At 43.1% G+C, this 288,358-nt stretch overlaps 3 protein-coding genes and 1 pseudogene across 5 annotated transcripts in view; 3 read left to right on the forward strand and 1 right to left on the reverse strand.

The window, feature by feature from the left end:
• The window catches only part of LOC147637351 (peptidyl-prolyl cis-trans isomerase FKBP13, chloroplastic-like), a 16,209-nt gene extending 2,573 nt beyond the window's left edge, over window positions 1-13,636 (forward strand). The window contains exons 4-5 of the mRNA XM_086799137.1: window positions 12,940-13,008; window positions 13,297-13,636. Coding sequence (XP_086655263.1) covers window positions 12,940-13,008; window positions 13,297-13,364 — 137 coding nt within the window. The 3' untranslated portion in view covers window positions 13,365-13,636. The remainder of the gene's footprint in view (window positions 1-12,939; window positions 13,009-13,296) is intronic.
• Window positions 13,637-70,637: 57,001 nt separating this feature from the next.
• LOC147637352 (c-Myc-binding protein) lies at window positions 70,638-195,623 on the forward strand. 3 transcript variants are annotated; one of them, XR_015266028.1, is made up of 6 exons: window positions 71,174-71,239; window positions 125,341-125,413; window positions 158,763-158,811; window positions 194,056-194,179; window positions 194,278-194,423; window positions 194,697-195,623. XR_015266028.1 is itself a non-coding variant. In XM_086799139.1 (5 exons), exons 1-5 carry the CDS (start codon window positions 70,802-70,804, stop codon window positions 194,332-194,334), a joined length of 306 nt encoding a protein of 101 aa, XP_086655265.1. In that variant the 5' UTR covers window positions 70,638-70,801; the 3' UTR covers window positions 194,335-194,574. The 3 variants fall into 3 exon arrangements, 2 of the variants coding, with proteins under 2 accessions (XP_086655265.1, XP_086655264.1); XM_086799139.1 differs by lacking the exons at window positions 71,174-71,239; window positions 194,697-195,623 and adding an exon at window positions 70,638-70,804 and having other exon boundaries at window positions 194,278-194,574; XM_086799138.1 differs by lacking the exon at window positions 194,697-195,623 and having other exon boundaries at window positions 194,278-194,574.
• LOC147637353 (photosystem I reaction center subunit XI, chloroplastic-like) lies at window positions 81,722-112,613 on the reverse strand (annotated as a pseudogene).
• On the forward strand, window positions 179,848-182,549 carry LOC147637354 (uncharacterized). Its single transcript, XM_086798822.1, has 4 exons — window positions 179,848-181,052; window positions 181,159-181,314; window positions 181,445-181,760; window positions 181,868-182,549. Exons 1-4 carry the CDS (start codon window positions 179,848-179,850, stop codon window positions 182,057-182,059), a joined length of 1,869 nt encoding a protein of 622 aa, XP_086654948.1. The 3' UTR covers window positions 182,060-182,549.
• Window positions 195,624-288,358: the final 92,735 nt, after the last annotated feature.

Raw genomic sequence — 288,358 nt, forward strand, 5'->3', positions numbered from 1 at the left:
TGACAGTCTGAGGTACTAGCCAATCCAAAACCTTATGGATTTGCTCAACATCTATGCTCATCCCATTTCTAGAAATCCGATGGCCTAGGTATGTGATTTCTTTGCAAAAGAATTCACACTTAGAGATTTTTGCATACAATCGTTCACGCCTTAGAATCCCCAAGACGTGCGTGAGGTGCTCTACATGCTTCTCCAAAGGAGGACTATATCAAAATGTCATCTAAGAATACCACAACGAATTTCCTTTTACAATCCCCAAAGAGATCGTGAAAAGTAGCAAGAGATCGTTCATTATGTGCTGAAAAGTAGCAAGAGCATTCGTGAGCCCAAAAGGTAATACGAGAAACTCATAATGACCATATTTGGTTGCCTCAAATTAGATAATACAATCATCTTGTGATTGAGCAACAACAAGTTGAGTTGTCCTGTTGATCCATCAAGCAAGGAGCTGCGAGCATCCCTCCTGTGAACTGTGTTGCCCCTACCTGTGCCTCCCCTTCCTCTTCCGCACTGCCTTTGCCCCCCCCCCCCCCCCCCCCCCCCCGCTTTTTCCTCACTGCCCCAGCTCCTTCTGTGCACCCTCTCGCCCCCTCTGTCTGCTTGCGTCCCTCTCCCCCCCTCTTCGCGCCTGTGTCCCCTCTTTTCCGCCTGCGCGCCCTTAGTTCCCTCTTGCACTCTCACTGTCCGCCTTTGCCTTCGCCCCCCCCCCCCCCCCCCCCCGGCGCCCCGGATCTCCCTTCGGCTCTGACTCTTCGTCCCCTCCTTTTCCATCTGGCAGCTTCTCTAGTTCTTGGGCATTATAACATTCGGCAAGTCTCGGCTTCTTGTGGTCTTCACCCCTGAGGAGGACTCCATGGCAACTGCTTCGTCATCCCTGACTGAGGCTGCCGTCCCTTGCCTATCCTTCTCCGAAACTGAACTCGAGCTCCTCTCTTCGATAGTTGCATTCTTGGAGGCCTCCACTCTAGTGTGCAAGATTGTCGGTAGCCACCCGCCGCGTGGACAACTCAGAGATCTTTTACAAGCTAGCCTCCTTGAAGCGCCTGTAAAGATCACCAATATCCATCCTTTGGGGCGTGGCTACTATTAGAATTTGGTGCATCTCAGTGTATTTTGGGCAAAGCCTATTTATGGGCATTGGGCATTTATGTATTTTCTCCATGTTTAGTTGGTCGTGGAGTAGTCGGCCAGTTCTAGGGGTTGCCGACTAGTTCCCAGAGTCACTATATAAGGGCCTCCCATTATTCACTTTATCATCCAATCCCTTGCACAAGTTCTTCGAAAACTTGCTGGCTAATTGCCATTGTAAAGCCTATTGCTAATACAAAAGGTGATCTTGTCCACAAGCTCTCTCCACTCTCTCTCTTGTTCAATTTATGCTTTCGCCTGTGCACTCTCCAACTTGGTATCACTCCTTAGGTTCAGGTTACTCCACTATTCTGCAAATCTGCTCGTCGTTTTCAACATATATGCCTTGCGTTTTCTTCCATAGCTTCACCCGGCTGCTGATCAGTGATAACAGCTGCTGTGTTTTATCACTTTGCTGCGTTTTTTGATCTAGCCAGCCCTCTGTTTGCTGTCGGCCAGTCTTCTTGGCTGCGTTTTCTTCTACAGAGGCAAGCTATGAAGTTTCTTGGCTGCGTTTCTTCTTCTACAGAGGCAAGCGTTGGAGTTTTGGCTGCGTTTTCTGCTCCGGCATCAGTTGTGTTAGAATTTATGCATGTCAGTGTTTTGGGGATCTACCATTTATTTGGTATTTTACTGATTTTCTCCCATTTATTTTATCCAGAGTTCAGCACTTAGGTGTTGGCTATTGCCATTGTAAAGTTTTAATGCTGTTATAAAAGGTGATCTTGTCCAACTCTCTCTACTCTCTCTCTTGTCTTTTAATGCTTCCGCCTATGCATTCTCCATCAAGTTGTTGGTGAGTTCTCTTGCACATGGTGTTGCGAGACAAGTGGCACTATTTTTTCTTCTTCCTCCACGAGTCCTTGGATTGTTTTGCTGCTGTCCAGCCTCTGTCTCTCTCAGGTTTTAGAGGGGGCTGATTGGTTTTGGAGCCTCACTTCGTTGGTAAACACTTTAGAGGAGTCTTGGAGAGTTGAGATTTGTGTTCTTTGTTGCTGTGGATATGGCTCCCCCCTGTATGAACAAGGATGACAAGTTGAAAGGATCCAACTATGCCCATTGGAAGCTACTAATGCGGATCTGGTTCATCCACAAGGGTTTGTGGTATATTGTTCAGGGCACTGAGAACAAGCCCGAGCGTCCTCAGAACTCTAGGAGGTGGACTCAGGATCAAGAGGATGAATTCCTTGTGGAATTACAAGACTGGGAGGATTAGGATTCGAAGGCGCATTCAGTGCTTGTGCAGACCATCACAGAGGAGGTCTCACCGGCCATACAAACCCAACGGCTATAGGTGACTTTGGTTGATAACCATACATAAGCATGAATGGGCTATAACTAGTAGCCGCATGCTTACTGCTATTATAAGTAAACTCAATCTGTGGGAGGTACCTTTCCCACTCAGACTGTCTCTTGGAGACATACACCCTCAACATATCCTCCATAGTTTGGTTAGTCCTTTGTGTCTGATCATCTGACTCAGGATGATCGGAAGATGACATACTCAAGCGTGTTTCCAATACGGATTGCCAAAATTGTGCAGTGAATTTGGGATCCTTGTCACTGACAATCTCCTCAGGCAGTCCATAAAGCTTGTACAGCTGCTCCACAAAGAGCTGAGCCAACTTGTGACTCTTCACCGCGTCGACTTAGTAGGGATAAATCTTGCCATCTTCGTTAATCGGTCTACAACAACCTAGATTGAGTCATGGCCCCTATTAGTCCGAGGTAATCCAACTACAAAATCCATCGAGATACTTTGCCATTTGTTCTCAGGAATTTGCAAAGGATGTAACAATCCACCAGTCCTAAGTCTTTCAGCTTTGTTAAGCTGGCACTAGGAACACTTCCGCACATAATCCTCTTCATGCACGGCCAATAAAAACGCCGGCCAACCAAGGCTAAGGTTCTATGTATGCCCGGGTGCCCTGCACTAGGTGCATCATGGCACTCATGCAATATCAAAGTTTGGACGTCCAGATCACTAGAGGCACACAAACCTTGCCATCCTTAAACAGTAATCCACCTCTAATGTAATACTTTTCCAATATCTTTCTCTCAGCAGCACTCATCGGAGTGTCCGGAACACTCGGATCTCGCAGGCTGATTCTGGCCTGGACCAATTGCCAAATTCGACCAAAATGGGAATCTTGTTGGCAACGCCCTTTGAGAGATAGATAGAAGTCAGTCGTTATCTCAACAAAAGAGATAGCATTAGCCTCGGGAATCCTACTAAGGGCATCAGCAACCCGATTGGTTGTTCCCCTACGGTAACGGATCTCAAAGTCAAACTCCTGCATGAGGTCAACCCATCTGGCCTTCCGACCCCTCAGGTCAGGCTGATCACAAATATACTTCAATGAATGGCGATCTGTCCAGACTACAAATCGAGACCCATACAAATAGTGTCTCCAGATCTTCAACTCATGGACAACTGCCAGAAGCTCCTTTTCTTGGGTAGGGAACCTCATCTGTGCATCTGAAAGCTTTTTACTTTCAAATGCTATGGGCCTCCCATCCTGGAATAGGGTAGCACTTATTGCATAATCAATGGCATCCGTTTCAACCACAAAAGGTTTATTGGGATCCACAATCAACAACATAGGCGCCGAGGTAACAAGCTCCTTCAATTCTCTAAAACATTGGTCCAACTTGTCACTCCAAACCACCGGAGGACTTAACTTGCCTTTCTTGCTTCTCAACCCCTTTAAGAGTTCAGTCAAAGGGGCGGCAATCTTGGCATAAGCCTCGATGAACTTCCTGAAAAAGCCAGTGAATCCCAAAAAAGATTTCACTTGCCTAATTGTCCTTGGAATATGCCATTCAAGGACCTTTCGAACCTTTTCCGGATCAATCTTCACACACCATCAACAAAAATGACATGACCGAGATACAAGAGCTCATGCTTAAAGAAATCACATTTTGACTCCTTTGCATACAGCTTCTCTTGTCTGAGAATCTCTAAGACGACTTTGAGATGTTGTATGTGTTCTTCCAATGACCTACTATAAATCAATGTCATCCAGGAAGACAACAATACACTTCCCCAGATATGGACGAAATAAATCGTTCATTATCTGCTAGAAAGTAGCAGGAGCATTAGTCAACCCGAAAGGTAAGACTAAAAACTCATAGTGGCCATAGCGCGTCCGAAACGCAGTCTTAGGCACATCCTCAGGTTTAATCCTTATCTAATGATAGCGTGACCGTAGATCAATCTTGGTGAAATACTTAGCACCCTGAAGACGATCCACCAAGTCATCCATCCTCGATAAAGGATACTTATTCTTGACAGTGAGCTTGTTCAAGCCTTTGTAATCCACACAGAAGCGCATACTACCATCTTTCTTCCGTGATAGAAGAACGGGAGCGCCCATGGAGACTTACTAGATTGAACAAAACCTTTATTGAGATACTCTTGCAGTTGCCGAGCAATCTCGTCCTCTTCCCTCTGGCTAAACCGATAAGGTTGCCGAGAGACGGGATGGCTACCAGGTAACAGCTCAATATCATGGTCAACACCCCGCTCGGGTGGCGGACCATGTGGTAACTCGTTAGGAAATACATCGCTAAACTCTTTTAAAATATCATCTAAAATTTGTTGTTCTTTAGTACAACTATTGCTTGAGATAGAATTACATTCTAAAGTAGATGATCTTAACAAAATTTCAGAATTGAAAAGATCATAGAAACAACAAAAAGACACAGAATTTGGATCAAAAAGTGATTCATATATCTCCTCGGCCAAAGCTTGAGCTGAGTTTACATCAGAAAATCCACGGTGACATCACCCTGGATTACATAGAGTTCACCATCATAAACAAATGAGAGCTTATGAGTCCGATAATCCAACATTATCGTCTCACTCGTCAAAAAATCAGGACATTCCCAAAATCATATCCACCTTGTCAAGGTTCATGATATGGAAGTCCAAAGCCTCTCGGTATTCTTGAATCTGGACCTCCAGTCTAGGCACCGTTCGAGTAGGAGAAGGTTGTGTCGAAGGTAGAGGAGGTTGTACATAACCCGTATACTGAGAATACGGAGTAGCAAACTGTGAAAAAGCATGTAAAAATTTGGGATCCACACCTGTTTGTAAAGCGGGTATGGGTTGTCCCACATACTGAGGGAACACTTGTGGTATACTAGGTTGAACTGTATCACCACCCTGCATAGGAGCAATAGATACTGTAGTTACCCCAAGTTGAGTTGTTGCAGGAGAGGCTGACAAAGGTCCAGACACCTCCACAGATGAAACCAAGGTATCCATGTATTCAGCCATCCAGAAAGAGTACTTGTAAAGAGAGTAAAGGTTTGTAAACTTTTCTAAACAGGCGAGAGCAGAGGTGATTTACAAAAAAAGAGATCAAAAGCAAGCAGCTCAGGGTGTTCAAAGGCACAAATTCTGGTCGACTTCAGAATTTTGTGCACATAAGTGACCAAACACCCGAAAAAGCATACTTGATGCCAAAAAAAGAATCTCAAATATGTGCCCACCAAAAAAGCTCCAAATCGACCTGTTTTTTTTGGCAAAAAAGCACCACATGTGCTTTTTTACACACACCACGCACCTACCAGCCATACATAGAGTACTCGCCCCTTGCTGATATGCACCCATATTCTGGCCATCCAGCCCAGTTATGGGGCATCCCCCTTCACACCCAGGCATGCCCACTCATGGGTACCACTGCCAGACATGGGCAGTCACACAGGACAGCCTGAATCGGTGCTTTTCCCCTCTCTCTGTGCTCTGGGCAGTGCCTGTACAGCCTTCTCTACACGTCAAAACCTCCACGGATGATCATCTCTTCACACCTCTCTTTCCTCCTGTATCATGGCGACCAGCAGGGCTGTTCACAGCAGCTCTAGATCAACCTCAAATCTACGCATACCCCTTGCAGACAGGGTGACCAGTCCGCACATGACGCCTAGAGATGCAAAAGTGCGGGTACAGACAGAAGGTTTTAGGGCAAAGAATCCCCCCGCGTAAAACTCAAAAAAGCACCAAAAGCACGATGCTTTTCTCTCTGCTTTTTCACATGGATATGGAGTTCTTTGCAAAACTGCCACACATCCAACCACACCGATCTTCTCCCTTGAGCCCGGTTACTTTCCGCCTTCCGTCCAAGCGTCCCATACCACCCAGACCTTGGAAAGCGAAAAAGCAACTCAACGACTTAAGCTCCAGAAGATCCAGATTGTAACTTGGTTGAACACAATGCTAATCAATACACTTAAATACACTAAGATTTGATGGACACTTGCTTAAAATACAAGAAGTAAATTGCTGAATTGACAAGAGACACACAATGAGCCGGAACGGCTGACCCCTCCCTCAAATAAAGTATATTGATCTTGGGAGAATCAAGTACATAGTGTCATGGGCATTTCTGACCAGATTTTTTATACCAATGCATATGAATACAGTATTGCAAACAAGTGGTTGTCGATGTAGACTTGCAACCCACACTACCCTCTCAAGTGCCCATGTTCCCTACCATCTGCTCTCTATTGTTTCACGAACACATGGTAGCAAGAATCTGCAAGAGAGCACGTAGGACAAGAGAACACTACACAGGGTATGTGATCTTGTAATCCGGTTCCTCCCTCCTGCTACTTGCTCCCATATTTAAGCATAAAAGCTTACCAATAGCAAGTAGAGTCGATGACAACGGAAGTCTTCGCGATGGAAGTCCTTGGAGTGTTGAGATCTTTGATTTGTCGCCTTTCTTCGCGACAGAAGTCTTCAAGAGGATGAAGGGAACCTTGGGAAAGCTTTCCCTATGGTTCAACTTGAGAAAGGAAGGCTGAAATTAGCGTTTTCAGCAAAAAGACCAGAAATTACAGCAAAAATGAGAGCTGTTTTGCTGAATTTCAGTCATTGGGAGTGAGTAGGAGAGTGATTAGCACTTGGAAACACTCTTGCAAGCTTGGAAAACACCCTAGCAAGTTGGGTATGGCTATGGAGAGCTTGGAAATGGAGAGAAATGGTGGAAAAAGAGAGTTTTTAGCCTCCAAAAAACACGAATTTTCTCTTAATAAGTAAGTGAATTGGGGTCCAATCAGGTGAAGGGACATGAGTAAAAGGGGAGGATCAGGTCCTGGACATTGAGTCTTGTCCGCCTCCGGACTTCAGTGAGTGTGAACTTGGAAGCGGTCATAATTTATAAGTGACTTTTGGGCGCCCAAACTTTAATGAAGTGGAAACGCACTCACTTATAAATATTGGCTAAGTCCTAAGGGCTATTTGAGCCTAGATTGGGTAATACTTATCACCTGTTCACATGCCACACAACCATGTCAGCAGACAGTTTCACACGCACGGTTCACGGGCGGACGTCCCCTAGCCCGGAACTACACATAGGTCATGCAGGCATGAAAACAGCATGCAATTTCAATTGCAAGCAAGCACATAAAGATGCTATGCAATGTAGCATTGGTATGGACAATCCCCGTTCATGAGACTATACCAAAATAGACGTGCTCCAGGCAAGTACACAAGGTACCAGACCCAATAGAACAATCCACCAAGCATTTCTGGGCATGTACACGGAGGCACAAGTCCCAACAGAAAGCCAAGTCTACAGTATCACATGAGTGGCATCAGTCCCCAGCATAAACAACTACCATGGACACCAGTCCAATGTACATACATGATAAGAAAGCACGGGTGGACCAATTGGGTGGCCAAATGGTGACATCGTGATGGATTTTCTCGTCTCCTTTTGTCGGAGATTTCCATGCTTAATCCAAGTAGGTGTGGCTCTGACACCAATGTAAAGCCTCAACCTGATAAATCCTACGATTAAGCATAAACATGGAAACAAAAGGACATAGCATCAAGCTCACCGCCCAACCATAAGCCATTCAGGCTCACCCCCGAGCAAGGGGGACAGTAGCATCCGAGACATGGCTAGTCCCTGGCGTCCCATACCACACCATCACACACCCATCGGATGTAAGCATGGAGTAGTCTCAAGGCCTCGAGTCCAGGTCTGAGGAGCTCTCTCTCAAAACTGACCCATAAAGTGATTTATATAGGACTCCTATAAACCAGGAGCCAAATATAGCACATGTCTCATAAAAACTACTAATTCCCCCACTTAAGATGCCTAGCCTTGGGCTATGGTTAACCCAACCCGAGGGTCTTAACCCTAATTAGCCCTGGGACGTAACACAGATAGTGTACTTCTCTAGTATACATGCAGTTTCCCCCATGTGCTTCCAGCTAGAGGAGGATTGTGGGCAAGAGAAGGGGTTGATTACAGCTCCACTTACTGGTGCATGGGAACCTTGATTCGGAGTTCTGAGCATTAGACATCTGGCAAGACATGGTTATCTTTTGTATAGCAGAGATTATGAACTGGATCTGTTCTGAGTTCTGTCACGTGCATCCCGCACTTGGATGCCACGTAGACATATCTGTACAAAAGGTGCAGGACCTGGGGTGGAAATCTGACCCCATGTGAGCCCAGTTCGGGACAAGTTAGCCAGGGTGCCACTCCGGTCGTCCGAGGTCAGGTGTGCATTGTTATGCACATGAAACAGTGCCAGTCCACGCTGTGAGTCTCCATCTGGAATGATGTCAATGGTTCTGTGTATCTGGTATGATACTGGATGCTAGACCACTGTGTAGACAATTAGGGTTTGCATGTAGGAAAGGGGCAAGCCCATAGGGCTACCCAGGGGCAGATATATGGGCATGGAGGAGGTGTAGAACCACCCCCATAGGGGCCAGGAAGGCCTTGGCTGTGCCCACCAGCCATGGAAGGGTTGTAGGCCAACCCTAGGGCTCCTGGACAGGCAGCCAATAGGGTACACAGCCCCTAGAGGACTGTAGGGCCCCCTAGAGGACTGTAGTGTGCTGTTTTTCTGAGTATGGAAGTTACCGATCTCCCCTGAAGCTTCCGCATGTTTCAAGTTCATTGTTGGAGGCTTTTGGGATGTGATGTGTTTTCCGTCCACTGTTGGGAATTGTGGGCGCGGTGTGTCCAACAACTCATTATCTATTCTTGGAGTTCACTACACACTTGTGTGGGGATTCGAAGCAAAGTTCCTTGCTGTTCGTGGTGGCATTTTGTTTCGAGGAAGCAGGTTGGCGGGTGCTCTCTCCGAGGTGATTCCAGTATTTGTGGTGTTGGAGGGTCCATGGTTGCATCTTCATCAACTTATCTTCTTCAGACTCTTGCACACACTGAGCTGCAGAGGGGGTGTTAGAATTTGGTGCATCTCAGTGTATTTTGGGCAAAGCCTATTTGTGGGCATTTATGTATTTTCTCCATGTTTAGTTGGTCGTGGAGTAGTTGGCCAATTCTAGGGACTGCCGACTAGTTCCCAGAGTCACTATATAAGGGCCTTCCCATTATTCACTTTATCATCCAATCCCTTGCACAAGTTCTCCACAATCGGGATAGTGGGCGCAGTGTGTCCAGCAGCTCATCATTTTATTCTTGGAGTTCTCTGTACACTTGTGTGGGAATTTGGAGCCAAGCAAAGTTCCTTAGTGTTCATGGTGGCATTTTGTTTCGAGGAGTTAAGTGCTCTTTCCGAGAGTTCCCCAAGCTCTGTGCAGAAGAAGAGAGGTGCGAAGTTTGCTCCTCGCTGTTTTGTTCCACGCTGAACGTAGGAAAACCTCAAGGTGAGATGATTACAGGACTATGTACACTTTTAAATAGGTGGCAACCCAAGAAAAAAATAAATAAAAATACTTATAATGCTTCTTCTCTTTAAAAATATGGGCACCCCTTTGTAGAATTCCCTAAAAATGGCCTCTTACCCTTTTTTAGAAGGTTGCTTTTTAAAAAAAAAAACAGCATGCTTTTTGTTTATAGATACTGTACTAGCGGCCTACTACTAGCGTCCAGAATCTTCTGGCGCCCTAGGTCTCTGTCAGCGCACAGTAGTACTACACTTTCCCCGATGTCTGTGTGTGTGTGTGTTTAGCCACCAATCAAATATGCTGCGTCAACAACAGATGCACCCGTGCGCCAGAGGCTACTGCCATACTAGGTGGGTGGATGACTTCTACAACTCTGTCTTGCAGATTGTCTATTAGGTCTATTGCCTCGTGGCACTTCTACATCCCTGTCTTGCAGATTGTCTACTAGCTCTATTGCCTCATGGCAACACTCATCAAAGATAGTGTAGACCTGTAGAGATGGTCATGAAGCCTCTTACTCTTGATCGATCGTAAATTGATTGACGACGAGCGATAAATCATCCAGCCTTTCTTGGAGGTTGCATCTCAAATGGAGTTGCTTGGTTCTAGGTATGTAATCCCGCATTCTCTCCCCTTCCTCTTGGGGGTTGCAGGCACAAACGCTGCAAAGCGTTGCACAACAGGTAGTGCTTGCTTACATGGCAGGTGGTGCTGTTTTTGGCATTGCAAAGGCGGTGAAGCAAGCACATCAGGCAACAATCGGCGATAGCAGGCGGCATTGCATGGGCGGCTGGTGGTGGAACTTGGCTGTGCACAGGCTGAGCTGAGCGGTGCAGTGGTGGCACAGGGTGGTGCATAAACGAACTGAAAACTGCGCATGTGGCTCATGGAGAGTAATCTTCAGCGACATTTCATCTGCATCAACACAAATCCTTGCAAGGCATCATGTATTCTTGATACAATGCATTTGAGCTATCTTGGTGCTACAGGTTATTTCGCTTGCAGGTACACAGTTCAGTGTTGGGTCCTTGCTCTAGCATTTGAGTTTGCAGTATTGATACTCCCTCTTTGTAGGCAGCTGAATTGTGGCATGCACGTTTTGGCCCTTGGGCATGTAAACTTTAGGAGTTTGATGCTTCTACAAAAGCATACATGGTAGAATGCATGCCTCATGTTGAGATACCAACAGATTATGTAAGGGCTGCATTCTGGGCAAATACTTCTAGGCAATGGTTGAGAATGTTGCGGGTTTAGAATTCACACTCTTTGTACAGATAAAGGAGGCGAATACATGTCAAATGCTTTCAAGGCATATTTGTAAGCAAAGGAATTAATCATCAATGCACAGTGCCATATACACCACAACAAAATGGTGTACTAGAAAGAAAGAATAGATCTTTGCTGGAAATGGCAAGATGCATGATAAAGGGTAAAGAGGTGCCACACAAGTTTTGGCTTGAAGCCATTCTATGCGCAACTCATGGAATTAACAGATGCCTCTCTAAGGCCTTGAAGACCATCACACCATTCCAGGCTTGGCATGAGCGCAAGCCCAAAGTTGACTACTTTCGTGTGTTTTGTAGCTTGGCATATGCTCATGTACCCCAGGAGAAAAGAACCAAGCTGGATGATAAAGCTGTGAAATGTATTTTTGTGGGTTATAGTCATGAGACTAAAGGTTATAGACTTTATGTGAAGCTGAGTATAGAGCAGTCTTCACAGCCACAGTTGAGTGCATATGGTTGAGGAGGTTACTTGATGACCTGCATGCATGCCATCAGCAAGGTGCTACTCTCCTTCTTGCAGATAGTCAAAGTGCGATGGCTGTTGTTTTCACGCATGGACCATGCACACAGAGGTGCATTATCACTGTGTGGGAGGGGCTTCATGTAGGTGACTTTAGCTAGATTGTCCATCATAGGACAACATGACAGATATCTTCACCATGGTGCTTCCTTGAGAGAAGCTCGAAGCTTTCCGAAAAGCTTTGGGCTTGATTCCATTTGGGGAATTGATCTACTTCGTACACGTACATTTCCACCAAGGGGGGGGGGGGGGGGGGATTTTGTAGGAGATATACACATTTTGTAATGGACATGCATGTACGAGTTAGGAGTTTATTAGTGCTAGGCACTAGGCACTTAGTTTGGGATTTTTTATACCTTATTGTCACATGTATACTTATGGTGACACATGGCACTTTTTACTTGTACCACATTGGTCCTTAGATGTAGTGGGGCACCTTTTTCTTTTGATGTTATGAGATTCTCACACGCTATTACGTGTGAGTTTCCACTGCCATCTTCTCTCTCGTGTTGCTGTATGATTGTGTATGTGATAGTTGCTGCAGACGGTGAAGGTTTCCATTGCTCTTTCTTTCAACATAGCATATGGGAACTTTGATGTGTGCCAAGTGGGGGTGGGTGTGGGGCATAGGTGCAAAAAAACACGTTTTTTTGTAAAAACAAAAAACGTGTACGTTTCAAAACGTCCTTGTTTTTGGAACGCGTTTTTTAAGGCAGTTCTTTAATTTAAAATTTTTTTTCAAAAAAAAAATACATTTTTTGGCACGTGTTTTTTTTTTTTGGTACATGAATGGTTAATGTTGAATGGTCATTGGTAAATCAATATTAAAGCTAATATTGAATGGCATTGCCGCTACAAGACCCTGGGAACTTTTTGCCATGTGACTGTATTATCATTATGATATAATGAATTATGATAGCCATAGGCTTCAAATTGTTCACTCTTGAGTTTTTATGCACAAGTTTAACTTTTATACACGAATTATGTGGTTCCTAGGCTTAAAAACCATATATACAGGCCATAATTATAGCTAAAAAAATTTTTAATGAATAAAAAACTTATTTTAAAAACTTCCCCAAAAAGTAGGTAAAACTGGTATAATACTTCCCGTTTTAAAAACGTCTAGCAACTATGGTGTGGGAGTGTGTAAGGGGATAGTAGGTAAAATGTTTCGTTGTTTGGATGCGCTCCTGTGCAGACTTTGTCACCTTTTCACACTTGGCTGCCTTCTCACCTTTCCTTGTTTCCTGAGTCTCAGTTCAGAAAAGTGCATGGCTTGTAAGTTGTATCTTTAAAAGAGGACCTGTGTATCTGAAATGTTGATGTGAAGTTTGTGATTTTAACAGGAGGGAAGCGCAGACTCAGGATTCCACCTCAGTTAGGGTATGGTGAGAGAGGAGCAGGTTGCCGGGGGGGTATGTTTTGGATTCCCAGCTTCTTTAGAATCTGAGCATGATAACTGTTTCCAAGATGAACATTGAAGCACCTAATGTTCTTGAAAATGTCGTTTGAAGCTCTCTACAGACAACATTTGCTGTCCTATTATGTTGACATACATACATACACATCTATGTATCAAGTATGTGTATGCATGCATGTGCGCGTGTATGTATGCTTATGCATGTACGTAGTGTGTGTGTATGTAGAGAGAGAGAGAGAGAGAGAGAGAGAGGTCTGATTTGGATGACATTGTGTTTCTACAGGTTCTTGTGTCATACCCCCAAACTCCGTGCTGCTATTTGATGTGGAATTTGTAGGGAAAGCTTATTGAGGTGTAATTTTATTTTGGGGAAAGCTCAAGTTGATATGTCCCTTTTCTAGAGAATTCCTAATGAAAATTCATGCACTGAAGTCAATGTCACCGTTTCCGTGCTCATTTGAGGGCTACTTGCTTCAAATGCTGGTTATAATCCAGCTGTAATAATTGCTAAGTATAATGTGCAAAAGCCTAAGTCAAAGGGTTGCAAGTTAAAGCAACTGGGATTGAGGCCATATGATGGTAGTCATTTGCTGCACTTAAATATGCACATCAATCTTTGCTTATTTGTTTTGGAGCCTGGAATTTGAGAAAAGCGGGGTTATACAATCACAATGTGTTGAAAAATGGATTAAACGAGAAAACAAATGCGAGTCTGTCCTTGGCCCAGGATACATGAGAGGTTTTGATTTTGGTCTTAACTTTAGAACAAGATCTTGATGTGGAATTGTAAGATCCCTACTCATAGGCGCGCTTTGTAACCTCTTATGCGAGCCTCTCTCCTCCATGTGGATGTGAATAGCATGCTTTTCATATGCCTAATATTTACTAGTTTTTATCTTCTTGGTTGTAATTTACATCATCATCATTGGCTTGGGCTAAATGTTCAACAATTTTACCCATCATCAGTGGCTTGCAAAGATTTCTGACTGATGGCCACTTAAGTATAGGACACTTTTGAGCTCCTTTACCTTAATTGCGCTCCTTTGCCTTCATATCTAGTGAGATTGTTGGCAAGGTAGGACATATACAATGTATGGTACAAGGCCTAAATGCACAAGGTCATGACACAGGAAATGTGACATCAACAAAGTCAGTAATATGGAAGGGGCCTTGCCTTCCCACCAATTATCACAACATCAAGATAAGGAAAAGGGCAACGATTGTGATTAAATTGTTGTTTTTTTGAAGGTACAATCAATATGGCGATGCTCCTCTGTTTGACGAGGGTGTGTTTCATCTCTATTGCTTCTTCTTTGTCTTCTTCCCTAGTCGTGTTGCCGTGGTTCTTTTCATGAATGTGCGCCAATAACCAAGCACAAGCGTGTGTGATGGTGTTTGTCGTCTCTATTTTTTGTGGGTGGTCTTCTGTGTGCCAGCCGCCAAGTGCATGCTACTGTGGTGAGCGCGAGACGCAAAGCACACGCGTGCGTGCCCTAGGCTAAAAAACGAACACAAAACCGAAGTAAGCCAAGGATGAGAGAATAGTTGAAGGCAGCACTCGGAACTAGAGGAGAGACTTGGAGCAATCAACAATGATCAAACACTTAGCAAAAATGATGAATGAATTAAATGGCAAAAGCCTATTCTTATATATAGATCATGAAAGGGTCGGTCGGCCAGCTTAGATATCGAGGACTACTAAGGTTAAAGTGAAAATGAACCTCAATGTGCTTGGACTTTCCATGAAAAGATGAAGTATGTGCCAATGCTAAGGTACTCTGGTTGTCTATAAGAATGCTAATGGGAGAGTCCAAAAGAATATCAAGATTACTTAGCACGTGTATCAACCATAATAGCTTGCATAGTATCCAAATAAGCATAGTATTCAACCATAGTGGAAGAAAGAGAAACCATAGTTTGCTTCTTGGATCTCCAAAGAAATGAGCTCGGAACCTAAAGTGAAGCACTAACTATAAGTGGAGCGCTTGGTATCTTGATCAATTGCCCAATCAACATTAGAGTATGCAACAAGATCAATGCCTCCTTCGAAACAAAGACCATAGTCCAAGGTAATAGATAAGTATCGAAGAATCCGGAGAGTAGCCTGGCAATGAGAATGTGGAGGAGTGGAAGAGAACTGATTGAGAATACTACCCACCACACGCCTTTGGTACTACGTACTATCCTCAAAGATGGGAGTAGAATCTTCTCGGGAAAGCTTGGAGTGAGGACACATCAAACAGGAAAGAGGACATCTCTTTGCAAAAGTTTCCTCATAGTCAATACCCTCAATTTGAGAATACCCCTTTGCAACCAAATTTGGCTTTGTGTTTGTCCAAAGAACCACCAACATGAAACTTGGTTTTAAAGACCTACTTGACCCCAATGACCTGCCTATGCAAAGGCCGGTCCACAATCTTTCATGTACCATTCCTTTCAATGGAATCAATCTTGGTCTCCATGGCTGCCCACCACTCAAGAAGAGCAAGAGCCTATTTAGCCATAGTAGGCTTATATGACTGCACCACTTTACTCATCGAGATGGGGTTATAGGAATGACGAAGCTTCTACAATCGCTGTGCCTGTGTCAAAGATGTTGAGGAGTCAACAAGTTGATGAAGATCAACATCTAAGAGACGAGAGTCACCAACAACTGCTTCATTGGGAATCCTCCATCGCACAAACATAGGAGTAGGAGAAGTTGAGGGTGGAGAAACTTGGGATGGAGAAGTTGAGGGGGGTGGGGGTGTCGAGGAAGAAAACGAGGAAACAAGAGGATGAGGAACCTCTATGGTAAGCTCAGGGGGGTGAGACCGAGAATCATTGGACAAGGGTTCACAACAAAGTGAACATCGCGGGAAATCACTAGGGACTACCAAACCAATCCCAAAGTTCCTCACTTGGCACTCCAAAGTAGAATGGTGTGGTTGAATGCAAAAACAAGAGTGTTCAAGAGATAGACCACACCATGCTTTCTTCTTTCGATCTTCCTCCCTCTTTCTAGGGAGAAGTTGTGACCACTGCTATCTACATCAACAACCATTCTGCCACAAAGGCAGTTGCTAATATGACGTCGATAGAAACCTTCAGTTTCATATCTTAGGGTTTTCAGGTGTGATCCCTATGCTCATATTCCTAATTCTACCAAGTGCAAATTTGATCCCAAATCCAAGAAGTGCAATTCCTTGGTTATAGCTCTCAATCCAAACCTTAGAGATTATGGGATCCAAAGTCGAGATATTTGACTAGCGGGCTTCATTGTCAAACCACCTTCTCTCTTCTTCTTACAACGAAAGTCAAGCTGAATGTGACCTTTGTGACCACAATAATGGCAAATAAGATCCTTATGAGCATGATTGTTATAATTATAAAATTTTGGTTTTAATTCTAAAGAATTGGTAATGTTAAATAACCATAGTGGTTAGCATGTCCCCCTTCCTATTTTAGGTTCCATCCTTGGAGTCGATTAGTAGCTAGAGTTCTTGTGGTTGAGGAACAGAGTTCTTAAGATCAAAATGTTATGTCTTCCACTTGAAGGAATGGATTGGTGCCCAAAAATAAGTCTCAAATATGTCTTCAAATGTTATGAGATGATGTCTAAATAGAAACCTCAGTTTATAGTAGTATAAGAGCACTTTTACCACAAATCTGGTCCTTGAAAACCATGTAGTTTCATGCCAGCTTCCATGCTAAGGTATCTGGAACTGTTTAAACTAGGATGCAAGTTAACTTGAAAGTACTGGATTAGTGCCCAAAAACGATTCTTGAATACGTCTTCAAATGTTATGAGACAGTGTCCAGATATGAGCCTCAATTTATAGTCATATGAGAGCAATTAACGATAGATCTGGTCCTTTGTAAGGTTGAAGACTATGTAGTTTGATGCTAGCTTCCATGCTAAGGTATCTAGAAAACGATGCAAGTTAACATGAAGAACTTGATTGTTGCTTATTCTGTTGGATTTGCTTAAAGTTATTGATAAAGCTCAACATCCTCTTGACCATCTTGCATCTTGTGCTTTTCCATTTCTCGTAAGTTCAAAAAGTAAGGAAAGTTAAACACCACACTAGGTTCTTTTTCTATGATCTCTTCAAACTCTTTCTAACCCCATCTTGGAATGGGCATGCCCATCATGGAAAAGACATGCATATTGGATTGATGGCATGTAGCATGGAGTATTATAATATGTGAACTCGCTAGAGTTCTCTAAGTGCATCAATTGGACAATTCGATGTGATATGTCCAATCTTGTTACACCTGAAACACTTCTTTGAATCATCTTTATTAGCTTGTTGAGACTTATTAACCTTGGTATCAATACATGTGCTATTGCCATTGAGGGGTTTATCAATTGATTTTTGACGTATCATTGCTTCCTTTGGAATGCCATTTTTGTTTTCACAATTCAAGGCTAAAGAAATAGTCGAGCTAAGAGAGTGCGGTTGAAACATGTTCACCTCTGATCGAACTATGGGTTTCAAACCTACTATAAATTTCCTTCTTTGATGCTTGGTGCGAACTTTCTCAATTACCTATATTTATAACAAAGCATTCCAAAATCTATCCACATAAGCGGATATATTTTCTTTCTCAAGTTGTCTAAAGAAGGACCATTGTTGTCTAGCCCTAGCTTTATACTGTGAGGGTAAGAAATCTTTCTTGATGAGCTTCTGAAATCTCTTCCAAGATTTAGGTCTGTGCTTGTTGGTTCTAGTCACGTTCCACATTGTCCACCAAATGATTGGTAGCACACTTGATTTTATCCTTTTTATAGAATTTCTCCCTTGAAAAGTAATCATCAAGTTGACTAAGCCAAGCAAGGAGTTCCTCCAAGAACAACTACTTTGATGTAAAAAACCCTCCTTGAAATTTACAAAAAACTCTTAAATAAAATTTATTGTAAAAATCATCAAATGAAATGTATATGTTATCTTAGGAATTTGAATATTCATAGTAAGAGTATTCATCTTCGTCTCATCATCGATCATATTTATCCCAAGTGAAATATTCTTTGACTTCCGTCTGCCTTGGCTAAAGTCCATAGTCTTGTATTGCTGGTAACTTCACTCTTTCATTTTGGCCAATGGTATTCTCCCCTTGTCTCCTTCGAGTGTTAATGATGGTACCAATGTGCGAAAATCTCCCCTAATACTTTAGATCCTATGTTTTTCTCTATCACTTTCATTTTAGCCAATGGTATCCTACCCTTGTCTCCTTTGAGTGTCAATGGCATCAATAATGTGAGAAGAATCTATCAATTACCTTACATGTGCACCCCTAGCACTTTAGGTCTTATGTTTTTTCTCTATCTTGACTCTATCTTTGAATGTCTACGGTGCTCCCTTGTTTAGTGGATCATACCACTCCAATTTTTACATTCTTTCGAGGGTTGATCTCCTCATTGCCATCATCATCATTGGGAGATGTATTTTCATCTAGCATGTCAAAGTGTTCTTACACATGGGGATGTACCCTTCCTTCTTCCTAAAATTTGTTTACAAGAGTGGGGATGCTGGTGAGGAGTTGCAAGAATTGATCCATTCTATGACATTGTAGTCATGTTGCATGTTGTCAATGAGAACCTTTGCCTCCATCTTGGTTGTTAGTAAATTTGCAAATCACCTCAGCCAACACGACGAAGTCTTCATGGGCATTGTGCCTTTCCACATAGGGGGATTTTTTATGGTGAGCTATTTCTAGCGAGCGCTTTTTTATGGCGACCTATTTCTAGTGAGCGATTTTTTGTAGCGAGTTATTTCTAGTAGCGAGCCCTTTTTTTGAATTAGGTGTACAAATTCCAAAAAGATTCCCTCCCTCCAGCTCTCTCTCTCTCTCTCTCTCTCTCTCTCTCTCTCTCTCTCTCTCTCTCTCTCTCTCTCTCTCTCTCACACACACACACACACACACACACACACACTTTCTCAATTGCCTACCACAATGATAGCACAAAACAAGATATTACACAGTCAAACCCTCTACAATGAGGTTACTTCCAAAATACTATAGGACATGAAATGAGAAATATTTGGCATGTGAAATTCCATGCATTCAATGAGGTTACAGAAGACCCAAAATACTATAGGACATGAAATGAGAAATATTTGGCATGTGAAATTCCATGCATTCAATGATCTAAATTAGGGTAGCTTCTCCTACGAGACAAATATTACACAGTCAAACCCTCTACAATGAGGTTGCTTCCAATGAGGTTATAGAAGTCCCAAAATACTATAGGACATGAAATGAGAAAATTTGGCATGTTAAATTCCATGCATTCAATGGTCTAAAATAGGGTAGCTTCTCCTACAAGACAAGGCTTTATATAGAGCTCCAAGTCCAAAAGGATAGGTTGGTGGATGAACATATTCTTGTTCTGGCTCAAGCTAAGAACATGCTAATATATGAAGTACAAGTGCTTGCATACAAGATAAGGCTTCTTGATGGATTTTGTATCTGTAAAATCTGGACACGCACAACACGGTTCATCTTTCACATGCACATCCTATTTTCCAACGTGTGTATCATCCCTGTGTAATTTGATCTAGAAAACTTCATGCTTGTGCTCCATCCTCTACAATTCTTCTACCACCCTAGCTTTCATTTTCAAAGTTTCCTTTATTTTTTTGCCGCTTCCTTTGATATCGACATGCGGTACCTAACTCTTTTGCTGTTTTGCATGCGTGAGCCACCTACCTCTATGCCTGTGGTGGACCCATATGGTGGTTCTTTATTGCTTGCTATTGCAAATGACCTTACAGTCTCACTGCTAGTAGGAAGGGTGGGCATAACACCTTCTGCATTCTTACTCAAGGTTTCGAACCCACACTCTTCAGGTCATGAGCCTGACGAGTTGGTCAAAAGAAAAGGAGAAGGAAAAGATACTGCATCTAAAAGAAAAATCAAAGGAAGAAGCTAAGACAATCATGGAATTCACTAGAAATAAGATCGAGAGGTTTTCTTTCGAGAAGAAGATTGGAAATAAGAAGACTTGAATACTAAAGTACAATAGTATATATAGATAAGTAGATTATGGGGTAATTAGTATATATATACTAAATTAGTAAAATCATTGCTAAGCTCTTAGCACTAAATTAGACTAGATAATCTCAATTTGATTTTTGAAACCTCTTTCCCTTTCCATTGCTAAGCTCTTAGCACTAAAATCATAAAATTAGTTTACGGTTAGGAAATAATTAAGGGATTTTTAGCCCATTTAAGGGTTTTCTTAACTTGATCTGAAGGCATAAGGGGAGATTATGTATTTTTTTAAGGCTCTCTTACTCATTGGCTCTTAATTACGAGTTAAAGGTTTGCTAATCCTATTTTGAAGGGTGATTAGTGAGATAGTTAAGGGGTTGAGGGGAGTTAATAAAGATAAGGGTTAAATTGGATTGTTGTTTTGAGATTAAGGAATAGTTTAACAAAGAATGAGGGTTTAAGTACCTTAGGGAAATATAAGCATGATTAAATATTAATAATCACTCATAAAAAGCTTGATTACATGGTTGCTTAATCATTAGGGTGTAGATCATTAGGAAGGTTATCTCATGTCTAGATTCCCAATTGTCTTCATTATGAGTTGTTAAATATTCATCAAGTGTTAGGGATTAAGGATAGTCTTTTAAAAGAAGAAAATGCTTAGATCTTATGTGCATGATTTTTATTACCATTAAAGTATAATCTTTATAACCTTATATTGATAATCATAAGGTTAAACCTCATGAAATCCCTCTTAGAAATGGATTAAGGGAATTTCAAATGAGGGTTCAAGAAAAAGTGTGAAAGCTAAGTAAGGTTTAAGGCATGGTTAAGATCCTTAAGATACATGGAAATTATGGATTAATAATAAATATCATTAGTTATGCATTAAGATTAGGATTATAGTGTTACAAATTCTTATCTAGGTTTTCCTAAATATTAACTATCTACTCTAAACCCCTAGGGTTTATTGATTAAATTTAGGAGTGGTAATTTAACTTTTAAATAATCATAAATTACCCTTGATTACTAGTTAATCAAGATTGAGTTAATCATTTATTAGCTTTAATCATCCTTAATTATTAGTTATTTTAAGACCCATAGGGAATGAAGATTAACTTCATGGATAGCCTAAATTATCTTGATTATTTATCATTAAGGCTAATGAGGAGATTGAAGCATTGGTTAAACATATGAAAGGTTATGGATTGAAATGGTCTTTCCAAGTATATGATGATATACCTAAAGTCTTTCAAAAGGGTTGAATATCATAAGATCTCTAAATACTAATGAAGGGAGGAAGAAGGACCCTTGGCTTAACTAAGAATACTTAATTATGGGAAAATATCCTTATCCTCTCAAGGAGAGTTAGAGAAGGGATATTTCCTATAGCTTAAAGTTGACTTTATATTCTTTAAGATCCTTGGTAAGGAAAGGGAAGGATTCCTATACTTCCAAGGATCTAACCATGTGAAGGGATAAAGGATCAAGGTTTAGTGTTAGAGACCATAAGACCCTAACCTCATCAAATAAAACATAATGGAAGAAAATAGATTTTCCTTTATCTCTCTTGTTATACATGTTTTCTTGAGAAAATTTAAAGCTTAAGTATGTCAATAATGGGATAATGTGAGAAAGTTAAGTTGGTTGCAAGCCAACTTAAATGGCATAGAACTAGGCTCTTTTCCATGACCAAGAGGCGATAGATGTGGTTTTCATGCATTTGTCCAAGGATAGCGACGTAGCAGCTCTCTAAGAGACAATATTTGGAGTACAAGGAGAACTACTTTGGTCAACCATACATGTGTCTCTTTATGTCGCATTGCCAATGGATTAAGAACAAAGAAAGTTTATCATGGACATAGATCTAGTTTTTTGCCTTGTTATACTTCCAATCTATGTTTCCAGTATTTGCTTGACAATGATCATGGAGAAATTAGGGCTAGTAGAAGACTATAGGATTTGTGGGGCTGAGCTTATTTACCCTTAGACAAATATATGGTTAGATCCACCACCTTTCATTTTATCTCCCCTGAAGAGAAGTTTGTAATTCAAGGATACTATCATTGTTTCCACGTGTTTAGATTCCATAGGAGAATTACCTACTAAAGCAACAAAATCATGAAAGTTAATAAAGGCACTTCTTTTTCTTTATTGCGTTGTACTGCAGAATTTAAGTTTTGAAGTAATAAAAACATGATGGTATTATGTGTTCAAAAGCTTGTGACGACATCAAAGAAGTGCTCCACAAAGCCTAACCTAGACCTTTAAAATTCAAAGGAAAGAATTTGGGAGAGATAGTGGAGACATAAGTACTTGGACGAGTATTTCAATGTGGCCAGATGTGGCCAGATACACTGAGAGGAGAAAAATGACCCTCGATCAAACAGGGGATGAATAAATTATTATGAATTCAATAATTTGAATTTGAACTAGCTGGGATGGAATGTTATGAAGCAGTACCTCCCAATGATTTTTCCCTCTAGGATTTCAAGAGGAGGACTAAATGAATGAGTTTTGAAATTGGCAAAGGGAGATAAACCATAGAAGAGTACCACCAACATTTTTCTAGCATTCTTTACTTTGCCTCAAACATGGATGAAGTTACTCTCCTTCATCTGGTTGGTCTATAAGCTCAATTCCCCGCTTGCCATATTAGTCAAAAATGACCTCATCATCAATATTCGAAAGCGTGAAAATGGCTGAGTATTTTGCCAAAACCTTTCCATATGAAACCTCTCAAACCCCCTCCTGATTCTTCCAAGAGAATCTTAGCCCCAAGGAATGCATCTAACTCCCCACTCCTAAGCAAAGCTTGAAAAAAAGAGGAAGAACTTTTGAAGGATTATCCCCAAATTGTGAGATGAGGATATCTCAGTTATTCAAGTGGGGGAGTATGTAAGATCCCTCTCTAATCTTAGCTTTTTCTCCCAGACGTTTGAGTACTTGAATTCTAGAGAGAGAAAATAAGTATAGAGAGAGAAATTTTGGTTTTACAAAAATATTTATTTGGAAAATTTCTATAAGTCTAACAAAGGGTCTTGTACCTTTTGATATCTTTTACCCATTTATCATTTGGACCTTGGGTCCCTTGGGCGGCATATATAAGTGACCGTGGCCTAGGCTATTATACCTTTTGATACCTTTTACCCATTTATCATTTGGTCTAGGCTCTTGTACCTTTTGATACCTTTTACCCATTTATCATTTGGGCCTGGGCACATGAACCTTGGGTCCTTTGGGCATAGATTTGATTATGGACATATTATGAGCTAGTGTGTGGGCGTAGATTTGGGCATGGGCATATTATGAGCTAGTGTGAAATGACAAGGCATGACCTTGATCTAGGCTATTGTACCCTTTTGATACCTTTTGACCTTTTACCGGTTGATAATTTGATCGTATTACACATCTACCTTGGAGCTTTCAAGCTTCCATGAAGACCTTCTCCCATGTCTTAGACTCCATGTAAATGATGTTTACATCTCTAGACTCCATATAAACGAGTCTCCTCTCCCTCCCTTCCTATCATTGGCCTACTCCATGCTTTGACTAGTCCCCTTTCTTTCATTGGTATCATAGCTTTGGTTTGATTTTGGTAGTTTGGTTTTGATTTTGGTGGTGATTAAGAAAATCATTTTTGGATTCTGATTTATATAGATTTTTAAGATTACTATTATCTTGATTTGTGTGGTGTTAATATTTTTTAATATATACTAATCAACATTTTTAGAGATCTTATTCTCTGAGTTTAGTGCATAGTTTTCTTGATTAGTGACTTTTATGATCAAATATATTCATAAACCAAAGTTTTCTTCCACATTTGCCTAGTTTCTAGAGAATCTTAGTAGTTTGGAGGGAACTATTGATTAATTACAAATCTTGGTGAGGATTTTATCAAGAAAGTGTTCTATGTGAAGATTACAAGTTTGTTGAATATTTTATATAGATTTACATGTAATTTACAGTTTTGTTGTAGATTTAGACAAAGTTTACTATACAGGGTAAAGTTTATAAGAATCTTGATACAAAATTGTAAAGTTTGCAAAGAGAATAGTGCAAAAAAAATCTTGGTTTAAAACTATAACAATGAGTGATTCTTGATCAAATCTTTCATATCTTGATCATACTTTGTAAGAATTGTGTTTTCTTAAGAGAAATTGTAAAAACTTCAAGAAAATCATGAAAGATTACAAAATTTGATGCAAGAGAAGCACAAGATTGCTTAATTTGATGCAAGAAAGCAAGATTATTGAATATTGGTAGAAGTAGTGCAAGGTTATTGCAACAATTTGATGCATACTGGGATTACAAGCTACAAACAGAGAATTCATTTTAGATCTCCTAACAACAACATTTGCATCTATCGACCCTATTGGCAGTCAAACCCAACCCCTCTTGTGCAAGCATGAGTGCGCAATCTGGTGCTTAGGGTTCCTAACCTGCACACAAGTGTCATTATCAATCTAAAGAAGAAAAGTACATCAAGTCTTGATCATAAAGAAATCTCATTGTACAAGGAGACAAAGAAAGGTTGATAAAAAAGTAAAGAAGTGGTTAATAAGTCTATTTGGTGTGATTGTGCAAGGTTAAGATGTTATTTAGCTTAATCATAGTGATAAACAAGGTGATTAAGGATTGAATCTTACAGTAATTTGATACTTAAGAGTAGTTTGGATAGTTTCTTGGCCAAGAATCGAGCAAACAATAAAGGATAACTGCTAATCTTATGATTAGTAATAACTAATCTTACTGAATGTTGGCAAATCAAGCAATTTATAATACTCTATAACTGTTTGTTGTAACAAAGAGATGGCATCACTACTACACAATGCTTATGTTTGGACGGCGAGTTCTGACGTTTCTTTCGGTGTCAAAAATAATGTTTATATCATTGTGGGTAATAGCGTCAAAAAGAGTGTTGGAATAAACGTCCGAACGTTTGTCGATATAAAAGTGCCAAAATTCACACACACGTAGATCATGGTCCTCGCACACCCCTTTCCACATAAACACATACATTACCATCAAATCATAGCATGTGAGAATATTTGCATGTTTACAAAATCATAGTTGATCATTATCAACTCTCTTATCTTCAAAAAGATTATTGGCCTTGAAAAGATCTATTTCAAGGAAAATCCCTCCATCTTCGAATCGTGTAGGAATAGAAGATGCATCTACGTCAACCTCTTAATCTTCTAGCTCTGGCTTTTGTTGCTCATTTGTTGTTGGCTCTTTGTTAATATCACCGTCTACTGTGTTTGAGACATCTCCTTTGTCTAATTGTTTGATCTCTATACCTTCGTCTAGCCCTTGCTCTTGGTATACTTCGACATGTAGTGGAACTTGATCTTGTTGGCCCCCCACACCAATCTCTGCTTCATCTTCTACTATTTCCATGTCTTCATATATTTGTTTACTATGTAGTGCCACTTGGATTACAAACCACCATCTTAGATCTCTTTGGTCCTCCTTAAAGATTATTTGCCCATAATATTTTGGTAGTACAAATGTGTCTTTTTGGTCTGTCCATATCTTTGTGGAGTCCACTTGAACTAATCCGGATTTGCCTCTTCGTACGGTTGCATGTGCTCTTGTTATGACTACCTTGAGCCACTTAACATCAAAGATAAACATATGAAACTTTCTAAAGCCAACCTTGAAGATATCTTGGATGGTTCCAAAGTAATCAAGCATGTTCACATCCATATTTAGATCACTTGCATTAGTCCTGCTTGACCACATTGCTTCAAATTTTTGGTACTAAAAGAAAATAACACATCATTAGTTTATGGAAAAGTTGTAAACAATATTTGGAGTACATGTGAACATATCGAGACTTAGAATGAATGAAAATACCTACACATTAGTCACAACCATATGCAAGCTCCTCTTCCTCATCCGTAATAACTTTGCCATGAAGTTTTGCTTCTTGTAAGGTTTGTTGGAGCCATCTACTTGATGAAAAGTCTAGAATTATAGCAAGCGATGAAGGGTATGGTTGGCGAGCCGACTCCTTCAAAAAGCTTGATGAGCTCGATTCCTTTTGTTCTTGGCCTCTCCCATCCTTGAGTTTAAGATGCAAAATTTATTGATCTTGCCTCATAAGGCCACATCCATCCTTCTATCAATCCCTTGTCCTTGTGGCTCTTCTCCAACTACCTTATCATCCTCTTCCATTGACCACAATTTAGGCATTTCAGGGTTTACGGTACTAAGAGACTCTGTGATGTACACCATGGATTGTTACACAATCCATCCCATTGCCATAATTCCCTTTGGGTGAGCTCTTTGACAAACAAACCCTTTTAGCATCTTCATGAACCTCTCCAAAAAGAACATCTAACGTGAATAAACGACCCCTGCCCCAATAGCTACCTCATCCACAACATGAACTAGGAGATGCATCTGTATGATTAATATGTTGGTTGGGAGAAACTTCTCCACCAATGTAATTGCTTCTATGGCATTTAAGTGGGATACTTCCAAAGTGTCTTATCTCCTTCAATGAAATCCAATGGACCACGGTGCCAATCTTGTATATTGTATCCCTTATGTCATCGGTGAGGCAACCATTTATGGCCACCACAAGCAAGATGAATTACAAGAACTTGTGCCAATCATGTGATTTTAAGCCGGAGATCTCGTTATCCTTTGTAAAGGCCCCCTTTAGGCAGTGTATACATCTAATTAAAGTACAAAATTCTGAAATGCACTTCTTAACTTGAGCTTTCTCTTCTTTCGTCAATACCCAAGGAGCTTTAAGTAGTAGTAACTTACCATTAGCTTTGGTTCGTGGGCCATAAGTGTTGAATATGATCACTTATTTATAAATCCTCCCTTTGGCCCTTTCTCTCTATGACCCCATTAATAGTCTTCCAAAGCACTACGGCTATATTTTTAAAAATATGCATAGGGTCAAGCAAATGGTTAATTAGAAGACCTTCCCAATATGGTAGTTAGTAGAATATGGACAACCGCTTCATTTTGGGGGGGTGGAGACCCTTTGTTGTCCTCTCGTATGCTTTTCCAATTGCTTTCCTTTAGGGTAAGAGGAGGCATATCCCTCACGTAGCTCATGGTCCTCTAGTAGATACTTCTTGTGACCCTCATTCACCATCTTTCTCAAGCCTCTTGAGAATGACGAGCCTCTAGCCTAGGTCCACACAAAGGGCATGCATTGTATCTAGAGATTGATAGTCCTCTATTAACATAAATAATATTATACAACCATCCACATATATATCAATAGTTAAATAATAACAAAATAGTTTATCATTGCATTCTTTGTAGCCTGTCCAATCATGCATAGTCCACATTTGTATTCCTTGTAATGAGAACTCCCTTTGTCCAAACTTCTTTGACATGCGATGATTTGGTACTTGCACCAATTGCAAGGGCACAAGCATTTCTCCTCTATGTTCGGGTGTTCCGACGTGTCTAGTGTTCACACCATCCATGATCGTAAATTTATGTTTTTTGGGAGGGGGAATGGCCCTTTATATAGTAGGGCATAGTCTAGTCGGCCAAAGATTAAATTCTAATGGGAAAGGTGTAAGGGTGGGAAATTTAAAAGGTTGCATATATTTTTTGTATATAACATTTCCCGTCGTCAAAATCATCATTAAAAAAAACATCCAAATAGTCATCGAAAAGAGTGTCGGAGAAAACGTCAAAAAGAGCATCGTAAAAAGGTTTTTTTGACATTGTTTGCTATGGCTCACCCTAACCCTCCTTGAAACACATCCAAAAAGTGATCACCTTGTGAACCGCAACTATCGTAAGGATCTTTCCAATGGCCAAGCTTGTAACCCTTAAGGCCTCCAAGCCCTACAATTCCTTGAGAAGCAATCCCACCGCACCTCCCAGGAGCGTTGTCACACCACCACGTTGCACTGCAGGCCCTCGTCCCCCCTCTCACCTCACTTCACTCACACACACTCACTAGTATGCATTAGGGAGAGAGATTAGCAAGAGGATTAGCTAGAGCAAGACTCAATTGCACAATGGGAGAGTATATCGTATTATGAGAGAAATTCACTTATATACATGGCCCTAAGTGTTCACACTCACTTAAACTGTAGCCGACCGGGCACTTTAGGCTCATAAGAGGCTTAATACTATTACAATGACTACTCTCATAATATATCCATGAAGTACATCACTTAGGACTTCATCCTATCTTGCTGCCACATGCTCTTGAAGCAGGAATCGCCCCATAAATACTCCGCCTCACTATTACAGGCGCCCGTCCAAGTTATAGCTTTGGACACTATTGCTTTATATCTTGAATGTATGACCCTTTGGTGTATCTACCGTGACTCCTTGATGTAAGATAATGGCGGTAGCTCTTGTTAATCCTAGAATTGGATTAACATCCCCCCTTCCTAATGGCAATCGCGTCCGCATGATCACGTTGAAGACCTTTGTGTGGGGAGAATGAACAAGCTTTGGCAATGGCTTTGATGTTGAGTGACGTTCAATGGTCTTTATTCCTCTGGAAGAAATAAGAAAAGCTAGTTAATGAATGAATAGGTTAGTGGTGTATTCGGAATTCCTACCGGGGTGGGGGGTGGGTTTTTTTGTTGCGGATGATTGCATTTTTATATTTGTGTGAGCATGTTTTTTTTTGGGATGTTTGCTCACTTTGTTACATTTGATTTGTGTTAGTGGGATGTGTTGGAATTAGGGTTGCAGGAATGCACACACAACTTCAAGAAGATGAGGAAACTTGAGCACAACACAGTAGTGTATTATGAGTGCCAAAAATGAAAAGATTACAAGCCCTAGAAGATAATGGGCGTATATACAATGCACGGGGGAAAAAACCTCCTAGTGAGGGAAAAAGTGCCCCGGCGGTCCTAAGTGTGTTCACACACATCACTACTATAATATGGTAACAAATCCCCCCTGGAGTGATGCGGTGAACAAGAGCTAGCACTCATGTATAGGGAAGTGTCTAGCTATGTGGACGAATCCACAAAAGGGAGTAAGCCCAAAGCTTTGCGAAAAGCTTCGAACTTCTCACGAGGCAGAGCCTTTGTGAAAAGGTCTGCAAGGTTATCCTGTGTTGGCACATAAGCCAAACTGATCTCTCCTGCAGAGAGTCTCTCCCTGACATAATGGTAGTGCACCTCAATGTGCTTCGTACGAGCATGGAACACTGGGTTCCGCGCAACTGCCAATGCGCTCTGACTGTCAGTGAAGATGGTGGTGGCAGATGGCTGCCCAACACCCAAATCAGCCATAAGGCGTCTGAGCCACACACACTCAACCGTAGCTGTGAAAGCTGCCCTGTACTCAGCTTCACAACTAGAAGTGGCCACAGTAGGCTGCTTCTTGCTCAACCATGATATGCATGAGCTTCCAAGCATGAAGCAAAAACCACTCGTGGACACGCGTGTGTCATAACAACCAGCCCAGTCAGAATCTGAAAAAGCATGTAAATCTGGCGGCAATGATCCCCCCTTGGGATAAAACAACCCAAGATGCCGAGTACCACTCAAATAGCGAAAGATACGCTTCACTGCCTGCCAATGCTTAATGCCTGGGCTATGCATAAATCTGCTCACCTGTGAGACTGCAAACTGAATGTCTGGCCTCGTAATGCATACATAAATGAGGCAACCAACAGCTGTCTGATAGAGTGTGACATCAAAGTGATCTCCAGCATCATGAAGACTCAACTTCAAACCTGTCTCCATTGGAGTAGCAATAGGCTTGCAGTCTTCAAGGCCAAATCTCCGCAACAATGTTTCAATATACTTTGTCTGACACAAAGCAATACCTCCATCACACTGCTTAAATTGTATCCCCAAATAATGATGCAAATGCCCCAAATCTGACATCTCAAAAGAGGCATTCAAATCAGCCTTAAAATCAGCAATATGACTCTCATTTGGTCCTGTGAGCAGCATGTCATCGACATAGAGAGCAATGATTAGATGTACACCATCCACACGTTTAGCATACAAAGTGCTTTCTGTTGGACTATTCTGAAACCCATGTGCAGTCAAATATGCATGTATTTTTTCATACCAAGCTCGTGGAGCTTGCTTTAAACCATATAAAGCCTTTTTTAACCTGCACACTTTGTTTTCCTGCCCTCTTTGAACAAAACCACGAGGCTGCGATACATACACCTCCTCATGCAAATCTCCATTTAAGAACGCAGTCTTTATGTCCAGCTGATGTACATTCCAACCATTATGAGCTGCTAATGCACAGATGCTACGAACAGTGGTCATACGACATGTGGGAGCAAAAGTCTCATCAAAATCAATGCCCTTCTCTTGAGCATAACCTTTTGCAACAAGCCTAGCCTTATGGCGATCCACTGTGCCATCAGGCTTACGCTTCAATTTGTATACCCACTTAGTGCCAATGGCCTTCTTGCCAGGGGGCAAGTCACATAAAGACCATGTACCATTCTTCATAATAGCATCGTATTCTGCTTGCATAGCAGCCATCCAATTTTCTGAACTTTGTGCCTCATCAAATGAAACAGGCTCACTTTCATCGCACATACTAGAAACAGCCAATGCATAACAATCTGACGCATAAGAGGCACCATGAGAGCCAGAACGAGTGCGACTAGACAAAGGGGCATCCAACTTGCTGTCACGCAAAGTCTGCACCAGCCATCTAGGCATATTCCTAGAGCCCTCAATCTCTTGTCTCTCATCCTCAAGTGCATCATGCACATCTGCATCAGATATAGGCTGATCTGTGCCATCATTTAAAACCTGCATAGGCTGAAAAACTGCCTCATGAGGTATTGCACTTGACTGTGCACCACTGAAAAGAGGCAACAATGTATCATAGACATCACGTGAGCTGATATCTGTCTCCTTAGTACATGAAACCAAGGGCTGAACTGCATCTTCCACAAATACAACATCACGGCTAACCAAAATGCGCTTTGTCTGTGGATGATACAAACGATAGCCTTTGCTCTCAGCACTATATCCAACAAAAATACATTTGACAGCTTTGTCATCCAATTTTCTGCGATGTTGCACAGGCACTAATGCATATGCCAGGCAACCAAAAACACGTAAATGGCCAACAGATGGCTTGCGGCCATGCCAAGCCTCATATGGAGTGACAACCTGTAATGCTTTGGTGGGACACCTGTTTAGTACATAAGTGGCACACATGACAGCCTCAAGCCAAAAACCATGTGGTAGACTTTGACTCTTAACCATACATCTTGCCATTTCCATGAGAGACCTGTTTTTTCTCTCAGCCACACCATTTTGCTGTGGTGTATACGGCACTGTACATTGGTGTTTTATCCCACGCTCAGCCAGAAATGCATTAAATTCTGAAGACATATACTCCCCCCCTCGATCTGAACGGAGGGTGCCCATCTTACTTTCTGACACATTTTCAGCCATAACCAAAAACTGTTTGAAGCACAAAAACACTTCGGACTTTGCCTTCAAAGGATATACCCATGCATGCCTGGTAAAATCATCAATGAAAGTCACGAAGTAAAGGTAGTTTCCAAATGATGGAGTTTGCATGGGACCACAAACATCACTGTGAACAAGCTGCAATCTGCGTTCAGCTCTCACTGATCCATCTTTGGGAAAGGAAGCACGCTGCATTTTACCCAATATGCAGCCCTCACAAACATGCTTGACAGGTGCCTCAAGCTTAGGCAAAGAAGACACCATTTCAGATTTCTGCAGGCGCAGCAAACTTGCAAAATTCAGATGACCAAAACGTGCATGCCACAGTTTTGCATTTGAAATAGCCTGCGTATCCATAATAGCACATGCTGAATCCTCTACACATTTGCCATCCATATTGAGCTTATACAGCCCTCGACATAGTGAACCAGATGCTACAATGATGTCACCACAAGAGAGATCATGAACAGTACATCTGTCATCCACAAATTTTACAACCAAACCTGTTTTGGCAAATGCGGAGACTGACAGCAGATTCTTTTTGATCCCTGGCACATACAATGCATCAAAAAGTGTAAAGGTGTTGCCATTTGCAACATTCAGCACAATCTGTCCAACTCCTTTAACGGGATAAGAGGAGTTATTGGCACAAGTGACAGTATTCCCTGTGGGAGCAGACTCAAGGAAAGTGAATAAACTGCGCTGCGAGGTGATATGCTTAGTGGCACCACTGTCAAAGTACCATACATCTGAATCTACTGCAGACATACATGTGTCATGCAAAGATGGGTCATAACTGCACTGCGCATTGAATGCCCATTCTGTATCTAGCACAACATTAGCAGATTCATTGTTAGAAGGAGAGGCATCTGCAACAGCCATACCAGCCTCTTTCTTCTTAGCCTCTTTCGCAGCCAGCTTAGGACACGCTTTGATAACATGATCATTTCCCTTACAGTACTTGCAAAATGTCTTCTGTTTGTCACCCTTCTTCTCATCTTTGTCTTCCTTCTTTGGTTGCGCAGCATTTGCAGATTTCTGCTTACTAGAAGAAAAGCCAGCTTTACCTTTCCCGCTTCTCTGACTAGCACCGAAAGCTTGATCTGCGACACGCATACTATTCCTGTTTTGCCTTGACTGGTCTTCTTGCAGCAAAACAGAAACTAACTCCTCAAATGATAAGGCATTGGGATTGCCTTTCATCATCAAGCGAAGAGTGGAAGCAAAACCCTGATAAGAATCTGGTAGACCATTCAAAACAGTCTGCACAAGTGAACTGTCTGACAGGATTTCATCTGCAGAAATGAGCTGCTCTTTGAAATCCTTGATCTTTGTCAAAAAGCTATCCATAGAATCACCTTCGTTCATATGCTCATTCTCCAACTGTTTTCGGAGGTAAGCAACACGAGCCTCATTTCTTGCCTGATACAATGTGGCAAGTACATCCCAAGCATCCTTAGAAGTCCTGCAGGAGCGAATATGTGGGATAATGGTACGTTTGACAGACAGCGCAATCAAGGCATGAGCCTGCGCATCTCTACCATCCCAACGAATCTGCTCTGCTGAAAGTGGTGGTTCTCGAACAGCTGCTACAGCACTTGTGCCTGCACCATCATCAACAGTACCTGTTTCTGATGTGTTTGCAGCATTCCCAGCCACAATAGGACGTGCATCAATACCCTGCACAATGTTCCATAACCCCTTTGCTACCAATACATGTCGCATCATATATGCCCACAATGGATAGTTGGTGCCATCCAACTTATCCTCAGCAGCCAACATGCGGAATACATCATTGTTGTCAGCCATGGCCAATGACTGTACTACTAGATGTAAATGCTGTCTGTAAGAGGTAAACCTGTATAAAATCGACCTGTGCTATGTAGCACAGCCCAAAACAGACGAATGGGCACCTGTCCTGCAGATTTTAATCTTGACAGAAAATCTGCACAGTAGGACGATTTTGCCTGCGCAGTACTTGGAATGCAAAAACGGAGGGCGAAATGACTCCAGATCAAAATTCTGAAAAAACCGAGCCCTACGGGCTCGCCCACGGCATATACTAACCTGCAGACGCTCGTGAAACCTCGTTGCAATCGGAGGAGATGAAGCGGCAGGTGCCGGTGATGCTGCCCGGGAGGAGGAAGCCTGCTCTGATACCAATTGTTGGAATTAGGGTTGCAGGAATGCACACACAACTTCAAGAAGATGAGGAAACTTGAGCACAACACAGTAGTGTATTATGAGTGCCAAAAATGAAAAGATTACAAGCCCTAGAAGATAATGGGCGTATATACAATGCACGGGGGAAAAGGATGCTAAGAGATAATAATAATGGGAGAGAAGAGAGTCAAGGATCGGGAGTAACGTAATCAAAGCAAGATAGTGATTCTAAGTTCCTCATTTGATTCATTAAAGCGACTTTCATCATTTGAAGAAATTGGCCTTCGATGATGTCCCTCTTTATGTGGTAGGATTCTTGTCAAACGTTGTTGAGTATAGGACCTGTTCCTGGTTTCTTTTGCCCATGTGCTTTTTATTTTTTATTTATATTTAAGTGCTCTTATGAAGCAAATTTACATGAAATACAAGAATTGAGTCATATAGACTCTTATTGAATTGCTCTGTGTGTTAAAGTATCCACTTGTTGTTGGTGAGGATTGAAAGAATTACGTCGACTTGTGAGGCTAGTATAGATATCTTCACTAAGTATCAAAGTTTATTGATTTGTGAAGATGGTGGCGTCATTTGGAGAGGTTTATAGTTGATGCATCTAGATACTCTCAAAACACTCAAAAACACCAATTTCAACTACTCATATGATCAATTTAGACCCCAATTAACACATTTTCTAACTATTTGGCCTCTTGAACAAGATTAATCATCTTTAATGACAAAAACCAGTCCATTAAGAGAAATTAGTCAAATTCAAGGATTTTTTAATGGTTTTAAGAAATTTTTTGAAAGACTAAGCTACTCCTAATGCTTGCTAACACTCTAATCCAAACGATTTCAACAACACACATAATTAAACTAAAATTAATGATCTTAGTTCTATGTTTAACACTAAAGAGAGTTAACATTCACTAAAAATTGCATTCTATTGCATTGTTTGATGCAATGGATGCAAACTAAGCCTAATACAAACTATGTGCAAGCCCTAAGAACATGATAAACCACAAAAGTAACAACAAAAATAATAAATTAATATAAAAATTAAGAAAAAAATATTCTTTTCAAAAAAACAAAAAAGAGAGCTATTCTACACCAAATCTCACACAAATCACTATCAAATCCAAATCTTTTTCATAGGAAACCATTAATCAAATCCAAAAAAGAGAGCTATTCTACACCAAATCTCACACAAATCATTATCAAATCCAAATCTTTTTAATAGGAAACCATTAATCAAGATAATGGGCAATGGGTTATGTGTAGATTAGAGGCAAAATGATGGAAAAAGCCAAGGGATGGCTCCCTGACAGTGGCACCAAAAATGTTATGGCTCACCCTAACCCTTCTTGAAACACATCCAAAAAGAGATTACTTGGTGAACCGCAATTGTCGTGAGGATCTTTCCAATGGCCAAGCTCGTAACCCTTGAGGTCTCCAAGCCCTACAACTCCTTGAGAAGCAATTCCACCGCACCTCTCCTATGACTGTTCACACTGCCGCGTTGCACTATAGGTCGTCGTCCCCCCTCTCACCTCACTTCACTCACACACACTCACTAGCGTGCATTAGGGAGAGCGATTAGCAAGAGGATTAGCAAGACCAAGATTCAATTGCACAATGGGAGAGTATATCATATTATGAGAGAAATTCACTTATATACATGGCCATAAGTGTTCACACTCACTTAAACTATGGTCGACTGGGCACTTTAGGCTCATAAGAGGCCTAAAGTGTTCACACTCACTTAAACTATGGTCGACCGGGCACTTTAGGCTCATAAGAGGCCTAATGCTATTACAATGACTACTCTCATAATATATCTATGAAGTACATCACTTAGGACTTCATCCTATCTTGCTACCACACGCTCTTGAAGTGGGAATCACCATAAATACTCCGTCACACCATTACGGGCGCCCATCCAAGTTGTAGCTTTGGACACTATTGCTTTATATCTTGAATGTATGACCCTTTGGTGTATCTACCGTGACTCCTTGTTGTAAGATAATGGTGGTAGCTCTTGTAAATCCTAGAATTGGATTAACATTATTTCCAATGTTTTCTTTCGACGATGTTTCCGATGCTGGAAAAAATAGCGAACTCTATTTACACCATTTTCATTGTTTTTGTTTGTGGAGGAAGTAAGTTCATCTCCACCCCCCTCCCCCCACATGACCTATTGGTTTTCCTCTCTGTCTCTTTGTCTCCTACATCCCTACACTCTCCTACACCCCTGTACTTTCTTGCTTTCATGTTTTCTTACACCTGCATAGTGTTTTAATCTCTTTTTTTGGATTTTTTTTGCAGGTTGCATATCTCTACCATCTATCCCTAATCTCTTAGAGGTAAGCCCCTTTTTCCTCTCCCTAATCCCTCCATATCTATTTGATTTTATGCTATCAGAGGTAAGCCCTCTGATCTTATGCTTTTTTCAAAATATATTTGTCACATGTTTATATGCTCTTACATAACCTGCATATACACTTGCATAACCATATCCATGCACATATGCAGATGGAGGACAACATCTATAGCCCCCAACCAACTGTCCCACCTACTCCAGTTGTCCATGACCAGTTTTTTTCCTTTATTGCACAAGCCACCCTCGAGCAAGAAGCCTTGGCTAGAGCCTATTTTATCCAAGGTGAATCGGGTGCAGGCCCATTGGCAACCGCACCATGGTCACACCCACACCCATACAATCCCCTACTCAAACCCCCTCCCACCCTCAAGCCATTCCTCCAACCGCACTCATAATTTGTCATAAGGGTAGTGGTGGTGGTTGTGGCGGTAGTTCCACGGATGCATCTACCTCTCTACAAGAGCATCTATCTCTGTACAAGAGCATCCACCCATACATAGTGTGGTCGACACCCCCATCTCACTCATCACGTCAATCTAGTCGTATTTTGGTAGTAGCCCTCTTCCCAATACAGATCAGTATCTTTACACGGTGTGCGAGAAGGGAAGGTTATTCTTGATGATGTAGGTCACGAGATGCGGAGTTGTGTGAGGGAGCTATGTGGCATAGTGTTTGTTCATCACACTGACCAAAATCCTCAACCTCTCATCAAAGAAGAAAACAAGAATCTATAATCAAATCAAGAACAAGTTCAAGCCTGCCCCTAGGTAGCGCGGAAGTACCTAACAAGTGCATCTACGATCTCATGAGAGACTGTATGAAACACAAGAGGTCCGATGTCACCCAAGTGGTAAAAACGGGGGGAGAAAAGCCCTAGTTCTACGACCAAGAGAGATGGGATGAAGAGGCGAGGAAGCAGCAGGGGGGGAGAGGCGACTAGATAGTGCAAGGAGCTCACACCTCGGGAGCAATGGATGGGACTCATTTTATGGTAGTTTGTAAGTATCCATGCTTTTTGTAGCCTCTCATTTATATGTCAACTAGTGTATAGTTGTATGTTTTTACTTATGTTTTGTTTTCATGTATACAAGAGAGGATGGTTGGACGCCAGGCTCTGAGTTGGAGTGTTATGCATTCAAGTATGGCACTTACGCCTTGCTTGAGCATATTAAGCAAGACAACGAAAATGTAGAATGGGCAATTGTGGTTTTGCGATAAGTGCTTCGTACCATATGTGGTTTCGATAAGTGCTATAGAGTTAGAGGAGCATTATGCATTCAAGTATGGCACTTATGCCTTGCTTGAGCGCATTGAGCAAGATGGCCGAAATCTAGAATGGGCAGCTATGGTTTCGGTAAGTGCTTCGTACCATATGCCAATTTGAGGTTTTGGTAAGTTTGTATATGCTAATTTGTGGGTATTGCATTGTTTTTGCAGAGAGCAATACCTGAGCCTCCCCATTGAGGCTAGCTCGCAATTTGGAAACCACTTTAGCTTGCATGTTATGCACATTTTTGGAATTGTATAGATCTTTTTTGCACCCCTTTTGGACATGTATAGTTTGCTCGCATATGTGGCAACTTTTTTGTATAGGACATTATCGTATAAGGATTGATATCTAGCAATTTGTATTAATGTATCTTTGTAGTTTGATATCCAGTAATGAAACTTAATTTTGTATCAATGTATCTTTGTTTGCCTCAATTATTTAAGTTTGTGTAAAATTTCAGTTGAATACAAATGCAATTAAGTCTTTACATGTTTGGCATAATGGTGCATCAACTGTACCTAGATACACCATTATGCCCAAAAAAAAAAATTATACCTACATCGGTCGAAAAAAGAATCAGAATGGGAGTCAAAAATTGCATGTGTCTGTCGAAATTTGCATCAGAAATTGCCTGTGTTCATCGATATATAAGTCAGAATAAACGTCGAAAAATTACCTATGTCTGTCAAAATTTGCATCAGAAATTGCCTGTGTTCATCAATATATAAGTCGGAATAAACGTCGAAAACGGTGTCGAAAATATTTTATTTTTGACACATATTGTGACATCTTTTTCGACGATGTTTTCGGGATGGTTTCATAGCGACACTATTTCTAATGCACATATAGACAATCATAAATTTTATAAGCAATTCTTTTTCGTTGAAAAAAAACATCGGTATATGCTTGTCTTGTAGTAGTGCATATGAGTTTATGATTAGCACATGCATACTCAAGGGCTAAAATCCTTGGTCCTCTCGATGAGCTTGTGATGATCAAGGGACTTTCCAAGATTGTCAGCACCTTGGTGTTCATCATCTACTTTTGGCATCAAACCAAATGGCAAACCTCCCTTCTGAATGATAGTAGAAACGCCCTTCTGAATGATAGGGGAAACGCCCTTGGTTTCTAGGGGAAGCTTTGCAGTCTTCCTATCATCTGCTATCTTCTTGGTTTGTTCTGATGCTTATTGATCTTCCCAAGCTTATATGTTTTCTTGTTACATATCATCATTCATTTGTCGGCATTATATCAAATGGTAATCCTCTCCAGAATAGGAAAGACTAGCTCCCTCGATGGGGAAATCTCAAATGGTAATCCTCTCCAGAATAGGAAAGACTAGCTCCCTCGATGGGGAATCTCAATATCCTTTATTTTCATGATTGGACTTGTTACTTGCTTTTTGTCATCCGAAGGCACTAATATGTAAGGCACATCATTTTCTTTACTCCAAGTAGACCGGAGTAGTTAGAGTGGGTCTACATTAAAAACTGCCCCAACATCCATTGTTGCCAGCATGAAGAGAGAAGAAGCGAGCATTATTAAGCTCTTTTGCTTGAGATTTTAGCATCCATTGTCGTAGTGTAGAGTTTTTTTAAAAAGCTTCATCAGCTCAACTCTCAACAACGTAGGTTTTTTTTTAAGCTTCATTGAGCTCAGCTCCTAGGAGCGCAAGGAGATCACCAAGTTTTCATATCTCAGCAGTAGCACAAATAAACTAACTTCATCGAGTCTTTTGAACTCTTAGCCTCAACAACGTAAAGTTTTTTTTTTAAAGCTTCATCGAGCTCACCTCTTAATAGCACAAGGATCTCACCAAGTTTTCATATCTCAGCAATAGTGTGACTAAACTAACTTCATGGAGTCATTTGAACTCTTAGCCTTTGTTGAGCTATTAGGGGGCCCTGGCACATCACCAAGCAGTAGTGTGAGGAACAGATGGATATTTTTTTTTATGAACACTTCTACTCTTAGTTGGATAGAAACAACACCATTGAGCATTTGGAGAAGCTACCTCTCGTCTGAGAATGGAGATATTAATAGCACAAGGATCTTAATAGCTGCCTCTCCGACTGACAACTTAGCTCTTAATAGCACAAGGATCTCACCAAGTTTTCATATCTCATTAATAGTGTGACTAAACTAACTTCATCAAGTCATTTGAATTCTTAGCCTTTGTTGAGTTATTAGGGGGCCCTGGCACATCACTAAACGGTAGTGTGAGGAAGAGATGGAGAATTTTTTTTTATGAACACTTCTACTCGTAGTTGGATAGAAACACTTCTACTCTCAGTTGGATAGAAACAACACCATTGGGCATTTGGAGAAGCTGCCTCTCGACTGAGAATGGAGCTACATAGATTGGTCCATTATTGATTCTTCTATTATAGAATCTCTTAAGAGCAAGCTTTACAAAGTTGTGCAGTGGTGGTCACTGCTGCGAGGTAGTATACCAACATGGGTAGTGAAAATTGTCTTGTACATGCCAATAACTATTTTTGTGGAGCTATTCAAAGTCTATTAGGTGAAAATTACAAAAACAATGTTTGTTTATAGAAATTTAGAGCCTGGTTTCTTGGCTAGACTACTTGATGAGAGCTAGGACAGGAAAGTACATGTAGAAGTCCATTGTGAGATCACATTAGACACAGTAAATATTAAGAATATGATTGCAACACAGACATTCATCATGTCATTTTGGTATAAACAATCTCATTATATTAAAGAAGAACTAGTTCCAATGGATCAAGAAGTTGCAAGTTTGGAGCACAACAAGGTGATAGATATTGAAGCTGACGAGGCCTCAACTTTGCTGACAGTCATTTCACTACGGGAGCTATGAAATCTATTGCAACTAAGGAAGGATATTACAAATAAATGTATACATGAGCTCCCACCAGAATATATTTTCTTTCACAAGGGGGAAGAAAAGTGTTGCAGAGAAGAGAGAAGGCAATTTTGTGTAAAGATTTGCAGAACAAAGTGAACATCATTCCTCTCTAACTATAAAAACCTTTGTAATTTTAAGCACTAGACACTGACTGCCTTTTCAATAATGTCAAGGATGATCAATCTCTGAAATTGTGAAAACACTTCAACTAGCTTTACCAAAACTGGTACAGATCTTACCTATTTTAATAAGTGTACATACTAAAAGAATCTCACTTTCTCAGAAAGAGTACAAATATTTTCTATTGGCTTACTTTAATTTCTTTGTGTGAGGGTTGGTACTGTGTGAGGGGGGGCTCTTCCTGAGTGTCTTTGTGACCTGTAGGTACATATCTATCTAGTTCTCTTTGTGTGGATTAGTAGTCTCTACTTTGTTTATGTAAGGTTTGAACATCTCCCTAAGGCACATGTTGGTGGTGTTTAATTGTGTGTGGGTGGGTGTATGTAGGTTTCTCTCACACATATTGTGCATGTCTGTTTCACTCTAATATGCTCTCTTTCTCTCCAAATAAATGTTTTTTTGTGTTTTTTGTTTCAGCAAAACAACAACAATAAGGACTTCTAAAATCAAGAAGAAACCTTCCCCACGTAGTCTCAATGGTAGGCTAAAAGTAGCTATTCAAGCTTTACATTATACATGATAGTTGAGTGTATAGTAGAAAGGATTTCTCTAGATTTATTCCCTCAACTTGTAGATGTTTATTTTGTTTTTATGCCTAGAATATAATACTCTCTATTTTTATTATTGTATGTACATACTTACTTTGTCATGTTTGTTGGAATCTTGAGATTTTTATATTACATTATTAGTCAAGGATGGGTAGGTTCTTGAACGATTGACCGAGGTGCATGTTGGAGTGGATTTTCCACTGCAAGTTGCTACACATCATGGCGTTACATTGGCTTTAACACCCCCTAATGAAGACCAAATCGAAAGTCATGGGTGAGAATGAGAAGAAGCAAGCCTCCATAAAGAAGCAAAGTGCAGTGATCCAAAACCTGCTTCAATAGAACCCCCCAATAAGCACAAAAAATGTTTTCGACCTGTTCTAGTGTCCCCAGTCCAAAATGTCACAAGAAATTGTAGTGTTGTTACCATCTTACATTATATGTTTATAAATTTGAGACCAATTTCCATATTGATCAAATTCTAACTACTATTCAAATCATCGTTCTAACAAACATCATATTTATGAAGTTGAAAAATTATACAAAAACTCACTCGTTTGTATATGAAAACTCACTCGTCTGTATATGAAAACTCACTCGTCTGTATATGAAAACTAACTCATCTGTATATGAAAACTCACTTGTCTATATATTTGAAAAAATGATTTACAACAAAGTTACATTTCAATAATCTTAAGAGGCTGTGCAGGGCAGAGAGACTCGGAGGTGGGAGATCGAGTGAGATCTTCAGTAGGAGATTATCAGGAGGGCGCTTCAGATTGTTGTACTGGTGGTAGAATGGGAGGAATGGGAGGAATGGGAGGAATGGGAGCCAAGGGAACTCAGGAGGAATCGAAGTACATAAAACAAGGCAAACAATTTCCTTGTTGAAGGCAATCGATTGCCTCCGCCTGAAATTGCCTAACATCAAAACTTGTATAGGATCCCATCGATGGACTCTATAGGAAAAATATAAAGTCCGGTAAGCGTTTAATACAGAATATATATGAAAACAAATACTAATTTAATAGAACATACATCATCTTGTAGCTGAAAATTCCTTTGCAGGACCAATTTCACATTTAGACAGACCCTCCATCCACATGAGTGGGAGTCGGGATCCATGTCAGCAAAGGGAACCAATTCACGATATTCAAAAAAGTGACATTTCAATCATGTCGCCGTGTCGACAACAATGGGTCCATCAAAAGCACACGACTCTGCACTGGAAATGGCAAATTTCCTATAATCATTCTGGAAGAAAAGAAACATATCAATCCTACAGGATGAAAAGAAGTTAAGATTGTATAAATGTCTCTCTCTCTAACAAAAATAAGAAGGACTTATGAAAGAACAATAGGCAGCACTATCGAGTATGTAACCTTGTGTGTTAATAGGTTTACAAAACTATTACATCATGGGAAGAACTTCAAAACTAGGACTGAGAAATCGTTTGTGGCTCTTTGTTCTATTGTGCATCTAGGTCATCCACCAACTTTTATCTTTGAACCTGGCGGCATAATGCTTTGAGCTGTTCAGCTACTTGTTGTGCTTGTTGTTCAGTCAATTGTTCTCTCTATGCATGTCTACCCCTCACTTTTGAGCCAAAATGAGTGTCTCGCTCATGGGCCACTTCTTCTACTCTCGCTGAGGGGAGGGATCTCTAGGATATTCCTCATCTGTAAATCAAGAATAGTGAGAGGAGATAATAGATGGTTGTATCTGTAGTGCACTCGCCGAAGCGAGTGTATGTCTTTGTCCATAACAGTCACGCAATGTGCATGCACTGTCAGGATGTAGCTTTCTTGGAAAAACTCAATCACAAAATCCTCTGGCTACCTCTTGAAGGCAGGAGAGGGCTAAGGGCTGCCATCATGCCTGGTGTCCATAATGTTCGGAGATGCTATGAAAGAGTCTTTGGAAAGGTAGCTTGGCGATACATAACTCTATACATCTCATTGCCATGTCTAAGCTCTATCATCATGCTACGGTACTAGCCTTCTTCTTTTGGAGCTTTCTTGTAATTTAGAGGGCTTTGAGGTCAAAGCCATCTTCTTTGCTACACTGGTTTAATTGGTTACCCTCCTATCATTCTTTTTTATTTGGGCCATTTGAAACCACTACATAAAATGCAGATGAAATAAAATAAGGAAGGTCAGTAAAAGAGAAAATCTATTTAAATCACCGCACCTCGAATAGGTCGTTTCTCCCATGCCGAAGTAGCACTATCACGTTGTGATGATTTGTAAGAAAGCAATAGTATAAAAATGATGAAATAATAAAAATAAATATTTTGAATGAATTATTTTTGTGTATTAAAGATAGAATCACCACAATGCAAATAGGCCATTTCTATGTACACGGAGACATTCCTACCGCATTGTGGTTGCATTGGAAGTTTTAAAAAAAAAGGTTATTTTTGTGCATTGAAATAGATTCACCACAACACTAATAGGCCATTTCTACATACAAACAACCCTACCGCGTTGTGGTGATTTGTATAGTATAAACCTTATGAAATAACAAAAATAGATATTCTGAACAAATTATTTTTGTGTGTTAAGATATAATCACCGCAACGTGATAGTCTATTTCAACGTGCATGGAGACAGCCCTAATCGCATTGTGGTGATTTGAAAGATAATAAACGAATAAACATTATGGAATGAATAAAAAACATAACATTTTGAATACAATATAAGGGTTTAGGGTGCATGCCTTACCTTACCAAGAGATCGAGAGAAGGGGCAAAGCTTTGATAGCAAGAATCGTCATGATGAAGGAAAGGTGCAAATTGAGAGAAGGGATTGAAATGAGCGAGCGAAGAAAAAGTGTACGCATTGCCAAACATGGGGTATAAATAAACAAACCTACACAAAAATAGAGGTGTACGACTGAATGATAGATAGTAGTGTTGAGTCACATCAGCAAATTTGCACGTGAGAGAGGTAGTTGAATGATGACATGTGTATGACTACATGATAGATAGTAGTGTTGAGTCACATGATAGATAATAGTGTTGAGTCACATCGGTAATAAATTTGCACGTGAGAGAGGCGGCTGAATGATGGCATGTGCATATGTGACGGACACGCGACAGTGGTATCACAGTAGATATTTTGAATGAATTATTTTTGTGTACTAAGATAGAATCACCACAACGCGAATATTTTTGTGTACTAAGATAGAATTATTTTTGTGTACTAAGATAGAATCACCACAACGCGAATAGACAATTTCTACGTGCAGACAGGCCTATCGCGTTGTGGTGATTTCAGATAATTTTTTTCTGTGTACGGTTGTATGTAGAATAAGTTTCTACATGTGTGAAGGGACATGGTAGTGGTGCATTCATTAAGACATGTGCCACATTGATAATAAGTGTACACGTGTCATCACGTGTCGTGGGGTGGCTGAATGATGACACAGCGAATGATGATATGGATAAGTTTCTACACGTGTGGTGACAAACGTGGCAGTGGTGCATGCAATGCTCATGCATATAAAAATGATAAGTGATTTTGTTCTAAATTTTTCGCTAGGTTTCGAGATGTTTATTCTCTAAGTTTTTGGCTACATTCCGAGCGGTTTGTTCTTCGGTCGGTCGTTCAAGTTGTTTCCTACGTTCTTCCAAGCAACTCCAGCAATTTTCAAAGCTATCTGCACCCTTATAGGTATGTTGATGTCAATTTTCAAAGCTATCTGCACCCTTATAAGTATGTTGATGTCAATCCGTGCTGTTTTGATTTCTCATATTTTATTTCAGGCCATATCTTGAGTTATTTCTATGTATTAAGATAGAATCACCACAATGCAAATAGGCCATTTTTTCATGGACAAACACAGCCCTGTCACATTATAGTGATTTATACAATTTGCACCATTAAGACACTTATTTTAGGCCATTTCTTGAGTTATTTATCTGTATTAAGATAGAATCATCACAACGCAAACAAGCCATTTCTTCGTAGATGAACACTGCCCTGCCGTGTTGTGGTGATTTGTATGAACGTGTAAATGTTATTTTCACCATTAAGACACTTTGAACAAGCTATTATCAATTCTTGATACAAAGAAAACGCTTCTAGAGATGTCATTAATTTGATTTGACGTTATTTTATTTTGAACTTGTCAAATCACCACAATGTGAATAGAGTACCCAAATACGACCATCAAAACCTTATCGTGTTCTAGTGATTCTTGCATAAATAACCATCTTATATCACTACATATTAATTGTTTGCAGATGGATTCAAGCGCATCTCTGTCTCACAGACACCAGCAGCAATGATGCTATACGATTTTATGCACAAGCTCAAGCTACATGGTCGCTTCGAGGAAATATCAAAGATGTTTAATTGTGATTTTGCTCTAGGGGACTTCCTCAAGGTCGCCTGTATTGAGATTTCAGAGCATGAGGCAGAATTCTCATGATTAACATCTAGGGACAGAATTATTGTTGCAACTAACGAGCTCCTGCATGTTAATGACATAAAGTCTTCTGATAATAGTTTCAAGAAAAAGCTTAATATAATCCTTCAAGGGGTTCTAGACAACATGAAGAGGATTGAGGAGTGCCTTGTTCATAGCCACACATGCCACTTTGTGAGGTATGATCACAGTCTAATCTGTTATCTAAATATGATCCTTGATGATGATGACCACGAAGAGCAACAAGATGTCGAAGTGAATGCATCTGAAGTTGAGAAGGAGGAAGGAGACTTTCATCAAGGAGTAAAGGATTCTTGACTTTTTTGAGGAGAGGGATTTAGCTAAGTCTCTTGATGTTGAGGATCTTCGTGGGGAGACTTTGATTTGGCCTCAGGAGGACATAATAGTGCCCGAATATAATAATGGCATTCCTACATTTGCTTTGTTGATATCGGATCTACAAGCAATCTTTAACCTTAGGGAGGACTGCCTCACAATCATTACACAAAATCTTGAGGAGAATGATAATTTTGTAGACACGGAGGGGGTAGATAAGTACCTTCTTCTCGACTCCAATGTTAAGGATACATAACTCCTTACTATTGGGGAAGCCTTACAAATGATGTTTGGAGATGCTTCATTGTATAAACAGGCAAGGCTCCCATCTGAGAGGAGAAACTCGAGAATATTTAGAAGAAGCTCACCATTTCTAATATGGGAAAGAATGTTGATCTAAGGGAGTCCACAAGGGGACGGATGAATGTTGAGTGGGGGAGTCGTCCAACTGAAATTTGGATGGATAAATTACTTTTTTACGATGAAAATCTGAAGGTGTGTATGAATGAATGGATCATCCACACTTTTTGATAGCTGCTATATGTATGTGTTTTGTTTCCTTATTAAAATGAAATTGTTTCTTGTTTGCAGCTCATCGTTTATGAAGATGATTTCATTCGTCAAGGAAAAGGGTCACGCAGCATTTGAGGATTCGGAAAGGACTCGGCCCTTGGAGAATACATAAAATACTTCAAATTTCCACAATTTGTTATATATCACTAGAAGTTTTCAGACAATGCAAGTTTTCCATTGTTTGCAATCAAGACTTTGTCTAGATATCTTGGGGGATATCCTATCAAATGGAATAACGACAAGATAATGCTACTAGAGAAGCAAACGGCTTTGCTAGTCTTTGGTCAGGGGCCTGGCATTTATGCCTTCAAAGGACCTTACCACTTGACCTGCATAACATATGCACTATTATGTGGAATTAAGGATAGACGGTTGCTTCAAGATTTTGGAAAAATGGAGTAGTATAAAGAAGAATTACCTCTGCTCCAATTCAAGATCATGTAGACGATGAGGCAACTCCGAAAAGGAGAAGGGTTTATTGATTTTTCAGTATGATGATCATGATACTCATCAATATTGCATACAAAGATAACCAAAATTGAATTAATGTTGTTTTGTATCATTACATTCTATTAATCCAGTGGTGATTTACATACATCTTTTTTTCTCTCCACATGTTATGTGCTTCAATAGCTGTTGAATTTTTAAAGGCTTCAGCTCTTTTGTGTTTCCTCTCCTCTATTTCTTTAAGTGTTTGAGGACTTCAAGGTTTCTTTCTGATGAAGCTAGCATATTATTTTGTGGTAGAACCATTGGAATACTTCATGCATGGTGTTTTCTTTTCTTCTTCCTCCACCATGTTGTGTATGCTTGAAATATGCATTGCAAGCCATGTAATGTGATTTCTCTATTCCTTGAGTGTTCCATATACTTGGGTCCCCATATTTTTTAATAAAGAATGGCATATGATTGTGGATAATATGCTACAAGTCAACACATAAAATTAGGGTTATGCATTACACAAGCTACTTCTACTAAAAAAAGGCATGAAGCTTACCATGTTATGTTGGATTCAGTCTAAGCATCCTTCATGACTTGTTTAAATGTTTGCAGATTGTCTTGAAAGTTCTTTTTATCTTGCTTTGTCCAAGTAGATTTCTCAAACATCTTGAATAGAACGTCAATTGACGGTCAAAACCTCGGCTTTGGCATGTCTTGATTCACCCTCTTGGTCTTTCACAGCATTATGGAGCTTCTTCCATTGATTATACTTGATTTTGCTAATGTAGTTCGAGTTATATAGGTTTCTTGTCTTGGTATTTTTCTTTTTCCAGGATTGTAGAGGTTTTGAAAGAAATATTCTTGCTTTTACACCCCTAATGGATGGTTTCAATGGAACACCTTCTCATTTGTTGACCTCTTTGTGTCTTGCAAAATACAAATGTTTCCCCCATGTAGTCTAATGTCTGACAACACTTTCTCTAATGATGCAATAGCTTCCTGTCTCTTTTCCACCTCCTTAATCTTCTAAGCAAAGCCAATATACAGAAACACTAGTTTCTCTATGATACGACACAAGACATGTAGGGTACATATATGCACATTGACTAGAGGAATGGCAAATACAGGATGAAAGTTCTCATCAATCAAGTTTTGGTCTGGTGACCAATTACAATCTAGCTCTTTTAGAGGGCCCATGCAAAAGAGACATGACTTTGCATTAGCTCCCTTGCTACAATTAAATAAGCACTTGAGAGAGGTCACCTGCAAGATGCCACTCAACCTAGAAGTCTCCCTTATTGTCTACACTGAGTGTTCTTGTCCCATTCATTTGTTGGATGACCAACTCAAGAATTGATGTATGATGAAACACCTAAAACAATGGTTCATGGTCTTCTTTCTTGACCTGTACATATTTCAATAGATAATATTAGCAGGCTATGTAGAAAAAAAAATGTGAAGTTAATGTAATGTGATTTACCTCAAATGATCCAAGCCACCAAATATTTGCTTCAAACTACACACTAAAATATTGAGTTTATCATCCTTGATGCTTGTATTAAGTGCTCTATTCATCAGTGTTATTATCACTCTTTCCACCTTTTTTTTTATAATCTCACATTCATCAAGCTTGATGACAAATTTAAGCAGATCTCCTGTCTCCTTGAAAGTTATGTTATAGAAGTCCACCATTCTCTTTTACAAAAACTCCATAATGAGGAATATCTTATTGAATTCATTGTACTGAATGCTGCCACTTTCTTCATTGAACTGCTCTTCAATGTGGCAAGGTTTATTGATATATTGCAAGACCCTAGCATTGAGCTTGCTCTCTGGAAAGTCCAAACATCTGTAGGAGTTAGAAGTAGTCTCCCTTTAATCTTGGTAACCTTAAGAATTGCATTGTAACCTTTACGACTAACACCATTAAAATCCATAGTTTCTTGCATTTATGATGTGGAAACTACATTACTACTAACAAAATGTTCTATAATATCTCTTTTAACCAACTTGAACTTCTTTTCCTGCATCAATTCCTTTGCCATTCTTAAAGTAAGCAAAGGTTTTAATTGCTTTACTAGAAGGAGGTTGGGGTTGATATTCTCCTTATCAGGTTGCATTATAATCATGTAGTTACAAAAAGGATAAATTCTAATGTCTAGAAGACAATATTAACAAAGCAACTTCTTTAAATACATTTATTACCTAATTGCTTGAAAAGATTTTTTTCTTCACACCACCTAAGCCTGGCTTCAAGGTCTCAAAGTTTTAGAGCTTTCTCCTCCTCTGTCTTTCTCTAATGCTAGTGTCCTTTGCCTTATATCTTTTTACTTGTGTCCTTAATCTTGCAATTTCAAACTCATTTTCCTCCAAGGGCCTTGCAATTGAACAGAGGAGTTCAACTACTTGATGTTGTGAATAATGTCTTTCACCATCTACATACGTAACAATGGATTTGCAATATCCTAGCGATCCATTTGACTCCATCTCTTGTAAAAGTAATAGAGTAGTTGGGTTTGAGAAGGGAGGATGGGAAGTGGTCATAGGGTTGATAGGGTAAATTGATCCATCACACCAAAGATCTATGTGATGCAACCCTACCATTCTCATGTTTTCCTTAATGTTTGATGAGAGGATTGCATAGTTTTTTCTGCGCTTTTGAATGGGCTCATACTCACTATCAAGATCAATGTGCAGATGATACTTTTTCTTTTTATCTTCTTGATTAATCGGGTTAATTGAAGGGTTACTTACATTGTAATTCTCCATTGGTTACGTGTAAAGATGAAAGAGGGTGTATGGAAGCGGTTTATTATTTGAATTTCAATTATACCACCACAATGCTTCATTTAAGTGGAAAATCTTAGTGAAGAAGATTCGTAAATATGGTTGCAGCCTCATTAAATATCAAAATATAAGAATAAGCTCACAACCTTATTAAAAAATAAGGTTATGAACAAGTTTGCATTCTTTCTTAAATATCAGAATGGTAATTTGGAATTTTGATATTCGAACATTTTGGTAATTTTTAAGTTTTTTCTAGTGAGAGAAATTAGAAATTAGTGAATTTCTTATAAGGCCCTCCAAATGAACTCCAAAGTGTCATAATGATTGTTGAAGACTTGGAGCTCACATGGTGTGTAGGAGTATGAGACTATGCAGAGTGTGATAGCAACTCAAGTGAGTGTGTGTGAGAGTGAAAGTACAAGAATGATTCGCACAAGTACTTTGATTAATTTAAAAGGAAAGTACAAGGGACTTTTATAGGCTTGGTTGAGCCTTATCTTCGGCTAAATTAAAGGCCTAAATCACAAGAGAGAATATCTACCTAAATCACATGAGAGAATATCTACCTAAAAGGTGTCGACATCACTGCCTAGCTAAAGGCTTAAGCGGGCTATTTAGGAGGAACACATACACACACATAAAGGGTGGACACAAGGTGAACTACGCACACATAAGGGCAGACACAAGGCAAACTACAAAACCCAACAAACCCCCTTTGAAGTCAGTGAGGTGTTATGTGGCTAGCTTTTATATTAATGATGATTTGGGCTCACGATTGTACACGTGATACAAAAGATCACAGTGTACCAACACCGAAAACTCTCACGTCATATGAGCTTGACCACATATAAAATTCCTAAGCTCCCAAAACTAGCCCCCCCCCTCCCCTTATTATATATAGAGAGTAATAGTTTGACATCATAGTGGAAACACACATAGGCTAACAAAGAAATACACATTTTGGATGGACTACCTGGGCAGATCCTCATCATTGAGGTCAAGTCCTTTGATTTAAGTAAATAAAGCATTATGTGTTACGAATGTGGAAGCGTCTTGAACATCTTCAGATTCTTCATCTTCCTCTGTAACAAGGCTGGCATGGTCCTTTTCTTGTTGATGTGCTATCTTCTTAAAACATTTTTCCTCCATGTAACCAAGCTTTTTACAAAATGTGCATTTTATGGCCTTGCCTTTGCCCCTTCTCTTTGGAAAAGTGGTTTTAGGGAAGAAAGATTTCTCTAAATCAAGCACAACCACTTCTTCTTCTTCCTCAAGTCTCTTGTCTTCGTAGATGAGGATAGCTACCATACTTTTGTATGGCATTTCATGAGGCACTCGAAGTTAACATTTATACTTCTTGATTTCTTATAGGCTGGAGAACAGCAAAGTTTTTGTCCTCCTCGTCGAGATGTGCATTTAATGCACCAAGTTGTTACACGAGAGGTCCGATGTTACTAAGACGTTCTTGAAGAGTTTGATGCTCTTTCATTTTCAGATTGTAGTATTTTTACTTGAGAAAAACTTTAGACTTATATTAATTTTGTACTAATTAGATTCTCAAGCTTATCCCATGCCTCTTCTGTTGATTTGTCCAAATCAAGATGATGGATAAGATTATCTGCAAGATCAAGGCTAATATGAGCAAGTGCCTTGTCATTACTCTTGTTCTAGGACTTTATTGTAGGTGATGATGGTGTGCCTTTAGGTTCTTCTTCATTTCCTTTGACAATCCCCCAAACCCCATCTTGCATGAGAAGGTCTTATCTTTGTTTGTCGAGTAGGGAACTTTGTTCAAGAGAACTTTTGTAGAGAAAGAAGCTTTTCCAAAGCTTTGAAAGAATCCATGAGTGCATGATTCACCTACTACAAGCTGATTCTAACAGCAGCTGACTCCGTCAAGCTCGTTCTGATAGTTGATTCTGACAGCTGTTTAAAACAACTGATTCCGATAGTTGATTCTGACAGCTGTTTAAAACAACTGATTCCGATAGTTGATTAAGACAGCTGACTTTGGCAGAGCTGATTTCGATGACGATTTAGACAGTTGTCTCTCTGACAGCTAACTCTGGCTACTAATGTGGAATCAGCAAGTTGAAAGCGGACGTGGCATCAGCAAGTCAAATTCTAATGTGGCATCACTCAGCGAAAGCTAATTAAGACAAATGTCTCCAACAACTAACTCTAGCTGCACATGGAATCAGCAAGTCAGAAGCTGATGTGGTCAACAGGTCAGATTCTAACATGGCATCACTAGATCAAAATCAGACGTAGAATCTCCATATCAAAATTTACTGACATGGAATCCGATTAAGGCAGCTGATTCAGATAGTTGATTTTGTTAGGTGATTTAAAGCTGACTGAGGACAGCTGATTCCGTCAGTTGATTCAAAGACAGCTCATTCTGTCAGCTCACTCAAACAGCTCATTTATCGTTTGGATTCCATCAGTGCTAATTCCACATTTGGATTCTATGAAAGTAAACCTAGCCCAAACAATAAACTTGGCCAAGAAAGTAAACCCAGCCAAGAAAGTTGGCGAGCTTTGATGCACAACAAGTACATGTGAACTGGTCAGCAATGTGCACATAGTAATCACGCATCAATGATGAGACCAGTAGGTGTATACGTAGCTGACTATATATGCACACACACACACACACACACACACACACATAGAGTGGGGAGAGTATGCGCTAGAAGGAGGAGGAGAGGTTTGAGAGGGTGAGATCAAAGAGAGAGAGAGAGAGAGAGAGAGAGAGAGAGTGAGTGGGAGGGTATGCGCTAAAGGGGAGAGGAGAGTGTTTGAGAGGGTGAGAGCAAAGAGAGAGAGATAGTGGAAAGAGTATGCGCTAGAGGGGAGAGAGGAGTTTGAGAGGATGAGATCGAAGAGAGAGAGAGAGAGAGAGAGAGAGAGAGAGAGAGAGAGAGAGAGTGTTGTTGGAATTAGGGTTGCAGGAATGCACACACAACTTCAAGAAGATGAGGAAGCTTGAGCACAACACAGTAGTGTATTATGAGTGCCAAAAATGAAAGATTACAAGCCCTAGAAGATAATGGGCGTATATACAATGCACGGGGGAAAAAACCTCCTAGTGAGGGAAAAAGTGCCCCGGCGGTCCTAAGTGTGTTCACACACATCACTACTATAATATGGTAACAAATCCCCCCTGGAGTGATGCGGTGAACAAGAGCTAGCACTCATGTATAGGGAAGTGTCTAGCTATGTGGACGAATCCACAAAAGGGAGTAAGCCCAAAGCTTTGCGAAAAGCTTCGAACTTCTCACGAGGCAGAGCCTTTGTGAAAAGGTCTGCAAGGTTATCCTGTGTTGGCACATAAGCCAAACTGATCTCTCCTGCAGAGAGTCTCTCCCTGACATAATGGTAGTGCACCTCAATGTGCTTCGTACGAGCATGGAACACTGGGTTCCGCGCAACTGCCAATGCGCTCTGACTGTCAGTGAAGATGGTGGTGGCAGATGGCTGCCCAACACCCAAATCAGCCATAAGGCGTCTGAGCCACACACACTCAACCGTAGCTGTGAAAGCTGCCCTGTACTCAGCTTCACAACTAGAAGTGGCCACAGTAGGCTGCTTCTTGCTCAACCATGATATGCATGAGCTTCCAAGCATGAAGCAAAAACCACTCGTGGACACGCGTGTGTCATAACAACCAGCCCAGTCAGAATCTGAAAAAGCATGTAAATCTGGCGGCAATGATCCCCCCTTGGGATAAAACAAACCAAGATGCCGAGTACCACTCAAATAGCGAAAGATACGCTTCACTGCCTGCCAATGCTTAATGCCTGGGCTATGCATAAATCTGCTCACCTGTGAGACTGCAAACTGAATGTCTGGCCTCGTAATGCATACATAAATGAGGCAACCAACAGCTGTCTGATAGAGTGTGACATCAAAGTGATCTCCAGCATCATGAAGACTCAACTTCAAACCTGTCTCCATTGGAGTAGCAATAGGCTTGCAGTCTTCAAGGCCAAATCTCCGCAACAATGTTTCAATATACTTTGTCTGACACAAAGCAATACCTCCATCACACTGCTTAAATTGTATCCCCAAATAATGATGCAAATGCCCCAAATCTGACATCTCAAAAGAGGCATTCAAATCAGCCTTAAAATCAGCAATATGACTCTCATTTGGTCCTGTGAGCAGCATGTCATCGACATAGAGAGCAATGATTAGATGTACACCATCCACATGTTTAGCATACAAAGTGCTTTCTGTTGGACTATTCTGAAACCCATGTGCACTCAAATATGCATGTATTTTTTCATACCAAGCTCGTGGAGCTTGCTTTAAACCATATAAAGCCTTTTTTAACCTGCACACTTTGTTTTCCTGCCCTCTTTGAACAAATCCACGAGGCTGCGATACATACACCTCCTCATGCAAATCTCCATTTAAGAACGCAGTCTTTATGTCCAGCTGATGTACATTCCAACCATTATGAGCTGCTAATGCACAGATGCTACGAACAGTGGTCATACGACATGTGGGAGCAAAAGTCTCATCAAAATCAATGCCCTTCTCTTGAGCATAACCTTTTGCAACAAGCCTAGCCTTATGGCGATCCACTGTGCCATCAGGCTTACGCTTCAATTTGTATACCCACTTAGTGCCAATGGCCTTCTTGCCAGGGGGCAAGTCACATAAAGACCATGTACCATTCTTCATAATAGCATCGTATTCTGCTTGCATAGCAGCCATCCAATTTTCTGAACTTTGTGCCTCATCAAATGAAACAGGCTCACTTTCATCGCACATACTAGAAACAGCCAATGCATAACAATTTGACGCATAAGAGGCACCATGAGAGCCAGAACGAGTGCGACTAGACAAAGGGGCATCCAACTTGCTGTCACGCAAAGTCTGCACCAGCCATCTAGGCATGTTCCTAGAGCTTTCAATCTCTTGTCTCTCATCCTCAAGTGCATCATGCACATCTGCATCAGATATAGGCTGATCTGTGCCATCATTTAAAACCTGCATAGGCTGAAAAACTGCCTCATGAGGTATTGCACTTGACTGTGCACCACTGAAAAGAGGCAACAATGTATCATAGACATCACGTGAGCTGATATCTGTCTCCTTAGTACATGAAACCAAGGGCTGAACTGCATCTTCGACAAATACAACATCACGGCTAACCAAAATGCGCTTTGTCTGTGGATGATACAAACGATAGCCTTTGCTCTCAGCACTATATCCAACAAAAATACATTTGACAGCTTTGTCATCCAATTTTCTGCGATGTTGCACAGGCACTAATGCATATGCCAGGCAACCAAAAACACGTAAATGGCCAACAGATGGCTTGCGGTTATGCCAAGCCTCATATGGAGTGACAACCTGTAATGCTTTGGTGGGACACCTGTTTAGTACATAAGTGGCACACATGACAGCCTCAAGCCAAAAACCATGTGGTAGACTTTGACTCTTAACCATACATCTTGCCATTTCCATGAGAGACCTGTTTTTTCTCTCAGCCACACCATTTTGCTGTGGTGTATACGGCACTGTACATTGGTGTTTTATCCCACGCTCAGCCAGAAATGCATTAAATTCTGAAGACATATACTCCCCCCCTCGATCTGAACGGAGGGTGCCCATCTTACTTTCTGACACATTTTCAGCCATAACCAAAAACTGTTTGAAGCACAAAAACACTTCGGACTTTGCCTTCAAAGGATATACCCATGCATGCCTGGTAAGATCATCAATGAAAGTCACGAAGTAAAGGTAGTTTCCAAATGATGGAGTTTGCATGGGACCACAAACATCACTGTGAACAAGCTGCAATCTGCGTTCAGCTCTCACTGATCCATCTTTGGGAAAGGAAGCACGCTGCATTTTACCCAGTATGCAGCCCTCACAAACATGCTTGACAGGTGCCTCAAGCTTAGGCAAAGAAGACACCATTTCAGATTTCTGCAGGCGCAGCAAACTTGCAAAATTCAGATGACCAAAACGTGCATGCCACAGTTTTGCATCTGAAATAGCCTGCGTATCCATAATAGCACATGCTGAATCCTCTACACATTTGCCATCCATATTGAGCTTATACAGCCCTCGACATAGTGAACCAGATGCTACAATGATGTCACCACAAGAGAGATCATGAACAGTACATCTGTCATCCACAAATTTTACAACCAAACCTGTTTTGGCAAATGCGGAGACTGACAGCAGATTCTTTTTGATCCCTGGCACATACAATGCATCAAAAAGTGTAAAGGTGTTGCCATTTGCAACATTCAGCACAATCTTTCCAACTCCTTTAACGGGATAAGAGGAGTTATTGGCACAAGTGACAGTATTCCCTGTGGGAGCAGACTCAAGGAAAGTGAATAAACTGCGCTGCGAGGTGATATGCTTAGTGGCACCACTGTCAAAGTACCATACATCTGAATCTACTGCAGACATACATGTGTCATGCAAAGATGGGTCATAACTGCACTGCGCATTGAATGCCCATTCTGTATCTAGCACAACATTAGCAGATTCATTGTTAGAAGGAGAGGCATCTGCAACAGCCATACCAGCCTCTTTCTTCTTAGCCTCTTTCGCAGCCAGCTTAGGACACGCTTTGATGACATGATCATTTCCCTTACAGTACTTGCAAAATGTCTTCTGTTTGTCACCCTTCTTCTCATCTTTGTCTTCCTTCTTTGGTTGCGCAGCATTTGCAGATTTCTGCTTACTAGAAGAAAAGCCAGCTTTACCTTTCCCGCTTCTCTGACTAGCAACGAAAGCTTGATCTGCGACACGCATAATATTCCTGTTTTGCCTTGACTGGTCTTCTTGCAGCAAAACAGAAACTAACTCCTCAAATGATAAGGCATTGGGATTGCCTTTCATCATCAAGCGAAGAGTGGAAGCAAAACCCTGATAAGAATCTGGTAGACCATTCAAAACAGTCTGCACAAGTGAACTGTCTGACAGGATTTCATCTGCAGAAATGAGCTGCTCTTTGAAATCCTTGATCTTTGTCAAAAAGCTATCCATAGAATCACCTTCGTTCATATGCTCACTCTCCAACTGTTTTCGGAGGTAAGCAACACGAGCCTCATTTCTTGCCTGATACAATGTGGCAAGTACATCCCAAGCATCCTTAGAAGTCCTGCAGGAGCGAATATGTGGGATAATGGTACGTTTGACAGACAGCGCAATCAAGGCATGAGCCTGCGCATCTCTACCATCCCAACGAATCTGCTCTGCTGAAAGTGGTGGTTCTCGAACAGCTGCTACAGCACTTGTGCCTGCACCATCATCAACAGTACCTGTTTCTGATGTGTTTGCAGCATTCCCAGCCACAATAGGACGTGCATCAATACCCTGCACAATATTCCATAACCCCTTTGCTACCAATACATGTCGCATCATATATGCCCACAATGGATAGTTGGTGCCATCCAACTTATCCTCAGCAGCCAACATGCGGAATACATCATTGTTGTCAGCCATGGCCAATGACTGTACTACTAGACGTAAATGCTGTCTGTAAGAGGAAAACCTGTATAAAATCGACCTGTGCTATGTAGCACAGCCCAAAACAGACAAATGGGCACCTGTCCTGCAGATTTTAATCCTGACAGAAAATCTGCACAGTAGGACGATTTTGCCTGCGCAGTACTTGGAATGCAAAAACGGAGGGCGAAATGACCTCAGATCAAAATTCTGAAATGACCAAGCCCTACGGGCTTTCCCACGGCATATACTAACCTGCAGACGCTCGTGAAATCTCGTCGCAATCGGAGGAGATGAAGCGGCAGGTGCCGGTGATGCTGCCCGGGAGGAGGAAGCCTGCTCTGATACCAATTGTTGGAATTAGGGTTGCAGGAATGCACACACAACTTCAAGAAGATGAGGAAGCTTGAGCACAACACAGTAGTGTATTATGAGTGCCAAAAATGAAAGATTACAAGCCCTAGAAGATAATGGGCGTATATACAATGCACGGGGGAAAAAACCTCCTAGTGAGGGAAAAAGTGCCCCGGCGGTCCTAAGTGTGTTCACACACATCACTACTATAATATGGTAACAAGTGTGTGGGGCTAGGCGATTATGATGCTAGAGGGGTGCTAGGAAATTATGATCCTAGAGGGGTGCTAGGAAATTATGCGGGAGAGAGAGGGAGAGAGACCGATTATGATGCTAGAGGGGTGCTAGGAAATTATGATCCTAGAGGGGTGCTAAGAAATTATGATCCTAGAGGGGTGCTAGGAAATTATGCGGGAGAGAGAGGGAGAGAGAGCCATTTAATGGGCACCTGCTACGTTGGCAGGTGCCATGTGTAATACGTGGCATGCCACGTGTATTGCTCGAGCATGGGCAATACATGTGGCAATGCTACATGTATTGCCACATCGTGGCAAAACATATGGCATGCCATGTGTATTGCCCACATTTGAGCAATACATGTGGTATGCCATGTGTATTATGTGGCATTACACATGGCGCATGTCAAGTGGAGCCACGTGTAATATGTGTGTGTGTGTGTGTGTGTGTGTGTGTGTGTGTGTGTGTGTGTGTGTTATTAATATATTTATCTATCTATCTATCTATCTATCTATATATATATATATATATATATATATATATATATATATATATATATATATGATTTATATAAAAAAAGTAATATTTTGAGAAAAAAATAAATTATATTAAAATGGTAAATTAAAAAACGACCATATTATTTAAAGGTGTTAATCACCATTCATTTGTTGGTGTGCACTTTGTACTTGTTGTGACATGCTTTTTTTGTTATCGTGTACTTCTTTTTACTCTTGTTTACAATCTCCTTCCCATCTTCTAAGAAGAATATATGTTTCACCAATGGTCGAGTTCTCGTGAGTGCAAAGTTATTATAAGAACAAGTAGCCCCCCTGTCATTCTTTACATTGCAAGCAATAGTAAATATTAGGTCCCAAGAGTTGCTAGAGCCTACTGCTAATCACCATGGGGAGGAGATCTATATACTTGAAGACTCTCTTTCAAGCAATTACTCTACAATAGTTGATGCTTCATTAATCCCAAGCCCATAACCAATAGCCATCTTAGATAGCTTGCCTAGAGGACTTACAACTCAATCAAATGTGATAGAGTTATGCAGGCCCCTACAAGATAACAATAAGACTAGTGCATAAACCTCATCCACAATTACAAGAGGAGAGGGTAAGAGCATCTTGGAATACCTTTGGAGCATGAAAAAGGGAAACACATTAACAAAGATGTTCTTAAATGTCAAAGAGGTTATCAAGGTCATAGAGATTCCTAAGCAATATAATGGTGATATTGCATTTGAGTTCCCACCGACCATGGGATCACATGCAAGAATGGACTCCATGGAGCATATGTATGATCCCCCTGGTGGTCAAAGCTACAAACCTCCAACATTTCCTTCCCTAGAGTGTGTTGGTGGAGAAGACATTGCCTAGGTAGTTTGAAGTGTGTGAATGAGCTTTGCAGGTGAATAAAGAACCATATAGTCTAAAACACATCACATTTTAGTGGAAGCATACTAAAGCCACCGACTAGTGGAGAGGAGTGCAACAGTGCATCTAGAAATCTCCTTTGCCATTATTTCTTAATGCCTATAATGTGCATCACTTCATGCAATTGCTACATCTTAATTTGTGATGCCATCTGATAAGACAATGAGCCGATTAATGATACACATTGGTATCCATGAACATAATGTATGGGCAGGCACATCTAAGGGACTAACTGATAGGACAAAGCAAATGGTGTCCAGGGTGTTAGGAGTAGATCACAATGCTAAATCAAGAAAGGTACAAATGTATGTGGTAAAAGAAATCGTGGTGGCAATGCTACTGCAAGAAGGTGGTTCCTCACATTTCATTGGGGAACAAGAGGTTATTAACATTGCAAAGAAGATGGGACCGCTTGTGAAAGACAGCTGGTAAATTAATTTGGTTGGACAGTTATGTTTTTGTATAAATGAGTTTTAAATATCGAGATAAGTAAAGTGTGAAACATTAAAAAATATATATATATAATTAGGTCTCGAAGGTCAGTAATGCACCCCGACAAGAGCCTTCTAAGGAGAGCTTTGGGTTGGGTGCACTATTGAAGCTGAAACTCGAGGGATTCACAAGCCATATCTTATGGTATCATGTGAGTTTAAGGGAGGGGGGTTTTTGGAAGGGGGGGCTTAATCTTATAAGTTAGGGGGTGAGAGGGATTTCATTTCTTCTTGCAGTTTACAATATGTGATCTAGTGGTGTAGTTTGAAAACTTGATTAGTTTACTAATCTTTTAAGCTAACCACACAGACATGTAGGTCTTTGTGTTTCTAGCACTAACATCCATGCTACTTAATGGCTCCTACTAGTAAAGCTGCATCAATAGAGGCTCGATTAATACATCAAAGGTGGCGTAATGGTCATGTCATGGATAGGAATGTTTCAGCAATGGACTCTTGGTTGAGCTGGCGGGAGGTGTGTATAGCACATTGGGATAGTGTCATGACAATAGTAGAGAGAAATAATAATGGTCCAAACACCCCAAGAACAAACCTAGCAAAGAGAGCAAGCATGGGAAGGATGTAGACGCAATATTTCTCTTCATGATGCATGCACTCCAAATATGGCAAATGCAATTTTATAAAGCACTAAGGTCATCTCTTATTCTCAAGGCAAGCACATTGGGAGAGGACCAAGCTTGGAGAAACCAACAACACAGATGTCTGCAAGCCTAGCCCAAGTGGACCAAATAGTCAATCAGGCAATTGAAGGAACACCCATGTATAAGGCACCTACCCCCCTCACCAATGAAAGAAACTGCACATCACAAGAGACCAACCAATGTGGTCATTGATATTGATAATGAGGCAACACATCGTCCATGGTATAATGTGCATGTCAACGAAAGCCACCGAGTTTAGGTTGATTGAGCACAAGGTGCATGAAAAAATATGGGCAATCCAAAGGGCATGCATTGGTAGCAAGGTCACATGTAGCGGAACTCCTTGTGGTGGTAAGAGGTGTGGGCAACACATAGCTAGATCTGCAACAAAGGGTGTACCTGGACCATCATTCAAAGGGTATCACAAGCACCCTAATGGTCTCATCAGAGAGTGGATGTGGTTTTGCCGAGATCATGTCCTTCATTTCTATATTGTTGATGCCAACATAGACCTAGAGCCCAAGCTGCCACCCGAGATATAGCCAATTACTATGGGAACTAACCTCATAGATGAGGAGGTGTATTCATTATGGGAAAGTGGATAACATGTGGAGCCCCGCACTTAATGCTGTCAGTAGTAAAAAACAATAAGCATGCATACAAGCATATACACACATACACATGCAAGGGAAGGGTGCACATACACATAACGTATACACATACATATAAGTATCCATAAATACACATGTACATATGTATACACATACATATAAGTATCCATAAATACACATGTACATAACGTATACACATACATATAAGTATCCATAAATACACATGTATACACTTATACTATCATATACTAGCATACATGCATACACTTATACTGTTATATACTAGCACATAGGCATATTCACAATCACACATACATAGCATATATATATGCATACAAGCATATATTGACATACATATGCAAGGGAAGGAAACACATACACACACATATAAGTATTTATAAATACACATGCATACACTTATACTATCATACACTAACACATACACACACATATAAGTATTTATAAATACACATGCATACACTTATACTATCATACACTAACACACAGGCCTATACACAATCATTCACACACACACATCACATTTATAAGCATACAAGCATATATACACATACGCATGCAAGTGAAGGGTACACGTACACATGAAGCAGACACATACATATAAGTATCTTTAAAAACACATGCATACACTAATATTGTTGTATACTAACACATACATATACACAATCATAATCACACACACACATAGCATATATATAAGCATATAAGGGGGTCTATATATACACATGCAAGGGTAGGGTACGCATACACATAAATCATACACATCCATATAAGTGTCTATAAATACACATGCATACACTTATACTTTTAAATACTAACACACGTGCATATACACAAATACACACACACATATAGCACATCACATATATAAGCATACAAGCATATATACACACATGCATGCAAGGGAAGTGCACATACATATAAAGCATACATATAAAGCATACACATATATAAGAATGTAAGCATACACATACACATATATACACACATGCATGCAAGGGAAGTGCACATACATATAAAGCATACACATATATAAGAATGTAAGCATACACATACACATACACATACAACAAGAAAACCAATACATACTCTACATGTGCATATAAGGATCCCTAAATATAGGTTTATACATAGAAGCATACACATTTGTCCATAAAAGCATGCACACTCTAATAGGTATATGTTGACACATAAGTAGACACACACTAATAGGTATATGTTGACACATAAGTAGACACACACTAATATAGTTCAATATAAGTTTGGAATGCCTCTTTCAACTATGTGCACATTGGATGTGGGCCTAGGAGAGATCAGGAGTTTCTTGCAAGAGACAGCTCAGAGCCAATTGGAGGGCTTTTGAGAGAAGGAGAGGAGTCTAGCCTCTTTACAATGGCTTCAAAAGAGGTCCCCTGATAACCAGTGGATCAGGATTCTACTTGCTACCACCCTCATGGAGATTAGATCCATCGAGGAGAGGAGGGTTATTACAGGACCTTTTCTCCAAGTACAAGATTTCAACAAATTTTACAAATTACTTTCAAAAAGTTAACTATAAGTTAATACATCATTTATTAAGGTATGAAGTAATTTGATACAATCATACATCTTCTCATCAGAGGAGAAACGAGAAGATAGAAAGAAAAGAGAGCTTCATCCAAGGAACCTGCAATTCTTACAAACCATGTTTAATCTCTCTCTCACTCATGAAATAATTAAACCATATAAGGAAAACAATAAGAGAACTAATATTCCCTATAGACTTTTGCTTGTCTTAGCCTGTCCTAGCTCCCTAAATACAAGTACAGGCCTGCAACTTACAGCCACTGTATCTCTTTGGTTTTTCATCAGAATATAGTTGAGTTGGTACTTAAAATTATAAGACTAGGCCTGGTCTACAACTCATTGTGGGCCGTTTTGCTAAATTCAACCGTATGCAAAAACTGACCTACTTTTTCGAGATCTTTACCATAAATATGTTATTTTTATCATAAATTTTTTTTCTCGTATACTCTCATCTCTAACTATAATTTTTATTGAATAAATATAATTAAATTCTCAAGAAAATTCACTCACATAACAAGGGTGGAGTATAGGTATCATGCTAGGGCCTCAATCTGGACTTAGTCGGTGGACAGAGTCATATGGGACTTCTTTGAGATAGTTGGACCCACAGGAGGAGAGACGGCATTCGCAGCAAGTTGTGTGGATGGAGCTATTGTTTCAGATCCCCCCATGTGCAAGCCATCGCCAGTCTTTTTTCAATCTCTTCTTGTCATAGGTGCCCCATTATCTCCAAAGGTGGTGGACGTGCACGAGAGGGTCTAGTGGCACACAAGGGAGGTGGTTCCCCCTTCTCTTTGGTTATTCTTATTGACATCATTCACTATTGAGGAGTTGGTGGAAGCATTGACATCACTTTCCAAGGGCAAATTCTTGGGGGCGGATGGGCTTCCAATCTCTCTCTTTCTTTGTCATTGGGACCTCGTGGAAGGAGGCCTTCAATGAGATTATGATCACAGGGGCCATGCCAGAGAGGCTCTCAGAGGGCTTGATTCACTTGATTCCCAAGGAGGGTGGTGGTGATAGATTAGAGATCCGGTAGTGGGAGACTCGTCACTCTTCTAGGGACAACCTATAAGATCTTGGCCAAGGCCATCAACAAGAGATTTCAGCCTTTTCTCCCAGACTTGATCTAGGACACTCAGACTGGCTTTGTTCAGGATCGGAGCATTTTGGACAACATCTTTACCTTTTGGGAGGTGACGGCTTCGGCCATGATGTGGCAGCAGGACCTTATGTGCTACTCCTAGACTTTGAGAAAGCTTATGATAGGGTGAATTGGAGCTTTCTGGAGGGCACAATGAGCTAGATGCGATTCCCCCATGGAGTGGATTTCGTGGAGTCTTCAGACTTTACTCAGCGTTACACAGGCAGGTTCTCATTCAGGGAGCCCATGTGACAGATTCCCCCTTTCCCACTCGGTTAGGCAGGGTTGTCCTCTGGCACCGTACCTCTCCCTATTCATCACCGAGGCCATGAGTAGTTTTCTCTCCATTCAAGAGACCGGAATTCAGGGATTACGTCTTCCCCTCTGCACACGTAGGAGGAGGTGCTTGACTTAAAGTTTGCAAACGACACAACTACTTTCCTTGTAGGAGATGTGGGGAATCTCTAGAGATTCACAGAGGTGATCGAGATTTTTTGTCGTGCATCACGAGCGTAGATCAATTGGAACAAGTCATGTGGTTTTTGGGTAGGCTTAGCACCCGCCCCCCGACTTGGCAGCCAGTTGAGGCTTTCTACTGGATCCCGAGGGGCACTCCAATTTGTTATCTTAGTTACTAGGTTGGCATTGATATGTCTCCCAAGCAATAGCTTACTTCACTTCTTCTGAGTATTCGGAAGAAGCTTTTATATTGGAGTTTGGTGAGGCTCTCCCCAGCAGAGGCAGAGTGGTGGTGGTGGCGAACCAGGTACTTCTAGCCACCATGTGGTACATCACTTCATGCTGGGCCTTTTCTCGGGCATGTATTGGCCAAGTACAACGATTGATCCGGAACTTCTTATGGGTTGGCGATGATGGGAGTCTTTCACAGAGGGGGGCTAAGACTTATTGACCCTGCTATCCAAAGTCATGCCCTGCTGGGCAAGCTGATTGTTAGAGGACTCCTTGGTGGTGAGCCCTGGAAGGATTTCCTATTGGCCTGAATTTCAGCTCGCACTCTGAGTCTTGGGGGCCCTTGGCCGCAGAGTACTAGATGGATCTTCAAAGAGATGCGAGCCTATGGTTTTAGTGCAGCTTTTGAGGATAGATTTATAGCCAGTTTACTTCGTGCTTGGGATCATCTTAGGCCGGCCCTCAAACAGATAGATATAGTTGCCTCAAAGGAGCGGCTTTGGCAACCTTTAGTCTAGAACCCCCTGATCTGTTTACCTAGTGGCCACATGTTGGGGGCCTGACCACATGTATCTTTGGGAGCCTTGAGCATGGGACCAACCAAGTCTCTTGGAGATTGGATCTCACATAGGTAGTTACCCTCAAAGGTGTAGGAGAGAGGCCTGACAGGGATCTAGGGTAGAGATAGGCTCAACATCAACATTGACTCAGCTATCCCCAATGTGGTTAGGCGTGTTTACCAGACACGATATTCTCGTGGCGGTCCACGGAGCGGATGAGGATAGTGGTCTGCTCACTTTTTCTATTGGATCCCATGGTAGACTAGATAGATCTAAGCTTCCTTTGGAGGATTTCAGTGGGGCTTCACCTTACAGAGGGTGAGGGTGATTGGTTTTTGGGCACAGGAGTGGCACATAGACCTAACACTGGCCAAGGTGGCCAGGGAGAGATTTTGGCGGCTATGGATATGAGAGTTCCAACCTCTCATGCTCCTGCAGTGGGATCCGGGAGAGTGGACTTGGCATGATCCCATGGATTAGGAGGAGGCTCTTAATGCCCCCTTCTTTGCATATACAGCACAGCTAGGCCACAAGATCCAGATGCCAAAGATAGATGGCACACTGACAGGCGGCACATTGGTAGTCTCATAGGGCCTATCACAGTGCATCCTTTCAGATTTCTAGAAGAGGCTTTGGGATATATTTTGGCCTAGAAATATCATCCTCTATCTTTTGTTGATGGCACATAAGAGTTTGGCGTGGTCAGTACCTTGTTGGCTAGCAACTTGCCCACGGTGCGGCCACCCTTAGGAGTCTGAGAGACGTTATCTTTGGGATTGCTTGAAGGCTCAACAGATTTGGCAACGGATTCTTCGCATCTTCACTATGAACAGGGCATCGACCCGGATCATTACATGGGGAACTATTGCTTGGGCCACAAAGGCTAGAGTGGTCAGGGCTTATGAGGAGGATGGGGGAGGGCTAGCCAGGCTCATGCCAGAGATGGGAGATTTGTAGTAGCATAGCAGCTTGGCACATTTGGTGTGCTATCGAGGGTACCCACACTCCGCCGGGTTAAGTCCATCAGGAGCATATGGCTCGATATCATTCACACCCTCCATGTGGTTAGTGGGGGAAGCTACAGGAAGGTTCTGACCATATATGCAGAAGCGGCGGGAAGCTTTCTTGAGGCTTTGGGGGCCTGCCCATTTCTCACAGATAGTGGTGGTGACCCCACTTGGCATTATAGACCACCTGTGTGGTTGTTCCCCCTCCCTCCCGTTGTATGAGATAGCCTTCTCCTCATTCACAGAGTGGCCAGCCAAAGGAGAAGTGTCTCTTCCTTTTTTATTTGATTTTCGCCCTTAAAAGAGGCGAAATGGTTTTTTTAGCCCTTTGTGGTTGCATCTAGCCCTCTATGACTGTTTTTTCACTAACTAATAGAATGATCTTTTTCCCCCCCAAAAAAAATGAAGGGAAAATGATGCATCGAATGGAACAACCTTCCTAAGAGTGGTTAGAAGGTCTTCACACATGGGACATATAGTTTGTGCAAAAAATTTATGCCCATATTTCATTAGGACTAGAGAGAAAAATGAAAGTCAATAGGAAGGAAGGTCTGCAAAGTAGGAGTTTGCTTCAATGTCTTCATTATAAACTGAAGAGCAAATTGTTGCATGTATGCTTTGCTACTAATTACTATTGCATTTGAAAGATAAAGGGAAAATTCTACAGTCGGTTTCGTTTTATTCATGTGGGGAAGCATAATCATCCCTTGACCTCAACATAGTTAACATGCAAAGGAGATGGAAATGAAGGTTAAACAGAAAGTCCATGATGAAACCTCTTTGGGGGGACCAAGTCATGTGCAACAAAGGATAATAAAAGATTTTATCTTTGAAGATATGCTTACAAGGGATTCCTTGGATAGTAATTTCATGGATGATAACTACCTACAAATCATTTTTACAAAGATCCAACCATTGGTGGTGGACAAAAGAAAGTATGCATTTTGTTTGTAGAATAATGTTGATATTGTATACTATTTTCACAATTGGTGTGCGTATGCATGGTTGGACGATGGGTGGAAAAGAAGCGTGATCTGCGTAAGTTAGGACTAGACGACCAATTGGTAGAATAATGTTGATATTGTATACTATTTGCACAATTGGTGTGCATATGTATGGTTGGATGATGGGTGGAAAAGGAGCATGATCTATATAAGTTAGGACTAGACGATCAATTTAGTATTATGGAACTAAAAAGAAGGTGCTCATATGAGTACATCCACATCGTTGTTTTCGCTCGTATGTTAGAAGATGAAATCCAATAAGGTGCCATATTTTTAAGATGTCAACAAAGGGGGAGGGGTCGGGGGTGGACTTAGTCAATAGGATGTAACCATGAGGTTACTCGAAAATTTTTTAGGTTTTCTTTGATCATTGTCATAGAATCAGTGGTTGGGTAACAATGGGAGCACATGTATATGACCCATATATTCAAGAATTGCTAACCATAGTAGTATGTGACTTCAAGGTTGCTAATGCACAGATTATATTTTGGAAAATGTTGAACAATGTCATGGAAAAACATACATTTGGGAGACCAAAATTTAGAGGGTTCATGTCAGACGAGGCATCTTCGAATTGGACTGCAGTAAAGATTGGATACAACACAAGACCTGATCAGGAGAGATCATGTGAGTTCCATTGGGATCAAAGCATGCTCCAACACGCTCATGATCGTATTAAGCTGCCCTTTCAAGAGGAATACAAGAGGAAGTGTAGACTGTGAAAAAATGCACCCTCTAAAGAAACAATTGAAATACACTACAAAGTTCTTCAAAAATGGTGGGAGGGTGGGCATGCTTACAATGATGATATTGCAAAAATACAAACCTGGTTGAGATGGTTGCATGCACATATGTCTCAATGGGGGGAGTTTATGAGAATGGTATGTATGGAATTGTTGCACTTATGTGTGACTATAAAGGCAATAAAGTGGATTCTAATAAATTATTTCTTGTTTTGTTGGTTACGGAATGGATGATCAATATGCTATTACAACGACTGAGTCAATGCATGGGAGTTTGTTGGCAGCAGTAAGCTAGAAAAAGAAAATAGGATTGCATAAAGGAATAATAGATGTATTCTAGATACAAATTTCAAATGTAACAAACTTGTTGTAGCTATTCCCATTGCCAGAAATCTGGGGGTTCTAGCATTGTGTTTTACAGAAAGGCATAGTACTATGCAAGCTATGAAAGAACAACATTTTGGTTGTATGCAGATAATGTATGCCACACATGGTCCCCTATGCCGTATGTTATCGGTGCACCTAGAGTTGCATCGGGGGGACTGGAATGTTACACTAGGTATTGGTTTGACTATGGAGGAAGTCTTGTTTTTTAGCAAGAGTGGATTTCTTTTTAGGAAGGAAAATGCAAAACAAATGAAGAAAGAGGATCTAATGTTAAGGATCCAATTGAAGAGAAACCTCAAACCACTACTAACACTATATCAAGGGAACGAAGGTTGGGAATGACAAGGCCTCTAACATTGCAACCTGTAATAAAGCATGTGGAGGTTGGGGATAATGGAAAGAGCATTAGTTATAAGTTGCAAACAAAAGGATTGATAGAGAACAATAATACTTGTGTGATAAAGATTGCACGCTTCCCTAACTGCACTTATGATGATTTTGTTCTTCATTCATCCCGACGTGCCAAATCTATGCATTGTAAGCATATCTACTACATTTTCAGAGTGCTTTGTCAACTTGACCTAGGAGAACATGCCTTCATGCATGGCATGAACATACCTTTGCATTCCTAATCGCGAGAAGATGATGAATTAAATCAAGAGATGGTGCATCGTGCTCTTGTTTTTCGAAAGGAGATTGTAATGGTGCTTGATTTTAGATTTTGGTATGTTTAGCTAAACATGCTATTGATTTTGCAATGTTCTACAATGTAACTACTTTATGCATGGTGCATTTAGCAATGTATCTACTATTGTCCTCGGGATGTTCAGCAATGTAACTAATTTAGATGATGAGGCATATAACGATTGATATAATACTTTTAAGTATATATACTTATATGTCATCATATTGTCCACTTGTTATCTTTCATAAGTGGTGTGGTTAGGTAGTTTTATGGCAAAACCATATTGTCTTGTTGTCTTGTGCGATGTCGTTGTATGTTAAAATTTACACAAATTGTTGCTCGAAGCTTGAACCATTGATGACCCCAGTTATAGGCTATGGTTTGGCCACAAGAGAAGCACCTCCTAATAGGAACATAAGTGGATAGGCTCCGTTGTGATTACCACTCTAGCAGAAGGTGGCTACGAAGCGGACATGCTCCCAAATCCTATGATCCTAGATACGAACGATTACGAGGGAGATATTGAGTTTGATGATTTGGCCTAAAGTAATTGGCCTTGGATTTGGATTTATATTTGTATATATGGTTTTGTTGCGATGACTTGCATATATCTATCATGTGTGCATGCTCTTGCTTTCGTTGGGTAGGGTGCATGAGTGAAAGCATACGTGATAGATGGTTGCATACTTGACACGGGATCCGTAGCTTGAGTGGTCAGCAAGTTGGCTAGACCCATGGTGATTGGATAGGGCTAGCCTTGACCTAAGAATTTGGGCATGTGTGTGTGTGAATGAAAAGAAAAAGAGGAAAATGTCATATAAACTTTGCTTAAGAATCTAAATAGGAATACATAATCCAAAGACTATAGAAAATCAAACATTCAAGAAAAATAACAAAAAATAACAAAATAGGATTGAGAAGAGTTTGGGTTTCGAGACATTATGGGGGGATTGGATCTTGAGCAAATGGTCTTTCAATGAGATGAATAGTCTGGATTGCTTTTTAACATTATAGAGCTTGTGTCCTATGGGAAATATGCTCTAACAGGAATGCCATTGTGTTTATGAAGGTTATAAGCATTGGACCGCAAGAATCAGATTTGATGCATAAATGTGTGTGCTTGTGCTGGTCTGTTTGCAATGTGAATAAAATGAGGTGTACTGAGCTGGATGTGTTGTTACTAAAGTTGCAAAAGAACATCATTTGATCCCTATCCAAGGTTGGTGGAGCTTCAAACATACTAGGAGTAAGTGCCTATGCTGAATTGTATGATGCAGGTGAGGTGTTGGGATGGGAAGAGGAGACCACCTAAATTTGGACCAAAAACTCAAAGGTGGTACCGGACAACAAAGCAAGTTGATCACACTTTTGTTGCATTTGTAGAAAATCCAGTGGGAACCAGACCTACTGTCAAGATTTGGTCCAAGAGAGGGGGAATGCTGGAAAAATAGTCCCCTCGTGGTTGCACTACTGAAGCAATGATGTAGGCTTGTATCTTGCTGGGCTATCAGATTTCCTGAGAGCAGTCGTGTTTTTTGATGGAGGAGGAGAGATGGGATATTCTGTGTAAAATCCTAGGCTCTCTCATGTTATAAAGGGACACCTATGCTCGCTTGATGTGTTTGGTTGCTCGGGCTCTTGCCCCTTGAACACTCGAGTGACTCCTCCTCCTCGAGTGGTGGATCACCCGAGATAGGAGGATCCATACGAGACCCCTCCGCTGTTCCAGCACTCGACTCATCGCGGTGGTCATGGTGGGGGATGCCTAATTCGTGGCTCTTGCCCGATGGTACGTGGCCCTTGCCCGACCATGATAATTGGCTAATTGTTGGAAGGGGAAATCGGCTCCACCCACTTGAGTGGGTCTCGGGTGTGTACGAAAAAAAAAAGGAAAGATGGGATATTCTGTGTAAAATCCTAAATGAGGATAAAAATGATTTGTAAAGTTTAGTAGTTTATTGGTTAATTGGTTGTTCTCAAGTCTTTGTTTTTTTTGGACAGTTTCTGAGGTAATATATATAATAATTATTGACCCCCCCCAAAAAAAGCCTTAAGTCCTAGATAAGGGCTAAATTCATAGGGTTAGATGCGTTACATTAATTAGGCCTACATTTCGTAATTGTTCTCCAACTATGTTTATTTGCAAAGTGTCTCTGAGGCTTTTTAAAAAGCGTACGATGATCATGCTATATTTAATGAAAATTAAAATGAGGAAAATATAAAACGACCAGACTGATCTGCCGTTACAAAACCCACTCACGCGTTCTCGTCGCAGAGGTTGGCAATTCTTGTGCATCGCTCTGTTTTCTCCCTCATGGTACGTCTCCGTTTATCAAACTGTTTTCAATAATGTTGTTTAAAAAGGTGCAAATTACTCTCTAAAAATAAAAATCGTATAAATCGACGGATTAGCATCGTTGTTGTTTGTTCCCCTAAGAATTTGATTGCAGTTTCATCAGCATTTTTTGAGAAAATTTGTATTTCTCCCTTAAAAAAAGTAGAGGAGAAGCAAGGCGCTGACGGTAGATACAGTCTGGTATATTTATAGTTGGAACTTGTGGGTTATTTTTTGGCTATATTTTATATTTCTGTAAATCAACTGCTTCCATAAATTACCCAAACCTGTACCACTCTTCTTTTTAATGTGTTTGGAGTTGCCATTGTCAAATTCAAGATACTTTTGTTGCCCCAGCTAGTCACAATGGACACGGCCTTCCTCCCGGCAAGCAAGTTCACGGAAGATGATACTAAGGTGACTGCAGCTGGAACTCTCTCATAGAGGGTATTGATGCTTGGACTTAGTCATTAGCTAGGTTTCTAGAACTTTTTTCTATGTGGTCCCACATCAAGTAGCCCATGGTTAGAAGGTGAGGATGCCCATCCTCCCTCGTTAGTTTTGTAGCAGCTAGCTGCTTCTACTTATATAGGTGGCCAGAGCACAGCCACATCTGGCACTTGGGGATCTTCTGTCATTGAGGCATCCACACCCCCTATTGCAGATCAGTGACGGTGGGATGCTGGAGATGCACAAGCACATGCACTCATTGCCCTCTCGGTGAAGAGGAACATCATTCCTCATATCTGTTCTTGTGTCACGGCTAAGTTAGCGTTGGATGCCCTTGCAGCACTCTGGTAGGTGTGCAATGAAGCCATGTTGGCTACTTGAAAAAGCCGAGGGACTTGTTGCATCTGGATGAGGGTGACTCTATGGATGTATACCCGACGAAGTTGAAAGATCTTCATGAGCAACTTGCTAATATTGATGAGATCATACTGAACAACCACAACAATCCTCAATGCATTGCCGGACTCATATTAGGGCTTTGCTACCACTCTCAGGTTGCTCATGAAAGGCAATGCAAATGCCTTTTCTTTTGATGAGCTTGAGCAATCTAGGACAAATAGGTCTAGCATGAGGATTGGGGATCAGGCCTTTGTTGCCTAAGGCAAGGACAAAGGCAAAGTGGCCTTTGTTGCCTAAGGCAAGGGCAAAGGCAAAGTGTCTAGTGCCAGTGGCTATAAGCCAAAAGGTGGATTAATCTTTGCCTCTTCTGGCAAAGGCAAAGTGTCTAGTGCCAGTGGCTATAAGCCAAAAGGTGGATCAATCTTTGCCTCTTCTGGCAAAGATGCAGAAAAGAGTGACAACAAGAAGCCAAAGAAAAAGGGCGAATGCAACTACCGTTCACAAACCATGTCACTATATCAATGAATGCAAGAAGAGGCTTGCACCACTTGATGCACCTGTTGAGCATGTATGTGAGGGTTGCATATTGGGCAAAATGTATCGGACACCTTTCCCCAATGATGGTTCAATGAGGACTGCCCGAAAAATGCAGCTCATACATAGTGATGTATGTGTTCCAGTACGAACACCGCCTATTGGTCGTGGTTTACTAGAAGGGGACCCATAACGTTAGACCAACACGTCAAATATACTAGACAGAGCATTAAAACACAACGGAAGAACCATAAAACAATACAATAACACCGCATTGAGCTGGAACGACCAGCCCTTGTAGGAACTTCTTAATTCAGATAGAAGCTTTTATAGTAAACCAATGTGCGGGTGCATACAACACCGGATTTTCCAACAAAGCATCTGCAAATCTCTTGCCCAGATATCTATCCAATGCCAAGATAAAAACACAACACCAAAAGCCATCCAAAAACTGTCTCAAAAATAGTCCAATGAATTAGCTCATAAATAGTCCATAAAACAGCCTGATTTAGAGCCCAAAACAGCCCCAAACTCTGTGCCAAAACAGCCCCAAAACGGAGCTTCAAATCAGCCCCAATAGAGCTCTCAAAACTGTCCCAGATTCCTCCAAAAAAACAGCCCCAGAAGTGTGGCCAGAAGAGAGAGATCTGCTGCTGTACGGCCAGATCTATATGACCAACAAACAGTAGATGTATGGCTAATGCTGAGATAGAGATGCTGTACGGCCGGCGCTGAAAGAGAGGGAGAAGAGCTGCAGTCGGCTAGGAGATCCAAAAGAGAGAAAATGTTTTTTTTCCACTGCTGCCCGCCACCGCCTCCCCTCATGCACATCCTTCCTCTTGGTTATAAAGACGACCAAGCCATAATTAGCTGTGCTTTTCCCCTTTTTGCCAAAGGTGGCTGAACTTGCCCAAATATCAACTTTTGTGCTTTTCCTAGGCTTGTAGCCCAAGTTTGCACTAGGTGCCTCCTCTTGTCCACCTGTCCATGCCCAAAATAATAATATGTCCAGCCAGATTTTAATAATGTGTGAACACACTGACTTATAAACCTTACAAGTCACTTTGATGAATAAAATCCCATGCTGCTCATGTATTGTAGCCATCTTCTAGGCCAAACTTTGCCATTAAATGCTCTAGCTTTCTTCTGTGGAAATCCCGGTTCACACCTTGGTTCCTCTCGGTGTGTGAAACAGTGATCAAGACTGGTGAAGGGACCAAATGGTGACATGTCTTATAAAGCAGTTGTCCGCAACTGTATAAGCAAAATACCATTGAAACATTCTTCAAATAGAGCAGATGCACTGCCAATGTATAATATTTCATAATCCATGCGTTAAAGCCATAAATCTAGATCCACGATTTGAAGTCAAATACGGGCACAAGAGCCAACTGTATCCAGAAACAATCTTTATCCATATCTTGAGTCAACAACTCTGATAATAACGAGACACAGGCATAAGAGCCAACCGTGTCCCAAAATATTCATAAATCCATAAGCCGAGTCAACAACTCTGATATTAACCAGACACAAGCACAAGAGCCAACTTCGTCCCAAATATGCATGCCCAAGCCAAACATGCTTCACATGTCCATAAGGGTCACCAAGGCAACAACCCTTCCATGAAACCAAACATGCTCGCCAAGGTTTCCTCTTCCATGAGGCTTTGCTCACCAGGGTCAACAACCCTTCCATGAGTCTAGATATTAACTCACTAGAGTCACCAACTCTTGCATGAGTTCACAAGGTCACCAACCCGAAGTCACTCATTGGGGTCACCAACCCTTCTATGAGTTCATGAAATACTCACTGGACAGAGTCACCAACTCCTCTCATTAAACAGAGTCACCAACTCTTCTCACTGGACAGAGTCACCAACTCTTTCATGAGTTCATATTCTCACTCAACAGAGTCACCAACTCTTTCACGAGTGTAGAGAATCACTCACCAGAGTCACCAACTCTTCCATGAGTGTAGTTTGACATAAGATAAAAATAAATCACAGGCATAGAGATCCTCATTCTCCATAAACATGTTTGCAACAGATAGTTTTACAGGCATTTCGGCCGCCAAAAGGAAATCCATAGAAAAATCCTCGATCCATGAGATATCCCTAAATTCCAGAAATCCATTGCATCCCATAGAATAGGGAGCCAAAAACATACTCCATCCAAGCAAAAGGAGCCAAAGAGCTGTACATAAAGCCCAAGATTCACTGAGCCAATGATAACGATATCGATGCGTCAAACCATCATATATCATATATGTATAAATCCTTGAACAAAGATATGCCTGAAACTTTGTCCATAGTCCTTGGACATATCTGTGAGAAAAACTATATAAACCTGGCTTTTCAACCATAAATATTGTTTACCTAAAACAATTCAGGGCAAATAACACAAAATTCTCCTTGTACGGGCATACAAGGGTTAAGTGTCCAAAAATACTTGCAATAAACTGTGAAAAAGCATCAACTTTGCAAAAGTCAAAGTATACTTAGCTTTTTCTTTGCCAAGTTTGTCATGAAGCCAAAAGAAATTTCTCCTCAGCATACACATAAGATATCTAGAGAGAGAGAGTTGCATGTAGTTTGCTCAAAAACTTGATTTATAATCCATATGGAAAGAGTTGCTGAACATGGGCACATAAAGCCAACTCCATACCTAGAGGATAAAATCTGTGAATCCATAAATCCTTAGACCAAGTTGTCTACTGCTCCTGCTCATGATTGCTTCCATAGGCTCAATAGCAAAACTGTTGGTCAGTGTAGTCCCCACTTTTGATCTTTTCTCTTTCTCATTGTTGGAAGGAAGCCTCTGCTTTCGAGAAAGCCTAGGCTCTGATACCATATGAACTAGAAGGGGACCCGGAATGATAGACCAACACTTCAAATATACCGGACAGAGCATGAAAACATAGCGAAACAAGCATAAAACAATGTAATAACACTCCACTGAGCCTGAACGGCCGGGCCCTGTAGGAATTTCTTTATTTAGATAGAAGCTTTTACAATAAACCAACGTGCGAGTACCCACAACACCATATTTTCCAACAAAGCATCTGCAAATCTCTTGCCCATATATCTATCCAGTGCCAAGATAAAAACACAGCACCAAAAGCCATCCGAAAACCGTCTCAAAAACAGTCCCATGAATCATCTCATAAACAGTCCATAAAACAGCCCGGTACAGAGCCAAAAACAGCCCCAAACTCCGCGCCAAAACAGCCCCAAAACAGAGCTTCAAATCAGCCCGAATAGAGCTCTCAAAATTGTCCCAGATTCCTCTAAAAAAATAGCCCTAGAAGTTTAGCTAGAAGAGAGAGATCTGCTGTTGTACGACCAGATGAGAGAGAGAGAGAGATCTACTGCTGTACGGCCAGATCTGTACGACTAGCAAACAGTAGATGTACGGTGAGCGCTAAGATAGAGATGCTGTATGGCCAGTGCTGAAAGAGAGGAAGAAGAGCTACAGTTGGCTAGGAGTTGCAAAAGAGAGAGAACGTTTTTTTCCACTGCTGCCCGCCACCTCCTCCCCTCATGCGCATCCTTCCTCTTGCTTATAAAGGAGTCGACCAGGCCATAATTAGCTGTGCTTTTTCCCTTTTTGCCAAAAGTGGCTGAACTTGCCCAAAATATCAACTTTTGTGCTTTTCCCAGGCTTGTAGCCCAAGTTTGCTCTAGGCGCCTCCTTTTGTCCACTTGTCCATGCCTAAAATAATAATATGTCTAGCCAGATTTTAATAATTTATGAACACACTGACTTATAAACCTAATGAATAAAATCCCATGCTGCTCATGTACTGTAGCCGTCTTTTAGGCCAAACTTTGCCAGTAAAGGCTCCAGCTTTCTTCTGTGGAAAATCCCAGTTCACACCTTGGTTCCTCTCAGTGTGTGAAACACTGATCAAGACTTGTGAAGGGACCAAATGGTGATAGTGGTTACCTCTATTTTGTCACATTCATTGATGACCTTTCTAGATCTAGGTGGGTCTATGCTGAAGCAAAATCAGGGGTGTTTGTGTTTAGGCACTTTCATCATATGGATGAAAATGTGTCAGGATGCAAAGAGCAAACTTTACATTCAGATAGAAGGGGGGAGTACATGTCCAAAGAATTCAATACATACTTGTTTGAAAGGGGCACGCAGCACCAATGTACAAGCGATATACATCTCAACATAATGGTGTGTTGGAAAGAAAGAATAGATCATTCATGGAGATGGCATGATGTATGGTTAAAGGCCAAAGTTTGCCTCACAGGTTCTGAAGCTGGTATATGTGCAACGTATGTAACTTAACAAGTATCCAACAAAAGCCCTATAGATTATCACTCCTTATGAAGCATGGCATGAGAGAAAGCCATTAGTGGCTCCTATGTCTACCTTTGGTTGCTTGGCTTATGCTCTTGTGCTTGAGTGGTACCGTTCTAAGCTTAATGACAAGGCAATGAAGTGCATTTTTGTGGCTATTGTTCGGAGAGTAAAGGGTATCGTCTCTACCTCCCTTGTTTCTCTACTGACGATAAGCCAAATGCAAGACCTCTGAAGACCAAGTGTTGGGCTGAAGTGTGCACTGCTGTAGAAACACCAAAGATGTCCAATCTCGAGCCTATGCACTCTTCCCAATGGTATGAGGGAGGGATGCGAAGCTAGGGCTGAGAGAGGGGCTGTTTGGGACTGTTCTAGACTGTATATGAATGCTGTAAATGAATGAGAATACTGCATTTTACCTTCACCAAGTGGCTGGAGCAAAACGATGAATGAATGAATGCTGAAAACTGCATGGATGCAAAAAACGCAAGGTTTACTGATGGCTGAATGCTGAGGACTGATGCGTTTGCTGATGGAGGGTTGAATGCACAAGCATTGATGCTCCTCTTGCTGAAGGATGATACGCTTCTCCAAAACACATGGATTTGAGGTGGATGCAAGGCTGAATGGGATGCGCCTGAATGCTCCTTGGCTGAATTATGAGATGAATGAGAGAATGGGTCAAGCCCTCCTATTTATACTACTAATGTTGCTAGTTGGTTGGCACTAGATTCTGACCGACTGCTATATAAACATCAAATGCTGAAAATGATGGGAAAAATACCAAAAAAATCCTAGATAAATCTTGGGTGCTATCTGAGGTTCCTGCAATGGTTTAGATGCTATGCATGAATGCTGTGCAATATGCAGGATGCTTTCTGATTCCAACCCTAAGGTTTCTACTGACTGTATATGCATGAATGCGTCTCTTTAAGTGGGTTAAGGGACTTAGATTGATTGACTGACTGACTATGGCTGAGAATGACCTACGTAGCTCGTGCCCGATGAAGGGAGCTAAAGAAGCTCAGCTAAAACAGTTAGGGTTTCATGTGGGAGACACACACAGAGAAGAAGAGAGAGAGAGAGAGAGAGAGAGAGAGAGAGATGTGGGGATAAGTCAACTCACAAAAGTAGGAGTGTGTGACTCCCCTATCACGATTTTCCGGCAATCAACATATCATCAACATACAAGATGAGGATCAATAGACTGCTATCCAAAGCTTTCTTGGTGTATAAGCAGTGATCTATGTCACTCCTCCTGAAATCCTGGGATTTCATGAATGTATCAAATTTATGATACCATTCCCTTGGTGCCTGTTTGAGCCCATAAAGACTCTTTTTCAGCTTGCATACAAGCTTCTCCTTTCCATTCACTGCATAATCCTCTGGCTGTTGCATATATATCTCCTCATGGAGTTCACCGTGAAGAAAAGCAGTCTTCACATCCATCTGAATCAAATCCAGATCATCATGAGCAACCAAAGCTAATACAGCTCTAAGTGTGGTCATTTTGACCACTGGAGAGAAGATCTCATCAAAGTCCACACCATATTCCTGCTTGAAGCCCTTAGCCACTAACCTGGCTTTGTATCTTGGCTTTGCATCAGGTGCAACTTTGAGCCTGTAAACCCACTTGCATGGCAAAACCTTCTTGCCTGTAGGCAAATGCACCAACTTCCATGTTCGGCCATCATTTGCAGGTTGCTGTCTAGCCTGCATATCACCTATTGGTGGCTCTTGTTCCATGCCATAAGGTTGAAAGATCATGCCCGGTATCTCCTCTAACTGTGGGATATTTATAGGGATATTTTCTGCCATCTCTGGCTGTCCATTTGGACCATTTTCAGCACCATTTAAGGGCTGGTTTTGTTGCTGTAATGGCTGATTTACAGCCCTTGGTTGTTGTCCATGATGTCCATCATCATCAAAGATGACTCTGCCAGGCTCCTGTTGCCTTGCAGGCTCCTTATACATGCATGTTTCATCAAAAATGACATCATTGCTGCGTATAATCTTTCTATTCACTGGATCCCAAAGTCTATACCCATTTCACCTCTGTCACCATATCCTAGGAATATGCATTTGTGAGACTTAGGATGAAGTTTGGTACGTATTTCCCTGCGTATGTGCACGTACGCAACGCAACCAAACACTCTCAAGTGCTTGTAGGACGGAGGCTTCCCTGTCCATACTTCCTCTGGCACTTTCCCACCAAGCCTCGTGTTAGGTGACCTGTTTATAAGATGAACGCCGGCTGTCATAACAGCTTCAGCCCAAAAACCATGAGGTAACGCAGCATGTGACAACATAGAACGGACCACCTCCTGAATGGTCCTGTTCATCCTCTTTGTTGTCCCGTTTTGTGGAGGATCATAAGGAGCAGAGAGTTCCCTCTTGATGCCTTTAGCATTACAAAAGTCCTGAAACTGTTTGGACATATACTCTCCACCATTGTGGGAACGCAAAGCCTTCAGTGTTTTGCCAGTTTGATTCTCAACATGAGCAACAAACTTTTCAAACACTGAGAATGTATCACTCTTCAAACGAAGAGGATAAACCCACACCTTGCGTGTGGCATCATCAATAAAAGGCAGCCCCTCCCAAAGAAAGCTGAGGCATCTCACATACATCTGTATGCACAAGCTCTAACTGAGTATCTTTTTGTCCAAGAGCTTTCTTGTGGGGGCATTGGAGTTGCCTGCCATATATACAATGCTCACAAAACTGAAAACTTGAGAACTTTAGAGAAGGCAAGTAACCAAAACGAGACAATTGCTCCATTCCTTTGACACTCATGTGTCCCAACCGGCTATGCCACATAGAGATTTCCGGCAGCTCGGTTGCATTTACATTAGCATGGTGACAAACACCAGCATGCATGAAGTAAAGAGTGTCCACCTTAGAGTCTCTGGCAACAACCAGTGAGCCCTTACTAATCTTCCACTTTCCACTACTAAATGTGGTAACATAACCAACATCATCAAGCTGTTCAGTAAAAAACAGGTTCTTCTTGATCTCAGGCCAATGCTTGACATCATGGAGCATAAGCTGTGAGCCATCTGAAAACACAAGCCTCACATCACCTCTGCCAAGAATCTGGCATGCATGGTTGTCACCCAAATAAACTACTCCTTCATTGCCAGTAGTATACCTGACAAACAAGTCTCTGCAACCTGTGACATGAAAGGAGGCACCTGAATCGATGATCCACGAGTGCATACCATGACCATCTCCTGCATGGAGTGAATGGGCATCAAGTGAAGACATGAATAGGACTTCATCCTCACTGTCACCTGCATGTGACACATTGACTTCTTCAATCTTGACTCCACTTTTGCCCTTTGGCTTTGCATCTTTGGCTTCATCTTTGTCTTTGTCTTTGCCTTTGCCCTTTTCCTTTTGATCATTCTTCCATTTGTAGCATTGCTTTTTGAAATGTCCCTTCTTGCCACAATAATGGCATTCCAAGTCCTTTTTGGAGCGGGACTTGCTCCTTTCCCGTTCTTGGCTTTTACCCCTTTGCTGGGATCTCCCACGTGCATTCATTGCATTGGACTTTCCAACAGAGTTGTTCTTCCTGTTCATCTCCTCTTGAAGGAGAGCACCCTCCACATCTGCATATGACAGCATAGCATTTGAATTGCTAGTGGCTGTCTTGAATGTGTCCCAACTCTCTGGCAAAGTGCATAAGAGAAAGGTGGCTTTGAACTCATCGTCCATTGCCAACTTTTGATTGATGACCTGGGTGACAACACCATTAAACTCATTTAGATGGGCTGTCATAGACGCCCCTTCCTTCATTTGAAGACCTATGAGTTTCTTCAACCAATACACTTTGCTTGAGGCACTTTGCTGGGCATACAAGTCCTGCATCTTTGCCACATTCCCCAAGCTGTCTTCTCTTCATGTATGCTGAAAAGTAAAGAGTCTGACACAGACAACATGATGGTGGATCTTGCCAGCTCATCCATATCTTCCCATTCTTCAGCAGTAAGAGAAGCGGGCATTACACCCCTTTCTTTGATGGGCTTGTGCTGCTTCTTCTGGAGCAACACATTATAGCACTGGGTTTGCCAAATGTCATAATTATGTGAGCCTTCAAGCTTCTTGATGTGAAGCAATGAAGAGCTCTCACCTGTGGTTGCCATAGCAATATGCAACCTTTGACACAGTCAATGCCTGACTCCCTGCAAGATGTGCAAACACTGCACTAAAGCACACAGAGTGTTCACAGTTGTTCTCCCAAAGTTTATCTCCCACTGCGGAAGCACGAATGCAACTCTCCTCCCACTGAATGTGATAAAATCACCAAAATCTGGTTGCTGCAGATTTATGACAGCACCTTAGATGTGCTCTGTTCCCCTTCCGAAATACTGTACAACAGTACTAAGTGCTCACCAAATATGTACCAAATCTGTACCGGCAAGTACAACAGCTGTAAATGAGCCTTTTCCTCACTCAAATCAATGTACAGCCATGCCAAAACTTGTGCAAAGTTGTACCAAATCTGTACCAACAAGTACTGTAGCAATAAATGCTCTCTTGGCTGTCCAAATGAGTGAAAATCAGACCTTGACAGTCCTCACCACTGCATACAACAGTCCCGGACAGAAATTGGGCAAAAGCCCCTTGAGACTGCAAGTGGATTACTGAGGGTTCAAGGCATAAAAGTCTTCCCTGCTGCTTTGCCAAGCTCAACAAGCACAAAATCTTGAAAAGCCCTTTGATTCAAGATCAATTTCTGATCATGAATGGTACATTAATGCACATGAAGGCATCCAGAGTCTTCACAATGCTTCCCCCTGGCCACATATACATCCAATACATAAAAGCCCCTTGATTTAATGGCACATTGAGTGCTTGACAGGCATCAACACATTGCCCAAAGCATCAAATGCCAGTGCCTGCATGCAAATCAACCCAATTGGTACAAAAGCCCTTTGATTTGCACTCCAATTTCCTGCAATTTAGCCCCGAATGTGAGATTGCTCACATCATACAGCATGTATGAATGCCCAATGGCACAATTACATCAAAAGCCCCAAATGTTAACACCCAATTTCTTGCCAATTGACCCGGAATGTGACCAATGTCAACCAATGTTGCCAATTGTGCTCAAATCTGAGCCATTAGGACCTGTACCTGCCCAATTGATGATAATGGACATGCAAATCCCAAAATTGAAGCAAATACCTCTGAAATTTTTGATTTTTTGTTGCAGAAAAGGGTTTACTTCACGAAGTAGGGGAGGTCCAGGACGTAGAGGAGAAAATACGCCCATGCAACGCCTGAGAGGCCACCGAAGAAGAATCCTCCGGCGAAGCTCGCCCACCCTTCCGCAGTCTGCAGCTTGTCAGCCTCCTTCTTCCGCCCCGTCAGAGTAAGCAACGGCGCAATGGATGGCGCTCCCTCCTTAAACTGCGCCACACTGTAGATTGTCAAACACACGGACAAGATCACAAGGAACCGGCGACGCCTGCAACCTCCGTGTTGCGCTGAGGACCGGTCTTCACGAATGGGCCAACCAACAAAAAGCCGTGGGCAAGGCCAACCTCCATCCCTCTAAGGAGAGGGCTCACGGCGGTCCTGTATGCAGGCAAGTTGGACAAATACCACGCAATCAATGGGCTCGACGTGATTGGCATCTCTAGCCCACTGACGAAGGGGTCTCCATTTAGAGGCTCGATCACTTGGTACTTCTCCTGAGCGCGGATAGCAATTGGCCTGGCAGCGATCTTCTTGGGCAGAGCCGCTCCGAGACCTGTGCCAAAGAAAGCGCTGTTGAGGGGACGGCTAGCTCTAATACCTGTTGAAGGGAGCTAAAGAAGCTCAGCTGAAACAGTTAGGGTTTCATGTGGGAGACACACATAGAGAAGAAGGGAGAGAGAGAGAGAGAGAGAGAGAGAGAGAGAGATGTGGGGATAAGTCAACTCACAAAAGTATGAGTGTGTGACTCCCCTATCACACATGTATATTGGCTCTAGTACACATAGTGCACTTAGTACATTAAAAGTACTAAGTGTACTATGTACTATAAAACTTATGGGCTTGTACACACTATAAGGGTGGGCATAATGCCTTTACCTCAACACCTGACTTATCCTGGACTGAGGATATACAATGGGGTCATGGCGTACGACAAATATCATCCTACTGGGTTCTAATAATGTATAACTATTGCACTGCTGATAATGAGCTAGTTTGTCACCATGCACTACAATGCAGAGTGCATGTGACATTCCCTTCTGCGTAGCTTGGCGGCAGGTTCATGGCTTCCAAGTAGTCCGCCAACAACTGGGGGTACTCTTGAAAGAACTCCTCGTCTAGCCATACGGCTTCGTGGGTACCTCGATGTCGGAACTTCATATAGAACTGATGTATCTGTCGACCGGAACCATGCTTCCAACGATGAAGAAGGATCTGCCCGGGCTCGATGACTTCTGCTTTGTCTACCACGTCTGGTTGTTGTTCATCTGAAACATCAAACACTTCTGGACCAACATATGGTTTTAACCAAGAAACATGGAAAACATCATGCATTGTCCAACTGGTAGGCAACTTTAACTTCATGGAGACATCACTTAACTTCTTAACTATTGGAAAAGGGCTAAAACTACGGAATGAAAGCTTGGGACAACGTTTGCTCACTTGTTTCAATCTTTGTTTCATGATACGCAAATAGATCTCGTCTAGACTTATTCGCCTGTCTGCTATATGCTTCCTGTGCTTTGGTCAAACGGTCCTTGACTGACTCAATGATCTCGGAAAATGCTTCCGTGGTTTTATTAGCCTCTAAAGATAGAGACACCAATCTCGTCAAAAGAGAAGAGAAACAGCGACCAAAGGTTGCTTCATATGGAGTCCGTCCGACATTGGATGAATGAGTGTCGTTCAAGATAGCTTGGATCAATGGAAGATAATGTTCCCATTTGGAGTGCTGGTCATGACAGTATGACTCGAGAATATCATAGGCCAACTGGTTATAAATTTTTGTTTGGCCATCTGTCTGCGGATGGAATGTACTAGACAACTGCAACTTAGTTTCGAAGTTTTCAAATAATGCCCTCGAGAAATGGGAGGTAAACTTGGAATCTCTATCTGTTGTAATGGTGCTAGGCAAACCACAAATTGGGTACCAATGCTTGAGAAACAGACGGGCTACGTCCTCGGCTGTGGCCGTCTGCTTGCATGGGATGAGCATGCAGAATTTACTAAAGCGATCCACAATGGTGAAACACTGAGTGTTACAGGATCCGGTGGATGCTAGTAGAGGCCCTACAAAGTCCATAGATATGTCGATGAAAGGTCCGTCGGGGATAGGCAAAGGTTGAAGTAAACCAATCTTCTTTGTATGTGGAACCTTTACTTTTTGTCAAATCTTATAGGCTTGTACATGTGCATAGACATCACGCCTCATCTTTGGCCAATAAAAGGACCGTTCTAATTTTTCGAGGGTACTGTTGATACCCCTATGTCCTCCAACTAAGGAGTCATGGGTATCATGGAGAAGAGCGGAACGCTTTTCCTGAATGACACAGAGGCGGTTCTTGAAGAACAACCAACCGTTCTGGATGGAATAATGGCCTAGCTCAGATTGAGGGCCAAACTGTACTGAGTACCAAACTTAGGGGAGTCAACATATTGGTCTTTCATACTATCTAAGTCCTTCCTCGTGATTTCGAGAATGATAGATTCTTGGACTGCCTGGATGCTGGCCTCTTGACTAAGAGCATCTGCTCTACTGGGTTATGCTTACCAGGGATATATTCAATCATTCCTCAAAACTGTTTGAAGAGTTGACTCCACCTGGCGTGTCGATCACTCCACTGGGCACTTGGCATAGTTTGAAGCCACTTAAGTGCGTGGTGGTCTGTTTCACTGTGAAAACCTGTCCATAAAGAAAAGGCTTCCAATGTTTGAGCGTTGTGATCACACCCAAAAGCTCTTTGTCATATACCGAATAATTCTTTTCAGCGACATCCAACTTTCTACTGTAATATGCCACGGGTCTATTGTCTTGCTGGAGAACTGTACCTATGGCTACATTGCTTGCATCTGTAATGACCTCGAAAGATTCATCTCAAGATGCTAACTTTAATACAGGCGCTTCTGAGGCAGCTTTCTGGAGTGCACGAAATGCATCAAGTGCCTTGCCTGTAATTGACACTTTCTGCTTGCGAGTCTTCACCCCCTTGAGCAAGTCGGTAAGAGATGCTGCAAGGTTGGAAAACTGATGGACATGGGTACTATAGACCTGACAAAGACCTACAAATGAGCGGATTTCTTGGGCGGTCTTAGGAATGTCCCAATCTCAGATTTCTTGAACCTTTGCAATCTTGCTAAAGCTATACAAAACTAGATAGATGCTACGTATGAGTATTTTACATAGCAGGCTATAATGAGTGTAATAAGATGGCCTTAACACGTTTAAAGATTATCAAGACATAGTTGGAAGAATCTCTAATCCCATCGGAACCAATGATATAGCCCAAATATTGAACTTCCTTAACACCAAAGACAGACTTTTTGGCATTTATGTAGAGCTGATTATCTCGCAAAAGTTGCAAGACTTTCTCCACATCTCTCTCATGCTGCTCCGTAGTGGCTGAGAAGACTAGTATGTCATCAAGGAATATGAAAATTCCCAATGTGGACTGCGAAAATCCTAGACATCATCTTATTGAAGGTTGCGGGTGCATTTGTAAGCCCAAAAGGCATGACTACGAACTCATAATGACCACGCTCTGTCCAGAAAGCTATTTTTGGAATGTCAGCTTAAAAAATGCGGACATGATGGTAACCACTCTTGCGGTCGATCTTAGTGAAAAACTTAGCACCGTCTAAACGCTCCAAATTGTACTCCATCCTTGGTATTCTTGATGGTGAGTTTGTTTAATGCCCTGTAATCTACACAAAGGTGTGTAGACTTGTCTTTCTTTTGGACAAATAGGATAGGTGCAGCAAATGGTGAGGAAGAAGGCCGAATAAATCCGGCTCGGAGAAGCTCAGATAACTGCTTTTCTAACTCGCCCTCTAAAGTCTTGGAAAGACGATAGGGAAACCTACTAGGAGGATCCGATCCAGGGACCAAATCAATGTGATGGTCCTCCGAACGAGAGGGTGGGAGATCGTCCCTAAGCATAATGTCCTGATGTCTCGACAAGAGGTCTGCTAACTAAGGGGCTGAAGATGAAATGGATGCTACCAATGAGGTAGAGGCTGTTTGAGCACGAACATAAAGTAGTGCTCCTTTTGCTCCCTTGTGGATAGCTCGTCTGGCTTGGAGATGCAAATCAATGGGATGCCAAGAATGCTTCTATCCCCACGAATCATGATAGGCTCAGGAAAACCTTTACAGATAGTAAAAGTGTCCTGTCCCCAATCGGGAATAGGCTCATACTGACGAAACCACTGAATTCCTAAGATCATGTCAGACCCCAATAGAGGTGAGACGATGAAATCTCATTGAAATGAGGCCTTTTGAAATTCAAAGGCAAATTGCTGTGCCTTCTGGGAAATGTGGGTGCGAAGACTAGGTGTAAACCCGTCCACATCTAGATGATATGGGACTAATGTGCAATTCAATTTATTAGCCAACTGGGGAGAGATGGCGTCTTCAGAACTACCCATATCGAAAAGGACTACAAACTGTCAGCCCTTGGCAGAGCCATAAGCTCGGATGAGGCTCTTTTGTGCAGCATCGCTCTCACCCTCCTGCTTAGCATCGTCATCAAATACCATTCATGGCATAGGATGCATAGAAGGTAAAAGTTGAACCGCATTGGTGGTAGTAGGCAGGGCTGGAGGAGCTGGGGAGGCTGTGGCAACTGTGGCAAAAGGGGCTTTAGCGGCTTGTTCCGCTTGCCATTTGTGGCAATCCTTCTTATCATGCCCTATGATGTGACAGAAAAAACATCTATTTTCTGTCTGATACTGCTTTTGCTCCTCTAGAGGAAGATAACCTCCAGTAATGCCTGCTTTAGCCTTTTCATCGGGGGTTTTCTTGGGCTTGGATTCTTTATCTATCTTATCTCCTGAACTGGAGCTATTACTGCCGTCCTTCTTAGCATCTTTAGAAGATGCGTTACCTTTCCCTGGCTGTGCACTGGATTGCTGCTGCGGGGGTTTGGTACCGGACTGAGAGGACTGCTTGGGCTTGCCTTTGTTCATCTTCATTTCTTCATTCTAAGCGAGAGTCAAAGCCCGGTCATATGTACTGGGTTCAAAGTTACGAACTGTGAACCGAATGTTAGGATCCAATCCACGAATGAATTGCTCCATCTTGGCCTGCACAGATAACCCTAACTGCTGTGCTAAAGTAATAACCTTTGCGGAAAACTGAAGCATTGGGGATCCGTTCTGTCTGAGTCCATAGAACTCATGTGCCAGACCGGTCATGTACTGGGGCGGGAGGAATCTGGTCTTCAGGTCATGGATAAAGGTATCCCAGCTAAGAGCTGTGACACCTGTGGTCTGGTCTGTATAAAGATTAGACCAATGCTGCCACCAAGTGACTGCCTCACTAGTGAGATGGGGAGCTGCTACGTGGACTCTATCCTGAGGATCTGTGATCCTAGCTAATGGAAAATGAGCAGTAAATTGATGAATAAATTGATTTACTGCTAAATGATCACACTTACCATCATACTTATTGAAATTAGGTTGACTTCGAATGACGGTAGTTGATGTTGCGGACTAGTGGCTGGTGGCACTGGAGGCTGGGGATGCTAAAGAGAGGTGCTGGTATCTAAGATGGATGGCCTCCTTTTCCCTTTGGTGCTTGAGTAACATACGTTCTTGATCGAGCTCTCGTTGGTGCTCACGAGCGGCGAGTTCAGCTTGACGCCGGTCTTCGGCGATCCTGCGTTGGCCTTCCTCATAGTCCCATCTTTCTGCTTTTTCTTGTTGCTTTCGAGCTTCTGCTTCTGCTTTTCCTTCTCTCCTTCGGGCCTCATCCTCTCTCCTTTGTTGTTCCATCTAAAAGAAGAGGGAGATGTAGTTGGGTGCTGTTGGAGGTGGAGGAGGACGTGCTGCTGCTGCCTCCAAGAGTTGGAGACGCTCCATGAGTAGCTGGTTCTGAGCTCTAAGAAGAGCTATGGTGTCTGCGGTAGACGGAAGAGCAAGGTCTCCTTCGGGGGAGACGTCTTCCCGTTGATGAGTACTCTATGGCATCCAGTTCCACTTGCATGGCTTTCCTCCAAGTATCCTGTGCAAGGGCTTCCTTAACGGAAGTGGGCTCTTAGTCCCGCATGATACGAGACATCAAGGCATAGTTTACTTGTAAGAGTTCCGCTGAACAACTTTTGTCCCGAACTCTCTGCGATCTTCGAGGTCCGTCCTCTATGGTCCATTCGAAGGGAAGCTCTGTAACACCCGACTCCCGAAGGGTGTCTACCTGTAACTCGCGGCGGGTGCCCGGGGGACTAGGGCCTTTGACACACTTGTTGATACCATCAATGCATATTAAAACTTTAAAACATGGCCACAGCCTTAACACATATCCATCATCACTTTGCATAAAACATAAAGCTAGACAAAACATCCACAAATGCTGAAAATGGAGCTTGCACATGTGACACCACATAGAGGCCGGAATGGGCCGACGCCCCCCCTTTGGAGTATTTTATTACCCAAAGAGAATAATATCATGTACAAGCTTTGAAGGCCTTACTCTCCCCACGGGAGATGCTGGATTATCCATATACAAATGCCATAACACAGCCCAACACGAGGCAACCAAGCCGGAACATAGGCTGTAGCAATGTCGAGCCAATAATATAATCCATATACGTCCGTGTGGGTACTGATTCTTTCCCAAAAACCACGGGTCTTCATGCAATAGAGCTGGTACAGCAAGTACAACTCTCCATTCAGCCGGTATAGCAGGTACAATGGTTGGTACAGCTGGTACAGTGGCTGGTACAGCAGGTACAATGGTTGGTACAATCGGTACGGTGGTTGGTATAGCAAGTACAAATGCTGGTATAGCATGATAGCGATTGGTACAGCAGGTACATTGGCTGGTACAGCAAGTATAGAAGCTGGTACAGTCGGTACAATGGGTGGTACAGCAAGTACAACAAGTACAAGGATTGGTACAGCCAGTACAAATGGCTGGTACAGCAGGTACAACAAGTACAATGGCTAGAAATCATAATAAATGATTAAATACCCTTGCCTTCAGTATTTCTTCGTGATGGAAGCCTCCAAAACAGTCCCCAACAGCCGGTATTCTTCATGGGCAGCCTTCAAGAGAGAGAGAAAGAGAGTAGCCATCATTAGGGCAGCCTGTAACGGTGGTAGAGGCTAGTGTGACGCAAGAGAGCCTCTATTAATGAAGAGAGGGCTCCAATTTATAGATTTGGGCCTCCCATGAGCTAAAATGGCAAGAGAAGGCTACAATGACAAGTGAAGAGCCACACAATAGCTGAAGTGACAAGTGTGAGGCCACTTGTCTCACTTTGATCCACTTTCTAACAAGTGTCAGGCCACTTGTCTCACTTTGGTTCACTTTCTTGCCACATGTCCCAATCTAAGAGATGGGTCCTTCCATAAACTTTATCTCTAAAAATATCCCAACTAGTAGACATTTTGTCATAGGCACTTTGCCAACTCTTGGTATCTGCTCAATTTGTGATGTAATCAGGCGAACAGAATTTCCATCGGAGTTAGACCAAAAATAGCAACTCCTAAATTTTAGGAGTGTGGTCCTTTGTATTCTAGGATAATCCCCCATTCCCAAAGCTTGTACTTTCCAAATATTTAGACATCCTGGTGTCCACCAGACCCCTTTCATACTGGGAAATGTCTAGGCTGGTGACACTACCAACCCACCTGGGTACTCGAACAGAATGCGGAGCCTCCTGCTACTGTGGGGGCTCATCTCGAGCCGCGGGCTCAACCTCCTCAATTGACTTAGGTTGTCTAGCTGGAACAATCGAGTGGGAATCATCATCAGAATCATCTGGGTCTCCAAGAAGTGGCGGCTCATCAACAGTGGAAACTAGAACATGCTTATCAAAAACCACATCTCTGCTGACGACGACCTCGTTTCTCTCTGGATCATACAACCTGTATTCCTTGAAAAGAGAGTTATATCTCACAAAAACAAGCTTTTGGGACTTTGAGTCAAGCTTCCCCCTCTGCTTCTTTGGAATGTGAACATATGCATCACTCCCAAACACACGGAAATGGGAAACATCTGGTTTCTGCCAAAATACGCCTCAAAGGGAGTCGTGTTTGGTACTGAAGTCGTTGGAGAACGGTCGAGGATATGGACCGCCGTAGCCACAACCTCCCCCCAAAGTGGATGAGGAAGATCACGATGCTCTAACATCGTCCTCGCTATCTCCACCACAGTCTTGTTCTTTCGCTCAACTACTCCATTCTCTAAAGGCGAACCAATATTGGCCAGCTCCCACTTGATGCCATGTTCCGCACAAAACTGCATGAATGCATTGGAAGAAAACTCTCCTCCTCTTTCAGCCCTAAGCCTTTATCTGTAAGCCAGACTCTTTCTTCACTATCACATGCCACTACTTGAACCGAGCAAAAGCTTGGTTCTTCTGTGAAAGAAAATAAACCCAAGTGAATCTGCTACAATCATCAAGGAGCAGCATAAAATACAAAGAACCTCCCAAGGATGGCGTCTGCATGGGACCACACAAGTCAGTGTGTACCAACTCCAAAGGTTTGGAAGCTCGTGTGGAAGCCTACTTCGGAAAAGATTCCCTTTGTTGCTTACCATGAATGCAAGAACTACAACGTCCCTGCCTGCTGTCCACATCTGGCAAGCCAACCACCATCTGGTCCCGGAAAGCTCACCATAGCGCATCCACATTCAAGTGGCCAAACTGAAAGTGCCACAAGTCACCAATCTGAGAGCTTGTCAATGAGGAGAGTGCTGAGAGTTTGTATATACCATTCTCCACTCCGCCTTCCCAAACAACCTGGCCAGTCTCTCGATCCCATAGAGCAACAAAATGCTCCTCAAACTCCACCCGGAATCCAGTCTTGCAAACCTCATGCACTTACAACAGATGAAAACCAAGTGCGGGGACGTAAAGAACATGAGAGGAATGCTTCCCCCCTCTGCCATCGGGAATGATCTCCATCCGGCCCTCATTGTGAATTGGTATGAGGGAATTGTCGCCAATGAAAATGCGACCCGATTGTCGTTTAAGATCCTGAAAGAAGTCACGGGAAGGAGTCATGTGCATGGAAGCACCACTATCAAGAATCCACTCCCGAGTGTCTATGGCAGTGAAGCCAATTGCCTCCTCGCTTGAAGAAGATGAAGCATCGGTGTCCAACATCTCCAAGTGCACAAAGGCTGGAGTCTTTGCAGCTGAAGCTGAAGAATCAACATTCTTCCCAGTCTGCTTGGGACACTTCCTCCAATAGTGGCCTTTCTCGCCACAATCATTACAGGTCCTCTCGGCCTTCAGTTTCTCACGGTCTGAATCGGGCTTCTTCTTAGAAGACTTCTCCGATGAACTGCTTGGGACACTTCCTCCAATAGTGGCCTTTCTCACCACAATCATTACAGGTCCTCTCGGCCTTTAGTTTCTCACGGTCTGAATTGGGCTTTTTCTTAGAAGACTTCTTCGATGAAGACTTCCCTTTGCCCTTGTTGTTGTTGTTACGGCCTTTCGACCGTTGGCCAGTCAAGGCCTTAGAACCTCCGTCCTGTGGAGGGTTCGTAAATCGCTCTTCTTGGTCCAAGACCATTGGCACAAGCTCCTCCCATGTGATGGTGTTGAGCTTGCCACTGGTGATCATAGAGGAGTAAAATGCTGAGTACTAAGAGGGCAAATGGGGCAACAACGTGATGGACATATCCTCTGATGATATCTCTTTCTCCGCCTAGAGAACCTCCTGCTGAAGAGTCTGCAACTTGTTGATGTGCTCCCGCATCGTCGACGAATTTGCAGGATTCATCACCCGCATCTGAACTTCCAAGGAGATCCTCTTCATGGGTGATACCGTGTTGTACAAAGAAGCCAAATGCTACCAAATCCGTTTGGCTAGCGTCATATGCTTTATGTGATTGGTCATGTGTGGTGTGCAATTTAGGAAGATGAAAGAACGGATGTGGGCATTAACACGATCCCATAACTGTGCCTGTGCCTGTGCCTCCCGTTCCTTCCGTATAGAGGGTAACTCCCCATCTTCCAACTCCGGCCGTGGAACCCCAACAACAATGAAATCAGCCAAGTCATAAGACTCCAAAACAGACTCCATCATTACCTTCCATATGCCGTAGTTGTTCCCGTCCAACTGTTGGTCCACCGAGAACGTGAGGAGTTGTCACGTGCACACCCATCAGGTGTACAAGTGGCATGGCATCATCAAGCATTAATCAGGACATTTATACATTATTCAGGCATTTTCAGCATATGCAAACATATGTTTGGGCCTGTTTTCAGTACCACCATCAGTACATTAGCCATCTTCAGAACATAAAGGCATTTAGAGCATTTATGGCATGTAGTTGGGGCTGTTATGATCAGCCGACAGCACCTCTACAGCAGCCGACAGCATTTATGGCATTTATGGGCAGGTCGTGAGCATCTAGGAGCTGGCCAACAGCAGCAAGGCTGGCCGACCAGCAGCATCTCACCATATATATAGAAGCGCATTATTCTTCAGCAGTTAGGCACTTTTCCCTTCAGCATTTCCACCTTGGGAGCATAGGGAGTCTCCAGCATTAGCATATATTCAGCATTAAGGCAGTTTCCAGCACATCATCATCATCAAGCATCAGAATCAGTCCATCATCTCAGCTTCTCTTCAGTGTTTCCTTCCCAGGAGACTAGGGAAGTCAACGGGACAGCCCATGATCTCATCTCTCCTCAGCGTTTCTCATCCATGGAGCAAGGGAGAAGCAGATCAGCAGTTTAGCCAACATATTCAGCACATGCTTCATCATTCCTACCTCCTACATAGAGGGAAGCGGTGGACCTCAGCATTGGAGCAGGGATCAGTCCTCAGCATTGGAGCAGGGATCAGTCCTCAGCATCAGCATTCACCATATCCCTGTCATCCCGAGAAGGATCTTCATCTAGGACAGCATCATAGATCTATTTTTTTTTCCTAGAAAGGAGACTTCTATTAAGTATGAAAAAATTTTACAAAATGGAGATTTCACACCAAGAAGGTGGAGATCTCAACCAATCAGGAGCCCTGTGCTGCCAATAGGGTCCCCAATGAGAGGACGTGAAAAAGATACCAATGTCCCACTCTCATAAATTGGCCGCGCTTCCTCTCCGCAGCCCTCGAAGATCCGTGGATTCTGGCCCAGGTAGCCATGATGGTGTGAATAATATCACTCCAAGTCCTGCAAAGACACTGAGAAACAAGAACGGGAGTACCCTCAATAGCCTCGGTGCATCTAGCCTTCTAGATATTCTTGGCTGAAATGTTAGCAATAATCTCCCAAGAACTGTCTAACCTGTGTGCCGGAGGGACAAAGTGTGAAAGTGGCAAATCCTGAAGACAACACTGCCGAGCAACTCCTTGCCTAACCATAATGGCCAAGCTCGTGTCAGTCCCCTCGAATCTCAGCTGTGGCCCAGACTGTGTGGACCAAATAATAGAACCAAAAGAAATGATAGCATCCCTCTTAATCCTACCAACGAGGTGTGCAATTGCAGAGCCAAACCCTCTGTGCCCCATAAACAATGGTAAATTGACTCCGAAACTCCTGCACATCTAGGGCATGCTAGGCAAGCACCAGTAACTGACCTCCACTGATTGGTGGCCAGGCCACCATGAAGAGAAACCCAGATAAAGGAGGAAATCTGTGGCTTCCTATAAGAATGCAAAATCTCCGCCAAAAAACCCTCTGAATGTCAGTTGAAATGCCGTAAGATTCCCGATGGGGTCTAAGAGTAGGGACACTCTGAATGTGTCCCAAGATAAGATGTCTGGCATTCCGCACTGTATAACTGAAAAAAGGCATGCTTTTCAAGGTGTTACAAGCATCCTTCCACCCCCACTCACCGGGGTTCCAATGCAAATGTCTGATAGGGCAGCCACCATACAACCAAAGGCTAACACTCTCTGTGATCATCCTTGGGGGGGGGGGGTGGGTGTCAACAAAGACGTGCTTCCCTAACCTGCCAACAACTCTGACTGGAAGAATCTGGGGGCCCTCAATAAGGTCCTGCACGTCACATCTCTCCAACTGCCATCCATCCTGTACAGAAAAAAAGACCGGTACATCATCCTCCCTAGGCAAGGGGAGACCCATAACCTGAAGAGGAACACCTGTCCCAGAAAAAACCCCAAACCAAAAATGATGACGGTCTTCCAAGAAAGATCCAGTAATCCAGTGGTTGGGAATGGCCGCGTCAATCTGTGCAATCCTCCGACTAAAGCCTCTCAAATGCTGCGTGAGATCCAATCTCTGTACCTCGGTGAGGCTCTGAAGCCTCTTCCAAGTCAACACTGTGGGGCAAAGCGTCTCCCATCCAGCCCAAAGAATATGCATTGCTGCCCCAAGAGGCCTACCATGCACATCTAAGATCAAATCATTCCACTGAATGGGTTGCCGGTTAACTTCCTCCGCTGAACGCGGGGGGTGTGCACCAAAAAACTCCTCAGGCAGTCCCAAGCCCGTAGGAGGGACCTAACCAGGGGGGATGAAGGGGAGCGGTGAACTGCATCCGAGAAAATAAAGCGTGAGCCGAGAGTCTAGTCACCTCTGCGAACAGGGACACACTTCATGATCTGCTGCATGAGAAAGTCCTTCAAAGGCTCAGAGCCTGGAAGAAAGCCCCTAACAACCAGCTTACATAGCAAAGCCTTACATTGCACCTCAGGGTCAATGATATTCAATCCCCCTTCCTGCTTAGGCCTGATAATGGTTTCCCAAGCAACTCTAGCCCTGGTGTGTGCATTTCCATCAAGCCCTGACCAAAGAAAGTTTCGAATAAGGCGACGAAGCTGTCCAATGCAGCCCTTATGAAAAATCCAGCACGAAGCGATAAACCAAGTCGTGGCTAGCAAAACTTGGTTAACCACCAAAGCTCTAGAGGCCAAGTCGAGCTTCCTCCTACTCCAGTGATGAAGTTTGCTTTTAATGCTTAAGAGCACTGGAGCAAACTGTTGTGCAGGGGAGATGTCAACACCCACCTGACAACCACGGTATCTAGCAGAGCATCCTCTCTCAATCCAAGTAAAACCGACATCTGTACCCCAATCTGCAAGAGGAGAATCAACCCACAACACCAGGGGCAGCCCGAAGAAACCTGCTCATAGCCTGTAACTCGCGGCGCCGCCCGGGGGACTAGGGCCTTTGACACACTTGTTGATACCATCAATGCATATTAAAACATTTAAACATGGCCACAACCTTAACACATATCCATCATCACTTTGCATAAAACATAAAAGCTGGACAAAACATCCACAAATGCTGAAAATGGAGCTTGCACGTGTGACACCGCATAGAGGCCGGAATGGGCCGACCCCCCCCCCCCCCCCCCCCCTTGGAGTATTTTATTACCCAAGGAGAATAATATCATGTACAAGCTTTGAGGGCCTTACTCTCCCCATGGGAGATGCCGGATTATCCATATACAAATGCCATAACACAGCCCAACACAAGGCAACTCAGCCGGAATATAGAGTGTAGAAATGCCGAGCCAACAACATAATCCATATACCTCCGTGTGGGTACTGATTCTTCCCCAAAAACCACGGGTCTTCATGCATCAGAGCTGGTACAGCAAGTACAACTCTCCATTCAGCCGGTTTAGCTGGTACGGTGGTTGGTACAACAGGTACGGTGGTTGGTACAACAAGTACATCAAGTACAAATGTTGGTACAGCAAGTATAGTGTCTAGTACAGTAGGTACAGTGGTTGGTACAGCAAGTACAAAAGTTGGTACAGCCAGTACAATGGGTGGTACAACAAGTACAAGTACAAGGATTGGTACAGTCAGTACAATGGCTGGTACAATAGGTACAAAGGCTGGTACAAACAAGTACAATGGCTAGAAATAATAATAAATGATTAAATACCCTTGCCTTCAGTATTTCTTCGCGATGGAAGCCTCCAAAACAGTCCCCAACAGCTGGTATTCTTAATGGGCAGCCTTCAAGAGAGAGAGAAAAAGAGTAGCCATCATTAGGGTAGCCTGTAACAGTGGTAGAGGCTAGTGTGCAGCAAGAGAGCCTCCATTAATGAAGAGAGGGCTCCAATTTATAGATTTGGGCCTCCCATGAGCTAAAATGGCAAGAGAAGGCTACAATGACAAGTGGAGAGCCACAAAATAGCTGAAGTGACAAGTGTGAGGCCACTTGTCTCACTTTGATCCACTTTCTAACAAGTGTCAGGCCACTTGTCTCACTTTGGTCCACTTTCTTGCCACGTCCCAATCTAAGAGATGGGTCCTTCCATAAACTTTATCTCTAAAAATATCCCAACTGGTAGACATTCTATCATAGGCACTTTGCCAACTCTTGGTATCTGCTCAATTCCAGATGTAATGACGCGAACAGAATTTCCATTGGAGTCGGGCCAAAAATAGCAACTCTCCTAAATTTTAGGAGTGCGGTCCTTTGTATTCTAGGATAATCCCCCATTCCCAAAGCTTGTACTTTCCAAATATTTAGACATCCTGGAGTCCACCAGACTCCTTTCATACTGGGAAATGTCCAGGCTGGTGACATCCTCCCTAACTTCTTAAAAGTTGTCCGCAACTTTAAGCTTCAAGCCATATATTCAAGATATAATCATGTCCCATCAAGTGGGCAAGATGAGACAGTCTCAAAAATCCAATATAATGGAAGAATCCATGTCCCAAAGAAATGAGTGAGACTAAATAAGTCTCCATAATACCAATATCAAAATCATGTCCCAAAATAAATGGGCGAGAATTCGGTGGAAGATATGCTAGACACAGGCACAAGAGCCAATTGTGTCTCAATCACCAATATCAATGAGATAATCATATGCCAATGAAAATCACCAACTAGGTGCTAAGACACTTTAATAAGTGCCATGCACAAGAAACTAGTGCCTCGCACAGAAACATGTGCTATGCACACAAACTGGTGCCATTCAAGAGCACAAACCATGGTGACAGAGAAGTTCGTTCTCCATAGTTATGGCAATCCTTTCTCCCAATCCCAACAGTTTCCATGTTCTCCCATCATACAATCCCAACTCTGATCAACAAGCATGGTGTGGAAACAATGAAACACTCACTCCACAATCGCAATACGAATCCACGTGTATGGTGGAGTGTTCATTGAATTGCCCTCTCACAATCCCAACATGAATCCACATGCATGGTGAGATGAACAATGAACCTCTTGGCCTCTGTATGGTCTAATATGGCTTAAAAATAAATAAATCCATGTCCCAAATAAATGAGCGAGACAAAACAGTCCCATTAGTCCAGATATCATAATCATGTCCCAAGTAAATGGGCGAGACAAATCGGTCCCATAAGTCCAGATATCATAATCCATGTCTCAAGTAAATGGGCGAGACAAAATAAGTCTCTTGCCAACAAGGCATCGGTCCACATGACCCTTGGCATAGATATAAGCCCCGTGCAAACCAGGCGTCATGTCCACTTTACCACTTGCACTCCATGTTGGTACTCTGACCACACACCTTGGATGAGAGGTGGGCTCAAGTAACAAGATAAAATAATCACTCGTCGCAGGCATAGATAACATGGTGTTCCATAAGCTTTTCTGCTACACATAGTTTATAGGCATTTCGGCCACCAATAGTTTGTAGGCATTTCGGCCACCAACTCACACTACCCTCTCAAGTGCCCATGTTCCCTTCCATCTGCTCTCTATTGTTCCACTCAGATATGGTAGAAACAATCTTCAAGAGAGAACGTAGGACAAGAGAATACTACACACGGCATGTTGTGCTCAACACTACCCTCTGAAGTGCCCATGTTCCCTTCCATCTGCTCTCTATTGTTCCACCCACACATGGTAGAAACAATCTTCAAGAGAGCACGTAGGACAAGAGAACACTACACAGGGTATGTTGTGCTTGTCACTATCCTTTGAAGTGCCCATGTTCCCTTCCATTTGCTCTCTATTGTTCCACCCACACATGGTAGAAACAATCTTCAAGAGAGCACGTAAGACAAGAGAACACTACACAAGGTATGTGAACCATGAGTTCGATAAGTCCAATGCATCCCAAATAAAGGGAGCCATAAAGAATAATCCATCCCAGTAAAAGGGAGTCATAAACATAATCCATAAACCTGAGGATGGATCCAAATCCCTAGAAAAGAAGACCAGGAATCCATAGACTTGTATACCATAATCCTTGTATACCATAACTCTTACCACATACTCCGTGCAAACCACACACCTTGGAGTAGAGGTGGACTTTATCCATAAAAGCATCATATCCATGAGATATCCAAAGATTTCTTCTCTATAAACTCGGACAGATTCATCCATAGAAATTGCTTGTGAAGCCCAATATCTATATAAATCTCATCCAAGAAAGAAATCTCCATAGATATAATCCATCCCAATAAAGGGAGCCATAAACAATGTTTCCCTGAAACCATGTCAAGGCAAACAACACCACCTTTCTTCTTGCATGGCTATACAAGGGTTAGTGAACATCAAAAACACTTCATAGCAAAAGCATTAACTTTGCAAACTCAAAGTATACTTAGCGTTTCTTTGCCAGGTTGGTCATGAAGCCAAAAGAAATATCTCCTCACCATATCCTTAAGATATCCCGAGATATATCTCCATATAGCTTGCCTGTAAGCTTGATAATATAATCCACAATATCCATATGGAAAGAGTGCTAAACGTTTGCACATAAAGCCAACTCCACACTTCCAAGATAAAATTTTGTGAATTCATAAATCCTTAGATCAACAAGATGTCTACTGTTCATGCTCTTGCTTCATAAGCTATGAAGCGGCTGGCCATGCTTAACAGCAATGATGGTAAGTGTGGTCCCCACTTGAGATCTTTTCTCTTCCTTATTGATAGAAGGAAGCCTCCGCTTCCAAGAAAGCCTACGCTCTGATACCAATGTAACGCGCGGTGCCGCCCGGGGGACTAGGGCCTTTGACACACTTGTTGATACCATCAATGCATATTAAAACATTTAAAGATGGCCACAACCTTAACACATATCCATCATCACTTTGCATAAAACATAAAAGCTGGACAAAACATCCACAAATGCTGAAAATGGAGCTTGCACGTGTGACACCGCATAGAGGCCGGAATGGGCCGACCCCCCCCCTTGGAGTATTTTATTACCCAAGGAGAATAATATCATGTACAAGCTTTGAGGGCCTTACTCTCCCCACGGGAGATGCCGGATTATCCATATACAAATGCCATAACACAGCCCAACACAAGGCAACTGAGCTGGAACATAGGCTGTAGAAATGCCGAGCCAACAACATAATCCATATACCTCCGTGTGGGTACTTCCCCAAAAACCACGGGTCTTCATGCAATAAAGCTGGTACAGCAAGGACAACTCTCCATTCAGCCGGTACAGCTGGTACAGTGGGTGGTACAGCCGGTACAGTGGGTGGTACAGTAGGTACAGTGGCTGGTACAGCAAGTACAAGAAGTACAAACGCTAGTATAGTAAGTACAATGACTAGTACAGTAGGTACAATCGCTGGTATAGCAGGTACAGTGGTTGGTAAAGCAAGTTCAGAAGCTGGTACAGCTGGTACAGCAAGTACAACAAGTACAAGGATTGGTACAATCAGTACAATGGCTGGTACAGTAGGTACAAAGGCTGGTACAACAAGTACAATGGCTAGAAATCATAATAAATGATAAAATACCCTTGCCTTCAGTATTTCTTCACGATGGAAGCCTCCAAAACAGTCCCCAACAGCCGGTATTCTTCATGGGCAACCTTCAAGAGAGAGAGAAAGAGAGTAGCCATCATTAGGGTAGCTTGGGACGGTGGTAGAGGCTAGTGTGTAGCAAGAGAGCCTCTATTAATGAAGAGAGAGGGCTCCAATTTATAGATTTGGGCCTCCCATGAGCTAAAATGGCAAGAGAAGGCTACAATGACAAGTGGAGAGCCACACAATAGCTGAAGTGACAAGTGTGAGGTCACTTGTCTCGCTTTGATCCACTTTCTAACAAGTGTCAGGCCACTTGTCTTACTTTGGTCCCCTTTCTTGCCACATGTCCCAATCTAAGAGATGGGTCCTTCCATAAACTTTATCTCTAAAAATATCCCAACTGGTAGACATTCTGTCATAGGCACTTTGCCAACTCTTGGTATCTGCTCAATTCCAGATGTAATGACGTGAACAGAATTTCCATCGGAGTCGGGCCAAAAATAGCAACTCTCCTAAATTTTAGGAGTGCGGTCCTTTGTATTCTAGGATAATCCCCCATTCCCAAAGCTTGTAAAACCCCATGTGTGCCATAGTGCCCTCCAAAAAACCCCAATCCACTCTGTCATAAGCTTTTTCAAAATCAAGCAAAAGAATGCCAAGAGGCTGCTGACTAGCCTTTGCCCACTCGATGTTATCAAATATACTCCTTCCTTGGAGGAACCCATTCTGGGTTTCATGGATAGTCCTTTGGAGAATCGGCTGCAACCTGATACTCAAGGCTTTAGCTAAGATTTTATATGCAGAACCAAGGAGGGTGATGGGCCTCCATTGCTTGATGTCAATCTTGTCCCCACTCTTGGGGATAAGGTGAATCAGTCCCTCCGTGAGGTATGGAGGCATCATACCCGACACCCACATTTCCTGAAGGGCAACAGTGATAGCATCTCCAATATGATCCCAAAAAAGAATAAAGAAGTTGGGAGAAAGACCATCATCCCCGGGGCATGAACCACTGGAAAGAGCATGCAGAGCGTGAAGGAATTCATCCTTCGAGAAAGGGGCATCCAAGGAGGAACACATAGCATCTGTAATGAGCCTGGGCATGCACTCCCAAACTTTCTGCCGTGCCACATTTCTCTGAGGGGAGGGCACCTGTGCAGTCAACAAAGACCGATAAAATTTTGAAGCAATATCCCTCACCTTATCAGGCTCAATCTGAACCTCACCCCGTGAATCCTACAAGTACCTCACAGAGTCCCTGTTATGGGAAGGCCCGTGTGCTGAAAAAAACTCTTTGTTGCATCTGCCACCCATATGAGTCCAAAAGGCCTCGTTCAAATATAAGGCGAACTTAGCTCTCCTGTCCATGGCCAACTGCAGCTCTGCTGTAACTGTGGTCAAGAGATCTGTAATCCAAGTCACATGTGGATGCTTTTCATGTTCCCTCTGAAGAGCAGCAATCCTACGCCTAATATCTCTCTCCTTGTCCAGAGCCTCCTACTTCTTAGACAAGGCAATGCTATGATAATGATGGCTGGTTCTCTCAAGAGCTAGCGCAATATTATGACGAGGATCATGACCGTCACAAGATCTCCATCTCTCTCTGATCTCAAGGGAAATGTTAGCATCTATATAAAGAGAGTCAGGGACACGCATATGGGGAGAGGCCGAGCGAGCCCCAGGCTCCCTGAGACACAAAACGACGGGGCAATGATCGGATTTGGTGGTGCCAGGCATAATAGCAATGGTGCCTCCTCTGTCCAAGGACCAATCATCCACATAAAACCTGTCCAGACGTGCAAAGATGCTCTCATCCCCGCTCCTGTGGTTATGCCAAGAGAAAGATAAGGAATTTGGCCTTCTCTGGAAGTCATCCTCAGAGTCTAGCAATCCCTGCCAAAAAAGGAAAGCGTGAACCTCTCCCATGAGGCTCGCTCCAAAGGGTGTAAACCCCCTTCGCGTCCACCCTTCTTGTCAGAAGGTTGCTCAACCATATTAAAATCTCCTCCCACTATCCAATGATCAACTTGGGGAATGACATTTGTAATGGTGTCCCAAAAGGCCATCCTTTCACCTCTCATGTTAGGTGCATAGATATTCAAGATTCCCAATTTCTGACCCTCATGCATGATCAAGATCCACTGCGCTCTAGCAGGGATGATAACACCGTGCCCAATAACATGAGGTATAATAGATGCTGCCACTGAAATACAAACACCCCCTCTAGTCCCAACTGCCAAGGACTAGAAGGTGTGGCCATAAAGCATCTTACCAGTTTTGCCTGAGATCTATCCAGCAGGGTGAAGCTGGTCCTTCAGAAGGCGCTTCCTACCACGGGTGGGAAGCCCTCCAAGGCCCTAAACATTCCATGAGACAATTCTCATGGAAGAGAAGAGGGTTTGACCCCCGATCTAAGAAGACGATGGGCAGCCTGAGGACGCCTCTCATAATGCTGGAGGACGGGAAAATCCACAGGGCAAAGTCCATTGACATGCCCATGTCCGAGGCCCTGCACCGTGCCTGCATATGTACGAGAAACCTGTTCGCCCTGCGGGGCATCAAGGGCAATGGCATCATGCTGAAAATCCTGCAATACATGATCCCCACTGTGCTGAACATCCTGCATATCATCCCCTCCAAGTAGAGAGGACTCCACAAGATCATCCTGATCTGAAATATCATCTCTCTAAAAAGATGCATCAGCTGACACATTCCTCTGACCAGAAACATTATCTATCTGCACGTGATCTGAGAAAGCCTTCCCATCAATCGCACCAGGGGGGCGGGCGTGAGAGACAACACGCCACACCTGGCGGACTGAAGGACGGAAAGGAACCAAGGGAGGTGGCGCCTGAGAGGCACGCTTACGAGGCCTCCTGCGACCTCGAGCCCGAGGACAATCTCGAGCAAAGTGACCTTGTTGGTGACAAACCCGGCACTGATCGGGTTTACCTGCAATCTCCATACGTTGCTTCAAAGGGCCACAAGGGCTCGGAAGCAAAACATAGTCCTCAAAGAGCTCGGCAAGAACCATGACCCTGGGGACAGCACCGCCGAGGCAGTGACCACCTGGGCAGAAGATGTCGGCAAGGCGTGAAGGGGGGGCACTTGAAGAACAAGCCCAAAGGCAGACCTGATGGCCTATAACATAGGCCAATATGCGCGCGGAAGACCTGGAAATCTGAGAGTAATCGGGAAACGGTTCCGGTCTTCCTCAATAGGGTCAAAATAGCTTGAGTAGGGAAGAAAGAATATCTTCCTCGGGCCCAATGGCAAAGGGCTGCCCTTCAAAACCTTTGAGGCTGCGTCCTCAGAGTCAAAATCCACTTGGAAGAAACCTCTTCCAAGCAAGCTGACATCTCGAAAGTGTAGAGCGAGGTCGGAGGGCAGAGCCGCCAGGACCCAATCCCGAGCTTGGAGACGGGACGGGTGAGATCCAAAGATATTGGCAATGAGGGTCGTGTTGGAGTCTTTCTCTATTTCGGCGTAGAGGACCGCGAGCTCGGCTTCGGAGAGAACAATGGTTCACCCGGCCGAGGGAGAATGATTAGCCATGATGCTAATCGAAGAAAAAGGCCGACTTGAACCCGGATGATGAGCAATCCGAAACAAGGGGAAGAGGAAGGCGACGAGGCGGAGGAAAGGAAAGGAGGGAGGAAAAATGAACAGCAAAGAAGGGAAGAAAGGGGGAGAGGCTGGACACAAAGGCGAAGAGGGGCGGGGGAGGGGCAGCACAGCAGTGCTGTACTGAGGGAAGAGGCGGAGGAAGGAGGGGAGGCAATTAGAGGCGAAATGGGCGGGCAAAGGCAAGGAGGGGAGGCGGAGGAGGAAGGGGGGCGAAGCGGCAGGCAGCGATGGAGGAAGAGGGGTGCAGCGATGGAGGAGAGAGTGGCGCAACGATGGAAGAAGGAAGCGATAGGAAGGAAACGAGGAAGGAGGGGGCAGCGATGAGGGAAGGAAGCGACGGCAGAGAGGAAGGGAACGAGCGATAGGAAGGGAACGAGTCAGGCAGCGATGGAGGAAGGGGGGCGCAGCGAAGGAGGAATGAGGGGCACAGCGAAGGAGGAGGGAAGCGATTCAGGTTCGGGGAGCTCGCCGGCCGTGCGCAGTTCACTAAGGTCTCATCATAGATCTATTTAGATCTCATTGTAACCCATTCATCTAATATAGCTGCATTCCATTGCATTGACACTATTTGTCTATCTCTTAAGCATCATTAAGTGAAGTTTAGTTAGCCTAAGGTTGTGATTACTACGATCAACCCCTCACATGTCACAGGAGTGTTGGGATCTTCACGTGCTTCTCAGCCATCTCAAGCAAATCTGCCATCTCAAGGGTTCACAAGGTCTTGTGAAGGAGGGTGGGTGGGAAAAAAGAAGTAGAGGTTGCAAATAAAATGCAAGGTGGCTGTCCAACGGTGACGGCTGCCTTCTACCCGATCTCCAAGTCCCATACAGCCCAAATAGTCTTCAATCAGCACCTCAAATCAGCAAACCCTCGACGTCCCATTGTCTCCAAGCTTCAAGCCACACGGAGCTCTGATACCATGTCAGAATGCACAGTGGAAATGAAGACAACTACTGTAGAGAGCAAGACACAAATGAAAGAGAGAGAGAAGCTGTGTAACCCTGCTATATACACCAAATAAAATCCTGAAAATGTACAATATGGAGTGTGGGGGCAAGGGGCCATTTTATATGGCCCCAGGTTGCTGGCCGGCCAGCCCATAAACAGCCGACAGCAGCCTGACTGCTCACGACAGTTGGCGAGGATACATCCAGTTGGCTAGCACTGAGGGACAGGTCAGGCAGCACCAGAGTAGTCAGGCAGCACCTGAATGCAGCTGACAGCCCAAACACACCTCTAGAAAATAGGAAAAAATACACGGAGAGTGAGGAAAAATGGGAAGACACTAAAATGGGCGGGCACACCCACAACAGAGGCCCTGACATAGTGTACAGATAGGAGATGATTGCTAACAGGCATATGCGTGGGTGATACGGACACGTGTACGGAGCTGACGGAGCTGTACGGACATGCACAAACCCTAAAACTGCTCCAAAAATTGCTTTTTGGAGGTTTTTTATCGCTCGAAAACCATTCAAACAGGTTTTATATCAGTTTTCTTGCCAGAAAGAGCTTTTCCATGGTTTTCTTCATCGACAAGGTTGTAGGAGTTGTGGAGATTATTGATGGGAACTTGGACTACTTGAACTTGGATTTGAACTTGGATATGAACTTGGACATACAGCTTTGATATGGAACATAGAGCTTGGACATGGAGCATAGACATGAAGAACTTGGACATAGAGCTTGGGCATGGAACTTGGACATGAACATGGCACTTAGACATATAGCTTGGACATGGATCTGGACTTGGATTTGGACTTGGTTTTGGATTTGATCTGGACTTGGACTCGTTGGATTGCCTGGTGAGAGATACTTGTGGGTCATCCCTGTGGTGTGCTTGGCATCAGAGATCTTGTGCCTTGACATCGACATCGACTTGGATATCCTACATCAGCATATCTGTTTGTTTTGTATTCATTGATTGTATTGATCCTGGCCAGCGTGCCCGTGGATTGTTCCTGAATAAATTCCTGGAAGGGGGCGGGGCCCATTCCCCGCTCAATGTGGTGTACTGTGCAAGATCCCTATTCCCTTTTCTCTCTCCCCTCTCTCTCTATATCTTTATCTCTTGGACATGTGGTTGAATCTGTCACGGCACGCTTCGCTGGGCTTACAGCAAGAATATGATTTCATTTTGAAGAATGGCGCTTTGGATCTAGTTGACTTGTCTTTCGGCAAGAAAGCTATTGGTATGAAGTGGGTCTATAAGATTAAACCGAAGTCTGATGGTGGCATTGCGCTACAAAGCCAGACTTTTTATTGCTTTTTCAAATCATTATCCAATCCTCTCTTACCCTAAAATCTACCTGTCAGAAAATTAAGTTAGGAGATTATGATGAGACCTTTACTCCCACTCCTTGTATGACCACCTTCATGTGTATCATAGCACATCAAGGTCTTTGAAAGAAACAGTCATATAGTCCACACATCAAATAACTCTCGTCCTACTAGAGCTCCCAGGGACTCCCACTCCTTGTATGACCACCTTCATGTGTATCATAGCACATCAAGGTCTTTGAAAGAAACAATCAGATAATCCACACATCAAAACGGACGTTGTAGTCCCTTGATTTGTAGTGCTTGAAAACCCCCGGATACATGAGGAATTAGAATGGGGTGCTATGAAACGGCCACCATTGTGTTTTTTACCAAAAACGCAAGCTCTCTTAAATCGGTTGCTGCTGGTAATCATGCACGCATATCCCTTCAATTGGAGATGCTCGGGGCTGCATCTAGGAGTTGTGTAGAGGGCTCAAGTATTGGCTTGCTCAATGGTTGAGTGTGGGGAGAGAAATCAAACCTCCACTGTTGATGGGTAGAGAAGAAGCAAAGGCAAAAACCCTAAATCATAATGAAAAGCACTAATCACAAATTAATCTCTAGTTGTGATTGGTGTAGATGATGAGCAGAGATTAAGTAAGCATAGACACTAAGAATCTTGGCTTTGATACCATGTTGGCTTTCATGGTGGATCAAACATGACGATGAAGCTTATGATGAAGGCAACATTAAGCTAAGCAAAATAAGATTAACATAATCACATAAGATAAGAGTAATGATCAGCATAATGATAGCAAGATGATGAGAAAGTGAGAGTGTTATACTCTTCCATTAGATGTGGGCCTCTTATATAGGTTGGAACACAAGTGATTAGGGCATGGTTAACCCTTAGGTAAAATCCTAATAAACTCTTGAAGTGAGCACCCATTGCTTAGTTTTGAGGGAAAGTAAGATCCTCCTCCACTTGTAGTAGGTGCCTGATTTAGATCCTCCTTTGACCATAGTCTACCATATGTATGATGGCTATAAGACCTTTAAACCATATGCCCATATCCCCAATTTCAATACACTTGATCAAAAGATGTGTCCATAGGCTGGGTTGCCCATACTTGGTTCTCTTGGGCCCGGGGCACTGGCCAGTGTCCCGCTTAAATGAATGCGAATAGTAAAGGTTATAAAACCTTTACACTAAAGAACATATATATCAATGATAGCCACTATTTTTCCCACACTCAGAATTTCGATTGTGTATGCCCCTAATTTTAGAGGGGAGAGGATATCTTTTTGGAATGCCATCATGGACTCTCTCCCTCAGGTAGATCATTGGATTGTTGGAGGGGACTTCATAATGGTTGAGCAACCTGTTGATAAAACAGGGGGGCTGATGGGAGAAACAGAAATTAGGGTTAGGTCATGTGGGAGACATACACAGAGAAGCACAAGGGAGAGAGAGAGAGAGAGTTGTGGGGATAAGTCAACTCATGAGGCATGAGTGTGTGACTCCCCTATCACACATGTATATTGCACTAGTACACATAGTGCACTTAGTACATTAAAAGTACTAAGTGTACTATGTACTATAACTTATGGGCTTGTACACACTATAAGGGTGGGCATAACGCCTTTACCCCAACAACCTCCCACTTAAAAGGCAAAGTGCCCTTAAGTAAAGAAAAAGAAAAATCAGCATGTACATGATAATATACAAGGCCATATCAAGGCTGAAACTGGCCTCATCCAATGCCCATCAAGTGTCTGCAATGAGCAAACCGCTCCGGAGGCAAACTCTTCGTCAACAGATCAGCCGGGTTGTCATCCGTATGAATCTTAACAAGCTGAATTTGCTTGTTCTCTATCACCTCTCTGATGAAGTGATACTTCACATCCACATGCTTCGTCTTTGCATGAAAAACAGGGTTCTTTGCCAATTGAATGGCACTCTGACTGTCACAATGCAACAATGGAATATCCCCTGTATAGCCCAAATCAACCACTAACCGAGATAGCCATAATGCCTCCTTGCAAGCCTCTGTGGCTGCAATATACTCGGCCTCTGTAGTAGATAAGGCAGTGCACTTCTGCATCCTGGATATCCATGACACAGCACCTCCTGTGAATGTAAATACATAACCGGTAGTAGACTTCCGGTTATCTGGATCACCGGCATAATCCGAATCCGTATAACCATGCACTAATGCATCCTGTTTGCCAAAACAAATGCACATATCCTGTGTGCCCTTCAGGTATCTCATGACACCTTTCACTGCTTCCCAATGCTTCTTGCCAGGGTTGGCCATGTATCTAGAAACCACTCCCACTGCAAATGCAATGTCCGGCCTAGTAGCAACCATGGCATACATGAGACTGCCACAAGCTGAAGCATACGGAATCTTGGCCATATCAGCCCTGTCTCTATCTGACTGTGGGCTGTCCATAGCACTGAGATTCACATATGGAGGCAAAGGAGTACTAGCTTTCTTCCCCCCGTCCATATTGAACCTCTGCAAGACTTTGCCAATGTATTCCTTCTGAGACAAATACAACACATGCTGATTTCTGTCCCGAAGTATCCGCATACCCAAGATGTGATTTGCATCACCCAAATCCTTCATATCAAAGGTTTGATGCAGCCTCTGCTTCAAGGCATCCATCTCTTTACGAGATTTCCCGGCAATCAACATATCATCAACATACAAGATGAGGATCAATAGACTGCCATCCAAAGCTTTTTTGGTGTACAAGCAGTGATCTATGTCACTTCTCCTGAATTTTTGAGATTTCATGAATGTATCAAATTTATGATACCATTCCCTTGGTGCCTGTTTGAGCCCATAAAGACTCTTTTTCAGCTTGCATACAAGCTTCTCCTTTCCACTCACTGCATAACCCTCTGGCTGCTGCATATATATCTCCTCATGGAGATCACCGTGAAGAAAAGCAGTCTTCACATCCATCTGAATCAAGTCCAGATCATCATGCGCAACCAAAGCCAACACAGCTCTAAGTGTGGTCATTTTGACCACTGGAGAGAAGATCTCATCAAAGTCCACACCATATTCCTGCTTGAAGCCCTTAGCCACTAACCTGGCTTTGTATCTTGGCTTAGCATCTGATGCAACTTTGAGCCTGTATACCCACTTGCATGGCAAAACCTTCTTGCCTGCAGGTAAATGCACCAACTTCCATGTTCCATTTTTATGCAGAGAATCCATCTCTGACTTCATGGCACGCTCCCAAAGAGCTTTGTCTGCCCTCTGTAAAGCCTCTTTATAACATGAGGGCTCCCCACAGTCAGTGAGCATCAAGTAGTCAACCCCTGGAACAAACCTGTCAGGGGCTCTGGAGGGTCTAGTGGACCTCCGTACCCAATGACCATCATTTGCAGGTTGCTGTCCAGCCTGCATATCACCCATTGGTGGCTCCTGTTCCATGCCATAAGGCTGAAATATAATGCCCGGTATCTCCTCTAACTGTGGTATATCCATAGGGATATCTTCTGCCATCTCTGGCTGTCCATTTGGACCATTTTCAGCACCATTTAAGGGCTGGTTTTCCTGCTGTAATGGTTGATTTACAGCCCTTTGTTGTTGTCCACGATGTCCATCATCATCAAAGATGACTCTGCCAGGCTCCTGTTGCCTTGCAGGCTCCTTATACATGCATGTTTCATCAAAAATGACATCATTGCTGCGTATGATCTTTCTATTCATGGGATCCCAAAGTCTATACCCCATTTCACCTCTGTCACCATATCCTAGGAATATGCATTTGTGAGACTTAGGATCAAGTTTGGTGCGCATTTCCCTGCGTATGTGCACGTACGCAACGCAACCAAACACTCTCAAGTGCTTGTATGACGGAGGCTTCCCTGTCCATACTTCTTCTGGCACTTTCCCACCAAGCCTCGTGTTAGGTGACCTGTTTATAAGGTGAACGGCTGTCATAACAGCTTCAGCCCAAAAACCATGAGGTAATGCAGCATGTGACAACATAGAACGGACCTTCTCCTATATGGTCCTGTTCATCGTCTCTGCTGTCCCGTTTTGTGGAGGATCATAAGGAGTAGAGAGCTCCCTCTTGATGCCTTTAGCATCACAAAAGTCCTGAAACTGTTTGGACATATACTCTCCCCCATTGTCGGAACGCAAAGCCTTCAGTGTTTTGCCAGTTTGATTCTCAACAAGAGCAACAAACTTCTCAAACACTGAGAATGTATCACTCTTCAAACGAAGAGGATAGACCCACACCTTGCGTGTGGCATCATCAATAAAAGACACAAAATATTTTGCCCCTCCCAAAGAAAGCTGAGGCATCTCACATACATCTGTATGCACAAGCTCTAACTGAGCATCTTTCTGTCCAAGAGCTTTCTTGTGGGGGCACTGTAGTTGCCTACCATATATACAATGCTCACAAAACTGAAAACTTGAAAACTTTAGAGAAGGCAAGTAACCCAAACGAGACAATTGCTCCATTCCCTTGACACTCATGTGTCCCAACCGGCTATGCCACATAGAGATTTCCGGCAGCTCGGTTGCATTTACATTAGCATGGTGACAAACACCTGCATGCATGAAATAAAGAGTGTCCACCTTAGAGCCTCTGGCAACAACCAGTGAGCCCTTACTAATCTTCCACTTTCCACTACCAAATGTGGTAACATAATCAGCATCATCAAGCTGTCCAGTAGAAAGCAGATTCTTCTTGATCTCAGGCACATGCCTGACATCATGGAGCATAAGCTGTGAGCCATCTGAAAACACAAGCCTCACATCACCTCTGCCAAGTATCTTGCATGCATGGTTATCACCCAAATAAACCACTCCTTCATTGCCAGCAGTATACCTGACAAACAAGTCTCTGCAACCTGTGACATGAAAGGAGGCACCTGAATCAATGATCCATGAGTGCATACCATGACCACCTGTAAGAAGTGAATGGGCATCAAGTGAAGAAGTAAATAGGACCTCATCCTCACTGCCACCTGCATGTGACACATTGATTTCTTCAATCTTGACTCCACTTTTGCCCTTTGGCTTTACATCTTTGGCTTCATCCTTCTCTTTGTCTTTGCCTTTTCCCTTTTCTTTTTGATCATTTTTCCATTTGTAGCATTGCTTTTTAATGTGTCCCTTTTTGCCACAATAATGGCATTCCAAATCCTTTTTGGAGCGAGACTTGCTCCTTCCCCGTTCTTGGCTTTTTCCCCTTTGTTGGGATCTCCCACGTGCATTCATTGCATTGGACTTTCCAACAGAGTTGTTTTTCCTGTTCATCTCTTCTTGAAGAAGAGCACCCTCAACATCTGCATATGACAGCATAGCATGCGAATTGCTAGTGGTTGTCCTGAATGTATCCCAACTCTCTGGCAAAGTGCATAACAGAAAAGTGGCTTTGAACTCATCGTCCATTGCCAACTTTTGATTGATGACCTGGCTGACAATACCATTAAACTCATTTAGATGGGCTGTCATAGAAGCCCCTTCCTTCATCTGAAGACCTATGAGTTTCTTCAACCAATACACTTTGCTTGAGGCACTTTGTTGGGCATACAAGTCCTGCAATCTCTGCCACATTCCCCAAGCTGTCTTCTCTTCACGAATGCTGAAAAGTAATGAGTCTGACACAGACAACATGATAGTAGATCTTGCCAGCTCATCCATATCTTCCCACTCTTCAGCAGTAAGAGAAGCGGGCATTACACCCCTTTCTTTGATAGGCTTGTGCTGCTTTTTCTGGAGCAACACATTGTAGCACTGGGTTTGCCAAATATCATAATTATGCGAGCCTTCAAGCTTCTTGATGTGAAGCAATGAAGAGCTCTCACCTGTGGTTGCCATAGCAAAATGCAACCTGTCAATGCCTGACTCCCTGCAAAATGTGCAAACACTGCACCAAAAGCACACAAAGTGCTCACAGTTTTTCTCCCAAGCTTTATCTCCCACTGCGGAAGCACAAATGCAACTTTTCTCCCACTTTATGTGATGAAAACACCAAAATCTGGTTGCTGCAGATTTTGGACAGCACCTCAAATGTGCTCTTTTGCCCTTCCAAAGTACTGTACAGCAGTACCAAGTGCTCACCTGTGATGTACCAAACCTGTACCGGCAAGTACAGCAGCTGAAATTGAACCTTTTGGTCACTCAAAACAGTGTACAGCCATGCCAAAACTTGCACAAAGCTGTGCCAAATCTGTACCAGCAGGTACAATAGCAATAAATGCTCTCCTGGCTGTCCAAATGAGTGAAAATCAGACTTTTACAGTCCTGTACACTGCATACAACAGTTCCGAACAGAAATTGGGCAAAAGCCCCTTGACTGCAAGCTGATTTTTGAGGATTCAAGGCATAAATGTCTTGCCTGCTGCTTTGCCAAGCTCAACAAGCATACAAACTTGAAAAGCCCCTTGATTTAAGATCAATTGCTGATCATACATGGTACATTGACGCACATGAAGGCATCCAGAGTGTTCACGATGCTTCCCCCTGGCCACATATACATCAAATACATGAAAGCCCCTTGATTTACAGGCACATTGAGTGCTTGTAAGGCATCAACACATTATCCACAGCATCAAATGCGATTGCCTGCATGCAAATCAACTCAATCGGCACAAAAGCCCCTTGATTTGCACTGCAATTTGCTGCAATTTTGCCCAAATGTGCGATTTCTCACATCATACAGCATGTATGAGTGCTTAATTGCACAATTACATCAAAAGCCCCAAATTTCGACATCTAATTTCCTACAAATTGATCCTGATTGTGACCAATTTCCTGCAAATTGATCCTGATTGTGACCAATGTCACCCAATTTTGCCAATTTTGCTAAAAAATTGAGCAATTCGACACCTGTATCTGCTCAATTGTTGGTTGTACCTGCTCAATTGCAAGTCCCAAAAAAAATTTGAGGAAAATACCTTGTAATTTTTGATTTTTTGTTTTTGTTGCAGGAAAAAGGGGGGTTTGCTGATGCTGCTGCAGAATTAGTGCAGATGAAGGACTCCTGTGTGCTGCAGAAACGCAGGGAAGACGAGGATCGATCTTCTTGAAGCTCTCCAAACAAAAAAAAAATTCTTCCTTCTCTGCGGAGAGTGGCTTCTGCGCCAAGGAGTGGCTTCTGCGCCTGAAATGGCTGGACAGCACACGTCTCCACCTTGCCTACCTTCCACTCGTTATGCCCCGCTCTCCTTACTTCCACTTGTTAGCAACGATGTCTGCAAGATCGACAACGCGCTGGGAGTATTCCCATTCATTGTCGTACCAGGCGACGACCTTCACTATATCGTCGCCCATGACCATGGTGAGGGAAGAGTCGATGGTCGACGACACATCTGAGCAGCGGAAATCCATTGACACCAGGGGTTCGTCGCATACGGCCAGGAAGTCGTTCAAGTCCTTGCTTGCAGCCTTGTAGCGCTACACGATTAGCGCCTTCACGATTACACGCCTGCGCAACCTTCGCTTCACGCCAGCTGCCTAGTATTCGATGGACGCCCGCCTGCTTGTTGACGTATTCGCCTAGCGCCAGCATTCGCTCACTCTTCGCCTGGCTGCTGTGCGCTTCGCTTGCCTAGCGCTTGCGTATCTTACTCGCTCAAGCTGTCTTGCGTTCGCTTCTGGCCTCTTCACCGAGTAGCAGCGCTACATACGACCAGTTGAAGGCGAGCAGCCCCCACAATACGACCAGAAAAAAAAAACGACCACAGGGCTGATTACGACCAGCAGACAGGGTTAATTACGACCAGAACAGAAGGACAGAAATCAGCAGGAGCCATCAAGGAGAAGAGGGAGGATGGGAGAAACAGAAATTAGGGTTAGGTCATGTGGGAGACATACACAGAGAAGCACAAGGGAGAGAGAGAGAGAGAGAGTTGTGGGGATAAGTCAACTCATGAGGCATGAGTGTGTGACTCCCCTATCACACATGTATATTGCACTAGTACACATAGTGCACTTAGTACATTAAAAGTACTAAGTGTACTATGTACTATAACTTATGGGCTTGTACACACTATAAGGGTGGGCATAACGCCTTTACCCCAACAGGGGCTTATGTTAAATATCGGGGTGCTTGCATACGTAGCACCCCGCGGGCCCGGTCACCCGGTCAATGGCCGGTGACGGGCCCATTTGTAGACATATGTCCATAACATGTTATGGACATGTGTGTATATCACGAGTGTGCGTGCGGCGTAGTGGATAGGAGCTTCGCCTCCCTTGGTAGGGACCTGGGTTCGAATCCCAGCAAATGCATGGACATACGGATGTGTGTCCATAACTCTTTTGCACCATTGTCTAGACCAAGGTGCTAGGTGACCGCTCATGCTGGGGCCTGCGGGGTGCCACGTATGCAGGCACCCCGAAATTTAACATAAACCAAACAGGGGGGGCATGTGGGCATTGTTAACCCCTTGAGAGGGCATCTTGGGAGAGATTTATTCTTTCTATACATGGCAGCCAGATTTGTTGAGATCTCCCTATATTCTGGGATTAGGATTTTCCATTCCATTTTCAGTCATACTTTAATAGAAATGTAAAAAAGAGTTAACGATCCTTTGTAGCTCTCCTCATGGTGAACCATGAACTAGAAAAAAGATCTCCCACATAAGTGTACGTTAACCACTTCCTCAGGCTCCCCTTTGTAAGTGACCTTATGTCTATGCAAGTCACTCAATGGATGTTAAGGAAATCATGGCCTTGGTTTTACCAAGGCTGACCCTCAGCTCTTTGAGTCAAAGAAGGTCTCAATGATTTTTAAATGCATTTGCAGCCCTTCAGTTGAAGATGAAATCAATACAATATCATCTACAAAAGGAAGGATTGCAACAATGGCATGCACTAAGGGGGATCCAGATCCACGGTCTACCAGATTGCTCTAAAAACTCAGCCACCTATCAACGTACAGCCCGAAGAGGGTTGGAGAAAGAGGATTGAGCACTTGTGTTTTGATCATGCACCTATGGTAATCCATGCAGCTGTGATAGAGATTACAAGGGGGTGATGAAATGAAAAAAAAAAAACAACATGCTTTGTCCTTTAGGTTGATGCGAATAATGTTGGTTCATACTCTGTCGGGGCCTTGTTGATGAATTGACTGAGCTGCTCTAACGCTGTTCCAGTGAAAATACTGCCAAAAAAAACCGCGACTACCATAAAAATGAAGTACTTTCCTGCTGATCTCCTTTCCAATGACGATAAGGATGTGTAACCCTCAATTTTGGACATAAACATCAGAAGCATTGGAAGCAATAGAAGAAATATCTTTAATGCCAATCTAGGAAGAAAACCTTGAAGGAAAGAACTGACAACCCGCCTGAAACAAAAGGACTAGATTAATACTTACCACTTGTTCACATGCCACAAACCATGTCAGAATACAGGGCATTCACACAATTCACGGGTGGACGTCCCCTGCCCCTGAATTGGACGCGTTATAATAGGCAGTCACACGAAAACAATTTAAAGCAGGTAGAGATGCGTGCATATGCATTACGCAATGGATACATCTCCCGTTCATGGAACCTGTAAATAGTAGGTCTTTCTGAATACGGAGCTGGCTTAGTGGGAAGCCTAAAATAAGATCCCTGACAGTGGGTTCCATGTCCTGGCCATGCTACGGGTGACACGGGGCCTGGCCTCCCCTAGGTGACTTGAGTTGTAACGCAGGGACGCATGAAAGTGACAAAATTGATGAACTACTTGTAAAAACCCACTTAATCAAGAATCACAAATAATGAAAGAAAGTAGGATTCAGAGAAAAGAGAAACGAGACCTCAGTGAGAGGGAAATAGGCCCCTCCCCCTTTGCAGGAATTCATTGCAATAAACCACGGGCACAAAGAACCTGAACCTTTACAATAGATAAGAAGTGCCTTACAAATGAAGAGGGAATGCTCCAATTTATAGGTTTGAATGGAAAGAGTAAGCTCCAAATGACAGGTGGCTACTTTAATTGACAAGTGTCTCATTCTAGATGCCACACGTCTTGATTCCTCCATAACCTTCTATGCTAAAAAATATCCCAACTCGTATAGAATTTGACAAAGGTTCTTTAGTAAGTTTTGATGCTTGCAAAAATCCGGAGGTTTTGATGTCAACGGAATTCCCATCAGAGTCTGCAAAAAATAGCAACTCTCCTAGGTTCTAGGAGTTGCCCAAGAAGGCTTCGTCTATAAAGATTCACCTGTTCATGGTTTGTTCAAATGATTTGAGCATCTGGTTTCACCTTCGAAACCACTCACACTCATCTGGGCATTCTAGTCAATTTGACCACCCGAGTGCTGATTCGAGTCATTTGGGCATTTGTTCTATGACCACCCGATTGAAAAATTTGGGTGTTCTGGTGAATGGCCATCTGTAAATAGAAATGAGCATTCTAGCTTAATTATCTAACCAAAAGATATACAAATTACAATTCATGCTTCATGAGCTATCTGATAATTACCAACTCACATATGAAATAGTTTTGAGCAAGACAATGATCAATTTGAAGCATAAAGTAGGAGGCGGATTTCATCCCTCCTCCGTAGAATCTATCTTGGCCTCAACACAATGAATGAAGTGCTTCTGGCCCGATAGCCTCTTCAAAAGCATTGAGTATTTCGGGATAATTCTTGAAATACTCCTCTGGCATCCATTTAGCATCCATGTGAGAATAGTTTTGGAACTTCAAGATGAATTTTCTTGTGATGTTCCTTCCTTTCTTCCTAACCATGTGGAAGATAATCTGTTCTGTTTGTAATATCTCTTCCTGTTTATCCACTTCTAGTGGTTCGTCCATAACAGGCTCCTCTGGAGGTGGTCCTACATAGGGTTTTAAAAGGTTAACATGGAAGGCTATAACTTGGTTGAACACAATGCTAATCAATACACTTAAATACACTAAGATTTGATGGACACTTGCTCAAAATACAAGAAGTAAATTGCTGAATTGACAAGAGACACACAATGAGCCGGAATGGCCGACCCCTCCCTCAAATAAAGTATATTGATCTTGGGAAAATCAAGTACATAGTGTCATGGGCATTTCTGACGAGATTTCCATACCAATGCATATGAATACAGTATTGTAAACAAGTGGTTGTCGATGTAGACTTGCAACCTGTCACAAACCCCTATATTCTATATTCTAGGGACATGCGGATGCGTGTCAGGCCTAGAAGCATGTGGATGCATGTATGTATTATACCTGGGCATGTGTATGGATCATATGAGTGGATGCATATCAGTCCAAGGACATGGCAGGACATTTATGGACTTTCGGGCGGTGCCCGTGTGGATTCCGGCCATGCACACATGGTGTGTTATGATGGCAGGCGGAATATTTTTCAAGTACAAGAATGATGATAGGTGGTTCTCCAAGTTTACATGTGCACAATGCATAAATGATGCATGCCATAACTTTATTTTACTTTGTGTGACATTGTCTTGCTGCCTGGACAATGCTTGTTATTTTGGCTTGTGAAGTTCGAGGAACCGGGGACGCCCGGGCACCTTGTGGACACGTGTGTGCACTCCTGTTTGGGCCTAAAACTGTGGGCTTATGGGTTTTGTAGGTGGTAAGTGCGTCCACACTCAATTTACAGCTTATTTCATTTACTACTAAAGTTTATTGCTTTGCAGGTCCACACTCATTAATAAGTGGCTGGACAACTTATAATGCGTTCGCATTTGGTTGGACCAAAATTAATGAAGTCCGGACAGCTTATGGCCATTTCTCATTTGGTTGGACCTAAACTTATACAAACAGGACAAATGGAGCACTATGGGCTGGACACCTACTTGGACACCTTATGGGGACACATGTCAGCCTGTATGTGTACCCACCAAGCCCCTTAGGTGGCACTGGAAAAAGGCGCCTCCCTCAAGAGGCCTTTTGGGCTGTTCTATTCATCATTCAACACATTGGAGAGCTGGTTGGAGCTTTGGGAGTTGCTACAGGGCTGGTTGCTTGCTTCCCGGACTCACACAAGCTTGGACAACGATCCCCACACTCTTCTAAAGGGCTGGTTGGTAAATTTCAGACCTGCAATTTCTGGTTATTGCGAGTTTTGGGCTGGTTACAGGTGTCCAAAGTCAACTTGGACAGTACAGGACAGCTCTAGGGACCTCCACAGGGCTGTAGGACCCTTTACAGGTGGAATTCTCGCGATAGAAAGTTGCTGTTTTGGATTGGTTATTGCACAAAACAGGCCGGACAGCAATGGAATATGTGAGCATGGATGTGTCTCAAGGATTCCTGGTATAATAGGTGTTTAGGGCAAGCATTGGGGACACTTGCTCGCGGAGAACACAGGTTTCTGGATGAATTTCTCGCGTGGAAACAAGGCCTAAAGATCCATTTACATCTTGTGCAGGGCGGAGTACCTGTGAGGATTGTGATACTCTTGTGCAGGGCGGATGTACCTGTGAAGAGGCTTGTGCAGGGCGGATGTACCTGTGTGTAGGGCGGATGTACCTACAAATTCTCTTGTTTGAAATGTATTCATTCATGATGTATTTGGAAGAATCAGGTGCAGGCTGGTGGTGAATCCCCAAGCACCCGTAAACTTGTACTTGCAGACTCTTTTGGTAATATAACCTAAAGGGGGGGGGGGGGGGGGGGGTCAGCCTATCATCGGCCCCTTTATGTGGTGTACTGTCATTTTCAGCTTTGTGGTTGTAATGCTCAAGTGTTAAGTGCTCAGAATCTTGTTCACATTTATACGATTCCAATACACGCGTCCGCCTCCCGTTACATTGGTAGCAGAGCTCAGTTTTTCCCCTCATTGGAAAACGGTCTGAGGCTTGGAATCATAAGTGGTGACCTGATTTTTGAGTGTCATGGACAGCCACATTTCTGACAGTGTGGAGAACACACAGGACCGTGAATTTCATGGTACAAAGGATGCAAGAGATGCTGCAGGCAATGATGTCTATGGAGATGCAGGTACTCATGACACTATGCATTCTGATTTGGAATCTTTGAGGCGTCAAGTGCGACGCTATAGGGCTGAAACCGAAGAGCTTAGGTCATTGAAAAATGACCCGGATGTACAAAAGGTGTTGGCTGCGAAGGCAAAGGCTTCGGTCCATGAAGTCACTTTTGAAGCAATTGCAAAGGAAATGGATGTTGAGAAACCCCGAGAGCTTGCACTTGCATACCTAATGGTCAAGGGTGATGTATACACTGAAGCAGATGGTAGTTTGGCTTTCAAGAAGCCACCCCTCATGGCTGCCCGTGGTGATGCACATGATGCACAACAAGCAGAAAGAGCACAGCAAGTGCCAAATGCTGAAAGGACAACAGTCCCTGGTGCTAGGCTTGATGCACATATCCTTGAGATGCATTCCCACCTGCCTGAGCATAGACTTTTCCGAAAAGTCTTCATTGCAAAAAGCTATCTCAAACTGTCTAATGAAAGCAAGTGCTTTGGTAGAGTCCATCCGTCCCTGAAAGTTTTCAAACTTTAAATCCTTGTCACCGGACTTGAACTCTCGAGGCTTCTTCCTTCTATATGCATCCCTATGTACATCCTGTTCATCTGCATGATGATGATGCTGTGACGAAGATTCACGATCCCTCTTCGTTCTCTCTTGAGCCACACTCTCCAAATGAGTGGAAAGCTCAACACGAGAACGGATATGTTTTCTTGGAGCAAAGCGGGAATGAGTAGAGGATCCCTCATCCTTACTCTTCTCTTGACCGCAAGTGATTGGTGGCTTGCAAAAATACTTGATGGAAGTGCTGCCCCAACTTGGTCTTCTTTCAAAATTCAGTTTTATGATCAATTCTTACCACCAAACTTTGCAAAGGATGTACGCAAGGAGTGGGATTGGCTGTCCCAAGATGAGGGAGAGTCCGTTGCTTCATACATAGCAAAGTTTTGGAAAGTCCTTCTCAAGGTTACTCCCTTCATGAAGATTGGAGAGGATGAGAAGAAGAGAAAGTTTGAATCGGGGCTCCATCACATTATCCAACAAAGCTTGGGAGTGTACCCAAATAAGACCATTGAAGAGCTTATACACTCAGCCATGATTGCGGAGAACTTGCACATAAAAGCACCCTCAACAAGAGCAAATTTAGGGCTGGTTATGACCAGAAAAAGGGTGGACAGCGACCTAAGAATGCTCCCAAAGATGGCCGAGATGCAAAGGATGACTCCGAAAAGAAGCCGGGGGGTAAACGCCACAATTTTGGACTGTCAAAACAGCAATTGGAAGAGTACAGGAAGGCTGGAAAATGCTTTAAGTGTGGCAGTAAAGATCATATATATCCTAAATGCCCACAGAATCCTAAGAATGCTGAGCCTAATGTGGAAAAGCCTCTTGTGAATGTTGTACCCGATGTGCAGGGTAATACAGGGCATGAGCCCAAGAGTAGAGTCATATGCAAGGCTTGGGGCAAATTGAAGGATCAGCCCGCTTTGTTTCTTTTTGATGATGCTTCCACAGATAACTTTATATCCGTACAGATGACTGCCGCCATAGGTCTCAATGTGGAAGACATGGGAATGCAAATGAATGCAGATGCCGCCTTGGAGGGCAAACAGGTTGATGTAACTCCGGTCATTGGTAAGCTCCGTGTACATATACAGGACTACCTCGACCATGAGAGCTTTTTAGTGGCTCCTCTTACAGGTTGTGATGTTTTGTTGGGGATGCCCTGGCATCACCGTTTAGAGCCTATTAAGGCTTACAAAGAGAAGAAAATCAGCTTTGTACATAGAGGTCGTGAGCACTCTATAGATGCTGGTACTACTGGAAGTACCATACCTCTTGTAAGCCATGTACAAATTAATAAGGCAATAAAGAAATCAGCTTGTTCTTACTTGGTTTTTGTACGTGATACCATTGAACATTCTAGTGTTGATGTTAGTGCATTAGATCAAGATAAGCTTAACTTTTTGAATGAGTTCAAAGATTGTTTTGCAAATGCTTTGCCAGCAAGGTTGCCACCAGAGAGGCCGGAAGATCATTGCATAGATCTAATTCCCGGTAGCTCTCCACCTAATAGGCCACCATATAGGGTGAGTGCTAGTCAACAAGAAGAGATTATGGCACAGGTGAATGAACTTTTGGAAAAGGGTTTGATTCGACCTAGTTCCTCGCCATATTGCTCGCCGGTACTTCTTGTTCAAAAGAAGGATGGTACTTACAGGATGTGTGTTGATTACCGTGCCCTCAATAAGATAACCATCAAGAATCGGTTTCCGATTTCGCGCATTGATGACATCTTGGACAAGCTTGAAGGTTTGGCATGTTTCAGCTGAATAGACCTCAAGAGTGGGTATCATCAAGTGAGAGTGGCACCTCAAGATGTACACAAGACTGCATTTAGGACAGCCTTTGGTCTTTATGAGTTTTTGGTGGTGCCTTTTGGCCTTACAAATGCACCCGCTACCTTCAACAGGATGATGGACAGGGTGTTCAGAAAGCATAGAAAGTTCACAGGTATATTCTTTGATGACATTATTGTATTCTCAAAGAATGAAGCCTAACATCGTGAGCACCTGGCTATTGTGTTTAAAGAGCTTAAAGAAAATCAGCTCTACATAAATGCAAAAAAGAGTGAATTCTTCCTCCCAGAGATTCACTATCTTGGTCACATTGTATCAAAGGATGGTGTGCGCATGGATCCCGCAAAGATACAAGCCATGCAAGAATGGCCAGAGCTGAAATCAGTCCATGAAGTGAGGAGCTTCCTTGGTTTATGTGCTTACTACAGGAGGTTCGTCAAGCATTTTGCTTTCATTGCCGCTCCGTTACATGACTTAACGAAGAAGAAAGCAATCTTTAAATGGACACAAGAAGAGAGAGATGCCTTTCAAAAGTTGAAGAGTGCAATCATCTCGGGACCGGTACTCATTATTCCGGATTTGCACAAACCTTTTGTGGTGGAATGTGATGCATGTGGGGACTGCATAGGGGCTGTTTTGAACCAAGAAGGACATGCCATTGCCTATGAGAGCAGACGCTTGCAACATGCAGAGCTTCACTTACAGGTTTATGAGAAGGAGTTGTTGGCTGTAATTCATGCCCTTACTATTTGGAAACACTATCTTTTAGGGGCTGATTTTATGGTCAAAACTGATCATCAAAGTTTGAGATACTTTTTGACTCAAAGTAAGCTCTCAGAGAAGCATATGAGATGGGCAAATTTCCTCTCAATGTTTCATTTTCAGATTTTACACACTCCAGGGAAAAAGAATGTGGCGGCAGATGCCTTATCTAGACGACCACAGGTTCATGCTATTACAGTTGCATACCATGAGGACTTATCGGATATGCGAATCAATACACTTAAATACACTAAGATTTGACGGACACTTGCTCAAAATACAAGAAGTAAATTGCTGAATTGACAAGAGACACACAATGAGCCGGAACGGCTGACCCCTTCCTTAAATAAAGTATATTGATCTTGGGAGAATCAAGTACATAGTGTCATGGGCATTTCTGACCAGATTTCCATACCAATGCATATGAATACAGTATTGCAAACAAGTGGTTGTCGATGTAGACTTGCAACCCACACTACTCTCTCAAGTGCCCATGTTCCCTACCATCTGCTCTCTATTGTTCCACCAACACATGATAGGAACAATCTGCAAGAGAGCACGTAGGACAAGAGAACACTACACAGGGTATGTGATCTTGTAATCCGGTTCCTCCCTCCTGCTACTTGCTCCCATATTTAAGCATAAAATCTTACCAATAGCAAGTAGAGTCGATGACAGCGGAAGTCTTCGCGATGGAAGTCCTTGGAGTGTTGAGATCTTTGATTTGTCGCCTTTGAACTTTCTTCGCGACAAAAGTCTTCAAGAAGATGAAGGGAACCTTGGGAAAGCTTCCCCTATGGTTCAACTTGAGAAAGGAAGGCTGAAATTAGGGTTTTCAGCAAAAAGACCAGAAATTACAGCAAAAATGAGAGTTGTTTTGCTGAATTTCAGTCATTGGGAGTGAGTAGAAGAGTGATTAGTCCACGAGCACAGTTGTTTGAAAATATAGAAAACATTAAGCCATTTGTTCGTACAATCCCAGTGACTTGAGGACCACCTGTTGTTATCACGAAATCAACCATGAGGGTGATAACACCACCCTCTCAAACAAATCTACGGCCTTAAAACCTACATGCAATGGAAGGAACCGCCTTTCAATTTGATATAGAAGTAGGACCATCCGAACCCCAGAGAGACTATCAACAATACCAACAGGCACAAGAACTTGCGGGATTTGCTTCAAGGTTCCCACCACCACCAATTAGACCAAGACCATCAATCCATGGTAGACCTCAAACTCCAAGACCCCCAACAACAACAATGGCATATCAAGGGCCATCGCCAAGGTTCAATTCAGTAACATTGAATCCTAGATTTGCTCCAGCACCTCCAATGGTGAAGGTACCACAATCTCTGAAGATATCGGTTAACGCGAGATGTGCGATCGGCCAGATCTGCACCTCGTCCCACCAGGAGAGTGGAGACTACCAGATATGGGCCTAGGGGAGCCGCACCAGAGGACAGGATATGCCAGCTTTGTCACACAGAGCCCGAGACAGAGGATCATTACATATGCCGATGCCCTGTATACTTTGAGATTCGGGGGAGGTTCCACTGCCTTCCAAGCTGGGTTCGGACCACTTTCCAGGATCATGGACTTTCCGGATCAGAGATGCTTGGGACTTTTTCTTCTAGAGCTCCGTAGACACAGGGAGTCCTTAGTGAGATCCAGATCAGCCGTACTTGCTTGAGGACCAGCACAGAGAGCTCTCATCGACTTCTTCTGTACCAGCACTCCGAGGGCCGATCCACCCATCATACCCGGACCATAGGCTAGTGTAGGAGCTCGGCTGAGAGAGGTGACACTCGACAGAGCCATTGAGTTATGCAGAGCTCGATACCCCATGCCCCTTGCCCACGGCCACGCCACCACAGGAGGATCCGGGCCATCATCTCCCATCATCACCGACCTTCTCGCGCTAGCTTAGTTTTACCACCTTGAGCACCATGTCACAGCGGCCCATGAGGGGTGTATTAGGGTGATATGAGAGCTCTCTGCTCATGTACCTAGATCAGATTTTAAAGTTCTAGATTTTTGTTATCTTTCTTTATTACTATTTTGTACCCAGGATGATGTACCTCATGGATATGATGTAACCTTTTGGTCTCATAGGTCATTTTGGCCTTGTGAAGACGTTAATACAACTTTCTTTCTTTCTTTCTTTCAGGCCCCGTCATTTGCTCTAAGCCGCACAGAGTGGAAGAGGGTTATCAGGAAGGACATTGTCAGACTGGATACTCAGAGGACATGGAGTTTACCTAGTCGTCCACTAGGGACGAGGATGGCCTTCTACAGAGATCACCTCCTATGCCTGACAGAGGATGGGTTCATCATCTGTCCACGCTACATGGACATACACGTATCCTCTGGGGTGAGATGCGTGATCGGCCAGATCCGCACCTCGTCCCACCAGCTGAGAGTGGCGACTGCCAGATAAGGGCCTAGGGCGCCTGCACCAGAGGACATGATATGCTAGCTCTCTCACACAGAGCCCGAGAGACAGAGGACCATTACATATGCCGATGCCCTGTATACTATGAGATTCGGAGGAGGTTCCACTGCCTCTTCTGAACTGGGTTCGGACCACTTTCCAGGATCATGGGCTTCCCGGATCAGAGATGCCTGGGAATTTTTCTTCTAGAGCTCCGTAGACACAGGGAGTCCTTAGTGAGATTCAGATCAGTTGTATTTGCTCGAGGACCAGCACAGAGAGCTCTCATCGACTTGTTCCATACCAGCACTCCGAGGGCCGATCCACCCATCATACCCAGACCACAGGCTAGTGTAGGAGCTCGGCCGAGAGGTGTGACACCACTCGACAGAGCCATTGAGTTATGCAGAGCTCGACGCCCCAGACCCCATGGCCCTCGCCCACGACCACGCCAGCACAGGAAGATCTGGGCCATCATTTCCTATCATCGCAGGACCTTCTCGCACGAGCTCAGTTTTACCACCTTGAGCACCATGTCACAGCGGCCCATGAGGGATGTATTAGGGTGATATTGATATGAGAGCTCTCTGCTCATGTACCTAGATCAGATTTTAAAGTTCTAGATTTTTGTTATCTTTCTTTATTACTATTTTGTACCCGGGATGATGCACCTCATGGATATGATGTAACCTTTTGGTCTCATAGGTCATTTTGGCCTTTTGAAGACGTTAATACAACTTTCCTTTCCCTTCCTTCCTTTCTCTCTCCCCCCCCCCCCCCCCCCCCCCCACTCTCTCTCTCTCGCACTTTTACTTCCGCTACATTGTGCAGTTGGCTCTCAGGAGCAATTCTTTTATGGTGGTAGTTGGACAACTATGCAAGATGGGGATCGATCAGGTTCTTCGCGGGTGTGTGCAGGAGCATGAGCAACAAGCCATATTGGAGGAAGCCCACCAATGAATTAGTGGAGGCCATTTCTTTGGGAATGTCATAGGTCAAGACTCAAAAGATATTTTAAGCAAGATTATGGTGGCCTACAATGTTAAAAGATGCATGCAAGTTTGCAAACTATGTGATGTTTGCTAAAGGTTGGGCACGACGGACAGAATGCCTCATAATACAGTTTGCCCGTTAAACTATTCAAAAAATGGGGTTTGGATTTTGTTGGGTCTTTACCAGCCTCTTGCTCACAAGTCTAGTATAAATATATTTTTAAGGTCTTTTAAGCCTCCTACTCACAGGGGCTTCCGTATGTGTGGTGTCAAAATGTGCATCTTTCATTTTCAGTTTTGTGCACTTAAATGGTCATGGCTATGCTTAATGTTATTATGCATTGATGATACGAAAAGTGTGTTTAAGGTCCTAATCCCTTAGGTAAGCCCCGTGCTTCGAGTTACACCTTGCCTCCACTTGAGTATCTTTACAAGCTTTGAAGCATTCACAGACGATTTGCTTAAAGTCTTTATTTTTATTTCAATCTTGTTCATAGTTAGGATGAGACCACTTAGGTTTCATGCTTTGTACATGCGGCATTGGTTATCTTTGGTTTCCGTGGATGGTGCAGAGGACCTGATTGTGACGACTTAATGTTGGTTGATTGTTGTAGGCAAGTGAATCAAAGAAAGAAGCATTTAGGAAGTACTTGGAATCAAGTGGAGTGCTTGATGCCCTCACAAAAGGTTTTACCAACCGAATCTTCTACTCCATACTTCCATAGTATGTTGAAATAATTTTACAACTAAAACAATGTGCTATCTTATGAACATGGATAATATTTGTGGTACAACTTTTTTCAGTGCATAATTTGATATGACGTTTTTGATGACATGTTTTGGCCATCTTCTAATGTCATTCACTCCAACAAGTAATGAAAATAATCCCCGATAGTTGAATGTTGGCATGTGGATTGTACCTTGTAATACTCGACTAGTATTTTGTTTGTCACAAGTCCCAATTTGCCTTTTTAGGAAGACATGTAAGTTAGAATAGCACTCACAAAAGCATAATTCTTTAAACTACTTTGAAGCACAAAACTGAAAATATAGAGAGAATAGGAAGAAAGTGTTATGCCCACATATTTGGAAACCCTATCAAGAGTAGAAAAGCTCGCATCCGATCCGATGTTGATGATTGACAGCAATAGAATTTGGCTAGCGAGTCTCCTCCTAGCCATAGGTCCTGTTTCAGAACCACCTCCGAGCTTGAGGTCCATATTGCCATGAGTTAGCCAGGCCCCCATAACAGGTCTTGGTCTCCCATACTACCAGACTGCCTTCCGCATACAACTACCCTTAGCTTTGAGGTCTCTCGCCTTGATAGATGTCTCCATGGCGAGGATTCCTCATAATAATCATAAGTGAGCACAAGGCACTTTTATAGAGTATTAACTAGGCTATTGTTGGCCAATTGCGTTTATTTATTAGCCTCTAGTTCGTTGTTGATTACCCAAGGCCTATCCAAACCTCATCCTTGCTATCCCTTAGCCTCCTTGGGCGAGTCCCTATGCTCAGCTAAGCCCTAATCCTAACTGTGGGGTAGCACATCTCCTAAACCTTGGTTATCCTAACCCCTAATTAACACTGGTCCTAAGCCCAATTAGGGATGTGGCATTATTTCCGCCTTCTATTAGATTCACGTCCTTGTTAATCCAAGTAGGAGACGATCAATGTAGCTTTTGGAGGGCTAGGGGTTTCACAAAACACTTGACCATTAATGCAATTATTAAACACTTAAATTGGTCACAGCCTTAAACATATGCCACTTAATCCACAAAACTGTAAAAGAGAGATGTGCATAGAGGCCAGAATGGGCCGAATCCCCCCCCCCCCCCCCCCCCCCCCCCTCCCCTCTGGGAGTTTTTTAGTACCCAAGGAGAAAATATCATGTACAAGCTTTGAGGGCCTTACTCTCCCTACGGGAGATGCTGGATTATCCATATACAAATGCCATAACACAGTCCTACATGAGGCAACCGTAAAATTCAGCCAGTACATAGGCAGCAGAAATGCCAAGCCAACAATATAATCCATATACCTCCATGTGGGTACTGATTCTTCTCCCAAAAACCTCGGGTCTTCATGCATAGAGTTGGTAAAGCAGGTATAGCTATAACATGGGCTTGTACAACAAGTACAAAATTTGAAATAGCAGGTACAAGCCCTCCATTCAGCCAGTATAGCAGATACAACTCTCCATTCAGCCGGTACAACTCTCCATTCAGCCTTACAGCAAGTACATGGGTTGGTATAGCAGATACATCCCTTATATCAGCCGGTACAGCCCTCTATTCAGCTGATACAAGTACATGGGCAGGTACAGCAAATACAACCCTCAAATCAATTGGTACATCAAATAATGCAACGGGTATAGTACATAAATCAGCTGGTACAGCTCGGTACAGCCATCAAGTGGCTATAGAAATAGAGAAGCCTTTTGTTGAGGGTAGTGAAGGAGTGTAGGAGCTCTCCATATGAGACTGTCTCGTCTCACCCACTTGATGGGACACGATTATATCTTGGAAGCTTAAAGTTGCGGACAACTTTTAAGAAGCTAGGGAGGATGTCACCAACCTCGACATTTCCCAGTATGAAAGGGGTCTATTGGACTCCAGTACGTCAAAATATTTGGAAAGTACAAGCTTTGGGAATGGAGGATTATCTTGGAATACAAAGAATCACACTACTAAAATTTAGGCGAGTTGCTATTTTTGGCCTGACTTCAATGGAAATTCTCTTTGCATCACTACATCTAGAATTGAGCAAATACCAAGAGCTGCCAAAGTACCTATGACAAATGCGCTACCAGTTGGGATATTTTTAAAGGTAAAGATTATGGGAGGACCCATCTCTTAGATTGAGACATGTGGCAAGAAAGTGGATCAAAGTGAGACAAGTGGCCTCACACTTGTCACTTCAGCTATTGTGTGGCTCTCCACTTGTCATTATAGCCTTCTCTTGCCATTTTAGCTCATGGGAGGCCCAAATCTATAAATTGGAGACCTCTCTCTTCATTTGGAGGAGAATCTCTTGCAGACTAGCTTCTACTATAAATGTCCCAAATAAATGCGCGAGACTAAAAAAGTCTCTATAATACCAATATTAAAATCATATCCCAAATAAATGGGCGATAAAACAGTCCCATAAGTCAAGATATTATAATCTTGTCACAAAATAAATGGGCGAGACAAAACAATCCCATAAGTCTAAATTTCATAACTAGGTCCCAGATAAATGGACGAGACAAAACAGTCCCATAAGTCTAGATATCATAATCACGTCTCAAAATAAATGGGCAAGACAAAAACAGTCCCATAAGTCCAGATATCGTAATCATGTCCCAAAATAAATAGGTGAGACAAAACAGTCCCATAAGTCCAGATTTCATAACCATGTCCCAAATAAATGGGCGAGACAGAACAGTCCCATAAGTCCGCATATCATAATCATGTCCCAAAATAAATGGGTGAAACGAAAACAATCCCATAAGTCCAAATATCATTGTCATGTCCCAAAATAAATGGGTGAGACAAAACAGGCCCATAAGTCGAGATATCATAATCATGTCTGAAACTAAATGGGTGAGACAAAATAAATCTCCATAATACCAAATTCTAGTCTATTGACCCTTGGCATAGACATAAGTCTCGTGCCAGCAAGGCGTCGATTCACATGACCCTTGTCGTAGACGCTTGCCAACTAGGCGTCATGTTCACTCTACCACTTGCACTTTGTGTTCGTACTTTGACCACACACCTTGGAGCAAAGGCAGGCTCAAGTTCACTCTACCGCTTACACTTTGTGCTTGTACTCTGACCACAGACCTTGGAGGAAAGGTGGGCTCAAGTTCACTCTACCACTTACACCCCATGTTGGTACTTCAATGACACACCTTGAAGCAAAGGTGGGCTTAAGTGTGTAACATAAGATAAGAATCACTCATAGGCATGGATAGCTTGGTTCTTCATAAACATTTAAGCTACACATAGTTTATAGGCATTTTGGCCAGCAATAGTTTTACAAGCATTTTGACCATCCTCGATCTATGAGATAACCATGGGTTTCATAATTCCAATGCATCCCAAATAAAGGGAGCCAAAAACATAATCCATCCCAATGAAGGGAGCCATAAATAATGTTTCCCTGAAACCATCCAAGGCAAACAACAACACACTATTCGTGTAACATGCGGAAGCTTCGGGGGAGATCGGTAACTTCAATGCTCAGAAAAACAGCACACTTGTCGCGACGATATTAACGTACAGAATTGAATGTAAATGTGTAGAAAAATAGAGAGAGAGAGAGAGAGAGAGAGAGAGAGAGAGAGAGAGAGAGAGAGAAAGAAAGAAAGAAAGTTATATTAACATCCACGGGAGGCCGAATCCGACCTATGGGACAGATCAGGTACATCCATTTACATTCCACTCTGGGTATCGATGCCAAAGAGGCATAAAACTGAAAAAAAATAACTCAAAATGAACTCTTAAGACTCTTAAGAGTTTAAATTACAATGGGTTCTATTGCATCTAGTTCGAAATTGAGGTTCAAAATAAAAATAGCTATATTTCATCCATGGATGGATTTGCTCTTGAGGAGGGTGGGGTACGGAATTCTTTAATGATTGCTTGTCCTCCTTTGTATATTGCCCATTTGCCATTCTTTCTTGCTTCTTTAACTTTATTTAGCTCTGCTGCCGATCTGTTCTTGAGTTGTAGCGGGGTGAGTTCATCAGCTATCCATACCTTTGTCCCTTGGAGAGACCTTGTTTGCTTCATCACTTCTATTTTCTCATTGTTGTCCATATAGGAGACTTTTGCCTGTGTACCCTTTACTATAATAGAGATAGGGTCTCCTAAGTCCACGAAGGGGACTACTTTGCTCAGTTGTGCTGTAAGTACATCTGTATCTAATATGTAGTCTTCTCGAAGCTCTTGAGCTATGTCTGCCCTATCCCAGCCTTGAGGAAGACCACTGACTCTGATTACCTTTTTGTTACTTTCCATTCGTTCCTTTTCTTTGACTGTTGATATGACTTCTTTAACAAAATCTTGTGAGTTAACTGAATTTACCTTTGAAACATGGTTTGTCGTTTCTGTTTGTAGTGTTGTAGGTATGGGTCCTTCTCGTGCTTCCTCTTGCTTCGTCTTCATGGCTTGCACTTGCACTTTCAGTTCGTTGATTTGTTCATCTTTCTTGATAGTCTCGTGTTTCTGTGCTGCTAATTCTCCCTGGAGTTTCTTCAGTTCTTGCATGAGGTAGGCTTCCCATGGTGTCGGCTTGCTCACGGGTGGAGGAATGGGCGGTAATCGTGAAGCGGTGACTGAGGCAAAAGACTTCTTACTTTCCATGTGTTGCTGCTGATAAAGGAGAGGGCTGTTGGTGGAACGAGTCTCCCCTCAAGGGTACCCTCTCCCTTTTGGGGGAGACTCAGAAAATGCGACCTACAAGATGCTCAGCTACCGGTGCAGCCTGCAGGGGAGAGTTATGTTGCTGCCTTGGGGGCCTGAGCAAGGGTGGGGAGACTGACGAGGAGCGAAATGCGAAATGGGCAGAGACTGAAGCGGGGGGGGGGGGGGGGGGGGGGGGGGGCGAAGGGCGAACAGAGACGGACGAGGAGCGAAATGCGAAATGGGCAGAGACTGAAGTGGGGGGGGGGTGCGACGGGCGAAGGGGGCGAACAGAGACGGACGAGGATTGAAATGCGAAATGGGCAGAGACTGAAGTGGGGGGGGGCGAAGTGCGAAGGAGAGAGAGAGAGGGAGAAGAGGACACAACACTAGGTCCCGAATATCCTCTGTAGGGCCCCCACCACGAATGGTGTATTTGCTTTTATTAGAATGATGCAAAACTGAAAATAAAAGACTGAACGTGAACCTTCTTGGTTGAGATAGATCTTTGCCCTTGACCTTCAATCCTTCACCCCTTCTGCGTTAGCTTGTCCTTGGCTGTCCTGGCCCTTTGATCAACTTCAACACTTGGTGAATTATGAGATGAATGGACTGAAATATGCAATGGGTATTTATACCCCTCTAGGATGCTAGTCGGCCCGGAATAAAACTAGTCGGCTGACTGAAAAATACCCACCGACCTGTAAATTAGCATTAGATGCTAGAACTGCTTGCGCATCGCACCAATAGGCTGCTGGCCATCAGGCGCATCTGTTTCTGGCTGCTGGGCAGCCTGTGGGGGCTGCCCCACACCTGGCCTATAGTCCTCTAGGGCTGTGTACCCTGTCGGCTGCCTGTCCAGGAGCCCTAGGGCTATCCTACAGCCCTTCCATGGCCATCCCATGGCTGGTGGACACAACCAAGTCCTTCGTGGCCCCTATGGGGGTGGTTCTACACCTCCCCCATGCCCATATTTGTCCTTGGGGTAGCCCTATGAGCTGGCCACTTTCCTATATGCAAACCCTAACTGTCTACATAGTGGTCTGGCATCCAGTATCCTACCAGGTACATATAACCACTGACATCATTCCAAAGGGAGACTCACAGCACGGACTAGCACTGTTTCATATGCAGGACAATGCACACCTGACCTTGGACGACTGGAATGGAACCCTGGCTGACTCGTCCCGGACTGGGCTCACATGGGACCAGTTTTCCATCCCAGGTCCTGCACCTTCTGAACAGATATGTCTACGTGGCATCTAAGTGCGGGATGCACGTGACATCCCCTTCTACGTAACTTGATGGAAGCTGCATAGCCTCCAAATAATCCGTCAATAACGTCGGATATTCGTAGAAAAACTCTTTGTCAAGCCATACCGCTTTGTGGGTCCCTCGGTCCTGAAACTTCGTGAGGAACTGTCTTTGCCGTTGGCCTGAGCCATGCTTGAAATGGTGCAAAAGGATGTGTTCTGGAACCATAACTTCAGCTTCATCAATGATATCTGGTTCCGCCTTGTCTTTAACTTGTGAAGAGAACGGACCTGCATATGGTTTTAACCAACTGAAGTGAAACACATCGTGCATAGTCCAACTTGGAGGTAGCTTCAACTTCATTGAAACCTCGTTAATCTTTCTTTGGATGGGAAAAGGTCCGAAGCTCTTGAAAGACAACTTTGGGCATCGGTTCCCCACCTGCTTCAATCTTTGCTTCATAATCCGAAGATAAATCCAATTCCCTTCCGGAAACTTCATATCCCTTCGGTCTTTATTGGCCTGTCGAGCGTAGGCCTCTTGCGCTTTAGCCAACCTGTCCTTTACTGACTCCAAAATCTCCTGGTAAGACTCTGTTAATCTGTTCGCTTCAGGTAATGAAGACAAAGTCCTGGTCAATAGCGACTGGAATGGTCTTCCAAATGCTGCCTCTTATGGAGTCCTGCCAATGGCTGAAGAAAAAGAATCATTCAAAACAGCTTGAACTAAAGGCAAATATGATTCCCACTTACCTTGTTGATCATGGACATAACACTTCAGCACATCAAATACAACTGGTTGTAGATCTCTGTCTGGCCGTCCGTTTGTGAGTGAAATGCATTGGAAAAATTCAATTTAGTACCAAAGTTATCAAACAATGCCCTCCAAAAATGAATGGTAAACTTGGCATCTTAGTCTGACACTATGGTCCTAGGAATCCTGCCAATCGGGTACCAATGCCAAATGAACAGTTGTGCAACATCCTCGGTGGTCACATTGGCCCTGCATGGAATAAGCATAACAAATTTGCTAAATCTATCAACTATAGTTAAGCACTGGGTATTACGCTTACCCGGACTGGGAGGCAGATTCGTGACAAAGTCCATCGAAACATCTTGGAAAGGTCCCTCAGGAATTAGCAAGGGCTGTAACAACCCTTTCTTCTTTCCACGAGGAGCTTTCACCTTTTGACAAATATCACAGTGTTGTACATATGAAAACACATCGCATCTCATCTTTGGTCAATAATATTGCCGTTCCAATTTCTCCAAAGTCGAATTCATGGCCCTATGACCACCAGTAATGGCGTCATGGGCGTCAAGAGAAGAGCTGCCTTGAACGACTTCATGACACATAGTCGGCCTTTGTAGAAAAGCCAACCATTGTGTATCAAAAAGTGGCATGGTCTTGTGGCATCCAATGCCTGTTCCTACTGTGTATCGATTACTTGGAATCTGCATACGTGTGCTTCATGTCGTCTAGTCCCGTACCAACAAGGTCGAGTCTAGTGGTCTGAATCAAAGTCACTTGTCCTTTCCTGCTCAAAGCATCAGCCCCCACTGGATTGGCCTTTCCTGGAAGGTACTCAATCATACCACCAAATTGTTGGAATATCTGGCTTCAGCGGTGTTGTTGGTCACTCCACTGTGCACTTGGCATTGTCTGAATCCAGCGTAATGCCTGATGGTCAGTGGCCCTGGAAGGTACTCAATCGTACCACCAAATTGCTGGAATATCTGGCTTCAGTGGTGTTGTCGGTCACTCCACTGTGCACTTGGCATTGTCTGAATCCAGCGTAATGCCTGATGGTCAGCGCGAACCTCAAAGTCACGGCCATAAAGAAAATGTTTCCAATGTTTCAAGGCATGCATAACTGCAAGGAGTTTACGATCGTAGATTGAGTAATTCTTCTTTGCAGGCAGTAACTTACGAGACATGTAAGCTACTGGATGACCATTCTGTTGTAATACACCGCCAATTGGGATGTTACTCGCATTGATGATCACCTGAAATGGCTCGTCCCACGAGGCAAGTGCTAAACAAGACGCTTCTGATAAAGCCACCTTGAGGTTCTTGAATGCCTCCAATGCTCGTGGAGTCATTCGAATCCATTGCCTTCTTGTCTTGACACCCTTAAGCAGATCGGTGAGATTTGCCGAGAGTTCAGAAAACTTGTTTATGTGGGTGGAGTTTGCCTGGCATATACCCACAAAGGATCTGATGTCATAAGCTGTCTGAGGTACTTCCCAATTGACAATCTCGGCCACCTTAGCCGGATCAAGTCGAATGCCTTCTGCACTTATTATATATCCAAGGTAATGAACCTCCAACAAATAAAATTCCGACTTCTTCTCATTGACGTAGAGCTCGTTGCTTTCTAGCAACTTCAGGACTTTCTCCACATCAATGTTATGCTGCTCAACCGTAGCTGACATTACCAGTATGTCGTCCAGAAATATGAACACACTTTTTCCAATTAATTTCCGAAATACACGCATCATCATGCGGTTGAATGTAGCTTGGGCGTTCGTCAAGCCAAAAGGTATGACCACAAATTCATAGTGGACCCGTTCCGTACAGAAGGTTGTCTTGGGGATGTATCCCACAATCCTCACCTGGTGGTACCCACTCTTCAAATCGAGTTTTAAGAATACCTTAGCCCCATTCAACCTCTCGAGAATATAATCTATTTGAGGCATCGGGAGTCTACGCTTGATAGTTAGCTTATTGAGTGCACGATAATCGACACACAAACGAGAAGGCCCATCTTTCTTCTTGACAAATAGGATCGGTGCTGCAAATGGTGACATGCTGGGGGGATGAAGCCAGATTGCAACAATTCTTGGAGTTGGCGGTCCAATTCCGATTCCATTGCCTTGGAAAGGCGATATGGAAACTTGCTCGGGGGTTCCGAGCCTGGGAGGAGATCGATATTGTGGTCCTCCGGTTTGGACAGGGGGAGCTGGGGACTGCGCATGGCTGATGGGCAGCCAATATGCCCTGGCCGCCTACAGCCTTGGTTGCTCGGTGGGCTAGCTGACTGGCTGCCCCGTCCTATGGGTGGCCGACTGGATGGCCAATCCCACATTGGCTGGCTGACAGGCTGCCCACCAGCCCCAAGGTTTGGCCACCAAGGGCCTAGACTTTCATGTGCTGGAGGGAAATGGCCATGGGCCTCCTTGGCCCCTATGGGTGGCCTAAGGCCTACCCTGTGGCTACTCAAGGGATATCCCTTCTTGGGGTAGCCCAAAGGGCTGGCTCCTTCTACATGCATCTACATGCTTCTACACAGATGCCTGGCATCTGGTTGTGAACCAAACACACAAAACACCTGACATCATTCCAGAGGGAGACTCACAATACGGACTGGAACTGCTTCATGTGTAGGACAATGCACACTTGACCAAAACCATGTACGAGACTTGTACACCTGACCTTGGACACTTAGAGTGGAACCCTAGTTGACTCGTCCCGGACTAGGGCTCACATGGGACCAGTTTCCACTCTAGGTCCTCCAGCTACCGTTTAGATATGTCCACGTGGCATCCAAGTGTGGGATGCACATGACATCCCCTTCTTCTTAACTTGACGGAAGCTGCATAGCCTCTAGATAGTCTATCAATAAAGCCGGATAGTCTTTGAAGAATTCTTTGTCAAGCCAAACCGCTTCACGAGTCCCTCGGTCTTGAAACTTCATGAGGAACTGCCTTGTCTTCGGCTGGAGCTATGCTTGAAGCAATGCAAAAGGATCTGCTTGGAAACCATCACTTCAGCTTCATCAACTATGCCTGGTTTCGCTTCATCAACTATCTCTAAAGGGATTGGACTTGCATATAGTTTTAGCCAAGTGACATGGAACACATGTGCATAGTCTAGCTGGGAGGTAACTTCAACTTCGTTGACATCTCATTGATCTTTCTTTGGATAGGAAAAGATCCGAATCTTCTGAACGATAACTTTGGTCATCGCTTGCCCACCTGTTTTTGCTGTTGCATCAGAACCCGAAGATAAACCCAACCTTCTTTTGAGAACTTCAAATCCTTTGGTCTTTCTTGGCCCGGCGAGTGTAGGTCTCCTGCGCTTTAACCAACTTGTCTTTGATTGATTCCAAAATTTGTTGGTAAGACTCCGTCGATTTGTTCGCTTTGGGTACTGAAGACAAGGTTTTGGTCAATAGTTACTGGAATGGTCTTCCAAACTCTGCTTCATAAGGTGTCTTGCCAATAGCTGAAGAAAATGAATCATTTGAAATTGCTTGAACTAAAGGCGAATATGGTTCCCACTTACCTTGCGCTGATCGTGGACATAACACTTTATCACATCGAAGGCCAACTGGTTATAGATTTCTGTCTGGCCATGTGTTTGTGGGTAAAATGCATTGGAAAAGTTTAGTTTAGTACCAAAATTGTCAAACAATGCCCTCCAGAAATGACTGCCAATTGGTAAACTTGACATCTGGGTTTGACACTATGGTCCTAGGAATCCCACCAATCGGATATCAATGCCGAATGAACAAGTGGGCAACATCTTCGGTGGTCACATTGGCCCTGCATGGAATAAGCATAACAATTTTGCTAAATCTATCCACAATAGTTAAGCACTGAGCATTACGCTTACCTGGATTGGGAGGCAGATTTGTGACAAAATCCATCGATATATCCTGGAAAGGTCCTTTGGGAATGGATAAAGGTTGTAACAACCCTATCTTCTTTCCACGAGGGGCTTTTATTTTCTGACAAACGTCATAGCGTTGCACATGAGTAAACACATCTCGTCTCATTCTTAGCCAATAATAGCCATTCTAGCTTCTCTAAAGTCGAATTCATGCCCCTGTGACCACCAATGATGGTGTCATGGGTGTCATGGAGAAGAGTTGCCTTCAACGACTTCATGACACAAAGGCGACCTTTGTAGAAAAGCCATCCATATTATTAAAAAGTGGCATGGTCCAGTGGCATCCAATGCCTGTTCCCAATGTGTACGGAATTCCTCGGAATCCGCGTACGTATGCTTCATGTCATCTAGTCCCGTACCAACAAGGTCGAGTCTAGTGTTCTGTATCAAAGTCGTTGTTCCCTTACTGTTCAAAGCTTTGGCCATTGGGTTGGTCTTTCCTGGAAGGTACTCGATCATGCCACCGAATTGCTGGAAAATTTGGCTCTAGTGGTGTTCACGGTCATTCCATTGTGCACTTGGCATTGTCTGAATCTAGGGCAATGCCTGATGGCTAGTGCAAACCTCAAATTCTCGCCCATAAAGAAAATTCTTCCAATGTTTAAGGGCCTGAATTAGTGCTAGGAGTTCCCGATCATAGACTGGAAAGTAACTTACGGGATATGTAAGCTACTGGATGGCCATTCTGTTGTATAACTGCGCTAATCGTAATGTTACTCGCATCGGTGATTACTTGGAACAGCTCGTCCCACGAGGCAAGCACTAGACAAGGAGCTTCTGACAAAGCCACCTTGAGATTCTTGAATGCCTCCAACACTCTTGGAGTCATTTGGATCCACTACCTTTTGGTCTTGACACCCTTAAGCAGTTCTGTAAGATTTGCCGAGAGGTCAGAGAATCTAGCCATGTGGGTGGAATATGCTTGGCATATGCCCACAAAGGATCGGATATTGTAAGCTGTGTGTGGCATCTTCCAATTGACTATCTTGGCCACCTTGGCCAGATCAAGTCGGTGTCTTTCGCACTGATTATGTATCCAAGGTAGTGAACCTCAAATAGATAAAAATCCAACTTCTTCTCATTGACATAGAGCTCGTTGCTTTCCGGCAACTTCAAAGCATTCTCCACATCAATGTCATGGTGCTCAACTGTAGCTGAAAATACTTGTTGTCCAAAAATATGAACACAAACTTTTTAGTCAAGTCCCTAAATATCCGCATCATCATGCGGTTGAATGTGGCTGGGGTGTTTGTTAAGCCAAAAGGCATGACCACAAATTCATAGTGAGCCCGTTCTGTATGGAAGGATGTCCCCCTCAACAATCCTTACTTGGTGGTACCCACTCTTCAAATCCAATTTTGAGAACACCTTGGCCCCATTCAACCTCTCGAGAATGCAATCTATTTGAGGCATCGTGAACTTGCTCTTAATAGTCAGCAGCAAAATAAGCTTCAAATTGATGCAACCAAGAATAAAGGATCGTGGGGTCGATTTTACCATTATACTTCCTGAAGTTCATCCTCTCGGGAGGATGACTCGAGGCAGAAGCTAGTGTTGCTCGTGTCTAATGTCACAAGAAATCTTTCGTGCTCCTCGCGTCATTTGGCGTCTTCTTGTGAAGTAGCACGAGATGTTGCCGCACGGTCTTCCATCAATTGATTCTCCAATGATCTCATCTGCAACTTGAGTGTTGAACTCGGCTGCAGTGGCAACCCTTTCGAAGGTTGTCAGGAAGAGGATTTGCTATTGGGATTTGGAAAAGAGACGGAGAAAAAGGGGCTGGAATGTGGGTTCTTTCTTCCAATGCCAAGATCTCTGCCTTCTGCTCTTTTGCTCTGGTTTGTGATTGCTCACATCATCATCTGGAACATGTCGTGCACACTCATGTTTGCGGCCCTCGAAGGACTACCTAGTGCTCCTTGTTCCGAAATTCTTTGTTCTCTCTTTGTCGAAGCTTGCCATAGTGGGAATATGCGCTTCCTTTTCTAGAGCGCAATAAAACCATCCACTTTGCATGTGGGAGACTTTCAGGAGGCTAAAAACCAACTATCCTTCTAGGGATAGGAGGCACACCGAAAGGGGTGGTCCTCCGGAGTCTAGAAACTAACCACATAAGCGAAAAACTCTCTCTTTTTTTTGGGTTTTTTGGCTGAATCTTCACACTTGAAGAAGGCTCTAATACCAATGTAACATGCGGAAGCTTGGTGGATATAATCGGTAACTCCAATGTTCAGAATTCAGCAATTTGTCGCGATGAAGATAACGCACAAGATAGATAGGCAAGTGTAGAGAGAGAGAGAGAGAGAGAGAGAGAGAGTTGTATTAACGTCTTCAAAAGGCCAAAATGACCTATGAGACCAAAAGGTTACATCATATCCATGAGGTACATAATCCTGGGTACAAAATAGTAATAAAGAAAGATAACAAAAATCTAGAACTTTAAAATCTGATCTAGGTACATGAGCAAAGAGCTCTCATATCACGCTAATACATCCCTCATGGGCCGTTGTGACATGGTGCTCAAGGTGGTAAAACTGAGCTGGCGCGAGAAGGTCCTGCGATGATGGGAGATGATGGCCCGGATCTTCCTGTGGTGGCGTGGCCGTGGGCGAGGGCCATGGGGTTTGGGGTATCGAGCTCTGCATAACTGAGTGGCTCTGTTGAGTGTCACACCTCTCGGCCGAGCTCCTACACTAGCATGTGGTCTAGGTATGATGGGTGGATCGTCGGCCCTCGGAGTGCTGGTATGGAAGAAGTCAGTGAGAGCTCTCTGTGCTGGTCCTTGAGCAAGTACAGCTGATCTGGAGTTCACTAAGGACTCCCTGTGTCTATGGAGCTCTAGAAGAAAAAGTCACAAGCATCTCTGATCCGGAAAGTCCATGATCCTGGAAAGTGGTCCGAAGCCAGGTCGGAAGAGGCAGTGGAACCTCCCCCGAATCTCATAGTACACGGGGCATCGACATATGTAATGGTCCTCTGTCTCGGGCTCTGTGTGACAGAGCTGGCATATCTTATCCTCTGGTGCAGCCGCCCTAGGTCCATATATGGCAGTCTCCACTCTCAGCTGGTGGGACGAGGTGCAGATTTGGCCGATCACACATCTCACCCCAAAGGATAGGTGTATGTCCATGTAGCGTGGACGGATGATGAACCCATCCTCTGTCAGGCATAGGAGGTGATCTCTGTAGAAGACCATCTTTGTCCCCTATGGACGACTAGGTGAACTCCATGTCCTCTGAATATCCAGTCTGACAATGTCCTTCCTGATAACCTTGTTCCGCTCTGTGCGGCTGAGAGCAAATGACGGGGCCTCTATGCTGTACTGGAAGGGGGGGAGTGCCTCCATCTGCATACCGTGCATTCCAAACCAAGTGCCTACTTGTGCATACCAGCACTCTGTATCTCCCTCAAGTATCAACTGTCTCGAGAACTCCAGGGCTAGCCAGGGGTATCTATCAAGTGGAAGCTCCCATAGCCTATGCCAGTATGTCACTGTCTGGAATAGAGCCTCTGTCACTATGGGTGCAGCCCCCATCTCTGCCCGCACAATCTCATGTGGCACTGATGGTTTACTCCTAATCATGTGTGAGATCATCGCCACTAGGGGCCTCTCCATCGGCTTCCACCCATCATATACCTCCTTTGTATCTGTCTCGGCCGGCTCTCTCCTCTGTCTCCTCCTATGGTATAAGCTAGGACCCCAGATGGGGGCACCATACAGTAGTGCAGGTGTAACTAGAGTATCAAATAGCCAAAGCTTCGTCCTCGGCTCCTGAAACTGTATCTGTGAGCATTGCCTCTCTAGCGAGCCAAGGGCTGCATATCCCCTCATCAATCTAGCGTCAGCCGCCTTCCCCATCGAGAACTGAGGTCCAGCAAAAGTGATCCCAAGGTATGCATACGAGGTAACATACTCCATAGGCTCTCCATTGTATGTAAACTGTACTGCAGATCTACTTATCCACTGTGAGGAGGTGTTAAAGATCATGACCTTGGTTTTTCCAAGGTGCCTGTAATGCCTCTGCAGCCCCTCTGGTGAATCAGAAATAAGAACAATATCATCTGCATACAAGAGGATCGGTATCAGGACTCCTGCCAAATGTGCTCCTCGTCCTCCCTGTCTGTCTATGTAATCCGAGATCTCATCAATGTATAGACCAAATAGAGTAGGAGACAAGGGGCAGCCCTGCTTCACCCCGATAGTGCTGTGTATGATCTCTGAGTCACCTTCTGGAGCTCGTACTCTGCCTATGATTGACTCATAGAGTGTAATGATCCCCCACAGCATCTTTGCTGGCACTCCCATATCCTGCAGTCTCCTCATCAGTCTGGCCTGTGGGACAGTATCAAAAGCTTTGTGGAAATCCACAAAGCAGCAATATATCCATTGCCCGTGAGCTCTCCCCTCCTCAATGATCCCCCGTAGTGTAAAGATATGATCTAGTGTGGAGTGCCCTCTCCTAAAGCCTGCTTGCCCCAGTGCTCCGAGTCTCTACTCCTTGGACCATCTACTAAGCTCACGCTCCAAAATCGAACCATAAATCTTGGCCAAGGTGTGACCAATCATGATAGTTCTATAGTTGTTGGGGTCCATGGGGTCACCTGTTTTCAAGATAGGTACAATAGTATTCGATGACCAGCTGACAGGGAAGCCTTCACATAAAGCCTTGTTAAACATGTGAACCGGTAAAGGGGCTAGCGTGTCTCTAGCATGGGAGAAATGCTCGGTGAGGAGTCCATCATGATCCTGTGCTTTTCCAGTCTGCATCACGTCAATAGCATCTCTCACCATGTTGAGGTAAAAGAAGGAAGAGTGTGGGGGACGAGGTTCGGGTGGATGGGGGAGAGGTGGCTGCTCGGGGACATGGTAGAGAGAGGTGGCATAGGTGTGCCAGGTGCTGGGTGAAGTAATTGGAGTTGGAAGGCGATGATCTTGGAAGATCCTCCAGGCCTCCTTACAGTCCCTTCCAAGAAATAGCTGTATAGCTCTTGCTCAAGCCTTGCTAGGTAGGCTCTCTTCTTTCTGTGTGTGAGATGTCGAAAGATCACTCGCGCCTGCTGGTGAGTGGTGGATCCTAGTGCCATCTCCCGATGTAGACGGGCTCGGGTATCACGACATTCCTCGTCGTAACAGCTATTCTGTGGGACAGTCCCTCGTGGTGATGTAGGGGTGGCTCTGGAGTGTGGGAAGGCGGCTGCAATGGACGTTTGGAGGGTGGCTGAGAGGTGTGTAGTAAGCTCATCAAGTGGGATGTGGGGGTCGAGGTCGGAGAGGATGCGGTAGACGTGATCAGAATAGATGGAAGAGGTCTCTCTGGTGAAGTGGTATCTCGGACGGTGCTGGGGCAAAGCAAGTGGTTGCATGGTCTATCGGCATGTGAGTGAGAAGGCCAGGTATGCATGGTCGGCTGCAACACTGATGGGGCGAGGAGAGACGGTAAACTCCGAAATGAGCGGGATCAAAGAGAGGGATCCCATTAGGTAGTCCACTGTACTAGCTCCATGTCCGAAGGGGTAGGAGGTGAAGGAGTTGGATCTAGGCCATCTAGCCAGGCCATTATAAATGGCTAGCCTATGAGCCCCGCCGAGGGCTAATAGATACTCTCCATAGTCTGTGCGGGCTGCTGTATCCTGTGATGTCCGCTCCAGATCTGTACCCATCGTGTCAATCTCTTGGTACATGGGATCATCTATCTCAAAGAAGGGTACATGTGCACTTGTGGTGCGGGCATTGAAGTCTCCAGCCAGGAGGATGTCCCCTAGACTGGAAAACTTCATAATGTCACTTTAAAGGGGCAAGTACGGGGACTCTCCATGGGTGGCATATTTAGAATTGGAGGGTGCAAAGTAACACACTGCAAGGTAGATGTCTCGGGCCCTCTGTCTGGATCCTCACCCACAAAAACTGTGCGGCCTCATCCCGTCCGACCACCTGTATCACATGTTGAAGCTCCTCCCTGTATAATTAAGCCACGCCTCTTGACCCCCGGGTACCCCCTACTGTGCGTGGGTGCGCCAGACTCCCATCTGTATCCTCTCACCTTTGGAAGCCGACTCCCCTGGCACGCACTGATGAGTCTCTGTGTATAAGACCAAGTCTCTCCCTCTAAATGTCTCCTCGAACAGACTTGCATCTGTCCTCAAGGCGCCATTGCAGTTCTAAACCGCAATCTCTAGCTTGGTCTCATAGGTCTTGCACCGTCATTGGGCACGTCGCTCGGTGATGATCACCCTTCCATCTCTGTACACTGCCCATTTCCTTGCCTTCCGTGCATCCAAGATGTGTGGCATGCATTCCCTCTTGTGTGCCACTTGTGCTAGTGTGAGATTGTCTTCGAGGTAAGTCTTTTCTCCTTTTAGTGCCCGCCTTTTGGTAAGGAATGCTTGCCTCGCCTCCAACCCCGCAAACTTGAGGATGAGTGCGCGTTCCTTGGTGGTGTCTTTGCCCACCCTCCATGCCTTGACGAAGGGGGTATCAGCGATTTCCAGCTTTCTGCATAGTGCTATGCCATCCTCTTTCGGCGAGGCTCCTTGCTTCCATCCCACCACTCTCACATTTAATGCCCTAATCTTCCTTCTTTTCTCCTCTTCAAGTGTGTCATTGATGATGTTTGGGGATGATGGTGGGTTTTGTTGCTCTTGGCAACCTCAATCCAGCTGCCTACTTGCACTTGTTTCTATGTCTTCTTAATCACCTGGGCCCATGTGGTTGCCTCATTTGCCTTCTTCTCCTCTTGTTCCTGGAGTTGTTCCTGGAGGGTCTTCAATTGCACTCTAAGTGTATTCAGCTCATCATTGAGGGATAGGTGAATCTCTCCTTCTTTGAATTGAGTACGTGCCCTCAAGGTCACATTTTCCACTCTTAAGGGTGGCGACTTGGGCCTCCAGCTCCGTGATTAGTGAGGTGTGGTGGCTGGTTTTTGCGTCCAACATTTGGACCATTTCCTCCTGCATCTTGCTTAGCGGAGTTGCCATGTATGCTTGCATGTCTGCCTTCCACCTATCCATCTCCTCTTGCATGGAGGCACGCAACTCATGCCCAAGGTCATCACTATCCTTGTTCTCCCCGAGCTTCTTTTGTAGGTGCTCAATGTCAGTATCTTGCATTTTACATACTTCTCTCATGGTGGTCAGGCATGTTTTGATATGGGGGTCGCCGATCTTCTGTGAACTCGCCCAAATCAAGCTGTATTTCCTCTCCTTCTCACCTCTAGTCCTTGTTGCCGGCGAGCTGTCCATGTTGGACTGAAGGGGTCCCCCTTCTAGTACTGAATTTGCTCCTCAGCTGGTGCCCCCCATAGATGGCCAGTTGCAAGTGGGGAGGCAAGTAGCAGCAGGTAGGTATGTTGCTGCCTTGGGGGCCTGAGCAAGGGAGGGCAGGTGGGGAACGAAAACGAAGCAAAGAGATAGAAGGGGGGTGGGAAGAGAGAGAAGGCGCAGAGAGAGAGAGAGAGAGAGAGAGAGAGAGAGAGAGAGAGAGAGAGAGAGAGAGAGAGAGAGAGAAGCGAAGCGAACAGTAGAGAAGCGAAGAGAAAGGGGGGCGAAGAGAGAGAAGGCGGGTGGGAAGAGAGAGAGAAGGCGCAGAGAGAGAGAGAGAGAAGTGAAGCGAACAGCAGAGAAGCGAAGAGAAAGGGGGCGAAGAGAGAGAGGGCGGGTGGGAAGAGAGAGAAGCGAAGAGAGAGAAGGTGGGTGGGAAGAGAGAGAAACAAAAAGAGAGCGAGCGAACAACAGAGAAGCGAAGAGAGAGAAGGCGGGTGGGAAGAGAGAGAAGGCGCAGAGAGAGAGAGAGAGAGAGAGAGAGAGAGAGAGAGAGAGAGAGAGAGAAGCGAACAGTAGAGAAGCGAAGAGAGAGGGGGCGGGTGGGAAGAGAGAGAAGCGAAGAGAAAGGGGGTGAAGAGGTAGAAGGTGGGTGGGAAGAGAGAGAAGCGAAAAGAGAGAAGGCGCAGAGAGAGAGAGGGCGGGTGGGGAAAGGGGGTGCAGAGAGAGAAGCGAAGTGAATAGCAGAGAGAGAGAGAGAGAGAGAGAGAGAGAGAGAGAGAGAGAGAGAGAGAGAGAGAGAGAGAGAGTGTCTACTAAAGACCCAATGGGCCTATGAGACCAAAGTGATACAATGATGTCCATGGCACATCTCATCATGGAATGGAAAATAAAACAGAAAGAAAATATAAATATAGCTATCTGACTGGGGTGATACAAAATTGTCCATGGAAACTCGTCATGGAATACTAAGAACATAAAAACATGGGAGCAACATCAGCTCCGAGTAGATGGTATACCACTCTCCAAAATGTCAGACGAGTATGGAGAGAGAGAGAGAGAGAGAGAGAGAGAGAGAGAGAAGAAAGAAAGTTATATTAATGTCCACACGGGAGGCCGAATCCGACCTATGGGACAGATCAGGTACATCCATTTACATTCCACTCTGGGTATCGATGCCAAAGAGGCATAAAACTGAAAAAAAATAACTCAAAATGAACTCTTAAGACTCTTAAGAGTTTAAATTACAATGGGTTCTATTGCATCTAGTTCGAAATTGAGGTTCAAAATAAAAATAGCTATATTTCATCCATGGATGGATTTGCTCTTGAGGGGGGTGGGGTACGGAATTCTTTAATGATTGCTTGTCCTGCTCTGTATATTGCCCATTTGCCATTCTTTCTTGCTTCTTTAACTTTATTCAACTCTGTCGATTTGTTCTTGAGTTGTAGCGGGGTGAGTTCATCAGCTATCCATACGTTTGTCCCTTGGAGAGACCTTGTTTGCTTCATCACTGCTATTTTCTCATTGTTGTCCATATAGGAGACTTTTGCCTGTGTACCCTTTACTATAATAGAGATAGGGTCTCCTAAGTCCACGAAGGGGACTACTTTGCTCAGTTGTGCTGTAAGTACATCTGTATCTAATATGTAGTCTTCTCGAAGCTCTTGAGCTATGTCTGCCCTATCCCAGCCTTGAGGAAGACCACCGACTCTGATTACCTTTTTGTTACTTTCCATTCGTTCCTTTTCTTTGACTGTTGATATGACTTCTTTAACAAAATCTTGTGAGTTAACTTAATTTACCTTTGAAACATGGTTTGTCGTTTCTGTTTGTAGTGTTGTAGGTATGGGTCCTTCTCGTGCTTCCTCTTGCTTCGTCTTCATGGCTTGCACTTGCACTTTCAGTTCGTTGATTTGTTCATCTTTCTTGATAGTCTCGTGTTTCTGTGCTGCTAATTCTCCCTGGAGTTTTCTTCAGTTCTTGCATGAGGTAGGCTTCCCATGGTGTCGGCTTGCTCACGGGTGGAGGAATGGGCGGTAATCGTGAAACGGTGACTGAGGCAAAAGACTTCTTACTTCCCATGTGTTGCTGCTGATAAAGGAGAGGGCTGTTGGTGGAACGAGTCTCCCCTCAAGGGTACCCTCTCCCCTTTGGGGGAGACTCAGAAAATGCGACCTACAAGATGCTCAACTACAAATGCAGGCGAGAGTTATGTTGCTGCCTTGGGGGCCTGAGCAAGGCTGGGTGGGAAAAGGGCAGCGACCAGAAATGGACGAGAGAGAGGCGTGACGGGGAGAGAGATGCGAAGGCGACCACAGACGGACGAGAGGGAGGTGAACGGCGAGCAAAGGGCAGCGACGAGAAACGGACGAGAGAGAGGCGACGGGGAGAGAAATGCGAAGGCGACCACAGACGGACGAGAGGGAGGTGAACGGCGAGCAGAGGGCATCGACCAGAAGCGGACGAGAGAGAGACGGGCTACACAAGCAATGGAGAGAGAGAGAGAGAGAGAGAGAGAGAGAGAGAGAGAGAGAGAGAGGGAGGGAGGGAGGGAGGGAGGGAGGGAGGGAGAGATGAAATGAAATGATATATTAACGTCTTCAAAAGGCCAAAATGACCGATGAGACCAAAAAGGTTACAACAATTGGTGGATCTGATACAATGTCTGTGTAAGGAAAGCTAAAAACAATTAAACAACTAACTGAAACTGAAACAACTATGAGGAAAAGTACGGTACCAGGAGCTCCTAATGGATAACATGTGGGAGGAAAACTCCAGCAACAAAGGTAAGCATCATACATATCACTATCCAAAGATGTCTCTCATCGGTCGATGGCGGATATCCTCAATATCCTCAATGGAGAGAGAGAGAGAGAAAAAGAAGGCGCAAGCAGGCAGCGGGAGGGGAGAGTGAAGAGCGAAGGGGTCAGCGGGAGGGGGGGGCGCAGCGGGAGGGGGGGGGGGGGGGCGCAGCGGGAGAGGAGAGTGAAGGGGGCAGCGGGAGGGGGGGCGCAGCGGGAGAGAGAGAGAGAGGGGGGGGCACAGGCAAGCAGCGAAGCGGGCAGCGGGAGGGGTGGGCGCAGGCAGGCAGCGGGAGAGGGAGGACTTTTAGTGAAAGTGAGAGAGAAATGAAATGATATATTAACGTCTTTAGAAGGCCAAAATGACCTATGAGACCAAAAAGGTTACAACAATTGGTGGATCTGGTACAATGTCTGTGTAAGAAAAGCTAAAAACAACTAAACAACTAACTAAAACTGAAACAACTATGAGGAAAAGTAAGGTACTAGGAGCTCCTAATGGATAACATCTGGGAGGAAAACTCCAGCAACAAAGGTAAGCATCATAGACATCACTATCCAAAGATGTCTCTCATCGGTCGAGGGGTGGCGGATATCCTGAATGTCCTCCATGGTGAGTACTCTGACTGGACGTCTCCCATGCCGTGCTGGTATGGTCCTGATCCTCTGTTGTAGTCTCCGCCGGTGTTGAGATGGGCCTCTCATCTTGGGGCGCCTGGACCGCCCCAGCTCTATAGCCCGATCGATCACTGTACCTCTGGTGCAGCTATACTCTGGGGCTAGCTGCAATGCCTGCTGGCCTGACTGCTCAATCTCTGGTCGAAAGAAGTCTGTTATCTGCCTCTGTAGGTGTCTCTCCCTCTCTGATCCCCTCCCTCTCAAGAGACCCTCTCTATGTCTACGCAGCTCCAGCAAGTATAATCCGAGGCATCTCTGATCGTGGTATCTCATGACTCTAGAAAGTGGTCTGAAACCCTCTCTGAACAGGCAGTGAAAACGGCCTCGTATCTCATAATATACTGGACAGTGACATATGTAATGTAACTCTATCTCTGGCTCCATCTGGCACAGCTGACAAATCTTGGCCTCAGCTGGTACTCCTCTGAATCTGCCAGTCTCAATCTCTAGCTGGTGTGAGGATGTGCGCATTTGACCAATAGCACACCGTACCCCATGAGAAAGATGAGTATCCATGTAGCTTGGTCTAATCACAAACCCATCCTCCGTGAGCTGGAGAAGATGATCTCTATAGAAAGCCATCTTCATACCAAGCTCGTGTGTTGGCTGTATCCATGTCCTCCTAGTGTCCAGCTGAGTCAAGTCCTGCCTGATAAGTCTGGTAATCTCTGCCCGTGTGAGAGAGAGGGAGGGTGCATCCACGGAGTACTGAAATGGAGGTAGCCTGTCCATACTAAAGCCATGCAGTTGGAACCAACCTGTCATCTGTGCATACCAACATGATCCGTCTCCCTGTGATGCCAACTGTCGTGAAGACTCCAGGGCTAAGCGAGCATATCTGTCTCTAGGGAGAGCCCAAGTGCTATGTATAAAGGAGATTGATCGAGTGAGTGCCTCTACTGCCAATGGGGGGGCAGCCATCTCTGCACGGATAATATCATGTGGTACGGAGGCCTTGGCCCTAATCATCCGGGAAATCATAGAAACCAAGGGCCTCTCCATACATCTCCATCCATCAGTGCTACCAGCTCGGCTGTGGTGATCCACTGAGGGTCCCCATATGAATAGAGAGAGAGGGAGTCGGACACAGTATTGGGTACCGAATACCCTCTGTAGGGCCCCCACCACGAATAGTATGTTTTATTAGAATGATGCAAATCTGCAAATAAAATTTGGTTCTTGACCTTTCATCTTCACCTTGGTTGAGAGCTCCCCTTGGCTGTCCTGGCCCTTGGAATTCAGCAACCCCTTGTGAATGATCAAATGAATGACTGATTTTCAGGCTTTGCTATTTATAATGCCCTAATGATGCTGGTCAGCTGGCTGAACTAGCAGTCGGCCTGCTTTTTATTCTCCACGACTTGGTCTTTATGCATTTAATGTATGCGCTTTCACACCATGCCCTCTTGGCCGCCTGCTGCTGGCTGTCCAGGCTGTGCATGGCTGCTGGGCAGGCAATATGCCCTGGCCACCTACAGCCCTGGCTGCCTCATGGGCTAGCCGACTGGCTGCCCAGTCCAATGGGCTGGCGGACTGGTTGGCCAAGCCTGCATGGGCTGGCCGACAGGCTGCCCAGCCCCAAGGGTTGGCCACCAAGGGCCTAGACCCTTTCATGGGATGGAGGGCAATGGCCATGGGCCTCCTTGGCCCCTATGGGTGGTCTAAGGCCTACCCTGTGCCTACTCAGCAGATACACATCCCTTCTTGGAGTAGCCCAAAGGTCTGCCCTCTTCTTCTACATGCATCTACATGCTTCTACACAGATGCATGGCATCTGGTTGCAAAACACCTAACATCATTCCAGAGGGAGACTCACAATACGGCTGGCACCGCTTCATGTTCAGGACAATGATCACCTGACCAAGACCATGTGCGAGACTTGTACACTTGACCTTGGATGCTTAGAGTGGAACGTTGGCTGGGACCAGTTTCCAATCCAGTTCCTATTGGCATATATGATATGAGTAGTGCCACATGTGAACATGGGCTAACGAAGGGCACTTTTCTCCCTTTGGGTTTTTCCCCTTGGATATTAGGTGTGAAAGGACACCACACTTACTATGTATTTTGATATTGTGGAGTCAACTCTCTTGCTCCACACATTGTATCCATCTTCTTTGAGCATCTATCACCATCTCTCTCTCTCTCTCTCTCTCTCTCTCTTGAGAGTGCTTGCTGTTGTGCATCTCTGTGTGCTTTGTTTTCTGTGCAACCCTAACCTAATAGGTCCTGCACTTGCTATTCAGATATGTCCATGCAGCATTCGAGTGCGGGATGCATGCGACACCCCAATGGGAATTCCATTCGTGTCATTACGTCCGTAAGCTAAGAAAATGGGAGACTTGCTGAAGCACCTTTGACAGAATGTCTACGAGTTCAGATATTTTAGAGATGCTTATGGGAGTGACCATTTCTTAAATTGGACACGTCGTAGGATTGTGGATCAAAGTGAGACAAGTGGCTTCATACTCGTCACCTCAGCTCTACACTTGTCATTACAGCTTTTACTTGCCATTCTAGCTCATGAGAACCCCAAATCTATAGATTGGAGCCCCCTTTCTTCATTTGAGCAGGCTTTATTGCTGCAAACTAGTCTCTACCATGTTGGCTACTCACATTCTTGTCTAAAATACTCTATGGAGAGTCTCTACACTACTTCACTTTCCTCTACAAAAGGATACTCTACCTCTCTAGCTTTTCTATGGCGGTATTCTTGCTATTTCAAGTGAACTTGCCACTATACTTGTTGCACCAACCATGTACTTGTTGTACCAGCCTTTGTATCTACTGTATCGGCCACTGTACTTGTGTCAGGCATTGTACTTGGTGTACTAGTTGTACCAGATGCCCTAAATGCTGTACCAATGTGATGAACCAGCTGTACTAGATACCCTAAGTGTTGTACCAACTTGTTATACATGTACCTATTGTACTAGATGTCGTAAGTGTTGTACCAGCTCTACCGGATATCCTAAGTGATCTACCGGTTGTACCGTCTTCTTTATGGCTGAGGTTATGTGGATTTTCTATCTTTGTTATTATTTGGCATTTCCACATATGATTATTGGCAAATGTTGGCTTGTGTGCATTGAGGGGAAGAATCACGACCCACACAGGATATTTGCTAGGTTTTATGAGACCAAGGATTCATTGTATATGATTATGATGATATGGTATTGTATGTGGATAATCCAGTTTTGTCCGAATTTGGGAAAATCCCCAAAGCTTGTACTTGGAATAAACCTTTTGAGGGGGACCCTAGTGTCGTGTCCATTGTGCAAGTTCTTTATGGATTCTGGTTAAGTGGTTGTGGCCATGTTTAATACGCATTGATGGTACAAGAAAATGTGTTAAAGGCCCTAGTCGCTCGGGCAGTTTGGTTTCATTTGTAGCATAGCACAGGCTTCATTTTCTTTCGTAAGGAAGAAAAAGAGCACAAGTGGGAACCACACTTGCCATCGATGCTATTAAGCATGGCCAGCTGATTCAAAGTCATGCGTCGAGAGCATAAGAGGAAGACAACTCAGTTATGGATTTATGGAAATGCCTTTTTGTGTCTGTGACCATCATTCTCTTTATGTTGGTATTGTGGATCATATTATCAAGCTCAAAGGCTACAACTATGGAGTTATATTTTTGATTGCGGAAGCATGGTGGGCCAATACCCCACAGGTCACAGGATCGAGCCGGGCAACGAAAAGCTAAGTATTTTCCGAAGTTGGTGCTTTTTGCAATTTATTGTAAGTGCTTATGAACACTTAACCCTTGTATGCGCGTACAAGGAGAATTGTGTGTTTATTGCCTTGAATTGTTTCAAGTAAACACTGCTAGTGGCTGAAAAACTTGGTTTATATGGTTTTCATATGGATTTGTCCAAGGACTATGGACTGTATTTATGGAGCATTCTTTGCTCGAGGATTTATACATATACGATGGTTTGGCGCATCTATATGGTTATCATTGCCCAAGTGATTCTTGGGCTTTATGCTTTTATGGTTTTGTATATATTTACAGTTTCATAGCTACCTTTGTGATGGATTTATGAAACATGATATTTTATGGATCAAGGATTTTCTCAGGAATTATCTTAGTGGCCAAATGCCTATCGGTGGGCTGAAATGCCTATGAACTGTGTGTAGCAGAAATGCTTATGGAGCACCGGGCTATCTGTGCCTGTGAGTGATTTTGACTTGAGCCCACGTCTCCTCCAAGGTGTGTGGTGAGAGTACCAACATGGAGTGCAAGTGTTAGAGTCTTGACTTGAGCCTTCGGCTCTTGATTGGCACCTGTTTGTGTGCCTTGAGCCTATTGGCTCTGGATCGGCACCTGTTTGTGTGACTTGAGCCTTTTGGCTTTGGATTGACACTTGTTTGTGTATTGGCACCTATTTGTGTGCCACTTGAGAGAACCAAGCGCTAGAACGGAAGTGCCAGTGTTGTGCGTGGTCCTGGAATGCCAGTGACGCATTCTCCCATCGAGAGGAAAATTTGGATATTTGTATTATGGGACTGTTTTGTTGCGCCCATTTGATTCGGGACATGATTATGATATCTGGATTTGTGGGACTCTTTTGTCTCGTCCATTTATTTGGACATGATTATGATATCTCGATTTATGGGACTAATTTGTCGTGCCCATTTATTTGGGCCACGGTTATGATATCTAGACTTATGGGACTGGCTTGTCTTGCCTGTTTATTTGGGCCATGATTTTTATATTGGTATTATGGAGATTTATTTAGTCACGCCCATTTATTTGAGACATGAATTCTTTTAGTTAACTTTGATTTATGAGACTGTCTTGCCTTGCCACTTGATGGGATAAGGTTCTATTTTGGATATATGACAAAGTCTAAGTCGCAGAGAGCTTTTAAGAAGCTAGGGGGTATGTCACCATCTTGGGCATTTCTAGTGTGAAAAGGGGTTTGGTGGATTCCAAGATGCTTAAAAATCAATTCATCTTGGATGGTGTAATGACCCGGTTCTAAATTTAGGGCCAAATTGTGTGGAGTCCTGAACATGCTATCCAAATGTTTTCCTTGAATCTGTGGCAGAGTTGACTCATGTAACATCTGAATGGTTGACTTACGACTAAGATTTGATTCGGGACATGATTATGATATCTGGATTTATGGGACTCTTTTGTCTCGTCCATTTATTTGGACATGATTATGATATCTCGATTTATGGGACTAATTTGTCGTGCCCATTTATTTGTGCCACGGTTATGATATCTAGATTTATGGGACTGACTTGTCTTGCCTGTTTATTTGGGCCATGATTTTTATATTGGTATTATGGAGACTTACTTAGTCACGCCCATTTATTTGAGACATGAATTCTTTTAGTTAACTTTGATTTATGAGACTGTGTCGCCTTGCCCACTTGATGGGATAAGGTTCTATTTTGGATATATGACAAAGTCTAAGTCGCAGACAGCTTTTAAGAAACTAGGGGGTATGTCACCATCTTGGGCATTTCTATTGTGAAAAGGGGTTTGGTGGATTCCAAGATGCTTAAAAATGAATTCATCTTGGATCGTGTAATGACCACCTTCTAAATTTAGGGCCAAACTGTGTGGAGTCCTGAACTCTATTGAATCCGCATATTGTGCTTTCATGCTATCCAAATGTTTTCCTTGAATCTCTAGCAAAGTTGACTCGTGTAACGTTTGAATGGTTGACTTACGACTAAGAGTGTCAGCAACAAGGCTATTCTTGCTAGGGACATATTCGATCAAACCTCTAAATTGTTGGAAGATTTGACTCCACCTAGCTTGCATGTCACTCCATTGGGCACTAGGTATGGTTTGCAACCATTTAAGTACGTGATGATCAATTTTTACAGTGAATTCCCTCCCGTAAAGGAAAGGTTTCCAATGCCTAAGAGTGGTGATCACCCCTAAAGGTCTTTGTCATAAACTGAATAATTCTTTTCGGTATCATTCAACTTGCTGGCTGTGGTAAGCCGTCTTGTTGTAAAACAGCGCTGATGGCCAGAAGCATCAATGATAACCTCAAATGGGTCATCCCATGATGCCAGCTTGAGGAGGGATGCTTCTGAGGCCACTTTACACACTTCCCAATTATCTCAATAAATACCTGAGACATCATTTTATTGAACATCGCTGGTGCATTGGTGAGGCCAAATGGCATTACCATGAACTCGTAATGGCCACGCTTGGTCCGAAAAGCCGTCTTTGGAATGTCAGCGGTAAAAATGCAGACTTGATGATAGCCACTCTTGAGGTCTTTTTTTGAAAAATATTTAGCACCATTAAGACGCTCCAAAATGTACTCTATTTTGGGCTTTGGGAACTCATTCTTGATTGTGAGCTTGTTGAGTGCCTAGTAATCCACACATAAACATGTAGTCTTATCTTTCTTTTGCATGAGTAAAATGGGTGCTGAGGATGATGGGTGGATGAATCCGGTCCGGAGTAATTTAGATAATCTTTGTTCCCGTTCACCCTCCAATGCATTAGAAAGACAAACTTATTTGGAGGCTCTGTCCCGAGAACCAACTCAATGCGATGATCCTCAAGATGAGAGGGTGGGAGTTGTGGTGGGAGATTGTCCCTCAACATGATGTCTTGGAACTTTGGAAGGAGACTTGCAACTGGGTTGCTGGTTGAACAACAGGTTGTTGGGCACGGACATTGTAGGTCAGGAGTCACCTTCTGGTCCCACTCTTTTGGCCCCTCTGGGACACAGGGTGGAGTGCGCATTTCCGTTAGTGAGGAGCTTTTGCCGGTAGTGGTCGACTCGGGCACCATTGTTATTGGACGAGCACAGTGGGTGTCCATTAGGATAGGAGAGGATAGTGTTGGCTATCTGAACTTCTACGCACTGTGGGCAAAGCCACCCTTTGGAGTACAATTCATCAGTCCTTGCTGCAGGCAGATTTTTGGTGTGTGGGTGGGGTCTTTAACATGCTAGAGTCGACTGATGACAGATTCGGAGGTGGCATGGCTACTATATTAGGTACAGTGTACTCGGCATGTAAGGAGTTGATTTTGGCTCTCAAGGGAGAGGACCCTTGGCATCTTCTAGAGTTTGGACGTAGTCTCGGGAGTATATGTTTCTCCAGATCTGACATGAGGAATACCAGCCCTAACCTATCCAGACTCCATCGATTTTATGTTGACGAGTGGGCTTGTGGGAATGGCAGCATGATTGATATTTTGGCTAGCACTACTTTTTCTGACCACGCACCGGTTATTCTCTCCTTGGATGACCCTTGAACCATGGAGATAGGACAGACAAGTAGGTAGCCGGATTCTAGATAGCCTCATTCAAGACCTAGAGATCTGTAGCAAGATAAAGGGAATTTGGGAGAGGCTTGATTTCCACTCTAGAGCAGCCGCAGGGGCCTGGGTGCAGACCTTGGCGAGATTAGCTTTACAAGAGGTAGCGCAGAGCAGATTGGTTTGCTTCTGAGAGTAGGAGAGGAGTATTCGTAGGGGTCTTGCCTCCCTACAACGGCTTCAAGAGAGTGCACTAGATAGCATGTGGATTGAGAGTCGATTGGCTACCACCCATACAGAGCTCAGATCCATAGAGGAGGGGCGGGTGGAGTACAGATACCATGCTATAGCCTCTTTTTGGATGCAGGCAGAAGATAGGGTCATTGGAGATTTCTTTGAGATTGGAGGCCCACATAGACAGAGAGAGGATATCCGCAGGTTGCATGGCCCGGATGGATCCATTGTTACAGACCCCCCTCATGTGAGAGCCATTGCCAAAGATTTCTTCAGCACTCTTCTCACCGATGCCCCTATTTCCTCACAGGTGTTGGACGCGTGTGAGCGGGTGTGGAGGCACACGAGAGAGGTGGTCTCTCACGCTCTCAGGACTTTCCTCTTGACCCCCTTCACATCTGAGGAGTTGGCATAGGCTATGACGGCATTACCTTGGGGAAAATGCCCGGGAGAGGACGGTCTTCCAGCCTCTTTATTTCTGCCTTAAACGAGATAATGGTTACAAGAGCCATGCTGGAGAGGTTGTCAGAGGGTTTGATCCGCTTGATTGCCAAGGAGGGTGGTGACATATTGGAGATCCGATAGTGGAGACCCATCACCCTCCTAGGGACTGCCTACAAAATTCTAGCCAAGGCCATCAGCGGGAGATTATAGCCCTTTCTTCCGGACTTGATTCATGGTACATAGACTGGTTTCATTCAGGATCAGAGTATTCTAGACAACATCTTCACCTTTTGGGAGGCGACTGCGTTGGCTAGGATGCGGCAACAAGATCTGATTGTGCTCCTCCTCGATTTTGAGAAAGCCTATGATAGAGTAGATTTGGGCTTTTTGGAGGGGACGATGTGCAGGATAGGTTTCTCGGAGGAGTGGATCCAAGGTGTATCGGGACTCTACTTGGCTTCTCATAGCGAGGTTCTTATTCAAGGTGCTAGAGGTGATAGATTTTCTTTTTTACGCTCAGTCCGGTAGGGGTGCCCTCTAGCACCTTATCTCTTCCTGTTCGTCATTGAGGCCATGAGCAATTTTCTCTCCATTAGGGAGATCGGACTCTAGGGACCGTCTCATCCCATCTGAGTACTAGAGGAGCTTCTTGATTTTGAGTTCGCTGAACGACACGGTAACATATTTGTTGGGGGCTGAGGGGAACCTCTAGAGATTCGGCGAGGCGATTGAGGTTATTTGTCCTGCATTCGGAGCACAGCTCGACTGGCACACGTCGTGTGGATGTTGGGTTGGCTCATCACTTTCCCCGACTTGGCGTCCAATTGAGGCTTTTCAGTGGGCCTTGAGGGGAATTGCACAGTTTGTTATCTTGGATGCTAGGTTGGCATTGACATCTCCCTTGAGTAGCAGCTCGCCCCCCTTCTTTTGAGCATTCGGAATAAGCTGTTGTACTGGAGTTCGGCCATGCTTTCCCTAGTAGCTGGCTAGGTGGTGGTGGCAAAGCAGGTTCTTCTTGCCACCATGTGGTACATTACCTCTCCTGCTGGTCTTTCTCCCGGGCATGCATTGGTCACATATAGTGTTTGATCCATAACCTTCTGTGGGCTGGCAGTGATGGGAGACCAACCAGGGCCAAGGTAGCCTGGAGAGATCAGTTAGCTGCGACGTAGAAGGGGGTCTGGGCATCATCAACCCCTCCATTCAAAGCCGTGCCCTGTTGGGCAAGTTGATCGTTCGAGGTCTTCTTCTGGGCGGTGAGCCTTGGAAGGACTTCCTCTTGGCTAGGATATCTGCCCGCACTCCGATCCTGGGGGGCGCCTTGGCGTGAGAGCACGAGATGGATCGTCACAAAGATGCGGGCACGTGGCTTTAGCCCAACATTTGAGGACAGATTTGAAACTAGTCTCTTCCGTGCTTGGGATCGTTTGAGGCCGGCCCTGCAGAGCAGTCAGCTCCAGGAGCCTCTGAGGAGCGGCGGCTCTAGTAGCTTTTTATTTGGAACCCTATGGCCCGTCTGCCTAGTGGTCACATGCTCAGGGCTTGCCCGCACGTATCATGGGGAGCCTTGAGTACGGCCCCTGCTAGGTCACTTGGAGATTGGCTTGCATTTAGACAGCTACCCCCATAGGCTCAAGAGAGAGGCCTTATTGGGATTAAGGAGAGAGACCAACTTAGCCTCGACATCGACTCTTCCATCCCTCTGGTGTGGCTGGCCCCGATACCGGATCCTTCTCCTCGGCAGTGGCTGGGAGTGTCACCAGGCACAGTATACTCCTGATAGTTCATTGCGTGGACGACTACTCCGCTCTATTCACCTTCTCTATTGGGCTTCATGGCAAATTGTAGAGATCAGAGACCCCCCTAGAGGACCTCAAGGGATGCACCTTGCAGAGGGTGAGGGTGATTGGTTTTCACGCACGAGTGGCATATCGACCCTCCACCGGCTAAGGTGGCCACAGAGAGACTATGGCGGCTATGGATGTGGGAGGGCTGGCCTATTATGAGTCTCCAGTGGGACCCGGGAGAGTGGACATGGCAGGATCAGAGGACAGAAAGGACTCGCCTGGTACCCCCTTCTTTGCCTACATTGTGCAGCTGGGCCGCAGGATTCAGATGTCAAAGGTGGAGAGCACTCCACCCATTGGCAGTCCCACTGCATCCCGCCGCATTTTCTCTCAGATTTCTGGAAGGGGTTGTGGGACAGCTTTCAGCCGCGGAAGGTGACTCTTTTTATGTCGCAGCTGACACACAGGAGTTTAGCAGTTGGCACTTGGTTGGCTATTGGGGGAAGACCAACATTATGTCAGAGATGTGGCCATCCCCAGGAGTCTCAGTGTCAATTGTCTTTGGGATTGCCCAAAGTTCCAGCAGATTTGGTAGAGGATCCTACGCATTTTCACTATGGATCGGGCTCCTGCCCGTATTGTTACGTGGGGCATTGTTGCTAGGGTCACTAGGCCACGATCATCATGCCGTACGAGGAGGAAGGTAGGGGACTAGCCCTTCAGGTCCCTCACCTTTGTATTACCATTATGTCAGTTCCAGCTCAGCCTGCTGGTCGTTGGACCCGAGGTTCTAGCAAGAGATGGGAGATTTGTAGTAGTATAGCCATGTGGTATATATGGAGAGCTCGATGTAGTGAAGCCATGAAAGGCTCCCTCACCCCACCCGTGGAGTCTATTTGGAGCATCTGGCTTGATATCATTCATACCCTCCGAGGTCAGTGTGGGCAACTTCAGGGCGGCTCAGACCGCATGAGGAAGCGTCGGGAGGCCTTCTTGAGGATCTGGCGGCATGGGCCCTTTCTTATAGATAGTGGTAGCGAGCCCACTTGGCATTACAGACCACCTGTGTGGTTTTCTCCCTCCCCCCATTGTATGAGAAGTGTATCCTCCCCTTTGTTCATCTTGTCTCACGTTTCCCCTTCGGAGACAGGTTTGTAATTAGCCATTTTGGCAGTTTTTTCTCGGTAATCAATAGAAGGATCTTTTTCCCAGAAAAAAAAAGCAAAACAAATGGACTGTTTGGACACCACAGGAAAAGGCCAACTAGGAGGGAAGGAGAAATTTAAAGATTCATTGTACATATTCCAATTTCCTAATACAAGCAAATACACCGAAAGATGGGGCCTTTTAGTGGGTTTTGGGACCCAATCTGGTGTCTCTATCTCTCTCCTCTTTCTTCTCTCAAATAAATGCGCAATAGTAATTGTACAATCAACTCAATAATCTAGGTACAAGGCTTTTGCATCTGATAATCAGGTTGCTGAAGAGGTCTTGAGGGGTGTGTTTTGTTTTATTTGGGGGTTGGAGTGGAAGATAATGAAAAATGGAGGGAATCGGGGGCCTAGTTGGGTTGTAGACTAGAAGATGGTGTTTTGAAATGGGGGACCCTCCCCCCTTTTCCACCCCCGTAAGGGTGTGTTCACATGCCTATGTCTTTGCTGGTTGTGGAAGCTTGGTCAAGGCTACTTTAGAGTGCTCCGAGGCTGCCCAAAACTTCTTCAAACCTGTCCCAACCTGCTTTATGCTAATTCTGCCCTCAACAAAAATGTCCAAAATTGTACAAAAATTGTCCAATAATTAGAGTATCTAACACCGGTCTTCAAAATTGTTCGATAATGATTGTATCTAACACTAGTCTTCCTTTGCTCTTTGGTTCTCATATGCCTTTTGCCTCTAGGCACTAATCATCCTTTCACATGTGTGCACATCTCAATAGGATCGGCTTAACTGCCGGTGTCTACAGTAGGTTCGAACTTGCCTCCTTATCCCTCAACCCTATACATGGTCATGACACAGAACTGATGCTTGATGCATGTGACAAATAAACAAGAACATGCCAATGATATCAAGATTGTGGATTTGGAACTATTGGAAGTAATTGCTGATAGATCAATTTGGCTTGCTTGCATTCATTGCTTTCTGTATTAAGAAGACAATCCAAACCTTGCCATGACTAGAAGGTTGACTTAAGCACCACAAACACAAAACACAAAATAAGTGTGCAGTAATTATAGTGGAAACTCATCTCCTGTTTGTATTTTGATGGCAGTGCTTGTGGGGCTCTATGAAGAGAATGAAAAACCCCCATCTGCTATAGAGTAAGTTGCTCTTTAAGCTACATCTTTTTTTGAGGATTTATATGTATAAGTTAAACATGAATACTGAAATAATATAGTGTTTGTACTGTATACACAAATCATGTCGTGCAGATGAACATGTAACTACATCTGACTCCATTACTCACATTAGAAACCATGTATATGAACCATCGAAACGTCCTGACACTCAGTCCAGTGCTCACAGGCATTGGCATGCGCTGGTGGTTACAAACCATCCACAAACGTTCTTACCCTTTGAATTGTGGTTCAGGTCTTGTGTAAAAGTTCAGGAAAATAAAAAAGATACACACACATAGGATAAGGGTTACAAATCTTTACCTCGATTACACGCTTTCCAATTTTAAGGCTTGATCTAAGTAAGCTTTGATCCAGGTCTTGATGCCTGGGGTTCATTCACCCTGGGAACCGATAGGTGTGTAGGTTGCCACCATCAAGCAAAGAAAAGGGATCATTAAAGTGGTATTAGAAAGAGGGCGTGGTGGATCTGAAAACACATTCGGCTATAGGTATGTGAGCATCCCCCCACCACCTCATCTGCAGGAGGAAAGACTGCCCCAATGAAGTGAGGTCTATGGAGGGTATTGCAATCACACAGTCCTGCTCTGATGGCTTGTGCTTGCAGGCTCGGCCGCTCAATCTTTGCCATCGCCATGGCCAACCTGCCCTTTCATTGATGTGGCACTGACTCTAAAGCCCCCCAGGCTAACAAGCATCTAGCTCACTGCCCAACCATAGAGCCATTTAGGCTCACCCCCGAGCATAGGGGAATATTAGCATACGAGAGACGGCTCCACGTGCAAAGTCCCTGGCGTCCCGTGCCACCAGTCCACACACCCAATTGGATGTAAGCACGGAGTAGTATCAAGATCTCAAGTCTAAGCTTTCCTTCAAACCGACTCATAAAGTCACTTATATAGGCCTTATATAAACCAAGAGCCAAATATAGCACCTCTCATAAAAGCTACTAACTCCTCCACTGAAGATGCCTAACCCCAAGCTATGGTTAACCCTACATTAAGGTCCTAACCTTGATGACCCTTTGGACGTCACAGACTCCCCCCCTTAAGAATCATTGATGTCGTCAGCAATGAACCTGGGGAAGCGACTCTTCAGACTACATACTGACTCCCATGTAGCCTTGACCTTAGACCGTCCCTTCCAACTGAGCAAGTAGTCATAATAGATGGTATGCCGATACCGTCTAGTACATTGATCCAAAACCAACTCGGGTTCCATAGAAATATACCTAGTCATGTCCTCGAGGTTGGGGATCTCCTCCACTAGCACAATCTCATCACTGTCAACGAGAGGTGCTTTCAAATGGCTGATGTGAAATACAAGGGGAAACTTGCTTCCAGTAGGTAGTGCTAACCATTAAGCCACATCACTAATCTTCTTTGTGATCTGGTAAGGACGACAACATCATGAAGATAACTTGTAATGCTTGCCACTCCTGATTGTCTTAGAGTCCTTTGGGACTATAAGATACACCCACATGCCCTCTCGTAAAACTCTTAGGGTTCGTCATTGGTTAGTGTAAAACTGAGTGCAATCTTGAGCATTCTTACGCTTTCCCTTGCTACTTTCAGCATATTCTACATATCTTACAAGGAATCTACTGTTGATTGCAACTTGACTCCCCGTAGTCCTACGACAATGGGTGAGTCCGGTTGATAACTGTACATAAGCGATAACCGTACATAAGCATAAATGGCTAAAACCAATAGCCGTATGCTTACTACTGTTATAAGCAAACTCAATGTGTGGAAGGTACCTTTTCCACTCAGATTGTCTTTTGGTGGCATACGTCCTCATTATATCCTCCATGGTTTGGTTTGTCTTCTCTGTATGACCATCCGACTAGGGATGATCCAAAGATGAATGCTCAAGCATGTTTCCAACCTAGAGAACATTGATTGCCAAAATTGTGTAGTGATTTTGGGACCCTGATCACTGACCAACTCCTGTGACAGTCCATAGAGCTTATACAAGTGCTCCACAAAGAGCTGAGCCAACTGGTGACTCTTTACCATCGACTTGGTAGGGATAAATCTAGCCATCTTCGTCAATTGGTCTCTCCTACTACCTAGATTGAGTCATGGCCCCTACTAGTTTGGGGTAATTCAACTACAAAATCCATCGAGACACTTTGCCATTTGTTTTTAGGAATTTGTAAAGGATGTAACAACCCTCTCGCATTAAGCCTTTCAGCTTTGTTGAGCTGGCAGAGGGTACACTTACGCACATAATCCCCAACAAAGGATTTCATGCGTGGTTAGTAAAAATGCCGGCCAACTAAGGCCGACGTTCTATGTATGCCTCGGTGTTCCGCACTAGGTGTACCATGGCACTCCTACAATATTAAAGCTTGGACATCGTGATCACTAAGCACACAAACCTTGCCATCTTTGAACAATAATTCCTCTTATTGAATACTTTCCCAATAGAGAGTGGCGCGATGATCTTCTCCTTTCCCTTGAGCACAGCCCCAGGGATAGGCAAGAGAGCTCTCGCACCATCTTTGTGATCTGCGCATCACTGGCGTACTCACCCATCTCTAGCCCGTGGCTCGGATGGAGCTAGGAGGCTCAGGCCTCAAAGACCAAGACGTGGAGGTGGTGTCCTCCAGCCTGGAGGTGCTACTTTTTGTGTTCCTTCATATATCAGTTGCAGTACCACTTCCCCCTTCCTACAAATATCTTCATTTTGATCGATGGAGTTTAGAGTATGCCTACCCTTGTGCTTGGATAGAGTGGAGGCACATGGAGGACAGAATCTACGCCCACTTGGCGTGCCTTCGCCCGAGGACCGACTGAGAATATTCCGTGTCGAAACCCACGTCCAAGACTCTTCAAGTGGAGAGCAGTTCCGATAGTTCCGCCTCCCACAGAGATTGATATGCGGATAGCGTCATGGAACATTCAGGGTTTGGGGAGCCTCAATGCTTTCAGAGGCTACAGTTGGGGGACCCATCGACATTCTCTTTCTACAGGAGCACCATCTTTCTGAGGGGCGTACCCGCCGTTGTGGGAAGATTTTACTTGGGAGGAGTCACAGTTTCTGGTCTCCCTCTTTTGGCCCCTCCGGGATGCAGGGGAAAGTTTGTATCTTTGTTAGTGAGGAGCTCTTGCCGGCAGTGGATGACTCGTCACTCAAGTGCCATAGTCAGTGGGTGTGCTCAGTGGGTTACCATTAGGATTGGAGAGGATTGTGTGGGCTTCCTCAATGTTTATGCCGTGAACGTCGTAGAAGCAGATAGAGCCACCTTCTGAAGCATGAGTGACGATCCGTTAGTCCCTTCCTCAAGCTGACCTTTGGTGTATGGGTGGAGACTTGAACATAATTGAGTCAGTAGAGGACAGACTCGGAGAAGGCATGACTATAGTCTCAAGTGCAGAGTACTTTGCTTGGGAGGAGTTGATCTTGGCACTTGGGGGTCACGACCCTTGGCACGTGCCAGAGTCTGGGCGTAGCCCTGGGAGCCTGTGCTTCTCGCATTTTGATAGGAGCAGCACCGGTCCCAACCTCTCTCGACTTGATAGATCCTATGTGGATGGGTGGGCTTGTGGTCGCGGAGGTATGGTTGGTATCTTGGCGGACACCGCCTTCTCTGATCATGCTCCGGTTATTCTTTCCTTGGAGGACCCTTGGAGGCAGGACAGGCATGCGAGCACTAGGATCCCGGACAGCCTCATTTAGGACCCAAAGATTTGCAGCAGGATAGAGCAGATATTGGAGGGACTGGATTTCATCTTAGGCTCAGCCGCGTGTACCTTGGATGCCGGCCTTGGGGAGATCAATAGTTTTTTGCAAGAGGCAGCATAGAGCAGATTGGCAAGATTTTGCGAGCAGGAGAGGAGCGTTCGGAGACCGCCTACAAGATTTTGGCCAAGGCCATCAGCTAGAGACTTCAGCCTTTCCTCCCCGACTTGATCCATGACACTCAGACAGGTTTTGTTTAGCATCAGAGCATTCTGGACAATATCTTCACTTTTTGGGAGGCAACAACTTCGGCCAAGATACGAGCAGGACCTTATTGTGCTACTGCTAGATTTTGAGAGAGTATATGATAGAGTTGACTCGAGCTTTCTGGAGGGCACGATGTGTTGGATGGGATTTCTTGCGGAGTGGATCCGCAGTGTTTCGGGCCTCTACTCAACCTCTCACAGTCAGATTCTCATTCACGGAGCCAAGGTGATAGATTTTCCCTTTCTCGCTCGGTTTGGCAGGGCTGTCCATTGGCATTTGTAGTCGAGGCCATGAGCAGTTTTCTCTCAGCTCAGGAAATGGGGCTCGAAGGATTGTGTCTCCCCATCTGTACTTAGGAGGAGCTGTTGGACTCTGAGTTTGCAGATGAGACGCAGCATACTTATTCGGAGATGTGGGGAATCTCCAGAGATTCGGGGAGGCGATTGAGATCTTTTGTCGCGCAGATCAACTGACATAAGTCGTGTGGTTTTTGGGTGGGCTCCTCACCCGCTCCGACTTGGCATCCAGTTGAGGCTTTTCAGTGGATCGCGAGGGACACTCCAATCCGCTATCTTGGATACTAGGTGGGCATCAATCTCTCCCTGGTGTAGCAGCTTACTCCTCTTCTTCTGAGCATCCGGAAGAAGCTTTTGTACTTGAGTTCTGTGAGGCTATCCCTTGCCAGCCGAGTGGTGGCGGCGAGCCAAGTCCTTCTTGCCACCATGTGGTACATTACTTCTTGGGCCTTCTCCCGAGCATGCATTGGTCAGGTACAACTGTTGATCCGGAACTTCTTGTGGGCCGGCAGTGATGGGAGGCTTGCTCGGGCCAAGGTGGCATGGAGAGTGATCATTCAGCTGCGACGCAGAGGGGGCCTAGGCATCATCGACCTCGCCATTCAGAGCCACACCTTGCCGGGTAAGTTGATTGTTAGAGAACTTCTTCCAGGTGATGAGCCTTGGAAGGACTTCCTCTTGGCCCGGATTTCAGCCTGTACTCCAAGCCGCAGATGGATTTTCATAGAGGTGCGGGCTCGCGGCTTTAGCCCAGCCTTTGAGGACAGATTTGCAGCCAGCCTACTTCGTGCCTGGGATCACCTCATGCCAGTCCCTTAGCAGTCATCGCCGGTAGCCTCGGGCGATTTCGAGCACTGCGGGTAAGTCATCGATTCTCTGCAGAACTCTGTTTTAAGAACTGCAGGAAGACAGATTGGTTGTGCAGACATTGTGTGTGCTGCAAGGAGGTCAACAGTTGCCATTGGGTGTATGTATGCACATTGAGGTCACTGGTTGTGACATTTGAGTGTAGTACAATACCGCTACAGAAAATACAACAGTTTGTGCAGGACAAACCAGAGTGTTGTTTCTGGTAAATTTGTGTGTCTGGCAAGATGTCAAATGATGGCATAAACCAGATTGTTACTGAGAAGCTTGATAAGAACACCTTTCATGCTTGGAGGTTCAGGTTGACAAATTTCCTGATGGGAAAGGGTTACTCGGACTACATACATAGAAGGTGAGCATGAAGAGGCACCGGAGATACCGGAGATCAATGCGATTGCTGCAGATGTGAAAGAGTTCAAGGATTGGAACCAAGGAGCCAGAAAAGTTATGTATTGGCTCTCTATCAGTATACAGGACACCATGATTGGGCACATACAGGATGCCAAGTCCCCCAAGGAGGCATGGGACACCTTGGTAAAACTCTATGAAACGAATACCAAGGCACGAAAGATACAGTTGAAGAATGAACTTCATACTGTGGAGAAAAAGAGTATGTCTATGAATGACTATGCATTGAAGATCAAGAATATTGTGGAATCCCTTGCATCTATTGGCGTTTCAGTAGATGATGACGATAAGGTGGAAGTCTGTCTACGTGGTCTCGGGCCACAATACAAGGCGTTCAAGACGTCTATTCAGACTCGGGAAAACATTCCCAATTTCACAGGTTTGGTGTCTATGTTGATTATAGAAGAGAAGAGCTTGGGTGAAGACTATTGTTCACAAAACAAAAACAGTTCAGAGCAACATGCCTTCTACACAAGTTCAGGAAGAGAACGAGGTAGAGGAGGCCGTGGACGCGGCCAAGGAGGTGGCCGAACAGGTAATTAGAATTATGGCCAGGAGCAGCAACAACAACAGTTCCAGAATTCACAACAACAACACGCTGGTGGAAGAGGCCAATTCAGAGGCAGGGGGAGTCAAAGAGGTCGTGGAAATTGGCAAAGGCAGTATAATGATACACGTGGATGCTTTTATTGTGATAAGCATGGACATGTGTAGGCAGATTGTTATAAGAAGCAGGCTGACATGCAAAATGGAAAATTATAGCAAAACAACCATGCATCCTCGAGCAGAAACAATGAGGATAATGAAAGGTTGTTTGTTATGCAGCATGTCGTTAATGCCATGTCTGAAAATGTTGAAGGAGCACATAAAGATGATGTATGGTACGTTGATTGAGGTGCTTCGAACCACATGACAAGTCATGGAGAGTGGTTCAAGGAGATGAAAAATCTTGAAAGACTAGGTTTTGTGGAAACAGGGGATGACACTGCTCATTCAATTGCCCATGTTGGAGATGTGCCATTGAGGATGGCAAAGTGAAGTACCTTGCAGATGTACTTCATGTTCCGAACATAACAAAGAATCTGGTTTCAGTTGGCTAGATGATTGAGCAGGGTTTGCAGGTTCGGTTTAACCCTAATGGTTGTTATGTTTGAAGACTTTAAAGACGTGTGCAGGTTGGTTGCAAAAGATATCAGAGTGGGCAGAATGTTTACATTGAATGTAAACATGCCTGAAGTGAGTGCTACGATGTTTGCAAATGATTCAGGAATTGTTGCAAACACAAACATTCGGCATAAAAGAATTGGACATGTGAATGTGCAGAGAATGAAGTCTATGCAGACTAAAGGAATTGTGACAGGGTTGCCAAAGTTTAAAGTTGAAAGTATGCAGAAAATATGTGAAGCATGCCAATTTGGAAAGCAAACAAAGCATGTATTTCCACGTGACAGAAATGTGAGCAAAAATGCACTAGATATTGTGCATTCCTCATCTGAAAGTCTTTGGATGCATTGCATATGTGCATGTGCCAGATGAGCTGAGAACTAAGCTGGATTCAAAAGCTGAAAAATGTATGTTTATTGGATACTCCCTTGAGCAAAAGGGATACAGGTGTTATAACCCTGCTACACGTGAGTTGAGGGTAAGCAGGGATGTTGTTTTTGATGAGATGAGCAGCTGGTATGCTGCTGAAAAAGAAGTTGTTGGGACTGATGTGAGTGGAAATGTGGTTGCACAGAATGCAAGTCAGTAATCACAATCTTAGACCAGGAGAGTCCTCATCTAGTGGTTAAGTTGATAGACCATGGAGTGGCAGGCTGCGTCATAATACCAGTCCTGCAAATGTGATTAGTACATCACATAAAGGCAAAGAGAAAGTGGTTGAGTCCCTTAGTATGCCTGACATTTCTGCAGGGCATTCTCATGTTGATGGAGAGTCTAGTGGCTCCGAGATGAGCCTTGATGAGGATCTTGGGATACCAACTATGAGAACACCTGGTGTAAAGAAGGCTATGGAAGCCATGAATGAAAAGCTGCGAAGATCTGGGAGAGTGAAGAATTCTGTGCAGAGGTTTACCTATGATGGTTATGTGGCACATCACTATGCATACATGGCAAATGTTGTGCAGGTTGTAGAGCCCACATGCATTGATAAGGCTGTTGGAAATGTGTGTTGGGAGAAAGCTATGGATGAGGAGATGGATGCACTATATGGAAATGAGACTTGGGATTTAGTGCAATTGCCTGAAGAAGGCAAGAAAGCCATTGGATGCAAGTGGGTGTATAAAGTAAAACATAACAGTGATGGAAGCATAAGTAGGTACAAGGCTAGATTGGTAGCCAAAGGATATGCGCAGACATATGGCATTGATTATGAGGAAACTTTCAGCCCAGTTGCCAAGATGGCAACAGTGAGAGTTGTGATAGCAGTGGCTGTGTCAAAGCAATGGTCTTTACATCAGATGGATGTAAAGAATGCATTCTTGCATGGGGATTTGCAGGAAGAGGTGTATATGTTGCAGCCACCTGGTTATGAGAGGATGTGAGTCACCCCGAGCATGTTTGTAGGTTAAAGAAAGCCTTGTATGGCTTAAAACAAGCACCAAGAGCATGGTCTGACAAGATTTCTGAATACCTTGTCACTATTGGCTTTCATATAGCCAATGCAGATTTCTCGCTGTATGTGAGACACAGTGATAGAGGGGTTGTGCTTGTTGTCATCTATGTAGATGACCTGATCATTACGGGGGACCATGATGCAGAGATCTTTGATGTAAAGATCTTGCTTAGACAGAAGTTTGAGATAAAGGATCTGGGGGAGCTCAGATATTTCTTGGGCATTGAGGTGATTAGGTCACCACATGGTATTGGATTACTGCAGAGCCAGTATGGCTTGGACATGTTGTCCAAGTATGGTATGACAGGCTGTAAGCCTATCTCAGTGCCATTGGATCAGAATGACAAGTTGAGTGTAGATTCAGGAGAGATTTTAGAGGATCCTACTATGTATAGGCGCATAGTAGGAAGCTTGATCTACATGACGATCACCAGGCCAGATTTGAGCTATGTTGTTGGGTTGGTGAGTCAGTTTATGCAGGTTCCTCAGAAGCCGCATTTGGATGCATTGAGACGCATACTGAGGTATGTGAGGTCTGCTTTGCATTGTGGACTATTTTATGAAACTGGGACAGAGATATGTGTACATGGGTACATAGATGCTGACTGGGCTAGTAGTATCTCAGATAGAAGATCTACTAGTGGCTTCATGTTTTCTTTGGGGAGTGCTGCTGTGACTTGAAGCAGCAAGAAGCAGCATACGGTTGCTCTATCCAGTACAGAGGTCGAGTACAGAGGTGCTGCTATGGCAGCATGTGAGGTAGCTTGGTTGAGAAAGCTACTTGCAGATTTGGGTCTATTAGTGGATAGACAAGTTGTCATTTTCTGTGACAACATTAGTGGTATACAGTTGGCCAGGAACCCAGTTTTTCATGCTCGCACGAAGCATATAGAGGTCCACTACCATTTTGTCAGAGAGAAGGTTTTGGCAAGAGAACATCTTCACCAAAGCATTGGGTACAGAGAAGCTCCGCAGATTCAGGGCTTCGCTTGATGTACATGAGATGGAGTTGAGCTCGAGGGGGAGTGTTGAGATATCGAGCTCATCTAGTGAGGCGGTGGATACTGATGACCCGCCTGGGGGATAGGCCCCACACTTACACCATTGGCATGGTTGGTGAGATCATGGGTGATATGCGGCCAGTGGGATGACAGGCTGTGTGACAGCCATTCTAGAGACTGGCATAGTTATAGCGCCAGCTCATTTCGTTGGGTTCACACTATATAGAACCCTAGTATGTATTTGGTTGAGTACCTTTTCATTGTGTGTACTCTTATCTTTGTATATGGTGTGTTGAGTGTTGTGTGAAGAAGAAGAAGATTTTCAGCCTCTCACCTTGTGTGTTCTCTTTTAGGGTTTTGTGAGTGTGTGTGTGCTTGCAAGAGCTCAAGCTCTCCTCTCTCCTGCATCTTTTCAGAGGAGTGGCTGACCCCTATACCAGACCTGACCCCCCGCAGTGGCTTGGCGTTTTTACCAGGTATGATATACTCTTGGCAGTTCATGGCGCGTATGAGAGTTGTGGTTTGCTCACCTTTTCGATTGGAACCCATGGCAGACTAGAGAGATCAGAGCCCCCTTTGGATGACTTCAGTGGCTGCACCTTACAGAGGGTGAGGGTGATTGGCTTTCAGGCACATGAGTGGTACATTGATCCCCTACCGACCAAGGTGGCTAGGGAGAGACTTTGGCGTCTATGGATTTGGGAGAGCCGGACCCTCACGGGTCTCTAGTGGGACTCAGGGGATTGGACTTGGTGTGATCCAGCTAATGGGGAGGAGACACAAGGAACCCCTTTCTTCGCATACACTCTGTAGCTAGGCCTCAGGATTCAGATGCCCGAGGTCGAGGGCACCCCGGTAGCAGTAGCACATTGGCAGTCACAGGGCCTCTCACAACGTTTCCTCTCAGATTTTTGGAAGAGGCTCTAGGAGAGTTTTGGGCCTCGAAAGATCATCTTTCTATGGCTGATGGCACACAAGAGCTTGACGATTGGCACGTGGTTGGCCATTGGTGGTCGACCAACAGCTTGTCCGAGGTGCAACCACCTTCAGGAGTCTCATTGACATTGTCTTTGGGATTGCCCGAAGGCTCAACGGGTTTGGCAGCAGATTCTCCGCATTTTCACGATGGACAGGACCTCGACCCGTATCATTTCATGGGGCACGGTTGCTTGGACCACATAGGCTAAGGTTGTCATGGCTTATGAGGAGGAAGGTGGGGGGCTAGCCCTTCAAGTCTCTCACCTTCGCATCTCGGCAATTCCAGTCCCAACCCCATCTACTGATCATTGGACTCCGGGCTCATGCCAGAGATAAGAGATTTGTAACAACAGTGCAGCCTAGCACATATGGAGAGCTCGATGTAGCGAAGCCATCGAGAGTACCCACTCTCTACTTGCGGAGTCCGTCAGGAGCATTTGGCTAGACATCATTCATACCCTCTGCAGACAGAGTGGGGGAAGTTGTAGGGTGGCTCTCACCGCATGTGAAAGCAGCGAGCATTTGGCTAGACATCATTCATACCCTCTGCAGACAGTGGGGGAAGTTGCAGGGTGGCTCTCACCGCTTTCTTGAGGCTTTGGCGACCTGGCCTTTTTCTCATAGCTAGAGGTGGTGATCCCACTTGGCATTACAGATCACCTGTGTGGTATTCCCCCCACCCGCCCCCTCCCTCTATGAGATAGCCTTCTCCTCATAGAGTGGCCAGCCGGAGGAGAAGTGCATCTTTCTCCACCTTTGATTCCTTTGATCACCGCTCCACACATGGAGGCAAGTTGGTATCTAACCCTTTGTGGTTGTATGTAGCCCTTCGTGGCTATTTTTCGTTAACTAATAGAAGGATCTTTTTCTAGCTTTACACTTGGCTTATGTGTAATGACTTTCTATATGGGCCCAAGGCCAAACTTATGTATGAAAGGGGCAATCCACTTTAATAAAAATATGCTTTCACAACTTCACGACTCCTGTGATTTTCTCCCTTAATTCCCTTCATGGGCTGGTTGTCATCTTCTCTCTCTCTGTACAAGACATGCACCAACTGTGGTATCAGACCTGAGGAGCTGCTGCCCGTCGCTCGCAGAGCCAAGTGCCACCGCTGCCACTGTCCCAAAGCCACAGCCGTGGCGGTTTAGAGCCTTTTGCTGCCACTTCAAAGCCGAGCGCCGCTGGCCTAGCCATCTGTTGCTTGCCGGTTCAGGTGGCACTAGTGGGCGAGGCTAGCTACATTGGGCAGCACCGCCCCTTTCCGCTGCCTCCACCAGCCAACCAGGGCAGTGCGAGTGCAAAGGGTCCGCCCATTTCAGCGGTGCTGCCCCAGTCCGCCCACCTCAGCCACCAACCACTGCCTGGCCGTTTCTGGAGGGTGAATCCGCCAATTGTTGCTGCAATCTGCTGGTCTGTTGGGACATCATCTATGTGCATAAGTTGCTGATGCACACATCCGGTCTGAAGTCTTGAAGGACCGATGTGTGTGTGTTTGCACCAGCCATCATTTGAAGACAAAGAGTGCTCAAAGATCTCTGACATCTCTCAAGCTTGTATAGGCAGAGGTGCTGAGATGCTGCTGTTGCTTGGAGGTCTTTTGCAGATAGGCACAGGTGCTGCTGTTGCCTAGAGGCCTGCACTCTTCTTTGGATTGTGGTGGTCTTCAGCTGCCTACGCGACCGCAAGGTGACCAAGGTGGTGAGTGCTTGTTATTCAAAGGCTTCAATATCTTTATGACTTTGGAGAGGATAAAGAAGAGAAAAGAGGAAGATCAGTACGACTTCTTGTTCACACAGAGATAGACTCAATTTCTATTTGCATGTATCAGCTTCTTGTGAAAATCAAAGGCATATCTTGTGTGAATTTTGGGGTTGCTTGTTTATAAGGGGAAATCAGTGAAGTGGGAGCATCCTAGACCCTCTTGTTTTAGTGCAATCTTGGTGCTGTATATAGAGAAGTTCCTAGTGCTAGTATAGCACACATTCTGGAGTAGCTAGGTGCTCATCTTTTGGAGGAGGGAAGCTCAGTTAAGTGCACATCTAGACCTTGGTGCATTTCAGTCGTGACATCTTAAATCCAGTATATTCTGGGTGCAATTGGCACATTCCTGGTGTACCTTACACATTTCCTGTGTTGTAAACACATTCCAGGTCTTGTGGCATCTACTCCCACTTTCTTCTTATCTGCATTAAGGGTGTCTTGAAGCTGTCATCAGAGGGGGGCTCTTCCTATACACACCAAGAAGTTGCAATAAGGAAATCCAGTATGCATGACAGTGTAGCATTCAGGGCATGTGGTGTCCATAAGAAGCAGTTTCCATCATCATACCATTGGCCACCTGCAAAGCATATCTGTCACAATCCGGAAACGTGTGCACAGAACATACATAACATCATAATCCATACATGACATCATGGCATAATACATAGGCATCTAGCAGTACATAAACATGCTTTGAAACCACTGAAACAATAATTTGAAAGCCTAGACAAGACACAACACTAGGGGCTGAAGTTGGGCCAGCCCCCCCTGAGGTATCTTTATTACCAACAGAGTGCTCCAATACAAGAGAACGGGTGCCAGAGAGTAAGCACTCTACAGGTTGGCACTAGATACATCCAGAATATGATGAAAACATGTAAAACAATTTGCTTGAGGCCTCGATCTGAGCCTTCCAAGAGTTCTTTGGGCACAACCATACTCTAGTACGTGATCACACCTCTAGCAGTAGTGCTGTCCTGAATAACCAACCATGAAAACCTTAGCTCTGGCCACCCGAAGGTTCCATCTTTAGAGCCATAGGCTTCACGTAGGTTTAGATACTGTTTGCCTTTGATTTTGTCGCAAAGAACCTTGTTGAATTGGACTGACCAGCACTGTTTTCAGCCCACAACCATGCTGGCCAGGTCACCCCAAGTGTAGAGAGCAGCTGTGGGAGCAAGCGATCAGCCTTTATGCTGTCCTGGAAGAAGTGGACCAGCCCTAGAGATGCTATCCAGCATTCAAAGTGACACCTGTCAAAACCTTAGAGTGTTCCACACACCAGAAACAACTGGAAGTAGGCGCCTAGCTGCTTTTTGGCTTCTCCCCTCCCAGATTAGCAACTCGTGGAGCTAATATTGCATGAAGAGCTGCCCACCCTTGAGCAATGGCCAAGTTTCATTAAAAACTAGTCCAACTGATGTGAACACTTTTTTTTTTTTTCCCCAGAAAAAAGATCCTTCTATTAGTTAATGAGAAAACGCCATAAGGCTACAAAGCTCACCTCGCAAGGAGGGATAAAAAAACACAGTGAACTCCTGAGCTCCACCCCCGTGGCTGGCCGCTCTCTGGGGGGGGCTACCTAGTAGTACATGTGGGAGGTGAGAAAAGCCAAACTGGAGGCCTGTAGTGCCAAGTGACATCCTCGCCCCTCGCGGTGAGGAAAGGGCCAGGCTGCCAAGTTCGCCGCCAATGCTCGGCCGCCGCCAGGGTGCTCGCTATCCTGTGTCTCTGAATCCTCCGCCCCAGCCTCGCTGTGTACTGAAAAAAGGGGATGCCTGGGCTGGTAGGGGCCAAGTAGGGATCTCGCCAAAACCACTCACGTGGATCCCACTGAAGGCGAATAAGAGGCCTGATGTCCCAAGCCCATAATCTCCAAGAACAGTCCTCCCCTATCGAGGCCGGTGAGGGGTCTACATGCCACTGTCTCTGATGAAAGCCGACCACCCGCACCCTCTGAAGAATACATCCCTGGAGCCCATCCAAATCTAGTCGTGTCCTCTGAAGCTGGCCACCCTCTCCCACCTCGAAAGTGAGTGGGGCGACTCTCTCCGCTGTGCTGCAGACCGCTAGAAGGATCTCATGCCGAGTGAAGACACCCATCCACTGTGGAGGTGGAGGGTCCTGTACTGGGGTCCGCCACTCCCGGGGGATGGCCGCCTCAATGTCCTGTCTCATCAACTCTCTGCCCCTCATCCCACTGAGTCTCCTCTCCTGAGCCTCTAGAGGCAGCTGCTGAAAACCTATCCAGTCGTCTAGGGACTGGGCTGGGCCAGAGCTCAGCGGGCCCCACGACACGTAAGACCGCGATCCAACCATATGGCCACTGGGGAGACGAATCAAGGGGTTCCAGATCAAAGGCTGCCTCAGGCGCTCCTCATCGGTGCCCGGGGGAGTCTGGAAGAGTGACGGCCTCAGATGCGCCCAGGCCCTCAGAAGGCTAGCTGCAAAACGCTCCTCGAAGCCAAGGCCCACTCCTCTGGATCGCTGCTCTGTAAAGATCCACCTGATGCTGGGGGTCCAGGGGCCGCTAAGAGAAGGGGTGCGGCTGAGCATCCTGGAAACAAGAAACTCCTTCCACGGCTCAGCGCCTGGCAGGAGGCCACGAACTACCAACTTGCCAAGCAATGCTCGGCTTTGGCAAATAGGATCAACAATGCCCAGGCCGCCTCTCTCCCTCGGCTGAGTGATCACCGCCCATGCCACCTTGGCCCTGGCGGGCCGCCCGTCGCCACCGGACCAAAGAAAGTTCCTGATGAGCCTTTGCACCTGGCCAATGCACGCCCGAGAGAAGGCCCAGCAAGAAGTGATGTACCACATAGTAGCAAGCAGAACCTGGTTGGCCACAACTACTCGGCCAGCAAGAGATAAACGAGCGGTACTCCAACACAGAAGCTTCTTCCGAATGCTCAGAAGAAGGGGGGCTATCTGCTGCTCCGGAGATATGTCAATGCCCACATAGCAACCCAAATATGTCAATGCCCACATAGCATCCCAAATAACGCACTGTAGTGCCGGGGGGCAGCCACTGAAAACCGTCAACTGGCCTCCAAGTCGGGGGGGGGCATAGAGCTGACCCACAACCCACACGACTTGTGCCAGTTGATCAAGGCGCCCGAAGCTTTGCAAAACCTGTCCATGGCTAAGGCGAAGCGGCGGAGGTTCTCCTCACCTCCCTGAAGATAGACAGCAGTGTCATCCGCAAACTCCGAGTCTAGGAGCTCCTCCGAGGTGCGGATGGGAAGCTGGAGGCCCCGCAAACCTGTATCCTGTGCCGTCAAAAAAGTGCTCATGGCCTCCGCCACAAAAAGAAAAAGAAAGGGCGCCAAGGGGCACCCCTGCCGCACCGAGCGCGAGAGCTGGAACACCTCTCCGCGCACGCCCTGTATCAGCACCTGGCTATGAGCCGATGTGTAGAGTGCAGAGACCCCACGGATCCACTGAGGGGGGAAGCCCATCCTCTCCATAGTGCCTTCCAAGAAGGCCCAGTCCACCCGATCATATGCCTTCTCGAAGTCGAGGAGGAGCACTGCCAGATCCTCCTGTCGAAGTCTAGCCAGAGCCGTAGCCTCCCAGAAAGAGAAAATGTTATCCAGAATGCTCCTATCCTGGATGAAGCCTGTCTGCGTGGAGTGGATGATGTCCGGAAGGTGAGGCTGAAGCCGCCTGCTGATCGCCTTAGCTAGGACGTTGTAGGCCGTGCCTAGCAAGGTGATCGGTCTCCATTGTCTAATCTCCAGTCTGTCTCCTCCCTCTTTGGGGATCAAGTGGATCAACCCCTCTGCCATGCTGTCCGGCATGACTCCTGACTCCATAATCTCCTGGAATGCCAATCTGAAGCCCCTATGTAAGAGGCCCCAGTACCTCTGGAAGAAAGCCACCGAAAGACCGTCCTCTCCTGGGCATTTGCCCCGAGGTAATGCCTGAAGAGCCTCCTCCAGTTCCGTATCCGAGAAGGGGGAGAGAAGGGAGTGCTGCAAATGGGCCGGCACAACCGGTCTCGTGAAGCTCCAGACTGCCTCCCGAGCCTCTCTCACCCTATCGTCTGCTGGCTCAGCAGAGAGAAGATCCCTGTAAAAATCTGTGGCTACAGCCCGAACCCTGGGGGGATCCACCACAACCTGGCCATCAGCCTGCCGAAGACACCTGAGACCCTCTCGTCTGAAGTGAGGCCCTATCGCCTCAAAGAAATCTCGAGTCACTCTGTCTCCAGCATGTGTCCAAAAAGAAGCCCGAGCATGGAATCGGAACTCCACCCTCCTCTCCTCGATGGATCTGATCTCAGTTCGAGCTGACTCCATCTGCTCTGAGATCCAAGGGCTCGTAGGATCCCTCTCCTGGAGTCTCTGGAGGGACGCTAGACTCCTCCGTAGGCTCCTCTCCTGCTCTCTGAAGGCCTCCAGCCGGTCCAAGGCAGCCTGTCTGAGCATCTGGCTGATCTCCTGCAAGCCATTGGCAAGATCGCTGGCTCCCAATCCTCTCCTGAACTGTAGCTCCTGCCAGACCTGCTCAACTCTGATCGCAATGTCGGGCTCCTCTATGAGACAATCTGGAATCCGGACGCTCTGGCCCTGCTCTCCTCTCGTGGGGTCCTCGATCTGGAGAAGCAGTGGAAAGTGGTCTCAAAACGAGGAGCCTGCAAGTATGCCCACTGTGCCACCTCTATCACAGGCCCACTCATCAATGTAAAACCTGTCAATGCGGGAAAGGTTAACTCCTATGGCCCGTCTATCCGAGCGCGAGAAAGAAAGACTCCCCTGCAACCTGCCAAACTCCGGGAGAGTCCACGGATCCTGGCCTCTCACCTGTAGCACTAGTTCCTCCCAGGCAGCGAGCTCCGGCCCATGAATGGTCTCCTGGCTGCCCCCCATCCTATCCTCTGCATCCTCCAGCATGTTGCAATCCCCTCCGAGGCACCAGTGGTCTGCCAAGGGGAGGGACTGCCTAATGGTGCTCCAGAACTCGGCTCTCCCGGTCGCCCCATTAGGGGCGTAGAAGTTGAGGAAGCCAATGCGGTCTTCCCCAACCCGAAGGATGATCCACTGCGCACGACCCTGGACCAGAATGCCAGAGTCCACAACCTCGGATAGAAGCTGCTCGCTGACTGAGATGCATACTCCACCCTGGTTCCCCTGGGAGCCATATGCCGGTGACCAAAAAGTGTGACTCCTGCCTGGCAAGATCTTCCCGCAGGTGCGGGTACGCCCGGCAGAAAGGTCGTGCTCCTGGATGAAAAGGATATCTATGGGTCCTCCAACGAGAGCCCTCTGGATCTCCTGGCGAAGTCTGCCCCGACCAATGTAGCAGCGATGTCCACCGAGACCCTGGATGTTCCATGAGAGGATCCTCATGGATGAGCTATGGCAAGTGAAGCAGCCTCCATTGGCTCACCCCTCTCAGCCGGCCCGGATGATCTGCCCTCCACTCTGTGAGTCTTGGGCGCCGGCTTGGAGGGAGAATAATCACTGTCTGTCCGAGTGCGGAGTCTCTCCAAAAAGAGGGTGACCTGTCTCTGTGTCCAGCCGCACTCCGCCTTCGCCCTGTCCAGGGCATAGGCGTGAGACCAATCCTCTGCATATATGTATCTAAAGGTAGGCTGCACCCTCGGGGCGGCATGGAGGAGAATCAGAAGCACCGCCTCAACTGAGGTGTGGACCGGATCCGCCCGCCAATCTCCTATACCAAACAAGCTCATGCGGGCTGAGTGTAATCGGGTCTGCAGTAGGTCCGTGAGCCCCAGGTCACTGAAGTGGTGAGAAAACTCCAGTATCTGATCACGCAAAACTTCCTCTACAGAGTTGCTATCCCATGCTGTGTCTGGGGCAACACTGAGAGGAAAGGAGAAAGCCACCATGCTGCTCACCACTGAGGGAGAACGAGAGGGAAGGCACACCACGCAAACTCGCAAGGGCGCAACCAGTGTCTCGAATGGGCCAGCGTCCAGCTGGAGGCACCTGAAAAAACCGTAATCCACTGGTAGCCCCATCACTCGCGGGGGCCCCCCAGGGGAGGCTGGAGAGAACTTTGAGGCGGGCGAAGCAAGGATCGCCATCTCCACCGGCCCGGTGTGGCGGTGGAACAGCCGCTGGACTGAGCTCTGACCTACCCAGCTGCGCTGCCCCAGGGCAGTGGGTGGTCTGGCGAAGTAACCTGGAGAGGCCGAGGGAGGGATGGGGGCTCGCGGCGAGGAGGGGGGAGAGCGAGGAGAGGATGGAGAGGCAGCTGCCAGAGGATAGGTGTCAGGGGGGGCCGCCGGGGGAGGCGGGAGGGGGGGGGGCTGGGGGGGGAGAGGGGAGGGTGGAAGGAGTGCTCTCCGGGTGAGGGGAAGGGGAGCCGGGGGTCGAAGAGTGCGGCCCAGGATCCTCAGGAATTTGCTCCAAGGAGGGGGCGGGGCCCCCCGCGGGGGGAGGCGGGAGCGGGGTCTCCACGTGGGAGGCTCCACCAGCGGCCTCAACGGGCACTGAGTCTGAATCCTCGTCCATCGGGGTGGGACCTGCTGGCCGCCTATCCCTGACAGGAGCATAAGTGCGGGTAGGTGCCTGTACGCCAACCGGAGTCGCCTGTCCGCCAGTCTGTGCTGCCTGCTGGCGTCTGCGACGGACCCTGCGGGCCGGGCGTTTCCGCCGGCGAACCTCCTGCCACTCGCCAGCCTCCTGGGACTGCGCGGCATCCTCCGCCGGGGCCTGCTCGTCAGATGATGGCGCCTGCTGTGGCGAGCCAGGGATGTCCGGTCTCTGAGGTGGATGGCCACCCCTCGGGTCTCTTGCAGGGGGTCCAGAGGCGGCATAGCGTGAAGGATGAGCCTCCTTGCGGGGACAGGCGCGTGCGAGATGGCCCATCTCCCGACATGCGTAGCACTGGCCGGGGAGGCCCGAATACTCCACGCGCTGTATCATATGTCCTCCAGAAAGACAAGGGAGAAGGATCGTCTTCGGGAGGGACTCCGGTGACGGAACCACAACCCGAATGGCCGGGAGTCCTGCTGCCCGAGCAATCACTGAAGCCGATGTCTGAGGCGTCTCCACCACCTGCCCGAACGCCTTGCCAATGGATGACAAGAGGGGCAAGTACTCCCTACGGAGTCCAGGAAAGCAGATAGTGACGGGGAAACCTGTCGCGCCTGCTAGCGGGTCAGAAGCGGGGTCGAAACCATGAGTCCATCGCGCCAGGAACGCCCGGGATGAGCGGAGGGCAGTGGGGCTCCGAGCCAGCACCATCTGAGCTGCCTGTGGGGACTCGAAATCCACTTGGTAGTAGCCACGTCCCAAAAAATCTACGCTGACGATCTTGGCGGGCACGCCAACAAGGCTGCCTTGCAGAAGGTCGCGAAGCTCTCTCCGCATCGGACAGCTACCCACTATCTTGCAGACCAAGGAGGAGGCCTCAAGAGCGGAAACTGTGGAAACAAACAACTGAAGATCTTCAGCTGTGAACTCCAGACGGAGACCGGAATCGGCAGGGTTAGTCGGAGCGGCTTCCATGGAGTCCTCCAGAGGGAAAAGGCCAGAAACCGGGGTCACCAACGGGAGGGACATAGCCCTGCGAGGAAAAAAGAGAGGCGGAGGGCTGTAGGATAGCGGGGGCGGGGGGGGGGGGGTGGGGGGGGAGCTGAGGCGGGGAGGAGTTAGCGGTGGGCGGAGGGGCGAGACGAAACGAAAGGGAGGAGAGAGAAGGCGGAGGGGGGAGAGAAGAGAGGCGGGGTAGAAGGAGGCGAAGGGGATAGAGAGGCGGAGGAAAAGATGACGGGAAGGAAGCAAGCGGCGGGGGGAATGGCGGGGAAAGCAGCGTGGAAGGTGGCGAGGGAAGAGAAGGCGGGGGAAAAGAAGGCGGAAACGAGGAGGGAGGCAGGGGAGCGAAGGCGGGAGAGGACGCTAGGCAGAAGGCGGGGGAGAGATGGCGAAGAGGGGCGCAATGAAGGAGGCGGGGGAGAGGATGGCGGCGCAATAAAGGAGGAGGGGGGCGCGATGGCGAGAAGCAGCGCGGGGGGGGGGGGGGGGGGGGGGGGGGGAACGGAGCTCGCAGGCGAGGTCAACGTCGTCGTTCGCTTCCTAGCGTTGTTTTTGACACTTGTTTTCTCATAACTGATGTGAACACTATATAAACTATCCGCCCAAACTTAAGTGTATGTGAACACTTTATAGTTTGTTCGCCCATATTTGAGTGTTTGTGAACACTTGCACTCATAAACCTTAGTATAATAAAAATATAAGCTATAAATTGAGTTTGGAGTCACTTACCACCTACAAAACACATAAAACCACCACTTTAGTCCCAAACAGGTGTGCGCACACGCGTCCATAGGGTTTCCAGGCGTCCTCGGAGCCCATGGATAGTCACATGCAAAAATAGCAGGCATTGTCCAGTAGCTAAGACAAGTCATTCATGCATGTCAAATCACACAAATGCTTTATGCACAATATTCTAGATTCCATCTCCCAACTTATTCATCTTGTACAAAACCTGTCTTGGGCACTGTCCATACAGGTACAAAGAATGCTCACCAGGGTATCCACCCTTCCATGAGACTTCATCACCATGCCAGGAACTCTCACCAGGGTATCTAGCCTTCCATGAAGCCCTTCCACATGTACTGAGCCATGCCAGGAACTCACACCGAGATATCAATCCTTCCATGGAGCCCTTCCACATGTAGCAAACCATGCCAGGAACTCACACTAGGATCTCAATCCTTCCATGGAGTCCTTCCACATGTACTAAACCATGCCTGGAACCATAGTTTCCAGAAACGCCGTTTCTGGCCCACCTTCCACGTTTCGGAAACGTTTCTGTTTCCAGAAACGGCGTTTCCAAGGCGTTATTTTTCCAGGGTTTAGAAACCCGCGTGCTGTTTTTTGCCGGCATTTTGCGCGCTTGTTTCCGCCGCCTGTTTGGAGTTGCTCTACCCATCTACCTTGCCCTCTACGCCTCTACCTCCACATCAGCCCTCTACCACGCCCTCTACCTCTACTTGGGGCCTCCACCTTTGCCATCTAAGCTCTACCAAGCAAGAAGGAGTCGCACCTTGCTCGCAGCCTGCAGGACTAGAAAAACAGCCTCCACTTCTCGAATCTGTCGGAGTCTCCGGACCTCGAACCGCACAAGTAAGTTAAGTAACATGGCTCGGACTCCGGATCCTTTTTGGGAGCATGTGGAGCAAGTGGGGGGTTATGCAGGATCTGGTGGCTCCAGGAAATGGAGATGTAGATATTGTGGGTTGGTCAAAACGGGGAGTGTCACCCGTGTGAAGGACCATCTTGCTCATGTTCCAAACAAAGATGTAGGGCCATGCCCCTCTGTTCCTCTAGATGTTCGGAAAAGCCTTGAAATGTGGAGGCGAAAGCGTTTGGCCATTCCCGAAGAGGAAGTATCTACAGCAATGGGTGGTCAAGAGCATGAAGCTGGTTCAAGTCAAGCAGCAGCAGCAAAGAGGGCCAGAGGCAGAGACACAGGATCAGATTTCTCCTCTACCTCAGTGTCGGGTGTGCATGCAAGGAGGACTCCTTTGCTAGGTGATGTATCACATTCACAAGGCACCCCTCCAATAAATACTGTACAAAGGGCTAGCATCCAAGCAGGATTTCAAAAGCAAGCAATTGCAGAGGCAACTAGGGAGCTCACCCGGATGTTCATACGGTGTGCCATTCCCTTTCATGTGGCCAAGACAAATCAATGGAGGAAGACCATGAGGGCCATCAGCTGCATTGGATGCGAGTGGGATGGCCCTACATCTGAGGCTCTGCGGACACGAGAGCTAAAGCGGGAAAAATCATGCATAGAAGTGCAGCTACAGCCCTTGAAGGAAACATGGAAAAAGTATGGCTGCACCGTATTGTGTGATGGGTGGTCAAATGTACGTAGGAGAAATGTATACAATGTTTTGGTGTCATGCTGCAAAGGCACTATGTTTTTGAAAGCCATTGATGCCTCCCTCCCAGGTCTCACAGTTACAGGTGCATTTATTTGGACACATATAAGGGAGGCTATAGTGCAAGTTGGGCCTGAGAATGTTGTGCAGGTGGTGACAGATAATGGAAGTAATTGTAAGTCTATGGGCTCTATGCTAGAGGATGAATTTCCAGCCATTGTGTGGACCCCTTGTGCATCACATAGCCTCGACTTATTGATTGAGGACATAGGTCAAATACAATGGGTTGAAGCCATCTTTCGCACCGGACGAAGCATGGTGAAGTTTGTGAAGAAGAGGCCAAAAGTCTTGAGCATGTATCGGGCCTACAGCACTCTTGAGCTATTGCAGCCTGCAGCCACCAGATTTGCATACATGTTCATTGTGCTTGAGAGACTCCTGCCAGTCCGCAAAGAGTTGGTACGCACTGTCTACTCAAATGAATGGCTAGAGTGGGATGAGAGAGAGAGCCCCAAGGCAAGAGTTTTTGTGCGTGATGTCATGAGAGAGGAGTGGTGCCAGGTGGGTAGAGGTTGAGGGGTTGATCAAAACTCTCAACCCCATCTACACAGTGTTACGCATTACAGACATGGAGGGCAGTACTCTAGACCTTTTATACGAGTACATGGACAAGATTGGGGAGGCTCTCAACAAGCAAGACTACTTGAGAGCAGAGCAGTAAGTCTCCTCAGTCATGGCTACCCTTGCTTTACTTCTTATCTTTATTTTACTCTTGAGTCTTTACATTGGTCTCGACTCTTGACTCTTGTTTTTTGTCCTTTTTTATCTTATGGTTTGATCTCTAAAGGGTTGATGAAATCAAGGCTGTGTGGAATCGGCGATGGGATTGGTTTCACAGGCCGATTCATGCAGTAGCACATGTATTGCATCCTTTGTGGCGAGATGAGGAGCAATACGAGAACAAGGAGCTAGAAGAAGGCTTCATGACATACATCAGGAACTTGACATCTGGTAATGTGCACATGCTGAAATGTATAGAGGATGATCTCTTGGCCTTTCGCAACCAGACAGGGAGCTTTGGTCGAGAGACTGCAAAGCTTCGAGAGACTCAGCTACAGCCTGTCTCATGGTGGGAGAAGTATGGAAATTGTGCTTCCACGTTGGTAATTCACTACCCTTAACTACAGTTTACATAGTACACTGTACAATGTGCATCTTTCTTGTTTCCACTTAGTTCTAATTTCTAATTGTATGTGCATTTCAATAACAGAAACGCATCGCCATTCGAGTGCTCTCACAGGATTGCAGTTCGGGTCCATGTGAGAGGAATTGGAGCACTTGGGCCCTCTTCCATACAAAGAAGAGGAATAGGCTGAGTACCGCTCAGCTAGAGCGGTTGGTGTTTTGTCATTGCAACCTCCAACTCCTTGAGAGGAATGCCCGACATCCGGAGCCTTCGTAGGTGAATGTGGATAAGATCGACATCAGGAGGGAGAGGTTCATCCCAGAGATCCCACGGAATGAGTGTGATATGTACACCTTGCTTTATGAGGAGCTGACAGTGCCGAGCCACAACACCCGCTGCACCACCCATTCTCAGAGGCAGAGGGGGGGATCCATCGCTTCCACTTCAGCAGAGGCAGATGACCACAATCCTACCATTTCTTCATCTGAGCCTGACTCTCATGAGTCGGAGGATGAATCCTGCATGGATGATCTTGATGAGTGATTTTTGGAGCACTTAGCTCTAGGATTTTGTCATGCCAACAGCTGCTGCCAGCCACATGGATATTTTTTGATCATGTTTTGTATTTACTATAGTCTATACATATGGATTATGGATGATGGATGATGGATGATGGATCTTGTTTTGTATTGACTCTTTTGAGGCTTGAGCCTTGAGCCTACAGTTGTCATTTCTGAATTTTGATCTATCATTTGAGTCTTTGACATTGAACTTGAGCAAAGATGTATTTTTCAAGCTTTTGTAATGTTTTTTATTAATTATATATGTATGTATTAAACCCTAAAACCGAAACTCCGTTTCCCCGTTTCTTCCCGAAGGCCGAAACTCCGAAACTCCGTTTCCCGCCGTGCTCCGCACCCCCGTTTCCGAAACTCGTGGAAACTATGCCTGGAACACACACCAGGGTCTATACCTACCCTTCCATGGTGTTTCTCCACATGTGTATAGTCTGGACTAAGACATTCTCCTCCGCTACTAATCTGTTGTCCACTACAGAAAAGCGGCCAAATAAACCTGTAGAAGATCTGGATAATCCTTGAAGTAGTCTTCATCTACCCAGTTCGCATCCAGAGCAGGGTAATTCTTAAACTTCACAAAAAACTTGCGGACAAGCGCTCTCCGTTCCTTATGAAACACAATCTGTTCTAGTTGAAGCACTTCAAGCTCATCAATTTCGGGTTGATCCATAATAACAGGCTCAAGTGGCTTAGTGTCACCAGCTTGGACATTTCCCAATATGAAAGGGGTCTGGTGGACTCTAGGATGTCTAAATATTTGGAAAGTACAAGCTTTGGGAATGGGGGATTATCCTAGAATACAAAGGACCACACTCCTAAAATTTAGGAGACTTGCTATTTTTGGTCCGACTCATATGGAAATTCTGTTCGCGTCGTTACATCTGGAATTGAGCAGAGACCAAGAGTTGGCAAAGTGCCTATGACAGAATGTCTACTAGTTGGGATATTTTTAGAGGTAAAGATTATGGAAGGACCCATCTCTTAGATTGGGACATGTGGCAAGAAAGTGAACCAAAGTGAGACAAGTGGCCCGACACTTGTTAGAAAGTGGATCAAAGTGAGACAAGTGGCCTCACATTTGTCACTTCAACTATTGTGTGGCTCTCCACTTGTCATTGTAGCCTTCTCTTGCCATTTTAGCTCATGGGAGGCCCAAATCTATAAATTGGAGCCCTCTCTTCATTAATAGAGACTCTCTTGGTGTACACTAGCCTCTACCACCGTTACAGGCTGCCCTAATGATGGCTGCTCTCTTTCTCTCTCTCTTGAAGGCTGCCCATGAAGAATACCGGCTGTTGGGGACTGTTTTGGAGGCTTCCATCGCGAAGAAATACTGAAGGCAAGGGTATTTAATCATTTATTATGATTTCTAGCCATTGTACTTATTGTACCAGCCTTTGTACATGCTGTACCAGCCATTGTATTGGCTGTACCAGTCCGTGTACTTGTTGTACCTGCTGTACCACCCATTGTACTAGCTGTACCAGCTTTTGTACTTGATGTACCAGCCACTATACCTACTGTACTAGTCACTGTACATGCTGTACCAGCATTTGTACTTGTTGTACCATTGTACTAGCCACCGTATTGACTGTATCAGCCACTGTACTGTTAAAAGTAGTACCTCATGTGGGAACGAGCCTTAACAAAGGAAATGAATTATTTATTTAACTTATCCTATATAGGTCGGCCATTTCCATCTTGAGGGTATAAATACCCTTGCCCACCTTTGTAATTCTCATCTATTCATTGCTAATATCAAGTTCAAGCGTTGTTCGCCAACCTCTCTCTCTCTCTCTCTGCGTCAACTTCTCTCTCTCTCTACGTGTATTCAAACTTCCGCATGCTCGATTCTGACATGGTATCAGAGCTGAGTGCTCGTTGATTCTTGGGCACACGGAGGAGTTGGAGAAGGTGGCTGCTGCAGCATTGTGGTGGCAAAGAGAGACAGAGGGCAGCTCGCGTGTCTATGCTACATGCTTCGAAGGTGACACAAGACCTCAAAGGGCGGCAGCGTTTCAGCGTTTTTTTTTTCAAGTGGCAGAGCACAATAGCGAAGGTGTTGGCGGCTGCAACAAGGCGGCTGGCTAAGGAAGTGAGCACCAGGCTGCGTTTCTGGGTGGCACAAGCTTGCACACCAAAAGCAGCACGCGTTTGTTGTTGTAGGTGGCAAAGCAGGGCAGCCAAGTATTGGCAGCTGCGTTTCCTTGCAGACAGAGCAAGCAGCAATGCGAGTGTCTTGGCGGCTGTAACAAGGCAGAAGTCAAGCACTACAGCAAGGTGCAGGCAGCGCAAGGTGTTGAAGGTGGCCACTACAAGGCGGCAGAGAGCGTGGAGGAGAAGGAGCGACACACGTGGCTTGGGCAGCGTTTCATAAAAACGCTACTGCTCTCTGTGCTTGGCAAACTTTGAAGCGGGCAGACCGGGTCGATTGAGAAGAGGTGGACGGAGTTTTCGAGATGGGACTCCCGTGTTCGAGCAAGGACGACAAACTGAATGGCGACAATTATGCGCATTGGAACTTGATCATGAGGCTATGGTTTAGCAGAAAAGGCTTATGGGACATTGTTGATGGCTCGGAGGAACGTCCCCGAAGGGATAGCAATCGGTTCACACGTCTTCAGGAGGAGGAGTTTCTCAAATCTCTTGTGGATTGGGATGCTCACAATGCGAAGGCGATGTCGGCGATTGCAGAATCTCTCACCAAGGAAATTTCCCCTGCCATTTAGACTTTAAAGACTGCCAAGGAAATGTGGTCAAAGCTTGCAGGAATGTTTGATCGAGACTCAACAATGCGAGCAGTAACCCTTCTCGGCCAGTTGTTTTCCATCAAGTTTGAAGCCGGGACCTCTATGCAGTCATTTCTAATGAAGGCAAAGGTTATCCATGATCAGTTATCGGCTATGAATAGTGCGTTAACTAGTACCCAGTTAGCTGCCTTGGTTCTTACGAAGTTGCCTGAGGAGTACGAGATGGTCTCGAGGGCATTACGCTTACAAGTCACGAAGGAAAAGCTGGAATTTGATGATCTTAGCTCTTTTCTCATTGAGGAGGAAGCAGTGCTCATTTCCCAAGACAAGATTCGAGTTCCGAAGGATGTAGAATCGGCACATACTGCATCGGAATCCAATAAGAAGTCTAGGAGCCGTTGTTATAAGTGCGGAAAGCGAGGGCATTTGGCTCGGGATTGCAAATCCAAAGCTAAAGCTCAAGGCTCGACAAATGACAAAGGCAAAGGCAAAGCTGACGAGGATGACAGTGACAGTGATTCTACTAGGGATGCTACGGCGTCTGCCGGTGTGGCGAGGACTACACTGGCACGTGCTCCAGCATTCTAGCTTGGTGGATGGATGCTACCACGTGCTTCAGCCAGAGAGAGGCATGTGAGTGGCAGAGAGGGGCAGTCTGTGCTCCCGTTTTGGTGATTTGGACCCGTGTGTCGGAGTTCAAGGCACATGTATCTGGCATGGAACAGCTTGACAAATCTATGGACGTGATGTGTTCGTAGTTCATTGGTAGCAGACTATGGATGGGATGAGTTCCTGGTTCATTGTGTAGCAAAATTTTGGGCGTCGTGTGTCGACAGTTCAAGGTTCAGAGGATTTTTTTTTTTTGAACATGATGTGTTCGCAGTTCAACGAATGGGGGATCATGGATGTGGAGTTGTTTGCAATTCATTATTCTATGTGGCAGCTGAAGCTCAAGATGGCATTCCTTGAGGAGACAGGTTGTTTGGTGCATTTTCCGAGGTGTACTTGGTATCCGGCCAGTACTGAGGTGTCCATGGTTGCATCTGCATCGACTTGGTTTCTTCATCTATGCCCACTATGAGCTACAGAGAGGGTGTTAAAAGTAGTATCTCATGTGGGAACGAGCCTTAACAAAGGGAATGAATTATTTATTTAACTTATCCTATATAGGTCGGCCATTTCCATCTTGAGGGTATAAATACCCATGCCCACCTTTGTAATTCTCATCTATTCATTGCTAATATCAAGTTCAAGCGTTGTTCGCCAACCTCTCTCTCTCTCTCTCTGCGTCAACTTCTCTCTCTCTCTACGTGTATTCAAACTTCCGCATGCTCGATTCTGACATGTACCTGCTGTACCACTGTACCTGTTGTACCGGCTGAATGGAGAGTTGTAGTTACTGTACCAGCTCTATTGCATGAAGACCCGTGGTTTTTGGGGAAGAATCAGTACCCACACGGAGGTATATGGATTATGTTGTTGGCTCGGCATTTCTACAGCCTATGTTCCGGCTTGGTAGCCTCGTGTTGGGCTGTGTTATGGCATTTGTATATGGATAATCCGGCATCTCCCGTGGGGAGAGTAAGGCCCTCAAAGCTTGTACATGATATTATTCTCCTTGGGTAATAAAATACTCCGGGGGGGGGGGGGGGGAAGTGGGGGGGTCGGCCCATTCCGGCCTCTATGTGGTTTCACATGTGCAAGCTCCATTTTCAGCATTTGTGGATGTTTTGTCCAGCTTTATGTTTTATGCAAAGTGATGATGGATATATGTTAAGGTTGTGGCCATGTTTAAATGTTTTAATATGCATTGATGGTATCAACAAGTGTGTCAAATGCCCTAGTCCCCCGGGCACCCGCCGCGAGTTTCACTTAGAACCCACCTATTTCTTGAGGAGGCTAACATGAAAAGCATTATGTATGCGCCAGTGTTCAGGAAAAGTAAGCCTAAAAGCCACCTCATTAATCTGTTCCAACACTTGGAATGGCTGATAGTACCTAGGAGACAACTTTGGGCACTTGTCTTGCCGGGTTGCTTTTGAAGGGGTGCCTTCTCAAACTTGAGAAGCACCCAATCGCCTTCTTTGAAATCTACAAAACAACAATGTTTATCTGCAGCTTTCTTATGTTTTTCTTGAGTTCTTTGTATGGCTGTCCGAACCTGTGAGAAAGCTGTATCCAAATCTCTAACACTCATTGATTTCATCCTTCGTGGGAAGGATAGGTGGAAGCACCACCCTACCATAAACAATCTCAAAAGGTGCTTTCCCAGTGCAGGTATGCACCATATTGTTATAAGCAAATTCCACAAGAGGCAAGTATTTCTCCCAATATGATTTCCGCTCAGCCACATAGCATTTGAGCAAATCAAGTACAACCGAATTTGCAATGTCACTCTGCCCATCCGTCTGAGGATGATAAGCTAGTGAAAATTCAGCTTTGTGCCCATATTATCAAATAAAGCCGCCAAAACAAACTTGTGGTTCTCGGATCCCGATCACCCGCAATAGTCTTGGGCATACCATGATGCTTGAAAATCTTGGCCAAGAATTTTCTCGCCATGTGCTCAAGCTTAATATTCTTTCACACATGAATGAAATGAGCATGCTTGCTAAACCTGACAATGATGGTCCATATGGCATCATTCCCCTGCTGCGTTTCAGGCAAATCCATGGCTGATTCGAAATAGGCAATGGTTGAAGCAAACCAGGTGCCTATGCTTGTCAAACTTCACTTTCTAGCAATCCATACATTCGTGCACATAAACATCTATGTCTTTGTGCATGTTTGGCCACAAAATGTACCTCTGCGTAGTGGCAAGAATTCCCCTATGTCCTGCATACGGCAGTGCATGGCATTCATCCATCACCATAACCTGTAAATACTTATGCACACACAAGTGATTTTGCATCATCAAATATCCATCCCGTATGCAATTGTTTGGGGCTGAAATGGCCTGCTGTAAATGACCCCATATAAGCTGAAAATCATCATCAGAATTATACGAATTCCGCATGTTGGAAAGATCCTGATGATAGGCAACAATGATAGTATGCACCTGTGGCCTTCTAGAAAGAGCATCTGCCACTACATTCTTCTTACCAGGTGTATGCAAAATCTGAAAATGAAACCTAGAGAGATTTGCCCATCTCATATGCTTCGTTGATAACTTAGTTTGCATCAAGAAGTATCGCAAACTCTAGTGATCCGCGTTGACAACAAATTCAGCCCTAATAAGATAATGCTTCCACACAGTAAGGGCATGCTCTGCGTGTTGAAGATGCCTGCTTTCAAAAGCTATGGCGTGCCCTTCCTAATTCAGAACAGCTCCAATGCTATCTCCACATGCATCACACTCAACCAAAAAGGGTTTATGTAAATCCGGAGTAATACAAGCTATCAGCTTATGGGAAGCTTCTTTTTCTTCATCATTCCACTTAAAGACAGCTTTCATCTTAGTGAGATCATGCAAAGGTGAGAGAATCTTTGAGAAGTGTTTGATAAACCTCCTGTAATATGTACATAACCCAAGAAAACTTCTGACTTGATGAACAGACTTCAACTCTGGCCAATCTTGGATAGCCTGTATTTTGCTTGGATCCATGCATACCCCATCCTTGGATACGATATGACTAAGATAATGAATCTCAAATAAGAAGAATTCACTCTTCTTACCATTTATGTAGAGATTATGCTGCCTAAGCTGTTCAAGAACTGTCGCCAAATATTCTCTATGCTCTTCCTCATTCTTTGAGAAGACAATGATGCCATCAAAGAACGTGCCAGTAAACTTCTGGTGTTTCGTGAATGTGCGGTCCATCATTCGATTAAAAGTGGCAAGAGCATTGGTAAGGCCAAAAGGCACTACCAAAAACTCATAAAGTCCAAAAGCGGTTCGAAAAGCCATCTTATGGACATCCTAGGGTGCCACTCTGATCTGATGATAGCCACTTTTAAGATCAATGCAGCTAAAACAAGCAGCTCCTCCCAATTAATCCAAAATATCATCTATGCGTATAATAGGAAACATATTCTTAATCGTGATCTTATTTAGGACACGATAATCCACATATGCTATACGAACCATCCTTCTTCTGTACCAATAAAACTGGCGAACAATACGGAGAAGAGCTAGGGTGTACTAGCCCTTTCTCAAGCAAGTCGTTAACTTGCGTCATAATTTCCTCTTGCTGGTTGGCACTTACCTGGTAAGGTGGCCTATTAGAAGGAGAACTACCCGGAATTAAATCAATGTGATGATCTTCGGGTCTCTCTGGTGGTAATTCACCAGCCAAAGCATCACGAAAACAATCGCTAAAACCATGTAAGAACTTTACCCTTTCTTGCGTCAAATGACCCACATTCACATTAGTTTGACCATGTTCAACTTCATCTTTGACAAAAACCAAATAAGAACAAGTAGACTTTTTCATTACTTTGCGAATTTGTACATGACTGACAATAGGTATGGTGCTTCTTGGAGCACCAGCATTTATGACCACTTCCCTACCTCTATGCAAAAAGGTAACTTTCTTGGACTTACAGTCTCACCTCCCCCCATCGGTGTTGCAGCGCCGACCATGCATACCTGGCCTTCTCCGTCACATGCTAATACACCAACCAACCACCTGCTTTGCCCCATCACCGTCCGAGATACCACTTCACCAGAGAGACCTCGTCCATCTATTCTGATCACGTCTACCGCATCCTCTCCGACCTCGACCCCCACATCCCACTTGATGAGCTTACCACACACCTCTCAGCCACCCTCCATACGTCTGCTGTGCAGCCGCCTTTCCACACTCCAAAGCCAGCCCTACATCACCAGGACGGATTGTCCCACAGAATAGTTGGTACGATGAGGAATGTCGTGATACTCAAGCCCATCTACATCAGGAGATGGTGCTAGGATCCACCACTCACGAGCAGGCTAGCCAGGCTTGAGTAGGAGCTATACCAGCTATTTTTTGAAAGGGACTGTAAGGAGGCCTGGAGGATCTTACAGGATCATCGCCTTCCGACTCCAATTACTTCACCCAGCACGTGGCACACCTATGCGACCTCTCCCTACCATGCCCTCGAGCAGCCCTCTCCCCCATCCACCCGAACCTCGTCCCCCACACTCTTCCTTCTTTCACCTCAGCATGGTGAGAGATGCTATTGACAGGATGCAGACTGGAAAAGCACAAGATCATGATGGACTCCTCACTGAGCGTTTCTCCAATGCTAAGGACACGCTAGCTCCTTTACTAGTTCACATGTTTAATAGGGCTTTATGTGAGGGCTTCCCCGTCAGCTGGTCATTGAATACTATTGTACGTATCTTGAAAGTAGGTGACCCCATGGACCCCAACAACTACAGGACTGGTCATTGAATACTATTGTATGTATCTTGAAAGTAGGTCCCCATGGACCCCAACAACTACAGGACTATCGTGATTGGTCACACCTTGGCCAAGATTTATGGTTTGATTTTGGAGCATGAGCTTAGTAGATGGTCCGAGGAGCAAAGACTCAGAGCACTGGGGGCAGGCAGGCTTCAGGAGAGGGCACTCCACACTAGATCATATCTTTACACTACGGGGGATCATTGAGGGGGGGAGAGCTCACGGGCATTGGATATACTGCTGCTTTGTGGATTTCCGCAAAGTGTTTGATACCGTCCCACGGACCATATTGATGAGTAGACTGCAGGATATGGGAGTGCTAGCAGAGATGCTTTGGGGGATCATTACACTCTATGAGTCAGTCATAGGCAGAGTACGGGCTCGAGGAGGTGACTCAGAGATCATACACAACACTATCGGGGTGAAGCAGGGCTGCCCCTTGTCTCCTACTCTGTTTGGTCTATGCATTGACAAGATCTTGGATTACATAGACAGACAGGGAGGACCAGGAGCACATTTGGCAGGAGTCCTGATACCAATCCTCTTGTATGCAAATGATATTGTTCTTATTTCTGATTCACCAGAGGGGCGCAGAGGCATTTGGATGCATTACGGGCCTTTTGCGAGGACCGGGACCTCACTGTGAACCTTGGAAAGACCAGGGTCATGATCTTTAACACCTCCTCACAGTGGATAAGTAGATCTGCAGTACAGTTTACATATAGTGGAGAGCCTGTGGAGTATGTTACCTCATATGTATACCTTAGGATCACTTTTGCTGGACCTCAGTTCTCGATGCGGAAGGCGGCCGAAGCTAGATTGATTAAGGGATATGCAGCCCTTGGCTCACTAGAGAGGCAATGCTTTGAGATACAGTTTCAAGAGCGGAGGATGAAGCTTTGGCTATTTGATACTCTAGCTACACCTTCACTATTGTATGGAGCCCCCATCTGGGGTCCTAGTTTATACCACAGGAGAAGACAGAGGAGAGAGCTGGCCGAGACAGATACAGAGGAGGTATATGATGGGTGGAAGCCGATGGAGAGGCCCCTAGTGGTGATGATCTCATGCATGATTAGGAGTAAGCCATCAGTGCCACATGAGATTGTGCGGGCAAAGATGGGGGGTGCACCGATAGTGACAGAGGTGCTATTCCAGACAGTAACATATTGGCACAGGCTATGGGAGCTTCCACTTGATAGATATCCCGGCTAGCCTTGGAGTCCTCGAGACAGTTGACACTTGAGGGAGATACAGAGTACTAGTATGCACAGGTAGGCTCTTGGTTTGGCATGCACGGTATGTAGATGGAGGCACTCCCCGCGTTCCAGTACAGCAAAGAGGCCCCATCATTTGCTCTCAACCGCATAGAGCGGAACAGGGTTATCAGGAAGGACATTGTCAGATTGGATACTCAGAGGACATGGAGTTCACCTAGTCGTCCGCTCTAGGGACAAAGATGGCCTTCTACAGAGATCACCTCCTATGCCTGAGAGAGGATGGGTTCATCATCCACCCACGCTACATGGACACTCACCTATCCTTTGGGGTGATGAGGACAGGATATGGCAACTCTGTCACACAGAGCCCGAGACAGGATCATTACATATGCTGATGCCCTGTATACTATGAGATTCGGGGGGAGGTTCCACTGCCTTTTCCGAGCTGGGTTTGGACCACTTTCTAGGATCATGGACTTCTCGGATCAAAGATGCCTGGAACTTTTTCTTCTAGAGCTCCGTAGACACAGGCAGTCCTTAGTGAGATCTAGATCAGCTATACTTGCTCGAGGACCAGCACAGAGAACTCTCACCGACATCTTCCATACCAGCATTCCGAGGGCCGATCTACCCATCATACCCAGACCACAGGCTAGTGCAGGAGCTCGGCCGAGAGGTGTGACACTCGAGAGAGCCACTGAGTTATGCAAAGCTCAACACCCCAGACCCCATGGCCCTCACCCACAGCCACGCCACCACAGGAGGACTCGGGCCATCATCGCAGGACCTTCTCACGCTAGCTCAGTTTTACCATCTTGAGCACCATGTCACAGGGGCCCATGAGGGATGTATTAGGGTGATAAGAGAACTATCTGCTCATGTATCTATATCAAATTTTATAGTTCTAGATTTTTGTTATGTTTCTTTATTACTATTTTGTACCCAGGATGATGTACCTCATGGATATGATGTAACCTTTTGGTCTCAGAGGTCATTTTGGCCTTTTGAAGATGTTAATACATCTTTCTTTCTTTCTCTCTCACTCTCTCTACGGGACTTGCACCAACATCACGCGTGTGCTAAGGTTTTAATCCCTTCCTACGTCACTTTCCGTGTCTAAGGTACTGCTATTTGCAGCCATATACACAAAATGCACGCTTTAGAATCCCAAAAAGAAAAAACTCCCATGCACTTCACAAGATCACTTAGGATTCAACCTCCTGCAGAATTCGACCAGCTCTCTATATAACAGAGCAAACAATCCAAAAACCTCATGTGTAGTGAAACGACCAAGGCCCAGGGTGTCACCTTCAAGCACATGCATTTTTTCCATATTTATGCTATGATTTTAAAAACCGTATGAGCATACCTATCCATAGCATCTTCTCCACTCACCTCTGACTTTGCTTTGTCTTCCGCCCTAAGTGTCCCATAACACTGGGCCTTGGAAGACAAAAAGCTGCCCACAGGTTAGAACCCAGAAGATTCACGTGATGGATTTTCTCCTTTCTTTTTGGAGTGTTCCCAGCTTAATTCCAACAGGTTTGGCTCTGATACCAATGTAAATCCCTCTAGGCTAACACACCCTGAGATTAAGCATAAACAAAAAGGAAACATGAATAGACACTAGCATTGATATGTACCTAGACACTAATCTACGGATTAGGGACCTAGTCGTGTGGGGTTAGGGGGGGCCAGGATTAGGGGTTAGCAAGGAGATACTGGGCTAGGGTTCTTGGATTGATAAAACAAGCTTAATGTCCGTTTATAGCAATTTAGCTATTTATGGCATAGTTATCACTATTTAAGTGAGATCTTGGCTTATTATGAGACATAGTTGTGCGGATGCACCATTGAAGGTCTGGCTTGGACCAAGAGAGTATACATGCTCATGCCACACACATGGTGAATACAAAGGTTGGCGTGTTGAAGGCTTTCGGGTAGCTATGCACGGGCATATGAGATTGTGCGAGAAGCCCAAGCGTTGGCTCAATGGAGATTGGTGGATGCCGGTGATTTGGTTTAGGACTAACCTTGTTTTCAGTTGTGGTTAGGGTAGATTTTGGGAAGGACCTCATAGGCATCTATCTCAACGCCCAATCATAGAGTTGTTCAGGTTCACCCCTGAGCATAGGGGGATAGTAGCATCCGCATGTGCAAAGTCCGAAGCTTTTAACCAAATGATTTTGGTGCGAGGGGCATATGCTGCTCCAATGTTTGGATCTTCCACCCACGTAACTCGAGTTTAGCTACGTTTACTTGAGCCACCTTTACATGATTTGTGTTGTCTTCTATAGCTCACTTCTCTCGAGTATCTCAAGTTAACTTGCATCTCAGGTTTATACAGCATAATTTGGGAGGCCCCACTACATCGGAGTTTGAGAGTCTAAAGACAGAGAAAGAGGATCTGGAGGTAAAATACAAAGAGCTTTTACTACAGCATGAACAGGCATGCAAGAAGGTATGTATGTTGTCAGCTGAGCATACTAGCCTGGGCTACTAAAAGAACAACGGTGTCCACATGATCATATTATCCACCCATTTATGATTGTTGTTTAGGTGGAAGAACTCAAAGCCCTTAACGTGCAGAAGGATACACCTTCAGAAGCCTCTTAAAGTATGAGCTTCAAAAGACGCCCATTTCTGGCCCCTTGCTGTACTTCAAGTTGTTGCTGAACATGGATTTTTTTTTTTAGTACAAAAAGTGAAGATGATGGAATTTGTGTGGGATGAGTACTCGTTATGGATGGGTGACCCAAACTGTTTGGGTGTTTGTTAAAGCTAGAAAACCAGAAAAAACATTAGTGCTTGCTGCATTCATAACTATAATGCTAATGTAGATAACCATTTCTCCAACTTTGGGTGTGATCTTACTGTTATGTTCCAAGTAACTTTACAGGGATTAAGAAAGCAAAGATACCTCCGATTGCTAGGGCTCAGAGCCCTTTGGCATATTAGCTCTGCCCGCAGGACATCAACTCTTATGGTTAAAGAGCAGGCTCAAAGTCGTGAGATAAAAAGACCAACTTTTACTTGTATTGTGCATCAAACCGAATGCATGCTTCTTGTTTAGAGTGCTGTTTGAGAGGTATTGGAAGATTGCAATACATGCGCAACTCTCCTTGCTTAGAGAGCTTCTTGAGAGGTATTCATGGCCTGCTTTTACGTTAAGGCTACCTACATTACATGTTCGTGGATACCATAACGCATTTTTAATTGAACGAGGGAGTAACTAACACCATGCACAACCAATTTACAATCACACAAGTATTTCTGTTTGCAAACAAATTAGGCTTATAATATATTTGTGAACAGGAAACTTCACGAGGTCAAACCTTGCACTCGTGCACTTCCACACAACCGTGACTGTCATTAGTGAAGAAGAGGGGAGGATGCATGCAATGGTTTGTAGAGTTAGAAGATGAAATGAGGAAAATTAGAAAGGGGTGGAGGCCCTTGTAAGGAGTTTGGGCATGCTGGCTATTGGTTAGCCCTAGGGCCTCTCTCCTTGAGGTTTTTCAAATGCCGTCAATTCTCAGGGGTTTTCACTGATTTGCTATATGTGGAGTGCGGGGGAGTGTTGATGCTCCCGTCGATGTCTACTGCAAATGGAACTCGCCTTTAAGGTCTGATTTCAGTTACCAATCTCATTCAGAGCCATAGTAAAGATGTACTCGGTTCATAAGTATGATGCTCTTGCACACGCAGCTTAGTATGGGTTCATAAGTATGATGCTCTTGCACATGCAGCTTAGTATGGGTGCTAGATGTTGGATTTTTATAGCAAGTGCAGGTGGCATAGTACCCCTTCATTTGTTAACTAATCAGGACTAGTTTGGTAACAAGATAAAATAGTGCCTCGAGACGCTTTTTTCTGCTGATAAGTGGCCATCTTTATTTACAAGTCATCTATGATGGTTTTTCATATGCTATCTTTCTATCCTGTGACCCAAACATTATCATTAAAAACCAATATGTTTAGATTTGGTTTGTAGGAGGAGAATTAATGAAAAACTCACCTACATTCATGGTAACGAAAATAAGACCCTAAATGGAGAAATGCGGAGTTTAGAGGGTTTACTTCACAAATTACTTGCATCAAAACCATTCTTACATGATCTAAGGGCTCTCTTTTGCCTTCAAATTTGGAGTCTTTAGTGATGTGATGAGTTTTCAAACCCTATTTTCCTAATACACTTCTGTTTGACTGTTATTTGGCAATAGAATAGGGACATGCATTTCCAAGACTTTTTTCTTATAATTGACCACCTCATTTTGAGTTCTAATTACATAATGTATGATATATGTTCACTTGTACACATTTATTGAATTTTCTTGAGAAGTCTATTTGAGCCTTTTTTATTTATGTATTTTTCCCATGTCTTTTATTCATCTCTATGTTATAGAACTTGAAGAAAATTTACATTGGGGAAAGGTTCAAACTTCAAAAATGCTTTTCATAACCGTTAAAAATAACACTTTAAAGTCTTGTTGGGTCCAAACTAGTGTTAAGCCACATTAATTGTGGAAATATAGGTTGGGAAGCATGCAATACACATCCATTATCTTAATTGACTTGCAAGGAAGGTAATCATCACCACGTGAAAATAATTGTCTATTTTGAAATTATAAGAGGTTCAAGATTTCATTAGTAGAGATGCATTCCATGGGTAGAAATCCTCATGATCTCCATAAGCCTTCAGATATAGCCTTTATTGCCGCTCTTACGTGTGTAGCCACCATTATATCTCCTTTGCTTTGGTAGGAATATTGAGAACTTGATGATGCATTTTTCTTCCCCTTGAGTAGATCCTTCTATAGTGGCATTCTGATACCTAGTCGGGGACTATTTAGTCTTCCAACTTTTGAAGGTGCTACAACTTGTGGTTGAAATACCACAAAGCTTGATGGTGATTTGAAGATGGGAAAATAGGCAAGCACATCAGCTTGACCAGTGACTTTTGATTTTGTGATAAATTGCCACCTCAACGTTGACAGACCTTGGGCAAGGAGATGTTAATTTACATACATTTCTACAACCCTAGCTTGAATAGACACAAGCAAATAAAAAAACTCAAGATAAAGCATGAACAAAAAACACAAGACAGTGCATTGCATGCAATCTCTCTCTCTCTCTCTCTCTCTCAACATGAGAGGCTTCCTCTTCTCATTGAAATCATATTCAAAAAATTATCATAGGGAGTAAATAATAGCTTTCCTTGTCAAAGTCAAGCTTCCCTTTTACATAAATAACCATATGTTCGTGCATATAAGGTTTTTGCATAAAATTAATGACTAAAGCATTTAAGCTTTTTGAATCAATGCCCCAACCATACAATAATATCAAATCCAGAAATATGGTACACAACAAAGATAATACTCTATACAACACCATAGTGGGTGTTCACATGTTATCTATAAACCCCATCATCAATGCAACACCTTAGTCGCCACCATTGCACTCCTGATCATCTATCTCACAAACATCAACCATGTCAATTAAAACAATTAGTTGGTATATCCACAGGATTGACATGACAACACAAAATAGGCACAAACATATACACCAATAATGCACTACCTCAGTAGTTAGTAGTTACATAAAGATCACCCGTAATACTAGTAACGCTAGCATGCCCCCAAATATATATACCAATAACATTGAGTCGTTTAGTATTAATAAGTGGTCTCACCCACGATACCAACCAATCAACATGGTAATGGTCACCCATGCATCCCTAAGTAACTCTAGAGGGATAGGATCTCCTGCTTCAGTTAACAATTGACCTTTGTTGCGTGTTTGATTATATAAGCGAATGAGGTCTAGACAAGAATGAAAAAACCACTTAGGCATCCATCAAGTATCATGATGGTTAGTCAAGAGATATTTCGTGTAAACATGACTTGTGCGTGTGGTGGTGTGTTGATGATCAATAACAATGTTAGGCTCAAGTAAATTTTCTTGATCAATAAAAAGTGGTGGTTCTTCATAGGCTGGATGTGTAGGAAGTGGTCCTAAAAAATGCTACAACTCTTCCAATGTGATGGAAGAAGAAAGGATGTTACTTTTTTGAATAATCTTTAATGGTCCATATGCCTTGGTGACAAGGATTCTTCTCTACACTCTTAAACCTCCTTTTCTCAATTTTCAAGAGATAATTCTTCTTTAAATTATATATCTTTTCTCTTCTTATTTTCATGTTCACTATACTGCTCTTAAGATTGGCATATAGCTTGTCGGTATATAGCATTAAAATCTCATAAACTGTTGGGATTCCATAAGGTATGTAGTTTGCATGATGAATAGGTGTACAACTTGTTGAGATTTCAATGTGTTTTTACAAGGAATGAATAAGGCTTGTTTATTACTAAAGTAGACCACTATTGTCCAAATCATATCATTATGACTTGCTATAGTAGGAAAGTCTATGATAAAGTCCATTGAAATGTGTTTCCCATGGTTTATTTTGTATATGCAATGGTATTAATAAACCTTATTGCTTACCTTTATAGCTCAGCTTATGCTGCTCACACACCCTAGCACATTTTATTTGCAATGGTAATAATAAACCTTATTGCTTACCTTTATAGCTCAGCTAATGCTCACACACCCTAGCACATTTTATTTGTATATGGATTATTTTTTATTTTTTTAACTCCCTTGGAATAACTCATTTATTTCTTTCATAAAATTTTCTAATATCATTTTTCCTCTTTCTAACTCTAATATGTGCAGGGGGGATGGACATGTGCACAAGGAAAGGCCCAAAATAAATTTGTGCGCATACCTAGCTTTGCCAGTTAACTTAAATTTCTATTTTTCTAATTTTGTTGTCTCAAAATCCTAAGTATCTCCCATTAAATGCATACCTAAAAAATCACATTCTTGCACTAGAAAGTGCACCTCACAAAATATCACCCAAGTTAAAATTAAGGCGTAGGAGGAGGGATCTTGCATTCTCTCCCACTTGAAGATCCAATATATCAACATCTCACAAATTGGGGATAGTCTTTCTTTAATACTTCCTCTTTTTCCTGAGTGACATCTTCAATTGAGAGAAAAAGCGGTTGCCTGGGGTTTGCTAGCAAGACTTGAGGCAGGGCTTTGGGCAGCTCTTTGTTGATAGCAATTTACAATTTCATAAATGCCCCATTTTTGGCAATATGTGTAATAGAGGGTGGGATGGGGTCTCAAATGTGGACACTTCGTGTATGGTTGGCTTAACAAATCGGGCAACACACTAGTTCCCTCTTGGGGTAGAGAAGATGGGATTGACCAACCTGATCCCGGCTTTGGTCGGTTCTCGAGTGTTGGGTCATTTGCTGCATTAATGTTGCAGCCAGCTGTTTGACTTGTTGTCCTGATGTGAACTCCTTGATTTTTCCATCAAGTCTTATGCTGGTTGTTTTAAAGGAAGCCTCGGATGTGTCCTCATGCAGTTCTCGAGAACACGTTCCCTTGACTCTTTAGGTCAGCCTACCAAGATCTCCTTCTTTATAGACTGCATTTGATAATCCATCTCATCTAGCATCTACTTAGCATTATGGAAAGTATGAACTCATTTTGGGACCCTGTAAGGAGTTTCATGCTCTTTCTCTCTCTAACAAATGGGGCCACGTGAAATTTGAGCACATCATTCCCAAAATTTTTGGAGTGGGTAAATTTAGAATGTACGCTTCAAGATCTTTCTAATAGTATATAACATGATGGGGTTCTAACATATGATAGTGAAGCTCCCCAAAAATTGGTTTCAAAAGTGATGATGTGGCCATGTAACATTACATTGTGTTTGTGGTGTATCTTGAGCATTACTACTTGCGAGAGATTGTATATTTCATCATAAGCTTCTCAATTATATGTCACATGGAGGGGTTCTGACATAAGATTGATAGGGCTCACCATGGCCCCATTTTTAAGAGAGATAAAGAGCATGAAACTCCTTAGAGAGCCCCAAAATGAGCTCATAATTTCCCTACTGACACTTCCACTGTGATCAGAGGATCAAACCTATTCAATGGTGTTACGCAATCTTGTCCATGATATAGTGCCTTAAATGGACTCATCCTGATGCTTCCATGATGAGAAGTATTATAAGCCAACTCTACTAGATGTAGATAGTTCATCCATCTCCTGGGTTCTTGTCCATAGAATGCTCGAAAGATATCCTCAATCACATGTTTACCTCTCTATTCATAGTGAGGCTTACCTCGAACAGTGGAGTGGTACATGGCGAGAAGGGTGAATGAATCCCGAGGTTCATGCCGCTCATGATAGCCCCACCCACATCAAGAAAGTAACCTTACTAGCCCTGGTGAAGAACCTTAGCCAATATATACTACCAAATACCTCACCTTGAGCAAGGAGAGTTGAAAGCCTTGCACCTTCATGGAGCTCATGTTTTAAAGATCCTAGAGATATTCATACATGAACTTTATGTGCACTCAGAGTGGAAGGAACATCTTGCTCATCTTTGACCTTTTTTTTGAGAGATATAGAGTCTAAAAAAACGTCTCATATTGAACCCACTAAAGTGCCAATTTTGGATGGGACGACAGTGAGCCATCCTTGGACACATTGTTTCCAAGAATGGCATCTATATAGAGGTGAGAATAAAATCTGGGTGACCTTGAAATATTAATTCCAGCTATCATCAATTCCAAGGGATGGAGAGATTCATGGGAGCATGTAGGGTATTATAGAAGATTTCTTGTCTTGTATGCCATATATGTCCAACCCTTGTACAAGTCGCTAATTGTCTTTGAATGGACAAACAAATGCCAATGAGCATACGAAAAGGGCTTACAAAAAACTTTTCATATGCTAATGGACATACGAAAAGCTAAAGAAGGTATTAGCAAGTGCACCCATCTTGAAGTCCCCCCAATTGGGATCTGATTTTTCATGTGCATATTGACACTTTCGTATTTGCTATATTGGATACGTGTTAGCATAGCCGAAGAAGGACATGTGGACTTCCGTGTGAATTTGCTAGCTCAATGATTCTTAACGTAAGTATACAGTCACAGAGAAGAGAGAGAGGGTTTAGCCATGGTGTATGCTGTAAAGAAGTACATACAATATCTCCTAGCTATGAGATTTGTTTTCTTTGCCCTTAAACAATTGTCGGTGAAACAAGCCTTGCACCATGGGAGTTGCTCATTCTTTTTAGAAGTCAACTTCACCATCATGAGAAAGGGATCATTACATGTTTATGTTGATTCATCGTTCCAAAATTTTGAATGGAGAACCACTCTAGGAGTGGAAGAGATCATCTTCCCACTGCTTCTTTATTTTGATTAGAGAAGTATCTCTGGGAGAGGAAGAGATGATCTTCTTGGTGCTCCTTTATTTTACATTGACTGTGACGTGCCAGAATGGAGTAAAGATATTGCCCACTTCTTTTCCAAAGGATTTTCAATAGATTGCCCCATCAAGAAGGATAGAGCTAGATGTCTCATCAAGCTATCCCTTATCAATTAATAGCAGGAATGCTTTACAAGAAGAGTCAAGATGGCATCATGAGGTGCATTTATGAAGATGACTTTATTTTCATCCTTGAGAAAGCATGCTTGAGCAAGCCCATTTTGGCATCATCGAAAGACACTTTGCCGGGGATATCATAGCCCCCCCACAAGGTTGTCTAAGCATGACTACACTCTTTGGAGAGGTAGCAAAGTTTGGCAAATACTGCAATGAATGCCAAAGGTTTACCATAGTCCACCAAGAGAAGGATTACATGTCACCAACCCCAATAATCTTAGAGAGGAATCATTCACCTTTCCTTAAGGATTGTTCTAGTGAAAATAAGGGGAGCTCATGGAATAGCCAAGCATCAGGATATTGTGATATGAGGCCCCAATGAGTCGCTCTATCTTGAGGGTGATTTTCGCTACAAGAATATTGTATAGATATACATAGCTACTATCAGAGTTGCGAGTCAAGTTTAGATGAAAGCATATGATGTTAGAATGTGTTTTTTGATAGTTAATGTGAAATCTAAAACTGAAACTTTACTGGGTTTCTCTTTCAACTAGAGCAGTAGGTCACAAGGTTGTACCAATCAGACATGCTTAGACTATCCACAAGGTGGCACCAAATCAGACATGCTTAGACTATCCACAAAGGATGATATAATAGCCTTCACCTTTAAGAATCTTATTTCCTTAGTTCATTGTGCAGAGTGAGCTGCCTTAGCAAGACACTTCAAGAACCTTCGTTTTTCAACCATTGTAGATCAAAGACATAGGTTGCACTTGCAGACAATGGATTGATGGCGCTCTATAGCTAGGATGAGAGGTTGTCAAATATCATTTCTCTCATGATGATACTCATTCAATTGGACATTGTGAGAGGGATAGTTCTTCATGGACCTCTATAGCGCGATCTTAGAGCCCATATTGTTTGATGTATAGAGCCCTTAGAAACTATATTCCCTGTCTTAAATTGTGATTGCTAGTCAAGCATCTGATCATGTTTATTATGGCATGTCTATCCGTATGTATCGCCACTCTATGAGAGTGAGACTTGATCATTGATGGCATGCTGGCCTATCTCATTTTAATTAAATAAACTATTGGAATAAAGAAATGTTGCCTTATCTTTTGTCAAAAATCTTTTTAATAATGATGTGTAAACTAAAAATATAATATAACTGAGAACTTGTCTTCTACCTTAGAATGACAAGCGGGTTTGCATTTGAGCATATGGCCAATGGACAAAAACTACTATCTCAATTGTAGAGAATATTACTTTGGTAATCTTATTAATCCCTATTCAGGATAAATATAAATTTACTGTGGTGATAGATATAGACTGTCTTCCGTATTACGCCTCAAACCTGAGCTTAGCAATGATTATGGAAAGTTTGAATTTTATAAAGGAGTATAGGATTCCTTGGTAGAAGCCTCTTTACCCTAAATGAATACTTAGCCAAGATTAACCATCATCTCATTATATATCTTCCTCGTAGAAAATTTATAATTATAGGCCAATATAGTTATTTCCAACTTTTTGGATCTCAGGATTGAGACTTCCCCCAAGTGATGTAATAAAATTTGAAGAAATAAAAGAAGTATTTTCTTGTCATAAAAAAATCTTGTTACTTGATCACTATAAAGATTTTGATACACAAAGAGTCTTTTCTTTTACAAGAAATCATGGGGCATGCATCTCAAGTACAGAATGTTGTACCTAAAGTAGATTGATGTCAAAGAAGCATTCTATAGATCACACCTAGGGCCATCCCCCGAAGAGAAGAAAGTAATATTGAAGAAGTGGTTTTGAATTGGATTGATTCCATGGATAAAAACTTTGACATTATAGGGTGCAATAACTGTAGGCAAGATGGCCCTTGCTCAGTTTAAGATAATTGATATTGCTTGAAATAGTTGGAGAAGATCAAGACAATTTCATAATGGTAGACATTACTAAGATCTAGGGAAGTACCCATAGCTTTGAAGAAAGTAGTCTAGAATTGGGATGTAAATTTAGCATCTTTATCTGATTATCCTTTTCAGCAACCCATGTAATCTGAATCTCTTCTTCAAAAAGACTTTAGCAAAGCCAAATGCAGTATAAGCCTTTTTCACTGGAGAAACCTTTGTTAGACTATCCGCCACTACTAGGATGGAGTCATATTCATTATTAATTGAAGGTGATCCGATGATGAAATCCATGCTTATGCATTCCCATTTCATACGCCCGATGTCTAAAGGATGCAATTTTCTTGGTATTTTTTATATTTTTTTGCTTTGATCTTTGGTAGACAACTATTATACATCCTTCTTAAGTTTGGGCCAAAAGAAATTGTGTCAGGATTTGTCGCTAATGCAACCAATTGGAGCTTTAACATGGGATTTGTCACTAATGCGACCTTTAACTTATCAAAGGCACTTTGGCACACATAGGAGACCATCTAAATGGAGTGTCCTTCTTAAGAGAAGCAATCTTGGCATATTAGGGGAGGAAGAAAATATCCTCTAACTACCTTGTTGAACCTAAATATCCTCTGACTTCCTTTTATTGTCTTTAGTTTTGGCCAATTAATAATAACTTAGACCTTTGGGCGATGAGTTGATATTCTATCCTTTGACACTATGAATCCTAGATATTCAATACGATCAGTGAAGAAGGTTCACTTACTCTTCTTAGCAAAAAGTTTGTGCTTTCTGAGGGTTCAAGATTTCATGCATATGCTTCTCATGATCGGTAGTAATTTTTTAGAGTAGACTAAAATGCCATCAAAGAAGGCGAAGACAAAATCATCTAGATGCCCTTTGAATATTCATTGACCAATGGATTCAGAAGGTAGCAAGGGTAGTTCCAAATGACATTACTATAAATTCATAATGTCCATGTTCAAGACAGTCTTAGGAATATCATGTATCAAAGTCAATCTCAAGAATATCAAGTATTAAAGAGAGTTTTAGGAATATCTTGCTCCTTAATCCTAATTTCATAGTACCCTGACTTCAAGCCAATTTTTTGTAAATATCTGAGCACCATGCAATAGATGTAAAATCTTATCTATCTTGGGAATATGATATATATTTGTGATGGTTAGTTTAGTCAATCCTCAATAACTCAATGCACACATTGAGGCACAACCTGAAAATCCCATCTTCTTTTGAAAAAGTATGCACACACCCCATGGGGATACATTGGGTTGAACAAAGCCTTGCTCCAAAAGTTACCTTAACTGTTTCTTCAGTTTGATAATTACTTTTGGAATAGCCTTGCAATTGGTTGAGCTCTAGGTATTAGATCTATCTCATGATCCACCTTGTGAGTTGGGGGAGTTTCAGTCAAGTCTGAATGAAATATATCAGCATACACACTTAACCATTCACGTTTCTTAGCATCTAATTTCTTGCCTACAAGATTTAGCTTAACAACATAAATTGCCAGCTTCTTTCTAAGTTCCTTCAGTAGTTTAGACTCCTTTACAAGTTGTAAGGTAGGAGCTCCAGTTACTCCAATTCCTTGCACCTTGTTTCTGTGAAGATCCATGAAAGAAATAGTCTCCTTTATACACATTTTCAATTAATTCGAATTGCACATTGGAAAGTTCTTTTTGAATTTCTATTTCAGGGGAATCCATCCCATCCTATCACTATATTTTCTCATGAGTTTTGTCTTCAACATTGCATCTAGGGGTATCTTGTCAAAGGCATGTGTATGGATTTTTATTGGTGGTGGGAACTATAGAGCCTCACATATTAATTCTTCTGTAATCAATACTTGCTCCGTGGTGCCATCTACTTTTGTCACTGTCCCCCTCTTGGTGGCTTTGTCGTATGTCTTTATATAATCTGCACATAATTATGTGTGTATGTTTTAGGAGAGAACCTATGCCATCCTCCTAAGGCCCACCTTCTCCATCGTCTTGAACTTATGTCTCTTCTAGATTCTAGAGGCACTCCAGGTTGTAGTACTGCAAAGCCACCTTTCCATGCACCATGTGGACTCTTTGCTGATGATGGCACCATGGAAAGCCTGGGCATATAGACCTAGGTAGTTCATCTTTGGGCCCCGTGCTGGTCTTTTCTTTTGGCATCGGGGATCCCATCGCACTGGCTTGTGTCATCACGGCGAGGGTCTCTGCGGCTTCTGGGTCGTCTGAGAGGTCGACATATGTACATTAAAAAAGATCAGTCCATAGACTGGTGGGGCATGTGCCACGCCTTGTTGTTGCCTTTTTTCTCCTTTTTCTTTTTCTTTTTTCCTTTTTTAAAAAATGGTAAGAAAGTTAATTGTGATGGGAAGTCTGTTAGTGGTGTGAGCGATTAACGGGGTATATTAGCTGTGATATGACAGGGTCCAATTAAGTACCATGAAAGTGCAGGTGTTAAAGCCGTGAAAGTGTAGGCCGTGAGGGGTACTCCTGTGAAATGTGGTAAACCCGTGAGGTGGAAATTCGTGAGTTAGATTTCCATGAATTGGAAATCCATGAGTTGGATTTCCGTAAGTTGGAAATCCGTGAAATGGGAATTTCATGAGTTTTAGTTATGTGAAATGGAATTCCATGAGTTTGCAAGTTTTTTGGTCGTAGCTGTGAGTTTGAAGGTTTTTGGCAATGAAGTTTTTAGGTTTAATTTTTTATAAATTAGATGAATGCATTATTTGACTAGACCGTAGAGCGGGGTTTTGTGCAAGGATGATCACGAGGTCAGTTAATGATTATGACAGTGTTTGGCAATCAAAGAAATTTGTTTCGAATGCAAAATATTGTTTGAAATGCAAATATAGTGTTCATCCAAGGCATTCAATGATTACAATCAATGATTTGAATACATGAAAGAAAAGAAAACACAAGGAAAGGCCCAAGCTCCCACCTCAACCCATATGTGTCGATTAAACTCGAAGGAGTGAGGAGGAAGGCGATGCAAGAAAGGCTCGACTGCTATGTTTGTGCACATGATGACCGGCGATTGCAAAATGACAAAAAAAGGAAAGAATTTCAAATTTATGGCATAGTCGTCGGACTGGGCGGCTGCCTTAATGAAGAATACCACGTTTCGTCCTATGATTGGTCCAGCAAAAGTAATCGTTTCACACCGTGAAGCACTTTGGACCAATTCATGGTGTGAAGCATTTTGTACCGGTTCACAGCATGAACTGTTTTGGATTAGTTCACAGCGTGAAGCATTTTGAATCAGTTCATGGCATGAATTGTCTTGGATCAGTTCACGGCGTGAACCTTTTGGACCATGTGTGTGCAAGATTGATACCCTATATTTCTCCTCATGTTTAGACATGCAACCACGCATGCAAAGAAGTGAATGATACCCAATTTTACCTTGTATTCATTTTGTAACTAATGGATACATTCATCTTTTTATTGCCATGGAAACGAAGGTGGTACTTTGGCACTTCTGGGTAGGTGTTGTTGCAGGCGTTTTAACTTCGTGTGAGAGTGCTTGATTCTTCCCTCCATGTAACTGAACAGTGTTTCTATTGAGTCCTATGGATTGGGGCTTATATCAGTGTCCGTTTGTTACACCTTCTTTTTCCTCCTTTTAATGTCCTTGTCTAGCTCCTTGATCGAGGTGGTTGCAAGTATTGGTTTGGTCATATTTAACCCATCTTGTTGGGTTGGCTTCTTCCTCTACACCACTATTTGTGCACTCTTAGCATTGGTTTCAGTTGTTGGGAGTTAGTTTTGAATGCCTTTACTACCCTTGGCTTTATATTTGGAGGTGTTGTAACAGTGGCCATTGTACTATTGTATTGCCTTGGTAGTAATAACCTTGTGCCATTAGCAAGTCCTTTCAAACCCATTGCCTACGAATGCTTTGTGGAGTGTTTTTTTACTTGGAGTACCGCCAACTTACTTTGTGAAAACCATTTCTGTCCCTTATCTCCATTTTGAACTCTTCTTGTTGATTCCTTATTGACACCCTTCTCATCCTTGTATTGCTGGTTTCCAAGTTGACCCTTAGGCACCCAATGCTATGTACCTTGTGACTTGGGCTACTTTTTGCGTAGAGATTACGGAATTGATGCCTTTTTTACTTCATGAGCTGATGTCACCATGCTTGGTGTTTCTATATCCTCAATCATGGCTTGCTTCCTTATGTTTATTGGGCTCCATAAGGGTACGAAAATAACATTGTTGCCCTCATTCAGCAGTGCTATCCTCTTTTCCCATTGGATATTACAATTTGCTGGCGCGAATCCAAGATCTTCCTAGGATCATTTCTTCCTCTATGGAACCTGTAGGCATGACAAACACCTTTCCAAAACCAAGGAATTATTTATGATGAGATGAAAACATTAACACTTAAAAATCCCTCAGCTTTCATAGTTGTCAAGTGCGCACTGCATACTTGTGCATTCGTGGTTTCAAGGTGAGGTTTATCTAAGGCTGCCCATGTCTCATATGAGATTAGGTTATGCTTTGATCCCGTATCTATCAAAGCAATGCTTGTTGCATGATATTTAGCCGTAGAGAGTCTCACCCTAAGTCATGTTGGCTCAATGTTTAGTTCCTCGACGTCTAGGAGAGTTAGTGAAGCCATGTTCATGTGCAACATTCTCTTCTGGGAGTATCTGTTTGGCATTGGTCTCCCTTGCCTTAGCCTCTTCTTGAGCTTGGTGGATTTTTTCTTTTATGAGCTCCTTCCATTGTTTTGAAAGATATTCTTGTAAGAGCATCTCTTGGGTCAGTGGTCCAAAATATTTTTTAAGTTTTCTCCCATTGATGTAACCCTGCATATGTATGCCCTAAATTTTCTCAATTCTAACCGACCCTTGAGGTGTGATCTCAGACACTTGGAAGGGTCCTAGGCCTCTGTACTTCAGTTTCTTTTTTCTGGTCCCCCGTTTCCAATTCTTTTTGTTTTAAGTTACTATCGAACCAATGTTTTCTTTGTAGTTTTTCGACCATAAGCCCATGCGATGTAATTAGTCTAGTCTCATCAAGCTTCTCTAAATTGATTAGCCTTTCAGCTAATGCATTTTCCGTCAGGCGTTCTTGCACTACAATTCTTAAGATTGAAACTAGGTATTCCATAGGCATTACTGCCTCAACACCATAAGCTAGACTGTAAGATTCCTCCCCAGCCTCTCAAGATGTCCAGTATCTTCCCTTGCAATCAAATCCCTCTTCAGATATATAGAAGATCTTATTTCTACCTATTTTAGCTTAGAGAGAGAAAATATTCTAGAGAGAGGTTATTCAAATTTTAAATATTTTTTTATGGAAAAATATCTCTTCTTATTAAAATAAATTTCCCCAAAACAAAAGTTCAAAAAGATTTTCAGAAGGTGCATTAGAAATCAATTATAATCTGTTCAAAAGGCCTTATCCTAGGGGTCCAGATTTTCTGAAAATTTTAAATTAAGGTTTTGAGGGGCCAATCAGATTCATCTAAATGTGTGGAGGAGATAAGTAGAAGAAATAAAGAAAATCCCCCCCAAAATGAGTAAATACTCACATAAGATGAAGAGTGGACTAAGGACCAAAGGAAATACTAAAAAAATGAATTTTTGACACCTCAGAGTGGAAATTCCCCCTCATGAAGGAGGCACCTATTTCACATGTGTGGTGGAGTTTTAAATTTCCAAAATTCGAGATATTTCATCTCTCCTCTCTTCTAATTCAAGTCTAGTTGCAAAAAGTAAGCTAAACTGACCAAAAAATGGTCAAAATTTGACCAAACTGATCTTTTGGAAAATTCTAGAATTAGTTTGCTTGGTTAGAAGCTAATAGAAGCCTCCCCCTTTGTTGAAGCTTAATAGTGTTTTATGCACTGTTACCCTACGCCTCCCTAGAGCCAAAACCTATGAATTTATTAATAATTCATTAGTTTTTGACCATTCCTTCTTCTAAAGAATTGGTGGCCACTCTTGTTGCAAACAAGAGTAGATCCCTCAAACCATCAAGCCAAAGGAAAGCTCCCAGAAATTCATGTAAGTTAGAAATCCTACTTTTTCTTTATTCTTTTAATGGTTTTCTAATTTTTGTTATCTTTAAAATGATAAATTGATGCTATGCCTTGTTGGAAAGGTTTTCCCCCTCTCTTCATTCTTAAATTCAGCCTTTCTTTATCCTAGTTAAGTAATCAAATTGTTAGAATTAAACTTTTCATATTGTTTCTCTTTTAAAAGTGAAATTTGATTAGTTTAGAATGCTTTAAACCATTTGGGGATAATTTTCAAGTAATTTAAGGTTAGAAAAAATTGAAAAATGGTCAGCCATACAAAGGAGGTTATGGCAAACTTTTCTTAAATTTTGTGAAATAAGTTTTATCTTTTATTATTCAAAAAGAGTAATCCCCATCGTTTGTGTATTCTAAAAGTGTTATTTTTATTCTAGGCATAGAAAAATGCACAGTAGAAATATTTTTATTATAAAAGTGTTATTTCCATTAGATTTAAATTCTATGCATAGAAAGATGCATATTGATTATTATTTTTTCTATAAAAGAGTGATTTTCATTAGATTTAAATTCTATGCATAGAAAGATGCATATTGATTATTTTTTAATTATAAAAGAGTGATTTTCATTAGATTTAAATTCTATGCATAGAAAGATGCATATTGATTATTTTTTATTATTATAAAAGAGTGATTTCCATTAGATTTAAATTCTGTGCATAAAAAGATGCATATTGATTATTTTTTATTATTATAAAAGAGTGATTTTCATTAGATTTAAATTCTATGCATAGAAAGATGCATATTGATTATTTTTTAATTATAAAAGAGTGATTTTCATTAGATTTAAATTCTATGCATAGAAAGATGCATATTGATTTTTTTTTAAATTTATAAAAGACTTATTTTCATTAGATTTAAATTTTATGCATAGAAAGATGCATATTGATTATTATTATTATTTATTATAAAAGAGCAATTTCCATTAGATTTAAATTCTATGCATAGAAAGATGCATATTGATTATTTTTTAATTATAAAAGTGTTACTTTCATCAATATTGATTTTTAGGCATAAATAGATGCATAAAAGATTTTTTTAAATTATAAAAGTGTTACCTTCATCAATATTGATTTTTATGCATAAATAGATGCATAAAAGAATTTTTTTAATTATAAAAGTGTTACTTTCACCAATATTGATTTTTATGCATAAAATGATGCGTAAAAGAATTTTTTTTATTATAAAAGTGTTACTTTCATCTATATTGATTTTTATGCATAAAATGATGCATGAAAGGATTTTTTTATTATAAAAGTGTTACTTTCATCAATATTGATTTTTATGCATAAAAGAATTTTTTTTATAAGTGTTACTTTCATCATCAAAATTGATTTTCTATGCATAAATAGATGCATAAAAGGATTTTCTTTTATATAAAAGTGTTATTTTTGTAGAAGTTGGATTTTATGCATAAATAGATGCATACAGAATTTTTATATCAAAATAAGAGTTCTTTTTAATCCTTGTTTAAATCCCATGAATATTGAAAAATGAATAAGTAAATACTTTGTGAAAGAAAATTCTACCATTTTATATTCTCTAGGATGGTAATGTGAAAATTCAGAAAAACTATTGAAGTCAAAATTTTAGATAAATGATTAATTTATTCCTCATAGGAATTCATGATTAATTATGAATTCAATTAAGCAAAATACTCAATGAATGAAATTCAGTAAAGTAGTAATTGAAATATTACCCTTCGATAAAGATAGTTCAGGGAGAACCTTTCTAGACTCGAACCCTGAATCAAACTATGACCAAGACTTAATCTCCTTCGTCAGTTTAGAAAAGGCGATGTGACCAGTTCAGAAAAATTCAATCAAATCATCCACCGAATCTGAAATCAAGTTAAGACTCTTTGATTTTGATCTAAGGAACAAGGTTACAGAATTTAAGGAATTCTGTTGGAATTTTAGACCTGCAATCTAGAAGTATTGGGTTACGGATTTAAGATATTCTCATTATATTCAAATGAAAATCAAAACTGAAAACTTGCATAGAAACCCTATTTTCTTAAAGGACTGTCTTACGCCAGAATGCTATAGAGGAGGGAGCATTTGGTATATGTGTTTTCTAAGGGAAGTTTGGTTGCAACAGCTGGCAGCGGGGAGTGTTCAAAGGACGACTCACGCGGGAAAAACCTGCCCAGGTCTTGACCAGCCTGGGTATGGTGTAAAATGGTGTGCTTCTTCCGCCGGTACGATGGGCGAGGGCCGACGAAGCCGTCCCTGAGTGAAGTGCCAGGACACCTAAGGAGGATCCTGGAGGGTTCTGACCAGGCAATGCACGGGCTCGCAGTGCTTAGGACACCCATGCGTATGTCGTGGAAGATATATATATGTATGATGATGAGAAAATTATTGTAATCTGTTACTGGATCTCGTTGCTGACCTACTGATCTCAACGGAGAGTCCAAAGTGATACTGTTTTGTGAGAAACAAGGATTGAATGGAAATTTTGAGTTATGACATTTGTAACCAAACCAATAATTGTTTGTCAATGGATTGTTTTATAAATTAAAGTTTAAAGAGGAGTGTGTGCGTATCTGTATTCTAAAGCAAAAGTTAAGAAAGGCATTCAATTATGGGTGGATGAGTACTTGTCTGGTTCTACCAATTCCAGTGGTTGGGCGGTGGCTAACCCATGGGCCGGATGATGGAATCAATAGAGTTTTAATAATAAAATTGATCAATAGGAATACACTTAGAACTCGAATAGTTAAATAATAACTTGAAGACTTCTCAAATGAATAGATCAACGGTTGTGCCTGATTCATTTAGGAAAAAAGCGTTGATTCCTTCAAGTTAAGTCTGTAATAGTTTCCCTTCTATCTGGTTTATTCAGATGAAGGTTAGTTCAAAATCTTGACCTCGTTAGAAAAATTCGTTAATAAATTCAAAATGGTGGAATCGTCCCCATTTTTCGGGCATGGAAAATTTTCCCAGTTTTGGTTTTCGGAATGACCACCAGCTTAGTCTTGTGCCCGGACATTCGAGGGTGAGGCTCCGAGTGGGAAACCCTGCTCCGCGCGCAAGAGGGATCTGCTTCCACTGTGCCAGCAAATCGGGAATCTGGTGTGCGGAGGGGGCAGTGGGATCTCACAATTGGTATCAAAGCGCTGTTGTAAATTTACGTAATAGCATCAGAAATTGCTTAAAATTTTAAAGTAAATTTGGGAAATAATGTTTTCTCTTGTTAAATTTATGTTGAATGAACTTCAAAAATTGAAAACTCATAAATTGAATTGGAAATTTATAGATGGATACCCTGAATCTATCTAGCATTCCTGAACTCTCCCAAGGTCAGGATATGATAGCCTTTGCATTCGAGCACCTCATCAACTGTGCTACGACCCAAGTAAGCAGAGTGAGACTCGCACGTCATTTTGAGAGTCTTTACTTTCCTACTCCTCTTGAGAGACGTCGGTATATGTGGTTCTCTAGAGAACGATGTATTAATGTCAGTACCAGTAGCATCAGAGGCTCAGGCAAAATATTTCCTTAGCCATGATTCTGATAAGGCTAGGGCTTGTACAACTCTTTGATCATTCACCCAGGAACATAATTTCATGCCGAGTTTTTAGGCTTCTTAGTCGCTTTATCTCCCTAGAAGTAGAATTACAGCACCTCTTTCTGTAATGAATCGTGTGTACCATGGCATGTATTCTTCGCAGTTTCGCTTCTTTATGAGTATACGATTGAGGCAGTGATTTTGGGAGCCGTGATGCTCTATGTATATATCAAAAATTTTTGATAATAAACGATGTTTTGTAAAAAAAATCCAAATTGTTTTCATGATTGTGAATATGATTAGTAAAATTATCAGAGTAAATCTTGTTTCATGATGTATGATGAAATAATTATTTGTTTAAAGAATAAATTACAAAAATTAAATAATCATGAATCTGTTGTCAAAGTTAAGTTGACGAAAATCTCGTTTTGTCAGAGTCATGAGGCACGCGGCCCATGCAAGGCAACCAAATCCTCTAACCGATGACGAAGAGTTAGATCTGGATGTTCGAAAAGCCCTGCACAAATCCCAACCTGGTCCCTTCAAGGGTGAAGGGGAGCACTTAGGTGAAGTAGTGGAAAAGTGGATTGAGGCAATGGAGGAATACTTTGATGTAACTGGCTACAATGAGAGAAGCAAGATGTCTCTCGCCAGGTTAAAGATTGTGGAAATGGCCAGGGTTGCTCGGAGGAATCACTGCGAGACCTAACCGTCTCGACCGAAATACCCAGACCTGGATCAATCTTAAAGCTTACCTCAGAAAGAGGTTTTGTCCTCCGGGCTTCCTTGAAACTAAAATGAATGAGTTCTTGGAACTAAAGTAGGATACAATTGAAGAGTAGCTTTTGCCCTTCTCCTCAAATATTCCCCGCAATTGGATGAAGAGCAACTGATGGTGGCCAGATTCATTCGAGGAATGAATAAGCCATTGGATACCTTAGTAAAAAATGCCAAACCTGTCTCAATCGGTCGAAGCAGTAAGAATGGCAAAAGACTTTGCCAAAGCCTTTGTTGTTAAGGTCCCACCAAAGCCTACACCCTCTAACTTTAAAAGATTCTAAACCTCGGGAAGTACTTCAAACTTTCCTTCCCCAAAGAGGCAACAAGGCCCAATTCAGAATCAGGATACTAGGAGATTCAGAAGTGAAGGAAGACCCTTCCCATAGAACACTTTCTCAGGAGCTCCACCTCTTTCAAGAATTCAGAGGGATGAGCTCAGAAGTGAGAACCGGTGTTTTGGATGCCAAGGCTTTGGTCACCAACAACTGAAAGACTGCCTGGCTCCTGCCATATCAAGGGGACAGGGAATTCAAGGATCGAGAGTGCAGAGACATAAAACCTACACTACAGTGGATGTGGCCAGAGTGTTCCTCAAAGAAATCTTTAGATTGCATGGCCTACCCAGAAGAATAGTAAGTGATCGAGATCCCAAATTCATGTCAAGATTCTGGACTGCATTTTTTGAAGCAGTAGGAACTTTCTTGGATCTCAACACAGCTTACCACCTCGAGACCAATGGTCAAACTGAAAGGGTGAACCAAGTAATTGAAGATATACTTCGGTCATGTTGTGGTGGCCAGGGAACCCAAGAAGTGGCTAATCTGCACCTAGTCGAGTTCGCCTACAATGCTTCTTATCATCACAGAAGTATTGGGATGAGCCCTTTCAAAGCTTTGTATGGACAAGATTGCTTAACTCCATTAACTTGGTCCGACCCATTGATTAGGATTGAGATATCTAGACAGATGCTTGATGACATGGAGCAGCAAATGCAGTCAATTTGCAAAGATATAAAAGCTGCCCAGGATAGATAGAAGCAGTATGCAGATAAGAAGAGGTCAGACAGAAAATTTAAAGCAGATATGGTCTTCATTCGAGTACGCCCCAAAAGAAGTTATCTATCTCTTGGGAAGTATAAGAAGTTATCCCCCAGATATTGTGGACCATATCTGATTACAAAGAAAGTAGGTGACTTAGCTTGCCTCCTCATCTCAAAGTACATAATGTATTTTATGTCAACCTTCTTAAAAAGTATATACCAAGCCCAAATCATGTGCTTGATGATGAAATCTTAACTTCTTTAACCCAAGGGAAAATGGAACTCCAACCTAAATAAATCCTTCATGTTCCTCATCAGGAACACAATTCTGAGAGAATTATTGGTCAAATGGAAGTTCTATCCTTTTGAAGATGCCACGTGGGAGAAAGAAGCCGAACTCTTATGAGATTATCCCCAGTTTGCGAGATGAGGACATCTCACGTTTTTCAAGTGGGAGAGAATGTAAGATTCCTCCCAGCCTCTCAAGATGTCCAGTATCTTCCCTTGTAATCAAATCCCTCTTCAGATATATAAAAGATCTTGTTTCTACCTTTTTTAGCTTAGAGAGAGAAAATATTCTAAAGAGAGGTTATTCAGATTTTAGATATTTTTGGATGGAAAAATATATCTTCTTATTAAAATAAATTCTCCCAAAACAAAAGCTCAAAAATATTTTCAGAAGGTGCATTAGAAATAAATTATAATCTGTTCAAAAGGCCTTATCCTAGGAGTCTAGATTTTCTAAAAATTTTAAATTAAGGTTTTGAGGGGCCAATCATATTCATCCAAATGTATGGAGGAGATAAATAGAAGAAATAAAGAAACCCCCCCCCCCCCCAAAAAATGAGCAAATACTCACATAAGATGACGAGTGGACTAAGGAAATACTAAAAAAAATAAAATTTTGACACCTCAAAGTGGGGATTCCCCCTCATGAAGGAGGCGCCTATTTCACATGTGTGGTGGAGTTTTAAATTCCCAAAAATTGAGATATTTCATCTCTCCTCTCTCCTAATTCAAGTCTAGTTCCAAAACGTAAGCTAAACTGACCTAAAAATGGTCAAAATTGACCAAACGGATCTGGAAAATTCTAGAATCAGTTTGCTTGGTTAGAAGCTCACTTTTTCCTATAAATAGAAGCCTCCTCCTTTATTGAAGCTTAATAGTGTTTTATGCATTGTTACTCTACTCCTCCCTAGAGCCAAAAACTATGAATTTATTAATAATTCATTAGTTTTTGACCATTCCCTCTTCTAAAGAATTGGTGACCACTCTTGTTGCAAACAAGAGTAGATCCCTCAATACATCAAGCCAAAGGAAAGCTCCCAAAAATTCATGTAAGTTAGAAATCCTACTTTTTCTTTATTCTTTTAATGGTTTTCTAATTTTTGTTATCTTTAAAATGATAAATTGATGCTATGCCTTGTTGGAAAGGCTTTCCCCCTCTCTTCATTCTTAAATTTAGCCTTTCTTTATCCTAGTTAAGTAATCAAATTGTTAGAATTAAACTTTTCATATTGTTTCTCTTTTAAAAGTGGAATTTGATTAGTTTAGAATGCTTTAAACCATTTGGTGATAATTTTTAAGTAATTTAAGGTGAGGAAAAATTGAAAAATAGTCAGCCATACAAAGGAGGTTATGGCAAAATTTTCTTAAATTTTGTGAAATAAGTTTTATCTTTTATTATTCAAAAAGAGTAATCCCCATCATTTGTGTATTCTAAAAGTGTTATTTTCATTCTAGGCATAGAAAAATGCATAGTAGAAATATTTTTATTATAAAAGTGTTATTTCCATTAGATTTAAATTCTATGCATAGAAAGATGCATATTGATTATTTTTTTATTATAAAAGAGTGATTTTCATTAGATTTAAATTTTGTGCATATAAAGATGCATATTGATTATTTTATTATTATTATAAAAGAGTGATTTTCATTAGATTTAAATTCTATGCATAGAAAGATGCGTATTGATTATTTTTTATTATTATAAAAGAGTGATTTCCATTAGATTTAAATTCTATGCATAGAAAGATGCATATTGATTATTTTTTATTATTATAAAAGAGTGATTTCCATTAGATTTAAATTCTATGCATAGAAAGATGCATATTGATTATTTCATTATTATTATAAAAGAGTGATTTTCATTAGATTTAAATTCTATGCATAGAAAGATGCATATTGATTATTTTTCTTATTATAAAAGAGTGATTTTCATTAGATTTAAATTCTATGCATAGAAAGATGCATATTGATTATTATTTTTATTTATTATAAAAGAGTGATTTTTATTAGATTTAAAGTCTATGCATAGAAAGATGAATATTGATTTTTTTTAAATTATAAAAGAGTGATTTTCATTAGATTTAAATTCTATACATAGAAAGATGTATATTGGATAATTTTTTTAATTATAAAAGTGTTACTTTCATTAATATTGATTTTTATGCATAAATAGATGCATAAAAGAAAAGTTTTAAATTATAAAAGTGTTACTTTCATCAATATTGATTTTTATGCATAAGTATATGCATAAAAGAATTTTTTTATTATAAAAGTGTTACTTTCACCAATATTGATTATAAAAGTGTTACTTTCACCAATATTGATTTTTATGCATAAAGTAATGCATAAAAGAATTTTTTTATTATAAAAGTGTTACTTTCACCAATATTGATTTTTATGCATAAAATAATGCATAAAAGAATTTTTTTATTATAAAAGTGTTACTTTCATCAATATTGATTTTTATGCATAAAAGAAATTTTTTTATTATAAAAGTGTTACTTTTAATATTAATTTTTATGCATAAAATGATGCATAAAGTTTTTTTTATATAAAAGTGTTACTTTCATCAAAATTGATTTTTTATGCATAAATAGATGCATAAAAGGATTGATTTTCTTTTATATAAAAGTGTTATTTCTGTAAAAGTTGGATTTTATGCATAAATAGATGCATACATAATTTTTATATCAAAATAAGAGTTCTTTTTAATCCTTGTTTAAATCCCATGAATATTGGTAAATGAATAAGTAAATACTCTGTGAAGGAAAATTCTACCGTTTTATATTCTCTAGGATGGTAATGTGAAAATTCAGAAAAACTATTGAAGTCAAAATTTTAGATAAATGATTAATTTATTCCTCATAGGAATTCGTGATTAGTTATGAATTTAATCAAGCAAAATACTCAATGAATTTATTCCTCATAGGAATTCGTGATTAGTTATGAATTCAATTAAGCAAAATACTCAATGAATGAAATTCAGTAAAGTAGTAATTAAAATATTACCCTTCGATAAAGATAGTTCAGGGAGAACCTTTCCAGACTCGAACCCTAAATCAGACTATGACCAAGACTTAATCTCCTTTGTCAGTTTCAAGAAAAGACGATGTAACCAGTTCAGGAAAATTCAATCAAATCACCCACCGAATCTGAAATCAAGTTAAGACCCTTTGATTTTGATCTGAGGAACAAGGTTACAGAATTTAAGGAATTTTTTTGGAATTTTAGACCTGCGATCTAGAAGTATTGGGTTACGGATTTAAGATATTGTCATTGTATTCAAATGAAAATCAAAACTGAAAACTTGCATAGAAACCCTATTTTCTTAAAGGACTGTCTTACGCCAGAATGCTATAGAGGAGGGAGCATTTGGTATATGTGTTTTCTAAGGGAAGTTCGGTTGCAACAGCTGGCGGTGGGGAGTGTTCAAAGGATGAATCACGCGGGAAAAACTTGCCCAGGTCTTGACCAGCCTGGGTATGGTGTAAAATGGTGTGCTTCTTCCGGTACGATGGGCGAGGGCCGACGAAGCGGTCCCTGAGTGAAGTGCCAGGACACCTAAGGAGGATCCTGGAGGGTTCTGACCAGGTGATGCACGGGCTCGCGGTGCTTAGGACACCCATGCGTATGTCGTGGAAGATATATATATATGTATGATGACGAGAAAATTATTGTAATCTGTTACTGGATCTCGTTGCTGACCTGCTGATCTCAACGGAGAGTCCAAAGTGATACTATTTTGTGAGAAACAAGGATTGAATGGAAATTTTGAGTTATGACATCTGTAACCAAACTAATAATTGTTTGTCAATGGATTGTTTTATAAATTAAAGTTTAAATAGGAGTGTGTGCGTATCTGTATTCTAAAGCAAAAGTTAAGAAAGGCATTCAATTATGGGTGGGTGAGTACTTGTCTGGTTCTACCAATTCCAGTGGTTGGGCAGTGGCTAACCCATGGGCCGGATGCTGGAATCAGTAGAGTTTTAATAATAAAATTTATCAATAGGAATACGCTTAGAACTAGAATAGTTAAATAATAACCTGAAGACTTCTCAAATGAATAGATCAATGGCTGTGCCTCATTCAATTAAATCTGTAATAGTTTCCCTTCTATTTGGTTTATTCAGATGAAGGTTAGTTCAGTATCTTGACCTCGTTAGAAAAATTCGTTAAGAAATTCAAAATGGTGGAATCATCCTCGTTTTTCGGGCATGGAAAATTTTCTCGGTTTTGGTTTTCGGAATGACCACCAGCTTAGTCTCGTGCCCAAACATTCGAGGGCGAGGCCCCGAGTGGGAAACCCTGCCCCGCGCAAGAGGGATCCTGCCCCAGCAATTGGGAATCCGGTGCGCGGAGGGGGCAGTGGGATCTCACAAGCTAGATGGAAGGGAGTGTATCCCATCGCTACCTTATATGATGTTTGGTATGCCCATAAGGCTACTGTTAGCTTATGCTCCTAGTCCATTCAACTTGCTTCCAATGTTTTTGACTTTCGGTGGACTACTAGGAATCTAGCAAGTAAGTGATCAATCGCCTCATTAATGAAATGTGAACTAGGATCATTGACTGACTCTAATGGGTAGCCGAATCTCGAGATAATTCACTCATATAAGAATTTGTTGTTGTTTGTGCATCAGCTCGCTTAGAAGCTCTGGCTTTTGCCCATTTTGTGAAATAGTCTGTGGTGGCCACGATTACATATCGGGCTTGTGATGGGTGCGCCAATGGACTAATAAGTCCAACAATATCAATCCCAGGATAGCAAATTGTTGACATTCCTCGCACCTTTTGACAAACTCTATGGCGTCCCCGAACAACATAGACCACCATAGTCCTGCTTGAAGCACCTTGCGAGCCGTAATCTCTCCAACAAAATGTCCTTTGGCTATCCATGAATGTGCTTTATCTAATATCGTGAGATGAACTCATCTTCTCTCACGCATCTTCTTAGGACATTGTCCTTGCCTAGCTTATATAGTTTTCTCGTAATTAATTGATAAACTGCAGCAAGCTTGATAAGCCACCACATTTTATCTTTGTTCAAGGGTGGTTCTTTTTTGCGAAAAACCATCGGATATTTCCTCGCTCCATTTGGGCACCATGTCCAATTTGAATAAACAAGCATTAGGGAGGCATCACATCAACACCAGTTTCTAGTTCCCCATTTGGAATTCTTGAGGTATGATCGGTCAACACATGATATGTCTCCTTTCTCACCATAACAATAAAGTCAAATTCCAATAGTAATAGCAACCAGTGTGTGATTCTTCCCATGGTGCAAGGCTTGTTCACCAAATACAATAGTCCACAAAGAACACGAATTTGTTGGCCAATAGGTAATGTCGATACTTCTTGACTACATAAACCATGGCCAACCCTTCTTGCTCTATGGTAGTGTAATTCATCTCTGCACGACTAGCTAAGTAGACTAGATAGTCCAATTTGAACTCACCAAGCTATGCCAATACGCATCCAATAGTGAAGTTCGATGCATCGATATGCATATGAAATATAAGATCCCAATTAGGTGGTCTTAAAATTGGCACGCTAGCCAATGCCTTGTTCAATCGATCATATGCTTCCTGGCATTCCTCAGTCCATTCAAAGACAATGAGTACCTTATATAATGACCTAGCGATTTCAGCATAGACGATTATGAAGTGGCGGTAATACCCAACATGGCCCATAAATCTTTGCACACCTTTGTAATTAGTGGGTGGTGGCAGTTCCAAGATGAACTTGACCTTACTGTTATCTATGGATATACCGTTCTTCAAGACAATATGTCCCAATATTACACCATGTTTGACCCAAAATTGGCACTTTAAAGGGTTTAAAGCCTGATGGTCTGTCCATCAAGAGTGTGCACACAGGTCATCAATGAATACCTCCAACCACTTCTGCAAGTAGTCTTTGAAGGCTGTGCACATTAATTGTTGGAAGGTTGCTTGGCCATTGGTGAGACCGAAAGGTATGACTTTGTAAGCAAACATCCCCCATATTGTATTGAAAGCTATCTTATGCTAGTTTTTTGGTGCTATAGACACGTGATTGTAACCTGAAAATCCGTCCAAGAAGCTATAAGCTTCTTCACCAGCTACTCACGCCAAAACATGTTCCATATAGGGCAATGGATAATGGCCTTTCCTAGTAGCTGCATTGACCCTTTTAAGATCGACACATACCCTAAGTTTTTCATTCTTTTTTGGCACTATTACGATTGGTGACAACCAATCTGTATGTTCTATCTCATAGATGAAATCCACAGAAAAATGAGTTTATCGATTTCATCCTTTACAATTGCCGCATATTTAGGATTCATCTGGTATGGTTTTTGCCTGGTTGGTCTTGATCCTTCCATGATTGGGATTGTATGTTGCACCACCTCAGGTGGTACACCGTTCATCTCCTTGTAGTTCCAGGAGCAACACTCCTTAAACTCCTTAAAGAGAGTAACAAGCTTATTTTCTTCCACCGAAGTCAAGTACTTAGCGATATAAAGAGGTTTGGCTTCCTCCCCTGGTCCCACAATATTAACTTCCTTAACTTCAGCTGGGCCATCGTATGATGTGGATAACACATCTTCATTAACTCTTTTTGCCATTAGTCGGACCACTTTCCATTCATCAACTATGTAGGTTTTGAAATGGTTTGGTTTTGAAAGAAAGTCTGGTTTATCCTCATTCTCACCTTTTGTTTTAGCCATAACTTTCCTTGCCTCTTGCTTAGCTTCTGCCAAAGCTTTGTTTCATTTTCGGTATCCAGCTTTCGTAAGCTTAGGCATTTCTGGTTCTTGAAGGATGACTTCCTCCTTATGTTTCCCTTCAAGTAATATCTTACTCAATTCCTCACCCCAATCCTTAGAAAACTCGCCATGTATCTTAGTGGCTTCGAGGTATCTCAGCCACTGGGCATCCTTGGTTTTCTTTGTAGTAGGGCATTTCATCAAGAAATATATCATTTCTGCTTTCGCCATCTTCTAAGGCGTTGGGTGCTGGTACGGCCTTGTGATCCAGTCCCTTCTATGCTAGAGACCTCCTCTTTTGATTCCTCATCAATGGTTTTCCAATTGACCATACAGATAGAGGTAGTGGGAATAGTTCCAGATTCCACATATTGGGTTCCTCGGGGTTACATAACATCTATGGTAGCTAGCACATGTATCCAGTTTTCACTAAAATCCGAAGGAGGAAGTGATGCATACATTTCTGTTTCCTCTTCCTCTTTGGAATTTTCCACTATGGGCTAGCATATTTGTACGGATGTGGTCCGCTGAGTTGTTGTGACTGAATCATTACCAAACAGTTGCCCTTCCATGGGGTGTGCTCTCCACGTTCTCAGATCCATCTTTAAAATTTATGAATCCCTATGCACATACACATGATCTAATGCCCAATTGTGCACCAATTTGGATTCCCTCATGAAAGTTCTTCCCAATATTATGTCATATTAGTCTAGTTGGCGTAGGAAGTCCATTACTACAAATGTATGATCGTAGTAGCAAAATGTAAAGAGTCTGAGTCTCACATTCTCTAAAATCCCAATGGGCCTTGAAGATGTTCCATCTACCATTTTAACGCGAATAAGATCTACTCTTTTTATATCAGGTTTTTCCAACACCATTTTGTGATGATGCTAACCCTCGCCCCACCATCTAGGATAGCCAGTGCCTCTGGTACCCGTTATGATGAATTGGGATTGTAGCATAAGTGTCATCACTTTCGTAATAATGCCCCAATTGATTAACCAATATCTTGATGACTCTGGTTGTTCCTTCCCTTGTGTGTTTTAAGGTTCTTTTTGCCAGAGGTGACAGAACATCCTCTGTAGTGTCGGTTGGCCTTAGTCCGCCTTCTACCCATTCCTTTATGTCTGCCCATAATGTTGGTGAACTGCATAGAAGTTGTCCCAATGGCATTTGCATAGAAGTGGACAGTATGGTCGTGAGGCTACCTATGTCTCTGGGTTCTCTGGCAATTGAGGGTTACTTCCATGTGTGTGTCTCGTACCCATTCCTAGGGATTGAATGGATGGAGTCATTCTGAGCATCTTCCTCAAACATTCTTGACATCGTGTTTCCTTGAGATCCCTCTTCCACGTCTTTTGGAATTAGAGTAGGTACGACCAATTCTCTTTCCCTCGTTGGTTCGTTTCTTGGATACATCGTATCCCTGACCCAATTAGCCCTTAACTTGGCTTCGTGAAATCGTTGACACTCTTCTACTAGGGCCTTGGCTTCTTCGAGCTTCCTTATCTCCTCTTCAGCATTTGGGTATTCACACCGACTCCTTTAGGGGTTGATGGTCTTTCCCCTTGCATCTCTAGGTCGGGCTCTTTTTGTTTGGCCGCTTGATCCCCTTCTTCTCTTGATTGGGTGGATCCGGTGTCGATTGTATCTTCTTCGGATCCATCTTGGATTGTGACCCTAGTGTCACCCTTACCCACTTTTTTCACTCTCCTTCTCCAGCCAGTTCTGGAAGTGGTTGCATCTACTGGGTTCTTCCCCTTGTCAACCAATTGGGCTTGGGCTTGTGCCAGGACATTGAGTGGCGTGATATTTCTAGGCTGCGCACTAATGGTCTAGATTGTGACCTGGTTAGAAGTGGAAGTCAAACCACTTACGCGGTATGGACAATCTTTGATCAAATGATCAATGCCACATTTAGTACAAGTATTGGCATGTCATTGGGTGGAGAAGTCGATTGTTGGAGTTGGTGCGTATGAACCACATTCTTGTTTTTGGACACTCAACGATTCGATGTGGTCCATCACAAAACCAAAACATTGTAGCAGTCATCTCCTCATGTTTAATTTTATGTCCTTACCCTTCCACTGTACCGTGGTTTGAAACACAGGTACTAGCATGTTATTCTATAGGACATAGAATTCTGGTGCAATCTCTGCAACTTTCTCATAGTACTCTCCACTAAGTTCTACTTCACGCACCACATCCATATCTTTGGATGGCTCTTCAATCAATACTTGGTTGACTTAAGCATGTGGTGGTTGTGGTGGTAGAACAAGTGGTGGCAGAGGTGAAGTGAGGTGGTTGTGGTGGTAGAACAGGTGGTGGCAGAGGTGAAGTGTCATGTACCCGAAACATCCCCCTAGGTAAATAGAAAGAGTTGGAATGTCCTGTAGCTACAATGATTTGCACAAGTGGTGCTGGTAAGGCCAATGGAGCTCTAGGTGCTAGAAGCTATGCAATTGTTTGGAACCTTAGATATCTGCACATTGTTTGGAACCTTAGATATCTGCACATGGAGGTGTCATGATTTTGTTAAATTTACAGTAATGTGATGAGCTATGGTGGATCAAATATAAGAATCAACATAATTATCAAGTAATTAGATGATGATTAAGATGAGATTAGTGCACAATTAACTAATAGCTTAATGTAGGCATGGATGCTCAAAAACCAGCAAATACTCATTAGGCCAATGCCTCAATTTATAGGGTATATCCACAAGATACCAGTAGATTCTTCTCACCTTTCCACAGGTTCTCTCACATTTACAGATTCTCTTTTACAGCCTCTTGCCAAGGGCTTGTTCCCGTACACACCCTCTTCACTTGTATATTTCAATACCTCTCCTCGAGTGAATAATCCTAGCACACCTGGACCCTATACCAAGTTTCCCTCTTACTTGATAGTCTGCGACCAATGTCTCAAGTCCCTAAACTCATAGTCCTTGACACTCTCTCTCTCTATGTGTCCAAGGCTACTATAAGTGCCCGTGACCTTGACTAAAGTGCTCACACATACATCTACCACATGGCCTACATCATCGGTGGCTCAGAGGTGGTTTTACTCTGTTGGGGCAGGTTACCTTCGGTTGTGGGGTTTCTCTCTCTCTCTCTCTCTCTCTCTCTCTCTCTCTCTCTCTCTCTCTCTCTCTCTCTCTCTCTCTCAGAAAAGATGATCCGACTCCACTATCTTAGGAGCCTCCATGAAGTTTGCCGATGTCGTTCCTTCTCCACTGGGTTTGCTGTAGTAGTCTTTTGCCATGTGTCCTGGCTTTCCACAGTTGTGGCAAAAGTGAAGGTACTTCCTCCTATACCTCTTCCTCGTCCTCATCCTCAAGAGAGAGAATCCTCCTCAGGTGAATAATGCTTTTTCTTCTGAGTGCAATAAGTCCCAATGCTTTTTCATTCCTGCTCTTCCACTCATTTTACCCTCTCACCTCTGGGCATTCATCTCTTCCCTCAACTACAGATTTTTCCTCATTGAGCAGATACATGGTTTTTGTCTGCCATGTGCAAAACTGCTCCCCATTAAATTTGGCTATTTCTTATGTTGTACTCATGATGATGTGAAGGGGGTCTTACCTCTTGATCCAATTTCAAGATTCAAGGTCAATGTCTACCCTTTTACAATTCAATCTGGTGTTTAAGAGATGATTACAACAGATTTATCAGCATAAAATCACCAGAAATTACATTAAATCAAGGGTAACCAATTTGTACGGAATAGTTGGAGTATCAACCCATCTCCGAATTGCAATATGAAGTTATAGGGATCTGTATCAGATACCTAATGGTTAATTTGAACCCTCAATTGTACCAAAATATAGTGATTAGCATTGATTATTCACTGATTATTCACTGATTAGCAAATTAATCCTCTATTTTGTGTGCAAAAAACAGAGTATGCGGGGAGCCCAGATCTAAGGCCTTAGAGTTCAAATGAGCTCAAATCCTTTCAAGGCCATCAATAGCAATTAGTCTAGTAGAGGATTAAGCTAAGAAACACAAGATTTGACCAAACATTGAATGCTTAATCTCTGTTTTACCAAAGTCACCTGCAGATTTGATGAAGAGCTTGGATCTTACTATAGACTTGATCAAATCAAATTCTGACTTCACCAACTTGTAGAGCATGCTTGAAAACCCCTAGGGCTAACAGGAATTAGACCCACTACAACTGGAGAAGACAAGATGTCAATTTTCCTCAGAAAAAACGGTGCCTGCAAATCTGTGAAAATCGAGAGCTGTAATCAGCGGTTTGCTGCATTGACTTGATGGGCTGGAGCACAACTGAGTTAGCTATGTTGGGCTAGAAGCATTTGAGCTAATGTTGAGCCTACAAGGAGAGTGAGCTCCTCCACTGGCTGGGGGTGCAGAGGTTAGTTGAAAAAGAGGTTAGTTGAAAAAGAGGGAGCTCCTCCACTGGCTGGGGGTGCAGAGGTTAGTTGAAAAAGAGATGAAATTTTTAATTTTCTACTAATCCTAATTAGCCAAGTGATTAGCAAGATAATGGGCTCACAAATTAATGGATTCTAGGCTAGGCTCTAATACTATGTTAAAATTATAGCAATGTGATGAGCTATGGTGGATCAAATGCTAGAATCAACATCATTAAAGAAGAGATTAGATGATAATTAACATGTGATTAGTGAGTAATTAACTGATAGCTTAATGTAGACATGGATAGTAAAAAACCAGCAAGTTCTCATTAGGCCAATGCCTCAATTTATAGAGTTTACATCCAAGCATCTAATCCCACTGATTTCTCCTTGATTCACTCCACCTCTTTTGCTTGATTCTCTCCACCTCTCCTAGAATATCTCCACACCTCCTAAATCTCCTCATGCTACCCTTTATTCTTTCCCAGTAGATTCTTCCCACCTTTTCATAGGTTCTCTCACATTTACAGATTCTCTTTTACAAGCTCTTGCCAAGGGCTTGTTCCCGCACACACCCTATTCACTTGTATATTTCAACATCCATGAAGTTTGCCGATGTCGATCCTTCTTCATTTGGTTTGCTCTAGCAGTCTCTAGCCATGTGTCATGGCTTCTCATAGTTGTGGAAAGTGAATGTCCTTCCTCCCCAGCCTCTTCCTTGTCCTCGTCCTCATGAGAATCCTCCTCGGGTGTAGAATGCTCTCTCCTCTCCAGTTGTAGGATCCAACCCTTTCGTCTCTTTGACCTTGGTCTCTTGCTCTAATAGAGCTCCTTCTATCTCATGTAGCTTCAATTCTGGTACATTCTTTAAGGTTGCCACATGTTGTCATATTCTCCTTTGTCCACACTCTTCAGAAGCACTGCTAGTGCCTCATCATCCTCTACCTTCTTACCAATGGTTGCCAGTTGTTGCTTAATGCTTTTGTATTTGTTCAAGTGTGTGGTTAGAGGTTCACTTTCCTTCATGTCAAGTTTATAGAATTGCATTAGCAGATTTATCTTTGAATTTTTTACTTGAGTGCCAAATAATTTATTAAGTTCATCCCATGCATCTTTAGCCCATTGTATCCCTGCAATATGGTGAATGATTTCATCATTTAAACTAAGTGCAATGAGTCATAATACTTTCTCATTCCTGTTCTTCCACTCATTCTCCCCATGCTCCTCTGGACATTCATCTCTTCCCTCAACTAGCCCCCATAAATTTTTCATAAGTAACATGGTCTTTGTTTGCCATGTATGAAACTGCTCCCCATTAAATTTAGCTATTTCTTGTGCCGTGCTCATGATGATGTGAAGCGGGTCTTACCTCTTGATCCAATTCAAGATTTAAGGGTGGTGTCTACCCTTTTACAACTCAAATATGGTGTTAAATAATGATTACAACAGCTTTATCAACATAAATTCACCAAAAATTACATAAAGCCAAGGGTAACTAATTTGTACTAAATGGTTGGAGTATCAAACCATCTCCAAATTGAAATATGAAGTGATAGGGATCTGTATTAGATACCCAATGGTAAATTTAAACCATCAATTGCACCCAAAAATAGTGATTAGTACGAATTAATCACTGATTAATAAAATACTCCCATGTTTTGTGTGCAGAAAATAGAGTGTGCAAGGAGGCCAGATCTAGTGCCTTAGAGTTCAAATGAGCTCAGATCCTTTTAAGGTCATCAATAGAAGTTAGTCTAGTAGAGGATCAAGCCAAGAAACAAAGGATTTGATCAGACATTGAATGCTTAATCTTAAGATTACCAAAACTGCTTTTTGTGATGAGTATAATAGAGTTGAAATCGGTTGTTGCAGGCAACTTTTTTGTGTGATTCTGACCACACAAGCATGTTCGCAGCATTAGCAAACCTCTTGGCTAGCTCCTTTTCTCCCAATTGCAAGGTATTGCGGCAAATTTGAAGTTTTCCTGCTGAGAAAAAACAGCACTGCATTTTCACAATTTTCTCCTGAATTCGGTGGTGGTTTGGCATTTTGAGATGGCTGGCTGAAGCGTGGAGAGCTCACCTAGCTATGGCTAAGAGCATTGGGCCTATATATTAAGGTTGGAGTGAGAGGGAGCTCCTCCACCAGCTGGGGGTACATAAACTAGTTGAAAATAGACTAAAAAAGTGATTATCTCCTAATTATGATTGATAGGGTGATTAGCAAGATAATTAGGCTCAAAAATTGGATGAATCCATGTTAAATTTGCAGCACTGTGATGAGCTATGGTGGATCAAATACAAGAATCAACATAATTAGTGCAAGATTCCTCCCCAGTCTCTCAAGATGTCAAGTATCTTCCCCTGTAATCAAATCCCTCTTCAGAAAAGAAAGATCTTGTTTCTACCTGTTTTGACTTAGAGAGAGTTCTAGAGAGAGGTTATTCAGATTTTGGATATTTTTGGATGGAAAAATATCTCTTCTTATTAAAATAAATTCTCCCAAAATAGAAGTTCAAAAAGATTTCCAAAAGGTGCATTAGAAATCAATTATAATCTGTTTAAAAGGCCTTATCCTGGGAGTCCAGATGTTTGGAAAATTTTAAATTAAGGTTCTGAGGGGCCAATCAGATTCATCCAAATGTATGGAGGAGATATATGAAGAAATAAATAAAATCCCCCTAAAAATGAGTAAATGCTCACATAAGATGAAGAGTTGACTAAGGACAAGGACTAAGGACAAGGATATTAGTGAAAAAAGAAGAGATATTTAGTGAAATGATGCATTTTTGAAGCCTCAGTGTTGTGGGGTAATTCCTCTCATGAAGGAGGCGCCTATTTCACATGTGTGGGTGAGTTTTAAACTCACAAATAATGAGATATTTTCATCTCTCCTCTCTCCTGCTTCAACTAGATCCAAAAAGTAAGTTAAACTGACCTGAAAATGGTCAAAAATTTACCAAATTGATTTGGAAAATTCTAGAATCAGTTTGCTTGGTTAGGGCTCACTTTTTCCTATAAACAGAAGCCTCCCCCTTTGTTAAAGCTTAATAGTGTTTTATGCACTGTTACTCTGCTCCTCCCTAGAGCCAAAAACTGTGAATTTGTTAATAATTCATTAGTTTTTTGACCATTCCCTCTTCTAGAATTGGTGGCCACTCTTGTTGCAAACAAGAGTAGATCCCTCAAACCATCAAGCCAAAGGAAAGCTCCCAGAAATTCATGTAAGTAAGAAATCTTAATTTTTCTTTATCTTTTTAATGGTTTTCTGATTTTTTGTTATCTTTAAAATGATAAACAGATGCTATGCCTTGTTGGAAAGGCTTTCCCCCTCTCTTCTTCTTAAATTCAGCCCTTCTTTATCCTAGTTAAATAATCTAATTGTTGGAATTAAACTTTTCATATTGTTTCTCTTTTAAAAGTAGAATTTGATTAGTTTGGAATGCTTTAGACCAATTGGGGATAATTTTTAAGTAATTTTAGAATAGAAAATTTGAAAAATGGTCAGCCATACAAAGGAGGTTATGGCAAATTTTTCTTAAATTTTATGAAATGATTTTTATCTTTTATTATTCAAAAAGAGTAATCCCCATCGTTTGTGTATTCTAAAAGTGTTATTTTCATTCTATGCATAGAAAAATGCATAGTAGAAATAATTTTATTATAAAAGAGTTATTTCTATTAAAATTAAATTCTATGCATAGAAAGATGCATTTTGGTTATTTTTTATTATAAAAGAGTGATTTTCATTAGATTTTGATTTTATGCATAAATAGATGCATAAAGAATTTATTTTTATTCCAAAAGAGTTATTCTCATCAATTTTGATTTTATGCATAAATAGATGCATAAAGAATTTATTTTTATTCCAAAAGAGTTATTCTCATCAATATTGATTTTATGCATAGAAAGATGCATAAAAGATTTATTTTTATTTCGAAAGTGTTATTCTCCTTAAAATTGAAATTATGCATAAATAGATGTGTAAAGAATCTTTATATCAGAAATAAGGATTCTCTTGCATTCTAAGAATAGATGTGATGAGATGTGATGCGAATCACATAGATGAGAATGAATGGATGGATAGATGTGATGAGAATGAGAGGTAAATAGATGTGATGAGATGGGATGCGAATCAGATAGATGAGAATGAATGGATGGATAGATGTGATGAGAATGAGAGGTAAATAGATGTGATGAGATGGGATGCGAATCAGATAGATGAGAATGAATGGATGGATGGATATGATGAGAATGAGAGGTAAATATATGTGATGAGATGGGATGCGAATTAGATAGATGAGAATGAATGGATAGATAGATGTGATGCGAATGAGAGGTAAATAGATGTGATGAGATGGGATGCGAATCAGATAGATGAGAATGAATGGATGGATAGATGTGATGAGAATGAGAGGTAAATAGATGTGATGAGATGGGATGCGAATCAAATGGATGGGAATGAATGGATGGATGGATGGATGAGAATAGGAGTGACGAGAATGTGAGGTGAATAGATGTGATGAGAAGTAATGTGAATCAGATAGATGGGAATGAATGGATGAATGGATGTGTATGTATGTGAAAAGAATGGATGTGGATGTATGTATGTGAAAGGATGGATATGGAAGTATGTGAAAGAATGGATGTCGATGTATGTGAAGAATGGAAGTGGATGTATGAGAAAGAATGGATGTGGATGTATGTATGTGAAAAGATGGATGTGGAAGTATGTGAAAGAATGGATGTGGATGTATGTGAAGGATGGAAGTGGATGTATGAGAAAGAATGGATGTGGATGTATGTATGTGAAAAGATGGATGTGGATGTATGTGATGATAAAGGATGTGAATGAATGATATGGGATGTGAATGAATGTGTTAGCATGTGAATCAAGATGTGAATGAATGTGTTAGCATGTGAATCAGGATGTGAATGAATGATAAGGGATGTGAATGAATGTGATAACCTATGAATCAAGATGTGAATGAATGATATAGGATGTGAATGAATGTGATATGATGTGAAATGGATGTGATAAGATGTGATGTAAACTGGATAGATGTTAATGTATGTGAAGTGATGAGATGTATGGGTAGATGCAAGTGGATGAGATGTGATGAGGATAATTGAGGAATTAAGTATTGAGGTAGAAAAGGACGATAAATGAGGAATTAAGTGTTGAGGATAAATGAGGAATTAAGTGTTGAGGTAGGAATTAAGTGTTAAGGAATTAAGTGTTGAGGTAGAAAAAGATGTGATTAGATGAGAATGGGAATACTTATGAAATTGTGTGCATAATGTGGATTGATGTGGATGGATGTATGAATGATGTGGGTTGATGTGGATGATGTAGATGGACGTATGGATGATGTGGATTGATGTGTGGATAATGTGGATTGATGTGAATGGATGTGTGGATAATGTGGATGATGTGGATTGATGTGAATGATGTGGATTGATGAGTGGATGATATAAATTGATGTGGATGCTGTGGATTAGTGTGTGTATGATGAGTGAATGATGTGGATTGATGTGGATGATGTGGATGGATGTATGGATGATGTGGATTGATGTGTGGATAATGTGGATTGATGTGAATGGATGTGTGGATAATGTGGATTGATGTGGATGGATGTATGGATGATGTGGATTGATGTATGGATGATGCGATTGGATGTGATTTGATGTGGGAATGATTGGATGTGATTTGATGTGGGAATGATGTGATGTGGGAATGATGTGATGTGATAGGAATCAATGAAGAAAATAAAATTGTGGTAAGATGAGAAAAGATGGGGACTAATGTGAAAGGATGCAGAGTAATGAGAAAAGATGGAAATATTGTTGGAGCTGTATTTATATGTGAAACCTATTTTTAAATGACTATTTTATGTCAAGAATCAATGAAGAAAATAAAATTGTGGTAAGATGAGAAAAGATGGGGACTAATGTGAAAGGATGCGGAGTAATGAGAAAAGATGGAAATATTGTTGGAACTGTATTTATATGTGAAACCTATTTTTAAATGACTGTTTTATGTCAAGAATCAATGAAGAAATTAAAATTGTGGTAAGATGAGAAAAGATGGGGACTAATGTGAAAGGATGCGGAGTAATGAGAAAACATGGAAATATTGTTGGAACTGTATTTATATGTGAAACCTATTTTTAATGACTGTTTTATGTCAAGAATGCTGGGGCAGCATTTTGACCGTCTTGTGAATGAGGTCGTGGAGACCTATCTATTAAAGTTGCAACCGCTGACGGAGAGTCAACGGAGTACGTTTCGCGTAGCAAGGTCGGCCGAGGTCTTGACCAGCCTCGGTTTGATTTAAATGGTAAACTTCTGGTACAGTGGATGAGGGACCAAGGAAGCGGCCTATGAGTGAAGCGCTAGGTGACCTGCGAAGGATCCTAGAGGGTGCTGACCATACGGTACTCGGGCTCTGGGTCGCTGAAGATACCCACAAATACGTTGGGGAAGATATTGGAACAAGGAGTAAGAGTTGTTTTCTGAATTTGGACATGGATCTGGTTGATTGACCTTGCTGGTCCTCAACGGATGAGTCCATGGCTCTTTTATATGGATCTGTTGGTTGATCTTGCTGATCTTCAACGGAGATTCCATCTGGATATTTTTATGTGATTATATTGCTGGGATACTATGAGCTAGGAACTATTGAAAAGGCCCCCAAGTAAACAGGTGGTGAGCGTTCTGGTTGCCAATGATACCATAGGTACACCGATGAAGGAAGGAATTGGAAATTAGGATTCAACTAGATAATTAGACGTCAGTAACACTATGGTTTCATTAAATGATTGTTTTAAAGATTGTTGAATCTGTGAAAAAGGCAAGTTTATATTGGGTGTGTAAGTGGTGTGACTAGTTTTATGTTTGCATGAATATCCGGCTAGGGGGCCTGGGAACTCTTTTCCCTGGTACCCGGGACAAAACCCAACCAAAATTCCTAATTAGATCCCATCACTACAGTGGTTAGGCGGTTGGCTAACCCATGGGACTGGATGGGGTTATGCTGGATTTATGGATCCCTAAATCGAGACTCAATTTTTGTATAGTACGATAGATGAAGTAAATCCCGGACAAAAATTGTTCTATGGAAAAGAATCAACGGCTGTGCCTCTCAATGAGGAAAAAAGCGTCGGTCTCTATGATCCAAGTACAATCTTTTCCCTGATCTGACTATGGGACTTACGAGTTCAGTTAGATCAGTTTGTTAGTTAAGGCTTTTGACTACGTTAGAGAAAAGTTATCGTGGAGGAATCGCCCGTGCTTTCCGGGCAAGGGAAGTTTTTCCGGGTTCGGTTTTGGAAGAATTGATGGATTAGTCTCTTGTCCAGATATCTGTGAGCGAGGCCCTGAGTGTGGGACCCTGTCTCGTGCAAAAAGTGCTACTTTCGCTGCTAGCACCCCTAAACTCGTTGCGCGTTGGGGTCAGGGATCTTACAATTAGCAAGTGATTAGATGATGATTATGATGAGATTAGTGTACAATTAACCAATAGCTTAATGTAGGCATGGATGCTCAAAAACTAACAAATACTCATTAGGCCAATGCCTCAATTTATAGGATTTACATCCACAAGATGCCAAGCATCTAATCCCATTGATTTCTCCTTGATTTGTGCCACCTCCCCTACATCTGGGGACACCTTTTCCTAGAATCTTTCCACACCCCTATATTCACTCATGCTACCCTTGATTCTCTCATCAGTAGATACCTCTCACCTTTTCACTGTTACCCACTCAATTTACAAACTCTCTTTTACAACCTCTTGCTAAGGGCTTGTGTTCCTGCACACACCCATTCACTTGCATATTTCAACAGATTCCCTAATTTTACATCATGTGCACAATAGAGTAGTGGCCTTGCTCTTAACTGTGGACATTCAGTGGTATTGTGATTAAATCTACACATAGAGCACCACACCAATTCTCTACAAGGGTGAAGATGGGTATGCCCATCCCGAGATGTTTCTCTTCCCTCCTTTACCTTCAATTTTTCCAGTATTGCATTACTGAGTTCGTCCACAGTCATGTTTCCGACTTGCTTGCTCTGAGTTCTAATCTCTTGGTGGTGACTCGAAACACGTGAAGTCGTTACTACTACCAAAGATATTCTGGCATCTTTCGGCTGTGGCAATTCCAGCATATTATCTTCATATTAAATTGCTAGTTTACAACATGCATCCAGAGTAGCCGGTCGGGCTAATACCAGATAATCATGCATCTTGTGGTCTCTAACTCCTCTCTGAAAGCAAGGCAATAATTGATCATCAGTTAACCTTTCCCGTAGTTTGCACCTTAAATTTAAGTGCTTTAGCCGAGACACATAGTCTCGCATATTGGCTCCATTTCCTTTTGTTTGATGTTTTGCAGCTGTGCCATAGGACTCCATCTGTTGCCACTTCTGGCAAAGCTGGGTACAGACACATTCTTGAGCCTTGTGAAGTTAACTTTATCCTCGGGTTTGAGGGTTTGAAACCATTGATGCGCTTTTCCTTCTAGGGTCAGTGAGAGAAAGGATAAATCATTGTTACATCATTGATGAGATGACTGGCCTACAGTTTTGCATGTGGACGCAAAGATCTCTACATGTTGAATAACATCCCCATCCCTATAGAATTTTTGAATGAGCTTTGAAATGATGTGTGGCTTCAACAAATCCATCCTTGTGGCCGCATTAAGATCTATGGTTGGATTCGCCCTTGGTATTTGAGGAACTGCTCCCCCTCCCCCCTACCTAGACCTCGTCCTCTTCCTATGTTGGCTCTTCGAGGCATTTCCAGTCTATGGGATGGTCCAGCCACTTTATTCTGAATGGCTCATCATTTAGCTGCTCTATACGCCTTTGCAAAATTAAGAGTTCCATGTCTTGTAGGAACGTGGGATGATTGATCATTTGCTCGATGTCCTTTTTGGTGTACACGCGGTCTTCTACTTCACCCACTTCTCTTGGTAGATTATCCTCTTCATCTAGGATTAAAAACCCTTCCTCCGCTCTGGGCTCTTCATTAATGGGTTCAAACTTTGGAATTTCTCCCTCACTTCTTCCCATGACTATTTTTGGCTCTTTACCCTGTGATTGAAGTAAGTTTATACTTCCTATCTCCTTTTGTTCGGCTTTATCCCTTCGAGTATGGAGCTCTTGTTTCCTTAAGCTCAATTTTGGTAGCTTCGGTTCTACCTCAATCCTTTTCAGATCTAATTCTACTTCCTTTGAGGTTGGAAAGAATACTTGACCAGTCCTGGTTGTGCTTTCCATGTCTCTTCTCATTCGAGGGGTGCCAGTGTTTGACAGCCTCGAGTTTGAAGTTTGGATAGGTACTTCTTGCTTTGGACCAAGTCCAGCACTGGTTGATGGACCCATGCCTATAGATTGCGCTTCTTCATCATTGCTGGTTTGGAGACCAAAAAATCCTCGGGCTGTATCAATGATACCACTGGATCTGGTCCTCTTTCCTAAACCCAGAGTATCGCAGCCCTTCTTCCATGGATTCTTTACTACTAGTTTCGACGGTGGTCAGATTCCTTAAGACACTCAACTAAGTGCTTACCGAGTGACCTAAACCCACACTCTTTTGATAGGAAGATCTTGGGTGATTTGATGCACTATTGTCAAGAGTGAGGTTGTCTTCGATGAGCTTTCCAGACCTTAAGTGCATGTGAATATGATTTGATAAGCGATTTTGCAGCCCCAATTAAATTTTGGTCAGATATTGTCGACTCGTTTCTGAGGCCGTGAGATTTCAGAGAACAGGTCATAGTGTGAAGTGTCAGAAAACAATTCACGTCGTGAACGATTTTTTGCACTTTCACGTGTTTAAAATTTTTGCTTTGGACTTAGAATTCCACGTGTTATGATTTTCAATGTTCTCAAGACGTCCTTAGCCTTAATCCGACAATACCAGGTTTGTGAGTTGGATTTGATTAAGGCGTGAAATTGCAGAAAAAGTTCACACTGTGAAGAGAAAAGGATTCACATCATGAAAAGCAATTGGTTCACATCGTGAACTAAAAATGGTTCATGCCATGAAGGGTTCTAAAATGGTTCACGTCATGAAATGAAAATGTTTCACGCCGTGAAGTGCTCTCAAAATAGTTCACGTCGTTGATCGTGAACGATTTTCTATACTTTCACGATTCTTAATTTTGTCGTCAGACCCCATGTGTTAGAGGTGTCGGGATAAGGCTACCTATTTTTGGCAAGGTAATCTCATGAATTGCAATGTTAATCGCAGCGTTGATGCTGGGAGCATTTCACGGCATGAAGTTACAGAAAACGGTTCACGTCGTGAACTATTTTCCTGCAGTTTCATGTGGGAACTTCCCGCATTGACTGAGGTGGTTTTGGGTGCAAAATCCTTATCCAACTTCTTCTAAAATGATTGTGCCACGCCTAAGGAATGTAATACAAGCTCAAAGCACAATCAATGGCTTCTTATTTTTACAATTTTTATAAATTTTTGAAAAGAAAGAAAAATAGAACACCACCCTGCTCGTTCACGACGTTGACGATTCTGGTGATGCAAACATCAAAATTAACTAGAAAAACAGTGGAGCTCCCTTCCAAGACCACTCCACCACACAAATAAACAACAAACACAACCGATTTCTCACGCTTTTTCACTTCCACTCAAATCTTATCCATTCATTTCTTACACAATGCACTACCAAAATGCAAAGGCAATGATGGATCTTATGTAATGGGAGCTGAAACTCAAATAGGATGAAAGAAACAAAGGTGTTTCCCCGACAGCGGTACCAAAATATTACGGGCTATCACACCTCCAAGAGAGAACTCAATGTATTCACCTAAGGGAAGAGCAATAGAACAAAACTATCGTAGGGCACTTACCAATGCTTCGAGCTTGTGTCCCTTGAGGTCTCAAAGCGTACTTGAGAAGCTCCAATCCTCCAAGCTCCACCTCCACGCTGTCACTGTAGAGTCGCTCTCACCCCATCACATAAGGCAATCACTCTCTCTCACTCTTCAACACAAGCATGCAACATACAAGTGTAGAAGAGGCACAAGTGCTAGAATGCTCTCTCTCAATGTCTTTCTCAAGACACAAACAAGAGCTCTCAATAGCACAAAGGGGGATTGTCTCCATTCATTATATGAGAAAATGCCTTATATACAATTGGCCCTTATTCACACTTGGGCATCCAAAACTTACTTAACTAAGGCCTTAGGTGACCAATATCTCATAATGTACAACTTTTATAGTGCCTTTGCATGACACTTATTAATGTCCTCAAATGGAGGAGCATATTTGTTAATCCAAAATGGGATAACATTCCTCTCTATCCAAAGTCCACATTGACACTATAAACACCTCCTTCTATGGAACATATCCCTCATGCCCAAAACATCATGGCCATGGCGATGACCTCCTTTGAGAGAAGCCTTCATTACCATAAGAACCATGGCCATGATGCACAAGCATGATGCATAATCAACATAAACACCCACGGCATTTCTCTGAGCATCATAATCAACATAATCATAATCATAATCTTTGTGCTCTTCCAATGGGCGCGGTGTACCATGGTACTACCACCCCCCACTATTTCTACGCGCTTTATATAAATGCTACCAAGATTTTATTGGGAGCCCAGTTAGGCTTGGGGTAAAATATAAATTTTCTTATTGGATTTTATACTAGTTTGGAATATCGCTCACTTTCGATCATATTAACTGTATCAAATCGAATGTCTTAGCATGGCCCCGGTGGATGACCATTGCCGCCAATCAGTGGCTACCCAAAAGAAGAAGGGGGGGGGGGGGGGGCGGGGGGGCGTCGACGCGCAGTAGTATTAGCCAACATTATTCTTTTTTCCCTCTTGGCGCGTGGACGATAGTACTTCTTTTTTCCTCCTTGGTGTTTGGTTGGTTGGGCCGCGAGCACTGCCAGCAAGGCTAACGGGCTGCTCTCTTGTAGAGATACCCTGCAGTTTTTAGGTAATTTGCAAGTATTAGCATTAAAACCTTCTGAAAATTAACAAATTGTTGAACCTTTAACCTTAAATGGCTGCCCTCTTGTAGAGATACTCTGCAGTTTTTGCAAGTACTAGCATTAAAACCTTCTAAAAATTAACAAATTGATGAACCTTTTACCTTAGACTTTGAAAGTTTTTTCCAAAAATTTAATGTCCAAATACACTATACCCGTGTTTAATTTTTCGGAACCTCTTGCAGAGATTCACCCCCGTGAGCTCTCTTGACTCAAAAGCAAGGCCCAGGTCTCTACATCAGGATAAAGTGTTCTTATTCCTTGTGTGCCATTTGGTCTTGAAATTTTGTGTGACCCATTGTCTCTTAAACAATGTTATTCAGTGGTTTCTACTTGTAGTAGTATATGATTGTCATGAAATTTTGTGTGACCCAAGCTATGGCTTGGCAAAGACCACTACTGTTGGGAAGCAGCCCGCGTCGAGGCGAGCTGCTTCTCAACAGTATAGGCCTTTGCCAAGCCATGTGTTGGCTAGTGAAATCGGAATTTCATAGATGTTGGCCAGTGAAATCCCGGTACTATATTATGTGTGAATTCCATGCATGATATCAAAAGTACCATCTATGGGGTCTTTGAATATATACCATCATGCATGATGGCAAAGCCTTTGCCAAGCCTTCGCTAGTAGTGCTGAGAAGCAGCTTGCGTCGACACGGTCTTCTTCCCAACAATATTGGCCATGGTGGGGCAAAGGCTTTGCCATCATGACCATGAATAATGGGTACAATATGTGTATTCCATGCATGATGGAATTAGCATAGTCTATGGGGTCTATATGTGATTAAAACATGCATGATGCCACAATCAAAATCAATGGTGTCTACATGCATGCATAATGATGCTTGATGTGAGCACGGATGTGAGGTTACGATGGCTTTCACTTTTTGAAGCAAACAAGAGTACAAAAGCTATGTTTGCTCTTCTCAAGGGTGACATACAACCTAGCCTCTCCACTTTGCAGCCCGCTTTGCATGGCTTTGTATATTGGTTTTGTTTTGGTCGAGTTTTGCAAGAAACCAGACTGTGTATTGTTTTTCAATACATATTTACTCTGTTTGAGAAAGAGCTAGCTTTTGGGTGGTTTCCCTATTTGGGCAAGGCAGTTGATATCTATGGCTAATGTGGAAACGACCATGTACCCCTAAAATTTCCATTCGCTCAACCATTGGGAGTTGGATAATTATCCATGGTGGTCACCTACATTGCTACAATCTAGAGTGCCCGCACATTGTGGCCGCTTTAGTTGTGAATGAGACTCACTAGACTGGGAGAGTGCGGAAGGTGCCTCAAATTGGGAGATTGGAACTCTTGTATGTAGTCATTGTAGACTTCCACCTGAGTGTGTGAAGTAGTGTCTTACTGCCATATATTATTTTGTTCCAAAAGATCATGAGAATTATACTAGATGTGCAATGCATTTGGGTTACCATGACCATCCATGTGCAGAGGGAATTAGTAGGGAGAAAAAGAGATAAAGTGTACTCACATGCAAAGGGGAGTCCACATGCAACACCTAAACAGGTTGAAGTGAGTGTGGCCCAAGAGCTAATCCTTGACATTTTGATTAAAGAACGTGAGGGGAAAGCATGAGCTTGGTAACAAGGAGCTAAATGACCTACTTAAGGTTGTCACTCCGCTGTCGGATCAGAAGAGAATTGAAAGATATATTCAAGAAGCTAAAGGGAGGAGTGTGTGTGTGGCCCAAAAGGACTGGAAACCATTCAGGATTTAAAAATCAAGATTGGTTATCCGTTTTTGCATAGCGTTCTTTTCCTAGGGCAGTTGGGTTCAAACATGCAACCACATGTTTTCAAAATGTCAACTCTTGGTCCTAGGAGTGGAATAGATTTGGTAAACAGAATGAGATAGGCTGGTAACTTGCAAGAGATGTGGGTGCATTTGATCACGTGCATTGTGTTCATAGTTGGTCTACAATGGGGATTTTGTGTACGATTATTTCCTCAAGCAATTTAAGGTTGAGGATAGATATGCTTAGAAAGAGTTTTGGAAAATGTTAAATGATGTTGTGCAAGAATGTGGTTATGGTAACTTGAGTTTAGGGGTTTTATGCGAGCTGATGAGGCTGGTGCAAATTGGATTGCAGTGCACTTTGTTTATTTTTGTGGGAAGCGTAACCCAAAAAAAGAATGATCACGTGTTTTTCATTGGGAATAGAGCATGGTGAGATAGAAGGGTCAGGCCTACCATAAATAGTTGCAAGCTCATGTAAACCTAAGTATCAGGCTGGTAAGTTTGTCCGTTGTTGCACAAGATAATTCCAAGAAAATGTACAGAAAAGTCATTTGATTTCAGCTTGCATTTTTTGGGAAGTATTGTCATTTCAGTAATGAATTGCACATGTTTTATGTGAGCACAGAGGGGTTACGTGCAGGCTGGAGTGAATTATGTGGTAAATGTGTCTGAGTACCCAAGCTTCTCTTGTCCGAATTTCCAAAAGAGAGAAGCAAAGCATGAGACGTACCTCCCTTGCAAACATATGATGTTTTTTGCAAGTGCTAAATCTTGATGTGGTTGTGCATGAGTTTATGCACCAACAGACGTTGACAAAAGTGGAGCTATTTCAAGCATTTTCTGATCGTCACTAACATGCAAATGTAGCAGAGCCATAAGGCATTGTTGGATGTTCAAATATGCATTGAAAATTTTTGGGATGCTATCTACAAACATGAGGCAAATGTTTTTGGTCACCCGTATTTTAGTCTTGAGAGGAGAATATGCGTAGCATTAATTGTTAGAGTTCTGTTTTTGGGTTTTTGGTCGGGGTTGCGCTTTTTGTATCTGCGCAAAATATGCTTATATTTGATCCCGTGTTGCTCAATACTATTTTTGGTAACCCAGTATGTTAAAAATTCATTATTGGAGATTTATTTAAGGTTTCTTGTTGTCGCCAGATTTTTTCTTCAATCGAAGTTAAGATTCACCATTTGAGGTTTCTTGTTCGGTCGAGCTTTTTAACCTATAAAATTTATGGTTGTGTTAGACGATCTAATGGTGTTATATTCATGAAAAAAATACTATAGGTGTCTTCATGTTCATTACAAATCATTTCCCCTCCACTCGGAACGCACTCTCGCTCGTGAAATGGTCATCCTTAGCTCGTGAAATGGTCATCCTTAGCTCTCACCTATAAACTGTCACCATGAAAGCTCCTTCACCTCCTGTAAAGACTCACTCTCCTCTCATTGTAAACTGTCACCCATGAAAGCTCCTTCACCTCCTATAAAGACTCACTCTCCTCTCATTGTATACTCTCACTCAAAGGAGAGTGAGTCTGTCACCATGAAAGACTCACTCTCCTCTCATTGTAAACTGTCACCATGAAAGCTCCTTCACCTCCTATAAAGACTCACTCTCCTCTCATTGTATACTCTCACTCAAAGGATAGATGGGAACATGTACTAACCTCTCTTTCTTTCTCTCTCTCTCTCTCTCTCTCTCTCTCTCTCTCTCACACACACACACACGCACACACACACACACGCATGCATGCACGTCCGCGTGCACACACACACACACATAAAAGCAAAGAGCAAGTAGAATAGTTAAAAGAACTTTATTAGTATTAAGATATAAGCCTTGGAGCCTTAGTGAACAAGGGTGTAGAAGGTGTATGGGTGTGAATGGTCCTAAGGGATCCACCTAACCCTAGGCCACTAGAAGCAAGTCTATTTAAAGGCACATGCCAAAGGCATTTGTATGGAGCAAGAAGCTTAGTTGTATTTCGAGCAACTTAATAAGCAAGATCTTTTCTCGTATTTTGTGAGTCTCTCTCCTCCACATATTTGATCTAGCATGAGTACCACGAAATTCTAACATGGTATCTAGAGCTTGGCAAGATTAGGTCATTTTTTGTGGTGTAGAATAGGTCAACTTTGAGCAACTTAATAAGCAAGATCTTTTCTTGTATTTTGTGAGTCTCTCTCCTCCACATATTTGATCTAGCATGAGCACCACGAAATTCTAACATGGTATCTAGAGCTTGGCAAGATTAGGTCATTTTTTGTGGTGTAGAATAGGTCAACTTTATTCTCTTTTTCTTTGTGGAGCTGAACCTCCTGCCAGTGGAGCAGCTCTAGCAGCTTGTGGAACTGAACCTCCTACCAGTGGAGCAACTCTAGCAGCTTGTGGATGCAAGAACTCGGCATGCTCTCAACTGGGAAAGTGTAGAAGAGGTCCGGGCGCTCAGGAACGTACAGCTAATTAGACAATTTCTCTTCTCCTGGCCACGACATTGCACCTGGTTCAAAGACGGTGCCCGTTTCTGCAGCGCAGTATTTTGTACATCCATATGCCGTGTGTAGGCAATTGTAGGCTAAGGGGGCTTAAGGCTTTTGAAGCCCATGGTCTCAAGAGTCTACAGTCAGGATCTCAGCCCTAATGGCTGCCTGACACGCACACTACAGCAAAAAAACCAAGCTGCCCCTGTGAGGAAGCCATGGAAGCTTGCATAAAAGCTTCACAATAATGTTTTCTTTCACTAATCTCCTCTTCTTAACTTCAAATCTCTTAAGTGCTTCTTGAAGTGTTTTGCTCCAGATTCTCTGATGTTGTGGGCATACACCATGGGGTATTCATAAGCCTCATTGCCATCAAGCTTCATCAACATCTTCAAGTGCACAAAGCTTCTCAAAGTGTGCTTATAAGCACTAATAGTGTTGATTAACACTAATAATAGTCATAACCATCAAAGGAGGAGGTCTTTAACACTAAGGAGGCTCTTCTTCATCAATATTGGAGGCCGAGCACACACCATAAGTGCCACATTATAAGTATTCATCATCAACCCGCTTCTATGCTTACCTTGGCAAGCTTCCAAGGAGAAATGGTGTTACCATAAACCATTGTCTTCATCCCATAAGCCAAAGAGGTTGAAGTTTTTTGGTCTCAAAAAACTCAATTCCTTGAGTGGTTTAAAGTTAGGCACATGTAAACTAAGTGCTCATCTTTAATGGTTTTGTGTATCACCCTTGAGGCTCTTGTTTGTAAGAGGCATAGGCATGTCATAAGCCATATGCTCTCATTTCCTAAGCCCAAGGCATGTTATTCCGCTGCATATTCAACATTTTCATCTTCTAAGATGAGTTTTAACGTTGAGCATAGCACCTGCTCTACCTTGTTGTTTGTCATGTTTTTAAGCATCTCTTGGCATTGTCTTTGTAAGAGGCATAGGCAACATTATGAGCCATGCCCTCACCTTCTTGAGCCAAGAATGATGTACCTTATTGGGTTGAGCATTTACCTCAACCACTTACTCACTTTCATTAAGCTTGTACCTTCAAACCCTAATGGGTATCATGTAACCAACATGCACAAAAGCTTTTGTTGTAATCAAGGAGTAGACACTACCCTTGACCAATCTATAAGGCAAGTGGTAAGACCCTCCCTTTTCCTTTCCCATATAAATCTACCTCATAACCATTACTCTAAAGAAGGCCCTAATTGCCCATGGAGGAGGTATGGTATGCAGAAAAGCATCAAGCATGTTGAAGGAACATCTATGTGCAAACCACTTGTCACGTAGGCTGTAACGCCTATGACCGATGGTAGACCGGATGGCCAGACGGGGCTTTAGCATCAACGCCTCGGCCGGAGCGCCGAGGACGTGGCCATCCAGGGTTCAGTGGGAGAGGACGCCCATGCGGAGTCATGGGCAACCAGGCTAGTGTGGATGACAGGCCACACACTATATAGCCTGGGGGATGAGGGAAAATCCTTATTCTTCCTCTGTGGGGGCTGGGTGGTGAGCCAGAGGCCGTCCCCTCCTGTGGTAGCGCCCGTAGTGGTGCTACGGTGATCTAACATTAGTATTAGAGCGTGTGCGTGACGACCGGGGACCGAAGCCCACTCAATGGTTTTCAACCATTCAATAAAAATCTTATCCTTATCTCTCTACAAGGTACAATTGACTGTGTGGAGGGAGGCGGCCATAGCTGAGCAGAGAAAATCATTTGCAAGCATAGCAAGTTTTTTCTCTTTTGCTCTTCCTTGTATATCTCTCAACAGTGTAGAGTAGGGAAGCCACTATCTTCATCCGCAGAGTAGTCTGTGTGTGGGTATGGAGAGAAGAAGATGAGAGCTGCCTCTTTCTTCTCTCTCTCTCTCTCTCTCTCTCTCTCTCTCTCTCTCTCTCTCTCTCTCTCTCTCTCTCTCTCTCTCTCTCTCTCTCTCTCTCTCTCTCTCTCTCTCTCTCTCGACGGTTGTAGACAGCGAACACCAACCAGCAGACGGGTGCACAGGTGAGGAGAGAAAACTAAGCACAGCTCTCTTGCATTGATAGTAGGAACACCATACTCTCGCTCGTATGCACAAAGTCTGGCGTTGATAGTAGCAACAGCATACTCTCGCTTCCCTTCCCAACAACTGCTATGTGTGTGGGAAGTTGCCATCTCCATCCGTCCCTTTCGCTCGTTGGCAGCCATGCACAGGCAACAAGCAAGGGAGGAGGGGCACCCGAGGAGGGGCACCCGTGGGGTGCGTGGACAGCAGCCTGCAAGCTCTGTTGTGGTGGAGCCTACAAGCATTATGTACGCATTTGCCTAGTGAAACTCAAATGTAGCACCATCTCAACGGTAGAGGCGAACGCAAGAGGCGACCCAAAATAGAGGCGATGGTGAGGAGGTAGAGGTGGAGGAGGCACAACAGGCCTGCTACCTTATCGCTTTACCCATCGGAGCAGACGTAGAAGGTAGAGGCGAGGAGGCAAAGGCGGAGGACACAACAGGCACCTTTCTCTCGGATCGGAGCATCCCAAAGTAGCGACGCTTGTAGAGGCTCGCAGCGCAACACAAATCGATAGTCGATGACAGTCGCGCAGGCGACTGTAAGGGGGTTGACTATTCTCTCTCCACTGCTCATTTTATTAGCGTTTTTTGTAATTTTCGAGTTCTCGCATTTTTATTTGTGCAAGAAATATGTCTGCTAGGCATAGTGTGTCCCCACCACCTTCTACTTCTCTAGGGTTTTCAGGTCTCTTGTCCTCGGTCGTGGGTTTGACCCCGACCGAATTGTCAGGCCGTATACGCTCGTTGTTCGGTCCGGAGTGCGCTCGTCGATCACGCGTGATCCGCCAGCGCCCTCCTGGTCTGTTGACCCCGCCTTAGGACCCAACGAGCTCACAGCGGTCGCAGTAGTAGCAGATGACCCCTTTCTGGCCGATGAGCCAAATGACATGAACACCGACGTCGCCGAGGGGACCGAGGAGGACCTCTTGGAATATGACAATGACGATTATGACCTATTGGACCCTGCCAACGTCCTGACAGAGATGGAGCTCTCTAGTAGACTTTTTAAATATCTTAATGCAAAACTGAACAGTATGGGTAAAGTCCAGGGGGCTGACTTAGTCACGATGCTACAGAGCATCTCCACACGGTTAGACGCATTGACAGCCGCCTCGGCTAGTACTCCGACTCCTCATGATAGACGAGCTCCTGCAGCACGGGTGAGCGTAGCCTCGCCAATGGTTGCAGGAGTACAAGCCAACGCACTTGCGGGGCCGTCCTCCGTAGAGACAGCTTTGTCGTTATTGAAAGACTTGAAGCCATCTAGTTTTGGTGGCGAGGAGAGGGAGAGAAACAAGGACTCGATCAACATGTTTCTAGAAAAGTGGTCAGACTTCCATGTGCTGCGACAGCAACCCATAGAAGCCAACGTAGCCGGGTGCAGCCCGTAAAGGCTAGCCTCTCATTAAATCAGCAAAGCGTACAAGTGGTGGATGAGTTTGACAACTCGTCTTGCCACTTGGACGGAGTTTGAAACGATGTTTCAAAAAGAGTTTTTGCCTGTTAATGAGGCGGAGAGAAGCTGGGAGTTATGGGACAAGTGCTCGATGGAGAACAAATCCCTGACTCAGTACATCTCAGACTATAGGGAGATAGTACTCAAGCTAAAGGGGATCGATGAATTCTAGACATTGCGAGGCTTTAAAAGAGGCCTCAAAGATGATTATCTTGAGTACGTAGAGCCCTTATAGCCTAAAGACTTAGCAGAGGTAATTACGTATGCACAGATATTCGATGACATCAAGCGTCGTAGTGCGCATGGTGGTTTGAGCACAGGGCCGAGGGTAGTGAGAAGAGGAGGTCAGGCCTTAAAAGAAAAGGGTTCCGCAATGATAATCAAGGGATATATTAAGAGACTAAGGTTATTTAGATATTCTTGTGTACAGTAAGACACAGAAAGAACACATAGAGCATTTGCATCTAGTGTTCGAGTTGTTGCGAGAGCACAAACTATTTGCAAAGAAGAGCAAATGTGAATTTTTTGAAACAAAAATTCACTACCTTGGCCATATTATATCTACGGATGGAGCCAGAAAAAGTAGAGGCTATTCTTAAATGGCCAGCGCCAAAGAATCTTGAGGAACTACAGATTTTTCTTGGTATGTCGGGGTTCTACCAACAGTATGTGAAGGACTACACGAAGATCGCAGTCTCGTTGTGCCTGACCAATTACGGCGGTCAAAAACTAAAAACATTAGTTGGGGGGAAGCCCCACATAAGAGCTTTGATAAGCTCAAGGTGACCGTAGCAGCTACACATGTTTCGACTATTGTCGATCCAAATGAGCCGTTTGTCTTGGAAACAGACGCTAGTAATGAGGCCATTGGGGCCGTACTTATGCAAAGGGGACACCCAATTGCATTTGAGAGTAAAAAGTTAAATCATGCATAGCGTAACTACTCGGCTTACAAGCGAGTTACTAGCGATAGTTCATGCACTGAAAAAGTGGAGACACTATTTATATGGTGCTTCTTTTGAGGTCCGAACGGACCATGAAAGTCTGAAATGGCTTTCAAGTCAAAGTGAACTGAAGGGTAGAAAAGCTCGGTGGACGGAGATTCTACAGGAGTTTGACCTTCAGATACGTTACTAGAAAGGTAAGTATAACATGGTGGCAGATGCACTTAGTCGCATGCCACAGATTAATGAACTTAGTTTCACAGTCTTCAAGAATGATTTCTTGGAGTCACTACGTGTTATTTTGATCATTGTGTGAGAATGGTCAAGGTGGAAAGCATGTAGAAGCAACGGCATGTATGTCCAAAGCATGTCAACTACAAGAGGTCAAGCAAGCACAAAGAGTGGGGTGCACCATCATTAAGGTGTACATCTTCATCGACGTCAAATAAAGACTTAGATGGCATCATTGTATTAGCCTCTAAGGCTCTAGAAAATAGTTGTAAGTCCTATATAACCACACCACCATGAACATCCTTGTAAGCCTAATGTTATAAAGGCACATTTTTTTTTCATATGTCCAATACCACCCATTCCAAGCTCATTTTTTCATGGCTGGTATTGAGGGGGGTATTAAGATATAGGCCTTGGAGCCTTAGTAAACAAGGGTGTAGAAGGTATGTGGTGTGAATGGTCCTAAGGGATCCACCTAACCCTAGGCCACTAGCAAGCCTATTTAAAGGCACATGCCAAAGGCATTTGTATGGAGCAAGAAGCTTAGTTGTATTTTGAGCAACTTAATAAGCAAGATCTTTTCTTGTATTTTGTGAGTCTCTCTCTTGGACCACATATTTGATCTAGCATGAGCACCACGAAATTCTAACAATTAGGACAAAGAGTATTGTGTCCATTCACATTATGAGAGAATGCCTTATATATAATTGGACCTTCTTCACACTTGGGTGCCCATAAAAGATAACTATTCACACGGGTGCCCATAATCTGTGACTATTTAAGCTTGAGAATGGCCAAAGCTCTCACAATGTTCCTTCAGTGAGTTGACCAGAACCATGATCAACTTTATGAATTTTCTTGTGGTGACTATAGCTAGATCAAATGGTTCTCCATGATCCAATACAAAGGAGCAATTGTTTCCTTTGTTCTTGGATGGTATTGAATGCAATTGACTGATAGTAAAAAAAAAATATAATAAAAATGAGTATCTTTTACCTTTTCCCCAACAAATCTTCTTATCATTGGCATGTATGTGGGATCCACTCGAAGAACTGAAATTTCCCACTTGTAGAACTTACCATACTCCTTAATGCGGAGGTAAGATTTCTACCATTCTGGTCAAAGGCTTCAACTGGAGGGTTGTTGACATCATCTAATTTAATATTTACATATGCTCCTCTTGTGTGTGCACTAGATGCATTCTTTTCTATCTCTTAATACTATACACAATAATATATATCACCAAGCAGATTTTTAACAAATCTAGCATATGCTTGGCACATTCTTCTAGAGAGTACCTTCTCCTACCATTAGCATCAGTTCTATTAGATCTAGCATGGGCATCTAATTAGGTTTCATGATGTTTGTTACATGGTGCCTTGTATAATCACACCTTAGGATAAATTCTTATCATTGGATTGAAAGTTGTTATTTCCATTAAGGCCTTGAACATGAGCTTTGGTTTGAGTAGTGGGTTTACGTGTGTGGATGTGCTATGCTTCTAATGGGAGATCCTACATTACTTCTTACCATGGATCCTACACTTCTTGGCTTAATAGCTTTTGATGAGCTTGCCACATTAAAGTCTCCTTAACTTGCTCCATATCTAGAAATTCTTTGAAGTCGATTGGGTTAGTGGGAAAATCATCTTATGGAGGAGAAAAATAAGTGTTAATTTGACATGTGTTAGTTACATTAATTGGTGTAATTAATGAGGAACATGAGATGAGAAGGTATTAATTTAGTAGTTAGGGGGTGGTAAATAGGGTAAGTAAAATGGGGCATCTCATTTGAATCTTGCCCCTCACCTTCCTCAGGTGGTGGTGGTGGCTTTTGGATTCATTAATTCTCATTAAATATGCTATATATGTTCTAAGATAAAATCATTTATTAATGAATAAGCATGGCATTTAGGTGATCATAAATGTACTGGTATAATTTAAGGATTCCATGGGGGGATAAATTATGTTTTCTTGAAGTTTAAGATATGCACAGGTGTTGTATGCCTCTAACCACCCCTAGGTGGTGAACCATTCTATACTAGCATGTATAACTTCTAGTGTTTTGGGTGTTTTATGCCTTTAACCACCCCTAGGTGGTGAACCATTCTATACTAGCATGTATAACTTCTAGTATTGTGGGTGTTGATAAAAGATTATCTAGGATAGCTAACTAGCTCTAAGAAATCCTCCCTATGGTGGAGTATTATAGTAATCTACACCAAGATATGAAGTAAAGATCTATAGGTAAGAGTATATAGCATGAGTATCAACTGGAATATAGATATTATGATAGTGGGGTTGGCATATCTCTTTGTGTTTTTCCTTTTAAGTCTATATCCCCTTGGGTTAAGTCCTCAACAATGTTGATGTAAGAAGTGAGAGTATTAGTGAAGAAAAAATAAGAGAGAAAGTCAGTGGAGGGGACCTTAGTTGACAATGTAGAAAGTGTAGATAGTCTATCAATGAGGTTATCCATTTTTTCTTATTAGTGGCCTTTTTTGCTCATGGTGGTTTTGTCTTCTCTAGTAGCTGTTGCTACAACTATATAACTATGTCCTCATCATTAGACTAAAGAAATTTTTTTATTGTTACCTCTATAGTGGCTCAAGCGGCTTATAACTTTGTGACTAATGTGCGCAAACAAGTTTTTCCTTAGATTTCTACAATATGAAAAGCTTACTATCACAATCTCTTTCCCAATCTAAGTCACAAAATTTAATTAAGGAATTTCTTGATTTGTAAGTGATGCCTACCCAATGGTACCATTGATGTACTTTAACACCCGCATCCCTGCCTCTCGGGGTCAATTTGATAATGTACTAAGGACACCAATGGCTAATGCTAGGCTATATATTGCACAGAAAGATCTCCACCGACTTTCACTAGTTCTTTATATCCACAAGCATCTTCCATAGAAAGATTTGCATTTACCTCCATGCGAGTAACCATTAACTTTCACTCAGCCATGCCAAATGCCTTCAAAATTTCTCCTACGATTACTTAGAAATGAAGATTTCATTTGACTCTCAAGACCTTAATCCCCAACAAATGAAATTGCATAAGCCCAAGGTCTTTCATATTAGACTTTGAACTCAATATCTCATGTGTCTATGCACTAGACCTTCCTTTCATGTTTCCCCACTACCATGATGAGGTCATCCACATATACAATAATTATCATATACCTACCCTTATCAAAGAAAATGTATAAATTTTCATTTGACAAGATTTTAGAAAGACCAATACTTACAAAGAAAGCATCTATTCACTAGTACAATGCCCTAGGGGCCTATTTTTGAGCTCGTACAATGCCTTCCAGAGTCTACACACTTTTGTAAGGTCCCTCCCTCTCCAAAACTAATGACCTCAGTCATTTTCTCTTACTACACTCTTATGTTGTAAAAAATTAAACTTGTGAATTTTGTGCGAGTAGTAGGATAGAAATTTTTTTAACTTGGGCATTATAATAAGATATAGTATTACTTTTTGATTCCAAGACTCAAAGATAGATAATAATAGATATTTTATATATTTTATAGGCCAATGTTATAGTAAATATTAGATAAAGAAATTTTTTAATGGTCAAAGAGCTAGAAAATGTCTTAAGTTGGCCATTATGGAGAGTTATGCTAATAAATCTTCATTTTAAGCTAGGAATGGTACATTAGACCTTGAATTCCCTTATAGCTAGCACCAAGAAAATCCTGGCAAGCACTTTTAACAAAGACTCGAGTGAAGTCTTCCCGATGGGATGTGTGTGTAAGGAAGATGGAAGAGGATGAAAAAGATGATTATACCTTTCATTGTCACCAATAAGGCCTTCAAAAGTTACAAGTGTAGGTCCCAACACTAGACTTGAGTTCATATCAATGAAAAAAACACAAGTGGCACACCAAGAGTCCCCAACATAGCAGCAAGAAATCGTGCTAGAGCAGGTCCAAGAGCCACCAAGTGTGCCACTAAGTAATCAAAGGAGCCAGAAGCCTTGTCTCCACCAAAGAAAATTAGGATAAGCCAGAATGGAGAAAGAGAAGAAAGTAGAGGGACTCTAGTGGAAAAATAGGTATGACACTCTATATAGATGCTAAAAGCCATAGGGCCTTCAAGGAATCATAGAAGAGAAGATAATAAGGAGGTAGCCAAGCAACAACAACCACACAAATTGCAAAGGAGTTTTCCACTCAAAGATGTTCCTCATATATTTACCACTCATATCCCTAGGGGACACCGAAGAAAATTTTGTAAGTTACATGGCTACAATGGAGCAGTCTTCCTCCTTAACATCATGTACACAAATTCAAAGGCATATATTGAAAATCTAGACAAAGATGATGACATGAATGAAGTCCTTGTACTAGACTACCATATATGATGACAAACTATATCCTTAGATTGCAACCAGCACACCACCACAAAAAGAAGTTGAACGTATGCAAAAGAGGATCTCTAGATGACGTATGACAAGTTGGTTGTGGAAAGGGAAAAAAGAAGTCTGGAAGAACAAGCACTCAAAGACCAGCAACAACTCCATGCAAGTAAACTTAAAGAAATGAAAGCAGATATGGAATTATTGACCTTAAAGTATGCATCGTGTCAAAGAGATCTGCATGTAGCCATAGAGGAGTCCATAGAGCTAAAGGCCAAGATCATCCAACAAGAGATGAAGATGTAACAGAACACAAATGTTTGTGGTGGAGAGCCCTTGGAATTATCAAAAGAGGCTATAATGATGTTGGTCAAAGTGAAACAAAAACACCACAAATCCACTACCACCACCCACTTTATGGGAGGATAGAGAGGGTGATGCCCCTTAATTATACATATCCTCTTAATCACCCTCTAACCACTAATCTTATCACATCCCATATGTACCCCCCAAGGAGACTCAAGTCTCCTCTACTAACCTATCATATTCTCCTTTCGATTTTGATTTTCACATTAACATTCTCATCTTGAAGGAGTTAGCAATGAGACCCATAGTAAGCACGCCCTGTGCTACAAATTGCAAATGGATTTATATTGACAAGGATGTTATTAACCAAAACATACTACCTTGCACAAGAGAGGGAGAGAAGAAGATAATGATGCCATGCAAGGGTTGATTCAGAGAATTGCATTTAGCCAACCCTAATGAGGGTTAACTCCCCGATGTGAGTCTGCTAGGGGATCACTCCACCTCCACACGTATGGAGATCCACAAGCTAAGTAATGAGCAAGGAATAAGGGAGCTATGGAGAGCTCTACCTCCACTCAATGCCAATGTGCATGCAAGAGGGATCTTGAGAGGAAGACAAGATAAGGGAGAAGAGAAGAGAAGCTTAGACTAACACCATCCACTCAATGCATACACCACAATTAAGCAAGCAAGCATTCACAAACACAAGATTACAACCATAAACACAAGAGAGAGAGAGAGAAAGAGAGAGAGAGAGAGAGAGAGAGAGAAGGCAAGACTCAATTGTGACAAATGGGATTGTCCCTTTTCATATTCCATAAAATTATTTATATACATGAGCTCACTTTTTACAATGGCCAGTTGCCCATTTACAATTGGGGCCCCAAAATTGGCTTCCTAGCTCTATGTACATCTAACTCATTCCTACGATCGGCATTACAAAAGTCATAAGCTTGGTCATCCCATATATCTTTTCTTAATAAGCACTTAGCAATAAGCACTTAGCACGGTTACATAATGATAGATTACAACAACAAGCGTAACCACACTTAAAAAATAATGTTTACCAATGTGGTTAACATACCCCCTCCCTAATTTAGGTCCATCCTCAGAGCTGGCAAGGGATGTAGCAGTAGTAGATCGAGTATGTGCAGACAAAGTCACGCTGCGAGGTGGGATGTGGGGGAGCCCCCGATGGAAGACTTTGTAACTCGTCTAGAAGGTTTTCTCCAGCATATCTTCAAATGTTTGTAGGCGCCAAGCAGGCATCCACTGGATGCACTCATAGAAGCTAAAAAGTTTCTTCGGAGTGGGGCCTTTGTTGAGCTCAAAGGCCAAGCATTAACTACCCTCATGGTGGTGGTGCCAATTCGGGAAGGTCTCCAAGAGAGTGATGAGATGAGGTTAAAGAACTGGATGGTGGTCACCACCACTGCAAGATCCAGCACCATCTCGTATTGATTGATGAAGCCATGGATGTGTTTGAGCATGCTTCCTTCTATGCGCATGGGTTCTGGGGCATCGAAGGAGAGAACCACTGGAAGTTGTAGAGAAGTTTAGGGTTCTTTTCCTTCTCCTGATGGAAAAGGTTCCACACCCAACTCGGCAAATATTTTGGATTAATTCGGAGCTGGTGCGGAGCTTTGCAATACTGCTCCCATATGAAGGGATTGAGGAGGAAAGGACTTCGCCAGGCCAGATGTTCATCCATGAGTTCAAACATGATGGGGTGAGCAGTGAGCGGGGGGGGCCTGTGGTAGACGCCACGTTGACGAGGGGGTACTCACACTTCTAGGTGTCGAGGTATGGTCGTAGGACATGGACATCCATGCAGTCACGGCGGTCACCCTGGCGATGGGAGCCTCTTAAAGTTGTCGATCGAGCAGGATATTTATGGCTTGCTTGAACTCTATAAGATCTAATGGATCATGCCAGTTGAGGTTATTCAGCAAGGGATTGACCTCCTCCTGCTCATGGGGTGGGGGTGGTGGGATTTCCCCTTCCTCAAAGGATGTGGGGGAAGGGATGTCTAGTGGCAGTTGTTGTGAAGAAGGTGGAGGAGTGGTCGATGACAAGGCGATGGTGGTGAGGCTTGTGGTAAATAAGGGTGGAGGCCTTGTCGATGTTGAGGGTAAGTTTCAGTGGTATGGGAAGGCCTAGATTAAAAGTGGTAGGTGAGGGAGGAGTTGGTGATGGGGGCAAAATGGGGAGGTGAGGGGGTGTAGAGGACTATGAGGGGAAGAGAGGAAGTGTGGTGGTGCTGGGTGGGGGTGGGGGTGGGGGTGGGGGTGATTGGGTGCTTGTGCTAGATTGAGAGGAGCAGGGAGGAGGGGGTTGATGTGGGGGAGATGAGAGTGGGGGTTGCTGACGGGGGGTGGGTGCCCGGGGTTCCTCCGCCTGCTGTGGTCATCATTGTTGTTGTTGTTTTCGTCAGAGGAGGTGTTGTCAGGGCTTTTGAAGTGGAAGAATGCTTTGGCTTCTACGGCTTCTTGAGGGGTGAACTCCATGGGGTAGGTCATGTGGCGATCATCAAATTGCATTATCCCCATGGCCTGTATCACCGCCATTTGTAGATGGCATCGATGGTAGAGGATTAGGAGACCCTCATGAGAATACGATAAGAGCTTGTAGCGCCGGAGGGATTTGTATTCTACGATATCCCAACCATTATGGTGTAGGAATCGGAGGGCGTTGGCTATTCTGGGAGAGGAGTAGGGGTAAGGGCATAGCCCATCGAGGAAGACGGGGTCAATTTGTTTGGTGGGTTGGCGAAAGTGAAGGACATGGGCCGAGTTCATAAGATTGGCTTGGAGGGGATGGGCAGGGAGTTCAAAAAGGATGGTGGGGTGGGTGAAAGAGAGTTTTCCCTGAAAGAAGAGTGTGGCCATTAGGGAGATGCTATGAAGCTAGAGTTTGGTTAGGATATAGGAGAAGGTGGCTTATGAGAGGGATTCGTCGTCGACGATGAAAATATCATGATGTAGTAAGTTGAGGCGAATGGTTCAGAAATGAAGCTCAAGGAGTTGGGATGAGTTATGGAGAGGAATGGTGAGGAGGGGGAGTTTCATGGGTGGCGGTGTCCATTAGCACGTTGATCTTTTTTTCGAGCACGCTGGGGATAGTGCCAGATGGGGTGGGTGGGGGTTGAGCGGCCCGAGCTTCTACGGCTTCGAGTTGGGCGGTTTTTTGGTGGAGGGCCTCTTCTGCAACTTCATGGTATTGCCGAAAGGCGAGGTTGGTGGTTGTGAGGGAATCTTTGGCTTTAGCTGCTCTTTGGTGGAGGTCATATGCTTCGGCCTAGGCAAGGGCAAGGTCATGCAGTGCCTGCTGCTCTACTTCTTGAGCCACCTATAGAGCTATCTTTGAAGCTCAAAAAGTGAGGAGAGGGTGTTGGCCAGGGTCTGAACTCAATCCTCTAGTGCATGTTGGAGGTTGATGTTAGCAATAGTGGCATTGTAAAGAGCTTCCTGGCTCTATTTCTTATGGGCCTTTTACAAGCAACATCTGTTGCTGTGCCACAGTGGCCAATTCCTACTGCCTGTACATGCAATCTATCATCTGGTTGATAAGTTCTTTAGCCAAGTGGGAGACGCCTTGAGCAAATTCCAGCACTTCCCTATGCAAAGTAAGCCTCATGGGATCGGAAACTACCTATGCGTGCATGCAACAGAGGGTTTCCAATGTGTTTCTATGGGAGGAGGTAGGTGAAAATGGGCCACCTTTTGAGAAGCAAGGAGGGAATGGAGAGGTGCCCGCGGGTGGTGGGGTTTCATACGGGTTCTGGTAAACAAAGGCCTTTCATTGTGGCTCCTCCTCAGTAGCCTTGTGGTGGACTTCAGTGGCTTGTGCCTCTATATTTAGGATTGGGGAGGAACCTGCTCCTATGGCTGAGGGTTGGGGTGATGGTGCTTTGGTGGAGGTGGAGATGGGAGATGAGTGAGGGGGAGGGAGAGAGGTTGGAATAGCATGCGGACCCTCTAGCTGGATGGCTCTGGGAAGTCCGTCCCATCTTGCAGCATGGTACAGCACTTTGGTGAGTAGGGACGCAGCCACGAGATTTTCCTGTGGGTTGGCACATACGGAGTGTAGCTCCTCGTGTGCAGGTACTCTGCCCAGTTGACGAGTGTGCCTTGGTCGACCCTGGCATGTGTAGATAGGCTACATCTTTTGAATTGATCTGTTCATCTAGTGGTTAGAAGAAAGGACAGGGCCCTAAGCATGACAAGCTCCTCTTTGGTTAGAAGAAAGGACAAGGCCCCTGAGCATGACAAGCTCCTCTTTGGTTAGAAGAAAGGACAGGGCCATGGCTGGGCATGATAAGCTCCTCTTTGGTAATGTTGGCCTACTTTTTTTGTTTTTGTTTTTTGAGCCCTCTTTGGTAATGTTGGCCCACTCCACCCCATCCTTGGTGGTGGTGGTGCCTTGGTAAGTTCCGCAAGCAAGACGTCAATCGCACGTGTAGCTGGTCCATCCTCGGGAGGTGTAGGGCTTCACGGACCACGTTGAGACTCAGGTGGATGGTCTAGGCTTAGCCTGTAGCATCCAACACTTGTCCAGTGGCAGCATTTGCGTCATAGGTCTTGGTGAAATATAGGCAGTTGAATAGATCGAGGCCCCAAGGTTCTAAGGTGGGAAGCCCGCTGAGCCCAATCTGCTCTAGGTGGGCGACAAGAGCTAGATCTAGCTCTATATCAAAGCCTTGTGTAATAGAGGAGCCAATTGTGTGGGGTGCTTGCCATATTCCTCAAAGTGGCCCCCAACTGGACACTTCTTCTTCTGTGGGGTGTGGGTGAGGACTTTGAGGGAGGAGTCTGAGTGCTTGGCCATTGTGTGGAGGATGGAAGGCAAGAAGGTGCAAGATCAAGAAAAAAAATGGCAAGGGTTTAGCTAGAGGAAGAGTAAAGAGTGAGGAAAATGAAGTGGTGCATGGGTAGGACACGGGCATGGCAAAAAATGGTACGGTCGTTGTGGCAACCAGAAAGGTATAGCCATGGCTTCTCCTGAGTATGGTCATGGCACAGTGAATGGCTAGAGGGTGAGGAAAATGAAGTGGTGGGCCCCTTTTTATAGTTTTGCAGTAGGAAGGACACGGGCATGGCAAAGAATGGTACGGCCGTTTGGCAACCAGAAAGGTACGACTGTTTGGCAACCAGAAAGGTACGGGTGTGGCAACTAGAAAGGTATGGTCGTAGATTCTTCTGGGTATAGCTGTGGCAAACTAAATGGAACGGGCATATGCTATTGATGGTGAGGATGGTACGAGCATGTCTTTTTTTGGGCACGACCCTAGCCTGAAGTTGGTACGACCGTGGCTTCTCTAGGGTACAGCCGTGGCTTGTGATATGCAAAATGGTATGGTCATGGCTTCACAAGGGTACGACCATGTCTTCACAAGGGTATGGCCGTGGCTTAAGGTTGGTACGGCCATGGCTTTTCCTCCTTTTTTACGGGGGGCACTCTACAAACAAGTTTTGTACCCCTTGGCTATGTAGTCAGCACCCCATTGCGAGTGTTGTACTGACTCTGTGTGCCTAGTTTGCCAAAGTGAGAAGACAGCTCCAATTTGGTGGTGGTGGGTGGCGAGGTTAGGATATCCCTTGTGAGTTTAGAGGCTTTCAAGGAGGGAGCTGCTGAGGGTGGAGAGGCCAAGGGTTGAGTGGGAGTACATTGAGGGAGCCGGATAATTAGGGGTGGGGGAGTAGTCGAAGTTGAGGGAATATCATAGTTAGGGACCATGAACTATGATTGGAGGGGAAAGGATGAAATTTTTGTTTCCCTTTTGCCTATGCAATAGTAGTAGCGGAGGCCTCTTCGTGCTTCCATTGAAATGTTGGTAATTGTGAGATGATAAGAGGAGGAAGGGGGTACCTTGGGGGTTTGGGGACCCAAATTTGGTGATTGCCTTGATAGTTTTGAGCTTGAAGTAGAGGCTTGGGGATCCACTGGTAATTTGTTTTTGGGCAAGGCTTAGGGTGTGGGCGAGGAGGTTTGGCCTTGGGGTGCGTTTGGGCTGGCAGTTGTCCTGTACCCTATGGGCTTGGGGTTGCGGAATGGGTTTCCTTCGAGAGGAAGAAGGCATTGGTGTGGCTAGTATATGAGGGTGGGAAGTGGAGTGTCAGGGGATCCACAAGGTAGTGGTACCTTCATAATACCCTTGAGACGTGAGAAGCTTCTTAGGTATCCATTGGCGAGAGTGTGTGCCCTATGTGCGTCAGTTAGATTTGTTTTAGTAGGGTTAGTTTTGCGTGGAGGGGGGTCAGCAATGGGGGTGGCATTGGGTCGGATTGGGCTACTTTGCAGAGTTGGGTAGTGGTGAGGATACGCGAGGCAATGGGGTGTCCAGAGTGGGGAGAGGTCTCTTTTTAAGCAGTATGGATCAGTGTTGATAAGAGGGCAGAATAATAGTGTGGTGAGGGGAGGAGGGGGTTGATCATCTTGGCATGAGTGATTAGAGGGCATGGGTCCTTCGTCCATCATTAGGACTGTAACTTGGCCAGAGGCCAGTTGTAGGGTGGTAGTCCTTGCATCCCAGTCCGTCGTTGTAGCGGTTGTGTCCCATCCATCCTCGTCCAAGAATAATTTCTTCACACATAGTTCCTGGGAGACATCACATAAAACTTTCCTTCCAAGGGATTATTTCCAATGTGGAATAAGGTTGTGATTGTACATAAACATTGAACTACTTTTGCGAGGCCACTATTGTGACCGTGGGTCGGGCTATCTTTTAATGGGAGCCTCCTGAGGGAAAGCCATGTGTCATAAGACATTAAGTTATGATTAGTCCCTATATCGACAAGAGAGAATTTTTGGGTGAATCTTTTCAAGGTGGTCATTCCTAACCACAATCGAGTAGGTTTCACCTCCCAGTCTTCCTCTTCAAGATCTACTACTTGGGCCATGTTGACCACAATGTTTTTCCCCCAAAGTTTGGCTTGCCGCTCTTTGGCCTCTTGTTGGGCTATTTGTTTCATCTCTTCGTGTTCGGTTTTTCATTATTGTTGTCATGAATGGCCCTGAGGGTGGTTACTATTAGTGGGCCATAGTAGCATTGCAATTTGCTACCATTGAAATATCCCACCATCTCGACATCGTCAAGTGTCTCTATGTGCACTGTGCCTCAGTGTGACTAGGAAAGGTTCTAAGCCTCTGAGTTTGAGGTTTTTTTATGGGTTTTTGTGCTCAAGAGGAGGACCATGTCACCCTCGTTAATTTGTTTATACTTAAGCTAGTCATCAAACCACTGTTTATGTCTCAATTTTTTGACAATCATACTATAGACAACAAGGAGGCATGTTTCGTTGAGCTTTTCTAGCTCGAATAGCAATAAAAGGGCAAGCTATATTAGCATACATGAAAAGGAATCGCTGATAATACCCAACGTGTCCCATGAAGCACTAGACTCCGTTACAGTTGGTTGGTGGTGGCAGCTCAAGGATGACCCAGAACTGGAATCAGTGGAGATTTCTTGTCTCAAGTCAATATGTCCTAGAATAACCCAGAACTGGCATTTGAGAGGTTCAAGGAAATATGGTAGAGCCTACATCTTTTTAGGACACCTTCCGTAAACATTCAAGGTGTGCTTTCCACGTGGAATTGAAACAAAGGTCATCCATAAAGAATTCAAGGAATTTCTAGAGATACTTCTTGTAGGATATGCACATCAGACGCTGGAAGGTGCGGGGGGCATTGGCTAGCCCAAAAGGCATGATATGGTATGCATAAGTTCCCCATTCCATAGCAAAGGTTGTTTTATTTGATCTTTTGGATCGATCAATACCTAATTGTATCTAAAGAATCTATCCACGAAACTATAGGATTCCTTTCCTATGACTTTCGAGCACATGCTATGTGAAGGGTAAGGGATAGTGATCCCCTATAGTGGCGGCATTGACCTTTTTAAGGTCCACGCACACTTGCATCTTTTCGTTCTTTTTGGGCACTATCATTATGTGTGAGACCCATTCCGTGTGCTCGATTTTATAGATGAATCTGGTGTCTATGATTCCATCAATTTCTTCCCGGACCATCTTGGAGTACTTTGGATTCATGGGGTAAGCTCTTTGCTTGACCGTTCTCGCTCCATCAACCATAGGAATGGTGTATTTGACCACTTCGAAAGGTACACCCTTCATATTGGTGTACTTCCAGGCAAAGAAATCCTAGAATTTAGTGAGGAGAGCGATGAGTTCAAATTTTTCCATGAGATCGAGTCAAATTTTTCCATGAGATCGAGAAGTCATCCCCCATTTAAATTAGCCTCAGTTCTTCACCCGGGCTTGCCAGGTTAACTTCCTTGACCTTGGATGGACCATCATACAAGGTCCCTGGATCTCCGTTGTAAGACCTTTAGGCCGAGTCATATTGTACGAATCGATTAGCCATCTTAAAGGTTCTGAAGGGTTTGGGCACTTGTTTAGTCTCTTCTACTTTAGTGCTTTCCTCTTCTATCAATTTTTTGGCCTCTTTCTCTGAAAGCACTAACTTCTTGTTGTGCGCTTTGTGCAAAGCGGTAAAGCTTTTGGGGTTCGGGTTGGGGGTCAACAAGTTCCGTTGGTTTGGGGGTGGTCGTGTGAACCAGGAGGGAGTTATTGGTGAACTCCTTTTGCCAGACTTGGTTGAAGTATTCATGTGCTTCAACTGCCCCTACGTATTTAAGCCAGCGGTTGTCTAAGTGAGTAGCATTCTTGTCCGGGCAATCCATCGGGTTTACGAGTTCTATGTGAGTGTATGGGTCCGCATTCTTGCCCTTTTCAGGCTCATGAGTGGTGACTTCGAGCAAGTATGTGGTGCTAAGCATGTAGAGAGATGTAATCTCTTTCCCATCAGTTGTCACAAACCGGGTTCTTGTGTGCCTCGAGTATGTCCAATTTAGTAAGGATATGTATCCAATTCTCAGAGTCTTCTGGCTCCAGGAGGGGTGCAAATTCATCTCTATCCTTTTCCTCATCTACTGTGTTGATCTTGACACAGGTTGACTACAGTAGATTGGTGGTTGTTACTGAGTCCTCTACAAAGGTTCAACCACTCATGGGATGGACCTTCCAAGTGCATAGGTTGATCTTGACTGTTTGGTCTTTTCTTCAAATATAGATGTGGTCGATACCCCAGTAATGGATCATTTTTGTCTCCTTCATAAAGGGTCATCCAAGGATGCAATTGTATGAAACTGGCTGTCGAGCCGAAGTTCATCACCATGAAGGTGTAGCGGGAGGTGGTCCCCAAGGATCTTGATTTTTAAATCCTTCAAAAGACCTATGGGCCTAGCAGTTGCTCCATCAGTGAGTTTCACCAACAAGGTCGTGTCATCCATGGTTGGCACCCTCCATTTCTCCCAACATTGTTTGGTGACAATGCTTACTCCTACCCCCATCCAGGATGGGAGTGACCTGAAGGCCATCGAAGGCTATTGGTAATGCCGCATTGAGTTCATCACCTTCTAAATGTTCGAGTTTGTTGACTCAAACCATGGGGGTTCCAGTGATCCCATGGGGTTCAATGAGCTCATCCTCCTCAGTCCCATTAGAGCTATCTAGCTCTGCGGATTCCTACATCCCTACTCCAAGGCCTCCCTCCATCCAATCTTTTAGATCCTTCCATAAGCTTGGGCTACCTTGAAGCAAGGTGCCAATTGGGATCTAGATCTAAGAAGAGAGGAAGGAAGAGAGACCTGCAATGTCTCTAGGAGAAGATGCAATTCCTTGACGAAGGTCACCTTGGATTTTTCTCAAGCTCTTGTTTGTATAGGGTATATGGATTTGGACTTTTGTGTCTGTCCTTTTGAGGCGATCATCACCTAGGTTTTTGAGATATTCAACCCAGTTTCCTTGGTGGGGGGTAGTTGTCACAGTGGGTGTTGCTGCTTGTGTTGGTCGATTAGGGGGTGATTGTTCTTAGGCTCTCTGTTATATACTTGAGCCTCCTTGGTAGGTTGCATGCTGGAAACCGAGGGGCATGGCTCGAGATAAGCTGGAGGCTCGTCCTCTAGTTGAGCTTGGCAATCCCAGACTGATTCTTAGGCTGTCATTAGCCTCTCCTTTTACTCAGTGGGATTAGGGTATTCAACTAACTTTATGGGAAGCTAGTTAGGGTTGATTATCTCCCTTGCATAGGTGGTTGTTGAAGGTAGCACTTGTTCCTCTTCAGATGAAGAGGTTGATGCATGGGTGGTTGTGCCATCTTCTGAACCACTTTTAATGACTACCCGGCTATCCCCTTTGCTAGTTTTCTTAGTCTTCTCTCGCGAGCGTCTAGTCGCACATGCTTGTTCTTCAAGGACATTCTTTTGAGATAAAAATTTTGTGTGTCCTTGGTTTTGCAAGGTCAATGCCTCCACTCTACAGCGTGAGCTCTGCAGCCCTTTATCTGTTCTATAATCTGGTCACTGTGTTGAGAGGAACGGTGTGGATGAAGCCGTCTCTTACACTCAACAAGTTAATGATGTTTCTGGGATTAACTTCACGAGCTTTTCCTGATGTGCTTGCTCTCAGCGGACAGTCCTTATCCATGTGGTCAATCTCGCACCCATGCATAAAGGGGTTAGTGTATACGGAAGTACTTGCAATCCCTTTTTTATTGGACACTCAGCTACTCAGTGAGGTCTTGCATAATGGTAACATTGCATGGGTGGTCGTTTAGCCACAGTGTTCATGTCCCATCCCTGTGGAGTTGGGTGGCTAAGTATACACAATACATCTGGTCACCCTCCATCACGAGCTTTTCCTGATGTGCTTGCTCTCAGCGGACAGTCCTTATCCATGTGGTCAATCTCGCACCCATGCATAAAGGAGTTAGTGTATACGGAATTACTTGCAATCCCTTTTTTATTGGACACTCAGCTACTCAGTCTAGTCACTGTGTTGAGAGGAACGGTGTGGATGAAGCCGTCTCTTACACTCAGCAAGTTAATGATGTTTCTGGGATTAACTTCACGAGCTTTTCCTGATGTGCTTGCTCTCAGCGGACAGTCCTTATCCATGTGGTCAATCTCGCACCCATGCATAAAGGGGTTAGTGTATACGGAAGTACTTGCAATCCCTTTTTTATTGGACACTCAGCTACTCAGTGAGGTCTTGCATAATGGTAACATTGCATGGGTGGTCATTTAGCCACAGTGTTCATGTCCCATCCCTGTGGAGTTGGGTGGCTAAGTATACACAGTACATCTGGTCACCCTCCATCACGAGCTTTTCCTGATGTGCTTGCTCTCAGCGGACAGTCCTTATCCATGTGGTCAATCTCGCACCCATGCATAAAGGGGTTAGTGTATACGGAAGTACTTGCAATCCCTTTTTTATTGGACACTCAGCTACTCAGTGAGGTCTTGCATAATGGTAACATTGCATGGGTGGTCATTTAGCCACAGTGTTCATGTCCCATCCCTGTGGAGTTGGGTGGCTAAGTATACACAGTACATCTGGTCACCCTCCATCACATAGTAGCTTAAAATCTAGGAGGGTGGACTTTTTGGTTCAAGAGGCTCATAAGTAGGTCCTTCAGCGACTTCCCCTATCCCCTTCTTTGAAAATTTCCATCAAGCTTAGCCGACATGAACAAGGGTTGCTCGAGGTAATGGGGGTTGCAGTGGAAGGACATGGGCTAGTAAGGGCATCTCTGGTACCCTAAGGATTCCTATTTGGGCCATTTCTTGGCCCAGTTGAGGTGCGTTATGAAGTGCAGGTGCTAGCACGGATAGCACAGTTGCTTGGGGTTTGCTGGCAAGGCTTGAGGGGCACGGCTCGAGCTTGAGCCACCCTTTGCTAATAGTAATTTGTAATTTCATGATTGCCTCATCTTTGACAGTATGTGCAGTAGAGGGTGGGACAAGATCACAAATGTAGACACTCCGTGTGAAAGATCCTACCCCCTCCGTGCAACGAATTCGGGGGTGCTAATAGCGGAAGTAGCACTTCTTGTGCAAGGTAGAGCCTCTCACTCAGGGCCTCACCCACGAATATCTGGACAAGAGATTAATCCCTCAGTTCTTCCAAAATCGAACCCGGAAAAACTTCCCTCGTCCAGCAGACATAGGCAATTCCTCCAGGATATTTTATTCTAACGTAGTAAAGAGCCTTAAGTACCAAATTGATCCGACTGAACCCGTAAGTCACATGCTCAAATCAAGGAAAAGACTTGTACTTGGATCATAGAGTCCAACGCTTTTTTCCTCATCAAGAGGCACAGCCGTTGATTCTTTTCCATAGAACAAGGGTTATCCGAGATTTACTTCAACTATCATAACTTAACAGAATTGAGTCTCATTTTAGGGATTCATCAGTCCTCCCTAGCCCCATCCAATCCCATGGGTTAGCCAACCGCCCATTCACTGTAGTGATAGGATCCATTTAGAAATTTGGTTATGTTTTGCCTCGAGTACCAGGGGAAAAGAGTTTTCAAGCCCCCTAGTCGACGCTTCAAGCAAACTTCAAGATAGTCACACCACTTACACACCCACCAATATGAAATTGCCCGTTTCACACATTCAATTGTCTTTAAAACAATCTTTTAATGAAACCATAGTATCATTGATCATAATCCTCCAAAATATCCAGCTTGAATTCTAATTTCCAATCATTCCTTCATCGGTGTACCTATGGCATCATTGGCAACCAGAACACTCACCACCTGTTCACTCAAGGGTCTTTTCAATAGCTCCTAGCTCATAGTACGCAGCAATATACTTACATAAGAATATCCAGATGGACTCTCCGTTGAAGATCAGCAAGATCAACCAACAGATCCATATAAAAGAGCCATGGACTCATCCGTTGAGGACCACCAAGGCTAATCAACCAGATCTATGCCCGAGTTTAGAAAACAACTCTAACTCCTTGTTCCATTTTCTTGACGCACGCATGGGTATCTTCGGTGACCCAGAGCCCGAGCACTGTATGGTCAGCACCCTCTAGGCTCCTTCGCAGGTCACCTAGCGCTTCACTCATAGGCTGCCTCCTTGGTTCCTCATCCACCGTACCAGAAGCTCACCATTTAAATCAAACCGAGGTTGGTCAAGACCTCAACCGATCTTGCTACGCGAGACGTCCTCCATTGACTCTCCGTCAGCTGTTGTAACTTCATCACTTAGGTCTCCACGACCTCATTCACAACATGGTCAAAATGCTACCCCAGCATTCTTGACATAAAATAATCATTTAAAACAAGTCATAAATAAAATTTCTAACGAACTGTCATCTTTCCACATTGTTCCACATCATTTCTCGTTATTCCACATTCTTCTAAATCAATTCACTTTGCTTATTCCATATCCAGTGATATCTATTCCCATCATCCTTCATCCATTCTCATCCAATCATATCATATTACATCTCATCACATCTATCCACATCACATCACATTCATCCACATCACATCCAATTACATCTATTGAGATCCTCATCACATCATGTCACATCCATCCTCATCACATCTCATCCATTCACATCTACCCATATCCACGTCACATCACATCACATCCATTCACATCTACCCCGATCCACATCATATCCATTCACATCACATCTCATCCATTCACACCTACCTAGATCCACATCTATCCATTCACATTACATCACATCCATTCAGATATCATCATATCACATTCACATCCATTCGCATCTCATCGCATCCACTCACATCTCATCGCATCCACTCACATCTCATCACATCCATCACACCCATTCACATCCATCACATTCACATCACACCCATTCACATCCATCACACCCATTCACATCCATCACATTCATTGCACCCACATCACACCCATTCACATTCATTGCACCCACATCACATCACATACATTCCATCCACATCTATCCTTGTCACATCACATTCATTCCATCCATATCACATCACATTCATTCCATCCACATTACATCACGTCCACATCTATCCACATCACATCTCATTCATTCCATCCACATTACATCACGTCCACATCTATCCACTTTCAAGAAGGTACGGGCGTACGCTCAGAGATGAGGACACAGGCATACGCTTCTCGATAAGGAAATGGAATGGACATGGCAAAGGAGAATGTGGCAAAGACACGAGCGTACGTTTCCAAGAAGACATGTGCATGGCTACAGGAAGGGTACAGAGACTGCACTTGTGGGAAATGAAGAAACAGGTGTACGCACTGAGGATGAGGAAAAAAACGTGTCTTGAGGGAAAGGAACGGGCTTGCGCGCTTGCAAAAAAGAAAGACGCGACCGTGGTAGGGAAGGAGGAACAAGCGTACGCTCTAGATGGTACAGGCGTACACTCTGGGTGGTACAAGCATACGCTTTTAATGGTACGATCGTACGCTCATCAATTTAGAGAGGTCTTTAATTATGCAGGTGCTAACACCCCCCACTGAAATTTCGTGATAGTACAGCTATTCCCAATTTGTATCCCTTGTTTAATGCTCTTTATGCTTAGTTAATGCAGTTTATTCCTTTTTAAATTCCCTCTGCTCTATTTAATGCAGTAGATACTAGAAGATATGCTTGAGGGAAAGGAACGGGCATGGCAAAGAAGACATGCCATGGCACTGAGAAGGATACAGCCATACGCTTCTTAGAAAACAGTCTAGAGTGAAAATTTTGTCTCTTCTCCTCCTCAGATTTATGATGATTTGAGATCTTCCTTTATGATTTTTTAAGTTTTTCTTGTTGTAGGAGGCTAGAGCTAGTCTCTAGCTACCCAAATGATGCCTAGAATACGATTACTATGAGATTAATTAGAAAATATAATTAAGCTAATTGTATAAAACTTAACAAATGTTGAACAAAACCAAAAATTTCATGAATCTCAAGAGCAAGGTTCAAGCACCTACTTGTGTCTCTTGCATCCCATGAAGACTTCTACTCTCCTCATGCTCCATTGATCTCCATTTCTCCATTGCAAGAGCAAATAAAATAAAAAAACAAGCAAAAAAATACATCCAACATGCAACCACCAGTGGATTTGCACTCAAATCGAGCAATGTGATGGCCCTAGCAAGTGAAATGTATGGAGGACCCTAAGCTAAAATGCTCATCCCATGCAGTGCCAAAGATGTTAACCAAAACATCATACCTTACATAAAAGAGGGAGAGAAGAAGAGAGTGATTCCATGCAAGGGTCGATTTGGAGAATTTCATTTAGCCAACCCTAATGAGGGTTAACTCCTCAATGTGAGGCCGCTAGGGGTTCACCCACCTCCACTTGTATCACCCAAATGGACACAAGCTAGGTAATGATCAAGGAAGAAGGGAGCTATGGAGAGATCTACCTCCACTCAATGCCAATGTACATGCAAGAGGTATCTTGAGAGAAAGACAAGAGAAGGGAGAAGAGAAGAGAAGACAAGTGAGTGAGAGAGAGAGAGACCGAGAGAAGGCACGACTCAATTGTGACAAATGTGATTGTCCCTTTTCATATTCTATAAAATCATTTATATCCACCCTAGGGGCCCAAAATTGGCTTCCTAGCTCTATGTACATCTAGCTCATTCCTACGACTGGCATTACACAAGTCGTAAGCTCGGTTATCCCATATATCTTTTCTCAATAAAGCGATTAGTGTGGTTACATAATGATAGATTACAAGAAGCATAACCACACTTGAAAAATGATGTTAACCAGTGTGATTAATAGATGTATTGGAGGAAATTATGGTTGCAAATTATAAAGATATGATCACAATTCATAATCTGACTTTGAGGTCAAAACTATTCTTAAAATTGTTGATACATATAATTGTTGTTTAGGAGAATTACAATTCCAATTTTTAAGTCTAGTCACTGTAAAAATTTGTCAGAAAGGTACTTTAGTAGGCTAGAACTAATATTGTACATATCTAATATGCATGAGATTTGATATGCTTAAAATACACATCCTTGGACACCTTGCATGCATGTCCCCCCATGACTAAACCCCCAATTTTCAAGTCTAGTCACTATAAAATTTTGTTAGAAGGGTACTTTAGTAGGCCAAAACTAATATTAAACATATCTAATGGGCATCATATTTGTTGATATGCTTAAAGTACACATCATTGTGACACCTTACATGTAAATCCATGACTAAATCTCAATCCACCTGATCCCCCAAACTTTTAGGTGCTTGCTAAAAAAAGTCATCTCTCAGACACCCTTCACTTGCCAACTCTAGTTTTGTTGAAAAAAGTCATCTCTCAAACACCCTTCACTTTTTCCAAGGCCATAACTTCATATCTAAAGCTTTGGTTGGCATGTTCAAATAGTCAAAATCTATCTAAATAAAGTAATCTTTTCATCTGTGTAGAAATTGTGAAAATTTGGTTGCTTATTTAAAAGTTATTATTATAGTTTAGGGAATTTACAAGGTTTTGTAAAGGAGAAGGCATAGAGGCCATAATTCTTTATCCAAATGTAGATGATAAATCACGAATGAGATCCTTTATGCTTTGATTTTCTTCCTAGGAGAATTCCTCCATCTTAATCTTCTTTCCCTTCTTGGGATAATTCATTCCCATCTGGGGTTTTTTTTGTCAAGGGGCATTGGTTAGCTTTCCTTTGGTAACCCATTTTTGCACAACCTTAGTTGGAGGGTGGTATAGTTTGCACTACTATTTGTCTCTCCTCCTCAAGTCATTCCAAAGTGAATAAACATTTAGCTAACTCATTACCCCAAAGATTTTTAGTTATAGCCACTCTTAAGCTGGGTACAATAAACTCCCAAGGCGTCCATAACCCATATTAAAGGGTGTGCACCTAATCGCAACCTTGTATGCATTACTGTGATAGGCCCATAAAGCTACTGTGAGTTTAAGCTTCCAAGGCATCACTACCTCAAGTCCATAACCCATATTAAAGGGTGTGCACCTAATCGCAACCTTGTATGCAGTACTGTGTGATAGGCCCATAAAGCTACTATGAGTTTAAGCTTCCAATCATTACATCGAGCTTCTATTATCTTAGTAAGTATAGATATTAAGACCTTCTTTGTGCTCTTTACTTAACCATTGGCCTGTGGGTAATAGATGGTTGACTCGTGATGTGAGATTATGAGAGTGCTAGTGAGATATTTGATCACATCATTGATAAAATGAATCCTTTGATCACCCACTATCTCAAAGGCATCCAAAGCATGTTATGATGTTCTCATAAAGAATTTTGGTGGTTGCACATGCATCTGCGTTCCTTGACGCTCTTGCTTCAGCCCATTTGGTAACGTAATCTATTGCAATAATGATATATCTTGATTGCGTTCCTTGTGCAACAGGACTAATTGGTCCAACACAATCTAGACTCCTTTTTTCAAAAGGTTGGTCTACTCGAACGGGATGCAAGGGCATCATGTCCTTCCTTTGTAGTTTGGCATAGCATTGGCACTCATCACAACCTTTGACAAAGAGTACATAATTGTTGAAGAGCATTGGCCACCAATACCTCGATTGGAGTATTTTCTTAACTATAATTTCTGTGCAAAATGTCCACCCACTACCCCTTGGTGCACTTGTTCCAAGATGTACAAGTATTTATCCTCCCTGGGGCAGCGTCTTAGTATATCATCTTTACCTCTCCTATATAATCCATTAACCAATTGGTAAGGCTTTGCTTCTTTAAGCAATTTCATTGTTGCTAGATTGTGCCTTAACTTTTTTAGTGTTGGAAATCCACTAGTGAGAAAATTAACAATTCTCTCACTCCACTCTGGTATAGCTTCGACCCTGTAGTAGCATTAGGTAGATCGTCGTCGTCAACTCCAATTGGTACTTCACCAATTGGTATGCATGATAGATGATCTGCCATGACATGTTTTTTGCCACGCCTCACAACTATGGTGAAATCAAACTCAAGAAAAATCAATAACCACCTTGTGATTCTCCCTATGGAGCATGGTTTGTTAACAAGGTACAAGAGGGCTTGAGATCAGAGGGCTTGAGATCAACATAAAAAACAAATTTATTAGCAAGAATGTAATGCCTAAATTTCTTAAGCATAAAACATTGATGTTTACTCACACTTTGTGGTGATATAATTAGTTCCAGCCTCATTCAATTGACAGCTTGCGAAACTAATAGGGTAGTCCAATTTATAATTACTTGGTTGGGCTAGGACACATCCAATGGGAATGTTTGATGCATCAATATGCACATGAAAGATGACATCCCAATTTGGCACTCACAAGATTGGAGCACTATCCAAGGCTTGCTTCAAATGATCATAGCCTACTTGACACTCCTCAGTCCACACAAATGTAATGAGTAGCTTATACAAAGGTCTAGCTATCTCAGCATAGAATAATATAAACCGTTGATACTAGCCAACATGACCTATAAACTTTGAACTCTCTTATAGTTTATGGGCGCGACGGTAAGTCCAAAATGACTTTAATTTTTCCTTCATCTATAAAAATGCCATTTTTGGACACTATATGTCCCCATCTCACTCCATGCTTGAGCCAAAATTAGCGTTTGAAAGGGTTCGATATGCAATAAAGCCTATACCTTCCAAAGATTTTTCTTAAGCATGCTAGATGTTCTTTCCAAGACAAATGAATGCATAAATCATCTAAGAAAGCTTTAAAATTTTTCCTTAAGAAGTCCTTAAAGGTAGTGTTCTCATCAGTCTTTGAATGTGACTGGTGCATTGGTTAGGCCAAATGGCATGACACGATAAGCATACACCCCACCTTCTATAACAAATGTTGTTTTAGCTTGGTCCTCTCAGGTGCAATGGAAACCTTGTTTTAGCTTGGTCCTCAGGAGCAATGGAAATCTCATTATAGCCTGAGTATCCAACTAAAAAGTTATAAGCTTCCTTGCCTACAACTTGCTCTAGCACATGTTCAGAATAAGGCAAGGGGTAGTGATCCATGCGATTGGTAGCATTCACCTTCTTGAGATCAACACACACTCTAAGTTTTCCATTTTTCTTGGGCACAACCCTAATAGGTTAAACCCACTTTGAGTGTTCAATCTCATAAATGAATCCGCATTCAATAAGCTTGTTGATTTCTTCCTTTACATTTTTGGTATATTTCGGATTCATTAGATAGGGTTGTTGCTGGACTGGTCTAACATTTGGTACCATTGGGATGGTGTGTTGTATAACACTAAAAAAAACTCCCTTCATGTCATGATAAGTCCATGCAAAGGAGTCCCTATACTCTAGGAGAGCTACAAGTTCAGCCTCCTCGACCTTACTTAAGTCTTCGACTATGTAGGTAGGCTTAGGATCTTCTCTTGGTTCAACCAAGTCTAATTCCTTGACCTCTACAGGCCTGTCATAGACTCCTCCACTCTCACTTGTGGGGTTATATTTTGTGTTTTCAAACACCAACTTGCATTCCCTTATGGTGTATGACCAGTGTAACGCTGAGGTCTCGGGTGCAAATCAAGCTCATATTCCTTTCCTTTGTCAACTACTTCAGTTGTGCCGCCATAGCCTGCTATTCCTTCTGTGTGAGTTCATGATTTTGTTTCCTCCTGGCTGAGCAACTTGATTTTGGTTTATCAAATGCTTTCACCTTAGCTATATCAATTGGGGGTGGCCTACAATACTTGACCTTTTGTAACTCCTCTCCCCAATCATCTATAAACTTTTGATGTAAGTCTACTGCACCCATGTACTGGAGCCATTGGGCGGTAGCTGTCCTCTCTTGAAGCCTTCTATTATGATTGGTTACATAGAATTTACATCTCTGCCATTTTCGAAGATTATCCTTAGTGTTTTCAAGCCATTGGGCGGTAGTTTTCCTCTCTTGCGGCCTTCTATTATGAAGGGCTACATAGCATTTATATCTCTACCATTTTCGAAGATGCTCCTTAGTGTTTTAAAGAACTTCATCCCTTTTTTCAGATTGGGAATCCATATTAGATTATTCAGAGCTACTCCCTATAGTTTCTTTTGATGTTGTTAGCTCTATTTTTCTTGTGGTAACCAGGGAGTTAGTGTCACTTTTGGCCTTTGCTTCAGACTCCTCATCATCACTATTACTTGTGCTTGAGGCATCCCATGTGGACTCAAGTTCACTATAACCAATCCCCTTGGCATTAGAAGGTAGAGAACATAGTGGCACAACCTTAGGGAGCTCCTCACCATTGGGTGCAACCTAGGTAGATCCTCTTGGTCCTCCCTAGCTATTGACCATAGCCATCATGTGTATCTAGTTTAGATCATCTTCAAGCACAATAGCTTGTTTTCTAGCATCCTTGTAGGGTGGGTCCTTCCCTACATTGGTCTCTTCTCTATAAGTGTAGTAGTATTGCAAAGGGGTTGAATGGATGATTGTATTAGATCTCTGGTCAAATATTCCACCACTACCCATTGGATGTACATGACTAGTCACAAGTTCTAATCTAAGGATTGAGTCATAAAATTGTAGGTAGACATGGTTTCTAGAACTTGTGATCAGTCACAAGTTCTAATCTAAGGATTAAGTCATCAAATTGTAGGTAGACATGGTTTCTAGACCAATCATGGGCCATTTTAGCATCACGCATAAATGGTCTTCCTAATATCATTTCATAAGAATCAAGTTTCTTGGAAAATTCCATCATAATGAACGTATGCCTCCCTCGATGTTTCAACACCTTGATCTTAAGGTTACGTAACATTCCAATTGGTTTGGTAACAATACCATCATCCATTTTAACCACAATATCTGAGAATTCAAGCCTAGGTTTGGCCATTTTTCCCAACTTTTTTGCTGATTATATTGACGTGTGCACCACCATCTAGGATTCCCATTACTGTGATACCCTTTGTGGTGACTGGTAGGGTTACATTTAGATTCATCACCTTCAAAGTATTGACCCAATTTATTAAACGAAATTTTGATCATTGATTTGGTATACTCATCCTCTACTTGGGTCCTTGGATCTTCTATAACTTGAGTAGGACTTGAGTTGGCAAAATCCCATAGTAGGGTTGATTCTTGTGGGTTTTTGCAAATGGTGGAAGTCCAACATTGAGTTCTCCATTTAAAAGAGCTTTCAATGCTCTAAAGAGTCTAGGGTCTCCACACAAGTGCATAGTCATCACGGTCTTTGTTTTAGAAGCCATGAACTCCAATAATTTAGAGATGTTTCCTAACACCTCTCTACTATATCAAGGCATTAGGGAGATTGGAATCTCCACTTCTTCTATGGGGTCAGGGTTTACAAACTCAAACATTCTCCTAAATAGTTCGAGGTCCATACTTGGAGCCGATGAATTTCCTTTTTCCTAAAAGATGATACTAGGAATATCTAACGGTTTGTGTGTGCCTCCATGGGCCAAAGATTATCTAGGTGTACCATATCTGATATTATTACATGTATCAATTTTGGCTCAGCTCCTGTTGGGTCTTTACAACCAAATCTCTAAGTTCATGCACCTGCTCAACTTCCTTTACCGTGTTAGGGTAAGATCCAGGTTTTCCCTTAGTTAGTGCTTCCTCTGATGATACCTTTTTTGGAATCTCTTTTTAGGTCTCATTAGACTTTGAGGAATTTCTTGATGCTATTTGGAATCAGCTCATGTGCCAATTGAATCAAAGTCTTCATCTGTTTCATTCATGTAAAAACCGGTTCTTTAGCCGTTCCCAAGTTTTCTCTTTTTGTCTTGTAAGACTTATCCCCTTCACAGATTTCTTTCTTCTATGTCCTTTCTTCTTCTTAGATTCTCCCATTGAATCAATTGAAGTCTATATTTTTCTTTCCAAAATTGGCTAGTTTTTAGCCATAAGTTTGGTTATGGCATTGATAGGAAGAAAAAAATTTGACTTGTCACTTACACCAATCATATTGAGTGGTGTGATGGTTGGACCACTTTACATATTAGTTACCCATAGGTTTCATGGGGAAATCCTTGATCATATTATCTATACCACAATGACTACAAGTGGTAGTTGGTGGTGTAAAAGATGCGCCTTGAGTGGTTTGTGGCTGTGGTGGATACTTAACAGAAAATTCAAAGATTATGTGTGGTCCTTGGCAGTGATGATAACATTGAAGAGGCATTCTTCTAATAGTGGCATTAATATCACGACCTCTTCCTATAGAAGCAAGTTAGTACACAGGTTTGACTCCCCCTTGGGCATCAACTACATAGTACTTAGGAGAGGATTCTATGGGGTCTTCTATAAAATATGAGGTAGCATCAAATTTCCAGCATTGTAAATGCGCTTTGAAATTGGTTGTTGCTATGTTGACCTGTTGTGGTGGTGGCTGGTATGATAGGTTATTGTTGTGGTGGCGCTAGTGGTAAAGCTAGCTGTGCTTTGGTAGCATTAGCAATGGCTTGCAATCGCGTTCGACAGTGTGAAATGTCATGAATAGCGACTGCAAAAAGTGTAGTTTCCTTAGTATCATGCTCTCAAGATTGGACAGTCACTTGTTGTATGAGCTTGTTGGCATATAGAACAATGTAGCTCTCTCCTTGGGTACATATGTACGTTCTCAAGAGCTCTGTTGGCCCTCATCTCTTCTTGCAGCACTTTCATGAAGTTCATGAAATTCATTTTTGCCAAATTGTTACCTTTAGCCAAGGGTTTAGCCATTATCAATGTTGAAGCAACCAATTTCGTGTCTGATGCTCTGGCTCCCTTAATCATTAGATTATCCTCTAATTGGATGGCATTAGTTGTGACTTCATCCCATGTGGTGATACCTCCAATGACTAATCCATTATAGATCCCCTCATGTTTAAGCGTGCATGCAAAGCACAATGAGAGTTCAAATACTTAAGTCGGTGAATGAACTCCCTAATTGACTCTCCCTCTTCTCTCTTTGCCTTATGAAATTGTGGCGCTAGACTCCACAGTGCTCCCTCACGCACAAATTGCGTCAAGAACAACCTCCTAAGTGTTTCAAAGTTGAAGCATTTCTCAATCCTGAGAGTTCTAAACCAATCCCTTGCCTTCCCATCTAGGATTAGACTGAAAGCATTGGTTTTAGCAATGTCATTGTGTTCCCTAAGGGCCTTGCAAACTTGATCAAACACTTCCAAGTGTCACCTAGGATCTCCTTCTCTATTAAAGCTTTGTTATCTGGGTAGCCTTCCCTGAATTGGTTTGACCACTATCTCTAGCAACTAGTGTGATACTCTCACTTACCACTCTTCCTAAGCTCGAGCAAAGGAAAATGGTTCTATTGGTAGATCTGGTGCTGGAACTATTGGTGCTGGTGTAACAACAGGTCCAAGTATAACATGTGGCATGTAAGTTGCTATATATGGATGCAACACTCTAAATCCTAGGGGGACTAGGACTGGAGCATCCAGTGCATATCTAGATGGTGTCCAAATAAGAGTTGTTGGCCTCATAGCATGTGTTGGAGTAATGGGTCCAATAGCTCGTGGTGGTATCCCTCTCGCTCTCATCATCATTAGATAAGGAAAATGTACACTAGAGTGAGTTGTGATAAAAAGGGGGGATGTGAAGAGGATGTTCCTCTCGTAGCACCTATAGTTGGAACGATTGTGCCATCTGTGCCTAGAGTAAGAAAGGTATGTGTGTGTAACGGTAGTAGGCAAGGTGTGTGGCACCGCGGGTGTGTAGTGACCACATGCATATAGCTTTGTGGCAGTGGTGTTTTGTTGGTCAAAGGTGTTATGGTTGCCATGCTACTAACTATTAGAGTAAGGAATGTGCTAATTGGGTCTGCGACATTGACACTGTTAGTGCAAGGAATGCGAAGCTCATGCTAGCAGAGTCTTGTGGAATAGTAGATGCAATTGGGTCTATAGTGTAGTCACGTGATACTATGAAAGTAGGATCAATTGGGATCACTGGCGGTGTAACAATGTAACTCATAGTAAGCACTCTTGCCTTTGATGTCCCGACCTACACAGCATAGGTGCCTTAGGGGGTACCATGAACCCTTGTTGGAATCTCTCATCCTCCAATGATCCTCTGAATGCGATCACAAATGACTTACAAACGGTCTTCCTAACTGGTGACACGAGGAACCGACTAAACGATATCCTCCCATCTTACCCCGTAGATTGAGCCAGTGCCCAAATCTGTAAGAGTTTCCTCTGCGACATTCTACTCCTAGTCTTCTATTAGAAGACGTTGATCCAAGATTTGAATGCTAATAGACTTCTTGGAAGTTGACGCAACATTACCACTAGCATCTAGAGTATTTGGTACCACCTAGATAGACTCTAATGTGGAGCCATTATTCACAAGCTTGGGCTACTAATCTTTGTTGATCTCTACACAAGGTCTCTTGATCTATATCTCTAGCAGCCTATATGTGGGTCTCTACTTGCTATATTTCTTCTAGGGTTTTTTCATCAACCCCAGGAGTTGTTGCATATGTGGGGGATCAACAGCTGTTAGCAGCTATTGGTGGAGTGAGATATGTCTGGCTAGGAATGTCCACATGGATGCTCCCTTCTAGTAATAATGAGGTATCATGAGGAGTTTCCCGAGAGTTCACCTCAACTTCTACATTCATTGGTCGTGTTATGTCATGAATAGGCTCAAAGCGCCAAAGCCAAGCCCTTGAGGTAACTAGCCATGTGGTTGAACATGCTAGGGGTGGCTTTGGCAACTCACCTCAGGTGGGGAGCTCCTGTTGCACTATACTCTAACAAGGAGTCACTTGCAATAATCCTGGGTCCATGCACTACACTAAATTGGGTTCCAGCTGAAGGCGCAGAGCCGAGTGTGGGCTGGTAACTCCCTAGCTCTATGGACCGACTTTCCTCTAAATTGGCCTCTAAAACCTGCCCATATCATAGGTGCATGTGAGTATGGGGTGTTTGAAGGTCCTATGGATGCCCCGAACAAGTTTGAGAACTTTTAAGAATTTTTGTATCCCCCCTCCTTACCTTGTTCCTCTTCCCTTTTTCCTTTCCCCTTTTCCCTTTTTTCCTTTCTTTTTACTTTTTACTATTTATTTCTTATTATTTATTTTTTACTTTCACAGTTTCAATTTTTGGTTTTACTGAAAAGAGGTATTTTGGAATCTTTGACTTATAGGCCTGCCTAAAAGCCTGCACACATTGAATGTGGCGAGCCCGTCCCAAATTATCCAAAATTGGTTAATGTCATGATTCGGATTTTTGTGACTAGTGGCCTAAAAATGTCAAGATGTCCAAAATTAGAAATAGAATTATGGCTAATTAACCTGCATAATTGTACTAATGCAAAAACACAAAAAACTTGCAAAAACACAAAAATTTTGTGTTGTAAATCCTCCTTTAATCTCAGTTTTTATCCCAATTTTGTCATGTGAGGAGTCAAAATTAGGGTAAAAACTATGCTAAAAAAATGTAAAAATACAAAAAACTAGAAATTATGAAATTAAAGAAATAACACAAATTAACCATAAATTTATAATGAGAAACACAACAAATCAGAAAAACAAATGCCTTTCTCATATTTTCTTTCTTCCATTTTTACCATTCTTGAAAACAAAGAAACAGAAACATAACAGAAATCAACCATACACACACGCATTCAAAATACACACAGTGGCTATGCAATGGGGCTATTACCCATCAGCGATGCCACTTATGGAGGGCCCTTATGCCACGAGAAAGGAACAAGGAATGACCAAATGTCATGGGGCTTCGCCTAATCACACTCAGGAGGAGCACAAACAGCTCAACCAAGAAGCCAATTTACCATGACCTAATGCACAAAATGCAAACAAGGGTGTGTCACTCACCTCATTTTGAATGCTAGTTGTTGCTGGGATTCTCATGGCTATTGTCACTATAAGAGCACCCGAGAGATCCAATCCGCCATCGTCACCACGCCCTCCTCTCACTCATTCTCTCTCACACACATACACAATGAGCATATAACAGCTCTGATTGGATTAGGTAAGAGATTAGGCAAGAAGCAAGAAAATGGGAAAGAAGAGCACTATATTATAGCTGCATAAGAGAATGGATGGTGAGAATTATAAATTGACCCTTATCTTGGCCCCAAGCATTCACACCTTGGCTGGCCATACTAAAAATATAGGTCCCTGGCTATCTAAGACCACCTAGGCCTGTGCAAACAGTTAATCTAAGCATGCAATCTCAATAATTAATCCTGTGTGAGTGTGCCTTTCATAGACAAGTGGTAATCGCAGACGTAAAATATATAATAATAGCATTTTTAATGCCAATGGCCAAATGAAGTGATGGTTGCCAATGGATGGGGTCGATGCTAGAGAGGTGTCCAATGAGGGTTAACACCCTCTTTAGTTGCTAGCTTATAGCTTGGACCTTAAGCTTTCTGCCTCTTTCTTACCTTGGGTGTTTACTTTGCTACTTACATCGTCTTTGTTTGGGGCCTTGTGAGGCTCACATTTATGGGTTTACACCTCTAGGCTCCTGCTTGGTGGGTTCATACCTCTAGATTTATGGTCAGTGGACTCATGCCTTTTTGTCACAACTCTAGTGAGTTAGACTCATGTCATGGCTAGTGGGCTCGTGTCTTGTGGACTCACATCTCCAGGCTCAGGCCCTTTATACTCAAGGATTTAGGCTCATGGATATAGGCTCATGCTTGGAGACTCACGTCTGTAGGCTCATGCCCTTTTTTTATATGAACTAGGCTCACTGATATAAAATAGGCCTTCTTAGGCATGGATTTTATAAAATAGGCCTATGACATGTTTGTTAAGCATTAATTGGGTAACAATTATACTAAACAATTGTTGAGCATTAATTGGGTGACAATTATACTTAATATCCTAGTAATTTCAAAAAACAAGGATTTTTATTGAAGTTTATAGTTGTTATATAGATTATAAGACACGAAAATCTTAATAGAATATGGGTGGGTGTGTCTTTACATAAACCTATTTTAATTGTCTGGCAAAATATTATATTTATCTACCTCTAGACTCGGGTCGGTTGACTCACATCCCACGGCTCACGGCTTACGTCTCCACACTCACGACTCATGTCTCCACGCTGATATCGATTGAGCATTTGACTTGTATTTTTTTGTAGGACTATAGGCTCACGTCTCCCAACTTTAGAAATGGTTTGGCCTATTTTTTAAAGTTCTTTGAGACTTTTATAGCCATTTATATGGTAGTGATGTTATGGGCTGGGCACTTTTTCCCTCCTTATAAGGTTTTAGCATGTGTACACACTCTTATGAGTGAGTGTGCAAGTGAAATTATCGACTTTATCATGTAACTTCACTTGGTACTTCACTCATTCTCATCAATCTACTTTGAGTGGTGTTCTTCTCTCTACTTACTTGCTACATATTTGTGTGCGTTACTACCTTTGTCTCCACTCCAATAATTGGTGTTAGTGCAGGTTCCCTTAGCTGTCACTCCCTTATCTCATTACCTCCTTGAGTTGCTCTTCTGATTGTCTCACATGCTTTTAGCTACATTAAAAGATTTTTGTAACTTTTTAAATGCGTTTTGGGCTGTTTACATGTTGTAAGGTTTTCGTAATAATAACCAACCCAAGGGAGTGTTAGTTCGAACTATCTTTGTTTGATTTTAGGTTTTCAATAGTGTTACAATATAAATTTGGTGTACAGACATTTGTACATTGTCACTATATCGACATTGCATCTTTGATCTTGTCATCAACAACCTTATCAGTATCATCATCATTGTTATCATCGACTTTTGCATCCTTGCCACCAGTAACATTTCTACCCTGCCATTTTTTTCATACACTTTGTAGGTCTCTTTATCATTAGTGATCTTTGGTAGCCATCTTGGCTGGATTCAGTGGGGCATTGACACACTATTTATAAGTTGTCATCACGATATTTTCATTTGGTATAAGAGATTTGTTATTTATAGGCTAAAATGCCAAGCAATGATGTATTTGGGATGCTTTCCACTGACTATAAGCTTGACGGGACTACTACCCATTGTGGTCCTATACGATGCATAAAGTATTTATTGCACAAGGGATTTGGAATGTTGTTATTAGCATTGAGGCATGTCATGTCTCACTAACATAATATAATAGTAGAGGTATTTGGATGGTGATAGTAGTTCAAGTATTACTATAGCATCTACGCGATGGATGTACAAGCATGTGCATTAGTTCCACCAATGTACATGCATTACTGGAAATTTTCATGAACAGGAGCATTATTCCTCATCCTCACTCATGTAAAATTATTAAGCAGCTTTCTCTTGATGTGCTTTACCAAATGCATAACGAGGCACGTGTGGCCTACTTGTGTAAGAAGTTATAGTCCGAGCATATTAATGGGCGAGTTTCTCACAAGGATAAAAGATATCAGAGAGCAGCTTTCACGTATTAAATGAGGCCTATCTGGACAATTCATTTATGTCTATTTTCTCATTGATTTATCGGATTCATGCCAAGGTAACCCCAATTCCCTTACGCTTGATGAGTTGGTTGTGCTCTTGCAATAAGATAAATCCCAAAAAAGATAAATTGTTATGTGTATGGGAGATCAACCAGCCTTCTCTCAAGGTGGCTACAAGCCACAGGTAGAATTAGCCTAATCTTCTGGCAAGGATACCGAGAAGGGGGGAAATAAGCTGAAGAAGAAAGAAAAATGCAACTCTTGTTGAAAACCAAGCCATTATATCAATGAATGTAGAAAAAAACTAGAGAAAGAGAAGAAGAAAGAGTCATGCATGGCTATTAGCTGATACATTAATACCAAGTGCTGAAAAGAAGGATTCCATGAAACTATGCACAACATGATTGGGAATTCATTGTACACTATAGTTATGATCCTTTTTCCCATAATGTATACATGTGGGTGATAAATTAGCATGTCTAGTATTTTGATAGTAGTGCTAACAATCACATTACGTCTCAGGATGATTTAGTTTCCTCCCTTGAGTCTTCTCCCTCAAGGAGGCATAATCACAACCTCACTTTTCTATTCTACTTCCTCATGAACCTCTCATAGAAAAAAAAAGCTCTAAGTCAGGTGTGTAGAACATGCAACTATGTGTGTCTGCTTAAAAGCTTTTCTATGTTCATTTATTCTCTTGCTTTTTTCCTCATACATGCAACTATGTGTCCACTTAAAATCTCTTCTATCTTCATTTATTCTCTTGCTTTTATCCTCATACCACTCTTTTTTATCACTAAACTATTTAGGAGACAAAATGTGTGCACCTTAGAATACAACTATGTGTCTACTTAAAAGCTCTTCTCTCTTCATTTCTGCTGTTGCTTTTGTCCTCGCACCACTCAATATATATTTTTATAAGCTACTAAGGAATTATTCATCCTCCAAACTCTATCGATGTACATGTGATATAATTTGTTCATCCTCTTTATTATTCCATAGTTGATGCATGGAAGATCTATATTATTAAGAGAGATATTTGGAAATGTAAAAAAGAAAATCTGGTACCAACCAACCCTCCCACATGCTCCTTTTTAGCCTTACCCTTTGTCAAAAAATACATTTAGGTTTTCATGGATTATTTCAGGAAAAACATCCATCAGTATTGTATACAGCCACCTCATTTATCAAGTGTACACAAGGTGTAATTGGGTTGAACCAATATAGTTTGGCCCAACCAAAATTCTAGATTTTTTGCTTAGATTGTTTTAATGAAGTATTTGTACTCCACATTTTTTTGTATTTTTTGATTTCGCTTCAATCCAATTTTTGTATTTGTCTTTTGAGGTTTCAAGCTCCACATCTTGATTTGCCCTTGCTATTTGTCTCATTCTTTCCTTCTAGTCTTTTTATGTTGATCGGTCTCCTTTTAGGTCAAGTCACTTCTTTACACATTTACAATGCAAGGTTGGGAGTTTTTTCTTTTACTTCTAGATTTCAAAATTATGCATGACTAATTTGAGGCATATATAATTCATTTTCTCCCACAAACATGACATGGGTATCATATCCAAAACTCTTGCCTATAAATTGAGCAAAAGACACCCCTCACTATCTTCTCACACCCATGCCCCAAAATTTTTACTCCTTTTATGAAAAAAAAAATCTTTGGAAGTGAATGCAGAAGATTTAAATAATGCACAAAGGGTAGCAACATACTTTACATCTCTCTTTGCCTCCCTAACTCAATATAAAATATAGGCATCAAAAGTGAGATGACAATTCATTCTAAGGAAAATGAAGAGATCATAAGAAATTAATATCTCAAGTTAACTTTTTAGCCCAAAAAATATTCTTTATTTAATGAAAAAAATATATTTCTTATCCAAATAATGTGCATGGAAAAATTGATTAGTCTAGATAAGCATATTCTAGGGAAAATGAAGACATCATGAGATGCTAATATGTCAAATAGCATTTTAGCCCAAAAAGAAGAGTATTCCTTTATTGAAAAATATGTCCCTTTATCCAAATAATGTATATGAAAACATTGGTAAAATTGTTTGGTGTTGATTAGCCAACTAGGTCAAAATGTTTTTTGAGAAGCTTATGATTTCATAATAGGTTATGTGATTTTGAATCAAAGAAAAAGGTATGAGATACAAAAAGAAAACAAGGTTATAAATTCGAATCCCAAGTGAAGAATTTGTGGAGTTTTTCAAACAACATAAAGAGAGTTTTTATACGAACATGCATGAAACAAGAAATCATTAGTTTTTGCTAAATTTGAAATGGAATTGTGATTACATAATCCCGTGATTACATAATCCCTTCCATGGTCCCATCCTTTTGGGGATACCCCGAGGTAAAGAGTAAATGAAAATCCTTCTAGGTGCCTCTTTAAGATGGACCCTTGTAACTTATTGAATCTGATCATGGACTCTCTAAAAATTGAAGAAGCTCTTTGACCAATTCAATGCAAGGGCTCGTGCACATTGTTATTCCCACCTTGGAAGGTAAGGTACATGCATATCTAGATATCTTGTTAGAAATAACGAAAAAAAAAGGTATAGAAATACCATACACATCCACTTCCAAAATGTAGATATAGGAATGCCATACACATCCACTTCCAAAATGTAGGTATAAAAATACCATACACATCCACTTTCAAAATGTAGGTATAGGAATGCCATACATATGCACGTCCAAAATGTATGGTATAGGAATACCATACATATCCACTTCCAAAATTTCAACCACACCTATAGTGTTTATCTTAAAAGTATCTACAAGCTTGATGCACAATAAGCAAAAATTATGGTAGAAAATAGCTTTACATATGCATTCTTAATTGTAGTCTCACCCATCGCATTAATTGATGCGTCTATTTATGTATTCGAAATCTTCAAGAACAACATCCACCACTTGCACATTATCTCCTATATCCATGTCAACCTTTTATGCCATAGGTGTTCTTTCTCTTTGTCTTTACCTTCCTTGTGCTAGCCAACTCCACCCCTTCCTTTGATTTGGAGAGAGTGTAAGAAGTCAGCCAAAGGTGATATGCGCTAATTTCCCCCTGAGGCCTATCAAGAGGTCATAACTAAGAGATTCTTGCTTGAGAGGAAAGTAAAATTACCTAGAAATTAGCTTTATTATTTTTAGTTTCTCTTGTTCTTCTTCTTCTTCTGCTTATACTAGAAAAACCATAATTTTATCGTCATTTTTCTTAACTTAGTATACAAATCCTCCTTTTATTTCTACTAGGAAAACCATAACTTAAGAAATTTAGTATAGTAATCCTCCTTTTATTTGTACTAGGAAAACCATAATTTATTTTTATTTTCCTTACCTTTTGAGATTTTTATAGTAATCCCCCTTTATATTGACACTCAAAGCATGTTCTTATCTCTATAGTTGTGCTCAATCATTTGGAACATAGGGGGTGTACTCTTATCTCAAGGTTTGTCCTCCTCAACCCTTCAGACACTATGTAGCCTTCTTGCTATTTGCTAGGTGTAATTTTCACTGTAAAAATGGAAACTAATTCCTTTTTCTTATGGAACCCACTGCAATACTAGAGCATTTGGTCACAGTCCTAAAATTTGCTTTCAAATCCTTAATTAACTTCTCCATTCATACTAGCAACACCTTAAAGTAGCTTAAGGTTATATCCTCCAAGAATTCACAAATTGTTTTGGTCCCTAATTTAAAGACCAATTAGTTTATCAACACCTTAAAGTAGCTTAAGGCCATGTCCTCCAAGAATGCACAAATTATTTTGGTCTGTGCTTGTTAAAACTCCCAAAAACCTACATGTTGTCTCTAGCAAAAGATGTGATGCATAGTTGGGGGTTATCACTTTGACTCCTTTGAGACATAAAAAAAAACCCTCACTCAATTCTTCCTAAAGATATAACATGTTATAATAGTCCTCTCACCTAAAACTCTTGTCCATCAAAGTAGGCAAAAGATATCCCTGACTATTTTCTTATAAACACGTGCCAAAGTCCTTTTTTTCCTCTTGCAAAATATTCTTTGATGGTGAATATATATAATTGATATATGAACATTATCTCACTTTCACTTCCTAATTCCATATCAAAACAAACATATGTCTACATCAAAAGTGATACTATAGTTCATCATAGGGAAAATGAAGGGAACTATCGAAGCTACTAGCTCAACTAGGCTTTTAGGCTTCAACTCGAAGAATTTTCTGCTCAAGATAGAGTATAAAGAAACATAAGAGACTATTAGTAAGGTTGCTTAGTTTTGGGATTTTAAATCGAAGAAAATATATCATTGGTATGAGATATTCAACTCCAAAGAGAAGAATACAAAGACTTTTCACCCAACATAGGCAAACTTTCATGCAAAGAAAAGAGCATGAAATAAATAATTTCTTTTTTTTAAAATGAGAATTCAACTGTGATCTCATAATCTCTTAGAGCTTATATATTGCTTGTGATATAAGTACTTTTGAAACCAACACGAAATTAAAAGTTACGGCAATTTTAGTGAAAAAAAAATAGTTATACACAAAGTGTTTCGAACTTCTCACAAGTTTCTAAAGATCTCACTTGTAAGTATGTTTCTTGTTCATAAAATACACCATTCTATCAAATTTGCAAATGTTGAACCATAAATGTTTAGTTTTAGCCCTATGACTCCATTTGAAGGGGGAGATATATATACATCACTTCATCGAAAGTGGACAAGGTTAGGTTGCCGAACATCTGGACCCTTAAGGCGAAGTAGAGTCACCATCATGGACCAAGTGAAATGTTCGATGTCCATTCATGATATATTAGGCTTACAAGTACACAAGAAAGGCTTCTTACACGTGTAAGTCCCTCAAAAGCTTGCCCCCTAAATATTTCCTAACTAAGCAGTAGAAGCAAGCAATGGAGTACTAGGTCATTGTAATGTTTGAGCTTGCTTGTAAGTGCAAAGTTTGATGGATGAGTGTGTTGAAGTGAAATTCATGAAATGGAGGGAAGTGTTTGAAAATGAGTGGAGAAGGGTCTTTATTCTCACATGCTTAAAGATGACAACAAAGGGGATGTTCCTCCACATCGCATACAAATGTGACACCATTTTTCCTGTCGTAGTCGTCGCTCTGCTCTACTTTTTCTAGAGGTGACACAAAGAATTGATGAATTCATTTTCAAGATTGTGAACAAGGAACACCTACTTTTTATGGAGATGAACATCTCCTCCCTCCATGATTCTCAAAAACGTAGGCTATCGCAAAGTTCAAACTTGCAAGGAAGAGAGTCAAATGACCCACAAAACCAGGGTTCGGGAAAATAATTTTAGGGAAAAGCAACTAAATCCTTTTCACCACTAAATGAGAAGGAAATATTTATTTTTGAGATGGTATTTTCTATGTGAACTTAGAAAATATAACTAAAACTTGTAAAATTTGAAAAGGTTTTATTTCCTTCTCATAAGAATTTGAGAAGGATTTTCCTGAAGTTGAACAAGTTCGAGGCTAAAGCGAACCCGTCTTTTCCCGAACCCTGCACAAAACCTTTGCCTTGGCAGCTGTGGGTCCCATGCCGTGCAGCACAAGTCAAGCTAGATATAGACATCTTGCCACCACGTCAGCTCTTCAGTTTACTTTGGGTGGTTCAGCCATGTGAACTCTTAATCTGGTAAAGGCTGGGGCACCCTCCACGTCGGCAAAAGTTAGAGCAGAACCAGCTGCACGGATGCCACGTAGCAGAGCTGAAGTTGAACTAGCATTTACAAACAGCACGGGAGAAGAAAAGGCAAAAGGACAGGTGTCCTCCTTCCACAAAAAGCGTGATTACAGGAAAGTCATGCCATTGAATGAGGACGGCAGCAGCAGGTGAGCGACCTTTCTGCAACCATGTCCAACGGCTCGGCGTCTGAGGTCACAGCACGTGGCAGCCTTTTGCCGATAGCGACTCATAGTAGATACTTTCGCAGTCTAAAGCTCAATGAAGGTTTGCATAATCAATGCGTTCTCACTCTGCGTGCCTCTCGAGGCTGCTGCCACACTGTGCGTGCCGGGAAAAAAGGGTGCGAGTAAAAATCACTTTTTTTTAAAAAAAGCCTTCAGGTCAACAATTGGTAGAACCATCAGGTTCTACCGCCAAGGCCTAAATTTGACGCCTGTTTTTCCTGTCAAGGGCCATTTTGCCTGTCACAAAAGGTAGTTGAAAAAAATTCCTGTCAAACGACAAGCCCGATAAAAAAATTTGCCTGTCATAAAAAATTTGGGGTAAAGCAAAAAAGAGGAGAGCTATGCCATTAGAGTGATTTTTAACTTTGATGATTGTTCACATTTTCTGTCTTTTGTCCAAGGTTTATTGTGATCTAGTGGTTTTTTATTTGATATCTTTTGATGATTAGGGATTTTGCACTGGCAAGATATGCATGAATGTGATTTTAAAGAGAGCCGGTCCGTAGGTTATTCTCTATTTTATGTGTCTTCTTTTTATGGTATCTGTGTTGATATAAATTTACCTGCCATTTGACAAGAACTTTTTTGTTGAAACCTGTCAAGCGAAAGGGGGGAAAAAAATTTGCTTGTCATAAAAAGTTTCATAGGCACCCGTCAAATTTAGGCCCTGGTTCTACGATGAGGACCCGTACTTGAAACCGACGGACGTGTAGCTCAATTGGTAGAACAATCAGGTTCTACGATGAGGACCCGGGTTTGGTACCTAGGGGCTACACAACGGACGGCAGCACACACGACACACACAAATGCGTTTTGAAAAAACAAGAGTCTTACTTGAAGGGTGTTAGTTTTTCAATCAACCCCCTGCGACGACGAGGACGCTCGTCTTCAAGGTCGCTTTCACAATCCCGTTTAGAGAAAAACTTCACGCCGCGACTTCAAGAGCCGACGGAGTGGCACGTCCTACACATGGTTAATGGATATACGATGTGTAGAGGGCTTAGACTTATGATGGATCATGGAGTCTAGATTAGGTCACAGACTCTTGGCCATAGTATTATGTGTAATGAGATTGAATGGATAACTTGTAGGTTGGTGAGATTGATGAGTTTTGTGCTTGTAAGCCTGTATGGCCGGGACATGATGGCAGTGATTTGGCATGAGCAATTACCGAGAAGGTTTTCCTTTTAGTATTTTGGCATTGGTAGGATAGCCAATGATTTTGGTATTTTGGCCGTTGTATTTACTAGGAGATATTTTTGTATTTTGTTAGCCGCCCACTTTTGTTATACATGGGCATGGACCTATTAATTTGGTTGCACACGTGACCTAGCCCTTGGGGTTTATATGTATTTTTTTCCTTAGTGATTTGGATAGGAAGGATTTATTTAAGCTTTTGGTAAAAGCAACTCCTATTTTTTGCACACAACAAAGTATTTGATGTTCGATGTGTATGTGATCTTACAAGTGTGCTTAATGCACTATGTTGAACATTTTGAGCCCCTATTGTTGCAAACTCACTCTTGCATTGGGATTTTCTTACAGAGGTAGGCCTCATTTAATGAGATGGTGGTGAAAGCAACTTAGATCTTTTGAATGCTTCAATAGGCGATAAACAATACGATGTTGCCAAAAAACTTTAACGTAAACAAGAACTCCAACTGATCACTTTTGCCTCAAATTGACTTTGAAAATGTGCTAGCATAAGGCAACACTAGCAAAAATCTATGATGATGTGCCAAACTGTGTTCAAACTTCAATGTGTTGAGGGTAGCTCTTGTAGCCATTTGAGATAATAGAATAGGCAAGGAAGTTGCAATTGTGTTAGCAATAGCCTTAGCTCGAGAATAGAAGAGACTTGACTATTGAGCAATAAGACTCAAGAGTGCTCGTGTGAGACACACATGGCAGTGTGGGTAGTGGGTGCATTGAGCACATGAACTAAGTGGATAGGGCTACATGTAATAACCAGTGGTGGAAAGTGGCAAAAAGTGACTCAAGTCTCAAAATTGTCAAGCTTGAGTTCAAACTCCAAAATTTGCTCACTATAATGTTAAGCAACCACCCAAATTATAATGCCCATTGCATGCCCCCTAATTTCTAATCTTTAAATAGTATCAAATTATAGTCATTGTAGACTCTAATGCCAGCTTGCCTAGCCCTACACATTTTAACATAAAAAATAACATTCGAATTTAAACATATGTTATAAACTTATAAGTTATAAATTGAATATATATATATATATATATATATATATATTAGTACCTACTAATTTAAAAAAACTTTATATTTTGTCTTTCAAAGGTAAATAACTTTTTACTTATAATTTGTTAAGATTATTAAACCGTGTCTTTGTGATTCAAAAGCTAAGAAATCTTTAACCACCACCAAATTGCCAAACATTCTTATTCTTCAAGTAAATTGGAAAATGTGAAGGTGCAAACAATACTATACCCTTCTTCATTTCCCACACTAGAGGAGGAGAGGGGGGGGGGGTTGTTAAAGGTACGTTTTCTTTTGCAACTTTTTCTTTATGTTGCACACAACAACCTCCTCCCAATTTCATAACCGAGCCAGCGATTAGTCCATTACATAATAAACCCAACACACTCATGCATTCACCAAGTGATCAACACGTGGACGAGTCTCACGTTTATACATATGTGGC

Source organism: Cibotium barometz, chromosome 6 (assembly GCF_041138505.1).
Source record: "Cibotium barometz isolate CiBa-2024 chromosome 6, ASM4113850v1, whole genome shotgun sequence".
Taxonomy (NCBI): domain Eukaryota; kingdom Viridiplantae; phylum Streptophyta; class Polypodiopsida; order Cyatheales; family Cibotiaceae; genus Cibotium; species Cibotium barometz.

What these genes read in the sequence shown, in the direction of transcription:
- LOC147637354 (XM_086798822.1), top strand. Translation starts at nt 179,848, where the DNA reads ATGGCTCGGACTCCGGATCCTTTTTGGGAGCATGTGGAGCAAGTGGGG. An exon ending in GACTACTTGAGAGCAGAGCA is followed by an intron (nt 181,315 to 181,444) that starts GTAAGTCTCCTC and finishes TGATCTCTAAAG; the next exon opens with GGTTGATGAAATCAAGGCTG. An exon ending in GAAATTGTGCTTCCACGTTG is followed by an intron (nt 181,761 to 181,867) that starts GTAATTCACTAC and finishes TTTCAATAACAG; the next exon opens with AAACGCATCGCCATTCGAGT.
- LOC147637352 (XM_086799138.1), top strand. Translation starts at nt 71,189, where the DNA reads ATGGACACGGCCTTCCTCCCGGCAAGCAAGTTCACGGAAGATGATACT. An exon ending in TCACGGAAGATGATACTAAG is followed by an intron (nt 71,240 to 125,340) that starts GTGACTGCAGCT and finishes TGATTGTTGTAG; the next exon opens with GCAAGTGAATCAAAGAAAGA. An exon ending in ATGAACAGGCATGCAAGAAG is followed by an intron (nt 194,180 to 194,277) that starts GTATGTATGTTG and finishes ATTGTTGTTTAG; the next exon opens with GTGGAAGAACTCAAAGCCCT.